Raw genomic sequence first — 246,278 nt, 5'->3', positions numbered from 1 at the left:
AACTTCAAAAGAGTTAGGTAGCCTAGGTAGCCTAGGTAGCATATGAAGAGAAAGTGAAGATGAGAGCTGAATCTGAAGGAGAATGGAGGCTAAGACAAAGCATCCAGAGGAGGGACATGAATGAGCAGATAAGAGGAGCAGAAGGCACCATTTGGAAATTGGTGATGGGGAGTGGTGGTAGGGCAGGAGACAAAGGCAGCGCTGGGCAAAAGGTGGGACTCACATATAGGGGACACAAAGCTGAGCTAAATCCCAGACTTCCTGACTATTACTGTGGCATTCAGCCAAGAGCAGGGCAGATGAAGTGGTGAACTGCACTTCTGTCCTTTGATCATGAATTAAAGTTAAATCCAAAGTTTACTAGCTCTTGGCCTCTAGCCTTTCAAACAAACACTGGGAGAAGTGACTGGATGATTGCAACAAAAGGTACAGGCTGAAGGTCAGGCACAGATTCAGCCCTCAAATGGAAGGCTTGAGAAGCTCCTCCTTCACCCCAGCCTTCCCCAGCAGCTCCCTTCACAGCAAGCAGGAAACCCCTCTTAGCTTACCTAATGTTTATGATCAGTTATCAGCTTTTTCCTGTCCCTCTAGCCTTGATGGCCGAGTTTTCCTTGGACCAGCGTTAAGTTTAATGTGTCTGAGTGTCAACAGAGAGCTGTGCCCTCCATCAGGGTCAAAAGAGGCCTGGAACATGCTACTTGCCATGTCCCCTATTACACCGGTGGCTGATGCCCAGGTCACCACCTAGTAAATTGTCAGCATGGTTGAAAAGGCCAGAAATTCTTTTTCTTTACGTGCTTTTACGAATCTTGATTTTTAAGGTCTATTAAATTACAAAAATAATGTTCATGTATTATTGATGATCACAAAATCAAGCTCCTACAAATTGGGAAAAGTTAGAACCAAAGTCACATGTCACATCACATCTGAATTATGAGGGATGCTTTAGTTGTTGCATAGGTTGTAATGCATAGAGTGGGCAAGACCGGGTGGGATACAGTGGTCTCTTACTTACAGCTGATATCCTGCAGAATTAGGTGCTATTTCTGCCCTGATCACCCTGTTCCTGTGGGACCAGAGGCAAGACACTCAGGTGCCTCAGAGCTATCTGCTGATTATTCCCCCTGAGCCACAGTGCAAGCACAGAGATGCAGCTGCCATCAATGGGATCCGCATGTATGGTGTGCTTTGAAGACTCAGACTATTGAAATGGATCCCAAAAATTAGTAACTACTTTTTGACTTAACCTCCTCACTTGGTTTCTGCAACTGTGAAAAAGGGAAAGTCATGGCCAGGGAATCAATGTTTGTAAAGCACTACAGGAAAATTTTTGAAGATTTAAGCAATCTGCAGAGCATCCTCAGTCGATGAAAAGACTGTACAGCTCTGGGGAGCTGCTTGCCTGTGGAGCACCATCCATGCTCTGTGTGAAGAGAAAGGGGTTCAGTGGAAGAAACATCATATGTGATCCTGCAATAAAGCACAGTCCATGAATGTATGCACAAGGAGAACCCATGGAGGTTGCACCTGCAATTCTTGTGTTCCTAAGCAGGTAGATTCCAAGGTTGTGAACTTTAACCAGACTTTTGTATCTACTATAGAGGCTAAAATAAAGCTTTTCTGAGTGGGAGATTTGCAACGGACCTCAGTGTATTTTTGATGAGGCCCATTCTACTCTGTTCTGTAAAATAATTAATCCTAATCCTGTAAGACTTCCTCCTATTGCGTTCCTCCCCCCCTTTGAGCATTTAATTGTCCTCTGAGTTTTTTATAGTTCTTTCACAGAACTGCTGCAACAGAGAGAACTAAAACTGTATAGGACTTGATGGGGAAGCATCATCAATCTTGCCCCTGCTGAAGTTAGCAGCTGAGAATTTTGGTGTGTTAGTATGTTGATTATCTGCTTTGAGTTCAGGAGCTACCTTATGTGCATTTATCAACCAACAATACGGCCATGGCTGGATGACCTTCAAACTGAGCAAAGGTAATATGGGACCCGTTTGGACATTTTTTGTTGAATGGCTTTCTTGTTGCTGAATTCAGAAGTTTTTGTTGCATGAGATTCAACAGAAGACTCTACAAAGCTTGTTGCTGGAAATTGAAGTAAACAAACCATCTTGTTTCGGAATACACACAGATAAGATTAAGCCTTAAATATAAGAGAAACCCTTTGTCATGCAAAACTACATCCTGGTGGTGTAGGTGTCAATCAATGTAGTACCATCTTCCTGAGCTCTTCTGCTCAGGATATGGCTTGTTTTCAGTGATATTGGTGTAAGTTAGATTTAAGAGGGTTTTCCTAGACAAGAACAACATGAAGTGCAAGGCCAGAAATGGGAGGAAACAAAGGATCCACTTCAACTGCAGTGAGTTTCACGTGGAGAGGCTTCAAGCCTCCTGAAGGCAGAAAACAAGAGGAAAAGCAGAGGAAAGGAGGAAAAGACAAAACCTGTGAGGCTGATGGAATGGATCCAAAGCTAAAATCAGCTATTTTGAATTTAGTATGTTTTACAATGTCAGAGTTAAGCTTAAATGTGTTCCTGTAAAGCAGAATGTGATAAGATGTTGTACCCTGTTGATGTTGGAGAGTTTTGTGTCATGCAGTTTTAAAAAGCCAAGAGAGTTTTGTTTTTTCAACTGAATACATACACATTTACTCTAGCAAAGGTTTTTTTGCTCATTCCTGCTCACTGCAGTGCAACTTTTGAGATGGGCAGCATCTCTCAAGTGTCTGACAGCCATGTATGACCCTCCCCAGTAATAGTAAGGCTTGTTATAGAGATCACGGAAGCAAGACATTATCAAAAGTTGCCACACAGACTATATCCATTATATAACCTATTAGGGAGACATGACTCCTTAGGAAGATTTAATTACGCTTAAGATTTGTTCTGAGACATTTTCAAGTACCACTCTACTGTGCTCTTCGTAAAAATATATTTTAAACAAATCCTACTTGATAAAAATTATAATATGCTATTGGTGTAAGAAACAGCACAATGTTAAACCCATCATGTATTCCACAAATACCACCAAGACCATAAACTGATGTAAGTTGGTCTCTGCACCTCAGGAATTAATTTAGGTTGATGACCACATGGTCACAGATAAACTGTATTAACCTTTCTTAGACTAATACTTGCTCTGGAACATCCAGTGGATTTCACAGCAGTGGAACATAGTCACACAGAAAGGGCAAACCCATTACTTCCTTTTTCAGATGTCACCTCTTTGATTATGCAGCTAAATGCCCATCACACAGAGTGTGTGTCTTCCAGAAAATGAGCATTGCTGGATCCCACTAGGTCCTGCATACATCTTAGTTGAACATCCAGTGACGAGAAACAACTGTAGACAGATTTTTTTCCTGGAACTCATGGTGTTGCCAGCATGTTGGTGTTGTACAAACTTATCTGGAGCAAACAACAGAAACTTGTGCAAGAGGCCTTAAGTAATCACTGAAGGGGGAGGGGGGTAGTTGGCCTGTTTTTTCTACAAACAGAGGGGAGCATAATGATTAATCCCAGCTTCACATTCAGGTTTAAATTGCACTAAAAGACTGGTGAAGAGCATCCTTTCAGTCAGAGTTCTTGCTCTTCTCCTGAAGATGATACCTTTGAGGATCCTCTGTGTTTTGCTGGGCCTCAGCATAGCTTGGGTATGAGTTTACTTACTTGACTCTTTTTATATCTTTCTGTTTTGAATAGTAAACATTTATTTAATGTTCATTAATAAATTTAGATAAATTTTGGCTGTCATTTAGCTTGTAAAATTCAATGCACACATATATGCACAAGCTTACTGTAACCACCTCACTGATGTACTTTCATTAGTAGTTCTTGACTATCCAGCTCTCTATGGTTTTGCTTAATTTGGTTTTGCTGAGTCTGCCTGGTTTCAAGAGGAGCAAAACATATACATGAACATGAATTCATAGATTTATGGGTGATGCTGTAAGTCTTAGACATAACTTATTGGATGCTAGTGACTCCAGCCGTTCAAGAATTTTCATGTCCTTTGGGCAGTATTTCAGCAGGATTTTCCACCTACAAATGACACACAGTACCTTTATTATGAAATACACATTTAAAAACAAGGATTCTTGTGGCAGCAATGTCAGCTGAAACTGGAGCGAAATAAGAATCAAATTTTAGATAAGGAAAGAGACAAAATTGTTTTTCAACCATGCTAACATAACCTTGCTTTTTTCTCATTGAGGACTCAGTCTATAATCTTATGTTAGATTCTTTACATTTCTCTTTGTAACTATTTATTTTTTGAAGGAAGTGCATGTTTTAACAAATGATAGAAATTATAGGAAGCAGTTGGGACAAAACAGAAGCAGCCATGTTGGAGCTGTCAGTGCCCAAAGGGCATTTGTGGTTTTATGTGTTACTTTTAGGAGGCACTTGGGTTGGATCAAGTAATTAATTAATAAAACTAGTGTGAATGTGTTGATTTTAATAAAGACATTCCAGTTCCCCAGAGTGGTTCTGACCCTAGAGGTTAGAATTAGGATTTCCTTCTCAGCCTCAGAATTAATCATTTATAATCATCATAATAATTAATATTGTAAATCTTTAATTATGATGTTTGAAAAGTAAAAAAAGGCATGCAGAGGAATCCAGTCAGACCTAATTACATTTCAAGCCCTAAAACAGGGCTTTTTTTTAATGAACAAGAATCATTTTACAGTCTTTTACTGATAAAACTGTTGGAATCCTTATCGTGTTTTGGCTTAGAATTAGTTTGTATATATAACTTTTTCTTCTCAGACTTGAAGAAAACCTCAGTATATTTATTTCTCTTCTTTCCATAAGCAGAGTGAAATCCATTCATGACTGACATTATTATTTTAATTATTAGTTTCTTGCTCTTTTGCAAGGCAAAACAGTATTATAAGCTTGCAGTTAGTAACTGTGATTAAAATCAGGAACACTAATGGGAAACCTCTTCATATATATCTTTAAGTCAGTTTTGTATAGACTGAAGGTGGTAAAGTAACAATAAGAATTTTAAAGTATTGCAGCAAATATAAATAGAACATAGGATTTTTTAAATATTTGCTTTAACTTATCCAGTTTCAATCTAATTTCAAGTTAATTTTATATTTACACACAGAACAAAATATTTATGTGGAATGATATTAGCATAATATATCATGAGCATCACTAGCTCTCTACATAGCTGCATTAATTTTAGGAGATATAAGCTTTACTCTGAGAAAACAAACAAAATCATAACTTACAATAAATGTTGAGAATAAAATCCTTGCACTGTTTGGTGTGGTGCTTAGCAGATGGCTGTGATTGCCACATATCAGCTGTGCCACTAAGTGTTGGAGGACATCAGCATAATGTTTCTGTTCTCTTGACAGCTGTTTAGTTAATCTCAGTTTTGCTTTTCCCCTTTTTCCTCCTGGCAGGCACAAGCTGGAGAGAGTACCTTTGAAGAGCTGGGTGCAGGAGTGCGTGGTCCCAGGATTGTGGAGCACATGTCCCAGTCCACCTGCCAGTATGAGAAGAACTGGCCCATCTGTGCTGATGATGACTGGGTGAGCTCTTAGCTCTGGGGTGAAAATGGGGCCTGTCCATAGGGCACTCACAGACCTCAGCCAGATCACTGCAATAGGTGCCACACAGCCTTGGGTATTACGTCTGAGGAAGGATAGGTAACACTTCAATTTGGGGCAGCCTGGAGAGATCTCCTGTGGGAAAGAAAGAAAGAAAGAAAGAAAGAAGAAAACAAGGAGAAAGAAAGAGGGAGAAGCTTGCAGTGGTGTAGAATGAGAAGAGAAAGTAAGTCTGGAAAAGAAAGATTAAATTAAAGAAGGCTAATCCTAGAAAAACAGAAGAAGCATTTCTTTTCAGAATTCCGATATTGCCATTTCTGGAGTTGGTAAGAGAAGGGCACCGGAAAGAAAGATGTGAGACAAAGAAAAGAAATAGCTAGAAATCACATACTCTTCACTAGTTACTTTTTAGGAAGTCAGTTTACAAGATGCTCAGTAAAAGTGTCATAGTGATTGACTGGAGGAGTCTGAGGGGAGATCTTGCAGTCTACAAGTTCCTTGTGAGGGGAAGAGGAGGGGCAGGCACTGATCTCTTCTGTGCGGTGACCAGTGACAGGACCTGAGGGAATGGCCTGTCAAGGCAGTTTAGGTTGGATATTAGAAAAAAGGTTCTTCACTCAGAGTGTGGTTCAGTACTGGAACAGGCTCCTCAGGGAAGTGGTCACAGCACCAAGCCTGACAGAGTTCAAGAAGTGTTTGGTTGATACTCTCAGGGACATGGTGTGACTCTTGGGGATGGTCCTGTGCAGGGCCATGAGTTGGACTCAATGATCCTTGCAGGTCCCTTCCAACTCAGCATATTCTGTGATTCTGTGATTCTGTGATTCTGTGACTAGATGTCTTCATATATAAACTATTAATTTCTCTCTTTCTTGCCTTTTGCATCTCAGTCCATTTCTATGCTACATTTATTTGATAACATCTTGGCAAAGAGATTAACTCTGTAAGAACATTCAGATTTTCTGATGAAAACTTCACTTTAAAAAGTTGGCCTCTAATATCCTTGCTCAAACCGGACAACAGACTTCTTACAGCAGCCGTTTAGAAAATATGTGTGTGTTTGTATATATATATATTTATGAAATAAATACATATGTATATTTAATCTCACCCATGAGGAACAGAGGAGAGAGAAAACTCCAAGTTTACTTGTTCCTCACCCCACGTTTATGGCGGGTTTTTGAGGATAAGCTTTACTGATCAGGTTTTTTTTTTTTATCATTACACAAAATGTTTACTTGTGAGGATTTTAACACAATTATTTTCCTCTTCCAATTTTAGGGTACCAAATGTCCATCAGGCTGCAGAATGCAAGGACTGATTGATGAAACGGACCAGGATTATAGTCGCAGAATAGACAAAATCAAAAGGCTGCTTGCAGATAATCAAAACAACTATAAAAAATCCAATCAGATAATTGTGGAAACTGTAAATGTACTAAAACCAAACCTGGACAGTGCTAATCGTGAGTATCTCGCACCCAGTTTTATTACCCATTGTCGAATTATTCTTTTTTGTGAATAAACAATATGCAGTGAAAATATGTGCTGCACTGGACATAATTGTCAAGAACCAGAATAAACATAATAATAGACTCATAATAGACTCTTAACTGCTAGTTAGTAAAAACTAACACAGTTTTTATCTGCTCAGTACTATGAGAAATATGTTCTAAATTATGTGTTTAATTACATAACCTAAAATACGATACACATTTAGGAAAGAAAATCACATGCATAGCTGACTGAGGCATTTCTGTTTCAGAGGTTGATGAGACTTATGGTCTCGTGTCAGGAGAGCTGAGACGGAGAATTGTGACATTAAAACAGAGAGTTGTCACTCAAGTAAACAGAATTAAAGCTCTGCAGAGCAGCATCCAGGAGCAAGTGGTGGAGATGAAACGCTTAGAGGTAGGTATCTGCTACAGAGTTTCCCTTCTTTCCAGGACTTAGCTACAGAAAGAGGATCTATCCCTTATACTGTTCATGGTGAGCAGTGCTCTCCCTGGAAGAAAACATAGTGCAACTCTCACAGGATCTGACTGGCTGAGACAAATCCCCAAATGAGTTGCTTTCTGTGCATCTTGGTATTCTATTTCCGCTCTGTGGGAACCAGTGTGAGCTCCATAGGACTCCTGGTCCCATCTGCTCCTTCTGCTCTCAGTTATCTGCTGATAACTGGTTCTGTATGAGGCATTTCTCCTCCTGTAAGGAGCTGCTGAGCAGTTAGGAGGTGGATGTTCTCCATTCATCCCCATGCTGCCACTGCTGCTCAGAGCCAGGGCTGGCATTAGAACCCGTGTTCCTAGACTGCAGCCAGTTCTTCTGGGGATAATGCAAGGAAATGTCCTATTTTTGATGCCTGGATCAGAAATCCAGCATTTGGATCATTTGAGAAAGCAATGGTAACCCCATGATGGCAGGCCTCACAGCAGGGCCATGACAGGCTTTGGGACAAGTCCAGTGTCTTCCCCTCTCCTTGGTGAACCCATTTCTGCCCCAGTCCACAGAGAAAGCATTCCCAGCTCTGCAGCATTCCTTTCAAGCCCAGAAAGACACCCCTATACCTCAAGAATAAAGGGAGCAGAGATTGGGAACGTGCTACAGTGGAACTCCATGGAACTCATGTGCACTGTGCTATTGCATGTGTTGTATTTACAATGGAAATAAACCTATGATGATTTCAAAACTGAACTTTGAAAAGTTCAGCTGTAGGTGGGAGGTACATCTTTCTCCTGTTCAGTAAAGGATACCTTTACTTGAGGAAGTCAGGAAAGCTCCCTAACCAAATTATTTCTCTCTGGTTATGTAGGTGGACATTGATATTAAGATACGAGCTTGTAAAGGAACCTGTGCTAGAAGTTTTGACTACCAGGTGGACAAAGAAAGCTACGACAACATCCAGAAGCAGCTTGCCCAAGCCAGCTCCATCAACTTGAACCCAGAGCTTCAAACAACCACCCTGAGCACACTGAAAATGAGGCCACTTAAGGACTCCAATGTTCCTGATCATTTTAAGCATAAGCCTCTGCCAGAAATGCAAGCTCTGAACATAATTAATGACATCAAACAGATGCAAGTGGTATTAGAAAGACCAGAAACAGAGGGAAACCCTTCCCGAGGAGACAGCCCGTATCACAAGTCAGAATCAAGGGGGGATGGACCTCCATATACCAGCAAATTAGTTACTCCTACTCATGGGAGAGAAACCCTTAGTCTGGAAGACAAAACCTCCACTGTTCGTAGATGCACCAAAACTACCACCAAAAAAATTGTCAGTGGCCCTGATGGCCCTAGAGAAGAAGTGGTTGAAAAAACAATTTCTTCTGATGGCTCAGACTGCTCCTATTTACATGGAGCAGGAAATGCTGGAGGGGAAGGGAGCACCTACCATTTTAGTGGCGCAGATGGCATGCACAAGCTAGAGATGTTACACCCTGAGCTAGAGTCATTTTTTACCCCTGATTCTCCATCCACTGCTAGTAAGCACATTACTGGCACAAGCAGTACCAGTCATTCAGGGACTTATGGGGTAAAAGACAAATTTGCAGATTTAGGAGAGGTGGAGGAAGATGACTTTGCAGGACTTCTCCCATCTGGATTCCCATCTGGCAGTGCAAGTCACTCCAAGTCTGTAGTGACCAGCAGTTTCAACAAGGGAGGCTCTACTTTTGAGACCAAATCAGTAAAGACCCGTGGAATAACTGAGCAGCTAGGTGGGGTGGAACATGATCAGAGTGCAGAGGACACCCCAGACTTTCAGGCACGCAGCTTCAGATCACCAGCAGTGAAGCGAAGGACAGCCAACACTGGGAAAGGTAGTTATTGAGGTAGTGGAGCTGAACTCCATCCATAACCAAACTGACTTGTTTTAGATACTATAGTACAACAGTGTGATGATAAAATGTAAGCACTGTGTCTGTTTGTTGCCACCTCAAAACAAAAGGGTATTTCATTAATACTCGGGTATTACATAGACAATTCACAATTTAAGAAGTATGTAAAGTTTTCTTTTCTGAATTCTTTTTAATGTTGCCTGTCACTATACCTAGTGTACTCCACAACATGTTTAACAATTTTCCTCTGAACTATTTGTATTTGGATTCCTCTGAACCTTTTATTAAATTTTGCTGATAACTTCTGTCAAACCAGATCAACTTTTTTTTTTAGACTGTGATGATATCCGCCAGAAACACACTTCTGGTGCCAAAAGTGGCATTTTCAAAATCAAGCCAGCGGGATCCAATAAGGTCTTGTCTGTTTATTGCGACCAAGAGACCACTTTGGGAGGATGGCTATTGATCCAACAGAGAATGGATGGATCAGTGAATTTTAACCGGACCTGGCAAGACTACAAGAGAGGTTTCGGCAGCGTGGATGGCAGAGGGCGAGGAGAGTTTTGGCTGGGCAATGAAAACATGCACTTGCTGACTCAAAATGATACTCTCCTTCGGGTAGAGTTAGAGGACTGGGATGGAAATGCTGTGTATGCAGAGTATATCGTACAGGTAGGGTCTGAAGCAGAAGGGTATGCCCTTACTGTGTCTTCCTACGAGGGGACCGCAGGGGATGCACTGATTGCTGGCTGGCTGGAAGAGGGCACTGAATACACATCCCATGCCCAGATGAAGTTCAGCACCTTTGACCTGGACCAGGACCATTGGGAGGAGAACTGTGCAGAGATGTATGGGGGCGGATGGTGGTACAACAGTTGCCAGGCAGCCAACCTCAATGGCATTTACTACCTGGGAGGCCACTATGACCCCAGGTACAATGTTCCTTATGAGATCGAAAATGGCATAGTCTGGCTGCCATTTAAAGCCTCTGACTATTCCCTCAAAACTGTTAGAATGAAAATCAGGCCCATAGAAACCCTGTAGAAAGACAGGCTTTTAATGTGTGTTACGAGTACAAGTTGAAAATTTTTTTATATATATATGCATGATGTACCTTTACTCTGTGAATTTGAAGGCAACTGGATATATCTGTGGCTTAAAAAAATAAACAATGATTAATTATTAACAGAAGAGTTCTTTGATCTTATTTTTAGCTGAAAAACCTTTTCAAGGACATACTGATTTAAAAACCCTTTTAATATGAGCTTTTTCTATGTCTTTGACTGTGTCTTTGTCTACGTCTTTGGTAGCTCACACCTTGACTTGAGATAAAAATATTTATAATTTGAATTATTTGTTTAGGAGTGCTAAAGAAGTAAAAGAATTTAGAAGTATGTTCATAACAAGATCCTGCCTCCACTAACATGAACTGTGAAAGTCTGACCAAGTTCAACATTCACTATTCTAGGCTATCTCCTCTTATTTCTATTTCAAGGGGGGCATAACAGCAGTGGGAGTCAGTTCTCAGGCAGAACTGAGAGTGGTTTGGGTTCTCACTCTTGCCACAAACACCTAACATGGAGTACACTTTGATAAACAATGCATACTTTTTGGGACTGACTTTTAAGGATCTCTTAAGCTTTGATTTTATAAATATATAGACCTTCCATCCCATTGATGATTTGTAGATAGCTTACCATGCATACTGTAGCTTCAAAATAAGACAGATCCATCATAACTCATCAAAATACAACTCCCAAAACAGGCTGTTATTTTCTAGCAATCACTAAAAGGTTATGACTCTAACCACAGCACAAGTAAGATGAGGAGCACCTGAATCTTTCTCAGTACATGTGCCAAGCAAGGGTTTTTATACAGATAAGGGTTTTACATCAGCTTGCTGACAGTGTGTGGTAAGGATCTTTTAGAAAAAAAGCTGGCTGCATTGAAAACCAGTTATATTGGTTACACAATTATACAAGAATGTGTTGTATTTACCTTTATATCTTATGACATAAAATTACACAAGTATTTACACTGTTTAATATTTCTGTGCTTCTATTGAGAAACAAGCATGAAGAAACTTCCTTGTCTCTGATCTCATTGGCATGTTGCGTACCATTTATCACTATCATCAAATACTGGCAAAACAGCTCACTTTTAGCCTTTTTTCAGTGCTTCTCAAACACAGCCACTGACTAACCTTTCTGGAAAGTTTGCTGAAGAGAAAAGACCCCTTTATAGTCCCGTGCGAAGAACTGTCTTTGCTTTTGGAAAACAGGCTTGTCCTTTACACATTGTGTTTTTGTTCCTTAGCCTCAGTGGAAGCCTGCCTGTGGGGATGCAGAATGTTTGTGCTCATGTAGTGAGATGCTGCCATTATGTCTCCTTCTTGTCCTCCTGGGCTTCACAGATTAAATAAACACTAGAGGTTTCAGATGGGACCCATCCACCCCTAGTGATCTGGGTCCCTTCCTTTGTGGAGGAAAGCAGTCCCCTTTGAGAAATGTTGATCCTGTCTACCAGGGCTGGGAAGTCTTATCTTTGTCTGCGCCAGGGTGCCCAGACCACTAGCTCTATTGAAATACCCAACCTCCACCTATCCTGTGATTGGAGTCATTAATTACTCTAGTCCCATGAGAGTGATTGTGTGAAAGACATACTGTATTTTATTCTATAATAAAAGGATATGGGATGGTGGGAGGGATATTAAGAGGCACAATGTGTGAACCAGGTCCCAGAAAAGGGCATATTTTATCCAGCGTACAGGATATGAGCTGAGTGGTGACCTACCCGTTTGTTCAATACTATCTTTTCACTTAATTCCTGCTCAACTTGTTAAGCAGGTAGTTATTGTTACTTATAAAAGAAAATAACTGTCCCTTATTTAGGGGAATGTGTTTCCTTCTCCCCAGATTATGCATAAATAATTAGGAATCATGTGAAAAATATTTTAGTTTTAAGACTTTAATTTTTAGAAAACATTTTAAAATAATGCTCTCCCTCTTTAAAAGTGGTATAGAAGACCTTTGTAAAACAGCGAAACAAGTTGGGTTTGGGGTTTTCAGTGTTATTCTATACTAGTCAATTCTGTCTTATGAACAAATGAAAAATGGAATACACTTGTAAGTTATCTTTATCAGTCAGTTTTTGATTCACATTTGACATAGCTTTTCACTTTAGGTCACAATATGCTTGTATATACATATTTATTTTTCATGTGTAAAGACAAACCTGAATATCATGCTCAAAAGATAACCACGTACAAATACTAAAAGGATATCCCTGATTCTGCACACTTTAATAATGGTTACTGTGGAAAGTATGGCCGGATTTTCATGCTCATCTTCTTCATGGAATACCATGACCCTTTCCAGTTCATCCATACAACACCATCATCTGTACCATGTTTTGCCATATCCCAGCTGTAGGTCCCTCCCCAGTAGTATCTGCCATTGGGGTTGGCTGAGTGGCAGCGGTTGTACCACCATCCACCACCATCTTCTTTGGAGCACTGTTTTCTTGGGTCTGCAGTTAACCTGATGAGGGGGAAAAAATGTGTTGAGAGTAACAGATATCATATAAGCAAACAGATCAACAGAGTACATACACCTGCCCACATACTGAAATTTTCAAACCATAATAAACATTTAAACTCCTCTCTGAACTTTCTGTAAAAGCTTGACCATCTCAAGTGTGTGCTACACAGTGCACTTGGAAGGTGAAGCAGCTAAGAAAAAATAGTCAAATTCTAGCTGCATCTCTTTGGGAATGTCATTTTAGTTTATTGATTGATAACTACAATTACTTGCAGTTCATAATGATAATTACAATATCAATGAAATTTAAAGATAGAAAACAATGAGAAATGTATGTCTAATCTAAACAATTCCTTTACTCATGACTATGTAATCAGGTACTAAGCAGAGTTTAGAGATACGGTGCTCAATTATGTACTTTACAACCGAGCTCCTGTCTTCTGAGTAGGCAGAACTTTGTCTCTTCAATGGACATGCTACCTGTCTCTTTCTTCAGGAACCATTATACATTACTGGAGAGAGCATCAATATTCCTACTTAGCAAGACAGTGTCCTCAGCACTGCCGCCATCGGTCTCTGACAATGAACATATCGCATCCAGATCTGCTGATTTGTCTACAGTAAGTAATCCATGGAATCAATAAAATTCAGCATGCTTGCTTCTTACTTGGCTGTGGAATGTCACTAACCTAATACACAGTTTTACCTGTCCTTGGCTACACCAAGGGAATCGCATGGACATTTGGCTGCTGGCTTGCAGGGATAAAATATATTTTGAGATATTACGACAACTAACATAAAATTAGAGAAATATTCTATATTCAGCTCTATTTTAAGCTCTATTTTTATTTTAAATGTTTAGTGTGAGTACATACCATCCATCGTTGTCTCTGTCATAAGTACTGAAGAACATGCCATTGTGAATTGTCATTGTCCTGTTTTCTCCATGCACTTGTGAAGCTCCTTCCATTAGTGCATTGCCTGCATTGCCTTTGTAGTTACTAACTGAAAGCTGATACTTGTTTCCTTCATTCTGTATGGTGAAACCTCCATAATGAGCTGATACCTTATCACCATTCCAGTCCTCCATTTCAATTAAAACTTCAGTGGGCCCTATTTTGGTAAGCTGGCTGATCTTGTCATTTCCAAGCCAATATTCACCTGAGAAGCAACAAGTGAGAACTCCGTGAAATAGACTTCCCAATATACTTCAAGGCAACTTTATTATTTGGCAATAGGTCTGCTGAAGTGGATTAGTTAATTTCAAGAAAGTCAAAGAGCTTCAAAAAATAGGATAAATCAGTTTCAGTAAGAAGAGCTCTTTGAGTTTCATGCTGTGTGTTTTACCTGGTGTATCACAGTAGTTCTTCCCTCCACTCTTTGCAAGATTTCCAAATCCTTTTTTATATTGATCCCATCTTCTCCCAAAATTAACACTGCCATCCTGGCGGTTCTGAATCAAAGTCCAGCCTACAGGAGCAACAGTATTTACATTAAATTGCCAGTACAAAAGAAGCATCAACCATTAAGATACAGCCCTTCTAACTTCATCTCAGGACAAGAAGAGCATATGGCTTCCTTGCAGCAGGTCATTCACTGCTTATGAGCTCAGCTTTGCCATTTATGCTCACACTTAAGTAGTACCTTGCTTCATAAGGAAAGGTGAAAAAAAGCAGAACCTGAAGGAATGCCCTGGTCTTTTGTCTGGCACATAGTAGCGAGGTAAGAAGTGAACCAGGCTCTCCTTGTCTGCCCACCTCATCCATTCTGGCCATACTAAGATACCTACACTATTTATTTCCAGTTTCCTTATAGAAGTATCCTACTGTGCATCAGCAGATGACCAACAAGACTTTCCTGAATGAGTCAGATTTAATTCTCAAGTAATTACAAAAGGTATCACTTGTGTATATAAAATGCAAATTACTAATTATCTTTTGTATCATTCATATTAATTATTATTTTAACAACATAATTATTTCACACTAACCTCCATTATCTGTTTCCATGTCACAGTATACTCTGTACGGTGTGACGAAAGGATCTGGCTGGATGAGGTACATTTCAGATGTCTCGCCTCCCTTTCTGATTATATCCTCACATTCTGCAAGAACAAACCGGAGACTGTTACTGGAAGAGTTGTGAACTTCTTCAACCCTCTTCTTATCCTTTGGTTTGCTGATTATAAGGGAAAAATTTTAAATATATATATTATTCTATTTTCATTTTGATTTCTGTGATACATCAAGTAAAAGAATCAGGGAAGAAGGAACAATGCACCTGCATTGTTCAGCTTTTCCAAATAGGAATTTCTAGGACTTCAAAGTGAGTGATGGAAGACTATATACTTTACAATGAATTTTTGAAGTAGACAAGCTTGTGAAATAAGAATCAACCTTTCTTGACTAAAAAAAATCAAAAGTACAACTATGATAGTCACAAATGTATCACGTCCACCTTACCTGAATCACATATTTCTTTAAAATGCTACTGGCCACTTGTGAAGACTGATATGGGGTAAGAGGATTTTTGGTCTGACCAATATAGGCATCCATAAAAGTTTTCTTTTTCATCTAGGATCATTTTCTGTCTTTCCTGCTCTCCTAATCAATTGCACAGGCTTCACAAACCAATTGAATGATACCTCTATCAGTTTTCACAGTGATACAAATGGGAGAAAAGATGTCATAATAGTTGAATGAGTACCTTTGCCTGAAACCACTGGAATATTACAGGAAACAACACATGGGGAACGGCAGTAGTCCACCTGGGTTGCAATGGCATTTTCCAGTTTTTGGATCTTTTTGTGTAAAGAATCCACAACTGCACGAAGGACCCTGAGGCTAGATGGGATGTTATTATCCAGATTATCCTTTATAAAATTATAATGCAATTCCACTTCTGTGTTGTACTGAGAAAGTAAATCCTCATTGTCTAGGAAAGCAAAGAGACGAAAAGCAAATTAGTTTTCAACATATTTTCCAGTTAGGAAATGCAGAGCAATCTGTAAGTATAATTTGAGATGCCACTTCTTTCCTTAGCAGCAAGGAAGGATAGATATTTCTTTTGCCTAATTTTCTACAGTGTGCAAAAACTATGCAGATATTCTCAGGAAAGTGGTACATGTATACTGTTGTTTCTTTGCTAGCTAATAGATTTATCAGTGGTGCTATCTTCTGCCGAAGAGCTATAATTCACTTCTTTCTGGGCAACCATGGTGCCAAGCCAGAGGCTGGTCATAAACGGATTGGATGGCCATAGGAAAGCAGGTAAGGGAGTACACGTGACCCTTACATTTAGGGGCCTTATATGAATCTTGCTTTAGTATGAGATCCATTCCTTTGCCTCTCTCAAAGGTTTTTTTAAGATTTAAGAGGACTTGGTCTGGGAAACCTGCTTTGCAGGTATTCCACTGTATTTTTAAATTTTTTTTTTTTTAAGAAGTCCCACTAACAAGTAACTGTAGGAATTCCAATAAAACTCCAATACCATTTACACGAGTAATTAATAGAAATAGCATACCTTTTCTTTGTTTTTGCCTCTTTACCAGTTTATCTTCTAGAACAGTCACATATTCAAAGAAAGTTGAAGAGCTGTCAGACAGTTTGCTCACTTTATCTTTTAGATCACGAACAACTGGTTTCACATTCTTTTCCTGTTTTAGCAGTGTAGTTCTCAGCTCACATCCAGTGGGACACAGCACTCCCTCAAAAGAAGCAAAAAGGACTGTGAATAAAAGTCAAGATAAAAAGTTCTAATCCCGTCAGTGAACAACCATACCTTTGAATGCACTGACGAGTTTGTAATGTGAGACCAGATATTTAAGCGTCTAGATAATGAATCCAGATATACAACTTGCACAAAGAAGCTGTACTCTGAAGGTTGGGAAGGAGTTTGGAGTCCCTCAGGAGCACACTTTTTTGAAGCTTTTGAGAAAAGCCCTCTCTCTTCACACTTTTTTGGTCCCCTGTCTGTTTTTCCCTTTTCTGCACTGTTAAACGTTCACTGTGTTAAGCCACCTGAACTATGACTAAAGCCTGTCAGGAATTACTTGGTGCCTGTGCATGTTTATGTCTACCCCTTTCCTCTCTAACTGGCATCAGAGAATCAATCACATTCTCTACACATTGTTGTATGTATCTCTCATGAAATGACCATATGATCCATTAAAAAATTTTCACCTCAAGAAGCTGAGCACCATTGCTTCTTCAGTAAGTGCTGCACCATCAAGGACAGCAGTGTTTTAAAAAGAGATGGGAAATTCTGACATTCCGTGAGAACCAAAATACTCAGGCAGCATGGGACTCTACCACAACCATGTATTCATTAAGCTTTAGCAGACTTCATTTGTTGGCAACCTCCACACTCAAATTTGCTCTCAGACAGTAGGATGTCTCTCAGCACCGTCACAGCTTGCATTTTCCAGCAGGGAGCACAGGAGGAACCGTGGGATAGACTACTGCAAGGCAGCAAGGTGTTTACTAGCTCTCAGAATGCTTCTATGCTCTTCTGTAAGAGCTGGGGCAGTGACCGATGGTAGACTATAATTACATCTTGAAACTCATTTTAAGAAAGACAAGGGAAATTGATTTTTTTTGGTCCCTAGGATTCCCTAAGATTATCTGAAATTGAAGCCAGGACTTCTGCAGAGGGTTTTCTGTCCTTAGTAGTTACCTATGCAAAGCCACATGGAAGGGACAGGCTAACCCACAGATACTTCCTTTCCTCATTTATGGTTCAACTCTCATCTTCCCATCTTCACTGTAGGTGGACTCTGTGACTAATCCCATGGACTCTGCGACATTACTTTTCTGAATGCAGTCCTAGCAAACGCAAGCAAAATGGAGAAAAGCTGGACTGCTTTAAATGAACAACTGCCCCTTGATTGTCAGAGAAAACTCTGTGTTGGGTGTACTAGAAGAAAAGGACAGTATGTCACCAGCTGTCCCAACAGGCAGACACCTACCATCTCCTCCAGAGGATGCTTGCAGCCACCGGCATCGGGATAGATGATACGTTCTTTCTTTTCCCCCTTCTTCCCCGGTTTTTGGGGCCGGCGCCGGTATCCAGGCCCACTGATGGGAGGTGCCACAGGTCGGAGCGTGGGGGCCATTTCCCGCCTTTTGTCCACAGGTCGGTGTCCCCGAACGCCAAACGCAGGGGTGTCATCCTGCAGAGCCAGGGGGAGAGAAAACTCTCTGAATCTGGGATTGCTATTGTAAAATGGGATGCACAGGGTGGAGGCATCTGTTCAGCACTCTTTAATATTTTAAACAGCAAAGAAAGCCATGGAGTGGAGTGAAAAAAGCCATAACAGAAATATTATAATGATATTATGTAAAAGTCATTGTTATGCCCGCCCTTGTAAGACTAGTCACACTCCCTCTACCTAAATACAGATAAACTAAAAAGTCTTCAAACCTAAGTAAAACAATATTTCAATAGCCAATTTTAACCAAGGAATAATTTTTCTATAGTTCAGAGACACTAAGCACCACAAAACTTGAAGTAGTAGGATACAAAAAAAAAAAAAAAAAAAAAGTAATTAGAAATCCTTGAGGCTAGGAAGCATATTCTGCAGCACATTATCAGTGTCACAGTTTTTTATTGGGCTACAGGAATATTTGTAAGGGCTCAGAAAATCAGGCCACAGTCAAACACATCATCAGGTCTCAGGCCACATGCCAGCTGTAAACTGATGAAATTAGGAAAAGCATTCAATAATATCCCTCAGAGTAGGTTTTCACAGCTCCCTCTGATGCATACCTTCCCCATATCTGCCAGAAATGGGAACATCTAAAAGGTTGAGCAGGGAAAACAGGCCTGGTCCCTAAGCACTTGTTCAAACTAAACCATTTGAGTTGTTTGAACTACTGAATCAAAACCTATGGCCATCTCCAATCCCACTCAAACTTAGCTGCAAATGACAAACATTTGCAAGGATCCAGGATTAGAGGCTTCAAGAGGTTTCAAAATAGGCAGCATACAAAACACAGAATTGCTGAAAATGATTTAACACATTAGCGTTAGCAGTAGTCAATATACAAACACAAATGCTGAGATTGTATAAGAGAAAATCTGACTGCCCTGACCTATTTAATTTTGCAGGGATTTTTGAACTATAAAAAAAATGTACCAAGACTCTAAATTGTGTTTCCCATTAAAATATTTTACTTAAACAAAAATAAATATGTTAAGCCAAGTTAAATATGTTTAGACTGATTGCTCTTTTGTTTAGCAATTGTTACCACTCTGTTTCCAATGTAAAGCTATATGAACTGGCAATTTATTTGGTTTTGCTTTTTTTCAATGTCTGCTGGATCACTGCCTTTGAGGCAGGACATGATTAATTACACATTTCTACTTCTTTGTACCTAAGACTAATTGTTTGTAACATCATATGTCAACACTACTAAATTAATATCCTTAAATAAATTTGGATAATATAACTAATATGAAATAACTAATCTTACCATCGAACATCCTTCATCCTCTAGAGAAAAAGAAATAGGAAGAAAATATCTCCAAACTCAGAAAATAACTATTGTGCAGTTACATATATAAAGGTTATTTTTTGAACACTTCAAGCGGAACAGAACATGCGCTGATCATCTTTTCCCACAGCTTCTAACTTAGTTAACTCACATGAGCTGAGTAAGTCATGCATGCAATTAAATTAAATTAAATTAATTATTAATTATTAATCAATATCAGTATTACAACCTCATCGTCATAGTCAATAGAGCCCTGGGATTTAACGGAGGAAACACAGAGCAGGAACAGCAGGAGCAGTCTCATGGTGCTGGCTTGCTTGAGCAGCTCAGGGACCTTCTCTCAGCAGCAGCTCTGACAGGGAGAGGTTCCCTCTGTTCCTATATATATTGGAGGCAACATTAATTTCCTGCTTCGTAGGGATAGGATCAACCCTTCTGAGCAATCACTGTTTCTCTGTTAATATTCAACCTTTCTCTTCCCTGCATGCCTGGATACATGTTGTTGAGCAATTTCTCTGGATGACCCTTATCTATATGTCCCAGAGACCTCTGTTGATGCTGGCATCAAATACATGTTCAAATTCTTGAAAGTACCTCCTGCTCAGATTACACAAGGTTACCATTTTCTCAAAAATCATGAGTCTTTTAAAATAGCTGAAAAAGTGGACCAAAAAAAAAAATCATCACGTCACACTATGATGTTTCCTTTTCTTCTCTCTGTTGAAAATGTGAATGTTTCAGAGATATACTAAATTTGAAGTAAACTCACATCATACAGATTGCTACATTTTTCTAAATAGTTCTGATGGTGCCTGTCTGAAGGTATGCAAATCTTTGGGTCTTTTTACATGCAAGTAAAAAAAAAAGTATATATTAATTACATTAATAGTTTCGAATGAAAACAATTATTTGATCTATTAAAGATCAGATGAATACTGTAAGCATAAACCAACATTATTCAGTTAGTTTTGCCTTGTAGTATTGTAAATGAACTAAAGTAATTATATTTTACATATTAGTTTGCCGGTTTCCTTTTTTAATACAAAAACTATATCTGTCAAATATTATTTAAATATTTTAAATAATCTTTTAAGAGAATACAGCATGAAGTTACTCAAAATCATAGTGGAACACTCAAGCATCCTTTCTGATGTTTTATAAGAGGTTTCATATCACTGCTCATGTTAGCAGAGTTTTAATATTTCAGTGTTTTTATCCTGTAATTTTCTGGTGCATTATAAATGATTATAGTGTACTGAATTAAATAAAATGTGCCAAGTGAGAGCCAGCACACTTCTTTGAAGTCATTCACATCAATAACTAAACACACAAAGGGACACGAACTGTGGTCTGAACTTCCATTTCAAAGACTTACTGATGGAGTGGAAGATTTTACGGAAAGCAAAAATAAGAACAGCTAAAATTGATTGGTTTAAGCCCTTTTCCTGTATTTCTGCTGTTGTCAGAATTCTAGTAAACTGCAGAGGTTCAATCTGACTGGTTTAATCATTAAACAGTTTGGACCAAAATCAGCCATGGCTCAAGGAGCTCTAACTCCACTGAATTTGATCTCTTGCATGAGGACATGACCAACACTATTAGATTTGGAAGAACACAAACTTCTCCCTATGGGCACTAAAAAGATCTGTCTAAGGCCAAAGCTGACATCATTGACATGTTATTTCCCCTTATGGATGCTAGCCAAGATATTATCATTGATTCTATGCATCTCCTAACCTTAAATGCATGCATAAACCTTTCCCTCCATGCACCTCTGCGGGAAGTTCAGTAACCCTCATCTTACATGTAAAGAAGGGACATAGTCATTTTGAACCCTTGCCCAGGGCTTTAGTACAGCAGAACTAAAACAAGGTCTCACTAGTCCTGAGCTAGAAACTTAAATTATCCTGGATCAGTTCACACAGATCTTAATTAAATACATTATATTTGTCCAAAATTCATTTTGAAACCATCAACATGTTCTTAAGTAACTTATGGTGTCCTCCCTCAGGCATTAAGCCCTCTTTGGCTTCCAATGAAGAAGCGTGGCTGTGTCTGCGTAGAGGATGTCAGAGACTGGATGACAGGGGAACCCCCAAGCCATCTGCAGAGTCCCAGCATGGGAAATCCCTAGGCTTATTCTGCCTTCAGATGGGATTTCTCCTTTGAAACACAGCCTTTGCCCCTCCCAGCTCCAGTACTTTTCATCGGCTTCCCAAGGAGAGTTGAGTGGTTGTGTCTCCCCAAGGATTCACCACGGACATCATGTGTATGTCATACCACAGCAGGTTTGCAGCTACATGCCAAATGACCAGATGCCCCAGGGCAGGGGCCTTGTCTGCACTGCAAATGTTTTGCTTGGAGACTTTTATCAGCAAAAACAGTTCAAATTTGGAATGGCATACAGAGGATTCTATGCGGGCAAACATACATATATATAGAGAGAAGCATTTTGGCAGCAGAAGGTAACCTGTGTTAGCGTCTTGGTTATGAGATGTGATTTTTCTCTCATGCTTACAACCATTACAGTCAGGCTGACACATTCTAAGGATTGAATGAAGCCTTATGAAGAACCAAAACTATGACTTAGATTTCTTCTAAAAATGATATCAGAGACCTTATCTTCAAAACAGAACAACCTCTTCCCCTTCATACTCCCTCCTCTAATTCATGTGGTTAATCAGAAAGAGTTCCCACAGTTAACATGGTAGTGATACCATAACACACCTGCTAGAAACTGCAATAATACATCATGGACCTGACGGTGTTCCAGGACACCCCTTTGTACAGTATCTTCGTACTAAAAAGGCACTTACTGGCAGAGGCGTGTGTGTGTTTTGAGGAATGACTGTTTGCTTGCTGCCCCCTGTGTTTGCTGTGCCAAGGTGTCTGCCAGTGAGGCAACTCTTTACACAAACCTCCTGTCCTTAGGGGAGTCGCGGTCACCAGATCATGGCTGAATGTACTCCCGAGGTGGTCTCGGGAAACAGAACCTTTTTGGCTGATGGTGAGCTATAGTGTTTACTAATTTTAATTTAAAAATAGCTGTTGATTTAGAAATGTCCTTTTAAACAACTAGTGTTGTAATAGTGCCAGCCTATGAAGAGTATTGTAAACCTAAATGTTCATCTCTGCTGTGATGAACACCCTCATTTCTTATTTGTTTTTACCGGTAGCAAATACTACTTCAAATGTTTCTCATAAATGATAATCAATTCTGTCTCCATGTTCTGGGAGCAAGCAAGTTCTAAAACATTAGTAAGTGGGCCTTAATACAACACCAAAAGCTCATGCAGCTGTAACTGACACGCAAGAACACATTCAGAAGCCACATATAACAAAACTAATAAAGTGCATATTCTTATTAATATTACTGACATGATTTATTGAAGTTTCAGGACTAAACTTCAGCTTAGACCATCTAGAAAAAAAATTATTAGAAAGATTAATTTGTCTTCTGATTTTCTAAAGCATTACAAGAACACCAGGAAACAAGTTGAGATTATAAATTTCCGAAGTGAATGTTTACTTGTAAAAAAATGAGAGCAACTACAGCAAATACAGGGTCAGATGAATTCTAATAATAATAGTTATAAACATCACAGTCAAGTTTTCTTGCTAAATATAAATGGAGATTTTTTAAATTTGCTATCAGAGCCTGTATTTCAAATTTGGTTTCCCTTAAACAAGCAGTAAAAATAAGCCTGATTTCTTTCAACAGACGATAGAAAGGAAACATCTGTGTCACTCTGTATGTTGCCAGATGTTAGCCTTTAAACCATTTCCATGCATCAAATCCACCAGTCAACTGACTGATTAACAGGCATATGCTACTCTGTGTGTAAACTTAAAAAAAAAAAAAAAGACAAACCTCTTTGAAATCCCCTACCCCCCAAATCTCCCTTCAAATGTTGTGTATCTTCAATCTAACCTCACCAGCCCAAGAGGACATAACAGACTTGCCCCATTTTGACACACTGCCCTGTGGAGTTTGCACTCCAGGTTGCACTTTAAGCAAAGGCAGGTGATGCTCCCCCTCCTTGAGATGTTGTCCTGACCTTTACTAGAGGCTTTGAAATCCAGCAGGGATTGCCAGCATCACCAGAGTGACTACCAAAATAGGTCGTCATGTTAAACACAACCCCTGGATGGCTGGGCTTTAAACTGAGCTGGCAATACTCTGCACTGTTAGTGGCACAATGTAATTGACACCTTTCCCCCACCTCTACCCACACCAGGAACTGGGGGTCAAAGACACTCGGAGCACATTTCCATCACTGTATCTTAAAAAACTAAATATAAACCACCAATGCAGCCATAAGAAACGAGTCACCTGCAGAAAAGACATGGTCATTGTGTCAAGCAGGCAATTTTTGTGTCAGAAAGAATCCCAGGCTAATGCTGTCCTGTGGCAAATAAAGAGGTTTGAAACAACTGGTGTTCCATTGGATTACTTTTAGCCTAAATCAGTTTGTGAACTGTTCACAGCTCAGGCATGCAGACAGACAGAGTAAGTGGCTGGTGTAGTGGTAAAGAAGAGCATCATGATGGTGTGACTGCAAAAGATGCACTTGCCAAATCACAGCTACTGCTAGAGAGGATAAGACTTCCTGAATTTAAGAGCAAAAGAGTATATGTGAAGTAAGTAGGTGCCTATTTGCAATTTGCAGATGCATTTGGTTATTCTCCTTATGAAGGGAAATGAAAAATCAGGAGGAATATCAGGATACATTTGGAACAGAACTGTAACATCTGGCCTTTCACAACCTGCTCTTTGCCATGAGATGCAAGGCTTGCCAGCTCGTTCACATGCCTCAGTCTCCATCGAAATGAGGTCCTCTGGAGCTAAACTACATATACTTTTCCCAAAAGACCAACTATAATGGCTAGTACCCCATATCGCACCGGTTCTAAACCGTGTGGCTTTATCCTTGAGAACTTACGAGGAAAAAAAAAAAAACCGCTTAAAAGCTGTAGCTGCACGACCTACCACAATTGCAAGAAAAGCCGAGAATTTCTATAAAACCGGGCTGACCAGGGCATACTCAGCCCCTCAGGGTGAGGAAGCGGCGCAGACGCGTCACCCGCCCCGGGGCGGCAGCGCAGCCCCGGACGCCTTTCCCAAAGCTGAGCACCGCCCTCTCCCGGCCGGGCCCGGCCCCGCAGCGCTGCCCCGGGAGGGTCCCCCCGAGCGGGGCCGGGCCTGGCACCTCCCCCGGGCACAGAGACACGGGGTGGGGAATGCTGGAAGGCACCGCTGTGGGGCATCTGCTCCAACCTCCCTGCTCCAGTAGGGTCATCCTGGAGCACATGGCACAGGATTGCGTCCAGACTGGGATATCTCCAGTGAGGGAGACTCCGCGACCTCTCTGGGCAATCTGTCCCTGTGCACGGACACCTGCACAGTAAAGAAGTTCTTCCTCATGTTCAGGTGGAACTTCCTGTGCATTAGTTTCTGCCCGTTGCCTCTTGTCCTGTTGCTCGGCACCACCGAGCAAAGCCTGGGTCCATCCCCTTGGCACTCTCGCCTTTAGATATTTATCCGCTTTACGGAGGAGACTCGGACCGTCCGCTGCGGCAGCGCCAGCGGTACTCGAACCCGTGAGCCCCTGGCCCACCGCGGGGCGCCGGCCATAACCCCGCCCCTTCTCTTCACTGTCCCCGCCCCTCGGGCGCTCGTCGCGCGTCACCTCCGGTGCGGCGCGGGCAGGCGGCGGAAGCGCCTCCATAGCGGCGGCGGAGGCGGCGACGGGAAGGTCTCGGCAGCGCCATGGCGGAGGTGAGGGGCTGGAGGCCGTTGAGGCGCCCCGGGCGAGACCAGGGGCCGGGGCCGGGTCAGCGGGGCGAGTGGGGCCCCTGCGGGGACTGGTGCCAGGCCCGCCACCGTCACTGCCCCCTCGGTGGGACAGGCCGCTGGAGGAAACCGAGGGGAGACCTCATCGTAGTCTATAGCTTCCTCAAAAGGGGAAGAGGAGGGACAGACACTGATCTCTTCTCTGTGGTGACCAGTGACAGGACCCGAGTGACAGGCCTGAAGTTGTGACAGGGGAGGCTTAGGCTGGATATTAGTAAAAGGGTCTTCACCCTGAGGGTGATTGGGCGCTGGAACAACGTCTTCAGAGAAGTGGTCACAGCACCAAGCCTGACAGAGTTCAAGAAGCGTTTGCATGATACTCTCAGACACATGGTGTGACTTTTGGGGATGGTCCTGTGCAGGGCCACGAGTTGGACTCGATGATCCTTGTGGGTCCCTTCCAACTCAGCATATTCTGTGATTCTGGGGAAGTGATGCTATTTTGCCCAACCTCCGGAGAATTATTGGTTCTGTCAGCCTGTCAGGAAAACCGTACAGATTTTATGAGGGTTTGGAAATACAACTGTGGAGAAGGGCACTGCTTTTGTAGGCCATGAAGTTGTTACTGTGGGGTGAATGTCACACACTTGTAGAAGTACATAGTATTGTCAGAGTTATAGAAGAAAGTGCAAAGGCTGCTGCTCCATGCAACACTAAGAGGTGTTTTTTACAGAAGAGCATCTGTTAGAAATACTTGCTGAAGCTTCTTCCCTGTTTTGGAGGTGCTGTGTTACCTACTACTTGTTTTGTGATGTCAGCAGCTCTCTTGTGGAGTAGTAATTAGCTGCTGTAATGCTTATCTCTTTCTTCGGATGTATGAAATTCCTAACCCAGTTCCAAGCATTAGGGATTTTTTCACTTAATGCCTGGAGTTTGCAGGAGCTCTGAGCCAGGGCAAAAAGAGCAAGGTGTTGGTGCTGCTGAGTTAGAAGGGTAACAGACACTACAAAATGGGCTGATGAGTGAAGAGACAATTTTCAGAGCTTAACAGGGAAAGTACCTGCAGAGTGCATCTTGAAAGCTGGCCAGCTGAGTGATACTTGGTGCCAGAAGCTACTAATGTAGCTTCGAGTTTGTTGCCATTGTTTTTATTGACATACAGAACATGCAGTCATGCAGAGCTTTGTACCAAAGGAATCAGGTTCAGATTTCTAATGATTTTTTAAATTAAGTTTAAAGAAAATACTAATAAAAACATGAGTTGTGCTGCTGATAAGCAAATATGCTATATAAGTTGATAGCTTTATAATTCTGCTTTTTATTTCCTGAATGGGATCTAAAGTATGTTTTGCTAATAGAAACCAACAAAAATTGTAAGAGGAAAACAAGTTTTGTCAGGTTTGATCTCACGTTTTCTCTGAGTAGATTGTGGTGTGTTAACACAAATTGGCGCTGAGTGCCGAAAGTGATGATTGCCCTGGTTCTTTTTATGGTGGTAGTAAAGTAAAATTTACAGGAGGTTTTCTTCAGAATTGGTTCTTTATTTCCTACATACAGAAACAGAACTGGAAACGATGAGGGGATTGGAAACGATGTGCTCATGGATTTGTGATGTAGATACCAGTTCAAAAAGTTTGAACAAAGCATTTGGCTTGCTTTTCAAGTTTCGTCAGTTTTCAAGAAGGGAATATTGTTTTGAATAAACACTGAAGTAAAACAATTAACAGATAACTTAATTTTTTAGTTTTCAAGAAGATATGTGTTTTCTGTGAACTAAACAGTTGCATGTCATCTAACAGTACTGAGATCTGAAATTGATCCTCAGTTTGATTTATGTTTCAGTTTTCAATTTTTCGTTTAAATATGTCCAAAAGTATTTCAATGCTCTTTTCTTTATTTTAGGAAGTCCAAAAGCATTCTGTGCACACACTTGTGTTCAGGTCTTTGAAGAGAACCCATGATATGTTTGTAGCTGATAATGCCAAACCCATCCCATTAGATGAAGAAAGGTAAGTGTTGCTGCACTCAGTGAAGTTTGGGACTATGTTAATGATTGCTCCTTCCAAGTCAGAAATTCAGGTGTGTCTGTAGCGTTAACAGTCTTGAGAGAATAAAAATATTAGCATAATGAAGTAAGTTTTATAACATCCTCTGTAAAATATTTCAGAACTTAATAACAGTTCAGACTGGGTTGTGATCAGGATTATGCTTTACTCTTCCAACAGTCACAAAGTGAAAATGGCAGTGAAGCTGCGTACAGAGTACGGCTCAGTGTTGCACATGCCGACTCTCAAAGAGAACTTGAGAGAGAAAGGAGGTGCGAACACTGGGGATCCATATGGACACAAACAGTACTCTGGAAATCAAGGTTAGTTTGCTCTTAGTGGTGTATTTGCCCTTTCTTTTGTAACAGTCTCACTGACATAAAGTCTGAAGAATGCAGTCCAGTGTTAATCCATTGCAGATAAATCTGGAAATCAAAGTACCTTTTTTTGATTGGTATTTTTCTGGCTAGGGTCCATAGGAGGTAAGTGATCCAGAACAAGGTGCTGTGGATTTTTTATAGTGATTCACTACTAAAAAGTGATTTTTGATAACATAAGTATGTGCTGCACTTAGGTGTTAAAAATGAGTAATGTATTTCTGTTTTTTGCAAGTTCATGATGATCAAGGGCATGCTCTTTCTTTTAATTTTGTTTCATAGTATATTTACAGCCTTTTAGACGTACAATTTATAAACCAGAAAACTCTTTATTTCAAATCTGCAGGTTTTTTTAATCTATATTTTGTAATGTATAATGTGTATATGTTATGTAGATCCCATATAGAAATTTCTCTTCTAAAGGGGCCCAAGTGCTACCTCATTTTAATTGAGATAGTTGATATTTAGTTGAGATTTAACCCAAAGTACTTTATTTGGAAGCAGGGTGAAGGATGCTGGGAGATAATGAAAAACATTTGAAGAAGAAAAGAACCTTTTTCAGTTCTGACAACACAGACAACCAGTTGTCTTGACTAGCTTACATTTCAGAAACTGTGCTGTTTGTGTACTTGAATCCTTTTCCATATCTGCTTCAAAAGGCAGTAAGAAGATTTTTCTCGAGTCCCTTTCTCACGATTTAAATTAATTATTTTTTACAATTGAGTTTTAGAAAATGGAGGTAACCTGAACAAATTAAATTAATGAAAATGGGAAATGTCTGAGTACTCTGGAAGTGGTTACTGGTTTCTTCTGCTATGTATGACCTGCTCTGTTTTCCTCTGTTTGCTATTTGAGTGCATTATTTGCAGTGCAGTATAAAATGTAATTATTAATACAACATGTTGTTGCTTTTTAGGACAAGAAGTTGAGTATATGGTAACTGGTACACACCCATACCCACCTGGGCCTGGTAAGTAAAATTTTGCAAGTGTTTGTATGGATTTTTTGGCTTCCTGTATGAACAAGACAGCCTCCATCCTAGCAGGAGCAGTCTTCCTCTTGATGTGAATCCATACTTGATAGTAGTGGATAATGCTGTTCCGTTCTTTAATAGTAATAATGCAAGGAGTTTTGGGGCTGGTAAATGTTCTGGGATAGAAGGTGGGAGGAGGATTTAGGCACAGATGCAGCTCACTGAGCCTTCGTGGATGTCATGGTTTGAATGGTCATTTTTTTCTATGAGGTTACACCTCCCTGGTAATGTCATCACAAAAATGTTCTAGGAATCTCCTCTCCCAAGACCCACAGATCCCTGGTGCCTCCACTGTTGTGTCAGAGTTGCTCTTAGGATTTTGTTGTGAACAAGGAGGAGGTGGTTCACACCAGAAGGCAGTTGAATGACAATATGGAATATATCATGTTTTTGTTCACCAGCGCAGAAAAGTGTAGATTTCCCTACCTTGCTCTGAGGAAGAGACATTAGGGTCTAATAATTTTAGTGTACTTTGGTTTTGTCTGTGCTTGGAAGGGTTATGTTCCTATGTTGGTACGTTGGCCATTGCTAATTGTCACTGTTACTGATGAATCCTGCTCTGTTTTTGTGACAGCTTAGTTTTAGCTGCTGATCTTTTATTGTGCTTAAGTTTATTAGAATTACAGTGGGAAATCTGTTGTGTCTTGGTTTGTAAGTTAACAAATGTGAGTGTTCAGTGGACCCTCAACCATTTAAAAAACATGCATGGTTGCCTGTAACTGTGGGATCAAGACTTGCTCACACTGGTTTCCTCAAGTTTAGTCTTAGAATCATATGTTAGGGTTAAAAATCAGATTTCTTTTTTTGCTTTTTCTTGTTTTAATCTGAGTAGCTTGCCCAAATATTGGTTTTGTCATCAACTGGCAGAAGTTAGTTTAGGAATAGAAATAAAGCAATGAGTTAAATTCGCTAGTGTGCACCAAAACTATACTTTGCAAAGAGTTTTCAAATTTTTTGATAAAAATGACCTGCTGTTCTTGAGATAAGGTTATAAATCCTAAGATGTAGTCTGAAATTCTCAGTGGGACTAAACCTCTTGTAGTTCTGGCACCACTGTATGATGCCAACCACCACATAGGGATGGCATAATAAAGTGTACAAAAGGGCCTAAGTTAGCAAATTCTTCTCAGGATTATGTTTGTTTCTGTGATGTTTGGATTTCGATAGCAGTTGAAGCTGGTTAAAAAAATGGATGCTGCTCCTAGTAAGACTCTTTTTGTTTCCAACACCAGAAACATTGTTTTCTACTCTAGAAATTGTTTACTTATATATTTAGTAGAAGGTGGAGAGGATCTGGGCCAAAATAAAGATCGCAGTAGATTTGACTTGCATGTGAAAATGTCATTGAAGGATGAGGTTTAATATTATGGGCTTGTATCAGGCCCTTGTTTGCAGTATATATGTATATATATATGCTTGTATAATACACTTTTGGAGAGTTTCTGTTTAATGGAGTTGTCTTTGACATGTTATTTCTCTTCAAGGTGTGGCTTTGACAGCAGATACTAAGGTCCAGAGGATGCCTAGTGAATCTGCAGCACAGTCCTTGGCTGTAGCACTTCCTGCTTCTCAGTCCAGGTACTGCTGTGTTACCTCATTACACTATTGTTATCTATGGGAATTTTAAGGCAAATCACAGAAGTTGGGATAAGAGCTGCTTTGAGTAATTAAAATATTCCAATTTTAAAATGTTTAAAGAAACTGCTTTTAGTGTGGCCAGGCATCGCTTTTCTGTACGCTTTTTTTTGTATGTCAGGAAAGGCAATGGGCAGAAGTTGGGACAAGGGAAATTCTTTTTAAGTAGAAGAAAAAAACGTGAAGTCTTCGGGTGTCCTGTACCTTGAGGTGGTCAGGCCCTGGGTAGGTTGCCAGGAGAGGTTGTGGACTCTCCGTCCTTAGAGGTGTACAACACTCAACTGCATGCAGCCCTGTGATACTTTATCACTCAGTAGGAGAAAGTTGATTGCAATTCATCAACCATTTTCATTCAACCTAGGTTGGATGCAAATCGGACAGCTGCTGGAGTGGGTGATGTTTACAGGCATGCTGGAATATCCGAGCGTTCACAGCCTCCTGGGATGTCCGTGGTGAGTCTGTTGCTCATCTGATGTGAAAAGTACATGGTGTTGACCAGACTGCTTCTGAATCCATTTTTGTGTTGTGTGGAGATCAGAGTGAGAAGGCTTTAGGTTTTGGGCAAAGAGGTAAGCTACAAAACATAAGAGTAACCTTCCTTTTAACTTACAGGCTATGGTGGAAGCTGGTGGAAACAAAAATTCTGCATTAATGCCAAAGAAGGCTCCAACCATGCCCAAACCCCAGTGGCATCCACCTTGGAAACTGTACAGAGTAAGTTACAAATTATATGACATGAACATGCATATAAAAATGAGAGAATATTTTATGTTCTGTAAAGACCTCAAAGCATAATTTTTCTTCTCATTCACAAAAATGAAATTAAATGAAAAGTGATTGCAACTAAGTTATATACTCACACTCCTCAAATAACAAAGATGTTAAATTACAAACTTTTTTACTCTTTTGTAGCTGTATTGTGATAAATTTGCTAGAAAGTTTGTTTTTTCTAGTGAGATTCTTGGGTGGAGGAACTCAAAGACAAGGTGCAAAATTCAAAACTAATAAAACATTGAAGAAATGCTTTAGCACTGTTAATGTAATGAAATTGTCTGAAAACACTTAAAGGCACTCAGTGAATGAGTCATCAAGACTTCTTTTATTTGCAATGAAAATAGGGGAAAAAACTACATACTGTAATCACAAATTATCTCTACAGTTTAGATTGCTTGACTTCTAATCTTATTTTTAAAGTGGTTTAATTTGCCTTTTAATTTTCTGAGCAGGTAACAATTTCTCAAAAACCTCATGTCATTGAACTTTTTAATCATGACTATGACAGAGTAGCTGAATGGAGTTGAATGGAGAATCTCTAAGCCATATGTATTGGTTCAGATATTTTAAACTTTTTTTTTAACTTTTCTGGTGCATCCGTTTGAACACGTTTGTGGGGGTTTTTCTGGTTCTTACTATGAAATTTAAACTATTCCATATTTTGTCTGAAGAAGGGTGAATGTTACTTTAGAAATGTTATGCTTTCCTGATATTTTAAATCTTATGCTCTAGTATCAGAATTGTATTGGTTTAGCACTGTTCATCTGAATATAGCACCATATGTAGGCATTTACATTTTTAGAAGAGTCCTGAATGCTGCATTAGTTGGAAATCTGAAGGTTAATCTTAAAAAGTAGTTTTTGAATACAGCAGTATTGGAATGTGTTTTCTATAAAATTTAAAACAAATACCATTTGAAAGTAATGGCACTAAAATAAACCCATGAGAGATTTAGGGGTAAACAAATTTAAAATGCCTACTTTTTAGGAGCAGTTTCTTTTCAGAGAAGTACTGTAAATACAGTTCAAGTCACTGTACATACCTATATGTATTCTACATACAAACACTTTTAGTGAAGGTTTGTTGTCAAAATCTTTGCTCAACAGGACAAAAGCTTGTTCAGACAACTCAGAAATAGGAGCATAGGGTGTGAAATGTGGGTTTCATCTATGTGTTGCTTAAGATTTACCTATTAACCGGTTTTCCTAAGCTTGTTTTGAAGTTATTTGTGAAAGATGGGGACATAATATAGGTCAGATGAATAATATCTTAGATTTCTCCCCAGAAATGCCCGTTTCTATTTTTATACTAGAAAGAACTCTAGGCAGCTATCTCAAATGCTTGTGGCTGTGATGTTGTGATCAGAAGAATCCACTTTAGCTTTCCAAAGAATTTCTGCCCAAGGAGCTTTGTTGTGTTTTAAGTCTTTTGAAATGAGCTGTGTGACAGTACATGAAATATGACATTCAATGGGTTTTGAGTTTAGCTGTCTGACTTCGGAGAAACGAGAGAAACAGAAATGCTGCTGGAAGCAACGCGTGTATTGGCAGAGCTTTTCTTTTCAGATCAGCCTCCATTACTTTGTTACCAGAAAGTTTCTGACATACTCATATTACCTCTTATTTGGGGAAAAGGAGGTGATGGTGTTTGAGAGGTTATTATATAGCAATATGATTTAATAGCTGATATTTTTATAATTGTTCTTTGTATAAGCACTGTATGGCAGCGTAAGGAACCTGTGCTCAAATAGTCTTTCTCTGCAAAGCTTCAAGTGTTGAGCCGCAGTGTTACGGACTCTTAAAAGATGTGAAGAAGTTGCTTGTAGATACAGGGTCTTTCCATATTATGAGTTTCCCAAGTCTCGTGTATGGCATGTAAATTTCTAGTTGTCTCTTTATTTAACTAAAGTAGAATCAAGCTTTCTTCAGATCTCATTTCACATTTGACTTTTCTTGGTGAATACTAGCAAATTGCAGTGTTGGACAATGAAAATTACATTAATAGATGTATATGTATTATTTCTGATTTAGAAGAGTGTTTGTTCTTTCTGAAGGTTATCAGTGGTCACCTGGGCTGGGTGAGATGTATTGCAGTAGAACCAGGAAATCAGTGGTTTGTTACTGGCTCTGCTGACAGAACCATAAAGGTAAGAGGTTGGAAGAAATTACTGACAAAGTTTGCAGGGGGTGGATTTTTTTGTTCTCTAGTTATGTAAAAATGTCTTTAGCCCTTGCAAGCAATTTCTTGGTTACTGTTTGCAGAATAATGAACTGCAGAACATTTTTTTTCCTTTTGCTTTGCCATAAAGGATTTGTGGAGTAGTACTACTTCTTTTCTTGATATTTCATTTATTACATGGTAATAAATATATTGGTAATAAATGTATGGTAATAAATGTATCTGGAAAGCAAATGTTTGTTAATTTACAGTGCAGCAGAATCAGTTACATCTGGGCTGTTTATCCAGACTATCACTGTAGAACTTTTACCTGTCTACCTCAAAATAACTATTTTGATGCAGATTTGGGACCTTGCTAGTGGCAAATTGAAATTGTCTTTGACGGGACACATCAGTACTGTACGAGGGGTGATAGTAAGTGCAAGAAGTCCATACCTCTTTTCTTGTGGAGAAGACAAACAAGTGAAATGCTGGGATCTTGAGTACAATAAGGTAAGCTGTCATTTCTTTATTTGATTTAATTGGTGGTGGTAAATATAAAAATCAAAGCATTTAGAATATTCTTTCAGTTATCAGTTTGTGTTTTTTGTGGTTTTTGTTCATCTAGGTTATCAGACATTACCATGGTCATCTAAGTGCTGTCTATGGTTTAGACTTGCATCCAACAATAGATGTACTGGTAACGTGTAGCAGAGATTCAACAGCACGAGTAAGTATAGCATTGTTGCATTTTAACATCTTCATATGTGTGTTTCAATATCTTTCATTTGTAAAAACAAGCACTTACCGAAAGTTAACATCAATCTAGATGGAATACTCAGTTGATTTGTGTTAACTTTGACCTACATTGTTGAGAAAACCCAAACGTTGTTGAGAAGCCCAAATACAGAAACATGCAATGTCACTTCAGGGTAACATTTTATTTCTTAATTTAGTAGGTACACTGCATAGTATATATAGGAGTGCTTAGTATTTGAAGATGGTACAAGTCTATGGGGACTTAAATTATCCATATGCCTAGAAATTCACTGGGAGGCTCCCTGCTCGCCTTGAAGTTTTGCCAGCTGAGGCAGTTTTGTGACGAATTGTTGGATGAAAAGCATCACCTAAATACCATTATGTAATCTTTAAGGCTATGGCAAGAAAATCATGTAATCAATGACAGTGCCTAAAATACATCGAATATGCACCTGTTACTGACCTCTCTCATATTTACTGTGAATTCCTAGATTTGGGATGTAAGGACGAAGGCCAGTGTGCACACACTGTCGGGACACACAAATGCAGTAGCAACAGTGAAGTGCCAAGCTGCAGAACCACAAATTATTACAGGTATAGTGTGCATGGTTTCATGAGTAACGTGATTGAAAAACCTAATAATGAATGTATTTGTTCAGTAATTGTGTGAGGTTTGTAATACTATCTTTGTGAATTTACTCAATTTCTCTTACTAGTTTTCTGTTGACAATGAGCCATGCAATGGTCCATACTGTTAATGATATGTTTAAGCAAATATGGCAATACATTGTTTGAATGTTTTTCTGCACTTCCTTTTTTTCTGGTTACATTTTATGTTGTAATATGCATGGAGACTTCAATTTTCTGTGGTATTTCACAGTTCTCCCCAATTCAGTTAAGAAGTGTCCAGTACCATGGTTAAGTGTTCATCTTCTTATCTGTTATATCAAAATCTAGCTTTGCAGTGTAACTTCTTAGTTCATCTTGAATTTCAAACTGAGTAAAAGACTCTTGCAATCCAGGATCTTTTTTGTCTGAGATAGGGTTAGCAACATATTTTTATCTCTATCACATCTAAATTTTTATCTGCCTTATGAAAGTAGTGACTGTGATAGAATCAATGTGATGGTTTCTACTATTTTTTTTAAATTTTCTTTTCACTGTAGGCAGTCATGACACAACCATACGGCTCTGGGATTTAGTGGCAGGAAAAACTCGTGTTACTTTAACAAATCACAAGAAATCTGTAAGAGCAGTAGTGCTACATCCAAGACAGTAAGTTTTCCTAATTCTTTTACACTTTCACAGTTCAAAGCTTTGGAAGGTGACAAAGCCAATGTGAGTGATGATTTAGAATGGCAGGGCATAATAATGTGAGTAACTAATGCACTTAGAATGATGTAAAAATGTATGTATCAATTATCAAATACAGTTTACTACACTGATTGTATTTCCCTAGTATTGGTGTTGGTGTACATTAGCAATCCTGAGAATGTCTTATATCCCCCAGGGTTACTTAGGTGTGTGCCTTTCATTCAGTCCTTAAAAAATCAATGATACAGGGCTTGTAAGGCTAATAACAAATATATAACTGAATGATCATTGGGAGAAAGTGGTTTTGTAATGTGCCATTGCATGTGTGACTATGGCTAAAGGAGGCAGTGATTAATAAAATGGCTTTTTTTTTTTTGAATATGTGGTTCACTGCACAAGACATTTCAATCTAACTGGCTGTAAAAAGGAAACTTACTGTGAGAGCTGAATCTTTGAAGCAGATGTTGGAAGTGCTCAGAATTTAGATGCTATATTTTGATGGACCAACAGTTGCCTATTTGGATAAATCCTCATTAAAAAGGAATTCACACAGAACTCCAGTACTTCTGGATGTTTAATATTTTAAAATTACATTCTATCAGTGCAGAAATTCACAGTCTTTGATATGAATAAATTTTGATCCTATCTGTACCTGAAAAATTTTGTAGCCTGTTAGCTATAGCAGAGAAACCCCCTAGTTTTACTTATATTCTGGGAAAAAACGTAATTCTTGTTTCAGATTCATGAATTAAACTGTTTTGAAAATAAGCTTGAGGTGTTCTTGTCAAACAGTAGCAACTGTCAGCCTGTATTTCAGTATTTCTGTATTTGTTTAATATTCTGGGGTTTTTTTGTTATACTTATTTTTTTAGTTGTAGTATTCATAAAATCGCAAATCTCTTAGACATTGTGACAAGTGAAAGTATTCCTACAGGCTTTTGTAAGCACTACCCAAATAACCATGTAACTGCTTGCACATGTTAAAATTAAGGAATTTATTATCTTAGGGTAACTCGGTGAAAGAAAATATCTTTCTTAGTTACTTTTTTTCAGCACTTCATCCTTGGCTGTGTAGTTTTGGAAGACGAGCCAATACTGGGCATTTTGCTTAGGGTTTGTTGCTTTGTTTTTTTTTCCTGTTACCTTTGCTGATGATGCCCTTATACTTGAAAATTTGTCAGAATAACAACTGATCATAAATTAACGTGCATTTTAAATATTTATTTACATATTAAATCCTATGCCAGATAGGATGTTATAAAGTTTAGTCTGTGGAACAGAAAGAAAACAATAGAAATGGTAATTAATGACTTCATAAAATTGCTTAATTTTATGTGAAGGAAATATGTCAGAAAAGCAGTTCTAGTATTAAGTAATTTTGCAACTAGCATTTAGCAGTAGTTTTAGTGAAGGACATTTGGTTTCCCTACAGCTATTCTGAACTTTAATATAATGTGTTTATTTTCTTTCAGTTACACATTTGCATCTGGTTCTCCAGATAATATTAAGCAGTGGAAATTCCCAGATGGAAACTTCATTCAGAACCTCTCTGGCCACAATGCTATTATCAACACACTGGCTGTAAATTCTGATGGTGTTCTGGTCTCAGGAGGTAAAAATGAGAAATACACATTTCCTCTCCACTCCCCCATGTACATGTGGCTGCAGGTCTTTAGGCTAAGATGCTCACTTGAGCTCTGCTTTATCTGGGCCTATAAGTCTGCTACAGCACACCATTTCATTTATAGTGAGTTGGGCCAGTTTTATCTTCTTGGATGTTACTGAGCTGCAAGCACAAAAATGTATTTGAAGGACTTCTAATGTGCTGCAGGGAAGAGGTTTCCTCTTCTCCACTGGCTGCTGTTGCAAGGCTACAGAGTCCCTCCATTATGATCCGCTGATCATTAGTGCCTCCTCAAGAGTTAGTGACATGACGATGCAGTGACAATGGATAGAGGATATAGAAACATTTTTTGAAAGCTTGCTATACTGCTTTGCTGTGGATCCTTCCCTGGTTTTTGTATGCAGCACAAATGCATTGGCTCTGTTATCTTCAAGTTTTTTGCACGTATTTTCTGATGTTGTCTTTGTGTCTATTAAAAGAGTGATAGCTAATCTCCAAATTTGATTTGGTCCTGTGAATCAAAGTCATGTTTACTTAGCAGTATTAAATGTTCTTAAATTAAGAAACCAGCCACTTGGCTCCAGTACCTGTGGGAGGATTTTGTGTCTATTGTTATACATCAGTTTAATTCTTTCATTCAAAAACTTGAAGGATTTAATATCCTGTGATATATTAGTGTATTGTTACTGGTCTGTGAGCTCCCAAAGTCTTAGAACTATTAGTTTGTGTTCATGTACCTGTATTGTGGGAGTAGAAAAAGCATCCTGAATGCTTACTGTTATCTGATCATGAATAGTTTAATGTAATAACATTTATCTCATATTGTAGGTAGCATTTTTCTCTACATTACATGACACTGTAATAAAAATCTTTTATTCCAAATATGTGTTACTGAAAACATAATCTGAGAGTTTTTTATGTTTGTACAAGACTATTTTTAGTGGCAAGCTTTTTGGAAAGTGGCTTCTAGAAATCTCAGCTGGATCTCTTTGTTAAGGCATTGTGCCTGCATAGGAGGGAGAGGGGTACATGTGTTTATAATGTAGTTGCTGTTATAAACAGGAAATGAGTAAACAGTGTGGAAAAAGGAAGTGCTAATTTTACAACTTGAGAGATGAGCTCTAGAGAAACAGTTCTTAAGATTGCGTGGGAAAACACAGTTACAGCAGGAGGCTAAACCCAAATCTCTGAGGTCCTAGACTAGTTGCTGGGAGAGCTCTAGCAGTCTGAGGCAAATTGAGAGGTGAGACTGTATTGCTCCACACAACTTGCAGAGCCTGAATTTTCATCTCTTGGTTTTGTCTAACCTTTTGGGTAGTTGCAAACAAGGATGGGACTCAATTCACAGCATCACAGGTGATAAGACAGTCTAAGACAGTTCAATGAACTTGCAGAGAGATACTTACGAAAAACATTTCTGTGTTTGTAACCAGAGCATAAAAAGAATAAAGTTAAGTTACACCGTGAAACACTGAAATGCGCTTGGTCATTTAATACAGTATGTGCTATAGGATGGGGATGTGAAGTAGGATGGAAATGTGCTAAGCAGGAGTTGGAAAATAGCCAGTTATATTGCTATATTGCCTGGTTATGTTTTCAAGTATATATAAAAATTTGGATTAAGCTGTGTTTGACAACTGGCTCATTCATAGTGAGAACAAGAACTTAACAAAATACTTTCATTATTATTTGAAGACACTTCTAGAACATCCTTGTAAGACTTTTCTATGTTAGTAGTAGAGTCTTAAAAAAACCCTTTTCCTTCTCCACATAAAACCCCCACTATTAAGTATTTTATTTGTGACTTTTTAAAAATTAAAATCTGAATATTGATTCCCCCCTTTACATCCTCATGCTATCTACAGCAACTTCAAAGAAGTTGATGTTACCTTGGAGTATTCTGCTGTAGAAATACCCTTCTTGAAACATCTGCATTTCTTGTTGAGATGGCAGCTGTGGAGAAATTTAAATTTTAATAGATCTGCTTCAGCTAGATAATGCTTTGGGAGGGTATTGTTTTCGTAACTGAAAAATTGTCTTGAGAGCATCCTTCTGAATACAGGGTTCAGATTGCTGTGAATGCCCTGTAGCTGATGCCAGTAGCAGTAAAATGGCAGTGGTTTAACCTGCATTTGGAATAAAACATCTTCAAACATTAAACCTATTTTGCATTACATAAGAGTCCTAAATGTCTTAATCTCTTTGGCAGGATGATGCCTCTTTGTTCAGCTTTAGTGGAGCTACTAAACAGGGAGCTTGATATTCAGAATGCCAGTCCTTACTGTGCTTCCAAAGCAACTTGCTGCAATTGCCTTTTAATGTAGTGTATCATCTCTCTGGGTTGTCTGATGAAAACTGAATGAGATTGTGAGGAAGCTTCCATCAGCCTTTCTTAACTAAGAAGGAAAACAGCAGAAAATCAGAAAACTTTCAGGGTATACTGAGCTATTCTACATGAATGTTATATGATATATTCCTGATGTATTATTAGTTGTTAACGATACTGTTTTTAGCAAACAGATACAAATTAACTGGTCAAAATACTAAGTTTGTTTGTTTGTTTGTTTTAGCTGATAATGGTACTATGCATCTTTGGGACTGGAGAACTGGATACAACTTCCAGAGAGTACATGCAGCTGTACAGCCAGGCTCTTTGGACAGTGAATCGGGAATATTTGCTTGTGTTTTTGACCAGTCAGAAAGCAGATTGCTAACTGCTGAAGCTGATAAAACCATAAAAGTATACAAAGAAGATGATACTGCGGTATGTCAAAGTGTCTTTTTAAAGTATTTTCAGGAAATCAAAAAAAAATTCTAACAAATATAACACATGTCTATAGGGGACATGTACAGATTTGTGTAATCCATTTTATTGAAGTTTGAAAGCCATATGTAATAGCATTAAGAGGTAGGTAGTTTCTGCATTCCTAATTCTTATTATATGCTGTAGTACAAGTAAGTGTTAGGTCTGTCAACTCTTCTGCAAAAGACCTTTGTGGTGAAGTTTGGAGAAATCTGAATACAATAACGTACATTGTGTTTTGAACCCAGTGGGGAACTGTGTGTGGTTGTATTGATCAAAACATGGGAATTAGCAAAAGGATTGCACTTTGAAGATTTATTGTACTTCTGTATATGATCTAGTTATTGGCCTTGACCATTTTGAGAATTCAGAGTAGGTTATTTCCAAACTGTTATTCTCAAATCTGAATCCATTTACCAATGGAGAAGACAATAGGTGATCGTATAGTTTATCGGTGTATGTCTTCAATACAAAGAATATAAGGATTTTTATTATACCTTGGAATTTTTGCACTGAATTAGACTTGGAGCAACTCTTAGATATAAAGGAATAAGAAATGTTGTATCCATTTTGCAGTTGGGCAAACTGCAGACTCCGTGGCATCTGCCAATACTGATGTAGGTATCTCTGGACGGACTGTAACTGGGATTCTTGTTCATATGCTTTGATAACCACAATGTTGTTTCTGAAATGCCATTGGCAACTTGATTTTTTTGCCTTATTAGAAAAAGAAAAGAGAACAGAACAAGTGTTGCTATGAGATGATAGAAAATTTCATCTGGGTAAATTAATTACATAGTAAATTAGGTATTTATAATACTACATACAAAATAGAGTATATATACTTGATAAGTAATATTTTAATCTAAATCCCAATTATAGGTGAGTTTCAAGTTTAAAATAATCCTTACAAGATTTTTCTTTTCCCTTTAGACTGAAGAAACTCATCCTGTCAGCTGGAAACCAGAAATTATCAAGAGAAAACGATTTTAATGTGGCAACATACTACTTCTGTAATTCTGTTTTGGCCTTCCTGAGAGCTTTCAGTCACATTTTGTTCTGCCTAGAACAGCAGAGCAAAAAGTCAGCTAAGTCATTGCTATTTCAACATGTTTTATAATAAATTTTATTTCTCTTTCCTTTTGTCTTTCTTTGTTGTGATCCCAGCAAACCAGTTGCAGCTGTTAACTTTGTGGAGCATGTATAGTTCATGAAAAGGATAGATGTGCAGGTGGTTATTTTTTTAGACTTACACACTCAATAGCTTCTTATAAAAATATTTTGATGAGCTAGGTTTTCTGAAAGACCCTTGTTTGACCTCAAAAGTTAATTGCAAATTTATGCATAGGAACCATCTTCTGGGAATTTCTTGGGGATGCTTGGATTTTAGACCAGTATAGTTTACTGTACATATGCTAAATAGATACTAAATTAGAGTAACAGAGTAATCTAGAAAGAAGCAGAACAACACAATAATAAGGTAGTTTGCTTTATAAACACAGCCACTGAGCATTGTTGGTGCTGTGTTATGGAATGAAATGGATCTTCAAAGTGTTTCTTTCCCTAGGAAAGCTTTCAAATGCAAGTACTCATCTTCACTTATATTATTTCAGATTGGACCTTCTGTAGCAAGGACTGCTGTCAAATCATATTGTTCACAGCTGCTGCAGGGTTAGGACCAGTTGACTTCCTTTGTAAATCAGCTGTTTTTTCCACTTATCTAAAGCATATATGACAGCAGAGTCCAGTAAACTTTTAAAACTGAGCTTGAGGAAAAACGCTTAAGTAATTTAAGCCTTAATTTTACAGTTTGCTGTCTTCCCATGATTTTAGGAAGGAGTTTAAAATAAACTCTTTCTGAAAGATAATTTGTACTTCTGAAGGGACAAATCGTTCATTGGCTTTACAAATAGTCACATAACAAGCACTAAACATATAAGCCTCCTTGCTACTGTTCATATGTCTTGTCTGTGCTGCTCTTAAGTGCTTCACAGGGCAGTGGAGAAAATCATTAAGTTATCAGACCATCCAGTTGTTGGGAACTTTGCTAGTGGTGTTAATAGCTGCACTGGCAAGTTTCATGCTGGGTAGATGCTGAGAATTAATCTGTGGCCACAGCACTGATAGCAAGCAGTTCACAATAATTATTTCTACTTGCCAGCCTGTCTTCTTTCAAATCTGAGATTTATGTTAGAGAAATGAGTTATTTGCAATGTAACTTACAGAAAGCTAGTAAAACTAAGTGTTGTTTATATTATGAGAATTTTTGTCTTTTTTATGATGCACAGGAGGTCTTGTATTTATACTCCGAATGTTTGACAATGTCATTTTAAGGAAGTCCATGCTGCATAAATAACTGAATTTTGGTTGACAGCTATTGTCTAAAGCAACTTCACAAAAAGGGTGGAGAGTATTTGGTATTTATGAGTTGGATTAAACATCTTTTATTTGAATGGTAACTTGAATTTTTCTGGATCTTGATTACTGCTCTTTCCATTTTAACTAATGTAATAGGTAACAATACAGGTTATGGCTTATGCATGTTTGTACCGCTGCTAATGATTCGTTCCAGAAATCCATGAATTATTGCTGTTACACAGAATTTTCTTGCTCACGCTGAAATCCTCTTTAGGAAACTAGAGTGGAGAGAAAGAACTTACTTGAAAATGGGTGGGATTGTAGAGGATTTTTGTTTTTTAAGAAGTGTCCATTTCTTTTGATAGTTTGGAATTAGGATGGAGAAATTATGGATCTTGGCTCACTGTTCTAGCACATCTTTTCTGTACTAACATTTTCCTTTAGAAGCTGCATTTATTACACTTTTTATCACTTTGAAGAGATATCAGAAAGTCTCCTGCAGAACCTGTGTTTCTTCTCTGGACTTCTGTGGGAATCTGCTATCATGGGGCAGTGGTTGCCTGGGCATTCTTTTTTGTGCCCTAGGTAAAGATTTGGTTTGTAAATTAAAGGCTGTGCACTATTACTTGGGATAATGCATTTCCTTTTTGGCTTTCTAGTATGTTGTCCCAGTTCTAATTGTGATTTTTTTTTTTCTTATTTGTATTCTTGAGCATTTGATTTACTTTTTCGTTTCCTTCCCAGCAGTTTTTTCTTCCCCTTGACAGTAAAGTGAATATCATCACATACACTTCTGTAAATATTGTTTATGTACATCAAGATTATTAGATATCATTTAACTGCTTCTCTAGTTCAAAGCAAGCCTAGATAGTGAGTTGTGACACACATAGGTCTGATCATGTAGGATACACAGGGACATTAGATTTGTCCATGTAAGTCATAAGGTGAAGCAGAAGAGGAGGGTCTCGTCTACTGGGTGTATTTCCATGGTTCTGGAAAGCATCGCACTGCAATGTCAGTCTAAGTAATCTTGAATGGGACTCTAATCTCAGAAAATAATTATTGTCCTTAGTTTCGTAAAATTTGATGTTGTCTTCTGTATGTGATCAAATAATTTCTACCACAAACCCTGAGTTTTGTTTTATACTGTACATAATTGCAGAGAAGTAAGAAAATGGTTTTTGTTTGTAACATTACAAAGTGTAACTGGTAACAGGGATAAATTTCAAGATCACTCTTGGCTGTATACTAAAGCATTTAGCTGTGCAGCTAAAATGCTGTTGTTTGCTGGCAGCATGAAAGTTGTGCAGAACAGTATGTCTTTGGCAACTTAAAGGCTTACAGGTGTTAAGTCTTTAATAGCCAATTACTTTTTAGTTCTGTTGGGTTAGAATTAAAGTGCACCTGATGTGACAGCAATTTAGCCATCAATAAAACCTTCCATACAATATGAATTCATGTCTTTTTTTCCATTATGGTTTTTGTAGTAAGAAGAACAAAAAACAACTAAATATGTATTGAAAATGAAAGGAATTTAGGATTAGAATGGACTGTTTCCCGTAGTACAGTGACAAATATTTTTGTTTATCAGCTATAATGGAAAGAGAGAAAGTATTGATGGTTATTTTCTGGAGAGCTTCTGGTCTGCATGAAGGGACTAGCAAAACAAATGCAGAATTGTTCATGTATTTTCTCTAACATGTTTAAAAAAAAAAAACTCAAACATCTCTGGAGTTAAGTATGAGTTCTAAGATGACTTGTGGATGAGAGCTTTGTGGGTGGAAGAAAACTTAAACTAATTTTGTCTTAATGGGAGCAAATTAAAAGAATATTTCTCTACATGTCATGTGAAAATTTGATCATGAAATCAATGGGGGTTTTATCACTGAATTTTGAAGTCATTATTTCACACAGTGGGTTTTTGTTGTTTGGTTTGGGTTTTATTTTTTTTTCCCCTCCAGTGAGTTGGAAAAACTATCAATCTGGCATGTCACGTATGTAAGTATCAACACGGGATGTATTGACTTTGTACCCAAAATGCCTCATTCTTTTTTAGATGAGGCTTCTAAACTTTAAATAATACACCTAAGGAAATGCTGCATATTTGGAAATTAATGAATGCCAGTAAGCCTGATCAGCTAAAAAAGGGTCAACCTGCAATCTTGTTCTACAAAGTTAACACTAGATTAGTAGGACTTGAAACTAGCATAAATATGACTTTCTGTGGAAGCTGTTCCATAAGCAGAATATGCAGTTGTTGAATCACTTTGGTCCTTTGAAACTTGGCAGGCAGGTAACTACAGATTTCACTGGTGGTCATTTAGGTAGAGCTTGTCACTTTGGGAGATTCCCAGCTGATGCTTCTTTAATGGCAACAGCTAAGAATCAGTTCTCTGGCTTTTACGTCTTGAAGTCTTATGAATTTAGTTCTGTGCTTAGTAGGAAAGAAACTGGCTGAAAACTGGCAAAAAAAAGTTGGATGAAAAATGAATGGCCATTCTCTTTTGAAGATGATTCAAGACTTTTGATGCTCTGAGGGGAATCTGCATTTCTTGTTTTGATATTGAGTAAGGATCTGAAGTAAACTCTGATTACAGGACTAGCAAATTGCAAATGCTTCTGTGAACACTTTTTCACATGCGTTTTTCCTATGCTTCCTCATCTTATAAAATCAAATTAATCAGGAGTCACGCGGCACTGTCATCTCATCAGAAGCTTGAAAAATACCTGCATAAGCATTCATAAATTTTGATGTTGGAAATTACCTTGAGAGGTTTTCCAGCAAAATAACCAAATCTAGCCAAGAGAATTTTCTCTTTAATTAGAATGTATTCTACCAATTGCTGTAAAGCAGTGCTCAGATATTTTTTAAGATATATGTCAAACTCTGTAAGGTGTATTTGCTTTAGATGGGAACTGTGGAGTTTCTAGATGTGGACTGGTTTGTTTTTTTGGTTGTTGTTTTTTTTTTTTCAAAATATTCTCTTGAAAATCTTTTAAATAATTTGATTTCAGGGATTTGCAGGATTAACCCTTAGGTGTTATTGTTTTCCTATTGCTGCTTGTATTGAATCTATGTAGTATAGGCTTTGTAATGTTTAGTTGTGTACCTTTAAGTCAATAACATGTTAAGTTTCTTCAGATGCATGTTGTTACAAGGGTTTTGTTAACCTTTCTTTAGGGTTTTTGTTTTGAATATAAAGCACACAAGCCCCAAACTTGTTTCTAAAGCATGGATTCATGGATTAATTGGGGCACCTGCCTGCAAATTAGACCTCAGCAGTACAAACAACAATTGAGCTAAATGTCTGTCTCCAGTGAAGGAAGATTAAAATCACTTACAAGAGAACTAGAGTTGAAAACGTTTGGCAAAACTGTATTGTGCTGGGGCTTTTTCCTTTCCTCGAGAAAAACCCCATACTTTACCCTTGTGTTTAAGAATTGCAGATAATGTGTGAAACGCTCGTTTCTGCCAATATTTTTTTTGCAGCCTCTGCTTCATTTTTTAGGGAGAACATGTGTCTTTGCAAGACATGTCACCTTTGCTCTTTCTGTTGCAGTAACAACTCTTGGATGCTACAAATATCTTTTTTTCCAGCTAAGAGAAGGGATGAAGGGTTAAGCCCTTCAGAGCAAAGGAGAGTCAATGCAGCATCAGTATGAATTATGAGTACCAAGGGGTACACCTACAGAAAAATAAGACTTCCTAGAGACTAGATGAGAAGGAACTGTGATTAACTGAAACCTCTGAGAGAGGTGAAAAGGACAGTGGAAAAACTAAGATTAGAAGAGACTAGAGCTATGACATCTGAAAGGAAATATTTGAAAACTTGCTGCATTTACCTGTCAGGCTGGAGTAGAGGAGGCATTTCTGGATTAGATAAATGCTGCATGGGTATAAATGATAGAATGGAAAAGCAGCACTGTGTTAATGTGGGTGCAGCCAATGGCGAAAATGAAAATGTGGGCACCCTGATGCAAATAAATCTCTTGACAGCAATCTATAAATGCATTTATGGGAAGTGCAGGTAGTGTGTGTGCATGTTCTGGTGCCCTCATGCTCTGATAACCAAGATACTGTAGAAAATTCATTGGCACGTGGAGAATTGCGGAGCAATGTACAATGATGAGTCTGGAGGGGTTTGCAGCTGCACTGGGGTTTTTACTGAGGAAGTGCTTGCAAGCACAATCCTAAACAAGGATTAAGAGTACAGTGTGAAGAGTGAAGCTAAAGTTTGCATGATGAATATCTTTAAAAGATGGGATAATTTTTTTTTACAGCTGATTGAATGTAAGGATTACCTTACAACACCGAGTTTGTTTCTTTCTGGCAGGTAAACGGTGAACTGAGGAATGAGATGTGAGTTTATAGCCACAGAATGTCATGCTGATAGCATGCATTGCTGTTGGGAGACTATTGTGATAAGTAAGAGTGTAGCTTGTGAGATCAGAAAAACTTTTGTGCTGCATCCAACAGTGTTGGGTTTTTTTTAACTGGGAAAAGACACTATGAATCATAACATGACTTAACTATTTCCAAGTAAATCCCCTTGACAAGCAAACTTCCTGCATTGACAACTAGAGATCTGCTCTCAATAAAGGAGCAATATAGATTATGAATAGAAAAATTCCATACAAAAATTTGAGCATGGCTTCAGCTGCCAGATGAGTCAAATTTCATGTCCTGTAAGTATATTAATTCTTTCCTGCTCTTTTAATTTCTTTTCTTCCCGTGCAACATGATAATGAGCATGCTTCTTTTAAAGAAAGCATAGCAATGGAAACCCAGAATCTATTAATTCTGCTAATGACTTTGTTCTATTTTGCAACTGAAAATCCCACTGAGGTAGTTTTATTATTCCGTGTTGTTCTAAATCAATGTTTTAACAGGAAATTCAAAAGTAACTAGCAACTCAATCATGGTAGCTAAATGAAATTATAGATAAAATTGATTGCTGCTAATTTAAATTAACATAGTGAAATGTAGTTTCTTCTTCTTACTGAGCAAACCTGTTGTGGGTGGGTTTGGTTTTTTTTTTTATTTGTAGGTGAGGTTGTAAATGTCCTTTAATTATGGAAGAGGAAAGAAAACTGCTCCTGGTGTTTCTCCAGTTGTAGTGGTGTTGGTACATGCATTTACCAGTTTAATGATGCAGTTTTTCTCTAGCCATTAAAATAGAACATGCTGAAAATGGCACAGCATGTTTCAAACTTTCACACACTGAAGAAAAGGTCCACACACTTTCCGTAACATAATCCTGCAGTAGTGCATTTTTTAGTGTATTCTCTCACAGGTTTCAATTTCTCCTTCCTTTTTGTTTTTAGGCAACTTTTATGCTAAGACATGGGAAGCTATCTCTAGCCTGTATTTCAGCCTGATTAATTATGATCTGGTAACTCCTTTCTTTTCTTCTTTTCCCCCAAACTTGTCCTGGCCTTCTTCCATCAACAACATCCCTGAGGAGCCTGTGAGCTCCTCAGCTGTTCTGGAGAGTTTCACGTTGTCCAGGTGCAGTGCGCAGTGCTATGGATTGCTCTTTCAGGTCCCTATGTGGCTTAGCCTCGCTACATCAGACATTGACAGAACTATGCAGTGGGAGTGTTTTGTAATGGGAAGTTGTTCTTGGAGACAGGGAAAATATTGACTGGATAACCTGATATGTGACCTGATGCTGACAGGTAACTGTTCTGCCCCCACCTTCCCAGTTCTCACTGTACTTGATTTTTCTTGAGTAATCCTAGTGATACAGCACACTGTGTTTAAAATGCACCAGTGGTTGTTAGCAACACCACACAGTGGTTTTAATAACAAAATCTGACAACAGATTTCACATTCTTGGCAGAAAAACGGCAAGCATTAAAGCCTGAGATGGAATGAGACACACACCAAGGAAACCTAAACCCAAGTGAGGAAGATATTCATGTAAATCATGTCTGTGGGCTTTTTTGTTTTAACCTCATATTCAGCTCAGCAATGTGCCCAGGAAAGTTGTTTAGCCTCCGCTTAGCACTAGGAAAAGTTCAGACCAACCCAGTTGACTGTCCTGCGAAATGCTTTGTATTGCTGAAGCTGAGCAGGGGAAATTCTGGTGAGGGAATGCCAAAATGTCTGTGAGTGAAAAGCTGTCCCTGTGATGAGAAAGTGTCTAGCTTTTTCTGTTTCACAATTCCCTAATTTCTTAAACCCCATAAATAGTTGCTATGAACAGTGTAGTAAACAGATTTGGTATTGCAGGTAATACAGATCTTTAAATTATGGTCGGAACTTCTAAGTTGTCTTAAAATTGTAGACTTGGGAATACTCCAGGACATATAAGTCTCACAATAACATGGTACCTATAGAGAAATAAATAAAAAAAAAATCACAGACAAAAAGCCATTATAAATAATGGTCACAATTATGAAACGGGAGAACTTTCCACTCAGCAGAATACTGCATCTCCAGACACATCTTCCAAAAAGAAGAGAAAAGCCTAAATGTTGTTCTGTTCAAAGAGAAGACAGAAGGGATATTGAAGTGTGTGTATAAAATGAATGGCCAGAGCATAAATGTCTGTGTGCTGTTCTGTAAATGTATGCCTTACACTCTGCTTATTCCAAGGCAGGTCATTTGAAACAACGGATGATAACTGATATCTGTGTGAAGAAGCATGTTGGATGTGAAAAACAAAACTGGTGATTATCTGCGGGACACACCTCACGGTTAACCACTAGGAGCCAGCACATTTTACAATAACACAGCTGTTGTCATTCATACCTCAGTGCAATACTGTGTTTTCCTAAGTTTTCCTAAGACATGTCAGTTCACACGTTTTTTAACATGGTGCTTTTCTCTGGTGTAGACAGGGCCAAAGTAGGATGTTGAATTTAGAAATCTTCCTGTATGGAGAATACGCTTCACCAAGAACAGGAAACCTCATCCTCTCATTTTCTCTCTCCCATGTTTTTCATTCAAAGCTTTTCCTGTATGTTCTCACATGCAGTTCATGTAAAGTCATTTCTTTCCCTCAATAGAAAGGGAACAGTATTAAGCGAGAGAGAATAAAGGTAATGTTTCCTGAGAATAAAGGTAATGTTCCCTGAGACTTTGCCTTGGAAAAGTTAAAACCTCTTAGCCTCACTTTTTAATGATAAGCAGATATAAAGTAAATACAGTCAGCGAAGCTCCTTCCAAAAAGGTGTTTGATGTCTCAGCTTTTTAAATTCATTTTCAGTGCTTTCAGTTTTTCTTAGGCTGCTGTAATTTCCCCTTGTGCCGAGGCTGATTAGGACACCAGCATAGCATAGTGGAATTCTGCTTTCTTCCTTTCTGCACACACCACATCCTTCCTCATCCTTCCAGTGGGAAGGGAGGTGGTGGGCAGAAACCCAGCCACAACACTGTCCTCCCAACCCAGAGTTCTGCCCCTTCTCCCAGTCGTACCAAAAGCCTCTTTGTCTCCCATTTGCTCATGAGCAGAATAAAACAATAATCTGTTGTTTCCCTCCTGTGCACCCAGGACCATCACAGAAGCGAGTGTATTACAGGGAAAGAAGAAATGTGTTTCTTTTTTTTCCCCTTGATGCTTAGAGGTGAGAAAGGGATCACCTGCTGGAAACACTGGAGCTGTGTTTATAGGGTCATGTCTTGTAAAATTCACTGTGGAGTTTGTAGACACAGACTCTAAAACTGTTTTGCTGACAACTTTGTTGTTTCTCCTGTGTGAAAGCATCACAGTGATAAAAATAATAATTGTGGTTTCTATAATCTGCCACAATGAGCACTGAGTGTGGAGTTACATTTTTCATTTTTCACATGCTTTCCTCCGCACAGTTTCATGTATTTTTTTAGTTTGCATTTAAAATGGGACTGAGCAGCATCACTGATCCACTCCATTTGATTTCTAAATTTTGTTTGGCACGATCAGTGCAGTGTGGGGAAAAGAAATTCTACAGCTGAATATAAAATGTAGCTGCTGTGCTCACTGCTTCCCTGCAGTGATCATTGTCCCTAACAAACATATACAGCCTGAGCAGTAATTAAGCGTAGCACCATGGGATCCTGCCCCTATGGCTATAGGGCTGTATGACTGTAGTTATTTGCAAAGCTTCTTTCTTACAAACTGTACGGTCCCTGATGGTTGCTACGATGGTTTTGCGTCTAGGCCACTGGTCAAAGATGTTAGTGTTGAAACGTTTTTGTTGTTAAAAAAACCATGAAATGTTTCCTACAGGACTCAAGGTGCTGTAACTCTATCGGCCAAGGGAGCCATGTCCCAGTTTGGAGGCTTCCTCACAGGTACGGAGGTAAATCCAGACTATACTGCTCCATACACATCCCACCTCTTCCCGCCCTTTCCTAGGAACTAGTTTCAGTGACAGCAGCTTTAGCAGGGTGGTGTTGACTACTTGGAAATGTGCCCAGCTCTTCAGGCTGTTTGCTGCCTGATCATCCATTCTTTGTCTCCTCTGGGAAAGGGGCAGCATGCCAAATGAAAGATGTGCTAGATTCAGCCAGGCCACCACTGGTCTGTGCTGCCAAACTTACTTGGAGTAGTAAGCTCCTTGCTGAGCTCTACCAGGTACCTGGCAGTGATAGTCTGTGGCCACCAAATTCCTTAAGTGCTGCTGACGGACATTGTGTTGGACTCACTCCTTCTTCTGGAGCAAAATCTCTTCTGGACTCCAGGACTGAAATTCTGGAGGCTGTGACTTCTGGCTCCAGTGAATCCCCAAGACATTACTGTCCAAAGCTGATGTCTGTAATAGCTATCACTCAGAAAGTGCAGCCCAATCTCCCTTGTTATTAAAAATGTGAGATCTTCATGCCAAGTGAGATCCTTATGCCAAACTTAGTGTGTTCCACAACTGAACCATGTACTTTGCATGCTGGACATTAAGTTGGAGAAAATAAAATATATGCACGTTCCCTAGAAAATAAATTTTGGGAAGTTAAGTTTGCAGTTCCTATTTCACATTCTTTTCTACTTTTAAAACAAGACAGCAATGTTGTGATTTGTACTCTGTGTGTATGTGGTAGTCTGTGCTGTTGTAATGGGAGGAGGAGAGGAAGTGTTGCTTGTATTCGCTCTGCACTGAAGTCTTCTTTGCCCTGCCAAAATCTATTCATTGGCATTTTCTCCATATCTGGCTCATTGAAGCCATGCATTTGTTTTCCATTAGTTGCCTCAGTTAATAGGATGAGTTTTTATTATTATTTTTAAATATTGAGTTTTAAACGAAAAAACAACACCCTCATTTAATGATCTGATAAACTGTTGGGATGTTATTTGCTATCTTTGCTTTTGCTCTTCTTTTCACTAATTTTCCTTCTTTTTTTCCTTTCTTTAATTCATTTTATTGAGCCAGCTTTGCTCACACACACACCAAGTTTAATGTGTTTTCATGTGCATTGTACTGCGCACAGAAACTCCCACTGTAAGCCCAAGTCTGCCATGTACTCTGCCCAGCTGAGCTGTGTGCTGGAAACAGGACACTGGAGGTACCAGGGACAAGACGGTGAAAAGAGAAAGGTGTCGTTAAGGAGCAGCATTGGCCTTTTTTAAATATGTCTTGGCTGGTTGACTGACGCACTTTCCATTTATCTACATTTTCCACATCTGTTCTGGGCTTTTTCTCCTTTGACAGAAGGAACTAGAAATAAAAAAAAAAAAGGTACACAAGAGAATGAATAGTGAGAAGTAACACTGAAGTGAGATTTTTCATGTGCTTTTCGTGTCCTGTAAACCCACCACAGAAGTAGGGTCATAGGATTAAGCCTTCCAAATTTCATACTATAAAGCTTCCTCTATCAAGTCCTTAATTTTTCCTCTTTTCCCCTGATTAAAGATTTAAGCCAACAGATAAGTCTTGCCTCATAGACCAAAGGTAAATAAATCCACCCACCATATACCAGTGGGGAAATTAAAAAGTTATGTTGTCCTCATGGCTGTGTTTTCTGAAATGTCTTTTCTCTGCCAGTTCTTCTGGTCATAAGCCTTTGCAGCAAATTCTGCAGTCATATTTGTGCCTTGAATCTCTTAGTCATAACAGCAGAGTTATTTCTACCAGTTAGTAATAATTGAGGTAAGGCAGTCAGAGAGGGTAAGCTGGGTGTGCTGGGATGGGGTGTTTTAATTCATTTTGAAATGTTCTAACCACATTCATGTACTGCTTCTTTCTTTCCTCAGAAAACAATGAACCAAGGGATCCATATTTTTTCTGTCTAAACACCTATTTAAAACTCTAGTTTGAAGCATTTTCTCATTTTTGTGCCCTTGCCTTTTCTCTGTGTTTTTTCAAAGAGGAAAAAATCCCCAGGCTGAGATATTAGCTCAAGAGTTTTGTCTTTCTAACAGCGAGGTCAAATAATGTGAAGTGGCTTCCAAACTTGGGCATACAAAAACTCCCAACATTGAAAGGCTGCTTTAGATGTAGGTTTTGAAGAGGGAATTGCATCTCCCAGTGCTCTGGTGAGGCTTTTTAATACATTAGTTGATGGGCAGAGGGAAAGCCAGGCATGAGTTCACAAAGGAGTAATTTAGTAGGAAAGCTGTGTCTCCCAAGAGAGAATTTTAAAACTCTTTGTCACCTTACCCTGAAGATACTTATTTTCCCAATGATCTTCACCTCCTGGGGAGTTGCTCACCTATTATCTGCAATGACTTGATGTCCTTGGATATCCCATGATGCTGTCTGTGACTTGAGTGCATGGGAGAACAGGCTGCAGTCCCTGGATCATTGCCCCTGTACCTGCCTGGCCTCCATGCCCTGGCCAGAGGCAGCTCTTGGCAGGAGCCTGCCTACATCCCAGCCTGTTGCAATTCACTGCCCAGTTTATTAGTGCAGACTGAGGCACTTAAGGTTAACTCATGGGAGCATAAACTGGAGCAGATGAAATTCTGGCGGGGGTCATGTCCTGTGGCTGCAGGGCAGCAACCCATGTAGAGGAGTAGCAGAAAACTCTAAGAGGCAAGTCATGCACTGCTGCCGTGATGGCTAGGCATCCTCTCTGAACACTTTTTTCTGCCCCAATTTAATGTCCCTGGTGCTCAGATCATTGCCCTTGTACTCACTGAGAGGAGTTTCAATATATTTCCTCATCCTCAACCTTTCCACTTTACAGTTTATTCCTTGTTTCACGATTAACTGCATTTGAAATTAGACACGGAGACATGTACAAGTGGAAAAGCAAAGGAAAGGTCTCTAACTGTGCTGTTAGTATTAATGGCATGACTACCAGCCAGGGAGTTTATTTGGTTATGCCAAACCCAGATTAGACAGTACAAGCCCTGACAATTTGAGATTATTTTCTGAAGAAATTATTTGATGTCTATTGGGGATACAAGACATCATTTGGGGGGAAAAGAAGAACTTTCTTTAGCTGTTGAGCAAACACAGAGCATCTGCCTAATATGTGCTACTCATGTCCAAGGAAATATAGGCAGAAAAGGTTCATTTTGGAACTTAGTGGATGAAATCCTGTCCCGTTAGAGTAAATGGGAGATTTGCCATTGCCTTCAGTCAGGCCAGGGTTTCACCCGATACTTTTTACATATGTTTTTATATGTTATGATAATTCGTGAATGAACTAAAATAGTCCTGTAGAGAATATATGAGGATTGTTCTTCCCTGCCTTGTGGGGAGCAGTCTTCATTTATATGGGGGTCCTTGGAAAGAAATATGGATAGGAGAGTCTTTACTACAGTAACAATACAAACTTTATCTTGTATCTCTCTTTTGTATAATCCATCAACAGCAGCATTGCACAGAGTTAGCTGAGAAAGGAGCACAGATGGGAAGAAAATGTTTGAAACCAGATCTGAAGGGGGCTGAGGTGATGTTGTCTGGATGGGGGTTTTAATCAGTGGAGAGAGCAGAGTACGTTGCCCTTTGAGCATGTCTGTCTTAGGTTGTTCCAAGTCTATGATCCAAAGGCCTAGTTGGGTTTCCAATCTCATTCTGGCTGGATTTCTAAATGCTCAAGGCAGCATTAGTAGCCAGGACAACTTTTTGCGGGGTTTTTTTGTTTGTTTTCTGTTACCTGGCCAGGGGAGATTATGATGAACCCTTCTGAAGACAGACCTTGTCATTTCAGCCAGGCTTTTGCCTCCCAACAGTAGGTTCATTCAACATACTCCTTATGAAGATGCATCTTCCATCTGATCAGAAACCAATACCCATGGAGATTATGAGCTGGCTTTATCCCCTGTGAGTGCACAATGCCTGTGCTCCACAGTCCGTTTTGACCACCTATTGCCTTGATTTGAACGTGTTAGTTTTGGCCCAGGAAGTTCCAGCAATCTGAGCGAGCTCGTCCTTTCCTGGCTCAGCCATCACTTAGTGCTGGATCTCAGCCTGGAAGGCTGCTAATGTGAGAGAGAAAAGGGGTAGCTGGAGAGCCATTTTCTGTTCAAGAACTTTGACTTGGAAACTTGCTTTCTTGCCTTGGTCAGAACATCTCAAGGGGGTGAATAACTGGTTTGGAGCTTAGGGAAGGAGAGGAAGAGGACAAAGTTAGTGCCGTGGTGTTTTCTGTTGCAAGATTGTGGTTAGCAGGCAATTGGGGGAATCCTCCATTACTGTAACTGCAGTCAGTTTAAATATGCAGTGAAGTGGAGTAAGAAGTGGCCACCTAGAGAAAACAAAACCATAGCTAATATAAACCCCATGTGTTTATAAGAGTATGAGAAGATAGTACCAACGGTAGGTTAAAAAATATTCGAGATGCTGTTGACTGCAGAGTAAAGAAGTCCCAAGCCTTTGCTGACAAATCTACTTTGCCCAGCTCAGGTGTGAAAGCAATAGAGCTGTTCGGGTGGTATTGTGTGCAAGCAAATAAGGTTGTTTTTTTTCAGAGCAGCTTGAGTGTCTTCCATACCTGTGGTATGACTAAATCCCAGCCGAGATAATTTGCTTCCATACAGTTTAGAGCCATCTGTATTTCCAAGTGGATCCTAGAGTTATGACTACATGGCTGTTACTGCAATTAAAAAAGTGTATTTTAAATTAATAAGAAGATTTAAGTGCTCATTGCTTAAGACTTGCATCCGTTTAGCAGCCTAACAGTGTGCAATTTTGAGTGGTCCGGATTTTTCATTTCCCTGGTATGCTACTGAGTCCTGAATTCTAGTTGGTATTTCTGCTATAGCTCTGTCCCATTAATTTAGGCAATAATGGCTTGAAGTTGTTGCAGTAAATAAAACATTTCAGATAACTTCTTTAGTGTTCAAGCAAAGAAGCCCATGGGGATATTTCAACTCATTCTGATTTCCTTTAAAGATTATCTTGGCCACAAAGTGCTATTATTTGTCCTTGCAATATGATTTTTTTCTGGAAAGCTTTAACACAAATTCTCTTGTATCATATTGTCTTATAATAAATTTTCATGTTTTGGCTGATGTTCTGGTTTAAGTCTGCTCTAAAACAGGAGGAAGAAAAGTAGCCTAAAATAGCAATTACAAGAGAGATTTGAGGGTCATGAATTATTTTCTGTTTCTGTCACTGGTTTAGGTCTCGGCTCAGCATGCCTTGAAGTTGCAGGAAATCTTTTATGGATTTCAGTAGATCTTGGTTCAGGTGCATTCAGTCTGACCTTGGACACGTCAGGTGCCTTCTGTGCTTGGGACTGAAATGTGCATACTCTGCTTACCCCTCCAGCAGGATCACTATAAAGCTTCATTCATTCACATCTGTAGACAGCTTTAGGACTTGCAAATGAATGCCACTTTTTGAAGTACAGACTAGTATTTCAGTGTAGATGAATTCATTTTACCTTCCCACCAGGTGCCAGCAATCTGTTTAGTGCAATGAAATCCTGACAGTCCGTGTCAACAACTGAAAGCAGCTCTTTCATGACAGAGAGAAAAATGAAAGAGAAAACGCAGACCTGAACTCTTCCCTTTTTAGAGAATGTCTTTGTGTAGGAAAATAAAAATGTCGTCTGTCATTTCAAAAGGCCCTCTCATAAAAGAATTTCACATTAAATTAAAAGCCCTGTTATTTTTTCATTCCATCTCAATATGGACCCCTCCTGGTTCTTGATGAAGAGCGAGGTGAAATATCGCACGACTGAGCTACAGAGAAAATAGCAAAACTGTTCCAAGTGCATAAGCCAAAATGAGTGTTCAGAGAGAGATCACCATGTCATGAGCTCATGCTGGCAATATGTTTTTTTCTTTGCGTGTAAACTGAGATTTGAGCCTGAGAGAGACCCTATATTCAGCCTTGCAGGAGCACTTTCATGAGTGTTGTTTTCTTAAGAATAAGCGAGGAAGTTGTGAACTGCTCCCAGACCTAGGAAAATACCTACAGCCCTCAGTGAGTTCTGCTGCCCGATGGTCTCCTCCTCTTCCCTGCCCACCATTCAGCAATAAACTGAAGATGGAGCCAGAGAGAAAGCATCTAGATTTTACTGAGGGTACAATGTCTTCTTTCCCTATGTGGTTTTTTCCCTGTGGGTTTGTGTGGTGATCTGGGAGTCTTGCCTGTTTTCATTTGGGAGGTGGTAGGCAGATGTGGGGGTGTGGTGGGCAGAGGCAAGGATATGGTGGTCAGGACTGGGAAGCTGAAAGGCAGAGCAAGGCCCCGTGTGAAGCAGGGATGGTGCGGAGCCTGGGGTCCCCACCCCTGTGTGACAGTGGGGATCCCATCTGTATTACCCCAGCAGCAGCTCTTCCTGTGCAGACTGGGGGCCCTAGGGTGGCTGGGGCCTCCCTAAGGGAGGTCCTCTCCTAGGGACCAGCCCAGAGACTGGCTGCAGAAATGGTCTTTCGTCTGGTTTGTGTGAAGGGAAAATGATGCCTTGGGCACAGCCCAACGTCAGCAGAGCGCCCAGTTTCTCTGTTCTCTGAATTTTCAGTCAAGTAAGTACTGTGCTGCACAGGAACAATGGTATTTGAATTCACTAGGATATTTTATGCCCCTCTCAGTGCTGGTTTGTTTCTGCTAGATGCAACACTGGGATTTCTGGTACGTATGTGTTTCTCCCATTCCAGGCAGTTACACCTCCCTGTGCCTGAGGTCTACTTCCAGCAGAGTGGAATCTGTTGCACATCTTTTTCTATATATACTTTTAAGATTGTCTTATCTTTCTTATTGGCAAAGTCTGAAGAGCACAGCGTTAATTCTTTTCCTTGGTGTCCTGGAAAAGGCTAGTAACTCTTGTTAGAAAAAATGTGTTTTAAAATAGATGCAGTCTAATAATCCCCAAAGTGCTGGCATCTAGTTTTAGAGTATGACTGAGGCTGGGGGCATCCTGGCCCTGGGAGGGGCCATCCCCAGCTGTGCTGTCCCCAAGATACCTACTCTGAGAAGCAGGTTTAGGAATCCGGTTTCATTTTCCCAATGGCATTGTTGGAACAGTTCAGCTAAGGGATGCATTTTGTGTTATTTTGAAAGAAGCAGCCGTAAACCCTTTGATACAGGAATTCAGGAGCAATGTGGTCAAGTCAGGCATGAACACATGGCAAGTGCAATTGAAATAGCAAGCTAGGCCTACAGACAATTCTTGCCTAAAATTAGATGGAGGAATTTAGTCTTTCTATGATATCTTCTTGTTCCTGTAGCCACATTCTAGGGCATGAATGGGTTTAGAAGTACTGCTTTCATTTTACAGATGCCAAGCAGTCCTTTTTTCCTCTAAATACATTACTGAAGTTTATCTTATGCCTTACTTAAAGGCTTGAGAAGCTTCTCCTTCCTATCCTTTTTGCCTCAGTTCACTCTGAAATACAAACATTGATTGCTATATTTACAGAAGTATGATACATGGAAGCATTGCAACCCATACATAGAGTTATGTTTAAAGTAACACAGTCAAAGATGTGAATATTCATAAATATGCTAGGAGTGATGAAAAAACATTTAAAAAGAGATTTTTGTTGACTATTCTGTATTGGGGAACAATCTGCTCTGGGTAACGGTGTGATCTCCATGTTTGAAACTTTAAAACCACTGCTTTGATCTCAAGCATGTCATAGTTGATGTTCCCGCCACCAGAGCCGAAGATATATAGCTAAAATTGGTAAAAGCTTGTGTTGATTTATTCTTGAATACACCAGGGAAAGCAAGCAGGGAAAAACAAGCCCAAAGCCACTGCCTTGGGAAGCAGGAGATGTAGGCTGCATTGCTGACTCCCTCTGTGACTGTGCTCACATGGAGTGAATGCTCAGCAAGGAGCTCCCCACCCCAATGCATTCACTGTGCAAAGACACCTGTTTGGCTTTAAAAATTGTGATGGTGAGACAGCCGGGGCTTTTCTGGCATATAATCTACCCCTTGGGGCTGTTATTTCAGGGTGGGGACCCTGAGGGTGGTGCTATGACATCTTCAGCTGAAGAGCGGGGTCAGTTTTACCTCCGGGCTCTCTGTCCATTGCAGGATGCAAACGTGCCCTACAGAGACATAATTTAGTATCTGCCTGTGGTTCTCTGTGGAATGTGATAAGGAACCTTCTCAGCCCCATAAAGATTCTGTAGTGATAAACTCTATAAAAAAAGAGATGAGGATCTTGGATAATTCCCTGTAAAAACAGGATTTCCCCATACCGACGTGGAGAGGCTGGAGGAAGCTGTCAGAACTACTTTTAGATGCAGCTTGTATGTCCTAAATTAAAACAGGCAATCAACTTCTGTCTCCAGCACTCAGTTTGGCTTACTCTCAAGCAAATCAGATCCATTAATTAGGATTTGTACAAATGTATTTTCACACATAGTAAAAATGGATGCCTATGGAAAAGCTGCTAGGTGTCCACTACCCCAACCAAAATGAAATGAGCAGAATTAGCCAGCAACAGTTTATTGACAGCTGCCAAGAAAAACAAACCTGCTACAGGAGGTAATGCAAACATCTGCTCCCCTATGGCTGCTGGGGGGTTTTCACCCGACCCAGCCACACCTCCAGCTGTCACCTTCCCAGAGAAATACATAGTACTGCATAATACTGTATGCCCTGAAAATCAGCAGGTCGAGGCACTTATACTGGGACAAGGAGTATTGTTTTGTTCTTGTGTATTTATAGCTTTGTCTTAATAGATTGTTTAATAAAGCATGTGAATCTTTTAGGAACGTAATTGTGGTAGTGTCAGTTTTAGCACAGCAGCCAAAACTCAGGCATCAAACTCGTTATGAAATTATCATCTGGAAAAGGAGTACAAAGGCTCAAAAATTGCTGATGAATTCGTTGCTTTTAGTGTTTGTGCACGTGAGAGAGAGAAAATAGCCAAGGGCATTAATTCACACATGGATTACAGTATATTTTTCTTTTAAAAGCAAAGCCCTTTTCTGATTTACAGCTATTTAAAATAATTACTTAGCTCAAAGCAGCATGGGAATCAGCTGGTATAGTGGCTTAGCATATTAAGATACAGCTTTATGTGTCGACTCTTCCTCATCTCAGTGCCACAAGCTTGAGTCCTCAGCAGGGACTTCAGCTGATGAAGTGATAGCAGCAGGCTTCCAGGTCTTGAGCACGCTGTGTGGGCTGCTCTTCTGCGATGAGGGCTGCTGCCCCAGGAAACTGGATTTTCATAGATGTGAAAGCCAGAAAAGAACAGTCTAATTGTTTAGCCTGACTTAATTTTATTCAGTAATTCATGCCTAAAGCCCTGCCATTTGTGGCTGAAATAAAACGTGTCTGTTAGCTGTCTAACCTTGATTTAAAGACTGCAAATGACAGAAAATGCATCCTATCCTCTGGTGTGCCATTGCAATCGTTCTTGATATTTGCATCTTGTTTGCAGTTTGAACTCTATTAACAGACTTTTAACTTCCAACTATGGTATTCTGGCTTGCTGGCACCAGTGGTGCTGTGCACAGTGCTGGCCAATATTAACATCAGCTAACTGATGTCACTGCAGGGAAATCTGGGAAAAGCTAATTCAGAGCAATCCTCTAATTGATGGCTTCTTATGTCTTCAGATGTGATTTTAATGGTTTTATTTTGCTTGCTCTCAGCCAGCTCTTGCTTTTTAAAGCTTCAAAGTTTAGAGAGAGAGAGATTTGGGGAGTGTAGTAAATGCTAGGATATCGTGTCCTGTAGATATGGAATAACTTCTCTAATGCTGCATTTATGTCCTTGAGTTAAGAGGCTGCATCCAGATGAAGATTATCTGTGGATTTAGACCTCCTGCAAATATGTTTGGACATTGCATACTTCTGGTGTCATCTGCAGTTCAGACAAACACATCAGATAACAGGATTTGGTCCCATTTTGTTTCATTGCATCTTTTTTCCTTTTGCCCTTCTACGCACATAGAATTTGACTACTGGATCTGATTGCAGGTTGCGATCTATTATTGCGTGACAAAAGTTGATAATCTAGATAATCTCATACATTTTGTATCAAAATTCAACACAGTAGTCAAGGGAGATATTATATCCAAGGAGTATTAAATTCAGCCTCAGATTATATTTTATCAAGCTTTCTGGAGTTCACCTCCAAGTTTTAGAGAGACCACTAAGGCCTGGATTCAGCAGTGGCAAGCAGATGGCAAAAGACAGCTTTATGTGGAATGCAACCCATGGAGTGGGAAGCTCTTGTATATTTATTCCTGGCCCATAAGGATGAACCTTTGAACCCATCTTAAAGGGATTGCTTCAAATCTGCATCAGATTGTTGGAATAACAGACAGCAAAAGAAAGAAGCCTTCCATCTTAAAGATAGCTTTACAACATGTTAATTGTTATATAGACTGCAAAACAAACTAGGCAGTGAACAACAATCAAAAATAGGGCCTTTTGGATAAAACTCATTGCCAGATTAATGAAATCTGTGGCTAAGTTTATAAACTAAACATATACATAAAAAATTGGTTAGGATGTCAAAATCTGAATGAACATCTGTGTAGCAGAATCTCAATTATATTCATATTTATTTTAATATTTTATTTAATATTTTCTATAAACTTTATTCATAATAAAAAATCAGTTATGTATTGTTCATAACAAGAAATATCTTTATCCTGCAGGGGATAGTGGGATAAATTTAATGTGTGTAGAACACAGAGTTCTGTTTTTCCAGGCACATCCAAATATATTTAAGCAATCATCTTGACAAGTGATGTGACACTTGGGTTTGCAGCTGGGAGATTAATGAAGATCCATAAAATGAAAACACAACATCGGGACAGATGATTAGGCCTGGATGATAGCATGAGTTAAGTGAACTAAAAATTAATGTNTTACCTGGCCAGGGGAGATTATGATGAACCCTTCTGAAGACAGACCTTGTCATTTCAGCCAGGCTTTTGCCTCCCAACAGTAGGTTCATTCAACATACTCCTTATGAAGATGCATCTTCCATCTGATCAGAAACCAATACCCATGGAGATTATGAGCTGGCTTTATCCCCTGTGAGTGCACAATGCCTGTGCTCCACAGTCCGTTTTGACCACCTATTGCCTTGATTTGAACGTGTTAGTTTTGGCCCAGGAAGTTCCAGCAATCTGAGCGAGCTCGTCCTTTCCTGGCTCAGCCATCACTTAGTGCTGGATCTCAGCCTGGAAGGCTGCTAATGTGAGAGAGAAAAGGGGTAGCTGGAGAGCCATTTTCTGTTCAAGAACTTTGACTTGGAAACTTGCTTTCTTGCCTTGGTCAGAACATCTCAAGGGGGTGAATAACTGGTTTGGAGCTTAGGGAAGGAGAGGAAGAGGACAAAGTTAGTGCCGTGGTGTTTTCTGTTGCAAGATTGTGGTTAGCAGGCAATTGGGGGAATCCTCCATTACTGTAACTGCAGTCAGTTTAAATATGCAGTGAAGTGGAGTAAGAAGTGGCCACCTAGAGAAAACAAAACCATAGCTAATATAAACCCCATGTGTTTATAAGAGTATGAGAAGATAGTACCAACGGTAGGTTAAAAAATATTCGAGATGCTGTTGACTGCAGAGTAAAGAAGTCCCAAGCCTTTGCTGACAAATCTACTTTGCCCAGCTCAGGTGTGAAAGCAATAGAGCTGTTCAGGTGGTATTGTGTGCAAGCAAATAAGGTTGTTTTTTTTCAGAGCAGCTTGAGTGTCTTCCATACCTGTGGTATGACTAAATCCCAGCCGAGATAATTTGCTTCCATACAGTTTAGAGCCATCTGTATTTCCAAGTGGATCCTAGAGTTATGACTACATGGCTGTTACTGCAATTAAAAAAGTGTATTTTAAATTAATAAGAAGATTTAAGTGCTCATTGCTTAAGACTTGCATCCGTTTAGCAGCCTAACAGTGTGCAATTTTGAGTGGTCCGGATTTTTCATTTCCCTGGTATGCTACTGAGTCCTGAATTCTAGTTGGTATTTCTGCTATAGCTCTGTCCCATTAATTTAGGCAATAATGGCTTGAAGTTGTTGCAGTAAATAAAACATTTCAGATAACTTCTTTAGTGTTCAAGCAAAGAAGCCCATGGGGATATTTCAACTCATTCTGATTTCCTTTAAAGATTATCTTGGCCACAAAGTGCTATTATTTGTCCTTGCAATATGATTTTTTTCTGGAAAGCTTTAACACAAATTCTCTTGTATCATATTGTCTTATAATAAATTTTCATGTTTTGGCTGATGTTCTGGTTTAAGTCTGCTCTAAAACAGGAAGAAGAAAAGTAGCCTAAAATAGCAATTACAAGAGAGATTTGAGGGTCATGAATTATTTTCTGTTTCTGTCACTGGTTTAGGTCTCGGCTCAGCATGCCTTGAAGTTGCAGGAAATCTTTTATGGATTTCAGTAGATCTTGGTTCAGGTGCATTCAGTCTGACCTTGGACACGTCAGGTGCCTTCTGTGCTTGGGACTGAAATGTGCATACTCTGCTTACCCCTCCAGCAGGATCACTATAAAGCTTCATTCATTCACATCTGTAGACAGCTTTAGGACTTGCAAATGAATGCCACTTTTTGAAGTACAGACTAGTATTTCAGTGTAGATGAATTCATTTTACCTTCCCACCAGGTGCCAGCAATCTGTTTAGTGCAATGAAATCCTGACAGTCCGTGTCAACAACTGAAAGCAGCTCTTTCATGACAGAGAGAAAAATGAAAGAGAAAACGCAGACCTGAACTCTTCCCTTTTTAGAGAATGTCTTTGTGTAGGAAAATAAAAATGTCGTCTGTCATTTCAAAAGGCCCTCTCATAAAAGAATTTCACATTAAATTAAAAGCCCTGTTATTTTTTCATTCCATCTCAATATGGACCCCTCCTGGTTCTTGATGAAGAGCGAGGTGAAATATCGCACGACTGAGCTACAGAGAAAATAGCAAAACTGTTCCAAGTGCATAAGCCAAAATGAGTGTTCAGAGAGAGATCACCATGTCATGAGCTCATGCTGGCAATATGTTTTTTTCTTTGCGTGTAAACTGAGATTTGAGCCTGAGAGAGACCCTATATTCAGCCTTGCAGGAGCACTTTCATGAGTGTTGTTTTCTTAAGAATAAGCGAGGAAGTTGTGAACTGCTCCCAGACCTAGGAAAATACCTACAGCCCTCAGTGAGTTCTGCTGCCCGATGGTCTCCTCCTCTTCCCTGCCCACCATTCAGCAATAAACTGAAGATGGAGCCAGAGAGAAAGCATCTAGATTTTACTGAGGGTACAATGTCTTCTTTCCCTATGTGGTTTTTTCCCTGTGGGTTTGTGTGGTGATCTGGGAGTCTTGCCTGTTTTCATTTGGGAGGTGGTAGGCAGATGTGGGGGTGTGGTGGGCAGAGGCAAGGATATGGTGGTCAGGACTGGGAAGCTGAAAGGCAGAGCAAGGCCCCGTGTGAAGCAGGGATGGTGCGGAGCCTGGGGTCCCCACCCCTGTGTGACAGTGGGGATCCCATCTGTATTACCCCAGCAGCAGCTCTTCCTGTGCAGACTGGGGGCCCTAGGGTGGCTGGGGCCTCCCTAAGGGAGGTCCTCTCCTAGGGACCAGCCCAGAGACTGGCTGCAGAAATGGTCTTTCGTCTGGTTTGTGTGAAGGGAAAATGATGCCTTGGGCACAGCCCAACGTCAGCAGAGCGCCCAGTTTCTCTGTTCTCTGAATTTTCAGTCAAGTAAGTACTGTGCTGCACAGGAACAATGGTATTTGAATTCACTAGGATATTTTATGCCCCTCTCAGTGCTGGTTTGTTTCTGCTAGATGCAACACTGGGATTTCTGGTACGTATGTGTTTCTCCCATTCCAGGCAGTTACACCTCCCTGTGCCTGAGGTCTACTTCCAGCAGAGTGGAATCTGTTGCACATCTTTTTCTATATATACTTTTAAGATTGTCTTATCTTTCTTATTGGCAAAGTCTGAAGAGCACAGCGTTAATTCTTTTCCTTGGTGTCCTGGAAAAGGCTAGTAACTCTTGTTAGAAAAAATGTGTTTTAAAATAGATGCAGTCTAATAATCCCCAAAGTGCTGGCATCTAGTTTTAGAGTATGACTGAGGCTGGGGGCATCCTGGCCCTGGGAGGGGCCATCCCCAGCTGTGCTGTCCCCAAGATACCTACTCTGAGAAGCAGGTTTAGGAATCCGGTTTCATTTTCCCAATGGCATTGTTGGAACAGTTCAGCTAAGGGATGCATTTTGTGTTATTTTGAAAGAAGCAGCCGTAAACCCTTTGATACAGGAATTCAGGAGCAATGTGGTCAAGTCAGGCATGAACACATGGCAAGTGCAATTGAAATAGCAAGCTAGGCCTACAGACAATTCTTGCCTAAAATTAGATGGAGGAATTTAGTCTTTCTATGATATCTTCTTGTTCCTGTAGCCACATTCTAGGGCATGAATGGGTTTAGAAGTACTGCTTTCATTTTACAGATGCCAAGCAGTCCTTTTTTCCTCTAAATACATTACTGAAGTTTATCTTATGCCTTACTTAAAGGCTTGAGAAGCTTCTCCTTCCTATCCTTTTTGCCTCAGTTCACTCTGAAATACAAACATTGATTGCTATATTTACAGAAGTATGATACATGGAAGCATTGCAACCCATACATAGAGTTATGTTTAAAGTAACACAGTCAAAGATGTGAATATTCATAAATATGCTAGGAGTGATGAAAAAACATTTAAAAAGAGATTTTTGTTGACTATTCTGTATTGGGGAACAATCTGCTCTGGGTAACGGTGTGATCTCCATGTTTGAAACTTTAAAACCACTGCTTTGATCTCAAGCATGTCATAGTTGATGTTCCCGCCACCAGAGCCGAAGATATATAGCTAAAATTGGTAAAAGCTTGTGTTGATTTATTCTTGAATACACCAGGGAAAGCAAGCAGGGAAAAACAAGCCCAAAGCCACTGCCTTGGGAAGCAGGAGGTGTAGGCTGCATTGCTGACTCCCTCTGTGACTGTGCTCACATGGAGTGAATGCTCAGCAAGGAGCTCCCCACCCCAATGCATTCACTGTGCAAAGACACCTGTTTGGCTTTAAAAATTGTGATGCTGAGACAGCCAGGGCTTTTCTGGCATATAATCTACCCCTTGGGGCTGTTATTTCAGGGTGGGGACCCTGAGGGTGGTGCTATGACATCTTCAGCTGAAGAGCGGGGTCAGTTTTACCTCCGGGCTCTCTGTCCATTGCAGGATGCAAACGTGCCCTACAGAGACATAATTTAGTATCTGCCTGTGGTTCTCTGTGGAATGTGATAAGGAACCTTCTCAGCCCCATAAAGATTCTGTAGTGATAAACTCTATAAAAAAAGAGATGAGGATCTTGGATAATTCCCTGTAAAAACAGGATTTCCCCATACCGACATGGAGAGGCTGGAGGAAGCTGTCAGAACTACTTTTAGATGCAGCTTGTATGTCCTAAATTAAAACAGGCAATCAACTTCTGTCTCCAGCACTCAGTTTGGCTTACTCTCAAGCAAATCAGATCCATTAATTAGGATTTGTACAAATGTATTTTCACACATAGTAAAAATGGATGCCTATGGAAAAGCTGCTAGGTGTCCACTACCCCAACCAAAATGAAATGAGCAGAATTAGCCAGCAACAGTTTATTGACAGCTGCCAAGAAAAACAAACCTGCTACAGGAGGTAATGCAAACATCTGCTCCCCTATGGCTGCTGGGGGGTTTTCACCCGACCCAGCCACACCTCCAGCTGTCACCTTCCCAGAGAAATACATAGTACTGCATAATACTGTATGCCCTGAAAATCAGCAGGTCGAGGCACTTATACTGGGACAAGGAGTATTGTTTTGTTCTTGTGTATTTATAGCTTTGTCTTAATAGATTGTTTAATAAAGCATGTGAATCTTTTAGGAACGTAATTGTGGTAGTGTCAGTTTTAGCACAGCAGCCAAAACTCAGGCATCAAACTCGTTATGAAATTATCATCTGGAAAAGGAGTACAAAGGCTCAAAAATTGCTGATGAATTCGTTGCTTTTAGTGTTTGTGCACGTGAGAGAGAGAAAATAGCCAAGGGCATTAATTCACACATGGATTACAGTATATTTTTCTTTTAAAAGCAAAGCCCTTTTCTGATTTACAGCTATTTAAAATAATTACTTAGCTCAAAGCAGCATGGGAATCAGCTGGTATAGTGGCTTAGCATATTAAGATACAGCTTTATGTGTCGACTCTTCCTCATCTCAGTGCCACAAGCTTGAGTCCTCAGCAGGGACTTCAGCTGATGAAGTGATAGCAGCAGGCTTCCAGGTCTTGAGCACGCTGTGTGGGCTGCTCTTCTGCGATGAGGGCTGCTGCCCCAGGAAACTGGATTTTCATAGATGTGAAAGCCAGAAAAGAACAGTCTAATTGTTTAGCCTGACTTAATTTTATTCAGTAATTCATGCCTAAAGCCCTGCCATTTGTGGCTGAAATAAAACGTGTCTGTTAGCTGTCTAACCTTGATTTAAAGACTGCAAATGACAGAAAATGCATCCTATCCTCTGGTGTGCCATTGCAATCGTTCTTGATATTTGCATCTTGTTTGCAGTTTGAACTCTATTAACAGACTTTTAACTTCCAACTATGGTATTCTGGCTTGCTGGCACCAGTGGTGCTGTGCACAGTGCTGGCCAATATTAACATCAGCTAACTGATGTCACTGCAGGGAAATCTGGGAAAAGCTAATTCAGAGCAATCCTCTAATTGATGGCTTCTTATGTCTTCAGATGTGATTTTAATGGTTTTATTTTGCTTGCTCTCAGCCAGCTCTTGCTTTTTAAAGCTTCAAAGTTTAGAGAGAGAGAGATTTGGGGAGTGTAGTAAATGCTAGGATATCGTGTCCTGTAGATATGGAATAACTTCTCTAATGCTGCATTTATGTCCTTGAGTTAAGAGGCTGCATCCAGATGAAGATTATCTGTGGATTTAGACCTCCTGCAAATATGTTTGGACATTGCATACTTCTGGTGTCATCTGCAGTTCAGACAAACACATCAGATAACAGGATTTGGTCCCATTTTGTTTCATTGCATCTTTTTTCCTTTTGCCCTTCTACGCACATAGAATTTGACTACTGGATCTGATTGCAGGTTGCGATCTATTATTGCGTGACAAAAGTTGATAATCTAGATAATCTCATACATTTTGTATCAAAATTCAACACAGTAGTCAAGGGAGATATTATATCCAAGGAGTATTAAATTCAGCCTCAGATTATATTTTATCAAGCTTTCTGGAGTTCACCTCCAAGTTTTAGAGAGACCACTAAGGCCTGGATTCAGCAGTGGCAAGCAGATGGCAAAAGACAGCTTTATGTGGAATGCAACCCATGGAGTGGGAAGCTCTTGTATATTTATTCCTGGCCCATAAGGATGAACCTTTGAACCCATCTTAAAGGGATTGCTTCAAATCTGCATCAGATTGTTGGAATAACAGACAGCAAAAGAAAGAAGCCTTCCATCTTAAAGATAGCTTTACAACATGTTAATTGTTATATAGACTGCAAAACAAACTAGGCAGTGAACAACAATCAAAAATAGGGCCTTTTGGATAAAACTCATTGCCAGATTAATGAAATCTGTGGCTAAGTTTATAAACTAAACATATACATAAAAAATTGGTTAGGATGTCAAAATCTGAATGAACATCTGTGTAGCAGAATCTCAATTATATTCATATTTATTTTAATATTTTATTTAATATTTTCTATAAACTTTATTCATAATAAAAAATCAGTTATGTATTGTTCATAACAAGAAATATCTTTATCCTGCAGGGGATAGTGGGATAAATTTAATGTGTGTAGAACACAGAGTTCTGTTTTTCCAGGCACATCCAAATATATTTAAGCAATCATCTTGACAAGTGATGTGAGAACAGGATTTAGAGCACAGAGATTAATGAAGATCCATAAAATGAAAACACAACATCGGGACAGATGATTAGGCCTGGATGATAGCATGAGTTAAGTGAACTAAAAATTAATGTGAAAATATTGATCTGGGTAATCCTATTTAGTCATACCTGAGTGACAAATTCTGAAATAATTGCCAACAGAAGGCGGCAGCAACATCCTCTACAGACGGAGCGAAGGCATCATGGTATATCTGGAATGAAACTGAAAAACCCACTACTACTATCTGTACCATAAACAGTATGAAAGTCTTTCCTACCTTTGTTGACAGACTCGAGTACATTATTTCCAGTATTGTCAGATTCTGGCAACTACATGATTCTTCATCAGAGATTCTTCATCTATTCCGCAGCAAAATTAGTTCTGCAAATTAGTTTGTGATTAAGAGTGAAGGGATGGCTACCAGAAAAGAAAAAAAGAAATAAAAATCACTCTTATTTCACTACATTTATAAGGAGACAAGTCTCACACATAGCTTTTTATTATAGTAACTGTAACTAGCCTCCATTTGGTCACCAGCAAATCTTTTGTTCAGCTGACACTCCTTCAAAGAGGTGTTACTGAAATCAATATATGTGAGCCTGGGGAACTATAAATAATGAAACACCTGATGCTCTGCAAAGTTAACTCTTTCTCCATATATCACATATTCCAGGCTGAATATCGATAGTGACCCCAGCTAGCGAGGCTGGAGACAGATATCCTTTCTTAGATCCAGCTGCAATAGTTGAAGATATTAGTGCTTCCTCACACCACAATTTTGCCAGAAAGCTGATGTATATGAGTGCTCTGTAACCCAACATAGGAAAAAAAAATCACTGGGGTTAACAGAAATCATTATTTCAGCATTGCTTAAGCTAATCTTTGTCCTTAAACTAAACCCACAGAGGATCAGGGAACACCACCTGGTAGGCAGAAATGGAAGCATGGTACCCACTGGCTAAAAGGCAGCAACGAGCAGCTGAGACCATACTGTCTTCCTTCAGCACAGGAAATAACTTCATGGAAAGATTTTCAGGTTTTATTTTATTTGCTTCAGCTCTGTCTGGAGCAGTTCAGCCACGCTCTGCCCTCAGCTGGCTGCTACCGCCCATCTAATGAGCCCTGGAATGGATCCTGTAGTGCTCCCACCCTGCGTCAGTCCCAAGTCAGGTGGTTTGGCTTAAACTGCTGCTGCTGCTGAGGATGGTTTGCAGTGAGCCAGAGAGTTGTAGAAAAGGAAGTAGTCATGCTGCTTTACCACCTCAGTCATGTCTTCACCATGGGAGGGTCACATCTTAAGCTGCCACAGCTGTTGCGTGGGCAAGGCAGTGTTAGTGGGTAGAATTAACTCTGTTCATGATAGACCTTCATGGTTGTAACAACACTCTCTGTTTCAGTGATCTTTCATACTCTAGTATCATACACAGCTTTTGTTTGCTAGAGTTTAATTCTCCTTGAAGGAAAAAGAATTTTCAGTTAATCCAAGGAGGATTAAACAATAGTAAATACTGATTTACAAATACCGTCCGATTAAGTTTGAGCAGCTGATATAGTTATCACCTTCCAGTTTCCTTCCTCGGCCCTTTCCTGGAGGCTGGATCCCTGCCACAAGGACAGCTGAATTTGGCATGGAGAGCTGCTCTGGGAGCACCAGAGTTCACTGCCTTGCACAGTGGATTAGACGGATGCCCACGCAGGGTTGCCTGAAGAGGCTTGGCTTGAAACCTCAGCAGTTTGAAAGTGAATTTTCATGTTGTTCACCTGCCTATGAAGTCAGAGGTGGCTACCTCCAGGAAAGGGAATGAAGGACAGGTGGAGAAGTAACTTTCTGCTGTCTAACTGAGCACACTGGCTCACACACAGGTGGATCCCTTCTCAACTGGAATGCACAGGCATTTAGTGTGCTCTAACCAACATGCTTCTTCTTCAAATAATGTTATGCTTATCCTCCTGTCCACTTTTTACACTAGAAGACTTGGTAGATCTGAGGAGCTGACAAGTGTCTTCACTATGAGACTGACCTGTGGAGGATGTAGGAGGGAGCTACTGCACTAAAACTTTGAAACCTTGCTTCCTTTGGGATAATGTCCTTGTGGCAGCTTCCCTCCATGTCTTACGTATATTACTTCCCCTTTCTGTGTAGGTCAGCATGTCACAGAGGAGATGGGGAACAGCAGGGGCAGCTAAATATATCCAGGAGATGACAAACATCTCCTCAAAATTTAGAAACTTCTGTTTGTGGTTTGTGGAAGAAAAAAATGAGATCATGAACATGGCAAAAGAGAGGAAGAGAAAAAGTTTAAGAAAGGAATGGAAAGAATAGACTCATAGAAGGCAGGAGGATGAAAAAGGTGGAGGAACGCTTATAAGGTAAGGCTCGTGCTCACAGTAGGCAGAACATCTATAGTGTCCTGAAAATGTACTATTTCTGGAAACATGTAGTTGGGCAGTGGTTATATATGATTTTACTTCTCATAAAACTGTTTAAGTGCTTTGGTTTCACAGAATACATGAATACTGCCAGAAACACAGATAACTACGTCAATCTTATTTTTTCCTCTGCTATCTTCATGCATGCTGTATCTGAATACAGAACTTCCCTCTTTAGGCACTGCCTGACCTTGTCAACAGAAGGTTTTACTTAGCTTTTCAGTGAATGTGCCTGATTGAACATGATTCACATGTTTTCTTAGTGACTGCATGGGCTGCATAGGACATGGCTCTTTTTCCAAACTTGCTGTGATTCAGTGGAATTCAGGCATTTTCATATTGAACATCTGTGACTTGGGGAGGATCCATGTGCTTTCTCAATGAATATGAACGAAGCTGGCAAGGACCTCAGTGTTTCCTTCTTGCTTCTATGCTTGTAATTATCACAGTATATAAATATACAGAGACTTTCTCAGAATGTGCCTAAGAAGACCTGACAAGATCTAGCTTTTGCTCAGCCCTGTCCCTGTGTGTAAGGAGGCAAGTCAGGTACACTGGATATGATCTCGTGTGTCCCCTCTCCCATGCGTGCAGCTACACATGTGCACTAAGACTTCTAGACTTACTTTAGAACCTAGTTTTCCCTCTTACCTGGATATGTGGGATTGTTGGGATTGTTAGGTCCTAACACTGTTGGAAAAAACATTCTCTTCCCCTTCTCCCCATACATCAAGGGGTGTTACAGAAACTTTGCTCTCTTCTCAGGGAATGCTCTGGCAGTGCTCTTCCACGACTTGGAAAAGTGGCAAATAGTAAAATAGTTGCCCTCTCAGAAGTGCCCCTTCATAGCAGAGGACTGAGCTACAGTAACTTCTCTTACTACTTTATTGTCTTTGCCCTGATTTGACTTGTCTGTCCTAGAATGAATTTACTTTTCTCTGAGCATCTGCTAGACTTGCCAGAAAAGTGAAATGAAGTTTGTAAAGGATTGGTGGGAGCAGCATTGTACTTAGCTTTCATGGAAGGACGGATGGTTGGTTGGTACATAGCATTTATATGATGCTGTGTATTCTCAGCATCATTGAAGAAATACTAGTTCATTCTTAGACCACTCTGAGTTAGATATGGGAGTCAGAAGAGTGGTAAAGGAAAGACGTTCTGGTCTTGCTGAAGCTAGTAGAAGTTTCTACTTAAAACTTACTTCTGGTAAAGGCTTCCCTGCCGTGCTCAGTGCTATACTGACCTAGTGCTAGGATAACAAGCAAGGAAAACGAGGATCAGAATATAAAGGCGAGAAAAATCCTTGCTGAATTATCCCTTTATCCTCGTAGATTTCTGTTTCATTTAAATTCTCCTCCACGAGGCATGTCTCTGCAACTAGAGGCAGCCCGTGCGCTAGTCACGCTTTCCCCCATCAGCAGGAAGCCAGGTGATTTCCCGGAGAATCGGTTTCGGCGAAGACCTCTCCGGATTCTGGGGGGCACTGGAGCAGCCCCGCGCCACCCCGGCACAGCGCGACACGTCCGTGCGCTGGGGACGCCAAGCCCACCGGGCGCTGGGTGGGCGGACGGGGGCCCCCCAGCGCTGCGCGGGGGCGGCGGGGCGGGGGCTGCGCGGGGCGGTGGCGACGGGGAGCTGCTCTCCCGCCCCCTCGCACAGGCTCGTCCTTCCCATCACCGGCGGCGGCGTTCGGGAGTTTCTCCCGCGGCGGCGAGGCGAAGGCACCTGCGCGGCGGTGGCGGCGGCGCCGAGTAGCAGGGCGCAGCCTGCCCGCGATGCCGGCTTAGCGGAGCATGGCGCGGCGGCTGCGGGGCAGCAGGTGCCGGGGCGAGCGAGGCAGCGCTCCCCCGACGGGACCCACTAGGGCGCTGGCGCTGCTCGTGCTGCTGTGGCTGTACGCGGCGGGCGGCAGCACGGCGCCGGTGTATAACCTCAGCCTGGCTGTGGACGAGGGGCTGCCGGCCGAGACGCTGGTGGGGGACATCCGTGCGGGGCTGCCGGCGGGCGCAGAGTCCCCGGGGGGTTTCCTCCTGTCGGAGGGGAGCGGCGAGTCGGCGGTGCTGGCGGACTTCCACGTCCAGCCGGAGACGGGCATCATCCGAACGGCGCGGCGGCTGGACCGGGAGCAGCGGGCGCGCTACAGCTTTGCGGCGGCCACGCTGCGCGGCGAGGTGGTGCAGGTGGAGATCGCGGTCACGGACGTGAATGACCACCCGCCGCGTTTCCCGGGGGACAGCCTGCAGCTCAACGTCTCCGAGCTCAGCCCGCCCGGCACCGCATTCCGCCTCCCGGCTGCCCGCGATCCCGACGCCGGCCGCTTCGGCACGCAGGGATACGCGCTGCTGGAGGAGGGCGGTGCGGCGGGGGAGCCGCCGCTCTTCCAGCTGCGTTACGGGCGGCCGGAGCCCCTGGAGCTGGTGCTCCTGCGGCGGCTGGACCGCGAAAGGGCGGAGGTGCACCGGCTGGTGGTGGAGGCGTGGGACGGCGGCAGCCCGCGGCGCCGCGGCCGTCTGCGGGTGTCGGTGCGGGTACTGGACGAGAACGACAACGCGCCCACCTTCAGCCGTGGCGAGTACCGAGCGCGGCTGCGGGAGGACGCGCCACCGGGCACCGCAGTCTGCCGCCTGCGCGCCACCGACCCCGACCTGGGCGCCAACGGCGAGGTGCGGTACGCCATCAATCGCCGGCAGAGCGACCCCGACGGCTACTTCACGGTGGAGGAGCGCAGCGGCGTTCTGCGCCTCCGCCGCCCGCTGGACCGCGAGGCGCGGGCCCTGCACCGCCTGGTCGTGGAGGCGCGGGACGGCGGCGCCCAGCCCGAGGTCTCCAGCGTCCTCGTCTCCGTGGCCGTGCTGGACGTGAACGACAACCGCCCCGCCATCCGCCTCCTCTACCTCACCGAGAGCGGCGGCCCGCGGGTCTCCGAAGGGGCGCGACCAGGCGACTACGTGGCCCGAGTCTCCGTCTCGGACGCCGACGAAGACGGCGAAGCGGAGGGCGGCGGCGGCATCGCGCTGGCCCTGCTGGGCGGCGACGGCGCCTTCGCGCTGCGAGCGGCCGGGGCCGGCGTCTTTTTCCTCTGCGTGGCTGGGCCGCTGGACCGCGAGAGCCGCGACCTCTACGAACTGCGGCTGGTGGCCACGGACGGCGGCAAGCCGCCGCTCTCCGCCGAGGAGCCGCTGCTGCTGCGCGTCGCCGACCTCAACGACGAGGCTCCCGCCTTCCCGCAGCCCCACTACCGCGCCACCGTCTCCGAGGCCGCCTCCCCCGGCACGGCCGTGCTCCGCCTCAGCGCCTCGGACGCCGACGAGCCGGGCTCGCCCAACGCCGAGGTGCGGTACGCGCTGGAGGGCGACCCTGCCGCGCTGGCGCTGCTGCGCATCGACGCGCGGAGCGGCGCCGTGAGCACGCGCGCGCGCCTGGACCGGGAGCGGCAGGCGGCGCTGGAGCTGCGCGTGGTGGCGCGCGACGGCGGGGTCCCGGCGCGCGCCGCCGCCTGCCGCCTCAGCGTGCGCGTGGAGGACGCCAACGACAACGAGCCCCGGTTCGAACGGCCCGTGTACCGCGCGCGCCTCCCCGAGCACGCGGCGCCCGGCCGCCGCCTCGTGCAGGTGAGCCGCGCGCCGGCCCGCGTCAGGCTGCGCGCTCGGAGCGCTGCCCGTAACGCGGTCCTGGTACCGCTCCCTGCGCAGGGCCCTTGGAAATGCGTTCCTTATCCCGTAAAACCTGTAGCATGGGTGGTGAGCACAGAAGCTCAGATCTTCAGAAGGAACCAAGGATCACCTCTGGTTGAACCCCATGGGGGGAGTTAAACAGCCTGTGATACTTTTGAGGGCTTGAGGTGGTCCTTAGAGGAAACCCAGTAGGATCCATCTCCGAGGGTAAGCGTGACTCAAAGTGAAACAGAGAGAAGGGCAGTGTAACACAGAGGGGCCTGAAATCAGAGTGCTTCAGCGGCTCGGTAATATTGCCCGAGCTCTCTGCTGAGGAGGATAATCAACTCACTCTGCCTTCACAGAAACTGATTAAGGTTAATAGAGCAAAGTATTCTATTTGTCCATAAAACGCCCTTTATTCTTTGCAAGTGAGATTGAATGGAGGCTTTGGAGGGACAGGGGTTGCCAAAGAGCCCTTTTGCTTTTAGCTTGTAATGACATATCAGAATTTATAGCTTTGAACTGAACAAAGTTTTTTCCATCAGAGGAAAATTCACAGCAGTTGATCCTGGGTAAATGTAGACATGTTTCTGAGTTTGCGCAGAACTCACATGAATTTGGGGAAAACGTGATAAAAGAGGAGAGCTAGGGAGAGCTGCAGTGCGTTTCCTCAGTACATTTGATGAGAAATCATTCTGCCTTTATTTCCGGCTGCCCTAATTAATTAATTTTTCAAATCAGGGGTCATTGATGATATTTTGGGTCTGACAGTAGTTTATTTGAACAAAAAGCATTTTCCTCTCTGTCATTTTTTTCTTCTTTTCTAATTGCACTTTGAGCTGAAAAAGTACACAGTTTGCACAGCCCTAATAAAAATGAAGCTGTAAAAAGTTTGGCAAGGTTGAGGTCATGGAGCTTTTCATTTTGTATCCCAAACCAAAAAGAAAATCCCATCACTGCCCTTTCTTTTTCCTCCAACCCCAAGGGGAAAAAAAAAAAAAGAAAGAAAAGGACATCCTGAACCGATAACCCTAGGAAAGCCCGGAAGAAAATTAATAACGTGATTTTAAAAGTTCGCCGTCTCCCGGGGAGAAGCGAGGGGTGTTGCGGCAGCCCCGGTCTCTGCCCCTGGGCGTGGGCGCGGGCGTCCGTGGTGCTGAAAGGCAGCGGATCGGAAGCCTTTGGGGTGCGCTGCCGCAGCCTGATACCGCGCCTGGAGCTGATCAATAACGTTTCTTTGCTCTTGATTTAATTAGAGAAAAAGCTTCCTGAAGGATTCCTGAATATTTTAAAGAAAATAACCTGTGATTGTGGTTTTATTATTTTTTCCTGGTATGTTTTGATGTATTAATAGTGGAGATTTTCTAGGGCCACAGGGGTCATGTTCCTGTGGCTATCATCCGTGGTGTACTGAATTTTGCAAGTGTCACCATGCTGCCATAATCCTGTTTAGAAAGGAGAAATAAATAGTTACACCCTGGTGGCTGAATGATCAAACCTGGGATATTAAAGCCAAAGATGAATGAGAATGAGACATGAGGGACATGATCAGGAGGAACAGCAGATGAGCATCCCATGGACTGCCTGGGAACGAAGCCGTTTCTACTTACAGGTGAATCCAAGATCATCATAGTGATGTCCAAGTTTCATACTGTGTTGTGTAGCAGGCTTAAGCTTTAAACATACCCACCTTTTAAAATGATCCTCATACCTCTTCCCCCATTTTCCTGATACTCAAAGATTGTGAGCAGGAAGGGCTATCATGAAGCAGGCAGCTTTGTTTATGTTGCTCTAGAAGTTGCAGTGAGTGATAAGAATGTAGAAAATAAGTTTTGGTTTGGCCAAGCTGTTTTTCAGGATCTGTGGTATGAGTGCTGTTCTAAGTGGGCTGTTGAACTTCAGAGCTAGCATGAAAAAGAGGTAACCATGGACTCTGTTAATGCTGCTCCTGGAGAACTGGAAACAAACCAAGATACTGAAGGAGGCTACTCATGTCATAGCTTCCTCTGCTCCACAGCCTGGGGGGTTGTGATAAACATTCGTTTTACCTTTAGATTACAATCATAGTCCCTGGAAGTCTTCTAAACCTTCTAGTCTTTTCCCTCTGCAAGCAGAGGGCCTCTTGCAGCAGGGAGGGCATTACTGAAGTCTTGTTTCATTAGTAACCATAGCTTGAGGACTAACTGGTGACAAACCATCACTTCGTACATTGAGTGTCTAGAGCCTTCTGCCTTAGTGCTTTGCTGTACCTCTGCCCAGCCACTAAATAACTGGACAATTTATTCCCTTATATTCTTGACTGCATGTTGATTAATGGGAGATTCATTTCCTTCTGGGAAATCTTTTACTTCTGCTGTGGTTATTTAGATTATCTTCATTTTCCCTACTCTCCACAAATGTAACCCGTAATATGGGCAAGACTTATGAAATGGATCAACTTGCATGTAAGTCTGTGTTTTACTGGTTTCTCCTAGTCTGTAGGAATTTAGCAATTAGAAGAATTGACTGTGTACTAAAAGGACATAGTTTTCAGCAACTTCTGGAAATACTGCTTTATTCCAGGCGTGTGTATGGGCTTTTCCTTGTAGACAAAAGGCTTTTCCTTGCAGTGCAGACTGACTAGTAAGGGAGAAGCCGCATCCTGAAAAATAACTGGAATTTGTTTGCATCAGCTAATATAAGAAAGAATTGTGGCATTGGTTTTGCCCTGTATTGCATCTCTGGGGTAGATAACAAAGGTGGAGATCAGAAATCTGGGCAGACAAAAGGGATAAAGTTTAAATGAAGAAAAAGGAAAATCAGTGGGAAAGTAATGGGTTATCAGACTTTAGAAAGTAGAGCAAAGGTATGCAGTGAAAGATTTAAGAGGAATTTTGAAGTCATTAACAGACTTTATCACATTTTTGCCCATTTTTGTATACTGAACTTCTGGTTTGCTACCAGTTGTTATAGACACACCTTTGTTAAACTTTATGCATTACTGATGAGATGATTAAAAAGAAGCAAAACAAAAAAAGGTACAAAGAGGAAAAGGTGAAGACAACTGGAGATAAATTGTAGACCAAGGCAATTTGCAGTAACAAAAGTAGAAGCAGCAGAAGCACTCTTGGTGTGATGTGATGTCTGCAGATATTTTGGTAACGTTTTGATATTTGCAGATGTATCAAAATCCTGGTTTCTTCATGTAGAGGTACTGCATGTTAATTTTGAGTGGTCACTGGCCTTAAGGATGACATTGATTATTCAATTATTCTGATGAACTTTCAGCATAACATGAATCTGTTTTCCTGAAGACCTTCAGCATGCCCCAGAAATGGAATAAGATGGAGGAATGAGTGAGAGCATAATTGGGCTTTCTCCTGTTTTTCTTATCATATGTTTTATCCCATTCTCAAGGACCAACATGATTACAAATGTCTATGTTGAGTGATGGTGAGGATATCCTATTTCTGCACTCTTGGCAATTTTAGGTAGGTTTAGCATCTATGATGTATACCTCTCTGATGACTGCACTTCTGTGGCCTAAAAGTATGAGGTGTGACAAAGTGTTTCTCTTCTGAGCCATTCACTTAATCTTATGAATGAATTAAGGAATAAAGCTTTGCCATAGACTAACAGAGGTTTAATTCTGACAACAAATTTAATTTTCAAGCTTTTTTAGGTGATTGCAATGCTTCTCAATACTCCCTGTTATAGTTCTCTTTAGTACAATATATCTCTGAATTATAGTACTGTGTTGCTAGATTTGTCAGGATTTTTAGTCTTCTAGCTGAAGTGGCAATATTCTCTCTCTCTCTGAGCAGGCTAAAACTTCATCTAAAGGGAAATCAGTGCATCAGGTTGGCACCAGTTTGCCTTGTGTTTTACCTTTTACCTAGATGGGGTGGAAACTCCACATTGTTTCATATCCTCCATGGACTGCTGCCTAAAAGAGTATTTTCCTTATAAGGCTGTGCAAAGCTTATAGTTAAAGATTTGGTGACAGTGACAGCTCTCAGCTCAACTCATATTTTGAACATAATTAAGGTGTTTATTTTGTGTTATACAGCACAGTACATTCTGTATATGTTTGGGGCTTGTAGGTTAAACTTTCTTCCACTGCTGAGGTATGCTGGGTACTCTGTGGTGTAAATGTCATTCACTTTATACAGCACATGCATTCTTACTGAAAGTCTAACAAGTTACACACCTGTAATTGCATCTGAAGAGAACATGAATTGTCATGAATTACTGACAGTCAGGTCAGTAGTTTTTTAGTAAATGTATTTTCTTTTATGGTTTATTAGAAAATTCATGTTTATTGGCTTTAGAATCATCTCTGAAAGAGCAGAGGAAGAGAAAAAACATATGTTATCTGGCAAATGATGGAGACCCATATGCATTCCACTGTTATGACAGCTTGCACTTTTCTGGTCCATTAAGGAGGCTGTTTCAACTCCCTGGTTAGAGCTCCTCCGTTCCTTTTATTTAAAAATAACAGACTTTCTGATACTGAGATTGTGGGAGGTTTGTAAATGCAATGACAGCAAATAAAGATTTTGTTTAAAGCTCTTACAGCTAATCTAGGTATACCAAAAATTCTGTAATAATAAACCTGTGGGATTTTAAAAAATCATATTTAAAGGTATAATATATGCAAGAAGAATGCTTGGGTTTTGAGGATTTTTAAGTGCTTAGTATATTTGAGAGTTGTTCATGCTTACTTGAAATGCACATTTCCAAGAGGTACTTGCAGAATGAGAGAGTCCTAAACCAGAAATTAAAACATACATCTTCTATTTTTTCTTTGCCTTCTGCAAAATTAAAAAGGACAAAGAGGACAAAAAGGGACAGAGGTTACATTGCTGATTTGAGGGATGGAGACTTAGAGACTGTAATCTGTCATTGAGACACTAGGCAGGTAGCAGCATTGGCTGCAAACTGCATTTTTCTTCCTTTTCTTTCTTTGAATGTTGAAACAAGGAGCTAAAAGGAAAGTTCTTTCCCTGATGGTTTTGGTTCTGGATCATTTAATCCACTCTGTAATTACTGAAAGCAGAAATGAAGCCAGCAAACTAGGCTCGTGTAAGTTATAAAGAGCTATGAAATCCAACTCATCCTAGTTAGAGGCAGACCAGAAAGACGCTAGAAGAGATTATGCCATGCATTACTCTGCTTCTTGAGCTTTCCAGGTCTAATTTTGACGGCATTCAATTTCAAGAAGTCAGCTGCAGAAAAGACAGATTTTGTTTGTTGACTTAAAATGCTACTGTATTTTAAAACTAATACATTGACAACAGGAAGACCAAACCCCAGACTGAACTACAGTAACAGCAGAGAAATTTATCATCTAAGCTATACTTGCTGGACTTCTGGAGGGCAGACTTCAGCCTATTCAGGTTGCTGATTTGGAGAGTACCTTGGGAAACAGCCCTTAAAAACAAAGGGGTCCAGGAAGGATGGACATTCTTCAAGAAAGTTGTCTTGAAGGCACAGGAGCAGGCCAGCCCTATGTGCTGAAAGATGAGTGCGTGGGGAAGACGACCGGCCTAGCTGGACAGAGTTTTTGCAGGAACTCAGGGAAAAAAAGAAGGGCAGGCAACTCAAGAAGTGTTTAGATTGGACATTAGGAAGAATTTCTTCACAGAAAGGGTGATTAGACATTGGAGTGGGCTGCCTAAGGAAGTGGTGGAGTCACCGTCCCTGGAGGTGTTTAAGATGAGACTGGATGTGGCACTCAGTGCCATGGTCTAGTTGACATAGTGGTGTTCAGGCATGGGTTGGACTCAATGATTTCAGAGGTCTTTTCCAAGATAGCTGATTTTGTGATTCTGTGATTCTGTGAAATTTTGAAGGCTTGTGTGTCTGAAGTTGGTGCATACTTTAGTCTATAATTGTGCTAAGAAAAGAAGCATATATGATAAAAGTATTCTTTTTAGAGAAATTAGATGTGTCCCTAGCTTTGGGGTAGTGGAAGAGGAGTAATGATAATAAATAGTCTTAATCCTAGACTTTATATTGCAGAGATCTCTGTATTAAAATATTAGCTTATAGACTACTTAGAGTCCTTGAATACATTTGGCTGCTAAGTTTATATAGTTTTATGCAAAATAATGAATAAACTTTCAGTTAAGTGTCCAGCACGAGTTCATTCATAGCCACTGACCTTCTGGAGTAATGATTGTGAACTACGTTTTTAGATGGAAATGGACGGGTTTTGCTGGTGTTCACCTTTATACAAAGAGCTGACATCAGCAGTTATCTTATAATACTCTCAAGCAAATTATTAATAGGCTGTAAATGTCTGGGCATGACCTGCCTGTCCCTTTATCAAACATTGACGTCAGTTTATCATCCATATAGATTTTCATAAATTGCTATGTCAGCAGAAGGCTTAGTCTTTCCTGGAAGGCTTTAAAGTACTAGGAAACAGATGAGTTAGGAATCTCTTAAATTCCATTTTTCTATGCAAACAGATTGACACACAGCAGAATGAGAATTGTTTTGCTTCACAGCTCAATTCATTCTTGAAAACAAACTTCTAATTGGATGCTGAAAAAAAAATCAGTGATTTCCAGAGTCTGCATTTCTCTTTTAAAATGCAAGAGTTTGATTTAGACCCTGGTCAGAAGCTTTATGAGCTTCAGTATCTATGTAGATAGCTTGGAGAAACTTGCTCTGTACTGCATTAATGACGGAGTTTGTGTGAGCAATCCCTACTCCACACTGCATGTCGAACAGTAAATAATGTGAACACTGCAGTTGTGAGCAGTGGGGCTCTTTCTCTAACTGATTATTCAAATCCTGCTGCAGGTGTCAACAGTATGGAAACAGAGATATCAGCCAACAAAACACTTGGGGGACAATATCACACAGTTCATTTGGCACAGATGTTGTGTGTAAGAGTCAGTGTATGGATTGGATTGGACCAGTATCCCATTTAGCTCCATATCCCTCTTATAGATGCTAAAAGCATGCACCCTGGATGAGTGTAAGAATAGGGCAAACATATGTGAATTTCTCCCTCATGGTTTCTTGGTGTTCAACCATTTTCAGCTCAAGAACATCCCAAGCAAGATAGTTTCTGTGTATGTGTAACCCTGAATGGATTTTTTTCTGTGAAAATTACCTAGCCTTCACCTCAGCTTTTCCAAAGTATCATCAGCCCCAATATGCTGTGGTAATGGTTGTGCCAATCAGCTACCTGTTCCATGAGAAATCACACCTTTGCTTTCAACCTGGAGACAAAGAGAATGGTCGGTCCCGACTACTATGGTTTAACCCATCTGTTCTATCACCTCTCCATCTCATTTTCAGTACTCATTCTTGTTACCTGAAAAAAAATTAGTGTTTGGCCAGCACCTACTTTTGAACGACAAATACTGAAATGTGCCACTGATGAAATTATAAAATTAATCCTTGCTTACAAAGGTAACGTAGTAGAAGCAAGTTCACATTTTATAGAATTAATAAAAGTGCCCTTGGTCTCAGTCTATGAAGAAAGCTTACTATTCTGTATAAAAAGGCAATTCTTTCAGGAGGAGTAATGGATTTTTAAAATAATACTTATAAATCACAGTTCATTCAATCAGTTCTAAGCTCTTTGAGACAACTCAATGAGAAGCTGTACAATGTCATTAATTTCATTGGCACTTAGGTAAAATCATTCTACTCTGGTGAATTTTGAATTGCAAGGGATTTACATCATGCCTGGAGAACATGTCCAGTGATGGTGTGTTTAGCATTGCAACAGAAGATGTGCAGATACTTCTCAGCTTTTTGTACTGAACTACTCCACTATTTAAATTTGTGTGTATAATTTTATATTATATATAGAAATATATATAGTAGTATTTTATATTATATATAGTAAATAATAATAGCTGATTAAACAGTTGTATCCTGTCTAACACATACATGACCAAATGTAGTAACTGTAAGCATTTACACTAACTACTAATGCACTCTAATGCAGTAGGGATGTTTGCAAGTACCCATGTGCTGGCCAGCTATGTTGGATATAAAATCTCTGCCAGGTCCTCTTGATAATTACTTGGTTAGGTTTGTAGGGTAAATGCAGGAACAATGTACCAAAGTAGGTGGATTACTGATGAAATTGTGTTTTTTATTGTCAGTTCTTATTCCTCATTTAGTCCTATTTGAATCAAATAGTGTAAAGAAAGTTTTAATTAGGCTTTCTTTGTGTGGGTGAACTTGACAGTACAACCCAAAGCCTCGCTCTTCATCATAGCATCTACCAATGAGAGTTAGCAGAACATGTTTTAAGGGATGATGGTTGTGTTGCAATTCTTTTTTGTGCCTATTTCCTCATTTCCACAAGCTTCCCATTGATACTTGTGTTGCTCTGGATGGATCAAATCTATGGATTTTGTAATGCTTTGATATGCTTTGTTTAGAAGTGAGTTTTTATTCTGTAACTGCAAGTACAACATTGGAGACAGAGCGCTAGATTCCCTCTCTTCCTGTCCTTTGCACTAAATGAAAACAATCATTACATTTATGCCAGACTTTACTAGCTCCATTTCCTGCTGGATATGACTTAAAGTAAAAATCAGGATACTGTCATGCCTATTTACTTGTGCTCACAGGCTGCACTGCTTTAAGCATAAACTGTTGCGGTACTGACATTATTTGCTGTAATAAAAGCAAATGTACTAACTTCCAGCCCTGACAGATGTCTCAGTCTCCTGCACTGACCTTGTGTAAAGTGTTTTTGTCTCCCCTTCCCCCTCCCTGTCCCTAGCTACTTCCCTCATGCAGAGAATTAGGTTGTCATGCTTATGTCTGCTCCATTTCCACTGGCTTGTGCCTACATCTGGTCCTGGGGAAGGGGTAACAGGAAGGGCAGTTTTTTAACTAATGTCTGACTACACATATGTGAGACAAACAACTTGTGTATGCCCTTTTTTTTAAACAGTTATAAACAAACACATATGGTTTAATGCAATGTCCAAGGAACTGGATGTCTTTTACCAGTCAGAGAAGCTGCTGGAGGTGACTGCACTCACCTTCTGGTACTTTATCTTCTACATGATCTTCTGTTTTCAACTACATAAAACCCCAATAAATACAATTTTATACTGCGCATTCGGTTTTTCCTACTTTGAATTTTGAACTCATATTCAGACACACCAGAGTAATGATTTACCAAAGCCTTTCCTTCCACGTGTTCTTCTGCAGTGTGGCATTGATAACTGACCTATCGTTTGTATTAAACTATGTTTTCTCAAAGGCTTTTATCAGTCACAGATATGTTGATACCTTTATCTCTGCTTCTTTACACTCATAGGGTTACATATTAAATATTCTCCATAGCTACATAGACACCTCATTATTTTTACTTAAGGGTACTTCATGAATCGTTGTTAGACTATTCCCTTGGACGTGTATCCAGTTTGATTCTGTAAGAAATCCCAACATTTTGATTAATTAGATAATTTTATGGACACAGTTTGCTACTTTCACCGCTGTGATGCTTAATGACATTTCTGTAGGATCAATGTGCGCTTACATGGGCATGGACTCAAACAGGCATGTCTGTTATCCTCTTCTGAGAAGATTTTCAGTTGTCTTAGGATGCTCCCAAATGGAGGAGAGTAATCTCTTTGGGAGAAGGATTATCCCTTTGTTAATGCTTATGCCATACATTGGACCATAAGTGCATGCTGTATAACTAGAGGTTTTTGGCACACTGTTAGAAAATATGTTAATCTCAAGAATGTATCAGCATAGAATTTAAACTTTTGAATTTGAGGGGAGGGAAGCAGTAACCTTAATGTAACAACTCAGCATTTGCTCAGTTTTCGACAGGTTGGTTCCTGTTTTGAGTGTTTTGTGTACTGTATTGTTACTCTTGTTCATTAAGATATCCAATAGACCTCAATTTTACAGCATTTAGAGAAATTAAATCACTGAAAGCACTTCAGATTTCTTGGGGCATGCTCTGCTTACACTTGTAGTTATTCTAGTGAGGCTCTGGGGTAGCTTTTTAGCACTATTAATACAAAGGGTCAGTTGATGTCTGGAGCCTCATCAGGGGCTCCAGCTGCAGCTGGAGTCTCCAGCTCATGGTACATAAAAAAGTATGGGGCAAAAATTGCTTAAATTGAAGATTGGCTGTTTAACGTGGAGCACAAGATTCGGTGAATGATGGATTTTAAAAATAACAAAACCTGGTAATTCCTGCCTCCGCCTTCTGCTTTGTGTAGGTCTGTAGTAATACCATACAACAACATCCCGCCAGTTGATGGCTGCACAAGTTGTGAAGCAGTGGGGAAAACTGGGAGGGCATTTTCTAAAAAAGCTTTTGTTGAACAAGCATACAGGGAGCTTAGGAACATAAGCTCTAATGAAATCGGCCACAACTTGTTCTTTGGGGGAATTTCAGGTTTTCTGCGTTTTGAAAATCCCAGCTAACTTCATGTGTGTCTGTGGGTTTCTGAGGGGGAGAGAGTGCTGTATATGTGTGACACTGTAGGAGCAAAGGGATGAAACACGTTCTAATACAAATGTGACCTGCTTTCCCAGAGCATAGAACTTCTTCTTAGTGTAACACATTTTAAAACAATATGTGCTGCCATCACTAGTAATAGTAATTATTTTTCCAAAATGTTTCATATGAAAACAAAATCACAACTTAGAAAATTCTTTTCCCTTTAGTTTTAGATTTATATAACTTTTAAAGGATCTAAGAGAGAGCATTCTGGTTTTAAAAAGAAAGAAGAATGGCAACCTCCCATATATTTGGCCTCTCTTGTTTGCTTGTTTGTTTCCTCCCTTTTGTTACTATTAAAGTAAAACTCCATATCCTGGAATTTGTTCCTTTTCTTTTTTTAGCTGTCTTTGAAGTTGATGACTTTAGCAATAATTTTGGCAGTGGTACAGTCTTATAATGATTTTGCTCTGATACCAGGCTGCTTTTGTGTTCTCTTCCCATTGATAAAAGCCAAACCCCAAGTCTCTTAGGGTCATAATATTCAATTAAAGAAGTAATGTTTAAATTTTCATGGAACTAATAAATAATTTTTTTTTTTATTTTAATCTCCATTTTTGTCTGTGTCTGAGGAGCAGGAAAGACCTGACAGCTGAAACATACTGCTTGAAAGACTGACTGCTTTTAATTTTGAGAAATGTTTGTCTGAAGGGAGGACCCAAGCCAGTATTTGGGAGTTAGACCAGAACATATGTTACATTTCCAGAACCCTGTGGTTATGGGACACAAGTTATCCCTCAGTTTCAAAACCTCTGTTGTTAAAATGCCGTGTTCAGAAATCTCCAGGACACATAAATGTCTTCCAAGTCTAGTATATCTTGTTGGAGGCCGCTTAAAGTGTACTTTTTGAGACTTTGATTTTATGTTATGCCATTATTCTTGCTAATTTCTCCTATTGGAAACCATGTTTTAGGCCTGTGAGCATGCACTAAATCTTAGTAATTTTTCCTAGAAAGTGTGGATGGAAGTTAGAAACATTGGTAAGAATTATCAGGTGCAAATCTCAGTACCCACCATCCACCGCCGAGGGCTCCCAGTGACTACACCTCCCCTACCACACATTTCTGGGAAGTGTATCAGAACTGCTGTGCCTTCTGAAATGTATAGTCAGGCAGGTGTTTCCATCAAGTCTCTGGCTCTAGCCCGACCGCTGGATCTCTCTGTCCCATCATCTATATTCAGTATTTTCCAAATGGAAACTCACAAGTTATTTGCAGGGGAATGTTAATACTTATCTGGTAATATCTCACCTCAATCAGTTTGCCTGTCTTTTAGGCTGGATTACTCTAAGTTATAGTCATCCATGTTTTTGGGTGTTTTTCTCCTCTTCAGTTTCCAATGAATAAATTCCCAGCTCACAGCAAAAATATTAGTTATATTAGGTATGGAATTTCATGTTTTGTCATTCTATATTTATTATTTCAGTCATCTAGTTTTTCTGTATAAAGATACTATTGATCTCCTATATTGACAGTGCTTTCTAGTTCCAAGAACTGTTGAATGTTATTTAAGTGCTTATGACCTGGTTTTTTTCTAGTTAATTAATAGACTCAACAAGCTGGTTATCAATACAACCAACACATTCATTACTTCTCTTTTTCAAGACATCTTTTTTTCATTTCTTCTTTATCTAGTTTCTTACCATATGATTCTCTCAGTAATAGCTGTATTGTCTGTACTACAAATGTAAAGAAATATGATTTCTATGGATTGCTTTACTAAATCAAGATCAACTTACTTGTGTGTCTAGAAAAACCTGTTACTGAATGGATACTGCAGTACTTGGCAAATGTTTTATCTTCTCTTCTATCTTCTCTTTATTTGTTGGAAGGTGTTCTGGTATTGTTATATGTTTGGGCCAGGCTGATAGGATTGTAGTTCTCACATTCAGTTTTTAAATGTAGTGCCTCCATTCAATATTTTCAAGAGAGGTGGTTTTGTTAAGATGTAGAATGATTGTGGCTGCAAGTTTGTACTTTGATTTTTCAGTTCTATAGTAATTCTGTTTTGGATCCTCCCACTCTGAATGCTGTTTGAATTTTAACTTTAAGGTACATAACTTCTGTTCCTGTGTCCTCACTGGTTACACTGGCCATAATTATTGCTGATAGCAGAAGTGAGGAAGGTACTCCTTCAGCTCTAGAACAATGGCCAACTTTAACAGCATGCTCTCGTTTCATCCTAGTACTCACATTTCTGCTTACTCTCTCCCGTCCATGAATACCTATATATTTTTATCATGGTTGACTGAAGTCCTAGACTTTTCTCATATCCAACTCCCCTTTTTTTTTAGTCTTTGCTAACTGCTCATTTTTAACATTATGCATTTATCACATGAACTTTGAGATACAGAGTAACTGTTGTTTATTCCCTCATTTAATTTAAACTTAAGGGATAATTACATGGTCTGAAGTATTCATATCCAATGACTTTTTTATTTTCATTGGTTTGTGAGTCTCTTAGAAGTTAAAGCTCCTCATAAAGAAATGATTCCCGGTGATATACTTTCTCCAAGCATATTGTAATTCTCTCTGTATATCTGCAAGTCTAGCCCTGGGGCCAAGGAGACCTGTAGTAGATACCTAGCTTTACTCCACGTGATGCGGGGGAAAAAAATCCACCAAACAGCATATCCTCTGAACATTAGCTCAACACTTTGCAGCTGTTAAAATCTCATCTTCTTGCTCTGAGGACTAACTATCTATGTTTCTCTTGGCTCATAGACTTGCATGTGAATTCACTGTGGTTTGATTTTGTTTTTAATAACATGTGGGTTAACTGGGGTTGATGGTAGAGTTCCTCCTCCTCCTCTGGTGGGACATTTCACTGGCTTATGTGTTAGGGATTTATTTTGTTAGGCCATTCATTCTTTAAGCCCCTGGAATCTGCATCTCTGTGGGGTCTCTTAAGCACCTTCTGGAGTTACCATAAATCTTTCAAGTCACTGTTGGGATTCAGCCCAGCTCCTCTTGGCTTCTGCATCTTCCGGCTTTTCTTCATAACAAAGCTTTTCTGACATTTTGTTCTTATGTGAATCTTATGTGTCTCCAGCTAAATAAAACCACATCTTCTTTCTCCTCTCTGAAAATTACTGAGATTGCCCCCTATGTAGGCTCTTCTTTCAAGTCTTTTTACATTTGTGTTTTATCTACTCAGTGAATTTTACTTGCTTGGGTATTGTCCGCTCTCTCCACTTCCTCCTTATGAACAAGCAGGAGAAAACCCTTACCTGACTTTAAACAGCCTAACCCTATGAAGCAATTGTTGTTCTTTATGGCTAGTCATTCTGTCTGGTTGGAGTGGTAGGGTTGGAAATGGTGTGTATGAGAGTTAATCAATGAAAAAAACCAATATTTATAAAACAATTTCTGAATGTCAGACAAAGGTCATGAGTTGTTTACAGGGAAAATTCCTGAACTGTCACAGTGAGTGTGGATATTCTCACCGTGCAGTATTAAAACTCCTTTTCTTGAGTGGAATTGTTAATGAAGCCTTCAGAGAGCCTCAAGAGGCAGTCATCTGTCGTATTCCTTATCCTACTTTTGAAGATGCTTTGAAAATTCGGGACCTCTGAATATTTAGAATGTGTGTATTACCTTTTAAAATTAATATTCATTGAATTAAAGAAGATGCATCCCTATAAGCAAAAAATAGGATCTCTGATTGTGGAGAATAAACATCTCAGTCCTATTTCTCTTGCATCTGTGAAGTTCTTAAGCATAAAATCTTTTGTGGTTGTAATTCAGCCTAGTTTTGTTTATAACTTTGCTGTTGCATGTACGAAATGGGAGAAAAGAAGACAAAAGTAATTAAAGTACTGATGGGAGATAAAAACAGTTGTAAGGTAGGCAGACTAATAAAGACTGAGATGAGACTGGAATATTAAGCTGCTGTCAGCAGTAGCCAGGAGGAAAAAAAAGGCATTTTGTCATTATTATGAGTTGGTGGTTGGAAGAGAAAGATGAGCAGAGTCAAAGAGAACATGATGAATTGTCTCTGAAAAGAGTCCTGCAGAGTGTTTAGATTTCTGTGAGTTGTACTGCACGTGTATTGTGATTACTGTCCTTAAAATACTTGAAAGGTAAAAAGGAAGAATTTTAGTTTGGGAATGAATGCTGTTGTGAGAGTGCCACCTGGTTAATAGGACTGAAGTAGAGTTCTGCAAACTGTCAGAAATTCATTTAAGCTTTCAGAGCAAAAGGGTGTATCAGTTTTCCTTTTGTATTTAATTGAACACTATCAGAGTGAAGGACACTCACCCAGAACATCTGTGTTACAAAGTTAAGGATTTGTGCAAATGGTTTTACAGTGGCATGAAGCTACATGTGCTTAGCATTAGATATACTGGTCTCCAGACCGATCCACAGAAACACTCTTTTAGGTGTGAGACAGGAACTTACCATCAGTTGCAGCACCATTTTTTGGAGACTTGGAGTTACAGGCACTTTGTGTGCTCAATATATTCTAGTCATTTAACACACAATAATGTAAGAGTTGAGGTATATGAGGCTTCTGTTTGATACAGATTTTCACTGTGTATCAAACTGCGATCTTAAAACAATTTCTGCAGTGGATGGGGAAAAGAACACTGACAAATTTCTGGGGAGAGATTTTCCTCTAAACCATGACAATAGTAAATACTTTTGTTGTAAACCATAGAAGGGGACATGCCGATAAAGTGATAGGCAGATAGGCTTATTTTTGTTTCTTGCTGCAAAAAAGTCCATTTCCAGAGCTAACTCTTAAGCTCATAGCCCCTTTAATACCATATGCACCTGAAATAATTTTTTCTCTTCAGATAGCTGAATGCTTTTTAACAAGTATACAGTAATCTGTCTATTCAAGATTCTTGTCATATTCTTTTGCAGCAATAAGGTGGTAGTTTTACTTCTTCTCCTTTAAAATATAATGAAAATGGGATTCCATCTGAGACAGAAATGTAAGCTGAGTTCTAGTAATTTGACTACTCTTGGATAAAATGTGAACTTCAAGAACACTTTCTTTTTTCATAGAACTCCTCTAGAATTATTCATCTCACTGGATTAGTTCACATCCTCTTCATATGTACAGTCATTGTAGACCTTGGAAACTGTAATGTACTACACAGATTTAGATATTAGGAACATTATGTGTATTTGTGACAATTCCAGGAGGATTTTATATCTTCAGAGAGTTACTAGCTGTAAGTATATTGATCACTTCTAGCTGTGGCACCAATAATATGGATGATCTTTATGTGATATATTATTCTAAAACTTAAATTTCTAACATTAATTTGATAGAGCCATCTTTAATTTGTTCTTTCAAACTGTGTGTTTTGCAGTAGTTTATCAATATAAAGTAACTTCAGTGCCATTAGTCAGAAGTTCTTTTAGGTAGATTTTTTGGATCATCCATCTGGTTTTGACATTTAGACCAGCAGCACAAAATAAGTAGTAACAGGATTAAGCTATTATTGATGTCTTCTCTGGTTCAAATCCCCAGAGATGTGACTTCTGTTAGCTCTTTTATCACACTTATTCTGGTTCAGTGCTTTAGATCTTATCCTACCTTGTCTGAGCTGAGAGATTAACACAGGCTTCCAGCTAGGATGAACCTGAAATTTGTTTAATTGCCTTCTTCTATTTCAAATTAAATATGAAATTAACAAGGTGCTGCGGGCTGCATGAAACATAGATATCCTCTGGAAATAAATCAAATTTTTGATCCTTAAGGAAAGCAAAGAAATTAATAAAGTAAATGTTCTCTCTCTCCTTCCTTTTTTTCCCCCCAGTAGCTTAATTGTTAATTCACTCATAAACAGACTGAGGTAGAAATCAAGCTCACATTTCCCTTTTTTCTGTAAAGGGTGGGTGTGTGATATCTTTAAGTGAAGGCTTTTCCTGATCATGAAAACCAGACACAGTTTAGAATGTATTTTCTACAATCACAGCTGTAGACTTGTGCTTATAAAACATTTCAAGTCTTGAAGGTGTTCTTAATCAGTGTGATATTATTCTGGTGAGATGCTGTAGCATGCCAGGATGTTTCCTAGGGAACTGATGACAAGAAAACCAGAACGTGGAATTCATTTTGTGGAAACAAGACCTAAGAGAGGAAAGTTGAAAGAGAGTGCTGGACAGTAAAGCAAGGTTCTCTTTCATAAAGGAGAGGTTACTGTGAAATTTCAGTTTTCTTTGTACTCACACCATTTCATTGCTGTTGGTTTATTTCCCCCAGAGGCCTCTTTAATCCTGAAAGCCTGACTTAATTATCTTGAATTAATTAGTTCAATATAAAGCAGAGAACACTCAATATCAGTGGTTGACTTATGAGGGACCTGGGGTGAAGTTGTAGAAATGGTTATAAAAATGTGAAAGTCTTAACAAATGCTTCTGCAGGAGCACTTGCAGAGAATGGTAATGAGTTACTTCAGAGCCTAATGGCTTTGTTCAGGTGTTAACAATCTAAAGAGTGACAGTTTCAGCTCCATTCCCTGTAGTGGGATATAATACTTAAGGCAGTTAATTGCCTAATAGATTTCTAATAATTTCTGCAGGGCAGATTATTAATGTATTCATTCCCATTCCCTAGAAATTTCACTTGTTCAGCATTTAATGTGCCCCTTGCCTTCACCTGCCACTTAGTGGAGTATTATATCACTGACCTGTTTACTACGTGTTAGTCTTTCCTTGGTTAGTATGTGTTGTGAGCAGGAACTGGAAACTTAGACCTGTGTGTTGCAATTAAAACCTCAATAAGTTTAGGCAGAATTCTGAATGGCCATTGAACATAAAGCTTTCCATTTTGGTAGTTGTATGTGGGAAGTCTTTATTAATTTCAGGTATTTGAAAGTCTCACAGACTGTGTTTTCCTTTGACAAGGATAGTGTTTTTGTGAACTCTGCTTGACTAGAGTTCATGCTGTTGTTCCCTGCAATTAGAAGTTAGATGTCTTTGTCACCTTTTTGTCTTTATGCATTTTGTTGGAATATGAAAGGTATTGTTAAGATACTGAGATGTGGTAAATGCATGCCCAATTTAAAATCCCCAGGTTAAACTATAGAGATCATTAGGAGAATGTGTTACCATTAGCCTGCTACCACATGGAAGTAAACAATTATTCTGCCACTCACAAGCTTTATAATTTAGTTGGAAACTTCCCCTTTACATATAAATATCAGGTTGTGGTGAGCTTTCACAGCAAAAGGTAGGAGTTTTTAACATCTTAGTAGAAGTGGTACCTAGAAAACTTCCAGAAGTTCAGCAGATGCTTGAAACAGATCTTTTACTGAATTTTAGATGTCAGTATTTTTCATAGCAATTGTGCAAAAAGATATGCTCAATTTTCTTGGTGACACTGATGCTTGTAATAAAGGGAATTAAAAATAATAATTAGGTACTTTTCCCACTCCTGCCTATGCCAGGGTCCAGCTCTAAACAATATCTAGCCTCATGTAAAGCTTTTGTCCTCTAAACCCAGCAATACAGAACATGGAGCATGCTCAGGTTACAGAGGCTCTTCTGCAGCTGTGCTTTCAGGTAAGCCAGTATTGCTGAGCAGTGAGCAGCTTGATTGATAGTGCTTAAATCAGAATGGAAGGGAGAGTTCTTTTCTCCCAATCCTCTCCACAAACTACAAAATCTTGGTTTTTTTGTATTTTTAATATTTTATCAAGGTGCCTAATATTTCTATCCTAGACCATGTGGCTGGTTTATTTTTCTTATTTGACTGAAGCTGTTTCAGCTTCTTTATCTGTCTTGTACAGTCTGTCTGGACAGAAGCTTTCCTCCTGAAGTCACTTGTACAAAACATATATATTGTTGCGCTGTGCTTTACAGGAAACTCTTCATGTTGTAAGCAATAGCATAGTAAACTGGCAGATATATAGACTTTGAAGACTGATTATAATAGAATAATGTTTCAAAGTATACAAAGAGACTTAAGTTATATGGGGTTTCTTTCCAATTATTCATGTTAACTTTTTGCATTATAATATTTATCAGCTCAATAGAATGATAGAATTTTTCATAGCATGAACCAGGATGGTGGTTTGTTCTGTGTGCTGCTAGAAAACTTGCTTATATGAAAAACATGCTGTAGTGGGTTTCTGTGGCTGGGTTTTGGTAGCGGGGGGGGCTACAGGGGTGGCTTCTGTTAGAAGCTGCTAGAAGCTTCCCCTGTTCCATGGAGCCAATGCCAGCTGGCTCCAGGATGGACTTCCTGCTGCTGGCCAAGGCTGAGCCAATCAGGAGTAATAGTAACGCCTCTGTGATAACATTTAAGAACAGAAGATTGTTGCGCAGAAGAAATTCCAGCCAGAGAAGAGTGGAGTGAGAACGTGGGAATAACAACATAGTCAGCAAGGTGAGTGCAGAAGGAGGGGCAGGAGGTGCTCCAGGCGCCGGAGCTGAGGCCCTGCAGCCCGTGGTGCAGCCCATGGTGGAGCAGCTGTGCCCCTGCAGCCCACGGAGGACCACTGGGGTGCAGAGACCCCCTACAGCCCATGGAGGAGCCCATGCTGGAGCAGGTGGATATCTGAAGGAGGCTGTGACCCCATGGGAGGCCCAAGATGGAGCAGGGTCCTGACGGAGACCTGCGCCCCATGGAGAGGGAAGCTCACGGTGGAGCGGGTTTTCCCGGGTAGGACTTGTGGCCCCTGTGGAGGACCCACGTCAGTACAGCTCATTCATGAAGGACTGCACCCCATGGAGGAGTGACCCACGGGACAGCAGTTTGGGAAGAGCTGCTGCCCGAGGGATGGACTCACGCTGGAGAGGTCCATCAAGGACTGTCTCCCATGGGAGGGACCCCACGGGAGCAGGGGAAGGACTTTTCTCTCTGAGCAGCGGCAGAAACAACAACTGACTGTAACCCCCATTCCCTGTCTCCCTGCACTGCTGGGGGGGGGAGGAGGGAGAACATGGAAGGAGGGGTGGGGGGAAGGTGTTTTTAAGACAGTTTTACTTCTCACTCTTTGGCTCTTATCCTGTTAGTAATAAATATAAGTACTATCCCCACTTTGAGTCTTGTTTTGCCCATGAAGGTAATCAATCACTGACCTCTCCCAGCTCTTATCTCTACTCATGAATTCTTAGCTGGTTTTTTCCTCTCTGCTCTATCCAGTCACAGAGGGAGAGTGAGAGAGCGGCTTTAGTGGGTACCTGGTATGTGGCCAGGGTCAACCCACTACATATGCTTTTAATAACGCAACTGGATTTTGTTTGTCAGCAGCATTTGGATTTGCATGCTTTAATAGTAAGGAACACTTTAGTAACATCAATGTGACAAATGTGGAACATTTAGTTCTATCGTGAGGCATTTTTTGTGTGTAGCAGCGTTTCTGTCTTTCTGATTAAGTCAGTGAAAGACCTAGTTCTGTTTTTTTTTTCTTCAGTGTGGTTGGTAAATCTCAAACAGTCTTGCCACAGATAGTGGTCAGTCTGTTTCATTCCTGTGGGAAATTGCTGACATGCATTGGCAAACTTTTCCAAACTTCAAAGCTTAGTCTATTAACTGTCAGGCTTCTCTGGTTCTGCCAGTGTTGTTATATATTTATCTCAAAAGGTATCTTTTTCCTCCTGTATTCCTGGCCATGATGATTCTTTAGTTCTAGTTCAATAATCGTGGAGTTTAGTATCTAGTTCTATTTCTGAATTCCTTGTCCATTCAAGATGAAAGCTTTCATTGGTAAAAATAGGGTGAAAAGAAGCACTCAGGGATAGTTTCTCTGACTCTTTATTCTTCCTGCTTTTTTCTTGATTTTCCTTTTTAGTACTGTCTGACTTGAAAAGAGGCAAATGTCTTCTTTTGAAGCTGTTGATTACCCTTGTTGGGCAATGCTGTCCAAAGTTTTTAAGCAAAAGAAAAAATATATCTTTCAGTCTATTTCTCTCTTAAGCACTTGAAAGTGTCCAGTACCCAGAGCTTTACTGCTAAGTACCTATAATTATGTGGTCAGCTAGCCTGTAAGTATAAATAGAAAGAGAAGTTTTAATTTTGTCACTATGTGTCCTCTGATGTCTGTTATAATAATACTACTGTTCCTGCTTATTCAGAGCTAGCTTTGGATATTTTACTTGTATAACAATTTAAGCTATCTCATTGACTACAGTGTTACCAGCCATGAAGAACAGCAAAATTCAGTGTGTTTGGCCCTGCCATTTAGATTTCTGTTTGTTTCTGGAACCTGACTGCTCTATTTTCCTTAGTATTATGGTACAAATTCTTTATAGTGGTAAGTTATCTTTCCAAGGTTTTCTGCTTATAATTGTTGCTACTGTGCATTTTTCTCTACATTTCTGTGATATTGTGAAGAATATCACAATTTTGAACAAACGTAGATTCAGTGCAGTCTGTCTTTAGATGCATCTATAAATGAAGAGCCACTTGATTTCACAGACAGTCCAAGGATATTTAAGATAAGGCTTGAATTGTTTGGTAGCAGTATTTCATCAGGAATTTAAAAACTTTGTGAGATTATTTTTACAGTAATTGTCAAATTTCCAGGTGTCTCTATTGCAGAAAAATTCCACCCCAGCTGTGTAGATAGCCTACATACCTCTCAGATACAGTTCATCAACAACTGTCCTAAAACAAATTTAAAGCTTCACATTTTATACCTTCAGAATGACTGTGGGCAGTATTTTGTTACAGAATGAAATTTGCTTTCTTCCAGAGCTGTGCAGCTGTAGTGTGTCCAAGTGCCTTCATCTGAGGAGCTACAGAACCAATAGGTCAGGTCCTGTCATGAAAAAGAAACAAGCACCCACTCTTCTTTGTAAAATATGATACTGACTCCTCACTGTGAAATCAGGGCTCAAAGCAAAGTGAGAAATTTAGCAGCTGCTCTTAGTTTTTCTTGAAAGGGCTCACATGCTTCCATGAGACTTGTGTTCATTGTCTTTAGGCTGCAAGAAACCTGACTGCTTGAAAATACTCTCATTCCTTCCACTTGCCTGGATATTATTCTCTGTGCCAGGGTGATGACTCTTTCCATGGCTGCTTATCCTCAACTGTGACTGTAGATGAGTAGGTGTGAGTGGACTTGTTTTCACAAGCAACTTTGTTCTGGAGGCTACATCACAAAAGCATGAAGAAAACTCCACTGGGTAGAACTTGAAATAAACCATAAAAAATATTTTTACTATGCTGGCACTAGATGCATGGCAGATGCAGTTACAGTAAAGGAGTTTTGTATGCATTATCTTCTGGGACAAAAGAAGACAGTGTAGCTGATCTGATGCTTCTCAGGAGTTGAGAGTCTATAGAGCAGTGCTCTGGTGCCACCTCCTTATTCAGACCCTTGGACTTGAAGCTTGGCACTGCCAGATGATACAGGCAAAGAAATTATTAAAGTGTAAAATGAGGCACTACTGTGTAACACGAATTACTGTAGAAAGAACACAGTCTAATTTATAAAACTCATCAGTGTACTGGGCTTTTGTTACTGTAAGAAAAAAATCTATTTTTCTTAGGCATATTGAATAATGATACTGTAACAATACTGTTTTCGTAATACATCCTTCTTTGATTTTCATTTAGTTACATAACTGCTAAGCTTGTTGAAATGGCCATATTGAAAAGATGTGCTTTGACCTGTGTAGTGAAGTATTATCTTAATAAGCTTTAAGATCTCCTCATCAACTGTGTTCAATAGTGTTTGAAAGTGAACGGGTTTTTATGTCTGTCAATAAGAATACATGAACTTAATAGATAGAATAGTATAAATAGTGTTGAAAATGTGACGATGCTCCTCCACTTCCTCAAAATTGCATCAGATCTCCTTCCCATAATGGATGTCAGCAATGTATTTTCTTTCAGCCCCAAGTAATAGTAATTCTTTTGCTGTAATTTCCATTCAGTGATTCTGTTCTTTCCTTTTCCTCTCCTTGCTTATGTACCTGTGTTATCACCAAGAGTCCCTCAGGTTCTCCAGAATCTGCCACTGTGTCTGAGACTCTCCATTCTTGCAATGCAGGACCTCATTGGACCACAGCTGAAAATTCCTCCCACTGAACAGCTACTTCAGTGTTCATTGCGTTGTAGAGAAGAAGGGAAGTTCTGTAGTCATCTGGAATAAATTTAATTTTGTGCAAGGGAAGGACTTATGCATCTGTCTCATTCAGAAACTAGTGGTGCCTTTGGACACGGTGCTTGTTTGCCTAAGGGAACACAGATATGTTTCTTTCTGCTTTCTTTTGATGTTCCTGACCAAATACTGCTTACTTGAGGGTGAGGGGCATTTTGGTTTATCTGTTATTGTCAGAAGAGTAGTTTAGGAAAATGGTTTTGCCTTCTATTTTGATAAATCTAAGGTTTGTTGCTGTCCTCATCCCTTCTGGAAATGATCCTCACATTTTTTGTGTTCATCATGGAAACAAGAGTTTGAAACATGTAACTTGAAACTAATGGTTCTGTCACTTTTGAAAAGCAGTTTCTTCCAGAGGTGAGACATTTCCAATGAAGAAGTCTAAAGATAAGGATGGGAGCCTTAAATTTGACCTGTTATTTAGTGGAGAGTTAGTCAGAGAAGAATAAATGGAGAGGAGATGTGCTGAGTGACTGTGGTTGCTGAGCAACTGCCGTGCTGTCTTTCAGTTTGGTAGAAGCCTTTCCAGGATTTGAAGCTGGGGTGTGTTCAGTTATCTGCTCCATTGCAGTCAAAGCTGTGAGGCCTAAAGGTGAAAGAGCTTGTGATCACTGTGATTAAGTCCAGCTGTGGCTGGAACGGAACCCTGTGAGCTCTTCTGGCCTTCTGAATGTTTGGGAAGAATGATAAATTCAGATGAATACCAAAATGGGTAGCTTAATGTTCTGTAGGGAGATTACACTGGATATGGGTGATAGTTGAAAGGTGGTAGGGTTTTTTAATAACTTTTCTTTTTCACTAACATAACCTTAGGATTGCTAGGGTTCAGTCAGCTATCTAGTATTCACTAGATATCTTACATCTTGTATACCTGGGAAATAGTGCTCATGTACATGATAGCAGAGAGGGATGTTAGCAGTACATAAGCCATTATATTTGATTTTCCCCACTGGTTTTGGGTAGAGGAAGAGCCAGGAATATTTTATGATTTTCTGAAAAGAGCTGTGAAACCATCTCAGCACAAGGCCCATAACACCTGCGAGGTGTTTATGGCAGTAACATCCCCAGCTGGGAGGAATCCCACTTCTTGGCAGTTCCTGCATAGACTTTGAGGCAATTCTTGTCGTGTGCCTCATTTGGTTTACTCGGGAATTGGGAATTTACAGACAGTAAATAAATAGAGGAGTTGAATAAATGGATAGCCAAATATGGTGTGCTTCAAAGTGCTTCTCAAAAGATTTTTAAAAGGGAATATGACATAGCTGAAAAACAAGGAAAAGTTAAATTTGCCCTTATCTTAAAAGCCCAGCTTGTTAGGAACAGCTTTGTATCATGTTATTAATTAATAGTCTTACTCCTTATTCCTTCTTAGCCTTCATGAATGGGACTGGATATCTTTGGCTGGTTACTGCTTCATTTGTCTTTGTCACCAAAACCCCTGTAAGAGAAACTACTTCTTTTGGCAGCCAAGCAAAAAAAAAAAAAAATCCAAAAGTGTACAGGTAGTGAAACCTCTGTACTAAAAGTATGTTCCTTTGTGGTTGGTGCTGATACACATCAACAGGAACTTGTCCTGTCAGAGGGGAGAAGGGTTTTCATTTTGCCAGGGCTGTTAGTTTGGGGGTTTTATGGGAACCAAGTATATATTAAGGAAATATTTCAGTTTCCCACAAAATTCATAAAGTCTCATTACGCTTGTTTACATTAAAACCTGCAAATGCAGTTCACATGACATTATTTAGTAACACACAAAATGACTGCTATGTGACCTTTTGAATTTGATAAAAGTCGTTATGGACAGGTTAAACCAATAGAAAAAAAAATAATTACTTTACTGAGTGACTAAAGCCCCAAAAAGAGGGAGAGTAGATCTGTTTAGCTGTTATCCAGCCAAAGAAAATAAGGATCAAGATCTCAATAGTAGTGGAGATTTATGGGATTCTGATGCTCACTGAACTTATATCAACAATATACTAGCTTAAAATTAATTAATTTATAGTTTTGCATCTATATTGTAACTGTATTTATGTTAAGCATGTTAATGTGAGACAGCTGCTACGGCTTCATACAGAGACAATGTCCACATGATGAGCTGTTTCTGCATGCAGCAGAGAGGATCCAGTACTATTCATACTTTTAAGTGTTGTAGAAAAATGCTGTTTCACCTCAGAACTTTGTCTTGGCACTAAGCAAGCAGGTTTTTCTCATTTCCATTGCTTCAAAGTTCAAAACTGTAGGTACTTGTTATCTGCAAAATAGCAGAAGCAGCTTGCTTTCCTAGTTGATGTTGGTAACACATTTGAAGATGAGAAGCTTTTAAAGTTTGTCGGTGTGTCTATCAATGACCAGTAGGCCCATGGATAAGCCAGATGATCTTTGGAGTTAGCATCAGCAGTGCTAATTCCTCAAAGAATGCAGGGGAGCTGCATGTAAAGTAAAGCAGACAGACATGCTGCAAACACTCATCACAGGATTTGTTCGCTAAAGGCTGTAGTTTTCTACACTTGATCTTTTGAGTTATATCACTTGATGTCATGTAATTATTGGCTTTTTAATTAATGAGCTTGATTTCAAGGTGAGATTACTCTGACAGACACAATGATTTGATGAGCAGGTATTCATTAAGGGTTTAATTCTTTTGTTAAGGTCTGTGCCAATTTTACTTGCTTGAAGAGTTTTTGTTCCAATGTATTTTGCAGCAAGAGACGTTTCTCACTTCTGTCATGAAATTATCCCATTCGGTAATGACATACTCTCTTTGCTTTTACTGCTGGAAGTCCAGAAATAACCATAGAATAGACTTTTTACACTTAATGCATGAATTGTACAGCTTGTTTAATTCCTGAAATATATTTTTTTTTTCCTTGTTGCATTCAATATTTGGGCATTGGTAGCCTGAGCTGTGGCCAGGGTCTCTCTAGTGTTGTTATCCACAGCAGCAGTCACACCTGCCCGCAGCTGCCTGGAAACAGAGTGCTCTCATGAAGCTGCAGTCCAGAAGACCTGATCACTCCAGGCTTCCAATAATTTGTCTTTATCCCTGTGTTTATTTTGAAAAACATTATCAATATTTAGTAGTAACTTTTTTTGTTGTCTTTGGGCAAGTTATCTCAAGGCACAGGACTAGGATGAGTACATGGCAGCATGACTTTGCTCATATTTTATTACTGATACTATTTACCACCGAGTGGTGTTATTTTCTATACTAGGTGTGAAATGAACCTTAATAAAGGCGCAGAGTTTGCATTCCTTTTCCTTTGAATGCCAGGGTGATGATGATATAAAGCTAGTGATCATTTTTCTGAAATTTCCCAGTCCATGGCTAGTATATTAAAAAATAATGGAAGTCTTTGTGAGGGGAAAGATTGTTAAAGGCAAGCAAATATACCATGGCACAGTTTACTTTGAATTTTGTGTTAAATATATTTTTATTAATTCTGTAATAAAGAAGAAATTGCATAAGATTTTTTTTATTTGTGAAAAAATTTAGTTTAAGAATTTTGAAACCCTGAAGATGTATTCTGTAATTAAAGGAGGGATTTAGACTGGAGGGAAGCTAGAGCAAATAGCAGTTATTTTTCATCAGATTATAGATTAGATGGTAGGATAGAAAGGAGATACTTACAGGGAGGAAAATAATGGTGAGAAAGAGACCTTTTTCTGCATGCTGGCCTGCATCCAGGGTTTTTCTTTTGTCTGAAACCCACAGGTGGTGGCGCTGGGGTTAGTTTCAAAATGTGTTGGAGTGCAGTCATGGTCAGTTCAAATCAGTCCATCTGGATTTCGTGTAGTAATAGAGAATACTGCCTGTGCTGAGAAATTGATTTTGCCATACATTTTGCAAATGCCTTTGCATGCTACTGTGATACTGTTACTAAAATCCTGATTATTTTGTGATGCAGAACAGTAGGAATTCAGGGCAACGTTGCCATGTTTTTTTAATCTTTGTTATGGAATCTCTAATTTTGTTTTGTCATTTTTATCTCTGTAGTATAATTCTATATTAATTTTATAGTGGAATTTTAGAACTTCTTTCCTTTTCTCAGAATTGGGTGAAAAAAACCCCACCTTTAACTGCATTTCTTTCCTATTCTGTGTCATGGTTTACTAAGTGTTTTCAATTTTTTTTTTTAATTCAGACAATTTCTACAATTTTCTTACTGTCCCTTAGTTGTTCTCAGCCTGTCCTTCCTTTGCCTTCTTGTATGTTATGTACTTTAAAAGATATTGGTGTGTGGCCATACATTTACAAAACAAATATGAACTTTAATTTAGGATTTTAAGTTTGCTGTGTGTGAAGCTGCACATCTTCCTGGAAAAGCTGTGGCAAGCAAGAACACTGAATAATGCTGGTGTCAATGTCTTTACAGGACAGGTTTGGTTTTTTTTTAGCTGCTGGTGGGCTGAGGTGGAGGAACCTCAGTGACTTCAGGAAAAGTATTTTTTGGCTCTGAAATTATCTTGGAAATCACTGTTGTTGTCTATGAATGGGTGTTTTACTCTAATTTGGTGCAAGTGGATATTCAAGGAGTCAGAAAAGAAAGACTTTTGCATTGTGGCTGTGAAGAGCCAGATGCTGTAGCCAGTGTGGTATTATTATTGAAGGCAGCTTTAGCACAAAGGACTGTATCACTTGGTAGCTGTGTTGTGTATCTGTTGCTTTCTCTAAAGGCTGAAGACCTGGATTTCTCTGATAATCTCATTTTCCTGGGGTTTTGTTCCAAGTTTCCCCTTTTCTCCTTTTCTGCCTCTGTAGTAAAATTGTACAGCACTGTGCTTCGTAGTGCTCAATCCACATTATCACTAGTCATAATAATTCAAACCTTTGTCTGTCCTGCAAAGTATGTCCTGCTCCTGATTTTGGTGTGTTCTCTAGCTTCTTAAATAGTGCTTGTAGAATATGTCTATAGGACTAAGTGGAAATGAAGTAAGAACTTCTTTTCTGTAAAGATGGTGAATTGCCACAGGATTTAGTAGAGGAACAGTTTACAGTTCCAGCTTTTTGAACTGGTATATAGAATAGCCTTTTGTAATTGTATAGGAAAACATATAAGAGGTTAGAAAATAGATTGGAGAAAAAAACCCTTATTTTTGTTGCATTCTGTAGTTTTATTTTCATTCTAGATTTTATTCTGAAAATAAAAGGAAACATTTTTTTGTTCACTCTTCAGTCATGTCTTTCCAGGCTAAGTATAGTGTGACGTGTGCCTTTATAGTGCTGTGACACAGGAGGGGTGGGAACCATTGGTGATCCAAAAATGCCACTGTTACTCTTAGGATGAGACAACTGAGCCTTCTCACCTTTATTTCTGATCAGCAGAAAAAAAGTAAATTCAGTTTGTTACAGAACAGATGAACTGGCTCTCAGTACCTGCCTGTATTGTTGTCCATTCTAACTGCAATAGCATATGATATGTGGCACTCTAGAAGACTTAAACTTGACAGATGTTTCATGAGTGACTGTGCATTCAGCACAATAAATGTTGGCACAGGGAACTGCCCAGCCACTGTTATGAACTTGTGCTCTTTAAGTGGTGTGGCTAATTTTGGAGAAGCAGACTGAATCCTGCAGAGGAGGAGTGGGTAAAAGGGAGAAGGCTGCAGGAAATGAGATCATGATGTTGGCAGTGGACAAGTGACAGAAGAATCAGGAGATGATGTCTTTTAAGGATTATTTATATTTAACTAATGAATCTATCTCCTTTGACTTTATAGGAGACTGCTGAAATAGTTTGCAGGAGCAAAGACAGTCAACTTCCATTGGCTGTAATTATGTGTTTTTAGCACAACTGGGCAAAAGACCCTTCCTTTCCTTAATTTATCACCTTGGATTTTATAATACAAAGGATAGAAGTAGTAGTAATAGTGCATGTGTGAAGCAGTGCATTTATTTGCCTGATATTTTCTCCTGATAATGACAATCTTTCGTGAGTAAAGAATACTACAGTTTCTATGGATGGTTTTCAGAGACGAAAAAAACCCACAACATTTTAAGTTGTCATTAGTGAGAGAAAATAAATGTAAATCTTACTGTTCCATTTTACAGTGCGTTTAGAGATTGCCTTTGTGGCTGGTGGAGAATATATAGTAATTTCAAAGAAAGTTTTGCCCTGTAATCAGAATACAAAATATTGATTTTGTTGTTCGTTTTTTCCATGAATCTCTTCACCTTGCTTACAAATATTTTTGAGCATATTGCACAGCCTAGCAGATAATTATTATAATCAAGTGCTTGGCAAGCATTGCCTGCTCTGTGGCAATCCTGTTCAGCTCAGGAAGAAGCAGTTTCTTTCTTCAGTGTAGGCTATTTATGAGTGTGTGTTAATGGTAAAGTAGCTCTACCAAGAATTATTAGACATCTCACTGCTCATAAGCTTCAGCTGCTACTGCTATGGTCACTGTGTTCAATTATTTCTAGATGTACTTCCAATCCATTCTGCATTCAATTCCAAACAGACTCAATTTGTATCACCCCACCTGTGGTCCCGGTGCATGTGATGTGCATGAGATTACCAGATGTGTGTTTAGGCTGGGCTGCTGGAGCGTTAGGTTACAGATGTGAAAGCAGCTCAAATGACAGAGTTGTGAATTGTAATGGAGCACAGAGCATGGTGGCTATGTGGAGATCATGTTTCTGTTTCCTGTCACAAAAAACTGCATGTGCAAAATACAGGGCTTGAATGCTAAAGTGCACAGGCTTCTTTAATTCTCTAAGCGTGAATGTGTAGAACTGATGGGCCAGATGGACTACACTTACTTTGCAGTAGAGCAGTTGCTTTCCCACCAATCCCCATCACTCTCAGCATAATTAATTCTTTCACAAATTTCTAAAGCGTATTCTTTAACACCCTGTAGGAAGAATCACATTTAAAAATGTTATTTTCCTGACTTTTTTTGTGTGTGTGTGTGTGTGTGTGTGTGTGTGTGTGTGAAGGTTGTTTTTTCTCTTTTTTCATTCCTGGCTTTCAGCTCTTTTTGGAAAGTAGTTCTTTGATAGTAGCACGTGTGTATTGATGATGGTTTGGTTTGGGTTTTTTTCCCCCATGGAACTGACTTTTTTAAAATGTCAAGTTTAATTTTAATCTTTTCAGATAAGACACTGGGTTTCCTCCAACTGCAGGCCGCTTCCCATCATCACTTTTCTACTGGAGTAAATTTTGAGCTGCACCGGTACCATGCTTGCTTTAGGCCACATTAGGGAATAGTGTTCCATTATTCCCTAATGTCACTTTGTATTCTTCAACCTTTCTGCGAGTTGATTTCCATTCTGCTCCATGCGCCATTATTGCATCCTACCTTTCAGTCAGCACACTGAAGGCTTCTATCCTTCCAGTAAATGGTAAATTTCCAAATTTGAAACATCTGCCAGTTAAAAAAGTTCTATACTTTATGGTGAAGTGAATCTAAATGTCAGAAGTTGTTGTGGAGGTACACAACAGTGGTGTCTGATGCCAGATCCAACGATGATAAAGATCTGAAGAAGGCAGACCAACCAACTCCACTTTCCTTTTTGACAGAGGACTCTGGGACACTGGTCAAGGTCACTCCTTTAAGAGATCATTTCATGCCTTTCCAACTTTCATGAATAAGTGATCAGTAGCAACAATTCGTTATTAGTCATTACAAATGTTCCCTTTGGCTCAAGAGACCTTACTGCAACCTGTGGACAGAAGCATGGATAGAGACATCAAGGATTAGAGCATCATCTGTGGAGAAAGATCTTTACTGGCCCTGATCCATCACTTTCTAGGACACTGTCAGAGACTGAGATTTTCCTTTTCTGCAGTGCTGACCAATGTCAGCTTCATAGTCAGTCAAGGAGATGAGGTTTTTTAGTGCTGTATGATGTGACTCTGCAGATACAGTAGCCAGCTTCTCAACGCAAACTGTGACTGATGTCAAATGTTTCACATTTCAGAAGTGGGAAATAGAAAACAAAGACTGGACTTGTTTATCTTGGCCAGAAAATGAACAAAGGAACACTAACCAGAGGAATTATGAAATACTGTATAGTTCAGATTAGATATTATAAGCTTTTGACTCCTTGTCTAGCATTGAAAAAACATAAAGTAAAAAACAATGGGGTAACATTCTTCCTGTGAAGAAAATTTGTAGCCATGACTTGTTTGGCAGGGAGTTTAACATCCTTGGAGAAAGGTTGGACATTTATGCATGTAACACAAGAAAAGACAGTTCATTCAGAAAAGCTTAAAGAAAGAATAAACCCCTGACCTTAGCCTATTTAACTATTGTACTTATGTTGAACCCTTCATGGGAGACAAGAAGAAAGGAGAGAAGAAGAGTAGTTTTGTTGATTGTGGGGTTCTTGCATCTTACTCTTCAGACCCTGGGCCTGGCTGTTGTCCAGTAACAAGGTCTTGCATTAAAGACTCAGTTGTTATGCTCCAGTCTGGGAGTTTTATATCTTTATAACATTTCTTCAAAAGCTACAGTTTCACTTGGGAAGGAAAGGGGGGGAAATGAGGTTATGTGACGAGACCAACTAGAAAACAAGCTCTGATTCTGTATAGTGGATTGAGATCTTGAGAATAAAATATGCTGGCGTATTTACAAGCAAAGTGGAAAACAGTGGTACAAAGTGGAAAGAGCACACACTGTAGCCCAGATATCCCCATCTCTCTACTCTGTTCTCTCCAGTGTCTCTTGTATGGATGAAATATAATAGCTCTGTTGTGAAACTTAAGCTGCTGTGATTCCCACTTGTGTTCTTTAACAGGAGCCAGAGCTCACTAAGAAACTGTTTAAGAAGTTAAATGAAAAGACTCTTGCCATGTGTCTGCTGTATAGCTGCTGGTGGGGGGAAGCTGTCACTCTCTGAGGAGGTATGGGAAAGGATGGGACCAGGTGTAGGAATGAAATGGCATGGCAGAGGTTGGGAAAAACAAGCCATTTTTTTGGCCATATGGTGAAAAGCTCCAGTAAAGTCAGCTGAGATTAACTAACATCATGGACAGGTACCAATAGTATGCATGAGAGATGGAAGCAATTGAGAGCAGAATCTCATTATTCAGCAGTTTGCTATTCTAATGTGTCTTTTTAGTTTCTCCAGAAAATGGAGGAATATTATACAACAATGAAAATTAAAGGGCTACAAATTTAGCACATAGATGTGACAAAACTGCTGGGATCCTTTTGGTTTAATAAAAATATCTGTTCTGTTTATAGTTTAAATACCACACTACAAATGCTCTCATCCATTAGTTTGAGAAAAAAGTAATGAGGAAATAGGGCATGGATCATCTAAGAGTAGCACATGTGATAAAGTGATTTAGTATTAGAGACATATTGTCTGAATATTCAGGGAGGCCTCAATCCTCCCTAGACATATGGATGTACAAATTCTGTATACACCAAGTTGGACATACGCTTCTTTTTGGAGTTTTTATGTTTTTAATTTTTATTTCTGCAGAGCAGATACTGAAGAATTCCTCTACTTGCCAGCACCATCTCATTCTTCTGATCGCTGAAGCTGAAATTCATTCCAGTTAACTGTTTTGATCACTGAAGGGGCTAAATCCAAAATGTTCAGAACCAGTTCCCAGAACAGAGAATTTCCTTTTCCTAAGAGAAAACAAAAGACTTTGGAGAATTCTGGAGCTGAGCAAATGGACCTAGCCATCTGATTTTCATCATCTCCCACTTCAAAGCAGCTGACTTCTGCTTTGCAAGAAGTACAGGAACAGTATAGGACTCTAGTGTCCTGTTTGTAGGAGAATTCTTTATCAGAAAAAAAGAGTTGCTTCCATCTGTATCACTGATGTGGTCAATTTATACCCTGTCATCCCCTCTTATTTCCTTCCCGGAACTTAATCCACTTTTACTAATTAAATATTGCTGCTAGTACACAGTGTGCTTTCCTTAAATATTACACTATGAAACTTAGCCACATTCTGTGCTTGTAGATGTGCTTGAGCTATTCCCTCATACAGTGTTCCTTTTGTTAGGGGGTGTATTTTGTGAATGCTTAAGGTTTGTCAGGTATTGGATCAGGCTATTTAAAAGCTCTCAATTCATGCAGCAAGAGGTATTGGTGAATAAAGTATTGGAGTTTGTAATGCATCTGTTGTAATATGCTGGGATCCACTTGTGCTGCAGGTTCACGACTCCTTTCTCTTTGGCCCTGTTAGCTGGCTCTGGACTGTTGTGGCCTGGGAGCTTTTGTAACTTGGCATTTCTGTGTGGCGTGTGTAGCTCAGGAGGACAGTCTGCTCCTGAGTCCCCATTTGATGAAGGTGCATCTATCGCATTGACACAAATGAAACATTTGTCACACAGTGCTCCATCTGACTGCGTATGCATGTTACGTGACTTGTGTGCATGTAACATGCTGGTCTTGTGGCCATCGTGTCATTGGGTTCGTGTGCAGAGCTTGTATGAACAGAGACAAATTGTAGAAGGAAGGGCTGTGCATCTTGTGGTTTCATTTAGACATCTAGACTAGTCTGAAAAGGGAATAGAGGTATTTCTGGCCCCGTAATTCTGAATGACATAGATGTTGCTGCATTCATTTGAAGATCTGCAGCTTGCGAAGGGGTGTGTACACACAGTTGTGTTCATTATTGATGTGTATGGCTTAGTTGGCACCATAATATGTTTCAGGTAAATTTCACTAGCCCCTCACTGAACAGAGTATTTGCTCTATGCATAAGTGTCATTCTAATGAGGATTTTTAGTCTGGGGTCAGGAAGTATTTTGTGGTAAGCTCAAGTTTAGATATTGAGAGTGTTTAAAAGCTCTGTCTTGTGTTAAATTTAGAGTGGTGGTGACTTTGTGATGCTTCTGAATGTCATTGCTTAAACATGGATCATAGGTGATATCCTTCAACTTTTTTGGATTGGCTCTGCCACCTCCATATTCAAAGCTGGGCCATCTGAATTATATTTGTAAAGTACATAGCTGACTTAAATTGAAGAACTTGCTGGTTTACTTACATTTATTGTGCACTCAGTGGGTTACAAAACCAAATAAATTACTAAAGAATTCTTTATTTTTTTTTAGACATTTTTTGCTTCATGTTATGCAATTGAGGTTAAGATTTGCATATTCTGTAATTTTTGTTCTTTCTGATGATTGCTTATTGTTGCACATTGCACTCTGTTAGCCCCTAAATTCCGTGTGTGTGAGGGTTGTGTAGAGCAAAAATAGCTAGAAATGTAGACAGGCAGTGTTGGAGAGAGAGGAAAAAATTGGTGTGTATATGAAAAATTGATTTAGAAGGAAGGAGGGGAGAAATGTCTCTTTCTGCACCAATTATTAGGAGATGTATAGATCCCTTGCTAATTTTTACTCTACAATGAAGAAAATATGAAAATATTTTTTCTCAAGTGCTATGAATACAGTATTCAAGCTGTGAGTTTGGCGGTGTTTTAAATTTTCCATAAAAGCAGAAATTAACTAAGAGAGTCCTCATCTGCTTACTTCCAAATATAAATTGGCTATAATCTATAAGACTCCAGTTACACAAAATATATGCTTTCCTTAGGAGAGAGTTTATTCTTCTTTTTAACACTTAGGGACACAACTTTTACAGGGAATAAATGAAAGTAGTGCAGGCTGTATTTCTGAGAGCCAGCTAGAAGATGTTATTAGTAGTGTGATTTTTGCACATAAGCACATTAACAGATATTCATGATACAGGGCAGAAGGGGCCAGCTTTCTGAAGAGATTCTAGAAGGCATTTCACGTTTCTTCATATTTGGCAGTCCGTAAAAATGAGCATTTGGATTCAGAACATTAGATGTGTAAAGCTTTGACTACCTTTGCTTATGTGTCCTGCAAAGCTTTTCTTGAAGTGGTGCTCTTGAACCTTACCATGCTGATCAAAATAAAACGGGACAAATGATGATGATGAGGATGATAATGTTATTGCTAATGTTATTGCTAATGATAATGTTATTGTCACCTGACTTACAGTAGTACCTGATTTTTAATGGCTGTAATAAAAATACCTGGTTTTCAAGGGTGTGTGCATGACTAGGTAAATTAAACAAATCCATTGCCACTTAATTAATTGACTTAGGTAGCAGTATAAAGGATATAAATAATTGTAAAAATAAAGTAGGAAGTAGATAGTAGGAAGAAATTAATTCACTACTAGTTGAAGAAATAAATAAACTGAAACAGCAGATCAAAAGCTGATGCCATGAGGAATGCAAAAGAACCTGTCTAGCTTTGATCAACTTGCTTGTTCTGGGTTTTGGTTTTTCTGGGTTTGGTTGTTTTTTTTGGGGGAGGACTCCTTCCTGATTTATGGAAAGGTGGTGAGCAGTTAAGGTGCTGCTCTAGCAAACACCCACATGCAATTCATCGAATAGCCACAGCTGTAATACAGGTGTGGGGGGACCAGGCTCTGGGTTTACCCTCTCTGATGCCTTTTCTGGGCTGGAACAAAGCTGTACATTTTCTAAATTAACCTTCTGCTAGAGCTCCTTGGACAGGTAATGATATCTCAAAGGTTTCTCCCCCAGTGACAGCAGGCTGCCAGCTGGCCTCCCATATCACCTTTTCCCCTGTGTTAAACCACCATATTTACCCAATGAGTGCAGCAATTTACAAGTGTATTTGTGAGTGGCAATTTAGGGAGCTCGCATAGTCTTTGCTTACTGTAAAGATGTGATAACAAACCCTTTCACGCTGACAGCAAAATTTAAGAGATTTCTGTCTTGGCTGCTCATTGATACTCGCTAATGTGACTTGGAAATAAACTAGGAAAAGAATTTTTCAATAATCTGAATAAAGCTTCTTGGGTTTAATTCTGTTTCCTGTTTCTTTAAATGGAGCGCTACTCTTAGTGATATTGTTCACAACATGGCTCCATAAATAGTTGTATCGATCTAGCCAGGAATATTGTTTGGAGTACTGTGGCTTGTGAGCAGAATTCGCAGGTCAGACTGGTTTTGGGGCTTGGGAAATGTTTGCACAAACACGTGTAAGTGTTTATATTGAGCCTGTCTTAAGTTCATGCCAGTGCTGACAGGGCTTTTAGGCTCTACCTGGACTGTACTTTCCTGCCACCCTCCTGCCATTTACCCTGCAGGGTCAGCTGCATCAGGAACTGACTTGGCTGAAATGTAGTGTTGCACCAATAACATAATTTTTATGATGAGCTTTTATTGGATCACCTCCTCAATCTGACTCAAAATCCAGTTCCACAAAGCTGTGCCAAAAGGAAGGGGCAGCTGGGTTCAAGGTTGCTTTTCTACTTACACAGTTCTTTCTCTCCTTTGTAGCATCTCCCTACAATTTGTTTCTCAAAGATACTAGTATAGTCAAAAGATCTCTTTGTTATTAGTGTTGTGTTTTAAGGTCACCCACCTACTCTGCTTTCAGGATATGTATTTTGATCATTAGGATCAGTTAAATAATATATCACATTAAAGCTTTATAAATATAGTAATTATGTTGATTGATCTAGGCAAAAAAGTAGAATTATTTTTTATTAATGTGATAATACATGCTGCCAATAAAAATTAAGTTACAGATTTGTCATTCATAATAAGGCATCCTAAATAAGATAGCCAGTTGTGGTTTCTAAAACAACTTATTAAATATGAGTTTAAAATTAATCCTGCCACCAAAAGTTAAAACATGCTCCAATGCAAAATCATTAAAATAACATATTCAGTACAAATATTTATTTACTTGTTTGATAGATATTCTTGATTATTAAACCTGTGACTCCTTGTTTTGTGTAATTAGCACAGAATAGGGAAATTTTTGTGCTCTGCTGTTGCTTGGCAGAGGTGCTCAGTCTTGGAGCTCTGTAGCTTACTAAAGTTAATGAATAAAAATGGATTTGTACTCAAACTCTTAACAGTGCATAGCAAGGTTATAAAATCTAAAATTATAGCAGAGTATGCAAGCAGCATTAATGAATGGATGAAGCTTCTTTCACTGAAAAGTAGGGGTCTGGACTTTGATGATTAAATAAGGCTTTAGTCCTGCAAATATTTGCTAGTTGCTGTGAAAATTTATTTTCCTTCCTCAGAAATATATTCTCTTTTCAGTTCTTTCAGCTTACATATACAATAGAAATACATTATGTTCTATTTGGTTACATTTGCACAATAAGAAGGAAGGCAGTGTAGACCAAGTAGTCTGACAGAGTAGATGGTCCTTTAGCAGACATTTTTGGTGCTGGAACTCAAGCTTCCTGCTCCCAAAACACATTTTATAACCACTATCCTACTATGTACTATGTAGGCATTACCAGCACTGCTGCTTGCTGTGAATTCAGACATTCATAATTGTATTTTGTAACGGTCCAGATCCTATCAGTGTGATAAGGTCAGGACCTGCCTCCCACACCTGTGGATCCTGGCTAGCATCAATGGGATTTAGCTGCTCGTGCTGTTTTGCAGGAGGCATGGCAGCAAAACTGAAGGCATGTCAGGAACAGTTTAACAGGATTAAACAGGAGTGAAGTCAGGCTCTGGCTAGCATCAGAGCAGGCATTGCAGATTACAGTACAGAATGAAATGCCTAGTTCTTCTGGATCTGGACTTGGCTTGCTGGATGAGGTCTGGTGTTTAGAATGAGAGCATGATGCTGTAATGTACTTAGGCTGTTTTCTCCTCCAGTGATTTTAATTTTTCTTGCTTTCTATAGCCTAACTGAAAGCAGTAAATCAAAGATCTGTCAATATTTTTTATTGCCAGGTTTGTTCACGGTCAGCAGTTATATACACAGAAGAGCAGAGAAGGCAAAAAGCTAAAATCTCATATTAATTCATCAAGTAAATTACGTTTCCTTTCATTTACTTGCCATGGGGAAGATGCAGAAGGTTATAAAATGTATAAAAACCCAGTGTATTATAAAGAAGATAAAAATCAGTGTGATCTTTTATGAGAGATTCATATGTGAAATGGAGTTAGTTTTATCTTATTTTAAAACAATGTAGCTTGGAAATTTCTATACAACTTGTGCGGACAAAAAAGAACACAACAGATAAGCACAAAATGCAATTGCTGAACCATTTTGTAATTGTTTGAAAGGCCAAACCCAAAAGCCTTATCATAATTAAGAAATGTAATGCTTACTTGAGGTTACAGTCCGTGTGCTGTCATTCTCTTCTTGCGTTTAGGCTTCTGTATTTTCATTTTAAAGGCTGTTGAGAATTATGAACTGTTTCTGATGGGATTTGATTCTTACTAGCACCTTTGGAAAACTCATGACAATTCCTGGATTGACCTGAGGGAATTGGCATCAGCTGCAGGTGAAGTCAGCAAGGTTGTATCTGTGTAGTGCTGATTGTCTGTTGTTCAGCTTTAGTAGTCTCCATTCTATAGCAGATGAAAAGAATGCGGAAAGATTGACATTAGTCAAGTCTATTGACCTGACCAGTACAGTGGAGAAATTTTGCATCAAAGCAAGGATGAGGATGAAGGATTTTGTTATTCTTTGTGGATTTTTTGAGTATGTGGTACCTGTGGTGGTTGGCAAAGTGAGCATCAATGCCAGTTGCAAGATCAGCTTAAATTCCAGTTATTAATTTGATTTGTGGCTTTCCAGATGCAGCCCAGTTTGAGGATCAGGAGTGGGGCTTTGTTGTCAGTGCAAGTTGTTGTTCAAGAAATGGTGTTAAGTTCTGTTCTTGAAGTCAAAGCTCATGCCTTTAGGACTTCAGCAAGTAAATCTGCAGCTTTATTCCCATTTCTTTGTGTTAAAACTGCCATACTAGGGAGATGGGGTGTAATCATGGGTGTTGAGGCAGATATACAAAAATCCAAAGAAATAACATATTTATTACACTCTTCAGGTTTGGTTTCATGATTATTGTCAACACTGCCTTGGTCAACTGTGAGGTAAATATCATTGGTTTGTATTTTATATGCTATTTGCTTGCTAACCAGGGTTATAAGAGCACTAAATTGAAGACACCTGACAATATGTGATTGTGGCGGCTGATGTGCTGATCTCACAGGTACAGTTACAGCCAAGTGACTTGAAGAATATCAACTACCAATAATTTCACTACCAGTATTTCTACAGTCACATTTTACTCATAGCATGCCACCAACTCAGGCTGCTCCTCTCATCCCCAGTGGCCATGGACCTGGCATGAAGGTCAGGCATAAAAAAAATGCTTCCAAAGTACTGATAGTTAGCCATTCCAGTGGTATTTGGGTTGCTTACATGAGGAATTGCAGAACTCATCTGGTAAGGGTTAGCCATCAGGCATTGTTATACTGCAGGGAACAGGCCTGCTGTCCTTCAGTATGTTAATCGTAAGGATGCTGCATTTTGTGCTGGTGATGTCTGCAGGACAGGACTATGCTTACACCGTTCATCAACAACCTAACTCTACCACTGAACCTCTTCCTTTCAGTTTCCTGGTAGTTTCACCAGTTTTTGGTAGTTTGGGGGCAGTTTTCCCCATTTTGTGTATTTTGTCCTGTCTTAAAGATGATGAATATTGTGGAGTATACAATCATAGAATCATTAAGGGTGGAAAAGGCCTTCAAAATTATGAAGTCCAATCTTTGACCGAATATCACTAAGTGCTACATCCAGTAGTTTCTTGAACACTTCCAGGAATGGTGACTCCACCACTTCCTTGGGCAGCCTGTTCCAATGCTTAACCTTCCTCCCAGTGAAGATATTCTTCCTGATGTCAAAACTGAACCTCCCCTGGCACATCTTGAGGTTGTGTCCTCTTATCCTGTCACTAGTTGTCTGGAAGAAGAGGCTGACCCCCACCTGCCTACTACCTCCTTTCAGGCAGTTGTAGAGTGATAAGGTCTTCCCTGAGCCTCCTTTGGCCTTCTTTGCCAGCTGGGCACACTGCTGGCTCATGTTCATACAGCACTGCTGTTGACCAGCACCCCCAGGTCCTTTTCTACCTGGCAGCTTTTCAGCCACTTTTCCCCCAGCTTGTAGCACTGCAGGGAGTTGTTTGACGAAAGTGCAGGACCTGGCACTTCACCCTACTGAACCTCATACAATTGGCCTCAGCCCATTGATCCAGCCTGTCCAGGTTCCCCTGCAGAGCCTCCCTGACCTCCAGCAGATCAACACGCCTGCCCAGCTTGGTGTCGTCTGCAAACTAACTGAGGGTGCACTTGATCCCCTTGTCCAAATCCTCAGTAAAAATATTAAACAGGGCTGGCCCCAACTGGATGCAGCTCCATACACCATTCTCTGGGCCCGGCCATCCAGCCGGTTTTTAACCCAGCAATAAATGCACCTCTCCAAGCTCTGGACTCCCAGCTTTTCCAGGAGAATGTAGTGGGAGGCGCTGTCAAAGGCTCTGCTGAAGTCCAGGTAGACAACACCCACAGCCTTTTCCCTCATCCTCTGGGCGGGTCACCTCGTCATAAAAAGAGATTTAATTGATCAAACAGAACTTGCCTTCATAAACCCATGCTGGCTGCGCCTGATCCCCTGGTTGTCTTGAGTAGTGGAGTATGCTTTTGTTCACCCAACATTCTGATTTTCTGTAGAACTGGCTGCTGGCAATTAACTTGCCTTTCACAATATCAATACAACTGAAAGGAATGAACACACTTTTTATGCACAAAATAAAAATCTGTCTTACACTCTGACATTAAGTTGACCAAACAGATTTTATGAGCTATGAAAGCTATATCTGGTAAGCTGAAATCAGATGGAGTAAACTTGATAAAATATGTGGTATGGGAGCAATTCTTATGCCATGAAGAATTGATTTAATATTTCTTAGTCTCATTTAATTGCTATTAGAGATGACCACAGTCATGATTTATTTGGTTGAATGGTCTGCTCTTTCCCATTGTAGTCCACTTTTAGTCAGTCAATCTGAAAGCCATAAAATTAATCCTGATCACTCACATGTGAAATTAAGCATTGCAAAGCATTCAGCTTTAAGGCTGCATACTCTAAATCCTAAAAATTATTTTTACATAGGTCCTGAATTTTTGATCTGCAAGTAATAGGATTGTCTTTCATTATGTGGTTTTGTGTGCACAAGACATTTCTCCCATTTTGTATATAACATAAAATATATGCCCTGCTTTTCAAAATATATTCAGTTGTTAGGTAATAATACCTAGGAAAAAAACATAAGGAAAGCTAAATCTAACCACAGGAACTTTATTTTAATCTGTTGAGGACAAAAAGGGGTGGAAATAAAGGAAAGGAAAAAAAGGGGGGACTTTTCTCTTAAAATGGCTTAGTATTTAAATCAGTCTGGACTTTAGTGGGTGATATAATTCTCTTTAATCTTTTTTTACAATTAATTTTTTGGTTACGCTATTTAATGCCTGTAAAATATGGGGACATAGTGCCCATTTCTATGACTTGTCATCATTCCACTGAAGTGAACAGAACTAGCAAAAGATCTGCCAAATATTTGCTTTCTGTAAGCTCTGAAATCTCTCCTTAGCACAGCACTAAAAAATATGTTTTTATTCCCTTTTATTTATGTGTACTGCCAGCATTTTTTTTCTCCATTCAAACTTTCACATGTGTTAATGGATTAAAGTGTGCATCTAGGTGAGGTTAATTATCCTTAATTTCACAGATTCTTTGAGATCATCCCCTTTCCATATGCAAATAGAAGATTATTTCTGCATTTCCAACACTGTTGAATTTTCTTTATTTATCTTCTTACACCCTTTGGTGTGTAAGAACGTTCACACTATTTATTCTCCTTACGCACTAGTCTGTCTGTCTGAACATCACACAGGTGGATCAGCTTTTTTTTAATTGTTCTCTATAATGTTTCTCTAGGTCCCTCTTTCTTCTCTTCCTGAGGGGATGTCTGCAGCCTGACCATTTATTGTGTTACTTGTAGTATCAACAGCACCAAAGAAACTTTCTTTTTTTTCTGATGAATTTGCAGTCTAGACAGTGTACAAACAGACCAAAGGATGTAGGCTGCAGAAGGCATGATTGATGAGAGAAATCCAGCCAGTAGCTCTCCATACCATGACTCTTGTTGGCCTTTAAAAATGTTTTTTGAGGGAATACTTTCTGGTGTACTTATTCCCAAATTTACACTCATTAATAATTTGTATCTTCAATTTAGTGTATTGAAAACATGCTTAGTGAAAGAAGGAGAAAGGTCCTGTGGGCCTAACACTTCCTTTTCTTCCCCTTTCTTTTCCTCCTAGATCTCAGTCTTATATTAGGCTTGTCAGAGGTGTTACGTATTTGGTATTCTCTTGCCTCCTACTTCTCCAACGCACATAAATCCGTTCAACTCTATAACCTTCGTGATATTGCCAACATACAACACTCTTGATCAATCCACTGTGAAAATTCCTGCTGCTGCCTTCATTTCCTCCTGTAATTCACAGCTCTCAGGCAGTTAACAGCTGCAATCCTCAGTAGGATTGGTACTCACACAGTATGCTATTACAACTCAACATGTTTTGGACAGAGACTACCATGTGTTTTTATTTCTAAAATCTTCAATAACTTGGTCTCTTAATTGTATCAGAACTTGAATTTGTTAGCATGTTTTCACTGAATTCCTCCTTCTAAATCAGCTTGCACTGACTCAATAATCTTAAGGTCTTTTTCAACCTGAATGATTCCATGATCATAGTTAATTGCTTCCCTGACCTTAGGTGTAGTGCCATTCAATGTCAGCTGTCTGCTACAGTAAATTTTTCATTCATTTTTAACTCCGGATTCTTCCCTCTTCAGATCAAAGGTTTCATGGTGAGTGATTAAAAAGAGGCCTATTAAGTGGGTAGAAATTGAATAGATGGGAGGGATTTGAACAGGGAAAAAGATCATATTTTTCTGCAAAAATTGATGCCACTTAGTTCTGCTGCCTGAGAGATGATTATAATAATTGAAGTTGACCACAATTAGACCTTTAAATTTGTATTGCTTTGAACTGAAGCATTTTTATTTAAATTCTTCACTCATAGCCTTTGCATGCGCTATTCAAAGTCTGAGGACTGCATAATTTACAAGAAAGAAAACAAGTCACTAGACGTAATGGGCAAAACTTCTAACAATACCCTCAAATTTCACCTGTAATTAATCACTCATGCTCAATTGCAGACACAAATGTTAGCATTTACGCATGTAACTGCATGCAGGCACAGGCACACAGAGCCTTTCAGTATCGTCACCCCTGTTAGATTTCAGGCTAAAGAAATAAATGGAGATTCTTTTCTTATAAGGGCCAAGTGAATTATTGTTTCATAACATTATTGTGGTAGAGTACTGAGAGCACACTAGACGTATGTTCTGTTCTTGCTTTTATGACAAATAACAAAGTACAAGGCTGGAGAAATATACATGTTGTAGACTTGATTTACATACAGCTGTAAGGAATTTTTAGGGCTGGATCTTTGTTTTGCTGCACAAGTATGAGTTTTGCTTTTAACTTGTCCAGAATGAGTGGTTGGACTGAGGTCAGGAGTGGCTGGAAAGGAAAAATTCTGTATGTATCTCCAATAATGACAAATTAGGGAACTGAAAATACTGACTTTCTTAATGTATACATATTTCTATAAATTATTTTCTACTGAAATGTTTCTAAATTTGAGTGAAAGCTTTCACAATGGAACATTCCGAGAAGAGCCAAACTCTGCACAAAACACTTGTTATCAGAGATGTTAGGGCAATAAAACTGAAGGTGCAATGTACAAAACTATTCTCTTTATCAAATACATTTTAAATTAATTCACCTGTGGTCCAAAGAGCATAAGTACCACCAAGCTTGCACTCAAATGAAAACTAAATTAAGCTCTAGGAAGTCTTTTATAAAATACATTAGGTAAGGATGTCCTGCAGCACTTGTCTGATCTATATGTGACATATTTTCATAAGACCTACCTCCACTGGGAAAAATAACATGAAGGGAAAGTAGCTTAATGTATGGCCTACAGTCATGGCTTAATAAGCATGGCTTTTCCAGTCTTGGGAAGTTTACTTGATTGAGAAAATTATTGACAGATATACAAGTAATTTTAAAGACAGGTCTAATGGAACTTATATGCTGGTTGCAATAATTACACTGTCAGTACCTGAGTTATTTTATGAACTGCAGACAGACAGCTTAGGTAGCAGAGTGTGTTTGTATTTTTTGTGTGTATGCACATTTGCTTTTACACCACAAACAGGTAACTTTCATTCAAAAATCATGGACACCTCATTTTAATGAGTAATAGTTTCATTGGCTTCATTTTTATCTCTGTTGTCTACCTGCAGGTCAAAGCAACAGATGCAGATGCTGACCAGTTTGGTGAAATTGAGTATTCTCTTTACGATGGATTTCATTTTTATGAAAAATCCAAAGCCTTCCAGATTGACCCACGAACTGGTCAGATCTGTGTCTCTCAAGACATTGACAGAGAAGAAGATCCAACCACTTATGACCTCTTAGTAAAAGCTACGGATGGGGTAAGTTTCACCTTTCCATACTGCCAGATTTGTGAATGCACATGGAGATTTGGATGTGCTGTATAGTTTTAAATGAGAATGTCATGAGTATGTAAAAACTGCATGAATTTGAATAAAATGTCCTATCCTTAACGAGAGCAGAAAATAATACTTCATGAACTGTAAATTTTGACCCAAATTAATCAAATCAGCTTGTGAAATTCCCAATTACTGATAAACAAGTTGTTGAAAAATGTTTCTAGGGTGTTATTCCCTGCTGATTTTCCTCTTCCTCTTGGAACCAGTGGACTCCAGGTTACTTCTGCTCCCTTCTTTCAAGATGACTTGTGGTAGAACTGCATAGCTACTGTTGGTGACAATGATTTTCCTGGATAAATTCCTTGTCCTTTCTAGCTGGCTGATGCCATTGCTGCTTCTGAGGCTGGGTACAGCCTCTCTGCAGCAGCATTTCTGAGTTTTCCCACTTTACAAGATTGGGTGCTTGGAAGCGGGTATTTGTGGTACAGCAAGAGCAGGATAGTTGTATGTGCCTGAAATTATCCATTTCAGATCTCAGTTTGGCAAGGAGGGTGAGGACACACTTTGTTGTGGTAGGAACACATCGACTCGTCTACCTAATGCCACTTAACAGAAAATTTTGGTAGTGCAACTCCAGAAAATCACTGAAAGAAAATTATTAATTATTAAAATTATTGATTTCATTATTTTCACAGCAAAGTATTCATTTTGTTATGAAAATATCCAAAGGTGATTTGTAATGGGAGTCCCAGCCTGTACTTGTCTTCACCTTCATCACTTTTAGTAATGAATTGTGAAGAAGCTGAGGAAAAAGGATACTGATTGGCTTCAAATGTTAAAATTAACATAAAGACACTTTTCAAAATGTTATTCAGGCCACAATTTACAGTAAAATTTGAGCTTAAAAGCATTGAAATTGAATTATTTCAGGCTATGTAGTCTTTATCTCATACTTTGGACATTAAACTTGCATTTAAGATAATGTCCTAAGTGTATCCAATTTTTTTTAAAATGCAGTTGTGCTGGTAATACTGTATTTTTCATTAAAATGCCTGTGCCTTTTATTATAGTACACCGAAAAAACTTAGCGAACTATGATTTCCATATTCATGACTAGATCAATTTAAATAGCTGCAGTTGACAGTTGGTATTAATTATTGCATTTTAAGAATGTAACAGTATGAGGGTCTCTATTCTGTTGAATTCGGATATATGTGTAATAATTAAGCAGTTAATCTGATTTTTCTTCTTTAGCTGTCACAATTCAGTGTTTATTTCAGAGGCTACAGAAGTATTCCCTTTTATTAATAGTGCCTGTAGCAACATGGATTTTCTTCCCCATAGATTTCTTTAGGGGAGAAACAATTACATAAATATATTTATATGTTTGTTTTCTGACTCATTTAAATGTCTAATAACTTGACCCTGCTCATTGCAGGAGGGTTGGACTGGATGACCTTTGAAAGGTTCCTTCCCACTCAAACAATTCTATGATTCTATGATTTTAGTATAAGGATATAAGGGTGGGTATTTTTAGGACAGTGCCTGCAATCCTTATAGCAGAGGTAGTTCTATGTAACCATTTTGGAATTTCACTGATATGTGATTTCTGTCTTCAAAATTTGTACTTTGTACAGATATCCAAACCTTGAAGAGTAAAGCAGTCAGTATTGCAGTGTATAACAGCAGAAAATTATCTATTCTTCTATACCTAAAAATTTCATTTTTCCTTTAATTAACATGCTTTGAAGCTGTATAAGTTTAAGGAAAACATACACATAGCTGGAATATCAAGATTAGTCATTAATAAAGGTTACGTGAGAGATGGACAATAGCAGTGAAATTTTTACAAGTTTCTAAGATACTTAGTCTGGTACAGAATATTATTTTGAAATCTGAAAGGAAATATGTTTCCATGAAAAAAGCTTGATGCGTTTTTTAATTTTTCTTAGCTAAATTATTGCTCTAGTGATGAGTCTTATTGCAAAAGTTAAACAGCCAGTGCATTGAAACTATAGAGTACTTAATTTTCAAATTGGTCTTTCATTTATCTTTATTAGGGACCTTGTGTTTTCACAAGTTCAATAATGGGGAGAAGGGTTCAGTTTTTGATTACCTTGTCTGTGACAGGCAAGACTTGATCTTTTTACTGAAAGTCAGCACTTTGTAGATCCCACTGATATATCTTCTAAAACTTTGCCCATCTGACACCTAAATACTAAAGCACCTAAATTCAGTATTAGCTTTTCAGCATTTTTGGTATACCTGAACTTGTGTTGAGTCACTCTCCACATTTACAGCAGAATTATAGTAGAATATTTATTTGATCTTCTGACACTGTGCTGGTGGTTTTGATGGATTAATGATGCTAGGTGTGGGCCTCAAAGTAGAGGCTATGATCAGGGGAGAAATGCGTCTAGAAAAAAGAAAGGAAGAGTGAAGTGTCACTGTTGACAAAGGAGGGGAGAGAGGTTAAAAGCAAAGAAAATAACACAGTTAATTAGAAATGATGAGGAAAAGGAAGTATTTTCCAGGTGGTGCTCAGTTTATCTTACAGCAAAACTATCAGTTTCCTCCACCTGTTCATGGCTACTCCATTACATGGCTTTGGAGTTCATCAGTTGTGTCTTTAATGCATTATGTAGAAAATGTAGTGAGTGAACTTAAGTGGCACACAAGAGCCTGTGGAGAGGCAGATGGAAAACAGCTTCTGTTAAACTGTTGTTAAATGAGCATCCCATGAAAGCTTGTGGGAGCACTCTCATAGATTAAGCAAAGATGGAAAGAAGCATCCTTGTATCTTCTGTAAGAAATGCTAGGTCTTGGGTTTTTCAGCTGCTACATGATCACTGCAAAAGGTTCAGTACACCATCAGCAGGTGTATTAGTGAGTTACTGCCTTCCTGCATAGAAAGATACTTTGTTCTTTGTCCTTTGCTTTTTGGTAAACCACTCTGCTTATCCGATTTTCTTTGTCTTTTACACTAAAGCAATTGAAACATAAACACTTGACACTCACAGGCAAAGCTTCTGAACAAATTAAGGCTTTTGAAATAAATGGAGACATCTCTCTACTTTGACAGCTTTACAACTTCAAGTTGACATCCTTTAGGTTTACAAAAAAAAAAAAAGAGTCTGCATGTCAGATTCTGTATCTAACAGTTTAGTTTGGAACAAAAATTTGACAGCACCACTGACAAAAACATTGGAGGCTGTAATGAAAATCTTGATGGAGTTTTAAGCATTTTACAGCTCCAAAATGAAGAAATAAAGCTATTCAAAATAGCACCATTTCTACTTATTAAGGCAAAGACTCTTTCCTGCCAAAGGCAGGGTAACTTTTTTTCTGACACACAATAAAAAGGTGTAGTAATAGCTTCATATGTGCACACAAATTTTGTCCTGACAAAGTAAAGAAAATTTTTTTGATGGTTATTTTGCCTTAATGGTAGTTTCTTATGCCCCCTTTTTGTTCCACAGGGGACACAACTCTTGGGACTCTGACAAAGAAGCTGCTACAATTGTGACTTTTTGTTGCATCAAACACCACAACAGTAGTTAAAAATACTTGAACATATGAAATAAGGGATTTCAAAATGAACAACTGTGGCTTTCTGTTGCTTGTAACAAATGTAATTTTCTGTCAGCGACAGACTTATTTAAATCAGCCTTCATATTTTGCAACATCTATGTTTTGCTTGCTTCTGAGTAGATAAGTGTACCTATGTTGTTAGAAATAAGAGTACGTTGTTCCTTCTCACTTGGGATGATACTTAAAATTTTTCAATAGCCAGTGCAAAAACTGGGGCAGTTAATACTGTAAGTTGATAAGCTAATATCATACTTGACTCGTGTGAAGGTATACACTGCTTTTTCAGGAAAAGAAGGTTCTGTCTCCATCATAAAATTTGGTCTGTCTTCTGAGAGATTATGCTTCCCCATATACTTAGAATTAATCACTTTACATAACTCCATAGCATAAATACAAATTGGAGAGTGGGGTTTTGGGTTTTGTCATGTCTGTTTAGCAGTAATGAAACGTAGAAGAAACGAGTTTAACACAAGTTCTTGTGAGTTTCATTTCATGCTGTTCTAACTATCTTTTCAGATGTTTTTTAGTCTTGATCTCACTTCTTCCTTGGCCTTCTTCCCTTAAAAATATTTTTGATTTCTGTTCTAAAGTACCTGAAAGCTGTGGAGCTGCAGAGCATCTTCTGACAGTGAACAGAGCACATTCCTTCCCCTCCTCCAGCCCCCCCTTTTACCTCCTGTAGAGGGTTTCCTTACCACAGAAATCAAGGTACTGGGGAAGAGGTTTGCCCTGAACTGAGGGTGTTGGCAGCGAGCCCACTAGATCTGCACATCTCCATTTCTTCATATTGGCATGAGGTTTCATGATGGTCCCAGTAATTTTTGGGCTGATGCTGGTCCAGTACTCTACAGAGTCCTGGCCCCAGGCACGTGTCCTGGCTGCTGACTGCCTCTGCAGCAATGTGAGCCCTGGAAGCATGCCATGCCTGATTTTCTTCAGAAGAAAACTGGACACACCAGGAGAATGCGGGCCAGATCTCCTAGTCTGTGGGTGAAACACAGACACATGATGCACAAGATCATCTTAATTTTCCACATAGTTGGGCCTTCTTGGGAATGTCACTGCCCCCCAGCAGAGGTTCAATACAGAAGAAAAAAAACAAACCAGAACAAAGCAAAAATCACTATGAAAACGTGGAAGTGAATGCTGATAGTATTTTTTGCCCCCAAATATGTCTGAACCCTTGGAGATAAAAAAGCAAACCTTCGAAAATAGTTTGTGGGAGATTGTTATGTGGCAGGGCAAGTCTAAAGGTGTAATATCCAGTCTGAATCACTGAATAGTTTCACAAAGGTCAGGTTTAAGAATAATTGACATGAACAATTAGATTGCAGAAATATGCAACATAGTTGTTTGTGGGGGTTTTTTTAATATTATAGCTACTGGGACTGCAAAATTAAGTTTGGACTAGCTCAGCATAGTTTGTTGTGTATGCAGCAGCATCTGATCTGTGTCAGCAGTTTCTGTAAGTGACTCTTACAAGCACAGTGTGCTCAGCGTGACTTTGAAGAGCACAGGATTCTTCCTCCATCTGTATCTTAATGTACTGCATACAGCATGTGGAGGCTATATATGTGCTGCTTTGTGCCTCTGAACATGTCAGTGACCCAGCACTGCCTGTTAGCTGTGCCACAACAGAGCTGCTTTCTTTTAGAAATGTTTGTAGTTGTTATAGCTGTAAAATAATCTTGGAAATATGAACACCTCCAAACTCATGGAGGGAGTCTGCAGTGAGTACGAGGTAGTGTCTCTGAGAAGTAAATTGCCATTTGTTTCACTCGGGGGCCTGTGGAGTCTACAGTTCAACACCCGCAGGATTGTCTTTTTTTGCACATTGTCACAAAATTCAGCGCTTTTCCAAAGCAAATCTGTATTTTGCTGTAGTGTAGTTTGATAAGCCAATTTGCAGTTGCTCCTTGCTTCTCCAGTTTCACTCCAGAGCAAGGCTAAACATGGTGCCATGGCTGCCCATGTGGTATTTTTGTGGGCTTTTGGAGGGCACCTGTAGAAGGAGCTTCAACTGTGTGGAGAGCAGCAGAGCTGCTGGGTTTGAAGAAGTTATGATGCCAAAGCTGCAACCAAGGTCTGGCTCTTTTTCCAACTCTTTGTTGTAGGGAAAAGAAACAAGAGCAGAGAAGTTGAGCCAAGATCCCTAGAAAGTATGGTGAGACTTCCTTCTCTGCAAAATCACAAATGCACTGGAAACAATTTTATGTAATCAGTTATGAATTTTACATCAACATACTGTTTCAGTTATGTCCTTCAGTGAATTTGGTACTGTTCTGTCTTTGTGTACACCAGCTGAAGGTGTGGGTATGTAGGCAAGCACAGGTGCACACATATAGAGATTTAGATGCACCCCCCCATATAAATATATATATATATAAATATATATATAAATATATAAATATATATACACATATATATATATAATGTCTAGACACAGGCACACGCTGGATGAGCAGAACCTGCTAGGGTGGTAAATTAATGATAGGTCTTGCAGGCAGCAGCCTGACAAGTCAGCTTTTGGCTGTCCTGCACTGCTCCTAGTTTGTGTCCCTGATCAATGGTTGAAAAAGCTCATATCCACTGTTAAGATGGTCATGCTTTTAAATCTGAAAGATGCACAGATAGGAGTTATTCCTGCTTTACTGGAGCACCAGAGTCACCTGAGGAGCTTGTGTTTCTGGGACAGAAAGCCTTGACTTTTATCTGTGAAGGAATAAGTGGAGTGTTGGTGATGACAGTAAAAACATGTGAGGTTAGACTAGTAAGATTTTTGACATGTGTTGCGCTCATTAGTATTAACAAAACTAACTTTATGTTCAGGTGTCACCGTTGTAGAGAAGCTGCAGTTCTTTGTGTACTCAGTCAGCCCACTGGAGTTTGCTGAGCACGTAGCTTGCTTGCTTGCAGTATTTTGGGGTATTGTGGATACTATAAGTTGCTTTTAATGGACACTTTCATTGATCAATATTGTTGCAGCATGCTCCATTTCCTAAGGATAGGCTGAAGCCAGTTGTGCATCATCCTATTTTTAAAATTGACGTTGTTTTTTGTTTTTATCTTTCTGATTTATCCAACAGGGTGGACTGAGTGCCCAAGCTTTTGTTCGCATCGAGATAGAAGATATTAATGATAATCAACCTATATTTGAACAAGACATCTATGTGACGAGTATCAGCAGTCACATACAGCCAGGAACAGAAGTCATCAATGTTGTTGCCACAGACAGAGATTCAGGAATATATGGCCTTGTCACGTACGAACTGGTCCCAGGAGAATTTTCTTCTTTTTTCACAGTGGATACATCCACAGGTACTGTATGAATCTGTGATTCAGAAAGGTGATAGTTACACAACATGTATATTTTCCCTGATTATGCTTTTTTGATTTGCAGTCATGTCATACAGTTGAAACTTAGATCCTGATGGAAAATAATTTTAGAGTGAATTGGAGGATTTAGGTTTACCATGAAGCCTTTGCATTCACTGGAATGAGGAGAAGAATGGAAAATACAGTACATGCCAGTACAATGAAGGACAAGCAGCATGCCACTTATCCACTATTTTCAGCCATAAATCTATTCATCCTTGTAAGATATAATCAAAACATTGGCTTTTTACAACAGTATCTGAATTCCTGAAATGTTTAGGTCTTACTCTTGAGGAGCAATAAAAGAACTTTCAAGATGCTTGTCCTTCCATTTTATCTCTCTATTTTTGTTCTAGTCTCTCCCCTTCTGTGCTAGGATAAGTCCCCATTCTGCTCACAGTCTTACAGTACTTAATCACCTCCCTATTTGACTCAATGATTAGCTTCGTAAGTGTCTTTTTTTGCCTTTTACTTCCTGGTATGACACCTCATCCTTCTGGTTTCTGGAGAGAGGTTCAGTGAAGGAGTGATGACAAGAGCAGGAAAACAATTATGGCAAAAGAAAATTTTTGTGAATTTTTTCCAAGACAGGTTGAATCTCACAGATTGAATTACTGTACAGCAGTCCCTGTAGTTAGCTCTCTGACCTTAAAATAGTTGTAAACATCAGCTGGAAAGAACATGAGTATTGCATCTACAAATACCCACATTGCCTTTCAGTGAAAAGTTGACTAAACTGCAACTACCATTTTTCTTGAGAGCCAACCCTTGTATATGAACGTATCCTGATCAACAGATGGTCATGGCACAGGTGATTATTTTATATGTTTGAAGATTTTTTTTTTTACTGTGGTACATGTGTGTATATATTAGCTATTTGGCATACAAAATGTTGCAAGGCTCTATTCTTTCAAAATGATATCTATTTTTACACAGTTCCCAAAATATTCTGATGAACAGAAGAAACTAATCTGCTTAGGAAGTTGGTCTGCTTGTCTTGGCTTTTTCAGAATTTATTTAATTGTGGACTTTTAACTACCTGTCAAATCAGATTCTCTGGGGCATAACTGATGCCAAAAATACGTAGGTCAATCAATAATTAGGGAGCTGGCTCTCCACAGGCACTTAACTGGTTATTTTAAAACTGCCCCAGCAGGCTTGTCAGAGAGAACCCCTGTGGATCACATTAGCAGCACTGGCTTTGCAGAAGCCTTTTGAAGGGCCTTTTTCCTTGAATTGTGACCTTTTGGCCTCTCTTTCCAGTTTGGCACTTGGTATAGGAAAAATGTCATGCTTGATCATGAAGACTCTCTAAGTTTGTAAGTTATTATTACCTTGTGGATCTATCATGGTGTTTTATCAAAGGCAGACCAAATACAAGGTGAAGTTGGTTGAGGTCATTACTGCTGACATTTCGTGATGATAAAAGCATTTAGGTCAGCGACAGTGTTCCCAACATTATAGTGCTTGGAATCTGATTGCACTTAATCAGATCTCCTGGGTAATTCACAAGGTTAGACTGTGTCTAATTTTATCTTATTAATATTAATAGTATGGGATTTTTTTTTTCTGAATACACTTTTTCCTTTTATGTTCTTCCACATCTACCAACAATAATGCTTATGCTTAGTCATTGGTGAGCAGAATGATTTTTAAAATCTTCAAAAAAATAAACATTATAAAAAAGAAAAACCCATTAAAATTACTCTTTGTGGATTAGAATAGCTGCAAAAGCTGTTCAGTATTCAGAGGCAGATGACAAGCAGCTCACTGTTAGAGCACAGAGATTTTGAGCTCTTCCTCACTTCTTGTTAGAACAGTGACATTTTCCAGTGTTCATTGTGCTAAAGCTGTCTTCATATGCTCTGATATATGGCCTAATTTATATGTGCCTCTCTGAAGGTTATGTGGGGAACCTCATCTAGTTATGTGGGCTGTGTTTTGTGAACAGAGGACAGTGGACGAGTATATCAGGGAATAGGCATTCTTCAGGAGATCAATCTCCAAACCTATAAGCCAAACAAGATCATATTGCAGTTTTGGTCTTTTTTCTTCTAATCTTGTGAATGTGCAGTCCGTTACTGATGTGTTCTGCAGGTTTTCCAATTTGCAGTATGGAATATTCTGTTTTATCTGCTCTTTTTATTACTAGAAGACCTAAAAGGAGGCACGGTGATGGTGTTGGAGTATTCCGTGGATTTGCCTTACTGATAAGTTTTATTTTTTTAAATTATTATTTTTCTCACTGATAGAGCATTTAGAAAGGAGGAATGAAAATCAGTGCATTAGTAATTTTGATTTACTATGTTGATTATAGTTCTTAGCATTATATGTGTATGTGGACAGAGATATTTTCAGTATTATGAGATTTAAAATAATTAGTAGCTAACAGTTTGTCACATTACACTATGATACATTAAAATCATATGCAAAATGATGCTGTTCTTTGTGACATATAATTTCTATTTTGTGGCATCTATATGGCATCTGGATTTGAAAATTTATCTCACTGTAATTTTCTTTGGGGATGTTTTTTGAGTGCTGCACTTAGAATACTCACTAAAAATTCACTTTTCTCCCCCATTCTCTTTCTAATTTTTTAAAGAGAAATGGATAAAACAGTAAAATAAAAATTGAAACCTGAATTCTTCACTGCTATGGCTTACTTCTGGCTATTGCTTTGTTAAAGCAATTGTATGGATATATCAAGAAAGCTCATAGTTTTTCAGTGAGCTGTGTTCACAATACAGGATATCCTATCATCTGGTCAACCACTGACTATATAGAATATATCAATACTGCTTTTGATACATAGATATTATGAGGTTGAGGCACATCCAAGCTCTTTGAAGGGGATCCATGTTTTGTTTCAAGCACTGTGACACATGAATGTTGTATATAGATAAATTCAGTAAGAAGGAATATCCTTCATTGACCAGATAGACATTACACTGAAAAGTTTTTTGAATTCTAAACGAGTCTTTTAGTTGTATTTGTTTGCTATTTTAGGTTTTAGACACTGCATTTATTGTTTTTGATATGCTCTTGTGCTCATAAATAACATTTATTGTGTTTCCACTTGTGACAAAGTTGAAGTGAAGTATTTTTCATTTGATTGATGATAGACTGTCCACAAGAAAAACCACTTTAAGAGCTGTGTAGCTAGAAAAATGTATGGGTAGGGAACTGTAAACCAGTTCCTCTGCTAGTTCGTGACTCTTCCTATCGTTTGTTTCTAGTGTTGGTGTAAACAACATCTTGGCTTCATTATGTTGCCTTTTGTAGATATCTGATCCATGCATGATCTATGAACAGTACTTGTGAATTGATTAGAACAGGGCAAGTTGAAGAGCTCTTCTGGCTAAGAAACTGTTTCAGCTATGTTTGTTTATTTCCCATTGTTACCTAACAAGCTATCTGAAAGACAGTGTATTTATAGTTATGGCAGAGCTTGGTAATTAAAAATGTAAGTCACAGGATACAATTATAAGTGTGGCAGAAAACCTATGCAGTGCTTAACTTTAAGACTTTGGAATTAACAACTGAATTTGTAACCTTTCATTATGTTACTAGCCAATAATATTTTCTTTCACCCAAGGGCATACTGTTCCACTGATCTTAGTGATGCTCTTTTTGAGAGATGGATAAAAAGATGGTTTTCTTACTGTAGCTCTGGTTCAGGGAAGTTGTTTCAAATAAAAAAAATTTAAGAATAATCTTTGAAAATTGTTTTGGACCAGTGTGACTTCATGTGTCAGTCTTCAGGTAAATGGTCCATTCATAGTCTTAGAACAAATTCCCTAGCTAGTCACTGCGAGCAGAGAAAACTCCCATGAAGGCTAAGTAAAAGGCAGTAGCCAGTGGTTTATCTTCATTTGAAGTTATTTGTGATTTAAACCTAGTATGAAAGGGATGGAGAGAAAGTATCATTCCCACAGTGTACATTACAGCAGTATAAACATTTAACTTAGCTTCTGTTTCTTTCCACTGTATAAGATATTTAGGTTTATGTTCTGTGATTCCTATGTAAATTAGATGCCTAAAACAAAGCCTATGACCTTCCTCCTGTATATTTTATTGAGACTGTTTCTGTGCACCTGGTGGGTTGACCCTGGCTGGACACCAGGTGCTCACCGAAGTCACTCTATCGCTCCCCTCCTCAGCTGAACGGGAAAGAAAATTATGATGAAAGGCTCCTGGGTCAAGATAAGGGCAAGGAGAGACCACTCAGCAACTACTTCATGAGAAAAAGAGACTCAACTTGGGGAAATAAATTTAATGTATTGCCAATCAAATCAGAGTAGGGTAATGAGAAATAAAAACTACATCATAAAACAATGTCCCCCACCCTTCCTTCTTCCTGCGCTCAACTTCACTCCCAATTTTCTCTGTCTCCTCCTGCCCCATCAGCACAGGGGGATGGGGAATGGAAACTACACAGTTCATTGCAGGTTGTCTCTGCTGCTGCTTCTTCCTCCTCACACTCTTCCTCTTCTCCAGCATTGATTCTTTCAACAGAGTGCAGTCCTTCAGGAACAGAATGATCCAGTGTGGCTCACCTGTGGGGTCACAAGTCCTGCCAGCAAACCTGCACCAGCACAAGTTTCCCACGGGGTCACAACATTCTTTGGGCATCCACCTGCTCCAGCATGGGGTCCTTCGTGGGCTCCAGGTGGATAACTGTCCCATTGTGGATGTCCATGGGCTGCAGGGGGACAACCTGCCTGCTCACCATGTCTTCACCACAGGCAGCAGAGGAATCTCTGTTGTGGTACCTGGAGCACCTCTTCCCCTTCCTTCTTCACTGACCTCTGTGTCTGTAGGGGTGTTGCTCCCACATACTGTCACTCCTCTCTCCCAGCTGCAATTGCTTTTGCACAGGTATGTTGGGTTTTTTTTCCCTTTCCTAACTTTGTTATCCCAGAGGCACTACCACCGTTGCTGATGGGCTTGGCCCTTTGCCAGTGGCAGGTCCATCTTGGAGCCAACTGGCATTGGCTCCAGTGGACATGGGGGAAGATTCTGGCGGCTTCTCACAAAAGCCACCCCTGTAGCCCCCCTGCTACTAACCCCTTGCCATACAAACCCAGTACAGTGAGATATTTGGAGATTTCTCCATTGACTTGAAGATACTTGGATCAACCTTCTGTTACTTATTTAACCCTAAAAATACGTATTGAGTATAACAGACAAGCCTTGTTACAAGAGTTGGTCAGTAGTTGGACATTAAAAAAGTTTTTCAGCTAAGAAATACAGCTTCTGCAAAATGAACATACTTCTGAGAAAATTTTGATTTGCTAAAAAATGAATACATTTCCTTTAGGATGTGTTGTGATTTCTTTTTAACTGAATAGCATAGGGCATTATGTGAGTAAAATGTCCTCCAAAAGATGTAGAGCAATCTAGGAGCTTGGTCTGTTGGAGAAAAGTAAGAGGAGGAATACACCTAAAGATCATGCAAATTTAAGAATGTAAGAATTAATCAACCAAAAGCCAGATTTAAGTGCAGCATCTTATCGCTTTAACAGTGCCTGGTAATGGATGCAAAAGGAGGGGTTAAGTGCAGAGCTTGTGCAGAATAGTCCCTCCACTGGTATATGTTTCTTGTTTTGTGTGTATTTTAGTGCTGTACTACTTCCATTACTGTACTATGGCACCATATGTAAATGCAATTTAATGTCAAACTGACTTAAAATAAAACTTTGATTTGGTTCCGAATAGCTTCATTCCAGTTAAGTATGCTGACAAATTTTGTTTTATTGAAGAAAATGGAAATGCTTTTTAACAGTCACATATTAGGAGATTTTAATTGCATGAAAAAGCTTTGCTTTATTTTTATTGCAATACAGGTTAAAAAGTAATGCTGAAATACCAAAATCTCTTTTTTTTTGGTGTGGGGGGAAGGGAGAAATCCAAACTTTGCTTAACTGCATGTATTATACAATGTTTAATATATAGCAGATTGCAATAGGCATCAAAGTAAAATGGGGGTGCATCCTTTCTAAAGAAAACAAGGCCATTTTTATGATGATTAATGATGTTTTCATGTAGTATTGTAGGAAAAAATAGTTTATTTTTAAACTACTTTTGGCATTTTCCTACAGCATGTAGTACATTTGCTAAACATATGAAGAGATTCACATAAATAACATTTAAAAATAGGAGTGTTTTATTTTGGAACATTTTGAGGCCACTTGTTTTTTTAAACTGCAGTTTCTTCAATTAATGTTTTTCTCATCTTTCATATGATATGCTGCAAATCAGAGACATTGGTTTAGTAAGTGTTCACTTTTGAAGAATTTTGTTTGAGTTAAGGAGGAAAAATTAGCGGTCTTAGCTGAGTAATTTGTGGATGTTTACCTTCACTGAGATCTCATCTAATGAGAAATCTAACATAAAGAATACAGGAAATGGTATATTGTCCTAGAAGCCCAAAAAAATTGCTGTAGTAAGTGTGAGCATGCTGATTTTGGCCCCGAAAGAAAGCCGTGTAGCAGAACAGCATGAAAAAATGTCCATACTGCCAGCTCTTAGTGTATGTGTCTCTTTTTTTCTCTATGAAAAAAATCCAATAGAATTGACCATCTTCAAAGAGAAAAATTCCTACAAGCCATGTGCCAAAAGCTTAACCATACAATGGTGGGGTGATGTGTGTACTTGAGATTCATTGTGCATGACAGAGTGCAAAACATTAACAAAAATACTCCAGCCCACTCCTCCTTTCTCGCAGTTAAGTCAACGTTACATCTCAAAAACAGAAGACCTCATCAGAAGAGTGAACTTCCATGACATTGCACAGGTGATGTAGGCTGATAACAAGAAAAATGAAGAAAAGACAAAAATTATGCCCAAACCTCCCATTTTGGAGGAGAGGAATGTGTGATATTTGTATGGTAAAGTTCAGACAAGCAACACTTTTCTTTGCTAGAGACTGTATGGCTCTTTGAGTACAGATGTATTTAACGTACTTCATGTTCTTAGTTAACCTGGAGGAAAGAAGAAAGTGACAGGTCACACCAAGAGAGCAGACAGCCATGGCAAAATGCCCTCGCACTGTTGTTAGAAGGAGTGTAGCAGGGAAGTGTGCATAGTAGAAAATCAGTTCATGAAGATTAAGATGAGCATTGGGAATGTTTCGTAATACTCCTAATATAAGAAGAGCAAATATATTTGATTTGTCTTATATTAGGCTTCATTCTGTATCTGTCCTGGTACAGTGCATATTTTGGTACAGTACCTTCAAAGAAATATAATCTCTGGTTACCATGGCAGTCGAGTTTTGTTACCAGGTTGTGCACTGAGCTATTTTTGGATCTAGAGGCTGGCAGCTTGATTGAAAAGGTCCTTGATTAGAAAGCTGTTTCTGGAAAACTTCAATAAGCTAAGAAAGCAAAGGTGACCTGTTGGCGTGGTGTGACAGGGCTGGAGCTGTGCAGATTGTGTGGGGAAGTCTTTGCCTTTGTCCTTGAAAATACAGCAATTCACTGGGCCAGAGTCCTGCCGACTTAGTGGTGTAGGCTTTGATTTCTGGTGTGGGGTTTTTAACCCATGTTTATATAAGAGTGTTCACTTTTTATGTAATCAGACAGCAAACATGCTCTGAGTTACTATTATGTCAGATTAACTGACCTACAGAGTATGGAACAGCAGGTTCAGTGGCCAGCTTTGAAGGTGAACTGGGGTGATGAACCATATGTACCTCTGCCATCTGCTTGTTGTCTGAGCTGTGTGTCAGATCATGCCAGCTGGCCCATCCTAGGATATATCCTGAAGAAATACTGCTAAAGAAATACTTGCTGAAGAACTACTTCTGGATTCCTGTCCCTGACATTTAACTCTTTAGAAACAGCACTTAGCAGTTAACCTGCTTGTGGAATAGGGTGCACCTACACAGAAATAAGAACAACAAAAATGTCATGAGAAATTTTGTCATTGCCAGAGGATGGCGGATGATGCCAAGTCCTGTGTTTCATTAATGCATTTGCACTTTCTGGGCCAGTATTGGCTTCATTTACCTGTCATGGTTCATAGGCACAAAGTGGAGAGCAAGACTTCTTGGAAGTTCATGCCCTACAGTGAGTGAGGAAGTATGAAGCAGATGAAATCGAGTTCATAGTCATGATTTTGCCCTTCAATAGTACTAGCTGTCACTGTACATCCAACCCTCCAAACCATTGTAACAATTTCTGCTAACCACTAAGCACGTTGTTCTGCAGCAAAACATCTGTAAATTCCAACATGGCTGTGCTGAGCAAACCTCCCTTGGAGCAGAGCTGTTCCCAAACTAGAACCTGCAGTGGCAGTTGCTAAAATGCAACCAGCATTGCAAATTCTGTCTAAAATGCGTATCTATATCATACCCAGGCAGTAGGCAATCTGTCTGTCATGCTTTTAATTTATAAAGGTTGGAATCTGCAGTCAGTTACAGCCATGGAGATCTAGTTGAGGAAATGAGATTGCCAAGGTGTCAGTGAGGCTGGATGTTAATGCATCATCTGGTGTGTAATTAGATGATTGAAGCAGAATTGATTCCAGCTCTCTCTCTCTCATGCAGAATGAGGAATTAAGCAGAGGTAAAATCTTCAAGGCACTGCAGTAATATAAATAATAAATTTGAAAGATGGGAGTTAAATGCTTTTAAAGGCAGCAGATAAGGCTATTCTTTTATATGGGGAGCCAAGCTGTAAGAAAGAAGGTGGCATTTTTCACACAGTAACTTCTTAAAGTGGACCTGTGCTTGTGTCCATACAGTCTCCTGCTGGGAGCTTTCGTCTTGGTAAAACATTCCTCGCAGAGGAGCTGTCTCATTATTCCCTTTCCATTGTCAGTGTTTATAGAAACTGTTTTTCATAATGGAAGAATATATTCAGTACCACAGCAACCTAATTGTCTTTTAAGTTCTCTGAAGCTTGAACTGCAGGATCCAAATGACTGTGGATATAGTAATAACAATCATGGCTGGGCTTCGCAAGCGAAGATTTGGGAAAGGTCCCTACCCACGTTTGTCACAAGCGCGCTGGTGGCTAAAAAGGCCAATACGAGACAGGCATGCCCGATTGCAAAAGGCACAGCAGAAAGACTCCTTAGGTAGTAAATTCTGCAAGGCACGATTCTTTCTGCCTTACTGATGGAAACCTTTTCAACCTAAGGCAACTGAAGGCCCACACTAAGACCTTAAACCATCTTGTCCGGGAGCTGCTTTATGCTGATGACGCCGCCCTTGTTGCTCACACAGAAGCAGCTCTGCAGCGTTTAACATCCTGCTTCGCAGACAATTCTGAGCTCTTTGGGCTGGAAGTCAGATTAAAGAAAACAGAAGTTCTCTATCAGCCAGCACCTCAGGAAGTCTTCCATCATCCCCACATCACCATTGGCGACTCAATGCTCAAATCAGCCCAGCAGTTTAATTACCTAGGCAGCCTCATCTCCTCAGATGGTAAGATTGACGGAGAGATAGACAACAGGTTAGCAAAGGCATATAGTGCCTTCGGAAAGCTTCATAAAAGTTTGGTGAAATAAACACTTAAAGAAAAGTACAAAGATCAGTGTTTACAGAGCCATAGTGCTGTCTACTCTCTTATATGGATCAGAATCATGGGTCATCTACCACCACCACCTGCAACTCCTAGAACGCTTCCATCAATGCTGCCTCCGTACAATCCTAAACATCCACTGGCCAGATTATGTGACTAATACGTCTGTTCTAGAACAAGCAGCAGTCACAAGCATTGAGGGCATGTTGCTGAGAACACAGCTGCGCTGGGCAGGGCACATCTCAAGGATGAAGGACCACCGCCTCCCTAAATAATAATAATAAGCCACTGTCTTAATTACGGAACAGGGAAGAAAGGAAAATCATGATTCATCTTCAGCCTGTTATTTAGTGAGACGTACCTCTGTTGAGTATGTCACACAGTCACACAAAGAATGTGTGACTTTAACAGTTCCTGCTCCTTGCAGTTAGCCCCTGGTTTCTGTCTTTGCAGTGTAGTGCTAGGGGATCTCCTGCACCATGCTTCAGCAGACCAGGTACACCTGGCCAGCCTGCTCTGAGGTGTGCTGGCAGCTGCTTTTGACCCAAGTGGTCTTGACTGTCCCTTTTAGTCACAGTCCCACGTTTTTCCTAACCATATAGAAAGTGGAATCCCAGATGCTGCTTACTTCTACAGCTTCTTTGCCATTATAGAGCCTAATGAGGCATGTTCACCACCATATGGTAGAGCTATCTCAAATCTCCAGTCTGTATAGATTATATATCACCAAATGCAAAGCTAATGCCCAGTCCTACTAATCCTGAAAGAAACAGAATGTATCTAATTAAAATTTAAAATGGGTTATTAAATTTCTGCATACTGCAGTTTTTGAGATTGGTAGGAACCATATGTAAAACATATACTTTTTGCTTGGAATCTGCCATTGTTCTTAGGGTGTCTCTGATCCTGCAAAAGAGAGCTGAGTTGGTGAGATGTACTTGCCTATTCCCTTTTTTTCCCAATGGCACAGCGAAAAAATGAAGAAAGCAAGCAAAATCTTGTATTAATTTTCTTTTTTCTTTCTAACTGGCATGGAGTCTGCTGCAGTCTGTCTAGGTCAGCAGAGAAGGAGTTTTGGTTCTGAAATACTTCTGTTCAACCAGGTCTTCACAAGTCCTGGAGTGGAACATTGTTTGCTGCACCCTTTGGTAAAGAATATTCTGAAGTCATTAGTTATTGCTCTGACAGTAAAATTTTCAATTTGATCCTTTTTGTAGAAGTTTTTCAATTTTTCACATACATCTTGAAGTATCCAAAATGAGAACAAGATATTTTTGTCCTTGTCAGTAGAAAAATACCCAATTGGTCAAGTAACATACAGTCCACTTGATTGATTTAATTTCATTTGACAGCAGTGGTATCTAAAATCCATGTTTATATATTTAACCTCTGAGGAAAAAATTAAACACCTTTTTCCTTCAAGCTACAGTTGCTCAGATTACCTCAGGTAATGCCAAAAGTTTATGTCCTTGAAGAACTACTTCATTGAGCTGTTTAAATAATCATAAAACTCAATCATCAGAGACGAAAAGAAAGAAAAAAAAGGCCAAAATAAGGTTTATTCTTGGAATTGTATGAATTGTTGGCATAGGAGCTGGATCAGTAGTGAATTCTGAATTCATCTGTATCACTTGCACTTTTACTGTTGTTCATCACACTGGAATAAGTGTCCCTTTTTTCTTAGTGAAAAACATTCTTCCTTGATCCTGAAGACCCTTTTAATGCAATTTAAGCATGTTAAGACACAGTTTGTTATTATAATGTCCTGGCAGTATATTTGGAAAGTGTAATGCATGCACATTTGAATATTTATGAGGATTTTATGTGTTTTCCATTATTCTGCTTAAAATGCACTGTAGCAAAATAGTGTGACTTCACCCTAAATTTTGAGAAGTTATATTGTCATTGAATCATGCACTGATGCTCCTAAGACAGTTTAATTCTAGTTTTACCCTGTCTGACCACTAAATGTCCAACTTGGATGACAAACGTCATCCTTCCTAAACTTGTCTTGAGAGCCAGGAAATTACAAAGGTCCTTCAGAGTTTAAAGGTTTGGTTTTACTGAGCTGCTGGAGGTTTTGTGTCTTCACCAGCTTCTATAAAAATCATAGGTGATCTTTTAAAAATACCTTGTCGGTATGTAAAAGGCTGTCCCTATTAGTTGAATCACTTGAATTTGATGCAGCCCTACTCCTTAGCGCACTGTGATTTTATCATTTAGTGTATATTTAGTTAAATTCGTTCATTGCTAAGAAAAATTTTCTTGCATTTGGTCATCTTTCATCTTCATTTTTATATTGAAAAACTTTCTTCACAAATAACTCTCTCAATGTTGCAAAATCTGTGACCACTTAAGGGTCTTAAAATACTAATGGATTTTTGTCACCTCAGAATAAGTGAAAGTGTTCTTCTTCCTGCTTGGTGATAGAGAAGATGTTGGAAAGGATAAGACAAACCAGTATTAATGCTCTCTAGGACATGATTACATTTCTGTATTCCATCCTTTGCCTGGCTGAAAGCATCTGATCTTCCACTATGTGCCTCATGTTATAATTTAGCTATAAAATTTATGAGTAACAAAGATACTGTGATTTGCTGTACTGCTTTGTGATCTAGTGTTTATGCCTAAGATTTTAAACATTTATATTCACTTCATCTAAACCAGACATTTCAAAATGCTCTGAGAGCTAGTTATTTATTTGTGGGTTTATATCCTCATTTATAAAACCTCAATTTGCTTGCAAAGGACAGTGTATGACTGTCTCTTGTGGAATAATTAACAAGTATCAGTTTTGGATAATTGTGCTAGACCATTTTGAACAGCTATGGTTTGGATGTTGTTCTCATTGCTGAGACTGAACTGTTCATTCAAACAAAGCTTTTTTGAAGTTCATACAGGCTTTTACTGTAGAAGAAGATGGGACAGGATCCCTGACACGTTCATTCTTTCTGCCATCTTAGGTAGTAATAGTTAGATGTAGGTTTCCGTAGTTATAGAGAGAGTATTTGGAAGTCAGGCATAACTATTTGATAGTACTAAAAACTTTTATTTTAGCAGTCAGAAGAGTGTGTATTTGGAGACAGCTTGTCTCATTCATCAGAGTTGAAGGATGAAAATGTATTTATCTTGAGGAAGGCACGTCCAAAGTGCTGTATTTTCTTTTCAAAGAATTACTTCATAGAGTTTATATAAAATGTAATTGGTAGCAGCTTGCAAATTCAACAGAACTTAGAATTCACTATTAAAAGGTATTTTACCAGAAATGTGTGATCAGACAGCAAGTGATTGTTTCCCAGATACTTTCCATAGAGCACACTGCTCCTAAGGTTTATATTTTGGGGCTTAAACCATTGTGTGGATGTTTTATTTCAGAGGTTACTTAAGCAGAATGTCTCCGTTGCCTGTTTGAAATAAAGTTAACTTTACCATTTGCAAAGATAAATTAATCTTTTGTAACAATAAAGTACTTTTTTCCCCTCAATGCACTTCCAAATTCCTATAGACTAGTACTAGTAAAATTGTGTTTTGCCTAATATTATCAAAGATATAGCTGAATCTGCATTTCTAAAATCAGAATTATGGACACTGTGTTTTGACACAGAACTTGCTGTGTCTCAGTGTCTTTGTGAATTTTAAAGACCATATCATTTGAAAAGAACTTGGCTCTCAAAAAACAAATTGGGAGTGCTGCTTTTTGTCCACATTATCATTTCTCTAAGAGAAGACTGGACACATGTTGAAACTATTTTGACAACCTGCTGAATTTTATCTTACATCAGTGCTCTTTTATTTCTGTGTACTTTCAGGTACTATTTACCTTGTCTCAGTTCTTGGCCACCTGGCACATTCTGCACTCTTCCTGACTGTTTCTGCACGGGATGGGGGTGGCCTTCCCTCTGCCACCAATGCAGCTGTCACAGTAAACATCCTTCAGACTGTTTTGGCTCCTGCCATATTTGAGAGATCGCGGTATACCTTTTCTGTTCCAGAAGGTGCACCTGAAGACAGCCTGATAGGCACTGTAAAGGCCAGAGAGCCTCCAAGTAAGTTGCATGTTCGGTCAGAGATTACATTGCATTTTTGTTGTGACCATTAACTGCAAATATCTGTAGATTACTTTTTTTTTTCTAAACTTCCATGTTATTCATTCAGTCTGTCAAGCAATAAATAGAATTTACTGTTGGTATTTACAGCAACTAGTGTAATCACTGGTTTATCATGGTACTCTTTAGAACAGTTGGAGATTTTTGGTACTCTCCTTGGTGGTCCATGGGGATTGGCAATGGCCTCCATTTTCTTCAAAACGGGTTTCTATAAATGTAAATGGGTGGGTGGGAAACATGTTGTGAAAGTGTAAGGAAGGGTCTGTGTGATGGTCTGGATTGTGTTAAAGTATTAGCCATGCAAGACACATCTCAGAGTGATAGTCATAATCAGAGAGTATTCATAAGTTTCAGAAGATCTGTATGAAGTGCTGCTGACCAACCCTCCAAAAACCAATACAAAACCCAGCCAACCAAACATAGCCCCACATTGTCTCAAATTAGGCGGAGAAGTCCAGATGAATGTTTATGGGACCTTTTAAAAATGTATTTAATCCACCTGTTTTTTTAATCTTTTGTAAAGGGTTAAAGAGTTAGCTCCTGCCAGTCCATGGTCATAAAAGACCCCGTCCTAAAAGCCATATGTATTTGGTTCCTATGCGGAGCAGTAGGAGCCAGGAGTTCACATAACAGGTTGATGGTGGATTTGTAAATTTAAAGTGGTAGAGGTTGAGGTTTTATACAAGTCAGGTCCTCCCATTTCCTTCTTTTGGGAAGGACTGTCCTCAGGGTGGAGGTAGCATCTGCGGGGCAGCCTTGATAGTAAGCCTGAATCATTACACAGCTTTTGCTTTAGGTAGCATTTGATGTATGAATGGTCACCCCTGAACAGTAAGTTGATTAAAATGCATTTCTTTCAGAGAACTGCAATCTGTTTCATTCCTTGCTATAGTGAATGCCTGTGGGTAGCAAAATTGCTCCCATAAGACTAATTTGTAAGAGTGTTTTTTCTATATTTTAGGTCAGGGAAAAACAAAAGGCTATTATACCATTTTCTCTATAGAGTTTTATAATAGCAGTGTGATGAAAATCAAACAGTGCAGAAGTGGACAAACTGTGTATATTCATATTTTACTGAAGGGCTCCAGGGAGAGGAATAAGGAAGCATAAAAAGCCCAAGAATGTCAAAACATCTGTGTAGCCTACATTTATTCCATTGAATTTAACAGCATGCATTCTTCACAGATGTTCTTACCAACATTCATGTTATCACTTCCAGATATTTTTTTTTATATTTTTGTTGTTATTTCCATTTCTAGATTCTTTAGAAGTGGTTTCTTACCGAATTTCCTCTGGTGATCCACATGGAAAGTTCTCTATTGATCCCCAGTTTGGCATTATCCGCACCAAAAAACAGCTTGATCATGAAACTCAGTCTGCTGTGGTGCTCACCATTCAGTCCCAGCTGGGTAACTCCCCAGTCTACAGTAGCACTCAAGTCAACATATCTGTGATAGATATTAATGACAACCCTCCAGTATTTCTGACCAAATCTGATAAGGTAACAATTTCACATACCCAGCCTCCTGGCACTGCTGTCTATATTGCTCATGCAGAAGACAAAGACAGTGGCCTAAATGGGGCAATCAAATACAGTATTGCAAGTAAGCAGTCAAATGCATTTAGCATTGATCCAAGTCTTGGAGTGGTAAACCTTACTAGGACAGTGTTTGCAGATAAACAGCAGGAATATACTCTCCACATAGCAGCTGAAGACTGTGGAAGTCCTCCTCTAACTTCTTTGCTGATGTTGACAGTGGTTATTGAAGAGCAGAAGATGGGCCCTACTTTGGTCTTTCAGAACTTGGTGTATCAAGTAGAAGTCAGTGAAGCTACCTCTCCAGGTGCCCGAATCCTTCAGGTTCAAGCCCACTTGCTTGATCCACACAGCGTTACCTCCAATCTGACATATTTCTTAGAGCCTAGCACTGATTCTGTTGCATTTGGAATCAGCTCTGATACTGGCTGGATTTATCTTCGGAAACATTTGAACTATGAATGTGCACAGATACTAAGTTTTAGAGCCTTGGTCAGCACCTCCGAGGATGAAAACCTCAGGCAAAATGCAAGTACATCTGTAATAGTTAATGTCCTGGATGAAAATGATAATTCTCCCATGTTTATGCATGAGAGCTACTTCTTTGAAATTGAGGAAAATCCAATTCCCAGGGGTGTGGTTGGCACCATTACAGCTGTTGACAGAGACTCAGGAAGAAATGGACAGCTTTCCTATTTCCTCTTGTCTGATGGAAAGTATTTCAAGATGAATTCCAACACAGGTAGCATTTTATGATTTGTAATCTGCCTAATATTGCTTTTGGAAAGGAGTCCTCCCTAAGGGTATTTAAGTAAATTATAAAGCTTTCAGGAACTGCTGTGAATCTTTTGGTTTGATATGTGAATATTCTAACTCAGAACTTCACAATTTGGGGAATGAAATAAATCCAATACATGTTCATGTGGAATGAACTTTAGGATTTGATTTTTTTTTTTCATGACTTTGTTGAGGTCATTTAGTCATAAGTTTCAGTGTTTGACTGCAAGAAATTAAAAGAAGTTTTAAGTTATAGCTTCAGTAGTTCATACGGGGAATTTAATTGCCTGTGATCAAGTAGAGTTGAAAAGTACAGATAGCCATAAGTAGCTATAAGGGTACTTATGATGTCAGACAGAGTGATTTAAAATATTTGTGAAAACTTCTGTAATTTACATCAAAACTGAGTTAATGTTGTACATGGCATCACAGAAGTCAAACTGACTGAGAGAAATTTTTCACAGCACAGGGTGTACTCTGCAGTGAGTCTCAAATGCCTTGAGTAATAGATATTATGTCCACACAGTATAACACCACAGACCAGAGCATGGAGAGCCTCGATGAAGGGAATCCTCCAAGGGACACAGGCATTGTAAATAATCCAGTTTAGCAAAATTATATGTAGTGAGCAAAGATCTGCTGTTTAAAATTCCTATTTCCAGACGTTCAGTCTTCATGGAGAGTGAATAGGCTTTTCCAGAATTTCTCTGGATGAATCTCAAAATAAAATTGCCATTTCAAAGCAGGTTCCTTTTGAGTCCGTTTATGGAAGTTTAAAGGCAGAGTACTAGGAGTTAACCAACAAGATCTAAAAAATCCGATGTGGTTGTCTGTGTGGAGGGCATTTGTCAACCAAAAATCTACAGCTATATTAAGCAGACAAAGAGAAGATTGGTCAGATTTATTTACTGGGTTTACCAGAATGTATAGGAGACATAAGGGCTTCTGATTAATGTTCTTAATTAATAAAGGCCCTTTGTCAGCTGTTAAAACCCTGTGTTCATGTATTATCTGTCCTGAAGTGTGTTGACGAACAGGCCAGATGGATTTCTTTGGAAGGTCAGTGGATTGGTTCGTTTTATACCTTTGCTCTGGGGCATCCACTGTACACTAAAGGATGTAATATGGTACTAAAGTACACGTGCAAACTGTACTGTGTTTCTACACAATGCAGTTTGGAAAGCTGAAGTTTTAATATCAGTGGAAGGGTGTATCAGAGGGCACGTATGTTAAATTAAAATAAATTAACATTCCATGTTAAATTAAATGTATAATTGCATGCAGTAAGACGAGTGCGCTAGCATACAGTAAATACCCAACTCCATTTCTCTTTCCTTTTCTTTGGCCGTCAGGTGAAATCATAAACTGGGTTGCGCTGGACCGCGAAAAGCAGGCTCACCACCAGCTGTCCGTGCTGGTGACCGACCAGGGGTCCCCTCGGCGGAGCGCCACGGCCGCCGTGTACATCGCGGTGCGGGACCGCAACGACCACGCGCCGCGCTTCCCGCGGCCGGCGCTGCGCCTCCAGGTGGGAATGCGCCGGGAAGCGCCGGGCTCACAGCGACACCCTGTGGCGCGGTGGCGGCGCGGGCGTAACGGGGAACCTCAGGTCTTGTCAAACCGTGGCACTTCTTCGCCTTGTGCGCTGCCAGATATAAAGGATACACGGATACAGTTTTATTTATGTGTGCAGTGGGTTTTAATCTCTTTTAATTTTCGACCTCCCGGTTTTCTGTACTGAAGATTGAATTAGCGATTTATGCAGATGGTAACAGAGCATTGCTTAAATAGCTGTTACTTAACCATCTCCTGAAATGCTCATTGCACTGACTGTAAATTATTACTGAAAACAGAGCAACAGATAAACTCTTGTGTTATGGCAAGGAATTTATTCTAAGACTCATTTTATCGACGTGTACTTGCAAATTATTTATAAATTGCTTGGTGACAGGTTTTGGAAGGGCAGCCATCAGGGACACTTGTTACAACCATCTTTGCAAAAGACTTCGATTCTGGAAACAACGGTGTTGTATTATATTCAATAGAATCAGGTAAGAATTTAAAGTGTTACTAATAAGAAAAGATACATTAAGGTAACTGGAATTTTAGAGGTACCATGTGTACATACATTTTGTGTTTATTTTGTGTTTCTGGTAAAATAAAGGTACCTGTGTAAATAAGAATCAGGACCATCATGTGTCTTATGAAGTACCCAAGGAGGTGCAAGCAGCTACCTTTCCTCCCTTCCCCCTCTGTGCTATCTTTCCAGGGGTTTGGTTGCTTCTGTGGCTGACCAGAGTGTGTTCGAACAGCACTCAGGAAAGATTAGGACCATGATTTTGTACTGTACAGTTTAGTATTTCAGTCAGTTGTTTAACATCTTAAAGGAAAAATGATCTCCCTTTTCCCATGACCAATTGAAAATTTTCTTACTAAAATAACAGTTTGCGACAGTCTGAGACAGGGATTGGAGGGATCAGCAGATAATCTGGGCAAACAAGAGGCTTGTGGGTTTTAGTTCACGTTTCACCCTTTGTTTACCACTGTGTTAACCTGACATAGCATGGCCACTTAAAAACACTTTTCTTTAGTTTTCCTCATGATTCCTACATGTAGTAGTTCACTTCTGGGGTAGGCTGTAGGATCCAGTTTTGTTTGCAGTAAAATTAATAACAGAGCAGTCCTAAATTAGAACATGAGTGGGACTGGGGCATTAATCCTGGTAAGAGACATAGATGTGATGTCTGTTTTTACTGCATGTTTTTACTTGCTATACTTTCATAAAAGTGAGAACTCCATCTGTAACCAGGGAGGTCTGTTCCTCCTGCTTTGTTTCACTATTGATTCAAAACAGTAAGAGCTACCAGGAACAGAACTATTTCTTTCCGTTTGATACCTGTTCCATTTTACCAGCTTAGTGTAACCAGTACCTTTTAAGTGTGATATTTGTAGTCTGTGGAAATTTGCACATAGAGCATACTGTATGGCCGGAGCAAGAAAACATATTATTCCCTTTATTTGAATACAAATGACTGCCTCTTCCAGAGGGAATTGGAGAAAACCTTAAGACTTCTGCACTGTGAGTAAGAATATTTTGCACAAAATGATCCCCCTTGAGAAAAAGGGAATGAGTAGTGTGCAACCCTTTGTTTGACGTGTGGTAGCCAGGCAACACAGGAAGTGCTTTTCAGGGGTCTCTGCCGGTCTGTGTATCTAACTATATCCCCTTACTTCAAACAGCACATTGAATTTTCTTACTGATTTCACTGTAGAGCCCCACAGAGGAGTAAGTTAAAGTTCAAATTAGAAAAGTTACTAGCAACACAAAATATGGCTGGTCTTGCAAAAGCTGTTTCTAGAAAGAACAAAAGGATAAAAACAGCAGCAAAAAAAACCAAAACCCAACCAAACAAAAAAAACCCCAAACCACTAAAAAAGCCCTTCCAGCCTTGGAACTAGATATTTTCCTGATAAACAAATCCAGAAACAGCTGAGTTTCTCTGATACTAATTTTTTTTGTTGTTGTTCTTAGTTGGCTCACTGCCTTTAACATCTGGTCTTCTGTTTCATGGTGAAGTTCTTGCCTGGTTTATATTTAAAATAGTATTTTCTAGTTCTGGGACACTGTTCAATACTAAAATATGAAGAAGAAATATGATCTGATTTACAGCCATATTTGTTAAACACAAAGACAAGCAGGCTAATTGGGGCACTGCTTGCAGACCAGTGCTCTTTTCTACAGTTGTGGAACTTCCACAAGATGAAGAGCTATGAGTGTCAGTGTCAACTGTTAAGCTTGTAAATGTCACTGGGTAATTTTTAATGTTCTTGAGATCTTGAAGAAATGTCAAGATAGCAGCAATAGATTAAGCTATGCAGGAGGGTTACTGACAAATGCCAACAAATTACATAAGGAAAAATCTATAAAAGAGCTGACGTTTACATGCCAGATGAATTTTGGGTTTCCTTCAAAATTCCCCTCCCTCTTCCAGAAAATCAAAGCAAATCATCCTTGAACATTTATGTGTATGGAAGTGGGTGGTCATATGACCCTACCTCCACTTCTGTGTTATCACTGAAAGAGTAACCTAATTCAGAGGGAGGTGAATCCCAGCTATGCGTGCTGTTCCTTAGTGATGCTGGCAAATGCGAAGTGTATTGCCTGGCCTCCTTTATGACTGCCAATAGGATATAGTATAGCATTTACAAGAAAAATTAGTGTGTATTTATAGTGCATGTTAAAGTATTGTTTTGTGTGTTAAGACTAGCATTGGCAAAGCAGAGGGTTTTACAGTTATGTTTGGACCAGTTATGTGAAGAAAACATTAGCGTTTGACCACACAAGTGCTAGGAGAAGCCTAGTTTACACTGCTAACACACACGAATTGGCAAGCGTTGTATGTATGTCTGTGAAATACTTGTTCTCCAGAATGAATTGCAAGCAATGTGCAGGGAGCACTCCTAGACTTGCAGAGGGCTGCGTTTCTGCAGAAACCATCATATTCAGGTTCTTGGGGAGCCATGGCATTGCTTTCCTCTTTCCTGTTAAGAGAAACAACTTTTCCTTCATCTCAAAAGAGAATGAGATGGCCAAGGTACTAAGTATTTGCACACCTAGGGAAGGTACAGTTCTTCAGGAATTAGGTTAAAATATACAGCTAACCATCACTAAATTCTGAAGTCATTGATACTTGAGAAATCTCTAGTGTTACTTTGTGTCTGCTTTCTGGGCCATTTTACTGAAGTGCCAGTCTGTGGAAGGCCTGAATGTTTTGCCAAAGTTCACAGTAACACATTCCTGGGGGTTTCTCAGACCATCTTTTTTTTTTTTTTTTTTGGTCCCAAATTGCAGTTTCTCTGATCATGTTTGAGACCACAGAGCTGAGAAAGTGCCTTGGCCTTGGAAAACCTCATGTAAATGAAAGCCTGGCCAACAGGTTGGACAAGGCAGAGGTGAAAAATTTAATTGTAAAAACATATCAGTTTATTGGCAGGTTACTTTTGCAAGCACAAGAAAAGTCTAATTACCAAGAGATTTACTTTTTTTCTGTTTCATGCTTCATCTGCTCTCTCCAGTTTCTTTATTTCTTATTCATTTCTCCTGTACTTTCTTCCTTTTCCCCTCATACACAAAAGGACGTATTTTGGGTGCATGATATAAGCAGCAGTTGCCTAATTCAAACGACTTTTCGAGATGAAAGCTGAGCAAATGTTTCTGGAAATGCAGGGAGCATGAGCTTTTGCAGCAATGACTGACATGCTCTATGAGCGTAAAACTTTTTTTCTGATTTACAATCAAATGGTTACACTTTTAAATTTTCCAAAAATAAATTAAAAAAAAATAGACTGATAAAAATATCAGAAAAATAGAAATAAAATGTTTCAGTTTTGGCTGTCTTTATAGAGACAAACAAAATGACAATCACAAAATGGAAGTCCCAAGGGGTTCTGGTTCAATGTAATATCTCTTTCCAATATTATCAGACTTTTTTGTTACCTTTATTACCACCAAAATATGCACAAACCTGAATGTTTCATGCAATATTTGTATTTTAATGAAACTATAAATGTAAGTTTTAGCAAAATACTGAAAATATATGCATGAAATTCACATTATGTGTTCTGTTTTTCATATCTCCTCTGCCTTTTGCTTAGCTGGGATTTTATGTCATGAAGCATTATATGGAACAAAATGGCATATCTGTGAATGTAGACATACTGTTGGGACAAAAATCAGGAAAGTAACCCAAAAGCTACTTATGAAAACAGTAATATAGAACCATTAATATTTTGAAACTATCATGAAAAATGCAAAATGCAGGACTGTCTCATTCAATATATTTGTCTCTACATATTGTTTTCTTTTGTTGGCTATTTCCTCATTATGTTCCAGACAGCAAGACTCAACCCAGAAGGGACTCATGGAGAATTAGGAACCTATAGTCAGACAAAAAGAGCAGAACCATACCAAAAAACCCTCCTATTGTTCAGTTGTGAAAAGCCAGTTTTCTATCTAGTTTGCTCAGTGGTTTTTCAAATTTTACAGGTGCAAGTATTTTACAGGTGCAGATGAGGTGATTGGGAACAAAAACGAACATCTATATGTGCAGCTAACTAATTTGCATGTGTAGATTTGGAGAACATAAACAGCTTCATGCTCACTTAGGTGCCTATGGAAATACAGTCCTTTATGGGTGTTTTGTGTACTACATCTGCAGTGAATTTATTTTCACCACAGATGCTTATTAGAATAGCAGCTGTTATGCTGCGTGACTTTGTTTAACCCACTAGTACACCTTATTAAAAATTCATGTAACAAAAAGCTGTTCGCATAGTATTTTGAGAGAAGTAGTTATGACAATTGTGATTTTCTCTGTTTCTGGTAAGATATATGAAGTAATAGATACTTTCCCATTTTACTAAAAATTCGAGAGTAATTTGATTCCATTTCTTGAAAATAGGGGAGTGTGTGTCAGTCTCTTTTCCCAGGTACAGAGTGATAGGACAAGAGAAAATGGTCTCAAGTTGTGTCAGGAAAGGTTTAAATTGGATATTAGGAAAAGTTTCTTCACTTAATGGGTTGTCAAGCATTGGAATTGATTGCCCAGGGAAGTGGTGGAGTCACCATCCCTGGAGGTATTTAAAAGACATGTAGATGTGGTACTTAGGGACATGGTTAAGTCAACTTGGCAGTGTTAGGTTAAAGATTCCACTTGATGATCTTAAAGGTCTTTTCCAACTTAAATGCTTCTATAATTCCAAGTCAGAAAGAGCTATTTACTCATCTGTGATAGAATTATTCTTTGTAGCTCTAGAATAAATGTAATATGATGTAGCTGCAAGTAATAATTTTAATTAAAAGTTGCTTGTTACTAGAATGCCACCAGTCCTCGATGAAGGTTATAAGCATAATTTCCAATATTCACATGTTGCTCTGAAATAGGTTACTGTAAGATTTTAGCTACCCTCAATTAGGTCCTGATTCAGAGCACAGACAGGGCAGGCAGCATCACTGCAGTTACAGTGTCTTAGGGGTCCATAGGGCTCTTTGCTGACCCCATGGTCTAGCAAGGCACAGGAACCAGCTGTGTGGCCAGCAGCAGATACTTGACCCTTTGTGCTCATTCAGAGACTAACACTTAATTCCTTCTCTGGCCCTGCCTGCCAGAGTTGGAAACAGAAGGACCAATCCTGGGGTATCTGTTGTTCTCCTGATGCACGTGCCATTGATGTGAGTAATGACCTGAGAACAAAATGGGGCAGTTGCTTTAGTACTCCATGGCATTTATCTCTGTAGCTTTCTAAATCCAAATTAAGTGGTTTATAATAACTATGTACCTAATGAAGGAAGATGAGGTGAATGAAACAAGCCAGAGATCCAAATGAGTGCAGCAAGTTCCTTTCCTCTGCATCCCGCTCTTTTTCAGTGTTTATCACAGTGTTCAGTATTATGGAGGCAAGCTGAATTGATTTACAATAACACATGTCCATTATTACCCCATAGAAGAGGATATAGGATACTTCCAGATTGATGCTGTCAGTGGAGAGTTAAGAACAACCCGGTCTCTATCACATGCTGAGAGATCAGACTATAGAATGATGATCACAGCCAGGGACCAGGGGATGCCTTCGCTTCAAGGACATGCTACTGTTTACATCCAGGTACTTATTTACACTGTACAGATAGAACAGTTATATTAGATTATTAATTTCTTCGAAAAGAAGACATTTTGGAAGAAGGTAAGGAAATAAACTGAAGAAAGGAAGAAGTTCAAAACTGTAAACACCTTGTCTCATGGTAATTTTCTTTAGCCAATTTTCTGTTGAGGGAGGAAATGAGAGGGCAGACTCATTTGATTTTTTAAGAATACACAACACCATTCTGGATTGTCTTGCAAATAGATGATGCTTGTGCTTTAGTAGGAGATCATTGCAAAATCCACTGTGTGCTCATTCTACCTGCTCTTCAGCCAGCCAGAGTAAGGCTGCTTTGTCCAGGCCACCTGGGCACTCCTCCATCACAGGTTGAATGTCACTGAGGCTGCTGTGTTCAAGTCACCCAAAAGATGGTTAATTTTGGATAGCTTGTAAAAATATGCTTTGGTCAAGACAAGTTAGAGATCCTTTCATTTTAAAGCATTAACTTGGAACACTGCAGCAAGCCATAATGAATGAAATCCTGTAAAGACATAAACAATCCTCAAAAAACCCATCTGTTTGTGCTTGGTAAACTGCATAACGTACCATGCATTCTTTGTCACATCTGTCCCTGTGGTGCTGTCCTATGAAGAAAGACAGTTGAAGTGCTTCAGAACAGAGGCAGAGATAGAAGTCTTCAAGTTGTCTGTCTTTGGACCCCTGTAATTCAGAGGATGGGAGACAGTTTTGTCCTTTTTTTTTTTTTAATATGTGGCATTAAAGGATTATGGAATGGCTGGACAAGGGCTGTTTGCTCTTACACAGCATGCTGAGTTTGTTTTCTGGCTTTGAAGCATACTAAGAGTAAACGTAGTCACAAATAAGAAATGACTAAACTCTCAATCAAGGAAAATAATTTTCATGTCAATATTCATAATAATGGGAAAACACAACAGTCTTTGTGTTTTGGTTGCAGGTAATCCCACTGCCCAATGGGAGATCTGGCTTCTCTCAAGATTTCAAGCACTTTGTCGTACCTGAAAATTTTAAACCTGCACAAGTGTTGGATTCTCTGAAGTGGCCTGATAATCATCTAGCAATTAACAGGAAACTGCATTTCAGTATTGCTAAAGATGATGATAGTGTTCATTTTGAAATAGACAGCTTGACAGGAGACCTTTTTCTTTCCAAGGAGCTTGACTATGAAACAGCTTCACACTTTCTTTTGCAAGTTATTGTAAAGGATTATAATAATAATCCCCCACAAAATAACACTGTCTTCATAAGTATTGACATAGAAGATAAGAATGATCATTCTCCATATTTTCAAGATGACTTTGTAGTGATTGGCGTAGAGGAAAATGTACCTGTTGGCACTCCGGTTTACACATTCAATGCAAAAGATGGAGATGGCAGTTTTCTGAACAGCAAAATACAGTATTCCCTAGAAATGAGTAACATGGGTGAAAATCCATTTCTTATTCACCCTTTGTATGGCACTTTGACCACGGCCTTTCCACTAGACAGGGAGATTACTGATTCTGTGATTTTTACAGTGTCTGCGTCAGACCAGGCAATAAATCTGACTGATCGGAGACTGGATTCCTTGGCTGTGAAAATTATTATTTTAGATATCAATGACAACAGTCCCAATTTTACATCTTCGTCTTTTTCCTATGTCATGGAGGATGTGGAGGTGGGCTTCCTTGTACACCACATAATTGCAAAAGATCCTGATGAGGGAAGAAATGGACAAGTTACATATCACATTCTTTCAGGCAATGAAAACAAAGCATTTGTATTGGATAAAATCACAGGTACTGTAACTTCTCTTTTCTGGAGTTTCTTGTGATGTGCATCTCAGGACAACATTTGGGAGTGAGTACAGTGCAATACTGAAATACCCCGTTGGCATTCTACCCAGGTGCCTTACTGTCCTCAGGAGGGATTACCTTGAGGAGAGCACTGCACAAGCATGGCAGTACTGCATGCAGTGAGACTCAGCTCAAAAATTTTGGCATGACACTGTTACCATGTTGTTTAGGTGTACTGGAGCATCTTCCAATAGTGCATTAAGGAAGGTGGAAAGAAAGTGTGTACAGTGAAATACTCCATTCTGATTTTGGCATGATGCATACTTAAAGCATGTGCACACACATGCTATGATACATACACACAAGGGAAGGCAAGTCAAGATCAAGGAGTGTGTCCACTGTGAGTGGAACATGTTAAGTGGAGGTTCAAAGTGCCAGTGCATTTTATTCTTCAGTCCTCTGAAATTCTCTGGTTCCTGACTATTAACCGTCTTAATGCAAATGCAAATATCACCCTAATAGTTGCAATATGTTCTGGTTCTTATTCTGATTTTGAATCCATTAGTTGATGCAGCTGACACTAATCTGTAGAGCTCCTAAGAGCATAACTTATGTGCAAAAGAAGACATACATTTATGTTAAATAAAGTTAAAAAGTTAATCCCAAAGTCATATGAAAAGTAGTATCTGAACTTTAGGTGAATTTTCCATGAATCCCAGTTCCCTCTAATGTCAAAAGGAATATTCTGAGCCAATTAGCACCCTAAAGGGAATCACAGGTAATGAATTGACTCCAAAGTCTGGAAGCCTTGCAGCAGTGGCACAGTGATGCTACATTGAAACTGTGAGTGCAGTAACAACTAGGATCCTAACCTGGACCAGAATACTTTCTAATACCTTCTTTTTTTATAATAGGACTCTTAACTACAGCCCAGCTTCTAGACCGTGAGATTCAGGAGTGCTACAGTTTGACAGTCATGGCTCTTGATGATGGAAGCCCAACTCTCTCGGCCACGCAGGTTCTGACCATCATTGTTCTTGATGTGAATGATGAGATCCCAATATTTACAAAGCAACTTTATGAGACTGCAGTTCATGAAAACCAAGATCCAGGAGAGTTTGTCATAAAAGTGGAAGCTGTGGACCGAGATGCAGGTAATTTGTGTCCTTTTGCTATTGATTTAATTGTGGACCATAGTAGGCCAATCCAATCTTGCTGCCATGCGTGTACAGCTGCTGTGCTTTTCCAAGGTAATGTATGAGTTTTGAGTTTCAAAACATGTGTTTTGGTTCAGGCTGTCAACCTTTATTCAGGGCTTGGAGGTATTCTGACTTGCGCTCTGGGGTAGCTTCAGCTCTGACTGCTATGTAAAATGTGCACTTGCATGACAAGGCCTACTTTAGCTTTCATGTGAAGAAAGCCAACATGCGCTGGTTAATAATTAGCAAACAATGTTCAGCTTAGTTCAAGTTAGTATCTGACTGTTTTGTTGCTCTCGATCAGAGCGTTTTGAACAGTTTTAAAGCAATTCACTAGGCATGAGCCCTCGTTTTGTATCAGAACCGGCAAATATGCACTCATCTTTTCTGACCAGAGAGGGGCACTGTAATCCAAGATTTTCCGACTGGTTGAGCTGTGAACGGATCGTGAAAGCCGCTCTGGAATTTAAACAGGATTTTTCATGCAAAAGATGTTAATGCATTGCTTTTCAACCACACACAGAAAGGATGAATAAGGCGGGTGGTGGGTGGTTCATCTGCTCTGTGAATCACAGGTGAGGACTAAACCTGAGAGTCTAAGCAACACAAAATTCTTTTTAGTTCTTCAACTACCTGCTCTTTTGAAATATCTAAAATGCACAGCATATGATGTTTACATCATATGTAACTGATGTAACTGCTGGAGCAGTTACACAGAGGTTTTGGTCTGCAGTAAAGATAAAATCTGAAAAGAGAACTAAATATTACAATACTGCTGCGTTTGCCCAAAAGATGGTCTCAACTCTGTGCATGACTTTCTTTTTACTGTGGATTCACGTTCTGTACATCTTTAGAATTGTGTAAGATTGTGCCATCCAAAAAGTAGATTATAGAACTTTTTAGCAAAATAATTTTCTGTATTCAGTAAGATTGGTCATTTTAATGTAGAGCATATATTGATTACAAAAGGCAGATGTGAGCTCAGTAGAGGTGTTATATAGAAAAAGACATTTCCCCACAAATCTATAAAGCATTTAGAAATTAGGAATGGGTAGGTATCCCTGTCTGTGATGATCTTCATGACAGCTGAGCAGTGCTGCAGTCTGCCTCTGTATCTCACTCTTCCAAGTATTTTCTTTCTTTTGTGGATCACACTATATAAAAAAGGTGGTATTTGGAGAAAAATGTTTGCAAGATAATAGAGAAAAAGTGAGAATTTGCTTGAATTCCTCTCCCTCCTCCCTTCCAGGGGCAGTTAGGAGGAGGGAGCCGGGGTGGCTTGGCAGGGTGGAGAGGAAGGGCATTCCAAGTGTACTGGGTGGCACAGTGTGCGCCTGCCTGCGCAGACACTTTGGGTTGGAGCACTGTTGTGGCTGATTGTTCCTTCCTGCTTTTTTTTTTTGAAGTACATTTTCCAGTAACCACAGTCCTGTTGGGTCTTTTTCTCACATTTGCCTTATTTGGCCCCATGTCATGCATATGTAATAGTGTTGTTTCGTACAAATACTGAAGTGATGTTCATAATGTAAGAAAACTTGATTTATATAGGAGTCATATAAATATAATGCTATGCACTTTTCTTGTGTTTTTGGAATACAGTTTTTTTGAACGATGCTACTCTCATAGTGTTCTTTTTTTTTTTTTTTTTACATCATACTTTTTACTTCATTTTTATAGGTTCTTTAAATTGCAGTTCACATCCCAGTAATATTTGCATAGTCTCAGTGGAGGACTTTCTTCCATCACATTTTTTTTGTTCCCTTCATACATTCTCTGACTGACCACTGGGAGGAATAATTTTTATTAACAATATCAGCCATTCTCAATTTTTTGTTTTATTTTTCTTTCTACTTCAGTCTCTGTGAAGGGAATAGGGTCTTTTTTGGGGGAAATCATGACTAAAATTTTTGATTGGAGTGGTTTTCTTTCCCATGAATATCCATGAAACTTCTTGTTCAGCTAACTCCCTCATGCACATTACAAGACCTGCACTTACTGCATGTCTGTGTTGCCTCACTTTGGGAGCCCTCCGTGCCCCCCTGCTCCCCCAGTTGACATCTGACAGCTCAACATCAGTAAGTGCAAATGTAAAAGACACACGTAATACAGGTGAATGTTAAAAAATATGCATGGGAAAGCAGAGATACCAGCAGCATATTTAAGATAGGTCAGGGGTTTGTCTTGAAGCAGGTCTTAGCAGAAGCTCTGAATGAACTAAACTACCATTTGGCAAGGCCTGTTTTTAAGCTGATGTGCACATCTGTGGCTCAATAGTTGTGTCTGGAGCCTTAGGAGAAAAATTTCAAAAGGTTAATAGGGACCACTGACTTAGAGTTATGAGACAGGGCTTATTGCCATTCACTAGAAGTTATTAGAAAGTCCTATAAGGATGAGATTTGAGTCTAGATTTGGGGCAGGGAGGACATTTATTCCCATTGCTTCTTCACCAGTGTTGCCACTTAGGCATAACCACAGTATAATTCCACGGTTCTTGCTGGTTTCAACAAGCTGTAGGAGTGCAGGGACTACCCATGCTGTGGCAGGGGAACAGGAAAAGGGGCTGAAGGCTTTCCCTGGCTGCAGCTCAGGCACCATGCATCCCCTTTGCCATTTGGCCAGCAGGGAAAGGGCCAGTGGCAAGAAATGGGTTTATTTCCTCTTCCAGCTTGTGATGTGCAGGAAGAGTAGTTTATTTCTCATTTCAACTTGTAATTTCAGCCCCTGAAATGTGGCTGGCACTACTGAATAATTAACCAACAGGTTGGATTGAGTGCAAATGTGCTAGCTGCTCTGCTTTGCTATGAGAATGTGTACTCTTTGCTATGAGAATGAGAATACTTCTCTCTTGGACAGGGTGTGCAGCTTTTTCCTAATGCTTCTTGTACACTCCTCACAGCTGGATATGGGAAAGAAGGTTAATTAAGATGTTACGTATCTGCATCTTTTAAAGGCTAAAAGTTTTAATTTCGACATTATGTGGATATTCAACTCAGATGGCACCTATATGTGTACATATGTATACTATGTATTGTATGAATATGTCCCTGCCTTGACTTAGTTTAGGTGCAAATGCATTTATAGTAGTAATTCTCTTAATCACATTTCAGTAGCATTGTCAAAGCTATTAAAAGGCAAACAAAGGAAGTCATGGATGTTAAAAACTGTAGGCTCTGTTTCTTCTCTCACATGGGTGTTTCTCCATCAACTCCAGTGCAGATGTGTTGCTTGACTGTGATCTGTGCTTGACTGCAGCAGATGAGAGCAGGCAGCCAGTTTTGACTCTGAATAGCAGTTTTTGTATGACTAGGAGTGCTGTAGTTTTCCAGGTGCACCAACTGTTCCTACCCTACTAAAGGACTGATTGTTGGTTGGAAAAAACACAGAAGGATTAAATGAAACTTCCGAAAATTTTTAAAAAAATTAAAGAGTACAGTAGTACAAGCCCTTGGAGTATAATGTAGGATTAAACTCATTAAAGGTAATAATAAGTGTGATGGAGATGACATTATACTTTCCTCAGGAGGGTGTTGCAACTAGAAGAAATATGACAGAAATTATTTTATAACCATAATAGGTAAAAGTGTGGAGTCACATTTCTTGTTCAACACAGGGATGCAACTTGAAGGAAAGGTTTTTAAAAGCCTGGACACTTTTAGCCTGTTTTCTAGAGAAAGAAGGAAAGGCTAAAATCCCTATACTATATGCAAATGGAAGGTCTGATTAGGAGCTGTATGGAAATGTCATTCAGAAAAAACAGACAAATCTGTAGACCTGAATGTGAGGAGAGTGGCTATGTTTTACTAAGACTTCCATTCTGTTTTAAAGGATTGAATTCCTTGCTTTGGTATAAAATCTTACCAGGAACTGGTTATGAGAAATTCAAGATGAACTTAAGCAGTGGAGAGCTCATCACAACTGCATCACTGGACAGAGAAACCCAGGAGGTTTTCAGCATTAAAGGTAACAATGTGAAATATCTATGAGTGCCTCTACAGTGGAAAGTGAGAATGGGTATGGTGTTACTATCAGCATTACTTTTTTTCATGCCTTCTGAATTATGTACAAGTGGTAAGATTCTCTGGTACAGAAGTGTATATGCTTTTTGCATTGCACAAATAACTCTCCTACTCTGGTATTATTAAGGAGCATTTATTGTTGCACCCACAACCGCTGAATAAAATTTGCTTTCTTTTTACTCCTCGTAGTTTTGGTTCAAGACAGTGGAACCCCGTCGCTATCAAGTACGGTGACAGTTATCTGCACAGTGCTGGATGAAAATGATCACTCTCCCATGTTTCTTTTTCCTGTCTCTAAAATCTGGATCCCAGAGAACCAACAGCCTTCTGTTGTTTACATTAGCCAGGCTGTAGATATGGATGCTGGCAATAATGGAGCTCTAAGATACAAAATAATTGGTAAGCTACACTCCATCATTTTTGTTAATATAAATCAGGGAGTATATAAACAGCAGGATCCAAGTTTTAGACTAGTCTTGATTTTACCAGGCTCCCTAGCTCCCATCTTGTCTGCATGCTTCTTTTATGTGGAAAAGAAAAAAGATTTTTCACCTTTTTGTCAGCATTAATAAGCACTTCCCAGGCATACTTTCATTCTGCTTTCTGGATTTGAAATAGTACAGAGAGAAAACCAAAAAATACCAAATGCCGGAAGGAGGAATTAATCATGAAGGCATGATTTTGTCCTTTCTGTTATAGTTGTAGAAGTCTGAATGTAAATATACCCTTGAAAATAAGTGCAAGAAATAACTGATTTTATTTATTTAATGGTATTTAATTTTATTTTATGAGAGCTTCTTTCACCCAACAATTAGTAATGTCATACTTAGCTTTCATCTTGCCAAACTCTCCTTGTGTCCACTGTGCCAATATAAACTCTACAGCTGTTCAAAGCCTCCTGTAATATCTTTTCACAAATACAAGTTTGCTACGCTTATTTTGGTCTGCAGCTCTCAGCAATAGCTCAAGTGTAGGCAGAGAACTACTGTGGTAACAAGCAACAATTTTTCTTTGAAGAAAAAGTTACGAATTCCTCTGTTTTCATGATTTTCTATGATATTTAATCTAATTATCTTTGGTTTTTCTACACATTATAAACTATGTATACCATTCACTGTTACTAAAAATGCTGACTTCTCAGTTGACTGATTCGTATTTATCTCCCACTCCTCCCAAATCAAGACCTTGTACAACTATTCAATTCCAAGAGACAGGTTTGTAAAAGAGAACAAGAAGCAAGTAATTACAATTTTCAGCAATGCTTTATAGGTTTCTGGAATTTGTAACCAAGGTTGGGAAGGGGTCACTTCATGCAGCAGCCTAGATGCATGAGCTTTTATAAGGTGGGCTGGTTTGGGAAAAACGACATGCATCTGTTCAAATAGCCACTCTGTAAATTGATACGACATTCTGCACTTACTGTCATTGCCACCCACTGATTTAAATGAAATACAGGTTTTAATTTGTGTAAGAGAAATAAAATATGTGAAAGGCACATGAGCACACCAGCTGTACGAGCAATTGGATCTTGTTATTGCAATTTACGTAGCACAATCACAAAGGGTTCTTTTTTTTTAAAAATAGTTTTTGGTGATAATTTTATTTTTTATGTGATTGAAAGGTGGAAATGTTGGAGGATACTTCACACTAAATCACACTTCAGGCAAACTGCTGGTCACTCGTGGTTTAGACAGAGAAGACATCAGCAATTTCACTCTTGTGATTGAGTGCCATGACCTAGGCAGTCCCTCGAGGAGCTCCACTGCACAGCTCTATCTAACAGTCTTGGATGAAAATGACCACAGCCCGTTGTTTGCAAAGACCCAGTATCAAATCTCTGTGACAGAAGACCTAGAGGAAGGCTCAGCTATCCTGGACCTCTATGCTTCTGACGAAGATGATGGTCTAAATGGTGAAGTTATGTACTCCCTCATTGACGACACCTTTGGAGCATTTGCCATCAACAGTGTAACAGGATCTATAGTTACTACAAAAGCACTGGACCGGGAGACCAAGTCCCACTATACATTTAGGGTTGTAGCAAGTGACTGTAGCACCCATTTGCCAAGGAGCACCACTGTCAGTGTTGTGGTGCACATTGAGGATGTCAATGACAATGATCCCATCTTTTTGCAGAATCCTATCAGGGCATTTGTGCCTGCTGAAACCCCTGTGAATGAGATAGTAGCCACTGTGAGAGCAGAGGATGTGGATCTGGGATCAAATGGAGCTATTGTTTTTAATTTGATGACAGCAGAAACTGTATTTCAGATTGATGTGAAGACAGGTGACATCATTCTTCAAGAGCCCTTGGCTTCCAAGGACTTCAGTACCCAGCTGCTAGTGACGGCTTCAGATCAAGGTATCTCACCTCGAACAGCCACAGCTATGGTCATTATCTTTACAGAAGAACAAGAGGAGGAGATTTCATTCAGCCATAGCCTGTATGAAGCAAGCGTGCCTGAGAACAGTGCAGCAGGTGGGCATGAAATCCCTCTTCTTGGGGTTGCCAATCTCCCCTCCTTTTGAAAGAATAATTGTAACAAATAGTATAGGAAAACCTTTCTTTTCTGTGCAGCAGCAGGGAAAAGTTAATGCAGATGTAGCAAATACCCACCTGCCCTTTTCCGGTTCACCAGCATTAAAAAGAATGGAGGTGTTGTCTGGCTCTTAAGTTTGCTGCCCTTGTACAGCAGTGATGCTCTCATTAAATAGCTCCCTTTTCAAAGGTGGTATGTTTCTATCCCTGAGCTGGGGAAGCCCTGAGCATCATTCCTTTAGCAAAATGACTTTTGTGGTGGGTGGACAGCATTTATTTGTTTCACTGGCCGATGCTCACAAGCATAGATAAGGTGAGCGTTGGGAACCAGTTTCGATGTGTCATTTCTTATTTTGGCAATACCCTTCACAAACTGTAGTAGCTTTCAGAAATACTCTAAAACCGTACTGCAGTTTTTGATTTTGCAGAAGAAGGAGAGAGGGAGGCAGGGTGAGGGGAAGGGTAGAGAAGTTCAGAGGCTGTTGGTACATTGCCACTCAGACAAGCTTCTACAGCGTCTCTCTATTCTCTAATGGAATGCTACCAATAGACAAACCAGCTTCGGTCACAAGGTGCTTACAGATTTATTTGGGTTTGTTCTGTGTAATGATGAGAAATACTGCTCTACTTTTTATCATTCAAAGAATAATAGTAGTTATCCCTCCAGTCAATTAGGTATGGTAAGTATTTTCTCCTGCTTCAGGGACTGGTTTCATTCTAATGAAGGGCAGAAGGGAGTGCCTTTCACATTTTTCTGTCCACAAATCTCACTATACAATTGGCCAGATGTATTTAGAGATTTGACTTGCACTATATTCTTGATTCAAACACCTCATGAAGTTCACCTTGAACAAGTCATTATTCCTCTTTGTAGTTCTTTATGGTTTAAATTTCTCAGTAAAATGAAAGCAGTACTCTTTTATATCCTAAGGGTCTTGTGAGACTAGTGAATTCTTGGATCTTGAGTAACAGCCTATATATTGGATTAGGAATCAGTAAATAAGAAATGTGTTAGTAATTTTGGAAAACCAATCAATATTCTTGGATGATTGCAAACAGAATAGAGAATGAAGGGTGAAGATGCCTGTTGCAGTAATTACTGCTGAGGTTATTCAGCCATTTGTTTGTGCCTGTTTGGGACTACAAGCCAAGTCACTGTATTTTAAGATAAAGATAAAGCTGTGAGTATTACTGTTGTTTCAATTAACAGATTGAAAATAGGCATTAAAGTGTTCTTTTAATTAAGTGACTTTCTTTTTGTTAACCACAGAGGAAATATTTTGGTTTCAGGCTATTTTTAAAAAGTTGTGATGAGTGATTAATCAAACTGCCAAGCTAGAGCATCCTTCTATCTCTCTCACTGTCTGTCTAAAAACATGGAATGTTGGAAAAAGTGAAAGGTTTCCAACAGGAAAGAGTGAAATGTGCAGCAGCCTGATGGTTAAAGCACCCTCCTGAAATATGAAAGATACCCTAGGGAAATGCTATTTCCAGAAGACAGTTCTGATGTCACAGCATTGTGTGTTAATATCTGGTTTTCTGTCTTTTCACTGATCTGCCTGTTGGCAATCAATTGTGGTGATATACAGGGCACTCTGTCCCAAGTGGCCAGAAAGCCAAGAGACCAGGCTGTTTCCAGAGGCAAGCTCTGGGCTGTTTTGTCTCTTCCTTGCTGCACCAGGTTCGGCTTTTCGGAAAGTGTTGTGAGAACCTGTTTGTGAGGCTTCCCAGGAGAGTAAGGTCAAGGCCCCAGGGTTTCAGTCTTTTGATGGGAGATGGAATTAACCTTCATTAATCCTGCATTAATATTTCTTTCTATTTAAGAAAAAGAAAAAGGAAAAGAGGGAAGATAGATTTTGTTAGATTTAAAGAAAGAAAAGAAGGATCAGGGCTTTCTGGCAATAGGTAAACTGCTCTGATCCTAGATTTTCATAAACATAGATATGTTCCTGGCTCAGGCTAGAAAGTCCAACCTGAAATTACAGAAATGCCCCAAGGAACTGTGGTATCAGAATGCCATAGTGTTCTCCCATTCAATCTATGGAAAATATAATTAAGATTCAATTTAAGTTGTTTTGATTAAAGGAAATTTAACAAAGCTTCAGGGTAAACAGGAGGGTTTGATCACAAAATCAAATTTGTGTTTAATAATAAGTCTATTTGCTAAGAAGATCAAATTCTTTTAAGAATATGAGAGATTTTATCAAATACTAATACTGTTTTGTCACTGTTTATGGTGTTTTCTTATTTATATAAGCATACATAAATATTAAATATTTTAAATTTCAGTAGGGAAAAAGGCATGATTATAATTAAAACTGTCATGGAAGTTAGCTTATAGGATATATGTGATCCTGGGACCCCTACGAATGTGAATAGTACCAGTGTATTCAATCCAGGAGAGATTTACATTACATGCTGATTATTTATAGATCTGGTATTAATAAATGTGCCTTTTCCTCCTAATTTTATTTCTGCCTTAACTGATAGAGGGGGAAAATGCTAAGTTTATTTAAAAAGAATAAAAAATCTGAATAATATAAACAACAAAAACCAAAGCCAAGTGTCCTTAATTTTAAGGTAGTCTAAACCTCTCAACTGGGTGAGTGCCTTGGGAACTGATCCCTGTGGTCAGATTTTCTTTAAGTGTTTGACCAAGTTTAATGACCTTCAGAAAACCCCATTTTTCTATTTTTTGTTTAATATTGAATATTTAATGTCTTTAAATATTATAAACTGCATTACAGCAGGCACTTAGAAACCAGTCAATAAATAATAAGACACTGCGCCCTTCAGAGGGTAAGAAACCTTTATTATTCACCAAACTTTCAGTTGAATGGTTGTTTCCATAACAATTCCTCGGAGAAAGATTCACCAGTAAAACTTTTTGACTCCTCTATTTTTTTTTTTCTGATAGATACAAAATATGTAGGCTCTTACTCTGTAAGGCACAGAATCACAGAATGGGTCAGGTTGGAAGGGACCACATCTGGTCCAACCTCCCTGCTCAAGGGGGGTCATCCTAGAGCACATTGCACAGGGTTGCATCCAGACGGTTCTTGAATAGTCATCTCTGTGCTCAGTTAGCTTTTCCTTTCATGGCAATTAAGAGGTCTCAAGAAATAATGGCAAGGATGAACCCAGGTTAGAAGGCAAAGGACAGGAAAAGAGACTACTATAATGAATACTGAAGAGAGAAGAAATGATACAAAAATACAGTAGCTCAGTGCAGTGCTGGTGTGTATATAAACATGTATGAACAGACATATGAATGTAAAAAAGAATAAATATATACATATATATATATAACATATATGTCCTAACACAAAACACAGTAAATGTTTTGGAGCTGATTTGGCCAGATAGGCAAATGCTGTTCATGCTGCCATTTTTCAGTTTTAAATCCACAGACATAAAGCAAAGGTTGAGGTGTAGGCTATATGAAACTGTTTGAGATACTTCCAAATGAAATCAGGTTGTCTGTGATGAAACTGAAAAAAAACCCTAAATACAAACATTTTCAATTACACTTCATGTCTTTTAATATTCTTAACTAATTCAGAAGTCAATTGCATAACATTTCAAGCCAATCTGACTGCTTCCTGCTTTGATCCTGATCTCCCTTCTTCCTTGCTCTGACTTCAGTGCTGATCTCATCCTCAATGTGCTTTGTGGGCAGAAAGCTTACCTTTCCCTTATTTTTCTCCATGTTAGGCATTACATGTTGCCTCTGCTTGAGGCAACCTTTGAATTGTGTATGATTGAAACTGCAAGTTTCAATGGGCACTGGCTTTTGCTATTTATTTGTATAGGGCCTCTTTATGTCACAAGAGACCTGAGAGTTTGGTCATACTTTTTTGACAATGAGCTGTAAAAATTCATTTTTTGGAGGAATTTTTTTCTGGGAAAGGTATCAGAAACAGGAAAAAATTTGTTCTCTGACAGAAAGAAGTTGTAAACAATTTTATCTGAAATGTGAAAAATGTGAAGCTTAAAGGATTAGGATTTGAGGACCCAGAACAACGGTTTATTAACCTAACCTTTGAAAAACAAGGATTCAAGTAGAAATACTGCTGCTCCCTTTATTTCTGGTGGTTTCTCTTCTTAAACATAACAAACAAACAAACAGCATTAAAAGATAAATTGTGATATTCTTCAGACCTTACATTTTTCTCTTAGCTTTAACTATGTTCTGAGTAATCTGATTGCCCTTGCAGGAACTTGTAGCAAATCAAAGTTTCTTGGCAATGAAAATCCAACATATAGCCCCTTGTTTTAGTTCCTAAAAAACCCAAGTGCAGAGTTCAGATCACCTTTTACCTATTAAAAAGATGGATTTTACTTTCAGAACTTTTCTAGTAAATATCTTACAAATATACTGACAAATACAGAAAATTACATCTGTCAACGTATTTTGCCATTTTAAGAGCAAATAGTAAACCATTAAAATAAAAAGTCTGGTTTTTATAATGAAATACACAGCAATGGTAAAATAAAAAAGTGTCAGATAGTTGTAAGAGCAATGTTTCCTCTCATTTTTTATACTAAAATCTTTTCCTCTGTTCCTTAACATCCAGGACACTGAGTGTGAACAGCATGCCCTTTGGGATGCAATAAAGTAACTATTGTCTCTAATGCTGTTTGGAAGAGTTCAGGTTGCCTCACTCCATCACAGCTGCATGGAATCAATTACAATTAAATTAAGTAATTAAAACCATTAAAATCAATTGCTATATATGCTAAACAATTTCCTCACTCACTTGAAAAGAATAATTATTTGGAAATTTTTATAATACTTTTTAACTTGCTACGTTTTTGTAAAATGTGATGATTCTGAGCAGGATAATTTATTCAGTTTCACATATTCCCTTTAATCCTATTTCAAACAGGATTTTTATTTCATGTCTCTTGCATTCTATATTAAATTATTGCTGTTTTAGTGAAATTTGGATTCTCCATGAATTGACACATAGCTGTGCATATAGTTTCATCTTTTCATTCCCTTTGTCAAAAGGTGGCTAATTAAAATATTTTATTTAGAGTGTTGTTCAGAAACTCAAATTGAATTCTGTTAAGTGGAGCAAAAATAAACTCTTCCTGGTCATTCATGGGTAACATAATGCACAGGGGGAAAAAAAAGGACTATTTTACCTAAAAGCATTCATGAAAAGGTGAGATTTAAATGATCAAAGACAGCATAACCTGAATGAAAGGAATACATATGACTTCAGGTAAGAGAGAATTCCATTGGTTCATGTGAGTTTGCTATTAGGAGAAGTTAAAATTCATAATTTTATTTAAGCAGCTGAGGAAGTTGGTATCAGATGCATAATTTACTGGGCAAGGAGGGATAGACTGTACCTTGCCTATGAATTTGTAAAACAGTGAAAGTCATGGGGGAAATATTTTTATTGTCTACTATTTTATTTCATGAATAAGCACCTAACCTGGTCCATAGCTGTGCATCTGCTATTAATATCAGTAATACAAAATTAGAATAAAACCTTCTAAAGTGGACATGATGAAAATGTCTTATTGCTTCCATAGGTACATCACTTCTAACAGTAGAAGCTTATGAACACAAATTTACGGGAGAAGACATAAAATATAGCATCTTCAGTGACAAGGAGAGCATATTCTCCATACATCCCACTACAGGTATGTTTTTACATTTTTTTTTCAAGTCTCTGTGTGTAGTTTAGAACATTAGCAAGTTCCTAGCACAAGAACAAGGGCTAGATATCTTAAGAGTACTCCCTAGTATTTAGGGTAATTCTCCTGTTACAGTGAATAGATCAGGCACAGTAAATTCAGGCACATGGAGAGACCTGCAATGTTGTAAACTTGATGTAAAAAGACACTGAACACCAGTATATCTGTTTAAGACACTCAGTTCTGATTAACTTTGGTCACCAGGTGTGGGGGTGGATAAACTTTGTGATCCAAGCTGAAATTCCATCTTGTTTCTCATCATAAAGTTGCCTGAAAACTCAATAAACAAAAACCTTCAAAACACTTCTAATGTAGAAGCATTAGAACCTTGTTGAGCTTAATGCTCTTTGTTTCAGGCAAACATTGACATGTTTTAAAGTAGTTCTTTTTTTTTTTTTTTGTGATTGTATTTGTGTTCTGCAGCAGGTCTGCTTTTAGCTGCTCTTCAGTCAGGAATTTCAGGTGCAGGAGGTAGCAGCACTTTCCCCCTATGCCTTTACATGTTTGTCATCTAAGGTTCATAAGACAGCATAACTACTCTGTTGCCTGTCAGCTCCTAAACATTTGAAAGAATGGAGTTTGCCTTCTGAATAGCTGTGGTCTTTCCTTCTGGGATGGCATAGACAATGTAAGGAGTTTTCCTCAGAAATAATATAGGTTGTACTCTTAACAAGTGGCTTTCTCCCTCAGTTTCTGGAGGCTTTAATCTGATTATCCTGATGTCTCCAGGCATCAAGTGGCATACCACTGTAAAGTTTATCATGGTTGATGCTGATGGACAATTAAAATTATTTTGTTTTGTTTAGATGAGGGGCACTTAAAGTGCATACTCTTGATTTTCAAGTCCTTTTTATGTCACTGAAATAAAGCTAGAGAGATTAGTCTTAAAGAATATCTTAGACCCAGACAAGTTTATCCCCAAGAAAATGAATCTTCTCCAATATCACCTCCAAAAAAAAAAATCAAATGGGATTTTCCTTTTTTTTTTATCAAGCTAGGCTGAAAAATGGTTACATGATGTTTTGAAGAGTCTCATAAGCACTTTCTTCACAAACAGGAGTGGAATTTCTATAGCGGTGAATGTGTCACAAGTCTTCTTCTGAGACATTTGAGCCATTGTGGTTTCTTCTGTTTCCTTTCCTCTGAAACTGTTCTGTTTCTTAGAAAACATTAACTGAAGTGTAGCCTTTAGGAATTTCTGAGAGCAGCTCTTACATCAGAATAATTTTGACACCAGTAATTCTCTATCCACTGCTTCTACAGCAAAAGTATTTTGAACTGTATTGATGCCCTTTCTATGTTACATATTCTGAACAGCCAAAGGTGTGCTCTACTTGTCTTTTCAAGCACTGAAGTTAATTAACCATACTTTAAAGAAGACTTTCAACCATTATAGGGGGATTTATTATGTTGTAGAATCATAGAAAGTATAGTAGGAAATTACTCAAAGACGTGAACTACTCTGTTCTCTGATACAGAAGGGGAATCAATTGTGCCAAAATCTGACATTTGTAATGTTCTTAAAAGCCATCAGGGGTAACGATTTTGCAAACCCTCTCAATAATCTGAACAAGTCCTGGCAATTGGAAAGGTTTTATTCATATTCATGTTTGCTGAAATTTTTTGAACTTATTACTTCTTAACCCAGTAACAGTAGAAGTAAGACAAAGGCAACCCCCCTATTATTTACATATTTGAAGACTGTTATCTTGGTAATTCTTAGCGTGATATCTTTATAATAAGGAACTCTGGTTCTTTCACATGTTCCTCCTAGCTGGTGTACCTCAAACTTGATTATTTATTCCACTCTACACTTGAGTCTTTCAGTTTACTCTCTGTCATCTTGAAGTGTATTCCTTCTGCCACTGTCTGTTTTTCTTCCTCTGTATACAGAATGTGATAATTTTTAAGTGTTGTGCTGAAGACCACCTGCCAGCTTTGAAATCCTTATGTTCAAGACATAGATTGATACACAAGAGTTAATCTTTGCTACTTATCTTAGAAAATAAAAAAATAAAAAGCACTTATGCTATCTCAAGTTTGGGATATAGATAGTCATGGCATTGTTACTGAAAAGGCCATAGAAAACTGAATTTGAATTCCAATGAAATTAATACACAACTTAACTATGTTTGATGCTTAGATGTAATGGAGAATTATTACCTAGAACATTGAAACAATGACTACAGATTTCCAAGAACATTTCACATTTAATGTGGAGATGTCTAGTTGTACTTGTAGTCTCAATAATTTTCATTTATTATTTTTGATAGAATAATAGTTGGGGTGAGGGAGCTCACTGCAGCAGAAAGAGCCAGTGTTTTACCTGTGTGTCAGTCAGATACATAAATTGCTGCAGCTGTTGCCCGATTTGGATATAGATGGAGGGCTAGATGAGGGACAAGAGTCTCTTCTGGCATGGCAGTCTCACTGTCATGTACCAAGGAGCACACAGCCACTTTCTCTCTATCCCTCTACCAGTAAATGTGCTTTGTTTTAGGAAATTGCCAACATGGCAATGATCGGTGAAAACTTAGCTGTTCATGTGGGGGGTGATGTTACACAGAAGAAGGACATGATGGAGAGCTTGCTGGAATTCTGTCATGTGTTCACTGGAGGTGACCATAGATGTTAGGAATTTCATAACTGCATTTGTGCATGTTTTTCCCTGGATATGTGTCACATCTTGGGATTTTTTATTTTTCTTTTAATAAACTAGGTACAATCACAGTGAAAGAGCCAAAGTTTCTTGATTATGAAGTTAAGTGTAAAATACATCTTACAGTTCTGGCTGAAAATAGCTTGAATTCAGCGCTCTGTGGAGTGACAGTTTTGATTCAAGATGTCAATGACAACGTACCTAAATTTGAACAAAGCTATTACAAAGCATCAGTATGGGAAGGCCAGAGTCCCAAAATGGACATCGTACAGGTAAGTGGAAGTATATCTTCCCAAGCCCAGTGCTGTAGTTAAAAAGAAGTTTGGCTGATCTGTTCATGACTACAATCCTGCTAGGTCTGTTCTGGACCACTGTCTTTTAAAAACTGAGAATGAGGTTCTTGATGTTGCTACTACTTTGCTTGGATATCTAAAATATTAAATTAAGTTTTTTTTCTAGATGAAATTTCAGATCTTCCATTCAGGTTTAAGTTGAAAGAGAATCCTGTATCTTCTTGATAGTTGTCCAGCTGGACTTTAAATTCTCTTTTTAAAAAATTTATGTTTCTATCGTCAAGCAGTTGAAAGATACTATTGAAATCTGTGGTTCTGGTTACAATGGAGGCTGGATCTTGTACTAATGCATCTACTGAAAGGGCTGTACTAATACAAAGAATACTTTCTACTCATCAGACTAGTAGAATCAAACCCAAGTGTTCAGTTTAAAATCTGATGCCTAAAGAGCAGCTTGTCTTAATTTAAATGTGCAAACACTTCTTCCTCTGAATGGATCCATTCTCCCAAAGTGTTTCCATCTGGCCATGTTAGAGCAAAAGAATACATCAGTTGGTCTAGAAGAACACATAATTTCCTCAGTGTATGTTCTTGCATTGCAAGTCAGGTCACAGTGAGGGTCATGTTAGGTACTAAAGATATTCTTTCTCTAGAGAATAAATAAATGGAATGCTACAAATGCCTCCAGGGCAAAGTGATTAGAAACTGATGGACATTGTATTTAGAGAAACATATGTCCAGGAATGAAAAAAAATCAAAAGGCAGTCAAGCCAGATGTCTAATCAAAATTTTATGACAGAATACATTCTATTATGTTTCCTTTATTCAATCTGACTGGTTACTTCTGCTGTGGTTTGGATCCCATACTCATTATAATGCTTGTTCAGCAACCAGAAAAATACAAAGATGACTCTTCAAAGAGTCAGAGGAGTCTTTGAGAAACCTGTTCATTGCTGATGGATGTTAGTTATTCTGTTGGTTTTATAGATTGCTTCTGCCCTTTTTATGTTTTCTGGTTTGTATTTTTAAAAGGTAATTAACTATTCTATGAAAGATCTGAAAGCTTAATAGTTTAATTATTTTATGCTTTGTCTGTTTGTATAGCAGCAATACTTTAAGGTCAGTCCTGTACCACTGAGAAAGTGCATATTTGTGTACTAAACAGGGACAGCATTCTAACAGCAACGTAATAGTAAAATTATTATATTCAGCCCTAACACTTTCTTTAGCTGAATTTCAGATTACTCATTCATGTGCAGCCCATTGCAGTTCATAAGCAGATTTTGTGACCTCACATGACACTCATGCTGGGGACAAAGACGATGATTTATTTAAATCTGTGCGGTTGAAAGGGAAGTAACCAGAAATATCTGACTAGTATAAGTTTTTTTTTCTGAAATTGCATTCTGCAGTTTTTAATTAAGCCTCACGTTTGCTCACAAACAGGTATTTGCAACTGACCTTGACAGTGGGCTGAATGGAGAAATGGAATACTCAATTTTATCTGGTAATGAAAATGCAACATTTCTAATTGATTCAGCACGAGGAATTCTAGCAACAAATACAGGCCTAGATCACGAAAACACTTCATCTTACAGGTTTGTATGCAAGGCTCTCATAAAAATGTATTTTTCTTTGTTCACTCTAACTTGAAAATGCTCATATTACATATTTCATATTTCATAGTTTCCTGTTGATATCCATTACCCACAGAACCTGGGTGCAAGCCAGACAGCACTGAGAACAGCACTAAAGCTGCCCATCTGTACTATGGATTCTTGCATACTTATCAAATTTAGAGAAAGAAATAGTCTTGTTTAATCAATGGCAACACTTACTGACATAAGTGAGTGTTATGATTCACTAAGGAACAATGACAGTTCCGGGATTTTAGTTTATGAAGAACTTTATAGCCATTCCCTCTCTGGAAACATTCTTTATAAATATGGAAAGACACAGAGAAAACATCAAATCAGATCCAAGAAATAGAGATATGTTCTGGTTTTAGATTAGAATATACTTAAATTTTCTTCTCCATAATCTGATAAAGATGCTTTTGTAAACTGTTTCCAGCTATAAGCTGTCTTGCACTAAATATTTTTTCCTGTTTTTCAAGAAACTGTGCATAAATATGGTCAAGTGGACATAATAATTTTTCTTTGCAGGTCATACCATAATTGGAATTAGAAAGCAAATAAATCATGCCTTGAAGACAAATATGAGTATGCAGATTCATTAATAGACCCTTTTTAAGTACCACAGTCTCCACAAAAAGTAGATTTCTTGTATGTGTCAGTAGAAATTACGGGGTTTTTTACATATGGTTGTGGCATCAGTTAAAATATTTGCAAGTTTTCCTGTCCTCTGGGACCTCAAAGTTTTAAACATCCAATAAGAATTCTTATGTATGAGAATAACTTGTAGAAAATGACATCAGAAAGATTGAGAGAGTATGTGGGGGGGTTTCTTAGTATCAGTGTAGTTTAATAAAAATGTCCTAAAAAATATATGTTGTTTTAACATAATATATAGGACACTTAATTTGAAGTTTATTTTTCAGTTTTTCACTGAATCAGAAACACCAGTTCTGATTTTTAGTAATTTAAATAGTGTAACACATTTTATTTGTAACTAGGTACTTTAAAAGAACACTTGAATAAATCCTTCAATGGAAGGATGTTTACTGCTGGTGAAATATTGAGCATATGAGCATAATAATTCTCATATCTGTCTTTAACTGGCAACCTGATTTATTTCAGCATTTATGCTGGAATTCTAGCCTTTCAAACTGACAGTATATTCAAGGAATATGAAGCTTCATATTCCTTCTCTTTATAATTAGTTATTAATCTGTGTTAATCACATTTTTATTAATCTGTATTAATCACATTGTTAGGTGAAAAGTGAATAGCAAAAGAAGCTTTCAAAACTGTTTTCCTGTTTGATTTCAAAATGTTACCATCAGTTCTTTCAAATTTGCAAGGAGTTGTTTATTTATCTAAATTGGACATTTTCACCCCCAGAAGATCTAAGTCCCTTATAATAGGACTTATAATGGAAGTGTTGACAGAATTTTAATGCCTTGGCTAAGATGTTTTTATGAGAGGTTTTTTTCCTGAAACCTTAGAAAGTGATTATTTTTAGTAAAATATTTCCATATGTATACCTTAACAATATTCATTCTAGAAAAAATACACTTTCTGTATGGAATTTTGCATGGTCACTGATTGAATACTGGTCTGCAATTCAAGTTATGTCTTCTGTCAGTGTCAAAAACCACAAGGACACCCAGAGCAGAGCTGGTGTGGTTCAGGAATGGAAGTGCTGCAATCCATAGCTTGAGTTACAGCCTTGGTATTCCATGTTATCATGTGAACATTTAGGAAGTAACATCTATTTGACACTTTAAACAGAAACTTTGACTTAGAAGAAAGGAGAAATAACGCATTCAAAAGATCTTCAGGGAGACCCATGCAATATGGTGTGACATGTAAACAATTGTTATTGCATAAAACATTTAATTGAGATGCCCAGCTTTGACCTGTATATCCCTTAGCTTCTTTTTTTGTCTGATCTTTACTACCCTTTGTAATGCAGGTGTACTATGGAAGCGTACAGGCCAACTCTTCTAATCTGGCAGTGAGATTCTGGTCCCGCTAAAATCAGCGGGAACCTTGCCATTGTCAAATGGTGCATGTATTCAGGGTTTTCATTTCATCACTTACATTTATAGTGTAATGGAGGGGCTATTCAATGTGTCTGCAGGCATTTTGGCTGAATGTTACTTTGGATGTTTTTGTATTACCCCGTTTTCACATCCCTGTTTTCTCTTTATAAACAATGAAGAGAGATAGGTTCCTCCAAAGGATAATTCAGTGCTTACATTTTAAATCCTGCTCTGAATTACCAACTGAAAAACTGTGTCTTATTTAAAAGAGTTGTTTAACCACCTGCATTTGGTATGTAACTGGATGAAATGAATACAGAAAAACACTTCCTTTTCTTTGTGTGATTTTAATATATTTGTGCCCTGTAGAATCTCCTGGACATTTTTGCTCAAAGATGAAAAAATAAAACTCTGGATAGTCAACCTTACAGAAAGAAAGATGGAATTTCAGAGTTGCCATGAGGAACAGAAATGACTAATCTTTTTGGTTTTAAAATTTCCCCTGCTTATAACATTGGTGGATAATTCAGTGATTTCTGACCAAAAGTGACAATTACTGCTTCCTTTAATTGTAGGTTGGTTGTACAAGCTGCTGATAAAGGAAACCCCAGACTCTCTGCTACAAGTATTGTGAGGATAGAGGTGTTAGATGTTAATGACAACGCTCCAGTTTTCCAACTGCTAGGTGAAGTGGAGGTCCCAGAAAGTAAGTGTGATAGTACAGCTAAGTTTTGTTAAGGCTGTGAATTGTGAGATAATGGTAGTGCTTTTGGTGATTGGTGTAACTAAACAACTTTAGTAAAAAGGCTAATGGATAGTATTAAAGCTGAAATATCAAAATTAATTGTGTTTTGCTTTTGTTCTCAGAGGCATTATTCTTACTCTTTAGACATTGTGTTTAGGAATAGTTTGGAACAAAACCATAGGCAATTCAGAAAGAGAAAAAATCTGCAGAAATACAACTGTAATCTGTTCATTTTGAACTCCAGTATCATATCCTTCATATGTCTTCAATTTCCACTTTTTTCCAATAAAAATGCTTGGTGGTAAAACTAGCATTGCTAGAAATGAGACATTTTGAATTTCATTGTGATGAAAGAAATAATTTCTGTAAATTTGAATGAAGTGTTAAAATGCTCTATAACTTGAGCCAGTTGATGATCATAAATAGGAGGACCCAGGACCTCCCAAGTTCTCATCCCAGCACACATCTGGTATGTTGTGTGATGTTAGCTCAGCATTTGCAGATCTTGAGTCTTAAGCCCGTAACTTTCAAATACAGGCATCATATATGTGAATGCGTTAAGATACACAACGGAAAATTTATAAAGACTTAGGTGTTGAAACCCCAGTACTTCTGTTAAGAAAAGATATCAAGGCTGTCTTTCTAGTGATATGTTTTAGCCTTTCCTAAATTTAGCTCCCACTGGTAATGACAGGTACAGAATTCATGGATGCACAGCAGCTGTAAATAGTAGTTACTTATTTAGCTTTTTGTATGCCGTTTAAGAACAGTTGTTTTAGGATATGATACAGTATTTTTGAGGCCTCATGCCCCAGGCATGCAAATGGGAAATGGTTTAGCTTCTGTTAGTTCCAGGCTTTGTTAAATGATCACTAATAGGTTCAGTTTGCAGTTACCGGTACTGTCAATTTAGCCCATGACAAAGCTGTCTGTATCCAGTTTCTCAACCTCATAGGGTTATACCTTGATAGACCTTAATATTTTTGTGCCATGTAGGTCTGTCTGGAGGTCTCCTTTCTCTCTAGTGGCCTCCTCCTTTGGAAAAGCTTCAGAATTGCATTTGCTGGTTCTACACAGACCAGGGGGCTCTGATGCCTCAGTTAAATATTCTTGTGGAGGTTTGTGACATTGTTCAGTAAATTCATGTCACCTAAATGCTCATGGAAAACCATGTAAGTTCCTGTTGGTAGCAAAGAAACAGTTATGACTACACTTGATCTGAGAAAGTCTAGAGAAAACCCAAATTAAAACTGGGATACAGCACATACCTTTGAAGAAATCCACTACTGTTTCCATAGTGTTTCTGGATACTGTGCTTATTGTAAAACACAAATTTAAAATACATCAAAAGCTATACTGAAAGTTTACATATATCAAAGATTCAATATTACAAAATAGGCAAAATCCTCAGAAATTGTAACATCATCTTTTAGCTATGACTTATTCTCAAAATTATTGTTTCAGATGCCCAGCCTGGTTTTATAGTGACTCGGGTGTCAGCAAGTGATGCAGACTCCAGGCCAGCACTTCAGTTTGGTTTTATTTATGATAATGGTCCTGGAATGAAATTTGCCATCGATCAACACACTGGTGTAGTCACAGTAGTGGAACCATTAGATTTTGAAGAAACTGCTGTTTATAAGCTGAAAATCATAGTTTCAGATTCTGTGCATCAAACAGAAGCAGAACTCACTATCCTTGTTTTGGACATCAATGATAACCCACCAGTCTTTACTCAGGATTCATATAAGGTGAGAACATGGCAAATGGACAACAAACACGTTATAGATATCTTTCTGTATATGATGATAAATAGTAAGAGTACTTGTTTATATTTGTCTTAAAAATGCATTTGAGCACTGAGAAGAAAGGTCTCTGCAAACTATTTCCGAGCAGAAACAGAGCAGAGCTCTTCTGGGAAACCCCAGCCTCTTCCTAAGAATTCTGCTAAAAGAACTGAGGGAATTGTTCTGTTTTAATGTTTGTGGTTTCTGACTTCAGAAGGCAAGTGATGTGAATGCTAGCTGTATTCCATATACCATGCATTCATCACTAGGAGTTACGGGATATTATCCAAACCAGTGGGGAGCAGGGTTCAGTGTTCAGAACTTCCTTCTTCTGAGAGAATGGTGAAGAAGTTGATACATTTATTCTGGCCCTGTTACTACAGCATGAATTTCTTCATTTTCAGTTACACAGCTCCACAGAGGTGTAGCAAGTGCCCCTATGGTAGTTCATGCACTTAGTTTGTAATGTGTAACCCTGCCTTACAGTAGTGGCGCTCATCTAGGGAGTGAGGCATAGGAGTTCTGACTTCCCCAGTTTTCCCTACTGGACTGAGGAGGGTGCAGAGCTCAGCTTTTGGACTTTTGGACAAGCATTTGAACTGCTATACTGTTGTAGAAATCAAATTGTCTAACAGTGAAACAAAGCAGTTTTAGTGACTATGGACAGCTATGGGCCACTGAGGTGATTTAAGAAATTAGAGCATCTATAAAACAGAGTCACAGATTTCACAGAATATTGAGTTGGAAGGGACTCACAAGGATCATCAAGTTCAACTCTTAAATATGTGGCCTGTATGGGGATTGAACACGCAACCTTGGTGTTATTAGACCATGTTCTAGCCAACTGACCTAATCTCAGAGTCATTGAGTTATAGAATAATTTAGGATGGAAGGGACCTTTAAAAATCATCCAGTCCAACTGCCTGACCAATTCATGGGCAGACCAAAAGCTAAAGCATGTTTTTAAGGGAATTTTCCAAATGCCTCCTAAACACTGACAGGCTTGGGACATTGACCATCTCTCGAGGAAGCCTGTTCTGGTTTGACCACCCTCTCGGTAAAGAAGTGCTTCTGAACGTCCAGTCTGAACTTCTCCTGGCACAGCTATTGAGCCATTCCTACGTGTTGTGTCACTGGGTTATCAGGGAGAAGAGCTCAGAACCTCCTCCACTTCTCTTCAGGAAGCTGCAGAGAGCAATGGGGTCACCTCTAAGCCTCCTTTTCTCCAAATGAGACAAGCCCAGAGTTCTTAGACACTCCTCATCGGACATGCCTTCCAGCCCTTTCAGCTTTGTTGTCCTCCTCTGCACACATTCAAGAACCTTCACACCCTTCTTAAAAGGGTGGGGCCCAGAACTGCCTACAGCACTCAGGGTGAGGCCACACCAAGGCTGAATGCAGTGAGACATTCACCTCTGTTGACTGTCTGGTGATGCTGTACCTGATGCAGCCCAGCGTAGAGTTTACTGCCTCTGCAGCCAGGGCACACTCTTGACTCACATTGAGCCTGCTGCCAACCAGCACCCCAGATCCCTAAAACAGTATGGAATGCTTCACAAATTTGCGTGTCATCCTTGCACAGGGGTCATGCTAACTTCTCTGTGTCATTGCAGTTTTACTATCTGTGCTGCCAAAGTGAGCGTGATATCACACAAGACTCTCAAGAGCAGGCTGCTAAAAGGGTTTTGCTGACTTAATCAGCCGTAGGACTGTGGGGCGTGGTCTAAGGTTTAGCAGAGGTAACAACTTGGAGTTAGGGCTTGGAATGGGAGAGAGACAAAACCTGGAGCTTCAGGTTAAGGTCAGCTGCAATAAAAGTGCCACAGGAGAAATTGGGTGCCAGAGCAGTTGTTTCCTTAGGACTTGTTGGTGTGGGACTAGGCCTGTGCAGCTTGGGCTGAGGCCCAGGGGAGCCTAGAGCATGGATAGTTCAGCCTGCAGAAGAGAAAGCTCAGTCTTACCGATTTGTGTAAATAATAATGGGGAGAAGTAAAGATGGGCAAGCCAGATGGGCAAGCCACACTCCACTCTGGGGTGTCCAGTGACAGGACAAGAAGCAGTGGGCACAAATCAAAGTACAGGAAATTCTATTAAACATCAGGAAACACCTTTCTCTTTTTTTTTTTTTTTTTATTTTTAAACCTCTAGCAGTGACTAAGTATTGGCACAGGTTGCTCAGATCGGTTGTAGAGTCTTTGTCTCTGGAGATATTCAAAACACATCTGTACACAGTCTTGGGCACCCTGCTGTAGGTGACCCTGCTCTGAGCAAGGGTTGCACAAGATGATCTCCAGAGGTGCCCACCAGCCTCAGCCATTCTGCAATCCTGTGAACTGAGCTGTTTTTTTGATCTGGTGCTTTTTGTGTGTGGTGGACGTCCTCAGAGCCAAAAATATGAGGCACAACAGAAGACTTGGATTGGATAATGCTTCATTTATAAATATCAGACAGATTTATTCAAGAAATAAGTCTAAACATTTGGCTTAGTAAAGAATTTTCAATCTATGAGCAAGTGCAGGCACAGTGGTTTAGTCACTTAGATACCTGTAAAACTTTCAGGTGCCTGAGTTGTCAGGATTTGTGTAAAATTTCCACTTGTACTCATAAATCTACATTCTGGAAAAAAATGCACTATTAATGCTCAAGTGATTTTTAGACTTTAGTTTTCTTCAACCCTCCTATGTGTCTGATTTTGGATAATAGTTTAGGCAAGTACTTTCTTCTGCAAGTGCTAGGAATTTTTTTGTAGATCGGAGCAGACATTATAGGCAGCATTATTAACTGATGCAAAACAGTGTAGCTCTATTGACCATGTTAACATAAACAGCTGAGCTTCTCTTTTCCACAAGCCTTATGTTTGGATGTGTTGCTTGGAGAGCAAGATACAGTGCTGCTTTTTGGTCAATGATATGTATAATTCCCTATTCATCATCCTGTATTTTTACCCTTTTATTATCCTTTCAAGTGTTTTCATATTTATACTCCTTATATATAGTTTAATATATATGTATGGTTATTATATACATATAATCTCTCTGTTTAAATTATTTAAACTAACACTTCAAGTTATGACAGAGGTAGCTGCTATATAATGCTGTTCATTTGAAATTAGATTTATACTTTGGAAGGAAACTTTGGTCACAAAAGTACTGTATCTGGACTTCAAATAATGAAAATTGTTAAAAAGGGAATGTGCTTTCTTGGTTTTCTAGAGGAAAAAAGGGAGAATTTTGAAATACTAAATTCTAGGAATAATCCAATGCTCTAGTGCTGGAATTTTCAGGGTGCATGTATTGGGTTTTTTTTAGTGGTTAAGCATATATTCCAGACAGAGACTGCAGACTGTATTCCATATATGGAAACGAAGGTGTTTTTGAAAGCAAGAAGAAAAGCTATTAGTTGCAGTCTATTAATGTAATTTTGAAAAAAGTGATTCATTTATTCTCTGAACTCACTGTCATAATGAGCTGGATGGATTTTACTACTGCTTAAAGTGTACTGTGAATTTTGGCTGTATTAAAGGCATAGTTTTCAATATCTCAGCTCTTTATAGTTTTGCCCCAGAAGAAAATGGGTAAGTAAAACTTTCCAAAGCTGGGAACTGTGTGTGTTTTTTTCTAATAAGATCAAATAAAGGCAAATGTATACTTTTTATGTTTCAAATATTTTATTAAGCTCTATTTTTGCTTTATATGTCAGGTGAACTTGTCAGAGCTTATTTCTATGGATGCCACTGTTCTGACAGTCTGTGCAACAGATAGAGATTCTGGGCATAATGGAAGGATTTTCTACAAAATCCTCTCTTCTTCTGAGGGATTTTCCATTGATCACAAGAATGGTGAGTCTGTAAGCATGGCTTATTATTTCAGCTTTTTTAGTGTAAATTGAAGAGTCCTATTGCTTCCTCACCTGTTGCCAGCGATTAGTTGAGTTCTGGAAATTTTTGGTGGCCAAAGTCCATGCATATGTTTTGGCTAAATCTGCCGTTATCAGTGAAGAACTGATCGCATCAAAGACTGGAGTTCTCAGTTTGTCCCAGAACCATGCATATTTTTGCTGCTCTAGATGCAGTATATGTATTTGATACTTTATTGTTGTGGGGAGGCCTTGGCTTCACAGTGTTAGCTATGAGTTCTTAGAATCACAAAATAGTTTGGAAGTGATCTTTAAAAGGCCATCAAATCCAACCCCTTGCAATGAGAAGGGGCATCTTCAACTAGATCGGGTTGCTCAGAGTCGTGTCCAATCTGACCTTGAGTTTTTCCAGGGATGGGATATCTACCACCTTTCTGGGAAATGTGTTCCAGTGTTTCACCACCCTCATAAAAAAAAATAGTTCCTTATATCTACTCTGGCTTTACCCTATTTTACTGTAAAACCATTACCCCTTGTCCTATCACAACAGCCTGTCTGTCCCCATCCTTCTTATAAGCCTCCTTTATGGCCACTGTGAGGTCTCCCTGGACCCTTCTCTGGGCTGAAAAATCCCAACTATCTCAGCCTTTTATCACAGGAGAGGGGCTCCAGCCCTCTGATCATTTCTGTGGCCCTCTTCTGGATTTGTTCCAATAAGTCTGTATCTTTACTGTGCTGAAAAATCAGAGCTGGACACAGTACTCCAGGTGGGCTCCAGCAGGAGCAAAGTTGAGGGACTGAATCACCTCCCTCAACCTGCTGACCACACTTTTTTTAACACAGCCCAGGATGCAGTTGCCCTTCTGAGCTGTGAGCACACATTACAAGTTCATGTCCAGTTTTTTGTGCACCAGTATCCCCAAGTCCTCCACAGGGCTGTTCTGAATCCCTTAATCTCCCAGCCTGAATTGGTATCAAAGTTTGCCTCAACTCATGCGCAGGACCTTCCACTGAGCCTTGTTGAACTTCATGAGGCCCCACTTCTTGAGCTTGTCCATGTTCCCTCTGGATAGTATCCCATCCCTCAGGCATGTCAGCTTCACCACTCAGTTTAGTGTCATATGCACACTTGCTGAAGGTGCACTTGATCCCATTGTCTGTGTCACTGATGAAGCTATTAAACTGTACTGGTCACGGTACAGACCCCTGAGGGACACCACTAGTAAGTGATGTCCATCAGCGTCCATCCATTGAGCTGTTGACCCACTACTCTCTGGATGCAAGAGATTTACTATGGTTTGTGCAGCCATTATGGTTGAGTCGTTTTCAAATATGACTGTTTAGATTCAGCTTTTGGAATCACATTTATTTGCCTGTGGAGTGTGGCCTTTTGTTAATTCTTTTGTATTTTCAGGTTCAGTGTTTGCTACAGGACCAGTGACACAGCTGAAAAATATTTCCACTATTCATCTTCTGATAGAAGCCGTGGATGGTGGCAGTCCCACTCTCACTGCAGTTACTTCCATAGCGGTGCACATAGAAGACGTAAATAACTATGCCCCTCAGTTCACAAAGGTTCTGTACAATCTCAGTGTGAGTGAGGATGCCTCAGTCGGAGAAAGCGTCCTCATGTTTTCAGCCATCGACTGTGATTGGACCCATGAAAACACATATGTTGAATACTCTATTATTGAAGGCAATGCTGAGAATTTATTCTCCATAGAAACAAGTGTCATGGGGTCAGAAACATCCTACAAACTTGTTGGCAGTCTGGTTTTGAGCAATGTTCTTGACAGGGAAACAGCTTCTTCTCACCATTTGGTCCTCCTTGCCTCTGACTGTGGAACACCCTCCTTGAATTCAACTGCTACTGTACTAATAACTGTGCTGGATGTTAATGATAATGCTCCAGTATTTAGCAGCCCGGAATACCATGTTCATGTCAAAGAAAGCATCCCTATAGGTAGTCATGTCACCAAAGTTTCAGCAAATGACTGTGATGCAGGCACTAACGCAGAGATCACTTATGCTATCATCTCTGGAGACGACAGGGGACATTTTCGCTTGGATGAGAAAACAGGATCAATGGATTTGATGAAAACGCTGGATTATGAGGATACCATGAAATTCACTTTGATCATCCAAGCCACAGATGGAGGAGCCAATATAAAAAATATGGCTTTTGCTGTTGTTTTTGTAAATGTCCTAGATGACAATGATTATGCCCCACTTTTTTTGTTTCCCAGTCTGAGCTGCATTGTCAGTGAAAATATGCCTACATTTTCTTTTGTGTGCGCTGTTTGTGCACTGGATTTTGATAAAGGCTCCTACGGGCACATTACCTACTCCATTCAGTCTTCATGTTTGGCTCATCGTGAAACTCCTAGAGACCATGACATGTTCTTTATTGATCCTTTGACAGGAGATATTCATACAAAGCAAATGTTTGACTATGAAAGTCAGAATAGGTACTGCCTCATAATCCAAGCAAAAGACAAAGGTGACTCATTGGCTACCATTACAGTTCAGGTAGATATTGAGGGGAGAGATGAATTTGACCCAGTATTTACACAAGAACATTATTTTTTTAATCTCCCCAAGAAGAATGAAGCAGGCCAGTTACTTGGCAGAGTGACAGCATCAGACAGTGATGGTGGACTGGACGGAGTTGTTCATTACTCTCTTCTAAAACCTTCTCCATTCTTTTCTGTGAATCAAACCAGTGGTAATATTTATTTGACTCAGACTGTTCACAGAAAGAAAAATGGCATCAAAAAGAATGATGATGATAGTCTGGAATTGTTGGTAAGAGCTCATAGCCCAAAAATGGAGTCAAAGTTCACAATATGCACTGTTTTTGTAAATGTTTCCAGTTCTCCTGATATTGATCTCACAGCATCAGCACACAGCCTGACCATTAGTGTTTCCATTTCATCGATAGTGTTCTTGCTGCTTGTGGTTGGTCTTATCGCACTTACTCTGAGACATAAGCGAAAAGATCTGATGAATGCTTGTGTGAAAAAAAAAGCAGTTTCCTCCTCAGCTACTGATGTGAATTCAGCAAGAGAAGATAAGGACTGCCAGAAAATCCAAAGTACTGAGAGCAGTATGCTTCCCATGGGTGCTATAGCAAAATGGCTGAGCCTAGCAAGAATTGGAGAGGGGAAGGATGATGATGTCCCCTGCAGGCATTCAGACTCCAGTGGCCATGGTTCTGCTGAAGGAGAAACTGCAGAGGATGAAGAAATAAAAAGGATCAATGAGTATCCTTGCAGAAAAAACACCAGCTCAGCACTGAGCGAGTACGGCTCGCGAATGCCAGATTCAGGGATCCCAAGAGAGTCTGATCAGTTCTCCTATCAGTCTGGAGAAATGGATGGCATGGCTACCATGCAAAGCACGGAGAACATGCAGACCATTAAAGGAGAAAGCAGAGAAGAAGTCTGTGACACAGCCTATGCACATGAAATTTTGTCTCAAACACTTAAGAAAATTGGAATAAAAGAGAAAGGTATAATGACAGACCTCACAAGAGAATGTGTCCCGATGTCAGATAGGCAAGACTCTGGGTGTGATTCACTTGCAACTGTTGGCACCTCTGATGAGGATCTTGCAGGTAGTTATAACCGAGATTATGTACTCAGCTGGGAACCCAGATTTCAATCTCTTGCCTCAGTGTTTAATGATATTGCAGAACTGAAAGATGAAAACGTACACATTCACAGCTTGCCCAAGGAGAAGAAATCTCTTGTTTTCCCTCCTCCCTTGATAACATCAGTAGCACAGCCTGGCATACGGACAGTGCCACCAAGAATGCCAAATATAACATCAAGGCAAGCATTTAATAAATACGCTCATTCTCCCATTATCCATAATCTTGGATACCCTCCACCAACCATGACCCCAAGTTTTTCTCCTTCTCTCTCTTTACTTACTATGCAGACACCTACTGCTTCTCCAGTAGTATCTGATGGGAAAATGATAGGAACATGTCTTATTGATCCAAGCTATGAACTTGCAATGGAGGAAGAAATTCAGGTCTAGGTTATTAACTGACATATCTTACAGTAAAAAATATGGCTTAAAATATATTTTGTTATTTTTTAACAGCAAAATATGCCTGTCAGAGCTATATCACCAGTATTCTTTGTTTCCATGAGCTGAAACAGTTAAAATATAAAATAACCACAAACTTTGTAACTGTACATCTTATTCTTTCTAGAATACACTGTGAGACCATGAGGCTTCTCCTCTTTCAGCTCTCACCTGTGGTTTCCTATGTAAAACCCACAGCCAGGTGCCTGATAACCAACTTGACTAATTTTACTGTTCTTCTCATAAAATACATCAATAACAAATAAAGGGAAGTAATTACTTATTTTGGCAAAGATTCATTAGCATGCTGGTGGGTTCTGACTGCTTCTATGGTGGTATTAGAAGAGGATAACAGAGGGATGTGTAAGTACAGCAGGTTTGGAGGTGGGCAAAGAATAGAGCAAGGATTCCTACAGAGCTCTTTCTCTAGTGTGTATCCAGGCTTCCCAAATCTCAGCCCCTGAGTCCCAACAACCTGCTGTGCCTGGTGTGGTTTCATCATCTGCTATGCCTTATACTTGGGCTTTATTAGCTATCTTTGTGCTGTGGAAACCCATTAGCACTTTCTGTGCACCTTTTGTTTATCTCCTGGTTCAAAGCCAGCAAGTCACAATCATCTGAATAATGGTTCACCCTTGGAAAACAGAATAACCATAAGAGAAAAGCAACTATCTTCTCTATTATTACATCACAAATAGATACCTACTGTCTTTCTGTCCTGTTAGAGAAGCTGTCCTGGTCCTCAGGCAGCTGTAAGCACAGACAGTGTTACAGTTCTGAAGGTCTTGTATGTGTACACCCTGGTCTTTTGTCCTGTGTTGGACCAAAGATCTCTACAAGACCAGATAATCTGGCCTTGTTTGTTGTATGTATCATACATTTGGCATTTTGTGTATGTATGTATATCCAGACACACACATGCTGCGTATGCTTGTGTATTGTATCAGATCAATAAAATACACAGAAAATACATGTAGAATAACTGTTTTTTCTTCAATGTATATTTAAAAGTCTTTTGCATCACATGGATTAAAACTGAGCTATAGGGGAGTGTCTAATTGGTGCCCGGGAATCTGCTACGACTTAGATGTGTACAGAAGTATACATTGTACGGGTGGAGGGAAAGCATAGTGTGGTCAGGCTGAGTGATTTTGTGGAATCAGCATCAGGTGTGCAGTGGCTGCTTGTCCTCAGTCATGCGTGTCAAGACTTGCAGCCTGTGGGCTCATAACCTGTCTTTGAATAAGATCCTATTTCTGAGGCTAAATTGTCAGTGTACACCCTGCATATAGAATAGGATCCATACTACGCAAGAGAGTGTCTTTTAAAACTGGCATTTTTTCTGTGTACTGCTGTGGAGTAGGAAACAAGACATAGCTTAGGCATTCATTGGGATAGAAAAATTTTACCAAGAAGACAGAATGGTAAGTTTTATAGTCAGACCTGTGCCAGGGGGAGGAAAGCAAAAAAAGAGGACTGATTTCCAGTTCATATCTGAACTGGGAATAATAGGGTATCAGTTTAAGGACATTATTTCAGAATGAATATTATTCTCCACTTGTTAGCATTATGTCATCTATAGCCTGTTTACTTTTGACTTACATGTCTTAAGTTGTACAGTAATTTCTAATAGAGTGAAAGGTGTTCTTTGGGTGTTCACTTCTGTGCAGTTATAGTTTTGGGAGGCACACAAAGACACCTTTTCTATAAAGTCAAGAACTTAGCGAATGTGTTGTTAGTTTCAGATGGTCATGGGCAAGTGGCAGCTGTTGCTCTGAGGAGCAATGAGTACATGCCATCCTGACAGGGATCATCTTTCCAATGTGTGATCAGTGGCAGAATAAATGCTTTATACAGCAAAACTGTATTTCATCCTTCACACTGATGGATATGAAGCTGGTAGCTAGGACTTCCTTTCATGTATAGAGTCTAGGCTAATGGATGAGTAGCTTTTTCTTTGCTAATATTGCTGTTGCAAGAGTTCTAATGCTATTAGAATTAGAAATCATTAGAAAGCATCAGTCATCATATTTAGAAGAATATTTGGTCCTCACCATGCTAATGGTTGCCCACCTCCAAGAGTTCTTGAAAAATGTGAAAACTATTTCTGTTTATGCATTTTTTGCAGAGCTTGTTTTTGGTGCCTTTCTAATCAGATTTGATATTATTTGCATCCTATTTATCAAGCACATTATATAACCAATGCATACTTTGTGTTCCTAATAAGTGTTACAGCAATGTTTTCGTTGTCTCTTATGTATTAGTTAATTTTTTATAAAATGAGAAACAACACGTTGTAGTCAGGCTTAAAAGTATAACCATTGAAACAAGTGTCTGCAATAAATCATGTACAGTTCTTTTAAACCTTACTGTTTTTATCCCTAAGTAAACAGTATAACTTCTATAATTTACCATGAGTTTAATATTAGCTTGCCTTGAAGAGGGTGTGTTACTTTGCAATTCTGCACACCAGTTTTAGCACTTGGGAGAAGGTACAAAACTTGTTAGTGGAAAATCATATTAAGCTCAAAAAGCATAAGCTATAAAATAAAAGACAGTTGTCTCTTCTGGAATTTTGGCTGCCTGCCTTCTGGATTTGCTTGTTGGCAGCCTTGAAAACACTAGTGTAAATCACTACCAAATGGATATAAAAATTCCATCCACCGGTAGTAATCGTTATAATGATGCTCAAGCAGATTTCTGTGCAAAGGGGGAAAACCTTCATATTTTTAGGGAACCCATCATTTACAGATTATAAAAATGTATGCCTGTTTTCTAAAATGATACTAAAACCACTAGTTACCTACACAAGTCCATATTTAGTTTGTCTTTTATCTTCAACTGAAGATAGGAATTGTTCCTAAATCAGTTACAGGTAAAAATAGTTCTGATAAAAATAAACTCTTGTTGCTAACTCTAACCCTGACAGTTCCTACTATCATTTACATTTAGTTGTCATCCATTCTCTGTGCTGTATGTCACTTGTTTTCTGTAACTGACATGTAGCTTCCTGAAGAACTATATTTAACTGTTCTCTTTGGGAGACATACAAACTACAAACATGCTGCCCTGACAAAAAAAGTGTTACTAGCACCAGACTGACAGTTGTGCCCATATGGCTTTATACTTCTACAGCTCATGGAGTCAAAGACCAATTGGCAATCCAGTTGGCTACCACAGGCATGTGAGGCAATTGGGATTAGACTGCTTCCCAGCAGTGCTGCCTTGAAAACCAGCCCCTGAGGATGAAGGACACAGAGGAATTGAATCCTTGCAATGAGGGAATTGCTCTAGTTGGCTGTGAATGAAAGGTGCTGTTCCTTAAAATCCTGTAAAATCACTAATTGGAATAGGAGGCAGTTGCAGCTTTGTAATTGAATACACTGTGGTGAGAGGTTTAATTTACTATTTGGCTTACTTGGCTAGTGAAATGGCTTTACGGCTTCTTGCTCTTAGTATCTGTCACAAGAGAACCAACTCACTATGGAAATATGTGACTTAGTTCCTTGTAGATGATCTGGTTGGAATAACTAGAGTGTTGCAGAATCAAATAGAGTATACTTTTGGGTGCTGCCTAGTTGCTAGCTCTGTTAGCTGTTCTCCAGCATGTATAGAAGGCCTAATGTATATTCAGTCTGTGTATGGATTTGTATAATCAGATCTCATTTAGAAGAACTGCAGTCTGAGATCAAAATCCTCTTGGTGGCTTTGAAAATTCCTCCATAAATACATGCAACATTTAAAAAACATTGGAAAAAATGTGGATGCCTAAGCAAAAGAAAAGAGGCCTCAGAGAAGGGAAAAATGAAGATCTAAAACTTTTTGGTTTAGACTTGCACTTTACATTGCTGCTAGGGCTATTCCTCATAAAACATCAGATGCTTTTCTTCTAAAATGTGTAAAACGTAACAGAGGAGCATCTGTAAGGAATACAGAGGGGCAGCAGGGTAGGCTAAAATTGCAAAACGATTATACTTCTCGACACATATGGGTTACTTGAGCAATGTAGACAATACCAAATCCTTTAGCTGATGATAGTCTTAAAAATCACAATTGCTGACTTGTTACTGTATAAATGTTCAACTGACCAAACAAGTCCTGTAGTGGATGAAACATTAGATGCCAAGCCACATGCCTGAAAATGCAGATGAAATAGTAAAGGCCTGAAGACATCCATCATGCTATTCAAAATATCAATTGAAAATCTCATTACAATTAGAAAACTCAGATTTCTTGAATATCATGTTTACTACACTTAAAACTGTTGGTCATATCTTATCCTATTGAAAATAATATTATGTTTAACATTTTTTTGGAAGGTTGGTATTTACACAGTACTGGTCACCTTGCCCTAAAACTGCATGTTAATTGCTTACAAAAAGCTTTCAGAAAACTCAGAAAATGAAAGTAAAGCTCTTGATTGTGAGAGCTGGTCAACTAGCAGTAGCTATTGTATACAAGTGACATTTCAGAATGGATAGGGCTACATGATTCCTACTCACTAGCTGTTACCTAATATATATGCCTCCATCATTTTTTGGAAACTTTCAAATAGGAAATTCAAAAGAGCTTCTAAAATGGTGTTACTGGTAATATAACCAAAAGAAAGGGGTAGCAAGTCAAACTTGTTTGCGTTGACCTCAGAAAGTCATGTCTCAAGCCCCATCTAGCGGGATGCAGACTCATTTCTAGACTCTCCTTTTTAACAAACTGTAGAGTTCATTTAATTTCAAAGGCTTTTAAAATACTGGGTTCTGATCCAACACCCCAAGACTTCTTCTAGTGAGTTCAGTGGGACTTGAATAAAAAATGCACCTGGAAGAAATCGACAACATACGTGTGTTCCTGGTTCTCCCACAAGAGTCCCTGGCAGTGGAGAGCTGTCTCCCCAGTGTACAGTGCTGTAGACCAGCAGGAAGCAGCATTAAGAGAAGAGACAGCAAGAGCCTGGAAAAGAGAGTAGAACCAGCATGCAGTGAGGGGCTGTGATTTGAAGTTGAGGTTCCTCTATGCTTCATGGTGATTGATGCAAATCTTGCTTTATGTGCTTATTTTGGAGTGACTTTTAAAAGAAGTCTGAGAAAGTCTGTAAGGGAAAGGTCACCTACTGTTTCCTCATTCTACTTTTATGTAAACTACGTTTGGCTGCCTGATTTGCTACTGCTTTTACTGAACGCACAGAATAATTGTGCCTTCAGACAGGAATTTCTGCACTTGTCTTTGTCTTGTAAGCACTTCACCTGAGGTCAAGTACTGTCTAGAATTAATCTTCAAAATGATCCTAATAACTGTTAAAGTAGCCAGGAAGGATTTGGGAGTTGTTGAGTGGTTGTTAGGGTTTGGGGGATTTTGTGGAGTTGGTTTTTGCTTGGTGTTTTTTTGGGTTTGGGATTTTGTTGGTTTTGGGGTTTTTTTGAAAGATGCATGTGTTTTTTTCAGTTTTAAGTTGAACTCCAAAGTCATATATCTTTTGCACTTTGAATTCTGTCTTCTGTGACACTAGTGGAGCATCTTGTGCCATTGTCTGATCACACATTCACTGGGTAGAGATTGATAAATTTCAGTGGCTTACTCTATTCTCTGGCAATCAAATTGCAGTAAACTACATATAAGTTTGTTGCTGAAGGTCATAAACTATGCTTGATCAATGATATGTTTGAACTCCCCATTTTCCTTCAGTTTTTTCATATCCAGCTAATATGTTTCAGTGTTCACCATTTTCATCTCTCACATATTTCTTTTAACTTAGTTTTAATAACTGAAAATTAGGCATTCTTATCTAATCAGTTAAGGTGTGGAACCAAGATGCTAATGTTTCCTGTTAAAAGAATGTGATATGTTCCATCATTATTAGAGATAAATGAGGGTTTAATAACACAAGCTTCCTCTTAGTGGTAGTTTCTGTGTGGGGTTTAATGAGGTCTCCTGTGATTTACATTGAGTTAAGTAGTGATATTTATACCACAAAACCAAAAAGCAGCAAGGAAATTTGATAACTGCAACTAGTGTAAAGATGAAATGATGAAGCAAGGAGAACGTCTTGATAACTGAATTTTAAAACATGAGACTGAGTAAAAGGTGCATCCGATTCACCCACGTGCTTGAGACATTGACTGCTTAGGAAGATCTTTTGTTAGTCAATACTGCTAGGTAGTACTTTGTGAAATGCAGACCTGCTAATCCTTTGTTACAGCTCATGTTTTGTAGCAATTATAATTCTCACCGGTATAAGCAAAAGTGCCTAGCAATTCCCATGGCAAAATTAGTGATCCTTTATTGCAATAGCTCAGACCGATACAGTGCCATCGAAACTGTCACCTGCTGAGCTTCTTAATTTACAAAAAACTGCCACAAGTAAGTAACAAAAAGACAGATTTTGGGGTATTCTCCCTAAGAGAGAGATTAATTATGAATCTGAGCAAAAGCTTTCCAGTGACTTCTGATTACATTATTCTGAAATGTGTGTACATTTGCTTACTGTGTGTATCTCTTAAGCAGAGATGTTCTGAGTCTCAGCAATGAAGAAAGAGGGTGATATGTAAAAGTCTATGACAGAGACGAGACGATGGGATAAACTGGAGTTGAAAGGGAGAGCAAAGATACATACAGACGCAGAGCAGATCTCTGTTAGTGAGAATTCCCTGTTAAGAAGAACTGAGTGCTAGCCAGTGCAGCTGTCCAGAAGACAGTGTTGTTCTGCCTGCCAGGGACAGAGTTGCATGTTAAAGACCTGGCACTAAAAAATAACCTCTGAGGAACAAAAAAGCTTCCTTTGCTCACCTGCAGCCTCATGACAAAAGAAACTGTCTGCTTGACTCTGTCAAGGCTAGTAGCGAAAAGCTGGGGCTTCGGGACCTTGCAGCCTAGATCACTGTCCTGGTTCCAGCCAGGACAGGGTTCATTTTTTGCAGTATCTGGGAGGGGGCATGGCTAGGGCACAGATGTTATTCCATACCACCTCCTTTCTGGTCAACAAAACGAGGCTGATATTGTCTATTATCAGGTGGGTTTTTCTGTGTGAATAGTTTCTTTTCTGTCACTAGTATTGTTGCTTTTACTGTTCATTTGCTTATCTCATTGATGTTTCCAGTAAATTGTTCTTATCTCAACCCATGATCTTTATCTTTTGTACCTCTAATTCTTCTCTTCATCCTGCTGCAGGAGGAAGGGGGTAGTGAGCAGCAGTGGAGCAGTAGGAGCACTAAACTGGAGAATACTGTCCCTAAACTACAGCAATGACCTTCAGCAGAGTTCTGCTAATCAGCCAAGAAGAGGTAAAGAATAGGGAAAAACAATGTGGAGAAGGTCAGAGAGGACACACACAGTTTCTCAAGCTTGGTTCTGTAATATGGAAGAGAAAAATCAGGTGAGTGAGGAGGCAATAATGGAAAAAGGAATCATGGAGGCAAGAGGAATGGACAAGAGATTTGGAGGTTTGCAAAACTGAACAAGGCCCTGAATAAATTGATATAACTTTAAAACTTGCACTGCTTTTAACACAAAGTTGAATTTGAGACTTCAAGGGGTCCTTACTGACCTAAACTATTCTGTTATTGTAAGAAAGAAGTGTTACCATCAATAATAGTGAAAAGGTAGATGATTCAGTGGGTGATTAAAGGTCAGGTGTGGTATTGAATGAGGTTAGACACAACTGAGCTTCCTGTATGTTTTTCAGAAAGATGCTTTGCAGCACGGTGAAACTTCAACTGCTCATGCAAGATGTGAAGTCAAGTATAATAATTACAATTAGAACATGGGTATCAAAAGCATTTGTGCTGTCCAGGGAGAGCAGGTTTTGGTTGGTTACGGAGCCTGCTGTGGCTTGTAAGGTTGGCTTAGCCACAGGTATATATGCACACATAAGATTTTCTGTTACTGTACTGCTGGATGATTCTCTGTAATAATATATTTATGTCTGGTAAACAAATATTGCTAATCATGTTAGGATCATTTAGAGCTAACATATTTATTCACAAAGTTAATTACAACAGGTGATCTATATTAATTTTTATTTTGATAAATAATTAGTATGTTATGGAAGACTTAACTTTAGAAAACAAGCTTGTGTCTGTAACCAAAAGCTAATTTTGTTTAAATTAAAAAAACCCCAACACCTGTTCTGATGAAAGGAAGGAACTGGTCTGTAACTAAAAATTATGTCTACACAACAGTATCTACCCATAAAAGAGAACCAAAATACTTCTGAATGGGTTGATTTGAATATCTGAAGATGTGCTGCCACATTTTTTGCTCCAGCTAACAGACACACAGTTTACTAGCTCAAGTGGAACATTGTACCGATATAGCTACACTATCTAAAATAGGTTTGATCATATTCCCTACTGTGTAATGTAAGCTAAATTCTAGGATTACTGACTTCAAAGAGCAAAAAAATATAGAGGTGAAGGCATTGGGACCCAGCAGTCTGAATGCTGAAGAAGTTTAGAATTGTATCCTGCTAAAGATGTGAACATTAGCTGGAACTGTCTGGATAGCAAACATTATTCAGGGAAAAAAAAAAACAAACCAGGGTATGGACTGTCCAGTATGTTTTATCCTTATGTTTATGTTTTAAAGGGGACAAAGTGTAAGGATTACAAAAAGTCAGGGAATAGACTTCAGAAAATAACTGTAAACTGCCAAAGACTGTTTGCTCATAAAAAGAAAGAAATAAGAACCCTGGAAAATGAGGTTGATGTTGACCATGGGATGAATGACAGGACAAAGCTAATAGTAAGAGCAGGGAAGGAAAAGACACCATGCCTGAGATGAAAACAGCATGCTCAAAGAGAGGGGAAATAAAAGTTGTTGTCCTAAAAGTGTGAAAGAGTATGTGAGTGTGGAGTTAGCATGCCCAACAGGAAAGGATAAAAGCATGCCACTAGAAAGTCGTGATGGAGTCCCCCTAGGAAAGATGGGGAAATTCACCCAACCCTTGAACAGTTATCTCCATTGGATTGGAATCAGCTTTGGAGAAAAATCATGACACACAGGTGCAACAGTATTGTGCTCAGGTTTCAGGGTAGGTCATGTGCCCAAACCCTGCATTTTTTAGGAGACAGCTCAATGCATAAATTCAGTGGAATTCATGTATTTGAGTTTCAAAAAAACACTTGACACAGTGCCAAGTAAGAGTTGATTCTAGAACTGCAACGTGATACATTTATTGCAGAGTATATTGGAAGGGAAAACCAGAGTTGGAGCGAAGTCATTGGTAGACAGATTTTTCTGGACTTGGTTTCACAGATGGATTTTTCTGGATTGCTTAATATTTCCAATAGAGCCAGTGACAGAAAGAAGCCTGATTGGAACAGAGCTTGGTCAGTTTACAAGAGGGAATTTGGATTAACTTCATATGTGAATTGTTCAAACTTCATCCTCCAACTATTGGTTCTTATATTACCTTGCTCTGGTTTAGATTAAGGGGCACCTGAATTTCTGATATGATTGGTCTTTGTAACCGTATCTATTTTAATCTCTATTTAACCTTTTCTACTGTCACACCATATGTAATTTTCTCCAGTCCTTCAGAAATTTTTGTGGCTCTCATCAGAAGCTACATATTCAGCTCCTTGAAATACATTTCATTCAGTTGTTATTCCAGTATTCTTAAAAACCAAAAATAATTGCATCTTAACATTTGTAGACCTGAACTATTTGCAGCCAGTTTTTATTTGATTCTTGAATGCCAAGTACCCCAGCTGCTGATTCAGCCATATTCATCCTGGTATCTCTTCTCTGACATTTGTAGCATTACCATTCCTTCACTTACTAATGGACTGGACAATGTTTATTGTCCCTAAATAATGTCAGAGGTTTGTCATGTTTCTTCAGAAGTACAAACCAGAAAGAAGTATTGAACATTTATGAATTAATAGTGCTTCGCACAATTGTATTTGAAGAAAGAATTTATCTTTGTTAGCACAGAGAAAGAAAACACTACCATTTGAAAAAGTTGCATAAAGCATGAATGCAAGTACAAAAGAGAATGTACTGAGATGGTGGTGTCCAGGATCATGCATCTTGGCATGGACTTCAGTACTGTTCAAAGTACCATAACTCACAGAACTCTGTTTAATCCATTAGGCTATCTAGAACTGCCATTTCTTGATGTGAGTTTGGGACCAATTGAGTAGTTTCAAAATTTGCCCAGGGATTCAAATATTTAAAAATATTTTGTTTGAGTTTTCATCAAGGTATTTTGAAATTTAATAGAGATGTTCACATTTCATAAACAATGCATGAAAACTCAAAGGCAGGCACATTTTACTAAGCTTCCAGTTTCATGAATCTACCTTTTTTCCTTCTTCTATTTCCCTGCCTGTTTTTCTCCCCACCCCACAATATCTCTTCCTGCCAAAAATTATTTTGGGATTTGAACTCAAACTGAGGACCTGTAGTCAGATGACTGAAAGCAGATTTTGCTATTAAATGTTGTATTACTGAATCATCTCACTTCATTTTATAGATGTGGAAGTATAAAAGTTGTAACATTTTTGGAATGTGGTTGTAGAAAGTTTCACAGTGTGCATTTGGAAAGATTCAGTATTTCTGACTGAAGATGCTGTCAGTGAGTGATACATGTTGTCTCCAAGAAGCAACAATAAGGCCTTTGGAGTATTTCACACCACAGTGTGCTCTGTAGATGCCTGATATTTTACAAGAGCTTATTCATAAAATATTTTAGTAAGTTTTAAAGTTTTATTGTTTCTATTTCTGTCTCTGACTGTAAAGCCAAGCTCCGTTAATACTACAATTCCAACTATAAAGAATTCTGTGAGAATAAAGGAACTTATAAATAATGCATTTAGAAACCTCTAAAAATGAGAGAACTTTTGGCATGCCTCTTAAAGCAAAATATCTCATGATCAGCCACAGACAGAGATTTTTTTTAACCATAAACAGTTAGGTAGGAAGAGACTTACTGGCTTTTTAATGGAATTAAATCTTTTGCTTGCAACCTAGGAGAGTCATTAAGCTTATTGGTAGCTTTTATTCTGGGCAGGCTAATTCCAAGGGTTGAGATTCATAGTTTATTTTGAGAGGAAAGTAGTTGACTTGTGGTAAGTGTCACCCCGCTCTCATGGACTGGGGTCTGAGTCCTCTGTGCATATGAAAGAAGTTACCACAGCTGGATCCCAAGTTCCTATCCGCGGATAGTCTGCAAAGTGTCATCTGTAGCTCAGGGGCTGAATCAATCACTGGATATTATGTATTTCTGTGGAAATCTTGGAGGAAATACAACAGTAGTATCTCCTCCCAGGAACTTTCCCAATAGGCTTTGTTGTTGTTTTAAATTGATTGCTGGTGTTTTAATTAACTGTTTTTTTCCTATGGGTGTTCCTCTTAGTCAGTGCTGCAATACGAACACAATACAAACAGTGTCCTTCCTTAAGTGGCCTTCAAGCCAGGAGCCTGTTTTAAGAGGGGATACAGGAGAGAGAAGTCCCACTCCTTTTCTTCTCTCTAACATCTTTTCCTCTTGACATTATTCACAAATTTTCCCTGTTTTCAATACCTATAAATGTAATGAAAATGGAACTTAGCTCTCTGGGAATAATTTATTTGAATCCAATTCTTCCCCAGGGCTTCAGTGGGAATTCTCACCCAGGACAGATCTCTTCAATACGTGGAAGAGTGCTCACAACATGAAAAATTACATCATTTTATGCTTCCCTCTGCATTAAATCTAACACTTTATGATTTTCAGAAAACTCTCTACTCAGAAACCAAATTTATGACTCAGGAACACCTTTAATGAAGACACTGTCGAAGATATAGAGAAATGATAAGAAAAGAGGAAATCTTCCTGTGGGAACAGAAATTGTCAGTGGTTGAAATATCTGTGTAAGCATGTGCTTAAATCCTGTTTCACATTTAGATCTAGAAGATATAGCTCAATGTCACTTGAAGAATTTCAAGAATTCCTAGCTGGCTTTCACCAAAGGAAAAATAATCTTTAACTTCTTTTCTTTCCTTCTCTTTCTTTTATTGTAGACATTTTGAATGCTTTTCTTACATTTTTTCGTCTTCCGATTCCTCAGTTTTGAAGCATTTCAAATTCTTTTCTCTGTTACCTTACCATAAATATTAAGCAGTTCCTGTCATTTGCGCAAGGTATAGGCAAAACAGAATATGATTCAAGAAATAACTCTTTGACAGTGGCTGCTGAAGAACAAACCTGGGGAAAGCTGGCAACTGGACAAACAGATAAAAAGGAAGTGAGTTGAACACTCTCCCAGATTCTGTGGTTGTTAGATGGCTTGGCACAAGTATTGGGTTTCTTTTTTTGGTGAAGTCCCTGAATTGCAGCTCAAGAGTTTTAAGCCAGGTCCTGCCTTTGGAATGTGCTTTGTTCTCTGGTCGGTTCCTGAGGTGATCCACCCACTGCTAGGATGGACTTCAAAGTTGTAATCTGGTCTTTGTGGGATCAAAGGCAGCCCATCAAAATGAAGCTCTTGAGGATAAGTTCCTTGTTCTGTATCTTGCTACTTGTAGTCCTGCCCACTTACTGTAAAACCATTTAACACATGATCAAAGTCTTTCCATGGCAAGTGACAAAAATTAAAAACTCAACTAGTGGGATTGGGAGCCAATAAAAGAAAAGGTAATTTAGGGTTTCTAACATAAACAACTTTATTATGTTGCAAAAGGATTTAAAAACTGACTCTTTTCTTGGGTCTCATTAGGTTCTTGCTTGCCTATGCTGAGATCTTCAGAGTATTCCAGTCCTTCCTTCATTGATAATTACAGGTTGATTAACCCAGCATTAAACTATTTTTGATGTTTTGGAAAGAACACTAAAGTTGCTTATTTTGTATGAGATACTGATTTTACTTCAGTCTTGAATACTGCTAAAATTGATATAAAAAAGAATTTTGTATTTTTAAAGAAAAAAGAATTGCCATGGATTTTTTATCTTTAGTTTTATGTGACAAGTTTTTATTCAGTTATAGCTGCAACTTTGCAAAAGAACTGAAACTTGTAAAGCAGTGAAAACCTAAGATTTTACAGAATTGAAGAAATTTTTGTTCTTCATACCTAACCCTTCCCCAGGCATGCAGAATAGTATTTTTAATATTAAAAGGCATTTTAACATCATACTCCTGCATAATTTTCTATGTGATATTACCTAGCCAACCTTTTTTGTACACTTTTTCTCAAAGGGTTCAGAACGTGGCACTGTGTGCTTTGATGAAGGACAAAGTAGATAATTTTATTAAACTGATGAGCTCAGGATGAAAAAGAGAAAGAATATAGAGTAGGTGTAAATCATATAAATAACCTCTAGAGTTTTGTGTTTCAGTATTGGCTAATGGATAATGGCATTTCCTGGTGGTGCATAAATTCAAGGTTGTAATCTGTCATGTATCATCCATATGCTTTAAAGACTTTAAAAATAGGAAAAAAGGCACAATAGCAATTTTCAGGTGACTCAGAATGGTGTTATCTTTCTTTATTCTTGCATTTACAAATTCTGTCAAAAAAGGGTTTCTTGTATAATTAGTTGTCCAAGGAAATGATTCCCAGAAGAGGAAGAGCTAAAAGAGCTAAAAATTGACAGGGAGGAAATTGCTTCACAAGAATTTCTTTGAAGATTAATGCCAGAAGTGAAACCTTTCAGACATTGTGGGAGCCATTTATTCATGTAAAGTAAACAAAGATGTATAAATGAGTGATGCCTAGGTATATCAAGATATTTCAGAATAACTCTCAGAAAATGTCATTGGGTGAGGCCTGGGGCTGTTTTCTGTTTGTTCCTTTGCTGGTTGTTGTCTTACACAATTTCTTATGTTGTTTCAAGCACAATGAAGCTTTAAAAATAATCAGATGTGGCCCCCATTAAAAGAAATATTCCCTTCAAGAAGCAGAAGGGGAGGTTCAAGTAGCCTACCTTGGTTACTGGCCTAACTATTTTCTAAGCATTTGGCCCTGCCAGGCTTCTTGCCTACTCTGAATTATTTATTCGGTCAGTGAATTCCTTACTGAGGCAACAGGTGCCTCTGGAGGTGTGCTGCTGAGCAATGGGCCGTTAACTCTGTTGACTCCCTAAAGAAATTGGTCATGGTCAGAAAATGACTCGGCCACCATCAGTGTCTCACAGAATGCGCAGAGAACAGCAGGAATCTCCAATGGCCTCTGTTCACCCAGAACTCATCCTGTTCGCTGACTGGAAAGGAGTTAAAGACTCATCCAAGAACTAAGCGTTATGAGGTAAGACCTATCTTAAGGGGTCCTAATCACCACCATTTGTATCTCAGGGACATCCCTAACCACCAGGGATTTTGTGAGGAAGGACTCTCCCTTCCCCTCTGAAGATGAGCTGCTGCAAGGATTTTTTTCCCAGAGGGAAAGAGTAAGAAGAAGATTTTTTCAAACCTAGTAAAGCTCTTAGAAAACATAGTTGGTTTATTGATTCATTCCCTTTCACCTGTGCTTCCCTATTCTCACAGTCTGAGCACAGAGCCCTCACACCTGATGGAGATGGGAAGAAATTCAAGGGCTGGATTAGCTCAGATCTACATACTCATAAAATAGAATTAATTTTTCTACAGGGTGACTTCAGTGAATGGCAGGTTCCACAGCAACATAGAGATCTTGTGCTCATTGACCCCTGCAGTACATCCACCTGTAGACATGTCAGCCATGAGTATACATGGTATACAGCACACTGTTTGTGAAAAGCCGCAACTTTGCTAAATTAAAGCCAATTACATTCAGAGCACGCAAGAGCACTAATTTTCATTGATTACTCAGTCATGGCTGAGTTTCAAATTTCATCTTTTTTTGCTGTAGTTCTTCTGGAAAAAATTTGGTTAGAATCACTCTCCCGTAACCTAAAATGGTTGCAGGGATTTTGCTTTGACTTTAATGGAATAAGAAAAAAACCCCTCTCTTTAGGCATGGAAAACTTCAGCCTGAACAATGAGTGATTCAGAAGAATGTGGTTGTGAGAAAAATGGACTTTTAATTGGATTCATTTTGCTTATGTAACCATTTGGCCCCTACCAAGCAGCTACTCTAATAATCATTTTGCTTATCAATGATACGTAGTCTGCTCTGAATTAACGTATCAAAAATGTGCCACATATATATGCCAACGTCCTGCAAAAACCTGTGGGAGAAAACCCTGCGCAGAGATCTTCATAGAAGGACATTGGTTCTGGCTCAGGAAATCCTTCAGCTGCAACTGTCTGGAGCTTGGGAACATATTCTGGAAAAACTAGATTTGCTGGTTTAGATGGACCTTTGATCCAGTATGCTCAAACTTGGGTGAACAAAGCAACAGCAGCATGAAAAGAGGCTTCCTGTGAGAAGATTAAATGTTTACTGCTTTGTCCTGAGTTCCATGGAAAAAAACACAGGCTTTGCCCTCCCACTGTGGCTGCTGTCATTGCAAATATCCTGAGTGCTTTTAGCATCCCACTTCAGAGTGAGACGGACATGCTGAGTCTGTTCTCAGTGAGCTTCTGCACAGAACGGCTGGAGGAAGGTCTTGCCTTCTTGTGGCTTTGTGAAGACAAGAAGCTGGGAATTGTTTTTTGGGTTTGCAGCTGGCTCTGCTGTTGAATGATTCAAGCTGTTAATCCATCTGGGTCAGCCACAGTGGATGAAGCTAAGCAGAAAGATTTAGCACTGAAGTTCCTGTCAAGGAAAGACTGGAAGTGACAGATAGAAGAGGCGAGCAAGCAATGCTTTTATGCTGGCTGATCATGCAATGGCTTCCACTGACATAGTCAATTAGGTTAACCCAGAGGTCTCAATAATTAGATCATAAGAGTTTGTAAAGAGCTACCTGAGAATGGGCTGTTTCTTAAATGAGGTGATCCCCCACACCTTGGGAAACTCATATAAAGGTAAATATTAAGTCAATCTTGAAATAGAAACAACTGGAGTAGCTACTCAGGTCAACCTGTCTGAACAAAACACTGGAAAGGCTGAGATGTGACTCAAGAGGGAATTAAACATCAATTAAATACATAATGCCAGTTCACAAAGACTGGGGGAGACAGAGACAGAGACAGACTTGGGGGAGGAGAAAAGATAATTTACTAATTTAATTTGATAGACCTGTGATGAGGTGGTGAATTTACTTGCTAGTGATTCCTGTACTGATATGAGTTGTCTGGTATTTTATTTGTTTTTCCTGGCTGCATTTTAGTTTTGACACAAAAGGAGTATAAAATCTCTGCAACCTAATCAATGAAATTAATAGGATCAGATCTCGCATCAGTGCAGTTTGCTACCTTTTATCAGTGGCTTGAAGAGTAAGTGGCAGTTAACCTAGAGACCAGTGAATGAAGAGCAATCAAGGGATGTGTTATGGTGAAAAGTGGTAAGTTAGATACTTTTGGTTCTGGTATGGCATTCTGTGTTGGTGCAGTGCTGACCACATTTGTCAGTACTCTGCAGTCCAAGGAAAGAGCTGGAAATCATGGTGGCTAAGGGATTAACTCAAGATGCCTGTACAATTCTCTAAGAAAATGTGAGCTGAGTCTTCAGCTTTGCATCTATAATCAAGGAGATCTTACATGGTGTGGGGACTTTCTCATGTTTTTACTTGGCACAATGACTGCTGTGCAAACTCCATGCTTTTCTAGTAGTTGTTATTCAAAATGTGTTGAATATAGGTTTGGGTTAGAGTTGAGCCATGAGAGTGCTAACAGCCTTGCTAAGTGACACTCATTTCCCTCTGCTGAAGTTTTCCTCCTGACCACCAAATAAATCCAGATTTGGTTAGATGAGAAAGGCCTCTAAACTGCTGATTAGGACCTCTACCTCCCAGGTGACTGCTGACTGTAAAACAATGAAGCTCTAGGAGGAGGCAGTAGCATGAGCACATTTCACAGGGCAGAAGCTGCCTCTACTAGTATGAGAAGTAGAGCCAAGAGGGCTTTAAGAGGAATAACCTCCTGTGTGATATAATTAATGAAATAAAAGAAGCTCTAGACACACAGTCTCATCTAGGTAAAAACAGACCAGTTTTAGGAAAACTAAGGTAATTGTGCGCAGAGGTTTGGAGCATAGTGCCTGTGCACTGATCATAAGCTCCCTGAGCATTCTGAGCATTGCTACTTTGCCTATGAACTCTCTCCTTATGGATCAGATGGATTAGGGAGTGTAAATGCTTTGCAGCATCAAGTCTCACTAAGAATGTATTTCTAAATTTCAGTAAGCAGGGCCAATGGTTATTCCTGGCTGCCTGAATGGGAGAGATGGTAAGACAACAAGTTTTTGGGTTTGATAGACAACCCCTAAAACTGGAGGAAGTGGTGAAAAAGATTCAATGAATTGTGTCATTGTAAAATCATGACCACCACCTAAAATGGATTGAGAGTTTAATAAAAGCATTTTTATTTTTTAAAAGTCCTTAGTAAAGCAGGAAGCAAAGCAGTTAAAGTTAATGAAAAATCAAAACATTTGAACTTCTGAATTGTTTGAAAGTCTAATTATTTTTGGCCAAAAATGTCAGTCAAATCACAAAGAATTTTGGTTGATTTAAACAAACATTTTTTAGAGAAAAGCATTTCTTCCAAAAAAAAGTCATACTTCTCGAGTCAACAGAACATTATAAACAAGCCAAGTAAAATCATTAATCTCTTATGCAAAACTATGTAAAGACCCCATGACAGGGGATCCATGATACACCCTTTTGAGTTATATATATGATAAAAAATGTGATCAAGAGCTTAGATATGATAATAAATTAAAGATTTTAAGGCTAAAGTTCCCTCCCTGCCCCACCAACATTATGAGGGTACACAGTTTAATCCACGTGGTCTAGTTTTCAAGAGCTCAGAGCACATCTACTGATCTGCAAGATTTCTACATTTTTGTTCTAATTTTCTTTGTTGCCGTGGAGTCTAATAGGATATTTAGATGTGTGACCATTGGACAGGATGGGTGGGATTACAGCATGTGGCTGCTTGCCTTCTCCATATGCTGAGCAGATTGGGCCTGTGCTCAACCCCTTCAGTTGTCTCTTAGCTCTGGATTCTGGTTCAGGGCTTAGACCCCAGTCTTCCACCATGTTGATCAGTCAAGTCCCAGCTACATTGAAAGGTTGAATTCCAGTTTGTGTGCCGCCAACTGCAGACCAGCACACCCAACTACTCTGTATGATGGCTGAGTCACAAGAGCCTGGAAGAGATCAGGCGAGCATAGAGAGTAGCTCCCTTGAGGAAGCACAACAACATCTTTCCAGCCTTCAGAATTGCCATTCACAAAACTTGGCTCCAAACCTCCTGTCAACCTTGTCCCTTTCCAGTTAATCCCTCTCTCCAGCTCTTCTCAACCAAGTTTTCCTCTAAAAAGAAACAAGTCAGAAATTGTAGCAAGGTCCCAATGCTACAATTTCAATAATGTGTGCTCAGATTTATTTATTTTTTAATGATGAACAGCACTGGAAAACTCAAAATTAGTTTGGGTGGACTGTGAAGAGTTTGGGAAAATGAAGAGGAAATTAAACCAGTATTTTAAAAATCAACAGGTTATTTCAAAATAAAAATGTCATCTTTGGAAATATGTTTCCTTTTGATTATACAGACAGAGATAAAGAATATGACGGAGTCCAATATTTGACATTTCAAGCTGAAGGTATTTAGATTAAGGCGAAAGGGGAAAAAGAAATATTGCACTTCCAGTGGCTGTTTCTTCAGATATGCCTTCAGTTTGAGCACAGAGACATCTCTTAAGGAACTGTCAGCTACATCAATGTCTAAAAATGAACAAAATGAAACTGTCAATTATTTAAAAGTGTAGATGCAGCTGGTGAGCAATTTGCTGTCTGGCATTCCTCACGAAGAGAGGTGCCAGAAATTTACTGGCAAAACACTTCAGCCAAGTGATCTCAGATGAAAAAATGACAGTTTCTGCTAATGAACAGTCAGTGCTGTGAGCATAAACATTCATCATAGTCCCAGAGTGGAAAGACACTGGTAGTATCTGGCTTTGAAAAGACTCTCTTTTCTTTGCACCCATGTGCACACTTAGCCCAGTCTTACTCTGGGATTGTCCTGGAGTTGGAACATGTACCATCAGAAGAAAGAGCAAAGAGTATCTGCTGCCAAGGACACAGCTCAAATGCTTTGGTGATCTCTTCCCAGAGTGTCATAACTTTGCTCCAGAGGCAGATGCAGGAAGACTTGCTGTATCCACGGATCCTAAGGAAGGCGGTGAAGGTCATATGAACCACCCCATGTCCTGCTCCAGCCCTAGTCAACAGTGGATGCCTGGAAGAAGAATACCAAAACCAGCACAGTATTGTCCATGTGGGGCCTGGCATCCTCCATGACACATGGTAAGCTGCAAGGTGTATGGGTAGAATGGTGTTCAGGAGCCACTGCACTAACCTGTTTTCTGTTAATTGCCCTAATCTCTTTTTTTATCCATTTAAACTTCTAGTTTCCATGTGGTAAGGTTGATGCGTTTTACCATATCATTATGCTCTGTGTGGGAAAAGGCCCTTCTTTCTCTTCATAGCATTCAGAATGAATTGTTTTGGGTGATGCGTATGTTTGGGAATATTTCTGTGCAACCACAAATTAATTACTAAGACTGATATGTGTCAGCTTGATTTAAAACTTAAAGCATTAAATCAGCAGGTTATGCACTGCAGACACTAACAAACACTTTTGAGTGTTTTATAGTAAAAAAAGTTCTAAAGAAAGAAGACAGCTGTGGCTGTGGAGCTAAAGGTTTAATGCCTCTGTTTGAGGGAAGCCCATGTTAACTGGCACAAATAACATCCTGACATTGCCAAAAGGGGCCTTTGCAATGCCTTCCACTCACCTCCAGATGACAAACACACAGATGTGTAGAGACTGAATACAGGCATGGAAGAGGTTTGGTGTTTGCAGAAGGATTTTGTACAGCATTTGAGAAAAATAACTAGGAAGTGTACACATCAGCTGGATGTACAAAACCTTGTGAAAATGTCTGGTCCCTGAGAGAGTACAGGCTGGGGTGGCCAGTAATGCCTCGGGGTTGATGCTTTAGAAAGTTGTTGAAGCTGATAGTGAGGCCAGCTGGGACTACACCTCCCACCTGTCCCACTCAGGACTTTCTTAGGACGCATGGTGGGTGATTCCTTGGGCATGAAGGAAAGCATATTCAAAATCATAAAATCAAGGAAAGCCATTTCATTCTTTCCTTAAAAGAACAGATGAAACCAATAAAGCTGATGACAAATGCCAAGGATACAAACCCTAGTAAATGAAAGAGCTAAAGTTGGTGGCCAGCAAAAATTCCTGCCCTCAAACGGGGCAGAGGTGAATGAAGTTTCTCTCAGTTTACATTTACTGCAAAAACTATGTTCAGATTTTAAACAGGTATTGTCAATCCACTGCTACAGTTCCCTAGCATAGTTCCCCTGCTAGAGTGGAATATAGCTAAACAGAAATAGGTTGCATCTAATTTAGTCGGACATGACTTGACAACTTATCATTTATCATTAAATATTATCCATTTCATACCTAGCGTTTGAGGTTTTATTGTGCTCATACAATACTTTGTGTCACTTTTCAGGCAGGAGGCATGATTTTAGTCAGTCTGTCATGAAGTGCAGTTTTGGATATATTAATAGTAACCTCTTCTGTACTCAATCCACTGTACGTGGAAAAATGTTGGTAAATAATACAATGGCTCCTGAAGAGAACCACACATCTATCTATCTATCTATCTATCTATCTATCTATCTATCTATCTATCTACCTATCTATCTATCTATCTATCTATCTATCTATCTATCTATCTATCTATCTAATCTATCTATCTATCTATCTATCTATCTATCTATCTATCTATCTATCTATCTATCTATCTATCTAATCTATCTAATCTATCTAATCTATCTGTCTGTGTAGCTATCTTTCTATCTATCTAATCTATCTTTCTGTCTATCTATCTATCTAGGTAGCTATCTTTCCATCTATCTAATCTATCTGTCTAATCTATCTATCTATCTATCTATCTGTCTGTCTGTCTATCCATCCATCCATCTATACAGATCTAATCCATATAGAAATGTAAGAACAGCAGTAACATAGCTTTGCTTCTCATGTATATTTTTAAGACAAAAAACTGAGGGCTGGAGTTCGTGTTGCTTTGGCAACTGAGGCCAGAGAAACTGGAGCAAGGCTGCAATACGAACTGATGAAGGTTAAACCCAATAACAACAAACCACTGTGATTTGTTGTCTCAGGACACAACACATTTACAACGTTTTTTTTTTAATTATTACAAACAAGAGGGGTACCACAGAAAGAAGTCAATAACAATGTAACACAAATGGCACAGGTAACCACAACACCTAAAATACCAGCAAGCACAACTGCCAACAGAAGTAGACTCAGTTTTTTGACAGCTGCTTTGCAAGGGAAACATCAGGTCCAGGCAACAGTAAAAGGCTCTGCAGGGGTTGGCCATGCCATCAGTAGTAAGTTCAATTAGTTAGGCGGGTAATAAATAGCCTTTGTAGGATCCAGTGTGGTCAGTAAATGTAATTCTTCAGCTAGCTCTTTCAGTCTAAGTTATCAGTTATGATTTCTCATTGACCTCAGCCTTCAAACTGACCACAGGGTGCAAGATAACCTGATTCAGCTGCAACTTCTGCCCATGGCCTAACACAGAGCTTGTGCTGCAGGGTAGATGTCTGTGTCAATGTCCCTTTGTGGAGTCATCAGTCACCAGGATATATTGTCTTTCTATGTGTCTTGCTATTGTTACTTTGGTAAAAATAACACATTTTTGCAGTTTCATAAATAATAGCTATTAGGTGAGGTAGTTATTAGCACATGTCTGCTGTAGAAATATTTGGCATACCAAGGATGGACTGTTTCCTCTGTTTTCATCCAGACCAAGAATATTTTCCAACTTCAGAGAGCTCAAGCTTTCCCCAAACATTTGTTTGCTTCACGAAAGTCCCACCTGTGATATCCACAGTCATCCTCCCTGAAGAACTGAGAAAACATAATTTTTTAGAGAGGCTTGGTCCTAGCTGCAAACTGAACTGCTTGTGGCAGTTTTTTTCCCTGCAGCATTTGGGGATATTCTCAGAAAAATGACAGCCTGTGGATATAGGCAAAAATCCACAACAAAACAAATACAAAACACCTCCCTCCAGATGCAGCAGTGCACCTGAAAAGTGAGTTTTCTTTATGGGAACTGGGCTTATACACCTGTCAATACATCAGGTAGGCACCATAAAATGAACAAACTGTGAGTTAATAAATAATATTTTACCATTCTTATGAGCTCTTTCCTCTACTGATGTTTATAGAAAAAATCTTTGTAATCCTTGCTATGTTTTTAGCTTTATTTATTCACCACCATCTGTTCTTTGTCTTTTTTCTCTTTTTCCAGGGTTTGTTTACCATCCTCCTGATTGTTTATCTTTGGGGGCAGCCCTTTCTTGCTGCTCCTACGTTCTTCCTAGTGTGTTTTTCTCCCTTGCTTTGCTGAACTGTGTTATTTTTCCCCATGCACATTTGACATCTGTGGGGGTACTTATGCTGCAGCCTTTTCTTTCTTATTCTGTGAACGTAGTTGTTACTTTGAATGCTTGAGCTGATTTGGCTGATTTCAGTGGATTTTTCATCTTTTTTTTTTGCACTCTCTTGCAGTCTGTTGCTGTAACTGCTTTAGTGTGGGGCACAGAGGGACCGAGCGAGGCTCCTTGGGCTGGCACTAGGCAGTCATGGAGCACAGAGTGCAGTGGTGAGCCTTGTTCTCTCCTGCAGGAGAGGGAAGGGCAGGGAGATATGGAGAGGTGTCTTGAAGTCACTCAACTGCCAGGTGTGACAGCAGGAATGAAAATGACACCTACTACTCTGTCACCAGGAAAATACCACGAACCGTCACTCTCACTGTGGTGTCCTGTAGGCACCTTTAGATATGTGCTGGGGCTGGTACATAGGAGAAACCTGCCTGAGGAAGCCACGAGGCATTGAAATTAGTATATTAGGTGTTAAATATAGATGTTTCTAGCTAATACGGAAGAAGGAGAGTGTAGCCAATTTTATTCACATTGATCAGTTGCAAAGTTGTGTTTTCAAAACACATGTTAAACATGAAAAGATTGATCTGAGCTGTCCGAGTTGATCCATTGCATCTTTTCTGTCAATTAATAGCAAAATAAGTTGTTTGCTGTCTCACATTTATCTAAATAAAAAAATTAGTTTGCTATATTTAAGACAGCTATCCCTACTTGTGGACTTTTTGAAAAAAACATTAGGAGGAAGTAAAATAAGTTTTGAATTTTACTGAAAATGAATCTAGATTTTAGACAATGAAAACATTTTATTCTCTAAGTTAAAACAGAATGTATGCAGCNACATTGTCCATGAAATTGAAGTAATGGATTCATCTTGACTTTCATGTTTGTTGTCCCTAGTAAAAAATGCTCTCCATCAATTGCTCATTATTTGCTGATGTTGTTTACTGTTAAGTTTGTGTATGATTGCAAATTAAACAAGCTCATTGCAACTGACTCCATCATCTAACATATGGCCACTATTGATATCTGGCAAGGCCAGTTTTTCTCATTGAAAAAGCATCACTGAAAAAGCACCTCAGATATAGTATTTTTCTTGATATTAAAAAAAAAGTGCTATGTTTCAGTACTTCTGTTGTGTAGAAAGTACAGGAGACAAGCAGGATGGTTAGTACTAAACCAAGTTATTTTATATCTAAAATAATGACTAAATTTGTTCTATGAGGTAAGAAAGTAATGATCTTGTATATGACTATATATACAAATATCCAGCAGAATTTGATTAATTATTGCTACATCAAAATTATAGTGGAATAATTCCTGGTTTATAAAAACAGTTCTTAAAAGAAACTATTACTTTAGAGGTCAAATTTCTTGGATACCTATACCAAATAACTTTCAAAAGGATTCACTTTCAGAAGGCTACTGCTTGGTGCTTTCTGAAGACCTGACATTGTTAGAGCCTCTTATGTGAACACCTCTCATGTGATACACTCAGTGCTATCACTTTTTTAATTTTACCCACTTTCATTGAAAAAATAATGAAAAAAAATTTTGTAAATCAGCAGATTTATCAAAGGGGAAAAAAATCTTTTGTTCACCACCACTTTTCCTTGCTGATGGATGACTACTTTCTGAGCACCAAGCCATGCAAGTATTTGAAAACCAATATGATCTCTTCAAGGCTTTATTTTCAGAAATTTGTGAGTCAGCCAGGAGCTGCTCCTGCCACTACACTTGGCTGGCAGTGGGCATTTACCCTGCTGGCCATGAGTGTTTCGTATGGCTGGAAACACCTCCTGAAGGGGAACTACAGCTGCTTCACATGCACTATTGCTGTGTGCTGTAGGAGAGCTCACTGGCCGTTTTTCTTCACCTCCAACTGCTACAACTCATCTATCATGGTAATTGATTTCTCTTCCTCAGTTAAAGACTTTCATCTGGTCTCTCCTGTTCAGAGCCTGATTTTACAGGAGTCTGGGAAGCCATAGCCTACAGACATCTGTAACAGATAATGCAGTAAAAATGAAGGATGAGGCACTGCCACCCTTGAGCAAAGCCCTCCACCTGTCACACCATTCTCTGCAATTTCCTTGTATTTCCTTTCCACTGCTGCTGCTCTTGGAAAGGTGAAGCCCTGCGGAGTTGGAGCTCAGCTGGTACAAAGGCAGCTGTCAAACTGTTCCTGGCTAAGAACACAAGAAGCTGCAAGCCTCAAGTTTGAAAATTATGCAACAGCATTGCAACACCAATGTTGGTGCTCGCCAGAAGCACTGGATATTCCTATTCCCAGTGGCCCACCAGTGGGCTTCACGATGGGGCAGTCATCGGCTGCATCAGGAGCTGAATGGTGTTGAGTCTTCCCTATGACCTACAGTTGTGAGCATGTGGAATCACGGCAGGCAGGCGTCCACTGCTGGGTAGATGAAAGCTGTGTAATCTGCGAATGGCATTTGACAAGCTGCTGAGAGAGAAAGGGCTGACAGCAAAGCAGGGGGAGTAGCAAGTTTTATCTTCCACATGGCAGCAGCCAGTGATAAAATAGCAATGAGATTTATGTCCCAGGATCTGACTTGTTGCTGGCCGAGGAGAAACACTTCATGGGACAAATAACAGTATCGACAGAGCACGTATGTGGAACTCACATTACTGCATGATTCAAGAATGCCAGCATGAGGTAACAGCTGACATCTAACCATGACTTCTTTAGGACTCCATAGGTTTATCTTCATCTTATACCCTACGCAATTTAACCCTTGGGTCTCCATTTGTAACTGTATCTTTTGTAAGACAATATAACTGAGCCAAGGGCACTGGAGAGTGGAGTGACCCAGCTGAGCTAAATGGAAATTGAGATTGATAAGTAGCTCTGGAGATCAGGCTGTAGGTTATATATAATTGCTTCGAATTTTGCAATATCACATTTGGCACAGGGATGAGGCTTAAATTCTGCTAAGGAAGAAAGTTATGCACTTTTCACACCATAAGGAGAATAAGTATTTGGCAGTAGAGCCAGATTTTCAGGAGCATGTAGGTGCCCAGAGCAAGTGGCAGGCTCCTTGTGAAACTTACCAATGGATGGAGCAGCTGTCCTGGATTTTCAGCAGGAGCCCTGGTACTGCCAGCTCTTCCCTGGGGGCTCCAACTGCAGCAAGGAGGCATCAATCTGCAGGTGATTTGCCAACACTTGGGCACAGTCCAGCACATTAACATTGAATAACTGGTGAAGGCAGAAAGAAGATTTTAATTCATCCTAAAGAGGACCTGCCCTCTATACATTTTAAATAAAAATTACAGTAACTTCCAGTCATCATCCTTTTTCCTAGTATGGTATGTTGGTGAGGGGCCCCCTGGTGGTCTAGTGGTTAGGATGCGGCGCTCTCACCGCCGCAGCCCGGGTTCGATTCCCGGTCAGGGAACTCCTCCGGGCAGATGGAGCTCGTCAGCCCTGTAAGGTCATCCATCTAAGAGAAGGTCATTCTAAACAAACCTACGTCCGGAGGACCTCGTTGCCACTGTCCAAGCTTCGCTCTGCCCTGGCAGATGAACCTTAGGATTAAAGGGTGGGCTCAGTTCACCGCACACTGGGTCTCACCTAAAAAAACTTCTGTGCAGGCTCGAAGGGGAATGACCTTTCCCAAATCTTCGTTCGCGAAGACTGGCCATGATGATGATGTTGGTGAAAAAATGGACATTGTATACTACCATGTTAGGAATGGATACGAAATCTAACTTCAGAGAAAGCTCAAGAGGTATTTCTTGTCATTCAGATGCACTCAGTCCTACCAAAAAAACCGATTGTTTACTACTTTCTACAAAATGTGTTTGCTTACTATGTTTTTTTCAGACGCAGAGCAAAACGTGGTTTAATTTTTCAGCTTCGTTCCTCAGCTCTGGTAAGTCTGTGGTTTGGGGTGGAGAGGAGAAAGGCTCCAGGCACAGCAATGAGACAAAATGTTCTTGTGGTCATTCATGTGGCTTGTCATCAGCTCCAGGGGAGGTAGGCATAGCTCTTGGGAAGGCTCTGACAGCACTGAAACCAGCCAGGATTGCAGAAAAAGATGCACAGAAGGAACAGTCCTGTGATGAAGAACCTGTTTCTCATGTGGAGAAAGTCCTTCATAAAGTGTAAAGCCAACCCAGCAGTGCCATCACTCTGGAGGGACATAGAGGGTTCTGAGTGCACATGAACACCACGTCACTGGTGCTTTTACCTGACATTTTCTGCAACCACACAGCACAGATGCAGAGAGTCACCTGTTGTGCAGTGACAGGTATGAGACCTCCTGTTTTGCTTGGAGCAGTGCACAGGCAGTGGAAAGGGCAAGAGCTTCCCATCAAGGGCAGTGGAAAGGGCAAGAGCTTCCCATCAAGTGCAGTGAAGAGATCTACCTGCCACTCCATGGATATGTGCCTGCACTGAAGCATGTGTCCTGAAGCCAAGGGATGCTTTGTCCACTGGAATATGTGCTCTGTAGATGATGCTTTTTCTGATGCAGAAAGCAAATTATCCACACTTAAGCTCCATGGGGGAACTTTCTCAAGAGGAGGGAGCACCAGAGGGAAAAAATGAAAATTACGTCTTTCCCCTTCCAAAGAAAATAGGCCTCCTCCCAGACCCTTAATTAAAACACAAAGGTTTAATAGATAAACCAGCAGAAGACTTAATCATTGTGACAGCTCATGGGAAAGACATCCAGCATTCAGCTGAACAGCAGCGGATTGTTGGCTTCCTTTGAGGAGAGACAACTGTTCATCGTTCCCTGGAAAGTGCCTGATGTTTTGATTACAGGGGATGTAAGCAATGGCCTATTGTCTCTCACTTGCAAGGGAGTCAAATTCTGGTGAAAGAAAGAGGTGAGGACAGCCAGGAGAGCAAGGCTGGAGTCACAGGCTCACAGAGCTGTGGTGGAGGTATGGGCTCAGGGACCACCCAGATGCTCTTCCCTGTCACCCTGGAACATCGTCTACTCCCAAACCTTTTCTGACAGGCACTTCTTGGGTCTGATCTGGAGTATCTCCATCCTCCACAGGCACGTTCGGACATTTAACTAGATCATCGTGAGAACTTTTTCTTGGTGCTTAACCTAAGCATCCCCAGGTGCAGCTCTGTCCCATTATCTATGACCACATGGGCACCAAGAAACTCAATTCTCCTTGCAGTTTTGCCCTTCTCCCAACTGAATTTTGCGCTCTGCTTGCCTTTACTGACGTCCAGTTTTATGTCACTCAGCTTAGGCATTATATATTTTCAAGTAAACTATATTTTCAAGTTGGATTCCTGGTAGCATGCATGTATGTATATATATGTACTTACGTGTTTTTACATATATATGCGAACTTAGCACAAATATTTATTTTTATATCAGCTGTATGATATAATATGAAGTTCATTACATATTATGGATAAGAAATGAAGCTGCAAGGCATATAATTTTTTTTGTGAATTCATAGAATGCTTCTGGTCAGAACAAAAAAAAAGGGGGAAAAACAAATCAAGAACAGCACCTTCTTTTCAACATTTGCTTGGCAAATTAGAAAAGAAATAGATTTTTAGTAGCTCTTCACCTGGAAGGTAGTTTGTTCTAAAAGTTTTGAAACATATAGAATGTTTTAGTCAACTGGAAGTAACACTGAGAAGGGAAATATGCTGATGAAACAAATACAATTTGAAATTGAGATCAGGCTGAAATCATTTCCCTTCTGTCTCTCTCAGGTTGGCTGGTGAATTGTGCAGATTAATTGCATGGCTTCCACTGTCCCTCAGCACAGGAGTTCAGGAATCTTGGTACCCTGGATTTGTGACCACAGGATCTTGTGAATCATGAAAGAGCATTTAAGCACAGAAGTCCAATTACAAATAAAAGTATGTCTTTGTGGAAATCTAATGAGAAGATAATTCAGAGGCATGTGTATTAGTAGGAAGCTATTGCATAAAATGTATGGGTAAGGCAAAACACTGGTTAAAATACCACCCAGGTAAATCAGTTTCCCAGGCAATATATGGAGAGTGCTGCCATTTAACTGCTCTGAGGCAGCCAGCAAAAATTCTAGAGCATCCTGCCAAATAGCTAGATGTTGCTGATGGAAAAAATTAGCCTCAGTACATTGGCATCTGGAGTCTGTGACTGCCATCCAAAAAGAAAAGGGACTGGTACTGTGGAATCGGGTAATTGCACTCCAGAAGCCTACCACAAGTCTGCTGTGGCTTTGTCATTAAAAAAAAAAATAAATTAGGTGTTCTTAATTAAAAAATAAGACTTTGAAAGTACAGAAAGTAAGATGTTAGGGGAAGACATACACTTAAGTGGATAAAAGGAATTACAGTTTCTCTGTGTGTCTGAGTACAACACAGACATATATGTGTTTCTGTGCGTGTGCTGGTTTGTGTTTCAGAGAATTTGTTTCTGTGTCCATTTCACAAAGAATTATACACTCCATTTACTTGAGATTCCAATGTATATTACTTGGGGGAAAAAAAAAAAAGCACTTTCTGAGTACAGCCTATGTTTTAGCAATTATATTCCTTCCTCTCTTTCCTGCCCACTCCCCATGTAAGTAAATAGTCTTATTTTTTGGGGGGTGGGGTGGATGTCAGATGCCAGCAATCACCCCCTATTGTGATCCCTAGGGTGGGAGTGTGGCTGAAGTAACCACAGTGGAGCAGCAAGTAGAGATAAATTACCAGTTCTTAATCTGAAAGCATTCTTATTCATAGGAGAAATTTACAGGAATCATGACAGATTAATCCAGATCTTTTAGTTATCTAAATGGTGACAGTTTGCTTTACTGTTGATGTCCAGGAAATGACACTGAAATCACTCTGCTTATATTTCTTCATGGCATTTTCTTTTGAAGATTTTAGTTGCAAGAGCTTAGAAGTCCTTCCCTCCAAATGAGCAATGACACATACTTCTCATATGTGAAACTTTAATGAAAATCCAGTTAATAGTTTTCCCACCAAAATAAAAATCACTATTTCATGTACAAGACTCACTGAAGGATGGTGTAGATTTAAAACCTCAGGCCTAGTGAGCATCTAGTTCTCAGAGAGGAATATGCTCAGTGCCAAGTTACTGGTTTATAAGAATTCAAGAGTTTATCAATGATAGAAAACAGCACAAATGTGGACATAGGATACTATTTTACCTATTATTCAAAATATACATGGATGTGGTAAAATCTGATCTCTCATCTCCCATGTCCATGCAGAGGGAGGGCAAGGAAGTATGTTGTTTGTCACAGACATCGGTGGGTCTGATCACATGCTTAAAGGTAGAGCGCTTAAGTGCTTTGCCAGATGATGGCCTAAAGGTCCATGTGTGCTTCAGAGGATGCAATGTAGTTGCATTGTAACTCAGACTTTTCTGGATGTCTTTTCAGCCTACAGTGTTATTTGTGTGTGTCTGTGACAGTCAATAACCTAATTTTGTATAAACAGAGCAACAAATAGGCATTTCATACACCATGATGGAATACCCACAGAATAAGACAGACACTGTATTCTTCTGCCTGTCACAGCCTTTCTATATTACAGGCAAATGTGAAGAAAGAGGCAGGGAGAAATTAACTAGCAGTTACTATTGGGTGAAAATATCTCATGTCAAGAGAGGAGTTCAGAGGTCTTATGTTGGAATACATGTTTGTCGTGGGGGATGATAGACATACTGAAGTCTGTTAATTTTTAGAGGCAGTTCTTGTATGCTTTATTAATGGCAGATAAGACACATTAGTGAATAAATACTTGAAAATGTTTTTAGCCATTTCTGGAAAGCTAGTTTTTTAAAAAATTAAATGAAGCAGAAATAGAATGCATTCACTAAGAAGACAAGACAAAGGTTAGTACAAGAAAAAAATACATTGACTCAAGTACAACCCTATGCAGCAAAGCACTTAACCTTGTACTTAAGGTAAGGCATATACCTGTCTGCTTTTCTGAGTTACAGCCATGATTACAGGATGTTTCATTTGCTCTTTGTAGTGTCCTCAGGTCCAGAGATCTTTTTGATTTCACAAAGAAATTGCTGTCATTAATCACAAGGCATTAGCATTCCCACCACTGGGATTATGAATTACATTTTTGTAATATATGTAAATGCCATTTCCCTCATCTCCTGTTCTTTAAGAGCCCTAAAAGTTTTGTTTCAACTTTCAGACTTGCATTGAGGGCTTTGGCTAGGGGTTCGTGCTGCTGGCTTGCTTGAGCTAATTTGGCAAGTAATTTTAAAACAACTTCTATTGTACATGGAGTTGCAGGATTTGAAATATTGCTCAGTCAGCTCTTACTTCATGAACAGTTTGTTTGATTAGGTGCCCAGGTGAAACACAATCGGGGAACCTGGTGAGCTGTAAGCCTTCCACAGGGAGGAGGAAATGAAGTGGATTTGCTTGCTCCTTGGCAGAATTTTACAGCTGCTCGGCTGTTGTGTAAAGGCATATCGGCTTCCTCTGTCCACCTTTCAATAGCATTGCTGCTGTATTTTGTGAAAAGTCCTGTTCTAAAAACACCTATGAGGCATGCCCTTGCACTTCTCCTGGAGTGACTCCTAAGTGGGTCTCATTAGTGAGCCTTAACTTGGCTTAAGCTGGATGAGCCGCCAAGGTGTGGGCAGGAGAACCATGTTCAGTCCTTATCAATGGGGCATCCAGGCCCCAGTGCTCCCAAGAAGGTCAACTGCCTGCTGAGCATTGGGCTGTCAGGATTAATGTTTTGGATATAAACTGCTAAACTTGATCTGAGCCCAACTTGATATCTCTCAGGACTTTTTGTGAACCTTCACCTCACAGAGGGTCCTGAAAGCTGCTCTGGTCACAGTGGACTTTACAGCATCCATATGGTGATAAAGCTGAGCTGGCCAAAAGAGCCCTGTTGTGATTGGGCTGTTCAAGGTCTAATCTATTTCTCACTGGTCATGGTGGGCCTGTGTTGGAGACACAAGCTGACAGGCTTCAAGTAGGTTTTGGGACATGCAAAAGTGAGGATGTGGGTAGCGTCCCCCATGCCCTGCTGCTCTGGGTAGCCTAGCTCACTAGGTCTGCAAGGAGGAAGAATCCCAAAATCACTGACAGAAATCCCAGCAATACAAAATTTATTTTCAGCAAGGAATTAATAAAAAGTATAAGCATGAGCTGTGGAGAGGAAAAAAAGCAAAGCAAACAAAACACCAGAGCATTAGTTTCCAAACTCTTCCTGAAACAAGACATACTGTTTCAGAACAAGCAAATAGATTGAGTTTATATAAAGCTGCATCTGACAACCTTCCTGGTAAAAAAATGAACAATAAAAACCAAATATCAGTGAGAATCCAAATATTCATCTTTAAAATCACTGAGCAGTAAATTACACATCACGGACATCTTCAGTCTTCTGGCAAAAGCTGCAGAAATGAAAAATCTCGAACACAAATAAAAAATGTTTGTTTAATTCTGCAGCTAGAGTAAGTCTCTGGACAAGCTGCATTTTCTAAATAAGGCTTTTCTTTGTCACCTGGGTTGAAGAATGTCTTATTCAACAAAGCATTTAATCAGTCCTGATGGTAAATTTAAAATGGCGGATTCCTTCCTACCTTGCCTGAAAGCAAAGAGTCAGGCACATTTCCTAGGACAATTTGAAAGGATTTGTCAGACATTCTTTACCATATCCCACAATCTTAAAATAAATCCAAATGAACTGGATGGGTTTAGTGTTCACTCTGTCAGGGGCTTTTATTTGTTCTCACCCAGGCACTGGATCACATCATGGTGTCATGAGAGACTGCTCAGCCATGCGGAGAGAGAACTCCTGCTGTCATCTCCTAAAACCTGAGCAAGAGAAGGAGGAGGCTCCTGCTGTCCTGGGAGGAGGAAGGGAGGAACATATGGCACTTGGAGGGTAGCTTGAGCATTTTTTTTGCAGGTGAGCCGAAGCCATGACAATTTATGTCTAATCATTCAGGCTGGCATTTCACCTTAAAACCTCGCTCTGAAAAATGATCTCATTTACATGTAAGGGACATTTCAAACAAGCCAATACTTAATTTCCCATTTTTCATGTATCACAAGGTAGCAGCAAGCCCAAGAGAATGCAGCTGTTGGAGCAGTTCCTGCTCCATGTGGGAGGCTGTAGAATCACGTTCTTAGCAAGCAGGGCTCTTCTTATGTGGAGTTTGACAGGATACAGGTCTTTCATGCCACCTTTATCTCTGCCGTGTGACACCGTCCATGGTACTGCACCTCACAAGTGCTCTGGTTTTCTCAGTGCTTCATGTGTTGGCAACAGCAAAGTCTCCACCACCTAAATTAGGCACAAACAAAATACCAGTGCCTTTCTGAACAAGGCACTGTTCTATCTGCTCGTAAGATATCAGAAGGATCTTTACATAACTCATTATTATTTTTATCGATTGGGAATCAAGTGGTATGCCATCCAATATTTTATGAAGTAATACACAGACATTCTTGACATAAGAAGTTGCAAAATGGGGTTGCAAAGCCCTTAAAAGTTATTGTAGTAGTTCTTTTCACTAAACTGGTTTAAGGTGACTAACACAAAATGATTATTTGGCTCTTCCTCCCTGCTTCCCCTTTGGTAAGCTGTGGTGAAACCATGTGAAAAGCCCTTTTTTGGTAGCATTTAATTATGGATGTCTGCACAAGACATTTTAAAGCTTCAGTGATAGATTATAAACCCTTTCTTTTAAACACGCCATTACAATTTCCCATTATATTGTTGCAGTGGACTGAACATAGCAGCAAACCAAATCCTAAATCCATAAAGGCAGTAAATTAAATGTGGCTCCAGTGGTTTTGGAGCTTGACCAACAAGTTATCTTTATTAATGCATTCAGGGAAAAGGTCTCATTTTATTACATTATTTTCTTAATGATAAAGGCAGTAATGGAATCTCAGCAGAACACACCAAAGGAATCTTAGTTTGCTGGCAGTTGGGTCAAATTTTTGTCTGTGTGTGCTTGGTACAAGGTTAAGACTTGGCAGTGTCCAACTCACTGACTTCTGTCTTGAAAAGCACAGTCTTTTGCTGCTTCTCTGTACGTGCTAGTTGACATTTTCTTGGCTTTAAATGAAATTTTGACACATAAATCCCACATGTCAAATGATACTGTAAAACAAGCATCCAAGTGTCAGCACATAGCCCAATAGTCTAGGGAGTAGAGAATAGAATAAGGAACACCTTTATGCAGTCTTTCATCTACATCCAGCCATCTGCAAGTAATTTGAAACCAGTTTCAAATGAAGCTAGGTTGTTTGGTCTGTTAAGGCACACAAAGCCAAAGCAGAAGTTTGGAGACTTCATGGCTTTTATTGACTTGCTAATAAGTAGATAAAGCCTTTATTTTCCAAAACTGTTCTTTTCTTAGATAGCCCATTCCAAATAAAGCCTAATTGAAATTACAGAAGTCTCTTGCAGACTGCCACAAATTCAATTTTTAAATAGCCTGCTGATATTGAAAGACTTCATGATGAGCCTTTCACTTGCAAAGCAGGGCTGGTGGGTTCCCCACTGATGAGCTGTTTTGTTGGATTTGGGGAGACATTAATGGTACCGGGTTCCTACAAAACCACACCAATAAAAGAGTGTGGATTTACATGATGATGGGCTGGCCCCAAGATTCACCACTAAAATACTACATCATTTAGCTGCCAGCTGCAGTGTGTACATACTTCTTTTCTGTGTAGTACCATTGCAAAAACAGAACCGCAGGTAGGCCGTGATCTAACAGGGGTTTCAGGGACCTTCATCTGTAGCAAACTGGGAGTTAGTAGAAATAAACTGCACATTCAAATGATATTTTAGATCTGAAGACAGTTAAAAATTTCACACAACACAAAAATATGGACCTTGAAAAAAATTACTTATGTTCCCAAAACAAAAGGTCCTGGTGAACCTCTATGTGTAAGTGCTGTCAGTGAGACCAGAGAAAATGAGCACCATGACATACAGAATCCCAGCCGAGTTTTGTGAATACATCCAGAACATAATCAGTGTGAAATGGGTGTGGATGTGAAGAGCCAGGATATTGTGAGTACTGCCTTAATTAAATGCAACTATTTATAGCTGTCAATCTATCAATCAAACATGAAATATATGTATATATATGGATGTACATATTTTTCTAAATATGTAATTCCTAGGGAAAAAAAAATCAATCTGCCTTTAGGAAAGGTCCTCTTAGGTCTGACCGAAAGAAAGGACACTAGGAAGCTTAACTTTTAATTGCTTTTAAAGGTAAATAAAAAAACCTAACATTTGATTCCCATGTGATTTTACTGGACTTTACGTAATGTGACTGGCTTTACTTCACGGCAGCTTCACGCTGGGGATCGCACCCTGAAGTTTGACAGAGACTGACTGCACAGCTGTGATGATCAGGCTGAGCATGCCCCAAGGACAAGTCCAGGTGATTTCTGACGGCCTCTATCTGGGACTCACAGAAGGTCCCTCTAGCACTGCCCATGGACCATTCCCACAGGCAGCATCCTTCAAAGGTAGAGGAGATCCAGATGTAGCCCTGCAACAGGGGGTTGAAAAGGGATTGCGGGCAATCAGAGGACAATCGTTTTGTGAGTCCTGGGGTTGGTGTAGGATGAGCTAAGCTTGGCTTCCTTCAATGAATGTCACTAGTTGTGTATTTAGTTGTGTGACTGGGATCTAGTATTTTAATATTTTGCTTAGCACACTGACTTGTTCCTGGGCTGTAAAAAACCCAGTAACCCAATGGGCTTTACTGAAAGCCATGTCTGTCTGACAGAGAGTGTGCAGAGCAAATGAACGATAGCGACATCATTAAGTACATCCAGTCCATTCGTTAAGTTTTTACCCCATAAACAGATTGTCTTTACAGTTGTGAGTAAACATGAAGAGAAACCAGCGGAGGCCAGCATGACAAATCTGTGTGGACAGGAACTGGGTAGTGGTTTTAGTTGTTTTTCAGAGCAGTGGGACCTTTCAGCTGTGTTTGGTGTTTCTGTGGTTGGAAAGGTTTCAGAACTGAATAGTGTAGCTCAGCTGGGGGAGTGGAGGTAGCTAAGGCCTCCTCATGCAATTTAAATGGTTGGTTGTACTTCAACAGGTGCCTGAGATGCCTTCAGTTTGTGCAGATTTGTTTTAAGGGAAAACAAAGCCACTCACAACCTATGTATGATCAACTCCCAGTCAACCCTGAAACTGTGTGGGATTTGCTGCTCCAGCTGGATCCCTACAAATCTATGGGGCCTGATGGGATTCATCCTAGAATACTCAATGAGCTGGCTGATGTCATAGCAAAACCTGTCTTGATGATTTTCTAGCAGTCTTGGGAATCCAGAGAGGTCCAAGCTGACTGGAAATTCGCAAACATTGTCCCAGTTTTCAAGAAGGGCAAGAAGGAGGACCCTGGAAGTATTGAAAAACACCTGAAAGACAATGCTGTCATCAGTCACAGCCAGCACGACTTCATGAGAGGAAAGTCCTGCTTGTTGAACCTGATTTCCTTCTATGACAAGGTAACCCACCTAGCTGATCAAGGGAAACCAGTTGATGTAAACTTTTGGGATTTCAGTAAAACTTTTAACACTGTCTCTCACAGGATACTTCTGGACAAAATGTCCAGCACAGCTGGATAAACACATCCCATGGTGGGTGAGCAGTTGGCTCACAGGTCGAGCACAGAGGGTAATAGTGAATGGGAGAACATCAGACTGGTGACCTGTCACTAGTGGGGTTCCACAGGGCTCCATCTCAGGCCCTGTGCTCTTCAACATCTTCATAAATGACTTGGGTGCAGGACAAAACTGGGAGGAGCTGTTGACCCCCTGGAAGGCAGGGAGGCCCTGCAAAGAGACCTCGACAAATTAGAGGGCTGGGCAATCACCAACCATATGAAGTTCAACAAGGGGAAGTGCTGGATTCTACACCTGGAATGGGGCAACCCTGGATGTACAAACAGACTGGGGAATGAGATGCTGGAAAGCAGTGCCATGGAAAGGGACTTGGGGGTCCTGGTCGATGGCAAGTTGAATCTGAGTCACCTGTGCCCTGGCAGCCAGGAGGGCCAACTGTGTCCTGGGGGGCATCAGGCAAAGCATCACCAGCTGGTCAAGGGAGGGGACTGTCCTGCTCTGCTCTGCACTGGTGCAGCTTCACCTTGAGGTCTGTGTGCACTTTTGATCACTGCAATATAAGGAAGATATTAAGCTGTTAGAGAGCATCCAAAGGAGGGTGATGAAGATGGTGAAAGGCCTTGAGGGGAAGCCATGTGAGGAGAGGCTGAGGGCACTTGGTCTGTTCAGACTGGAGAAGAGGAGACTGAGGGGAGACCTCATTGCAGTCTACAACCTCCTTGTAAGGGGAAGAGCAGAGGAAGGAAATGATCTCTTCTCTGTGGTGATAAGTGACAGGACCCAAGGGAATGGCATGAAATTGTGTCAGGGGAGGTTTATGTTGGATATCAGAAAAGAGGTTCTTCACTCAGAGGGTGGTTGGGCACTGGAACAGGCTCCCCAGGGAAGTGGTCACAGCACCAAGCCTGACAGAGTTCAAGAAGTGTTTGAATGATATTCTCAGGCACATGGTGTGATTCTTGGGGTAGTCCTGTAGAAGGGTAAGAGTTGGACTCTGTGATCCTTGTGGGTCCCTTTCAACTCATCATGTTCTGTGATTCTGTATTTAGTGGAGCAAAACAGTAGATGATGATTTTGACAAGCGAGCACTAGAGTGGAAAAAAACTTTTGTGAGCTACTCATACGACTAAGGCTTTTAGATCTCCATCCTATTTGGTCTTATTTGGAACCCCTTTGGTTCCCTGACTCTGTTTATGATGCTGTCTTTTTAATTCTTGGAGTGACTTGTGGTTCAATGTGTGTGTGAGCAAGTAGGGAATCAGATGTAGCAGTTGGAGGTGGTTTCATCCTGTTGCACTGATAGCAGGAGCTGTGCCTCCCTTTGGTGTCCTCCAGCTCCCTAGCACGGGGTGATGCCAACACTACCCCTGCCTGGGAGCTCTGAGAGGAATTCAATCCTGGGGTGTTATACGGCTTGTCAACTCATCCCAGAAACACAGGGCAGTGGCAATAGCCACTGTCCACTTACCACTGCAGAGCTTCTGTCAACTCTCAGCACCTCATGCAGGTGCTTCAGGGGAAACAGACACAGCCTCAGCACATAATGCTCCTTTTGCATTGAAACATGCAGCTCTGATTCCTCAGCACCTGCAAAACCTGTTGAAGGAGGCTGACAGGTACAGTGGGGCAAGCAGATAGGAGTGCTGGGTGCACTGACAAAAGCCAGGTCTCTGACCTCTATTTCAGAGAGTTTTGCTTCTCCAAGAGTATCTGTGACATGAGACTGCAGTGAACATGGCAGGAACGCCTAAAAAGATCCTTTTCTCCAGATACCAGGCTCTTTTTCATCTTTTCCTTCAACCTCTTTACTTCAAAGACAGAGAGAGTCATTACGGGAGCAGTTAGAGCAAGAAGCGCATGTCTTTTAAAAGATGCTTTTTGGTAAATAGGGGCCCACCAAGAGCAATGTGGAGATAGCAATCTCTCTGCCCCATGTCCAGAAACTGTTTGAGACAGCAGATAGGGACTGTTACAGCAATATGTTCCCTGACACTGCTTGATTTACTACCGTAGATGTAGCCTGTGGGAGCCTGGACAGTTATCCCTGTAGAAATTTGGCCACTATTGTTGGATTAGATTCTAGGCACAATTTTCTGCCTTTCTCAGAATTTGTTGTGCTATCTTGTCTGAGAAACACCAAAATGTATTTAGCTGAGTCAAAATTAATAGTGGCTTTGCTTTCCCTGTGCCTAGTACAGCCAATGTCTTGCCTTGCTAACATGTATTACAGCATAATGCATGGTGTCCCTCTTTGCTCAACTGTGCAGCAGAGAAAGACAGTATAACAGACATTCCTATGAGAACTCATGTACAAGTAAATGATTTACTTTCCTTAGCATCTAGTGACTTAGTACAAAAGAATTGGCCAGAAGTGTGCTCATTGTAACTTCCTTAAAATCCGTGAACCTCCTGTTAGGGAATATTTTTATTCACACAAATTTATTTCAAACTCCTGCAGTACTTTATTTTCATGAATTATGAATTTGAAACTCACAATATTAGCATACTTGAATCTGAGTTCACTGAGAGACACTGCTATTACAAAATCACAGAGAAGATTTACAGGTTGAAGTGTATGATTTGGAATTTGACACATGTAGAACTCAACCCACTTTTGAGGATGACATAATTGCACCAAAAATGAATGTGATCCATTTCTGGTACTAATCTCATTCAACAGCTAGCAAATTTGAAAGTGTGCTCTCAGAGATAAACTCCCCACTTCTCCAGTGAGCATATATGGATTTATTCCAAAACACTCAGTTTCTCCAGTTCACAAGGCTACAGCAGAAACAGGATTTATTGCATACCTATGTGAGCCAGCAAAGCATACTGACACACTTATACAGTTTATTGATCTTGGCTATTAACAATGGCATCACAAAAGCAGTGATGCAAATTGCTTAAAAATTCTATGATTCTATGTTTATGGAGCAGTATGCCTAAGAGAAAAGGGAAAGAGCTAGCAGAAATGTATGTTTCTGCAACAACTGTAATTGTGTTAGGCCAACACAATCGACAGTGTTATGGAGTTTAACTAGCTTCACTCATTTTGTAATTCAAAGTTTCATCAACACAGCAGAGAGAATGTGGCATTTGTGGCCTCTTAAAACTTTGGTTTGTTTTCATTGCAGTGTTGATGCAGTCCAGATAAATAGGAGATTAGCCCTATCTCAAGGCATAGGCTTATGTAACAAATTTTACACTCAGTGCTTTTTAGACTCAGGGCTCGGCTGTGCACCCTCTGTATTGGCAGATATAGCTGAAACAAGGTGATTGTTTTACAAAACTTCATCTACTTTGACAGTACTATAATGTGTAACTAGCAGCCTGGTATGCTTTTAAGAAATTATTCATGACTAGAGACTTTCCTTATTCAGAAAAACATGTCCCTAAATTGTGCAGTGTCATAACAAAGAAGCTTTCTCATGCTGCCACCTTGACAATCTCTGAGTTCATCCACATTTTGCTTGTATACATCTGTACATGTACATACTTAATAGAGAACTTTGGAGAAATTTTTTTACTTTGGAGAAACTTCCTACCATTTCTTTTTCTTAAATATCAGTAGCATTGTATAATGAATTATCTGAAGTGTATGAGCACATCAGCCACATGCAACATATTAATCTATCTCACCAGCTGGGTTAATGTAGCTCTACAGCATTCAGGGCCATTTCAAATAGTCAACATTTTAAAAAAACTTGTGGTTACAGCAATGTTTCTTCCCCGATTCTTTTCAATCACCACCACATGTGCTTTAAAATGCAGATTAAAATTTAATCCTCAGCCAGGGACACATTTGAGGCTTTTGAGGCATACATGTGGTTCTGCTTGCAGAGTGAAGTCCAAAGATGAAGTATGCATTTCTCTTCCAGACTTATACCCAAACAGGTGAGAGTGTAAGTTGGTGTCAGTTACATACTGGGATCTAGAAGGGAAGTTAGAAAGACTTGATTTAAAGAGACTTGAGTATTTGGCCCTTTGTGTTGCTTGACTGTAGGATTTTTCCTATCTTGCTGTTCTGTGTCTGTCATAATTTTTTTTCTGTTATCCCTTTGCATGGCTGCAAAATGCAAAATGTTGGATTTGTATGTCTTGTGAGGAAATGCTTTTACTGATCTGCTACATCTATATAAAATATGTAGGCTATTCTCAGGAGCCGCCTGAAATAATAAAGGAACTTTCTTTAATATCCCCGAAGGCACTGTGCTGAAAATATAGTTTTACTGTTAGCACCATGACTAAATAAACAAATAAAATATGAAAAGATAACAGCTGAATTGAAAACATTTGCATATTAGCATGATTTCTATTAAGTGCACTGATGCTAGTGACAGAGGTTTGGAAACATTTGAAACTTAGTGTTTAATCTTTCTTTAAAAATTTCCTTGCTTTCCCCTTCTCCCAATCTAGTCATTGGCCATGGGAATTCTCAATTTTACACAGACAAGGGTCCTTATTGTCCCTTCTAACATGGCACATTTTCTGTCTGCCTACTGGAGTCTAAAATGGTCCCTGAATTTTTCAAACCATATTTTGCTTATAAGGTTGAGAATGTGTAGGGGAATAATGCAAAATAATACAACTGGGCCCTAAAATGTTAGGACGTTGAGCATGCTTAGACATTGGCTTGATTTTCGTTAACATTATTCATGAGACTGCAGTAGGGAGGACCAAACTTCAGCTCCAAAGTGGGAGAAAAAATATTTAAGATGCTACAGTAGAATTTGATCATAATTTCTGCCTAAATTTAAACCTGTAATTCTGGACATCCACTTTCATCTGCTCCGTATCTTGATCCAAAGCTTCCCATCTATTCTCCAAAAACCCAGGCTATGCCTCTAAAAGGACAAACGTGTTTCCTTCTGGGTAGGCTGCACCAGGAATGCATGGATTTGCTCCCAGGAGACTAATGCTTATACAGCTGGAGGAGGATTTCAAGATCCACCCCTGTATACTGGGACGAGGTCACTTATACCTCCCTCATTCTTGAGAAAAGCCTGACTTGGTCCTGGCCACAGAGACCCCACATGCAACTTAACGTAGTGTTGTAATATCTGTTCTATTGGAAGGTCTTCAAAACGTCCAATCTGAACCTTTTTCATGGCAAGCTGAGCTCTCTACACCTTGTCCTATTCCCAGGGACCCAGAGAACGATGTTTTGTTTCTCCTTGCAGCATGACAGGATAGTTACTTTCCCCTTTCTCAGTCTTTGCATCTCAAGTGCACCCTGAGCAACCTCAGTGTGTTTGGCCTTTCTTCAGAAGACACTTTTTTGAGATCATTCTTGCTGGTCTCTCCTTTACACTTTCTCTAATATTTGTGTATTTTATCCAGTGACTATTAAATAGAAAGTGTGGCCATGCAAAAAGTTGCTTTTGGCACTTGTGCATGCTCCAAGTTGTGGAGAGTTCCACATGAGCCAGGATTCCTCCACAGCTGCCTGGGCCCTTCTGTCCTCTTGCCTGTGGCAAGGAATCTATATGTGAACTGAGCTTCCAGCAGCAAATGCGGGGAAAGGGAAAATATGTGAATGTCCTCTGACAGTTACAAAACCAGACAGTGAAAGGATGTTTTACAGGGAGAATACTTATGGTGATGTACTGGAAAAAATTACCAAAACCATACTTAATTCTCCTGGCAGCCAATCACCCTTGCAAAAATCTATTCCACTTTGCTCAGGGAAGGCCTCAAGCAAGGTCAGTGGTACCCAGAAAGCAAAAAATTTCATGTTTGAGAGTTGATCACTCTGTAATATGTGGCTGTGTTTGCCAAGATGTTCGCCTCTCCAGCAGTGGCTGTGAGATTCCCCTGTGCTCGGGTCATGGAAAATTGAGAGCATGGGGGACATGCAGCCCCATGGGGCTGCTGGCTGAGAATTCCCTCAGGTGCGTGCCTGCTCCCAGCCGTGCGACCTGGGCTGTCCCAGCGGGTGCATGGCTGGGGAGTGTGGCCAGCAAGGCTGGACCCCTGCTGTCCCAGCCCCCTGGACTCCTGCCACTCTTGGTTAGGAGGAAGCCCACACTCTTGCCCCTTCCTGCACCCTGCAGGAAAGTGGGGGCAAGTATCCCTGGCCACTGTGTCCCCTGAGGGCAATAAGCTGTGGTGCCCATGAGTGTGTGGGAGCAACCAAAAGTAAAAGCAGTCAGCAGAGAGGATGCCAGCAGATGGTGCTCCAGCCCATGCTGCCTTGTTCTTTGGTTTGTGAAGGTTGTTACTAAAAGTTATCATCTTGTTTGGAGGAGCACCTTGCTTCCTCTGCCCTCTGGTTTGGAGTGTGGAGTTCTTTACAGCACATGATTTGGAGGATGGAGTCAGTTGGTGGGGACAGGCTGAATTTTGGGTACCAGCTATCAAATGTATGCAGGCAGTGGTTAATTACCGATCTGTAGAACAGAATCAGACCTATATGGAGTATGATAAATGTGATGGACAAAACACTAAGGATAGACAAAAATACTGAGGACAGACAAGGAACAAAATTAATTCTTAAAAATGTGAACATACTCTGATTTATTTTTCTAACTCAAAGGAGACCTCAGGAAGTCCCAAGTATTTCTTCCCTCACCTTTAAGTTGTAACAGCTGATAGAAGTAGAGATTAAAAATGTGCCCTACAAGCAGGGGAGTTGTACAATAATGAGACATATGCCATAAGTTAACAAAGTCATCTTACTTCCCGTGTTTCATGTCCAACATACCTTGTGGCAAGAGTGCAGTAACTCTTTAGGCAAATCCATCTATGCATTGACCCAGTAGTCTCCGCTGGCTGTCTTAAAGTCAAAGTACTCAATTTTTAAAGGTGTAAGTACAGGAAACAAAAAGAAACTGCAAGCTTGACTCCATTTCTCACTAAAAAAAATGAGCAGTGCTGTGTTTTGGGTTTTGTTTAAATCATGGTAAGATATGTCAGTAATTACCTACTCTTTTTTTTTTAAAAAAGCATTGAAAACCAAAGTCACATCCAGTATGTCTATACAGTGATCCAGCATAGTTAACAAATCTTTTCAGCAGGCAAAGACGATACCCAGAAACAATTTCTACATTTTTCTCTCTGATGTTGCTTGAATTTGATATTGCTTTATACTATTTACTTTCTCTGGACTGCCTTGATAGTGTTTAATCTGTTCACTTAAAACCAGTGTAAGATGAGGAAAAATTGGTTTCACTCAGCCTGTTTCAGCCCTTGGCTTTTGAGGTGCAATGTCAGCTCCATACTTTGCATCCCCCCTGTACCATACATACGTGGAGGATTTAAGAAAGATCTGATACTGGTCCCACAGTAGCCCAAAGTGGAAATGGAGTTGTATACCTTATGATACTCAGTGACCCCATGCCCCATATGTAGGGCTGGGATCAGATCAAGATCATGGTATTCTTAGAGATCTTTTCCAACCTTAACAATTCTATGATTCTATAAGATGTCAGATCTTGTTCTCCTGACCACTGTAGTCTCAGAGACAGGTTTCTTCCTTGATCCGCAGTCTGGTTATATACAGCAATAAGTCTGGAGCCTTCCAAGGATGAAGTGGGTTGAGTTTTCCTTCCTTGTCATTACATGTGAAATGAGCACTGGGGATGGTATAGAGGTTTTGTGGGCTCCATCTTTCATCAAGAGAGCATTAGTTTGCCATTCTCAGCCTTTCTCTTTCCCACTCTTAAATCCATCTCCTTCATAGTCAAGGCTGGGACTGAAATGAAAAGAGATTCCTATGTCATGCCTGCCTCTCTCTAGCTGTCTGTCTCACTGCTCTTGCTTATTTATAAAGAGATCAATGCTGGTGATGCCTAGAAATTGCTTACACTCCTTAATCTCCAGAGCGTGTTTTAAATGGTGCTGCCCTGCTGCTGTAGCTGTGCAATGCTTACTTTACTTTACATTTCACCCCTAGCCTCTCACACACTTCATTTACAAATGCTGTTTTGATACATACCAAATAGACTCGTAAGGCAGGCAATAAAATCTTGAGGGGATATCCCTCTGGATGGAGGAGCAGTAACTTAATGCAATACAAAGGAGCATTGGTTTATGCAACTTGAACTTGTATGACTCGTGTCAGTAAACGACACTGACATATCCTTGGCATAGGGATATGATAGGACATCACAGTCCATATACGTGTGTTTTGGGCTGCATGAAACATGGCAAATATCAAGATTCACAGAATGGTTTGTGTTGGAATGGGCCTTAAAAATCACTTAGTTCCAACTCCCCTGCCATGGCCAGGGACACTTTCCACTTGACATGGTTTCTGAAAGCCCCATCCACCCTGTCCATGTTCCAGGGATGGGGCATCCACAACTTCTCTGGGCAACCTGTTCCAGTGCCTCACCACCCTCACAGTAAAGAATTTTTTCCTAATGTCTAATCTAAACCCACCCTATTTCAGTTTAAAGCAATTACCCTTCTAAAAGCAATGCTGTTTCAAAACAAAAGCCTAAAAAGATTTTTTGTCTGAAATTGTCAAAAGAAAATTATCTGAATGTACATAATTCTCTTCCTCCAGTCTTCTCTGTTTTGGACCCAAATGACTGAGGAAATCATGTCACATCTGCTATTGGTTCTATCACCTAACAAAATTTTGCTGTACTTCAAGCAATTTCTCAGCTAGACACATGCAATTTTGTCTTCAGTATCAATCCTTTTTCTGAAACTGCTTCTGCAGTTTTCATTGTTATTTATTATTTGCATTAAGACCAGTGGGTTTAAGGGTCCCTGTCTGGCTATGTAATAAAAACAGTATTTGTCTTTGAAACCTCATAATTTTCAACATCTCTGAGGGATTTTGATGCATTAAATAACTCGGTTCTGCTGCTCTGTTTGAATTAGCTAGTTAGTTAATTCTTAGAGCAATGTGCATAAAAACTTGGATACCGTGAAAGAGACAGCAGGCACGACTCCTGATGAACCACCCCATAATATTTACCAGATTTAGATCTCCTCATTTTCATTCTATCTCCAGTCCAGAGTAGTCACATGAAAGACCAAATGAATGAGCTATAAGAAATTCACAGCACGCAAGATTACTATAAGTAATAAATCTCCTGCAGTAAAGGAATTTGTATAGAAATAATAAAAGTATCGGATGCTAAGAAGAAGTAAAACCAGCTGTGTAATATAAAAGAAAATCTTTATCCTCATCTCACTGGTGAAAACTAATTGAAACAAAATCCATTACACAAATCATATACTTTGAAATTATTTAGATAAAAATATATGGAGAGAGTTCCTATGCGATAATGAGGTTTTAGTAAAGTATCTCTTCCACAGAATAACCATCTTTCTGCAAACAACAGATTTCATTCTGGTGTCACCAGAGATGTGAATCTCCAACAGCTTCCCTCTCTTCCCTGGGGGCTCAGGTACAAGGCAGGGCAGAGCCTACTTCCATTGCCAGAAAACTCTTGTGAGTTTTATAGCCTGCAGAAAAGTTAAGGTCTATAGCTTAGCAGTTGTTGCATGCTCCCCACTTTCTGGGGCCAGTGCAGCATGTGCTGGCCGTTCTCACAGCCCACAGAATAGCCCTAAAGAGCATGTGCTCTGCTGAGCATTACCGAGCTTTGTTATTAATTAGCCCATTTAATGTGTTTGCCCATTCATTAATTTATTTACCCCCATGCTGATAAGATGTCAGCACAAAGGCTCTTTTGTGGGCAGATAGTGGGACCACATCCCTATTCAATGCTTTTTTCTGTCCCAGAGCACATCACAGCTTTTTGGTTGGGCTTTTACCAGTGGGTTCAGGATGTACCCCTGCTTCCCTCCCTACCTGGTGAGCACTCCACTCTGCTCTGACAACCCTGGGATACACATCCCATGGCAGCTTTGGAAACCACATCTTCCCTTTTTAAAGTTCTTCTTTTTAAAAGTTAAAAATGAAATCATTGTGATTTCTACCATGGTTCATGGTACTTCTGCCACCATAGTCCCCCACAGCAGCTAATGCCACAGCTCCCATGCTGCTGCTTCAGCTGCCGTCAAGAACTGCTGCATGTTAGAAACATATTATTCCTCTCAAAATAACAGCCCTAATTTCTTCCAAAGGATGGAAATATATGCTGTCTCTTTAAAAATGTATCATGAAAATTAATGTTCATAAAATATGAGTCAAGTTTCCGTATACCTTAATCAAATTCTAGAGGGTCCCTGTGGGACAGCACTTACACTGCAGCTGTGCAATGTGAAGTTTGTTCCAGCACTGATTGAAAATATTTTTGTGCTTCCTTCATTTTCGCCAGTGAAAACCCCAAGGCGCTTTTTGTAGGCTGAAGGTGCTGTTATTGAGGGTGACAGTGATGGGTCACAGAGATGGCGCAGAGAACTAACTAGCAGACTGGAAACTAGCAGATCCCCAAACCAACTGTCGGTCTTGAAACCTTTAGATTATAATGTGTCTGTCTTTCTCATTCCCTATTTTTATTCCACAGGGGAGCAGACAGGACCAAGTTGCATGAGCTATAGATGTTGCCTGTAAAAACAATAATATGATGGGGTGTCATAGTTTTTAATATGGCTTCTTTTAATGAACAGTAGGGTTTCTGGACCTGCTCGATGTTTTTTCCCTTTCTCTACTGCTTTCCTGAGTATTAACCATTGCCTGCTCTATCAGGTTGGTGTAGAACAGCCAGGGCAGTACCCATAGTTTTCCCAGTCTGAGCATCTCCACCCAGCCTCAAACTTGCCATGAGGAGGCACAGTACCTTTGAGGTCTTTGGTCCTTCCTGGTGTTTCTGGGGAGCTCATCTCTTTGCTAACCAGGAAGCTTCCTCCCTCTGGCAACATGGGACCCTCCAAGGTTCAGGACAGCCATAACAGGGTATTTTCAATGAAGGGTTCTTCAGTCTGGAAGCTCCAGCTAGCATTACTAATCTGGGAAAGGTGTCCTCATCTAATGCACTAGGCGAACAGTTGTACAAGTCCTTCAGCTCCAGATAAAGTTAAAAAGCCTAAAACCAAATCAAAGCTCAGCCAAAAATCCCTCAATCCAAAAGAAACAAAAGCCATCTCAATCCTTGAACAACTCTGACCATGAGTCTATGAGCTTCCTGCTGTTGTGCCACATATGTGGTACCTGCTTGGGTGAGGTGGAGGTAACTAGTGTGTGCGTGTTGAGGCTGCCAGGCACTGCCTCTGCCTGTTCCCATGTGTTCCCGTGTTGCCAAGTTCCCACATGTAGGGGCTGGTATCAGCTCCAGAGCGACTCCCACAATCACAGTGGAATGAGTCTACATGTACCGAACACAGTCCTAGTGCCTTCTGGTTGCTTTCAGGTGTGACTGATCTGGCATTTTGAAACCTTGGCTTCAGCAGTATATCACTCCCAAAATGACACTGATGGTGGCTTTTTGAGGAATGACAGAAGTCAGAGATCTGCCAGTGGAAGGTAGTTCTTCATTCACAGCATATTTCCCAGCATTTACTTCAATATGGTTTTAAATTATTCAATCAGTTAGGCTTCCTTCTATCATTTCCCTTGGGTGGATGTGCCACAGACTAGCAGACCTGACCATTAGGACATTTTCCTAATATTCTGCCTAAAATTTCCTCTATGGTTTTGCTGTCTCAGGAAAACATTTTGGTTGTATGTCACTGTCAAACAGAAGAGCAAGTCAGAGTTTTTATCATCCAGAACAGCCGTGTCCCTAATCCTTGAGCTGATGTACATTTTGCTGTTAGGAAGATTTGTCAGGCTGCTTCACCATTCCTCTCCAGGTATGACTTTATGAGCTACCAAACCCATCCGTTTATTTTAGTGGCAACAAGTAAGTTCCATCCATTCTTGAGGACATAAGAAATGATCCAGCTCTAGACATCACCCGAGCAAAGCCATTTAATAAATTAGAGGAAACCATGGTTAGAATCCCCACATTTCTCCTCAGCCTGCCACATGCTCACAAAATGAGGAATTTTATGAAGGTGAACTGCACTATGATGTCCAATTCTTAATATTACACTTCAAGGTTGGTGATGATACCCTTTTTTCTTGGTCAAACTTTCAGTCACAGCTGCTTTAACTTTGACCCAAACAACCTCTCCCTGCAAGCTCACGCTTGCTTTCTCCCTGCCTTGCTGAAGCATCCTTCCTAGACTTGTGCGTTCAGATATGTGAAACTTAACCTATAATCTCTCTATTAATTGACAAACACAGCTCGTGTCCAGACTGAATACTGAATCACAAGAAATAGCACAGAAAAATATTTCATGCTTTTTCTACCTTTTTTTTTTTTAAGTAAAGAGCAGCAGTTGTCTTTTTAATAGCTTAATTTTATGCTCACTAAGGATAGTGAATCTCATCCTTTCAAAATATCCTTTAGGTTGAAATGAGGAAGAAATTGGGAATATTGTTCTCTGATTTTTGCCAGTTCAGAGCCCACTTGAAAGATTTGTATTTGTTTTTAGATTATGGATGAAGCTTATTAAGATGTTGAAAGCATGTGAACCATGTATATTCTTCTCATAAAAGTAGTTATATTCAGACAGAATAAAAATGGCTGCACGGACCTTTACCATCTCTAACTATTGAACACTGAACTTAAAGTCCAATTTTTTTCCAAGTTTTGAAATGTCTGCTCTGAAAATACTCCAGGTGGCCTTTCTCAAGGTACTCTCTGGAAGAACATGAAGAAAAAGAAAAACAGGACCAAAAGTGCATACCTGTGTCTGACATTTGTATTCCCCCTAAAGTTCTTCCTTTGGAGTTCAGTGGGCAGTGAGGGATGCCAGGGCTGGAGACAGATTTTAAAACTCAAAGCCATAGATGTAAAGGGCTGCTGAAGTGGGAGGGGAAAGGTCTGGGCCTTTTGTAGGCATTGCTGAAGGGTTTAACATGGTTTGCCTAATGTGTTGAGTGTTCATCAGTGCCTAAGAGCCCCCAAATGGTTTTTAAATTCCTATGTATCTGGAGCACAAAGTTTTACACCAATTTACAAATGGCCATGGAATCTTTGACCCACTCAGCAAATTTTCCGCTTGCTCAGAAAGCATCTTGCCTAATGCTATTTACTGCTTAGAGTCAGACCCAGACAGGAGATGGACCTTCCCACTTGGCAAAGGCAGATAAACCTGTTCTGATGCAGAGGACAGGACGAGGTGGCTTTGCCACTTCAGCCCTCACATGACACAGCTGTTTTTTTTAAAAAAACTAAGTACTGTTGTCTGAAGTCTGGAGACAATATTTTACTTTTTTTTTTGGTTGTAAATTTTACTTTTTGTTTGTGTGTTTGTTTGTTTTTGGCATATCAGGATAGCTTTCAATGTTGGAGTTGTTTTAATGCCCTCCCCTGTCAACCTGACTGGTGTCAGGTTGGACTAAGATTTGAGGGTTTAGACAGGATTTGTTTTGACATGTTATTACCTTTGTGGACCTAAAATAATAGATGCATATTAAACAAAATTGTAATTAAAGTGATTGTTAGAGCCAGGATTTGGGAGGGAAGGAGGCTTGTTTGTTTCTCTGTTAGCAGTGCTGATCTCCCAGGAATTGTGAGTGGAGTTGGGGCAAGGTTTGTGTATGCTCTTTCTCGCCAAAGTAATGCCTCTGGGAGTTGTGGAAAACAGGTGGGATTTCTGGAGGATGGGTAGGTTGGGTTTCTCTCTGCTGGGTGGCTGTCCATGGGACCCATACCTGAGGAGGCAGCCGTAGCTCTCTGTGAGATATTACCAGGCATCTGTAAGCAAGTTAGCCATCACTGCTGTGTGTTTGAACAGGGTAGTGATTGCTTGTAGACTTCTGATTGCTACTATGGATGGAAAAAACCACCAAAACCCTGGTATGTTTTGCTGTCTGGGTTTTTTTCTGTTATATTTACATATGTGCCTACAGACCTAATGGGCTGAGCTGATCTCTCCCAGCAAGGCTGAAATTCATTAAAGGGCATCAATAAGCTCAGTGGTGGTAAACCCATGTCAAACCAATGTAAATATGTGTAAAATCATATTTCAAGTAGATTTTTTTAGACAGTAGAAAAGTTTTGAAAGCACCCTGATTCTGTAAATTCTGTGGAGGTAAAACTCAGGGATCAAGCTCTCGTAATGTCATTGCTGGCAATTTTATATTTCTGAGACACAAAGAATAGAGTCTGGCTTTATATGACTTGGCCATAGTAATAGATATGAAAATTATAAAGGGTTATTTTTGATCCCACCCAGCAGTAAGTTCATTTAACTGATATAGACTTTCAACTTGAGCAACTGTCAACAGATATCTGACCCTCAGAATTACCAAAAGAAAAAAAACAACCAACTTTTCTTGTACTTTAGTTGGGTTTCATTTCACATTACAGAGTTGACAAGGCCAAAGGGGAGAGGGAAGTGGCTGTAGGACTTAGCACTTTTACACACTTGCAGCAATGTTTGAGGGAAGCAAAGAGTCAGGGGCATAAGCTTGGGGACTTGGCTACAACTGGCTGCTGGAGTTTGCGAAGTGTGTGTATGCGCATCATCTGTGAGCTATTAAGCTCTCCTTGCTTTTGCCATCTAATATCCTTGTACAGGAATGTACATACTTCAAAATAAATTAGGTGCGGTTATGGTATCTTGTATCTGTCTTAAGTCATCTGTCTCTGCAGCAGGAAATTCCCCACCCCTGGGGTCCAGACCTTCCTGGTTACCCAGAAGTGGTGACAACGATATTTTGAAGCCGCTATCAGCTGCATTCAGAGGGAGATGACAAGCAGTGAGCACCTCACATGCAAACTGGTGTGTGTCTCATGAAGTGGTGTATGAGGGTCATGCCGAGACTCAGGTGGATCTTGTGTAGGGTTTTCAAGACCTAAACTGATCTGACCCATTTGCTTAGAAGTTGCCACTGAAATTCAGATATTTATTTCTTATTCTGGTTGTGTATAAATAAAGACAACAAAAGAAAAAAAGAAAAAATAAGAAAGGAAAAAGAAAAAGAAAGAAAAAAAAGAAAAAAGAAAAAGGGAGGGGGGGGGAAGAAAACAAAATAAAAAGAAAAAAGGAAAGAAAGAAAAGAGGGAAAAAGGCGTAAAAAAAGGAAAAAGAAAAAAGGAAAAAAGAAAGGCAGTGAACACCGTATTTTCAAGAGCATCCAGGTCAGGTGTCAGCCTCCCAGCTGGGGTGCCCCCGGGGCAGGTCCCAAGGAGGGCTGTGCCCTGCCTGGGGAAAGCCAGCACAGACCTGTACCCTCTGGCTCCAGAGAATCTCAGGCGCTGCCGTAACCCTCTCCCAATTAAAACTGTCAAGGGATTTCTCAACTTCTATTGGACTGAAAATATTTTGCTCAGACTAAACATACTAAATCAATTACAGCAAATTAGTCCATGTTCCCTGGTGTCTTGAGCCCTGTTAAAAGGCAGCTATGGTAGTTATTAGCACGTTGCTTTTAGCTTTTAGCTACTGCTTTGTGAATGCAGTGTTTCTTGCATATAAAATTTCTGATCAGAGGTGGGTCACTCACTGACAAACAGGTCAGAGATTATTACTGGATTAAAGGGATGCGTATCATGCTCCACCACAGACCAACAAATTTGTCTCTCAGGGCTCCAGGTGAGCTTTTCTGAAGAGGGACTGTAAGCAGGGCAACTGTTGTGGGCTCAGTAAAAACATGGGTCGATGAAGAAGGTTGTGACACAGAGGGACCATTGACAACATTAATACAATGAAGACTTATTGGGCCCTGCCCAAATGGTTTTCATAAGTCAGTGCTCTTTCCCTTAGAGGCTTTCTCCCCATGGGAGAGGGAGTAGTGAGGAATGAGCCTGGGGGAAATCCCTGTTCCGGGGCAGTGTTTGTCATGGTTTACTGTTTTGTGTCCTTAGAGGGCTGCAAACATCTGCTGGGGACCAAAGCTGCGCTGCTGAGTGCATAGAAACTTGAAGTTTCCACAGTCTGCATAGGACAAGCCATGAGGGAAATGTCACAAGTTTTGAGTCTGACTGTCATCTGCTTTTCAGGAAGACCATTTCTTGTAAAGTCAGGCTCAACTTGGGCTGCTGGAAAATGCAGGGGGCTTGGGCTGCTGGAGTCACCTTTGTCCCCTGGGAGCCTTTCACCTTGAGCTCCTTGCTCTGTAACAGAGAGATCAGTTCTAAGTGATTGCTAGCATTTAACCATTCAGGTGAGATGGCACCACGTCTCATATTACATATGAAGATTATTGCTGTGAAATGAGCTGGGTTTGTAATTTATTAATTTTTAAGATTATGATACAAGTAATTGTGTTGTTTTCTCTTGTAATTTCAACTAAAGAAAAAGTCGTTCTTTACAGAGATTTCCTGAAAAGAGGCATACAAAAGTAGCTTAATGGAACATTTCACTCCATCTGTTAACCCAAAAAACCAAAAGTCATGTGTTTTCACTTACAAATATTTTATTGAAAATGCGTTATGTGAAACATAATGGTTAGACTCAATGATCTTAAGGCTTTTTTTCCGACCTCAATGACTCTACAATTCTATGATTTCACAATCAAGCAATTTAGATGAGCTTTTGCCTTCTCATGGCTTGTAGACCTTGAGATGCTTATAATTTCTATTTAAATGCATATAAATACAGTTGTTGTCAGTGATATAAATGTAGAGTGTCACTGAACCAAGACTGACACATTAAAATATTTCTCCTGAAGAGCTGTATAATATAGTAATTACAAGTGGAAATGGAACTCTGCTCGTAGAAGGGCTCTGAAAGTCTGGAAAAGCTGCATTTGGGCTCTGTATGAGGCTACTGGGATAAGCACGATGCAGAAGGTTTCTCTCCCAGTAGCCAGAGTTCTGCTTCCTATTGTGATTAATTAGAAAAACCATCCAGCTCTGACACGGCTCACTGACAGACCTGCAGGTAGATGAACCTCAAATCCCCATTGAGCTTCACCCTGATACCTCATTCCTTCACTGCTACATCTTCATGTGCTCCCCATGAACCCTATGAGTTCAGGGTTCCTCCTCAGAGCTCTTCTTCCCATTTCTGCTGCTGAACCACTGAAGTACAAGATTCATGCCCAGAAAATGCCTTGCAGCATCAAGGAGAGCTATGTGGGAAATGAATGGCTCCAGAGCTGAATTTTGTTTGAGGACTGTGAGGTCCTATTTCTAGGCTAGTGGATAATTTAATTTGTGAGGATATCTGTCCTCAGAGCAGCTCATTGCTCCTCAAAATAAGCAGCCCATTCTCTCCAATCCAAAGAAGCACTGCTTGGATGCCCAGGCTGGGGAGCTGACACAGGAGCATTGTTCAACAGATAGCATTGCGCTGATCCCAAATTCCCAAAGGTGGTAAATGGTGAAACAGGGCTGAGACAAGGTCAGATTCCAGTTTCCTCTGGTGTTTGTATAAAGAACAGATCAGGTTTCTTTCTGTCAGCTAAGATTTGGCTATGAGCATACCACTGGAATAATTCATAAAATGACAGTGTTTTCCAAAGTCTTCACTTGAACTGACCCTTTGAGTTGTTGGGGTTTTTTTCCCCATTTCGTTCCTCACATGATTTTATTTCCTATTAAACAAAGTCATGGTGTGACAGAAGCATAATAAACCTTATATCTTAAAACTTAAAAATTCAGTGCTATTCCAGCCGATGGATTATGAGCCATAGCACGTGCAAGCAAGATTTCTTTTCATTTCATAGTTTTCATACTTTAAGAGGGTTTTTTTGTGAATAACTGTTGGTTTAGGAGCTTTAAGTTGGAAGACTGTCTTATAACCAAACTGTGAAATACATGCTACAAATACATGCATAGGCATTCACTTAATATATATTCAACTATATGACAGTGACAGAAGGACGGACATTTATGTTCCTGTGCAAGAAGGGTGCCAGACCCAGGTGCAGTGGGCTTACATACAGCACCATGAGTCTGCTGGGAGGAGGGCTACGAAGGGCACCTGAAGGCCCTTTCCCCATTCCAGGCAGGGCCACCTATAACTAATATCTTCACTGCTCATCTAAGTTTTCTCTAAATCCCCTGGTACTGCGGGCTGAAAAAATTTCCTGAGCAACTTTATCCCTGGAAAAATCCATTTCTATGGCAAGAGGCAGGGCAAAGGAGCTGCCAACTCACCACTCTGTAGGGCTCACAGAACCGGGGAGAGGTGGCAGAGGGACATGCTGCAAGGTGGGTGCATGTCCCATGTCTGCTTCCCCAGCAGCAATTCACTGCTCCAGCCCCAGCTGAAAATCCGGCAGCAGTGGTTTGCTGCAGGCAGCTGCCTGCCATCCAGGGGTGATGAGGGCATGTGTCATGATGGCAAAGTCAGTGTCCGGAGGGAGGAAAAATGAAAAACAATTGCAACTCTTAAATAGTTGAGGGATTAAAAACCCACTGCTGACGGCTGCTGAAATTCAGTCTCGTAAATACCATGATGATCTTGAAACCCTAGAATTTTAAACTAATTAAAATAAAACTGGATGGAATTAATATAAACAGCCTCAAATCAGACAAAGGAAAAACAACCCCCCTGCAAGGTAATCTGATGAAGATTATGGAATGTAAGTGCCATTCAATTTTCTGGAATACCACATTATTTTTTATTCTGATGTTAATAGGAAAGTATTTTACAGACTCTCTCAATAGGTTATGTTGGACTTGAGGCCAATGTCTTCTTTTGCAATAATACTAGTAGCAAAAGAAATGCATATCACAGTTGTTTTAGCTGCAGTAGAAATTCCAGAGAACTCAACATACACTTTGCACTATCACCTTGTCAACTGGTAAATTACTAAATTGGAATTTTATGAGATTACTCAATCAATATTTGCGCAGATGGCTTCCAGGAAAAAGCACTTGTATATCTGTTTAACTCAGTGTGTAACAGATGGCTAGAGACAAGCCATTTCTTTTCATCTAGGCTCACTCTGACACTTTAGGATAATTTTAGGCACTTATTAATTCTTGTAAACCAGCCATTAAATCTTGCATTAGTATTACAGTTAAAATAAAATGCAGTCACATACAAGGCCTTTAAGAAATGTTATAGCAGGTTACTTACAAAGAAATTAAGTGTAAGATGTCCCTTAAAATTTGTATTTAGTTTTAGTTTGTAGCATTTAGATGTTAGAAGTCAGTTACTTGTCTATATTTTACTGCTATTCTTTAACAATTGCGGATCAAAGGAGTTCAGCCCGTTACTAATCAACAGATGTGACTTTTTCTCATTTTTTTCTTCTTCTTGCGACTCAAAACACTGGTCAGGCTCTAGGCAGTCCAGTAGGTCTCTAGATGGACTAGGAAAGCAGATGCAACACCTAATTCTGTAGATTGTAACTTCAGTCACTGTCTCGGGTTGCAGTGAGGGATGCCTCATGGGTTAGGTTGCCAGAGAGCTTTGTCCCCCCCGGGCTCACCAGAAGGGCTGACAGCCCCATGTCTACCCAGTTACGATGATGCAGGAGCAAACCTTGCCTCTGTATCTACGCCTCTGCTGCTGCGCCCCCAGCTTCACTACCCTGTGCCAAAACTGTCCAGATTCAAGCCTCTTCTTCTCATGTGGCAATGCTGAAAAAAATGTGAGACTCTTTCACAAGCCCCTACACCACCCTGATTGCTATGTTCAGGTTGAACATTTACAGTCCCATTGCACAGACAGAAGTGAGGTAGATGTGGGATCCAAGAAGCATGTTCTCTGTTTGACACAAACCATTTCCATGGGCCTCAGGCTGTATCACCTCTAAGGCACAGAAATTTATTTCTCTATAAGCATTTCTCTTCCATCCATCCTTTCCAGCCTCCCAGCCATGATTACTTACACAGGAGTTTTAGTTTTTTAAGTGGCAAAACCTAATTGCCTGCTGCTTCACACTTGTTTCTGAATTGTTGTGACCACAAGGTAAAAAAGAGGACAACACATTTCAGCAAATGTAAATACAAATTCCCTGCATATCCCCAAACACTGTGTATCTGAATTCTGTGAATTTTAGATGAGTCATTTATCTGAATGCCTCTTTGTTGGGCTTTGTACATTAACTGCACACTGAGTTTTATTGTGTAGGGATAACATTACCAGATGTATATTCTACTTTCTGATATCATCCTGAAAGTGATTATGTAGTGACTTAAATATTCAATTCAAAGTCTCAGCTGTGTGGAATGTGTTTATGATAGGACATGGTACAATTCACCATCCACTGAAGAACTCCTATTGAACCCCTGAACAGCTGACATTTTTCATCACTCACTGCAGTTGAGATGCCAACGAGTGATGAAAGACTTCTGAAAGATCCACTCCTGTGTTTTGCTTTCCCTGCAAGTGAGAGGTGCACTAAAATGCTTTTGAACTATTATTGCAGCCTCACAGTAGGGACGAAGAGCAGTTTCACCGTGCATCTCAGAATGGTTTTGCCATCCATAGCTGTGTGCTACAGGCTAGCATTAGGATGCTCAGTCCTTCAGGGAGCTCCAAGGCTACTCTCACACTCAGGTCAGGTTCTGCCCACCAGAGATGCCTGAGCAAAACCAAACAGAATAAATCCAGTCCAAGGACTTTTTTTTTGTTGCTTTGATGAAGGGATTGAGAAAGAGAAGCTCTCTCGAGCAGCATGGAGTTTCACAAGCATTTCTCATCAGCCCCACTGGAAAATTGTAACAGTGGAATTCTCAAAATAAGATCAGTTTTAGTGGTATTTCACACCTGGAAAATCATTGCAGAATCCTCTGATTATTTCAACATCACTCTGTTAAACAAACCTAATCCTCATGGAGGTTCATAAAGCCAGTTTCTCCACCAGAATTCATACAGGGTATCTCTGTTCCTTAAGAAAGAGGCTGACAACAAACAACAGAAAGTAAGACCCTAAAGCAACACCCACTTCCAAATCTGCTCATCTCTGGGTGGCTCTCTCCTCATTCTTCATTTCCCTTCATCTCCCCTCTCCTAGCTGCCTCTCTGTCCCAATAAGAACTGCAGGACATGATAAAGACTGAAGTGCTAAGGGTTTATACTTGCTCCTCTGAAATGGAGGATTTCTACATGGGTGTTTGAAGTCATCTTACAGAATTTTCTGCTCAGATACTTTATCAGTATGTATAACACTTATCAGCTCCCTAAGGGGTAAGTAACTCTAAGTTTACTTTGGCTATGATGACCTACACATACATTTGCAAGAATGTGTTTTCTTAAAAATTAGTTGGTTCTTTCCCCAGAAAAACTGCTGCCTCTGTGGACATGTTACTGCTCTCTGCTGAGCAGAGTTCTCATCTCCCTCTGGCCCACATGGAAGGAAAGACTCATGAAGCAAATTGGCCCGGCTTTAATGGATTTGAAGAGCAACTTTCCTTTATGGATACAGCAATAACAGCACAATACATACTGTATGCACATCACCATTTTTTTTGGCCTAAGGAAATTGCGTTCTGATTTTTTTCCCATTTATTTTATTATAATTCTTTTTTTAAAAAAACAGTTTGTGTCACTAATCTTTCTTCTTTTTAATAGCCTGTCTTAGAAGAACTCAGTGTACACAAAAAAAGTACCCCAAACCTTTAACATAAAGGGGGCTTGCTTGCAAGCTATACAGACTGAAGATTTATTTTCAAATATCCACTGAAAAAAATAACTATTTTATAGTACCCATTAGCTACACACAAATATTTACATATGCCCTATATTTCCTTATCTTTCTGCTCCAGAATCTTTTAAAACCAGCTGAAGTGAATAGCTCTGGAGAGGTGACCTATCCCAACCAAAACATGGCCACATCCCTGCTATACCACCTAGGGCACAATGGGACTTTGTGAGCTGGTCCTCCTGGGGACTGGCTCTGCCCCAGAGGGGCAGCCTGCCACAAAGCTTCCCAGATTTCTGTATCCTGCACACAGCATAATTTGCAACTGGAGACTTTTCCATGAGAGACACTTATTTTCCCTCTGAGGCTCCTTTGGCAGCATATGCAGGGAGCACAAGGAGCCAAAGCTTATACTTTGCCACTGCTCCCTCTGTTTCAGGGCTCGTAGGTAAGTGGGAATACAGCTGTTGGACTTCAGCTGGCTGTATCAGTGGGCCACAGACAGGAGGAAGAGAGCCCCCATGCTGCCTCCCTGCTGGCAACTTGCCCTGGCCTGGGGTAGGGAGAAGCTGTTCTAAGACAGGTTTGAAGTGTTGTTGCCAATTTATGGCTATGCCTTCTTGCCCTTTGCTTTTTTTTAAATCAACACTTTGAAAAGGCAACTGTGAGGTTATCATCCCATCAAATATTATTGAAGTCTAGTGGAAGTCCTGGCAACTTGGAAATTTCGTATGACTGCTACTTTTTCATCATATTATTGCGTGTTATTAAATGTGTTTTAAAAACCAATTGTGGATCCCATTTTACCAGTTATATGCTTCCTTGACCAGGCAAAGCAGCCCAATGCATCAGTCTATTGAAGAGACATATATGTGGGCAGGGTTGCCCAGTGGGCTGAAATCTGCATTCAGACATCAGTTTCCTCCAAGTTCAGGGAATTTTTCAGTCATTCTGATGTTTCTGTGGCAGTTTGTGCTACCAGAGCAGCATTGAGAGGCCCCTGAGGGCCGATGGAGAAGAAAAGCAAAAGGATTGAAGTGACCACTTCCAGCTGGTCATGCTCTTGTCCCAGGACAGTTGGAAGAATAAAAGCTGTCTGTCCAAGCAGCACTGCTCCAGGCAGTGTGCTCTTATGCTGAGGTAGCTGTGGAGCTAGAGCCTGCCATACAAGCAGCATGACTAAACCTGACAGTAGATTCCCGTGTTTTAGAGGCACGCTGTTTGAATCCTTTTACAGCTAAACCATTGTCAGTTAAAACAGAAAGATTTATGTATTTGCACCAACAGCATCCCCACTGTTGAGCAACTGCTGTGGCTCCCCAGGGACTCCTAACAGCAACTGGCTCACATGGAGTCAGCAGGCAGGAGCTCACTGTGCTCAGTATGGGGCAGCTGGAGACAGTATCGCACTCTGTGTGTTGCAACCCATTATGTCATCCGGACCGTGACTCTCCAAACCCCTCACGCCAGCGAGAACAAGAGTATGTTTTATTGCGTTGATGAGCAAATGTAGCCCTTTGGGTTTGGAAACTAGCAGGTGGCTCTGCAAGAACAAGACCTTGCATCTTAGCATCAAGACCTGTACAGCTGGGACCCCATAAACTCCTTCCCCTGAGCAAGGCTTAATGGTGATGCATGCCTGTGTGTGAGTAGATTTTACTGAAGCCTAAATAAGTATGTGCCAAAATACAAACAACAATTCACCAACGGTCACTTTTTATAAGTTAATAATGAGATAAATAAGAAAAACAATGTTTTCCTTGATTAATATGCAGAAAACTCTTCAAGCTAAGAAATGATCAGGTACTTTGAATGTGTGAAAAATGCACAGGCACATGATAAATGAAAGGCTCATCTGGGCAGCAGTAAGATATTTGCATGCCCTGAAACCCCAGCCACAGGCCCTTTATCTTAGGCAGATGCATTTTTCCAAGGCTGAGCAGACAGCAGAATATGCTGCTGCACCACCCTCTGCTTGATGAGCTGTTATTCATCCAACTAGAAAAGTTGTGCTGTGCACTTCTCAGAAGGACACCTAAAGCATCCACACTTCTCTCTCAGCCTGTTAAATTAAAAATGACACAATTAATGGCTGTAAATCACTACAGATTCCCCATCCTTTTTCAGGAAATTTGGGGGTGGGGAGCAGGGGCAATGCTCCAGCTTATTTTGTCATTGAAAACCAATATCATAATAATGAGCTACTGTCTATCAAAGTCCCAGAGCACACCTACTCTACCCTGAAAACCAGTTTCCAGGAAGCTTGCCCGTTCCTCATTAAGCACTGTGTAGTGCTGCATATTGCCTAGAGCCTCTTGAACATGAGCCTTTCTGTCCCATAGGAAATTCCAATGCAATATTTGGTGTTATCTGCAGCTGGAATTAGCTTTCCAAATGTCCATTTCCCACAGAGGAGAAAAATTTAAGAGAAACATGCATTTAAAACGTCATAATAACATAGGACACTGCCATAGACTGGTCCACAAAAGCAAGTGGCTTTAGGTGTAGCTTTACAAAAAAGAATAAACAAAAGTTTGGGTGCATGAGACACCAGGAGGTGTATCCTCACATCTCCACAGCAGCATTTCAGCTTTGGCATGCACAGCCATTGCCTTCATTGTATGGCCACAACATCAGGATCCACAGTAATCAGGTACATTTGGCAGGTGACAGCATTTACAGCAAATTTTGGGGCAAGTTATGAAGGGTGCAATGACTGAGGTTCATCTGGTATGCTCCTCCATTTTTCCATTTTTTAGCCACAAAGTAAGTGATGACTTTAATGTTTGTCTTTATAAAGTGAGTAGGAGTTATATTGGCTATACTTTTACTTGGCAGTCTTAATGGCACTATGCTCACGATTAATAAGGAATAACTATCTTCCAATTCAGCCATAGAATAAAATGGGAAATTTCGGTAGCAGTAACCAAAGAAAATTCTGGCAGTGGGTGCTGTCTTTGGGCTATTTTTGCCTAATTTTACTAATGTGAATAGATTTTTTAAATGTTTCAAGCATATAAATATTCAAAGCAATGGCAATATGTTTTATTAAAACCAGTGTGTTGCTTGGTAGGGAAAAAGAAAATAATGGCTCAAGGGTCTGGGAATGGGAGATGGAACCATTTACATCTAAGTCACTCTTTCACATCCAGCCAAGGTCAGCAGTAAACAAGAATTATCATTACCAGCTGGTAGCCCACAGAATGAGAAATAAATTGATAGTGTGAGTCCAGTTTCCATTAACGAAGTCAAATATCACAAAAACAGAACCAGAAGTGGAACTAATTGACACAGCTGCTGGCTCTACCTGGGAAGTTAAGGACAGCACTCTGGTGGAAACCTGGCCACCTTCTCAGTGAGGAGGGTGGTCCCATGAGAGCCAAGGTGGAGCCCATCAGGCAAGGTGCGCACTACCTTCTTGCTGTCATGATAGCATGGTGCCATACCTTCCTCCTCTTGGGCCAACATGCCCAGTGTCATGCATGAGCCCCACAGAGATGCTAAACCTGGAGACCTCTTCCTAGCAGGGCAAAGAGGAACCCCCTCGCCTCCTTGCCTTCCCTGGGAACTGTACACTCCCAGGATGAATGCCTACAACCAATGGATTTTCATTGGCATTGACATTAGTAATAGCCCTCACCTTCCTGTAATTATACACCCACTTGAAATAATAAAGTTTTAACATATAATACGTGAGCTTGGACTGAGGTGGCAGCTGATGTTTATTATTATTTTTATTGTTTGTTTCCTCTGAATTTTCTGTTTTAAAAACACAATCAAATGTCATTCTAATTTGATGCCAAAAAATACAGACTCCTAATATATGAATGCTTAAAAAATGGTGACTCTTTTTTGTTTAAATACCACAAAGAGAATGTCAGTTTTACATAATTACATTAAAGAGCAACCCCCTGAGAGACAGAGAGAGGGGTGGGGGTTAAAAAAAAGAGTAAAAACCTGCCAAAAATAAAAAGACTGCATGGGTCAGTGATCACTTGATTACAATGTACATGTCACAGTCTGCATGTGTATATACAAGCACATACATGCTTGTACATAATCATGTATAAACCAGCATGCTTTAACACTTAGCCTCAAATTTATACTTTATAAAATGATCCTTTTATATGTATTAAGTGAGCATGAAATCCAGAACTACAAAAGGAAGTCTGCTGGTTTGTTTTTACTTTTCTCATATAACAGGCCAAATATTGCCTTTCTTGATGTTAATATCTGGAAATTTGTTACACAAGTAAGGTAGGGGGAAAAAATTAATAAATGGGACTCATTAGAGGTATTGCCAGAAAAAACTTACTAGATTTGGCCAGGCTGCTGAGCTAATCAACATTTTTTCTTATTGAAAGCAAATGTTCAAGTACAGAGGAGTTAAACTGGCTAACTAGTGAGTTTCAAAAAGCAGAAAATGAGTCTGTATAATCCTCCATATAGCAAATATTAAATGGAAGATAGCTCTGTCTGCATATTCTCGGGAAAATGAAAATAACCACAAAAGGCAGAATAAAGCTCAGATGTCTGAGCAAGGATGCAGTCTCTCCTTCTCAGTTTTTGGCTGGTAGGGTGGTTGCTGGAGGCTGACTACATTGTGAAGATGAAGCTGCTATAAGATGCTTTTTTGTTTCTCTGACATGTTTGGATTTATAGAAAGTTTCCCTCGAAGAGCTGGAGATGTATGCTGAGCAGTGGCCACCAAGGCTAATGCTCCACACAGGAAGGCAAAGAGCTGCCCAACGTGCCTGGCAGCTCAGTGGTGGCTGGCCCAGCCATATGTGCCTCCACGCCCCATCGCCTGCCCTGACAAGTCCAAGTGCACTCATGTCATCTTCCTGGAAGAGGCCTCCAAGCCCAGCCATGATGGATGTATTTGTGGGCAAGGGGAGGTGCAACCAAGGAAGTAGGGGCAATTTTCCCCATTCAGCCTCAGATGTCAATGTGCATGTACTCCTTTGAAAGCTGATGCCTGGTAGAGAATCCTAGTGGCTCCACCTCCCTGAAATACTACCTGCAGCATGCATGCACCTTTAATGCACCTACCTCAGGCCACATAGATCTGGGGAGATGGACAGGCAGTCCTGTGCATCAGCTGGGTGCAAATGCTGCCTGTGGAGGGCAACTTCTCCTGGTTCCTACACAAGGACCAGGATAAAAGGCCAGTCCACACCATCTTATCTTTGCACATCAGCATGGGAAAGAAGAGCAGCATGTAATATAAGCTAGGCACTTTCTCCTCATTTCACTTCCTTCTCTGATATTCAGCAGAGAAACTCTTCATACCAAGCGACAACTGGCACAGCAATGGGTTGAAGCAGATAAAATCACTAAGCAGAAGCTATGTTAAAGGCCACATCTACAATCAACCTCATTACAAGGTGGCTGTGCAAAAGTAAATATTTTCCTGCCCCTCTGTGCCTACAACCCGCACCTTGCTATAGACAAAGATTTAGTTTTACATACAGGAGTCTTAAAAATAGCCTTCACCTCCTGAACCCCTTTCTACAACTGTTCCTCCACAGCCACAAGCTGCAGCAATTTTCACACAACTTCTGCTGTAATCAAAACCAACTGTGTGGCTATAAGTTAAGGACAGAGAATTTATGGCCCATGTTCTTCTCGTCTGATAGTGGGAAGCTTTTGTGTGCATTGTGTATATGTGTGCACTAGCTATATGTCTTCGGGTCCAGACACCCACACAATTTTTTTTTCAAAAACACTTTTTTTTTTTCTTAAAAAAAAAAAAAAAGGAATGGTCATTACCACGATGTTTAGGAAGGAGTAAGTGATGCCAAGATGACTCTAGCAGAGATGCAGGCTACTGTGCACAATTAGTTATTAGGGCACAGAAGAGGCTCGTCATGGTTTTTTGATCATCCAGTGTGTTTTATAAAGGTTTCTCAGCTTGAGGCAACTTTCTCTCACTATAGGTAATTAGGAAAGAAAAATAAATGAAAGCAAGGCTCCTCGGGCTGTGGAGGAGTGCTGTTCTCAACATAACCCCCTCAGCTGTACAGCACTAGGGGGAGTTGCTAACAGCACTGGCAGGTCAGGGAAGTGATTTATGAAGCTTTTCTTCTGTGAAAAGTTGGCATCTAGACAAACTATACCCCTGCTGCTGCCTGTGTATACCTCTGGCAAATATAAAACCTGAGAATATTCTATAAACAGACCACTATGCCCAGTGACTCCTCTTAAAAAGCATGATTAAAAACTAAAACAACTTGATCCATGTTCATATAATATAAGTATTGAGGATTATGATGCAGCAGCAGTAAAAGAAGATGCACATCATCCCACCTGGTACAAGAGAAGATAAGTAACCATTTGTTTACTTAGATATAAACCTGAACTTCTCTGCTGAACATGTATTGCTGAACTAATCCATTCTGTTGTGCCAAACACATTTTTTCTTAAAGTATGTCACTAACAAACACTTTCTGTGCTGGTCTGGATGTGGCCATGAAAAATCTCTGCCATATAATTTCCTGTGTCCCATTCTTGTCACTTTTACAACAACAGCAGTGTGCACAAGTTTTGCAGCTTAGTATGGTGACAAGCACAAACCCATATATCTCTTACTCAGTTTTTAACGTCCGCATGCAACTACTCATAGATACCATGCATGAACAGTGTCATGAGCTAATGGGTATTAGTGAGTACTAGTGCTTCCTTAGACATCACCCCAGGGAGCAGCCCTCGCCCTCAGGCAGCAGGCCATTATGCTATATTTGTGACAATTTTAAGAAACAGTAAACTATTTTAAGTAATAATTTCTAGGAAGCTTAAAAGTTTTAAAAACTCTGATACTGTATTTATGTATTTCACAGGAAGGATGCAGTCCAAATTGTGGTCAGAGATAATAAGATAATGTAGCACTAAGGAATTCTGCATTATAGCAAATCCATTTCCATGCAAGAACAACTGTAGAGGCAGATAAAGAAGCATGCCACATACACCACTCAGCTATTGCAAGGCTCCTTATAATTTGGATGAAAAACAGTAACACATTTAAGGCAGCTTAAGAATTGGCTAATTCATTTAACCTGCACATGACTCAATTAAAGCTTTACAGATCCTGCTGTGTAAATGCACAGTATACTTAATCCAAGTAAGAGGTGTCATACCTGCAACCTCCACAGAGGTGTTTCTCTGCTCAGCTGGGCTGCTTTCATTAAGGCACTTGTGCACTGAATCCACACATTTCCAGGTACTAGTTGAATTCCCCATGGTAGCCAGATCCTGCTTATGCCAAGGCGATGGAGAATGATGACGGTATGAGATAGAGAGGGGGGGGGTGGAAAAGATGAGAGTAAGTGTGGACACACTCACCCTTACTCAATGGCTTGGATGGCATAATTCCATCAGAGGAGCACCTCCATTAACCATAAGACCCCCAAGTGCTCCATGTCACCAGTACTAGTGGTG

At 39.7% G+C, this 246,278-nt stretch overlaps 4 protein-coding genes across 7 annotated transcripts; 3 read left to right on the top strand and 1 right to left on the bottom strand.

Moving 5' to 3' along the window:
* Positions 1-3,525: 3,525 nt before the first annotated feature.
* Positions 3,526-10,595, top strand: FGA (fibrinogen alpha chain). Its single transcript, XM_017805823.1, has 6 exons — positions 3,526-3,658; positions 5,426-5,554; positions 6,854-7,037; positions 7,337-7,482; positions 8,384-9,389; positions 9,742-10,595. Exons 1-6 carry the CDS (start codon positions 3,608-3,610, stop codon positions 10,449-10,451), a joined length of 2,226 nt encoding a protein of 741 aa, XP_017661312.1. The 5' UTR covers positions 3,526-3,607; the 3' UTR covers positions 10,452-10,595.
* A 1,763-nt stretch (positions 10,596-12,358) lies between these two features.
* FGB (fibrinogen beta chain) lies at positions 12,359-19,812 on the bottom strand. Its single transcript, XM_017805825.1, has 8 exons — positions 19,670-19,812; positions 17,913-18,116; positions 16,469-16,652; positions 15,653-15,880; positions 14,937-15,050; positions 14,294-14,416; positions 13,822-14,107; positions 12,359-12,946 (listed from the first exon to the last, which is right to left on the bottom strand). The coding sequence occupies exons 1-8, from the start codon at positions 19,742-19,744 to the stop codon at positions 12,718-12,720; spliced, it is 1,443 nt and encodes a 480-aa protein (XP_017661314.1). The 5' UTR covers positions 19,745-19,812; the 3' UTR covers positions 12,359-12,717.
* Positions 19,813-25,129: 5,317 nt separating this feature from the next.
* PLRG1 (pleiotropic regulator 1) lies at positions 25,130-43,567 on the top strand. The gene is made up of 15 exons (XM_017805968.1): positions 25,130-25,219; positions 27,137-27,243; positions 27,460-27,602; positions 28,573-28,626; positions 30,174-30,267; positions 30,686-30,776; positions 30,937-31,038; positions 33,152-33,244; positions 33,619-33,768; positions 33,884-33,985; positions 34,506-34,608; positions 35,181-35,289; positions 36,801-36,940; positions 39,523-39,716; positions 40,689-43,567. Exons 1-15 carry the CDS (start codon positions 25,211-25,213, stop codon positions 40,746-40,748), a joined length of 1,551 nt encoding a protein of 516 aa, XP_017661457.1. The 5' UTR covers positions 25,130-25,210; the 3' UTR covers positions 40,749-43,567.
* Positions 43,568-72,519: 28,952 nt separating this feature from the next.
* On the top strand, positions 72,520-182,379 carry DCHS2 (dachsous cadherin-related 2). Of its 4 annotated transcripts, none has more exons than XM_017805972.1 (20): positions 72,520-74,361; positions 118,140-118,331; positions 125,027-125,258; positions 138,658-138,894; positions 140,214-141,233; positions 142,621-142,796; positions 143,220-143,319; positions 148,776-148,930; positions 149,883-150,723; positions 151,635-151,874; positions 155,745-155,879; positions 156,125-156,334; positions 157,557-158,414; positions 164,022-164,132; positions 166,906-167,117; positions 168,585-168,736; positions 171,381-171,511; positions 173,015-173,301; positions 177,037-177,175; positions 178,607-182,379. In XM_017805972.1, exons 1-20 carry the CDS (start codon positions 72,544-72,546, stop codon positions 181,234-181,236), a joined length of 9,876 nt encoding a protein of 3,291 aa, XP_017661461.1. In that variant the 5' UTR covers positions 72,520-72,543; the 3' UTR covers positions 181,237-182,379. The 4 variants fall into 4 exon arrangements, with proteins under 4 accessions (XP_017661461.1, XP_017661462.1, XP_017661460.1 ...); XM_017805973.1 differs by having other exon boundaries at positions 148,773-148,930; positions 155,781-155,879; XM_017805971.1 differs by having other exon boundaries at positions 148,773-148,930.
* Positions 182,380-246,278: the final 63,899 nt, after the last annotated feature.

Source organism: Lepidothrix coronata, unplaced genomic scaffold (genome assembly GCF_001604755.1).
Source record: "Lepidothrix coronata isolate B3197 unplaced genomic scaffold, Lepidothrix_coronata-1.0 Scaffold13, whole genome shotgun sequence".
NCBI classification, from domain to species: domain Eukaryota; kingdom Metazoa; phylum Chordata; class Aves; order Passeriformes; family Pipridae; genus Lepidothrix; species Lepidothrix coronata.
The sequence above is the reverse complement of the archived record's forward strand: the minus strand, read 5'-3'. Positions and strand labels throughout refer to the sequence as shown.

What these genes read in the sequence shown, in the direction of transcription:
- FGA (XM_017805823.1), top strand. Translation starts at nt 3,608, where the DNA reads ATGATACCTTTGAGGATCCTCTGTGTTTTGCTGGGCCTCAGCATAGCT. An exon ending in TGGGCCTCAGCATAGCTTGG is followed by an intron (nt 3,659 to 5,425) that starts GTATGAGTTTAC and finishes TCCTCCTGGCAG; the next exon opens with GCACAAGCTGGAGAGAGTAC. An exon ending in GACAGCCAACACTGGGAAAG is followed by an intron (nt 9,390 to 9,741) that starts GTAGTTATTGAG and finishes TTTTTTTTTTAG; the next exon opens with ACTGTGATGATATCCGCCAG.
- FGB (XM_017805825.1), bottom strand. Translation starts at nt 19,744, where the DNA reads ATGAGACTGCTCCTGCTGTTCCTGCTCTGTGTTTCCTCCGTTAAATCC. An exon ending in AGCATCCTCTGGAGGAGATG is followed by an intron (nt 16,653 to 17,912) that starts GTAGGTGTCTGC and finishes GCTTCTTTTGAG; the next exon opens with GGAGTGCTGTGTCCCACTGG. An exon ending in TCCAGTGGTTTCAGGCAAAG is followed by an intron (nt 15,051 to 15,652) that starts GTACTCATTCAA and finishes TTGTTCTTGCAG; the next exon opens with AATGTGAGGATATAATCAGA.
- PLRG1 (XM_017805968.1), top strand. An exon ending in GCAGAGATTCAACAGCACGA is followed by an intron (nt 33,986 to 34,505) that starts GTAAGTATAGCA and finishes GTGAATTCCTAG; the next exon opens with ATTTGGGATGTAAGGACGAA. An exon ending in TGGTGTTCTGGTCTCAGGAG is followed by an intron (nt 36,941 to 39,522) that starts GTAAAAATGAGA and finishes TGTTTGTTTTAG; the next exon opens with CTGATAATGGTACTATGCAT.
- DCHS2 (XM_017805971.1), top strand. Translation starts at nt 72,544, where the DNA reads ATGGCGCGGCGGCTGCGGGGCAGCAGGTGCCGGGGCGAGCGAGGCAGC. An exon ending in TTACTCAGGATTCATATAAG is followed by an intron (nt 173,302 to 177,036) that starts GTGAGAACATGG and finishes TTTATATGTCAG; the next exon opens with GTGAACTTGTCAGAGCTTAT. An exon ending in TTCCATTGATCACAAGAATG is followed by an intron (nt 177,176 to 178,606) that starts GTGAGTCTGTAA and finishes TTGTATTTTCAG; the next exon opens with GTTCAGTGTTTGCTACAGGA.